Below are 265,000 nucleotides of genomic sequence, written 5' to 3'. Positions count from 1 at the left end.
TCCTGGATGGGTAGAGGTGGAGGAGGAGAGGAGGGGTGTTGGTAGCTATGTCCTGGATGGATAGAGGTGGAGGAGGAGAGGAGGGGTGTTGGTAGCTATGTCCTGGATGGATAGAGGTGGAGGAGGAGAGGAGGGAAGGGGTGAAGGTAGCTATGTCCTGGATGGGTAGAGGTGGAGGAGGAGAGGAGGGGTGTTGGTAGCTATGTCCTGGATGGATAGAGGTGGAGGAGGAGATGAGGGGTGAAGGTAGCTATGTCCTGGATGGGTAGAGGTGGAGGAGGAGAGGAGGGAAGGGGTGTTGGTAGCTATGTCCTGGATGGATAGAGGTGGAGGAGGAGAGGAGGGGTGTTGGTAGCTATGTCCTGGATGGATAGAGGCGGAGGAGGAGATGAGGGGTGAAGGTAGCTATGTCCTGGATGGGTAGAGGTGGAGGAGGAGAGGAGGGAAGGGGTGAAGGTAGGTATGTCCTGGATGGGTAGAGGTGGAGGAGGAGAGGAGGGGTGTTGGTAGCTATGTCCTGGATGGATAGAGGTGGAGGAGGAGAGGAGGGGTGTTGGTAGCTATGTCCTGGATGGATAGAGGTGGAGGAGGAGAGGAGGGAAGGGGTGAAGGTAGCTATGTCCTGGATGGGTAGAGGTGGAGGAGTAGAGGAGGGGTGTTGGTAGCTATGTCCTGGATGGATAGAGGTGGAGGAGGAGAGGAGGGAAGGGGTGAAGGTAGCTATGTCCTGGATGGGTAGAGGTGGAGGAGGAGAGGAGGGGTATTGATAGCTATGTCCTGGATGGGTAGATGTGGAGGAGAAGGGAAGGGGTGTTGGGGAGGTGGTGGGGGAGGTGGTGGAGAGGGGATGGAAGACAGGAGAGGAGGTGGAGGACAGAAGAGGGGGTGGAGGACAGGAGAGGGTGTAGAGAGGGGGTGGAGGACAGGAGAGGGGGTAGAGAGGGGGTGGAGGACAGGAGAGGGGGTGGAGGACAGGAGAGGGAGTAGAGAGGGGTGGAGGACAGGAGAGGGGTAGAGAGGGGGTGGAGGACAGGAGAGGGAGTAGAGAGGGGGTGGAGGACAGGAGAGGGGTAGAGAGGGGGTGGAGGACAGGAGAGGGGGTAGAGAGGGGGTGGAGGACAGGAGAGGGGGTAGAGAGGGGGTGGAGGACAGGAGAGGGGATAGCGAGACACTCACTAGGGGAGTTGGTGCGATGGGTGTAAGGGCTGCTGTACGGTGCAGAGCGATGGTTTCTCAGGGTGGAGTAGCGGTCACAGCCGTGGGACGAGGACAGGGACAGTGGGCTTCCAAACTGCGTGTGAGGGCTAGCAGGAGGTCCTGGGATGAACCATCCACTCACTGTAGTGTGGTGGGCCCACAGGAACACAGGGAAACATGGAGTCATTTTATGTGGGGAGTTTTATATCTTCTATTCCTTAAATCCACCACATTTATTTTGAACACCTTTTTTTTTTGCTTATGTGTCAAATTGAAGAATTGAGATCTAAAAAATAAAGAATTAAATGTACTGTCTGTAAACTCTATTGTATGTATCAATCCCATTCTTTATTTAAATTTCTAAATAAATATATATATATATATAAAATAGTTAGTCAATGTTTACATTGCCAATGTGCTGTCTGTTAACTCTATCGTATGTATCAATCCCATTCTTTATTTAAATGTTTAATAAATAAATAAATATATATATCTAAAATACTCACATTGAGAGTAGCTTGAGTGCTGGTTGTCACTGTCATCCATGATGTCTTTATGATCCGTTCTGTGGAGAGGGGATCCAATCAGAACAGGTCTGTGGAACACTGGCTCTCAATCTAAACGCTCACTAATATATCCTGTATTCTAAATCAAATCTAACGAAATGTATATTTCTAGTGGACAGAAAAGGGAGCAGGCAACTTGCCCTACCTTTCTTTAGCATCCAGAAAGGCCTTGGCAAACGGGTTGTATTTGATTTTCAGACCGGTTATCTAAAATGTGGAGTGAAAATACAATGCAAAATTGGTTAAGACCTAATAATAAAATAACGAATCTTTATTAAACTAGATTTTTTTACATGTTATATCTTCTTCAACTAAAAATACCAAAACAAAATGTCTACAACGTTGCGTACTTCAAAGTCTACGTATTGGACAGTTATACGTGAACAACAGCAACAAAAACACACATTACTATTAACATTAGAGTGTTTATAAAATAATGTATCAATACAATAATGTACCTCTTCGTTCTGGTAGGCAGTGACCGCTATGAACTGAGTCTCCGGGAAGGAGTGACTCGTGATCATTCTCTGCGGCCCTCCGACGCGCACAATATGGACACGTGGCTCATATTTGTGCAACGAGTTTAACATGATCTGAAAAATGTATAAAAAATGTTGTTTTTTAAAGCAAAAAGTTAAATAACATGCTTTATTTTACAGGTATAAATAGATCATTTATTTTAATCGAAATGTTGATTGATGGGTGTTCCCGTGACAACATAGCCTAAAATGTATACACGCTTGATTGTAATTCGCTTTAGATAAAAGCGTCTTCTGAATGGCATATATTATATAAATGATCATTCTCGAGAAGCCGGTGTTTGGAGGATATATTGGCACGGGTCTCGTTTGGAAATTCCTGGCCACCCCACATAGCCTGGTTCCTCTCTAGGTTTCTTCCTATGTTTTGGCCTTTCTAGGGAGTTTTTCCTAGCCACCGTGCTTCTACACCTGCATTGCTTGCTGTTTGGGGTTTTATTCTGGGTTTCTGTTACAGCACTTTGACATATCAGCTGATGTAAGAAGGGCTATATAAATACATTTGATTTGATTCCATAACTTGACATGTTTTCTGATCTAAATTGTTATCACAATTATTGGGGAAAAACACTAGCACTCAAAAGGTTATAAAATGACATTTAAAGTGATAAGACTGTAATCGTCTAACCTGGCCTCCTCCATTGAGTTTGTTGGTGAGTTTGACTTTACAGAATGAGACCGGATCTTTCATCCAGCGCGCTCCAAAGTTTGGCGAATCCGGGTGGATATATACGCAGCTCGGGGCTTGAGGCTCGGGTTTACCCCCGGGAACCCACTCCCCATTAACGTATTTCCACCGGTGGTTGTCCGCAGCCATGAAGTCCAGCAGGAACGAGTACATGGCGTTTGGATCCAACCCAGAAACATTCACCTTCAGCACCGGAAACATGCGCCTTGGATACAAAGGAAAATATAATAACAGGTGTCCTTATCTCATCCTTTATAGTCAAACAATAACTATAATCTATTGTACAATAGGGAATTATTGACACTTAATGTCAAGCGAACGAGCGGTTCACTTTATAGGCCATGTGAATATTAATAGACCTGGGTGTTACAGGAAACACTCTAAATATAATGAATGAATGTGTGCAATCCTGTTTCCTTTATTACTGTGATACCACAGCAATGTTATAGACACGTTTAACACTATTTATTTGTGATATAAACCTACGGCTGTTAGGGGCGGCAGGTAGCGGTTAGAGCGTTGGGCCAGTAACCGAAAGGTTGCTGGATCGAATCCACGAGTTGACAAGGTAAAAAAAAGATGTCATTCTGCCTCTGAACAAGGCAGTTAACCCACGGTTCCTAGGCCGTTATTGTAAATATTTGTTTTTACTTGCCCAGTTAAATAAATTTTTTTTAAATATATCAGCCTACCTGCTTTTTTCACTATATAAATTAAGACGGTACAACCGTTGTAAAAAGAAAGGCTATACATTTGGCAGGTAGCCGAACCATAAATAATACGCATAAAACAACCAACAATAATACAGTATATACATGTATATAAAACACATGTCAATTCAATTCTTACCTGCCATTTTTGGTTACTATCATTTCATTCGTGAGTTCCTTGAACTTCCGCCACAGTTCGTTCTCATCCAAGCCGACTTTGAGTTGTCTCTCCGTAGGATCGCCCTTCTCGCTGCCCGCCTGTAGCTCGTTCTCCACGGCAGTGAGAAGGTGGTCCACCCGGTACTGTGTAACCTTCCCCGGGCCATCCCCGCCACCTGAGGCCATTCTTTCCAACAGCTCCAGGGTTGAAAAATTACGTATTACAATTTGAGATTAAGAAAACAAAAAATCGGTCGCTCCCAAATAGGCTATATATCCAATCCACTTGAATATATCAAATATTCTCCACTCCATTGCAAGTTTCCGAATATATATTCCGAAGTAACAGTCAATAAACGGATATATCTTTGTGCCATCGCTGGTTGGCTGGTCTTCGCTTTGATGTATGCCGTCTGGTCAGCCATTGGTTGTATGAGGCTATACTGTATCAGTAGGATTAGGGAGGAAGGATGGCTTTACAGGAAGGATGGGTAATGTGTCTGAAGTCGATTGCTCACAAGCCAATTGTAATTGTTTTATTACTTCAATCTGTCAATATTTACACGTAGTAGTCTATATCAAAGAACTGCAGAATGAAACCGAGCGATTTGAACTTTCAGGTATTTATTTCAAATGTTCTTTACAGTTTGACTCAATCTCAAATGACTGGAGGCCTATGTTCAGATAAGTAGGACTCATAAAATGCTTTATTTCTGATGATCAAACTCTAGTCTAACTTGAAAGACCGAATATATTTGTATTATACTCGTTTAAAACGTTTTCACTTGTGACACTTTCTATGCGAAAGACACACTTTTAAGTTTCCCTCTAATTAAACACGTTATATTCTACGACATTATTTAAACTTTTTTTGGTTGTTGTTGCTTTTACTCATGAATTAATAGTTCTGTTTTTATTCTACAAAACTTTTAACAACTGAAATAACTTCCAAAACCATTTCCCACGACGAAGGTTATTCGAGATGTTTATTCGTTTCAAGGCCTGTGAAGTGGTCGGGTAGGTGACAAAACGCAGGAAATACAGACCAGGCCGTAACACACCTTTAACAATAGAAGGGATGCATAGAAACAAGTCTGCGAACAACAGAAAACACTTCTCAGTTTTATTATTTGGCTAAATGATTCGCAACGAGAACCAATCCATCCAGTTAGCAGAAACCCACTGCGAACAGACGATTTAACATCCAGTTTTAATTTACATTTGGTTTGAGTTTTTAACTAACGTGAATTCAACGTGAAATGAACAACGGAAATGTCACTATGTCATTGAATTTAGGTTAAAAGTTGTGGGGGTTTTTTTGTAATTTTTTGGGATTCAACGTCATCACATATATTTTTTGTTATTCTAGGAAATACACATTACAGGTGTTATATTTCTCTTCAAATAATTTGTAGTTACATTTTTATTTCGCCTTAATTTTGACAGGGAAGTTATATGTCGACCTAACAGTAGGTCTCTTTTCCAAACGCACCCTATTTAACGCACTATAAATATACACATTATACACAATTATTTTTATATATATATATATATATATATATATATATATATATATATATATATACAAAAACCCAGTCGTGGTAAGCACAAATACAACATCACAAATTACCCATAAAAACTGTTACATTTCTTCCACAAATAAGACCCCTGTCAATACTTTAAATTGACCGAACGGCACCAGGACATCAAGCTGAAATGTATATAGCGATTAAAAAGTCAAACAAAAAGCAGATTTACCTGGCTCGGTGGAAACCCAAGGAACCTCAAGAGTTAACCAATCCTGTGAACGGGGTTAGGCAACTCAGGTGTCTATACTTCAACTGAAACCTTAGATAAGAGAGAAGTTTATGAAGTATGGCCTTGTAAACAGAAAGGGAGTCATGTAGAGATCTACAGGTCTTTAGCGAAGTCCAGAAAACGTTTTGATACAGAATACAGTGATGGGTATCAAACATGTCAGCTGTAACAAAACGAAAGGCACTATGATGGATGGCATCCAATGGTTTAAGAGTTGGAGCAACTGAACTTTGATAAATAACATTACCATAATCAACAACGGATAAAAAGATTGACTGAATAATCTGCTAAACTACTGCGTAGAGAAAGGAACGATCTGTTTCTGTAGAAAAAGCAATCCAAATGCCTATTTATATGAACACGTTGGGTTGGAGAACCATCTAATGAGTGAACATGTAGTTCATCTGAAACATTCTCACCACAGTTTAAAACAACATCTATTTCCTTTTCCTGTGTTAAACACAGCATTTAAATCAGCAAGGGATTCCTGCATAGCAAAACAATCTGACTGTACTTTTCACACAGTCAGATCAACAGTCAGGGTAACAGTCAGATCAACAGTCAGGGTAACAGTCAGATCAACAGTCAGGGTAACAGTCAGGGTAACAGTCAGATCAACAGTCAGGGTAACAGTCAGGGTAACAGTCAGATCAACAGTCAGGGTAACAGTCAGATCAACAGTCAGGGTAACAGTCAGATCAACAGTCAGGGTAACAGTCAGATCAACAGTCAGGGTAACAGTCAGGGTAACAGTCAGATCAACAGTCAGGGTAACAGTCAGATCAACAGTCAGGGTAACAGTCAGGGTAACAGTCAGATCAACAGTCAGGGTAACAGTCAGATCAACAGTCAGGGTAACAGTCAGATCAGGGTAACAGTCAGGGGTAACAGTCAGGGTAACAGTCAGATCAACAGTCAGGGTAACAGTCAGATCAACAGTCAGGGTAACAGTCAGGGTAACAGTCAGATCAACAGTCAGGGTAACAGTCAGATCAACAGTCAGATCAACAGTCAGGGTAACAGTCAGATCAACAGTCAGGGTAACAGTCAGGGTAACAGTCAGATCAACAGTCAGGGTAACAGTCAGATCAACAGTCAGGGTAACAGTCAGGGTAACAGTCAGGGTAACAGTCAGATCAACAGTCAGATCAACAGTCAGATCAACAGTCAGGGTAACAGTCAGATCAACAGTCAGGGTAACAGTCAGATCAACAGTCAGATCAACAGTCTCAACAGTCAGGGTAACAGTCAGATCAACAGTCAGATCAACAGTCAGGGTAACAGCATATATAATAATATCCTCCACATATAGATGAAGTTTACCATTTAACAGATTGACAATGGTGTTTATATAAATATTCACGAGAGAACAGGTCATCTTGATCAACGGTATCAAAAGCTTTTTACAGGTCCACAAACAACGTAGCACATTTCATTTTAGTGTCTAAATCACTGACAAGATCATTAACAACTAAAGGGGTTTACTGTCATAGTGATATGTCCAGGACAACACCCTGATTGGATGTCCAGGACTAAACCCTGATTGGATGTCCAGGACTAAACCCTGATTGGATGTCCAGGCCTAAACCCTGATTGGATGTCCAGGACTAAACCCTGATTGGATGTCCAGGACTAAACCCTGATTGGATGTCCAGGACTAAACCCTGATTGGATGTCCAGGACTAAAACCCTGATTGGATGTCCAGGTCTAAACCCTGATTGGTTTACATTCAAAATACATTTCTCAGATAAAAAAAGAGCAAAGTTTTACCAGGGATTCTAGAATCTTAGCTAGACCAGGAAGTCTTGAAAAGGGGCGATAATGATTATGATCACTATTATCCGCCCTTAGGGCACAAGAGCTGATTTCATACTTTTGTCATATTTCCTGATAACAATGTTAAATAAAAATGGTGGTTATTGAGACAACAATGATGGGTGCTGCACACTTAAGCAGACCGGGATCCAATTGGTCGGTCCCTTTGGATTTCTTGTTGTATACTGATAGCATCCAGGACTTAATTTTCTTTAAATAGCCCAAAAGGAAAGCTTTGACTATCCGTCCTCTGATCATTCAGTAAGACCCCCCATATCAGCATCCAGCCCAGTATCATTATGAATAGGCTTAAAGGTTTTCAAAGAGATAGCCTGCTGAAATAAAATGGTGATTAAATGCATCAATGATAGCATGTTTCCCCGTAACGAGGCGAGTGTCTGAATTAATAGGGATTTCAAATCAAATCAAGCTTTATTAGTCACATGCGCCGAATACAACAAGTGTAGACCTTCCCATGAAATGCTGAATACAACAAGTCTAGACCTTACAGTGAAATGCTGAATACAACAAGTGTAGACCTTACAGTGAAATGCTGAATACAACAAGTGTAGACCTTACAGTGAAATGCTGAATACAACAAGTGTAGACCTTACAGTGAAATGCTGAATACAACAAGTGTAGACCTTACCGTGAAATGCTGAATACAACAAGTGTAGACCTTACAGTGAAATGCTGAATACAACAAGTGTAAACCTTACAGTGAAATGCTGAATACAACAAGTGTAGACCTTACCGTGAAATGCTGAATACAACAAGTGTAGACCTTACAGTGAAATGCTGAATACAACAAGTGTAGACCTTACAGTGAAATGCTGAATACAACAAGTGTAGACCTTACAGTGAAATGCTGAATACAACAAGTGTAGACCTTACCGTGAAATGCTGAATACAACAAGTGTAGACCTTACCGTGAAATGCTGAATACAACAAGTGTAAACCTTACCATGAAATGGTTACTTACGAGCCCTTAACCAACAGTGCAGTTCAAGAAGAGTTAAGAAAAATATTTACCAAGTAGGCTAAAATAAAAAAGTAGTAATAAAAAAAGAACGCAATAAGAATAACAAGGCTACATACAGGGGGCACCGGTACAGAGTCAGTGTGTGGGGGCACCGGTACAGAGTCAGTGTGTGGGGGCACCGGTACAGAGTCAGTGTGTTGGGGCACCGGTACAGAGTCAATGTGTTGGGGCACCGGTACAGAGTCAGTGTGTGGGGGCACCGGTACAGAGTCAATGTGTTGGGGCACCGGTACAGAGTCAGTGTGTGGGGGCACCGGTACAGAGTCAATGTGTTGGGGCACCGGTACAGAGTCAGTGTGTTGGGGCACCGGTACAGAGTCAGTGTGTGGGGGCACCGGTACAGAGTCAATGTGTTGGGGCACCGGTACAGAGTCAGTGTGTTGGGGCACCGGTACCGAGTCAATGTGTTGGGGCACCGGTACAGAGTCAGTGTGTGGGGGCACCGGTACAGAGTCAGTGTGTGGGGGCACCGGTACCGAGTCAATGTGTTGGGGCACCGGTACCGAGTCAGTGTGTTGGGGCACCGGTACAGAGTCAATGTGTGGGGGCACCGGTACAGAGTCAATGTGTTGGGGCACCGGTACAGAGTCAATGTGTTTGGGCACCGGTACAGAGTCAATGTGTTGGGGCACCGGTACAGAGTCAGTGTGCAGGGGCACCGGTACCGAGTCAATGTGTGGGGGCACCGGTACAGAGTCAGTGTACAGGGGCACCGGTACCGAGTCAGTGTACAGGGGCACCGGTACAGAGTCAGTGTGTGGGAGCACCGGTACCGAGTCAGTGTGTGGGGGCACCGGTACAGAGTCAATGTGTTGGGGCACCGGTACCGAGTCAGTGTGTTGGGGCACCGGTACCGAGTCAGTGTGTGGGGGCACCGGTACCGAGTCAGTGTGTGGGGCACCGGTACCGAGTCAGTGTGTGGGGGCACCGGTACCGAGTCAGTGTGTGGGGGCACCGGTACCGAGTCAGTGTGTGGGGGCACCGGTACCGAGTCAGTGTGTTGGGGCACCGGTACCGAGTCAGTGTGTTGGGGCACCGGTACAGAGTCAATGTGTTGGGGCACCGGTTAGTTGACAGTTTTCCAGAATTTAGTTGGGTTTCCATTACAATCTGAAAGAGCTGTTACATAATAATCAGATTTAGCCATTCTGATTATTTATTCTACACAAATCAAATCATCAAATCAAATTTTATTTGTCACATACACATGGTTAGCAGATGTTAATGCGAGTGTAGCGAAATGCTTGTGCTTCTAGTTCCGACAATGCAGTAATAACGAGCAAGTAATCTAACTAACAATTCCAAAAAAAACTACTGTCATACACAGTGTAAGGGGATAAAGAATATGTACATAAGGATATATGAAAGAGTGATGGTACAGAGCAGCATAGGCAAGATACAGTAGATGATATCGAGTACAGTATATACATATGAGATAAGTATGTAAACCAAGTGGCATAGTTAAAGTGGCTAGTGATACATGTATTACATAAGGATGCAGTCGATGATATAGAGTACAGTATCAACGTATGCATATGAGATGAACAATGTAGGGTAAGTAACATTATATAAGGTAGCATTGTTTAAAGTGGCTAGTGATATATTTACATCATTTCCCATCGATTCCCATGATTAAAGTGGCTGGAGTAGAGTCAGTGTCATTGACAGTGTGTTGGCAGTAGCCACTCAATGTTAGTGGTGGCTGTTTAACAGTCTGATGGCCTTGAGATAGAAGCTGTTTTTCAGTCTCTCGGTCCTAGCTTTGATGCACCTGTACTGACCTCGCCTTCTGGATGGCAGCGGGGTGAACAGGCAGTGGCTCGGGTGGTTGATGTCCTTGATGATCTTTATGGCCTTCCTGTAGCATCGGGTGGTGTAGGTGTCCTGGAGGGCAGGTAGTTTGCCCCCGGTGATGCGTTGTGCAGACCTCACTACCCTCTGGAGAGCCTTACGGTTGAGGGCGGTGCAGTTGCCATACCAGGCGGTGATACAGCCCGCCAGGATGCTCTCGATTGTGCATCTGTAGAAGTTTGTGAGTGCTTTTGGTGACAAGCCGAATTTCTTCAGCCTCCTGAGGTTGAAGAGGCGCTGCTGCGCCTTCCTCACGATGCTGTCTGTGTGAGTGGACCAATTCAGTTTGTCTGTGATGTGTATGCCGAGGAACTTAAAACTTGCTACCCTCTCCACTACTGTTCCATCGATGTGGATGGGGGTGTTCCCTCTGCTGTTTCCTGAAGTCCACAATCATCTCCTTAGTTTTGTTGACGTTGAGTGTGAGGTTATTTTCCTGACACCACACTCCGAGGGCCCTCACCTCCTCCCTGTAGGCCGTCTCGTCGTTGTTGGTAATCAAGCCTACCACTGTTGTGTCGTCCGCAAACTTGATGATTGAGTTGGAGGCGTGCATGGCCACGCAGTCGTGGGTGAACAGGGAGTACAGGAGAGGGCTCAGAACGCACCCTTGTGGGGCCCCAGTGTTGAGGATCAGCGGGGAGGAGATGTTGTTGCCTACCCTCACCACCTGGGGGCGGCCCGTCAGGAAGTCCAGTACCCAGTTGCACAGGGCGGGGTCGAGACCCAGGGTCTCGAGCTTGATGACGAGCTTGGAGGGTACTATGGTGTTGAATGCCGAGCTGTAGTTGATGAACAGCATTCTCACATAGGTATTCCTTTTGTCCAGATGGGTTAGGGCAGTGTGCAGTGTGGTTGAGATTGCATCGTCTGTGGACCTATTTGGGCGGTAAGCAAATTGGAGTGGGTCAAGGGTGTCAGGTAGGGTGGAGGTGATATGGTCCTTGACTAGTCTCTCAAAGCACTTCATGATGACGGATGTGAGTGCTAAGGGCGGTAGTCGTTTAGCTCAGTTACCTTAGCTTTCTTGGGAACAGGAACAATGGTGGCCCTCTTGAAGCATGTGGGAACAGCAGACTGGTATAGGGATTGATTGAATATGTCCGTAAACACACCGGCCAGCTGGTCTGCGCATGCTCTGAGGGCGCGGCTGGGGATGCCGTCTGGGCCTGCAGCCTTGCGAGGGTTAACACGTTTAAATGTCTTACTCACTTCGGCTGCAGTGAAGGAGAGACCGCATGTTTCCGTTGCAGGCCGTGTCAGTGGCACTGTATTGCAAAAAAGTTATTTAGTCTGCCTGGGAGCAAGACATCCTGGTCCGTGACTGGGCTGGGTTTCTTCCTGTAGTCCGTGATTGACTGTAGACCCTGCCACATACCTCTTGTGTCTGAGCCGTTGAATTGAGATTCTACTTTGTCTCTGTACTGGCGCTTAGCTTGTTTGATAGCCTTGCGGAGGGAATAGCTGCACTGTTTGTATTCAGCCATGTTACCAGACACCTTGCCCTGATTAAAAGCAGTGGTTCGTGCGTTCAGTTTCACACGAATGCTGCCATCAATCCAAGGTTTCTGGTTAGGGAATGTTTTAATCGTTGCTATGGGAACGACATCTTCAACGCACGTTCTAATGAACTCGCACACCGAATCAGCGTATTCGTCAATGTTGTTGTCTGACGCAATACGAAACATCTCCCAGTCCACGTGATGGAAGCAGTCTTGGAGTGTGGAGTCAGCTTGGTCAGACCAGCGTTGGACAGACCTCAGCGTGGGAGCTTCTTGTTTTAGTTTCTGTCTGTAGGCAGGGATCAACAAAATGGAGTCGTGGTCAGCTTTTCCGAAAGGGGGGGGCAGGGCCTTATATGCGTCGCGGAAGTTAGAGTAACAATGATCCAGGGTCTTTCCACCCCTGGTTGCGCAATCGATATGCTGATAAAATTTAGGGAGTCTTGTTTTCAGATTAGCCTTGTTAAAATCCCCAGCTACAATGAATGCAGCCTCCGGATAAATCGTTTCCAGTTTGCAGAGAGTTAAATAAAGTTCGTTCAGAGCCATCGATGTGTCTGCTTGGGGGGATATATACGGCTGTGATTATAATCGAAGAGAATTCTCTTGGTAGATAATGCGGTCTACATTTGATTGTGAGGAATTCTAAATCAGGTGAACAGAAGGATTTGAGTTCCTGTATGTTTCTTTCATCACACCATGTCACGTTGGCCATAAGACATACGCCCCCGCCCCTCTTCTTACCAGAAAGATGTTTGTTTCTGTCGGCGCGATGCGTGGAGAAACCCGCTGGCTGCACCGCTACGGATTGCGTCTCTCCAGTTAGCCATGTTTCCGTGAAGCAGAGAACGTTACAGTCTCTGATGTCCCTCTGGAATGCTACCCTTGCTCGGATTTCATCAACCTTGTTGTCAAGAGACTGGACATTGGCAAGAAGAATGCTAGGGAGTGGTGCACGGTGTGCCCGTCTCCGGAGTCTGACCAGAAGACCGCTTCGTTTCCCTCTTTTTCTGAGTCGTTTTTTTTTTCTTTTTCGCTGCATGTGATCCACTCGGTTACACTGGTTGTAAGGCAGAACACAGGATCCGCGTCGCGAAAAACATATTCTTGGTCGTACTGATAGTGAGTTGACGCTGATCTTATATTCAGTAGTTCTTGTCGGCTGTATGTAAAGAAACCTAAGATGACCTGGGGTACTAGTGTAAGAAATAACACGTAAAAAAACAAAAAACTGCATAGTTTCCTAGGAACGCGAAGCGAGGCGGCCATCTCTGTCGGCGCCGGAAGTAGCTGTGATGATTCCTCAGTTGCTTAAAAACTTGCCAGTCCAGGCTTAAGCCTTTGTTCCTGGCCTTGACCCAAGCATCATCTCTTTTATGAATGACTTCTGATAATTCCAGAGTGTACCAGGCATTCAATCTACCTTTAACCCTCCATTTTATAAAGGGAGCATGACTATCCACAATAGTATTGAAGACATCTGCAAAGAGGCGCAAAGCTGAATCAAGTACAGGGAATGCTGAAATACAGGTGCATCAAAGCTGGGACCGAGAGACTGAAAAACAGCTTCTATCTCAAGGCCATCAGACTGTTAAACAGCCACCACTAACATTGAGTGGCTGCTGTCAACACACTGACACTGACACTGACTCAACTCCAGCCACTTTAATAATGGGAATTGATGGGAAATGATGTAAATATATCACTAGCCACTTTAAACAATGCTACCTTATATAATGTTACTTACCCTACATTATTCATCTCATATGCATACGTAGATACTGTACTCTATATCATCGACTGCATCCTTATGTAATACATGTATCACTAGCCACTTTAACTATGCCACTTGGTTTACATACTCATCTCATATGTATATACTGTACTCGATATCATCTACTGTATCTTGCCTATGCTGCTCTGTACCATCACTCATTCATATATCCTTATGTACATATTCTTTATCCCCTTACACTGTGTATAAGACAGTAGTTTTTTTGGAATTGTTAGTTAGATTACTTGTTCGTTATTACTGCATTGTCAGAACTAGAAGCACAAGCATTTCGCTACACTCGCATTAACATCTGCTAACCATGTGTATGTGACAAATAAAATTTGATTTGATTTGATTTGATTTGACAATCAACGCTGAAATACAATCAAGATCACTAAAAATATAGATTGTGTAAACTGAAGTTTTTAAAGTTCCTTGCTGTGAGTTCCTCTAACCCAAACAACTGGGTAACGGTCACTAATATCTTAGGAGAAGACACCAGTAGGAACATATTTCTCTGGTGTATTCGTTAGAATGAGATCAATCAGAGTTGGACTTTGAAGGATCTTTAGGGTTGGACAGTGTTAGGCTTAGAAACATCTGATTTGGTTTGAGAAGAGGAGGACGGTTCCCAACCAGCGTCTTCTTTCTCCTTGTCAGAGTGAACACTAGGAAATACACACTGCGTCTATGGTAGAATGCCAAGGAAAATGTCATTAAAAAGTGTTAAAGATGATTAATGAAGTTAATGATGATGACGGAATGTTTTCTTTGAGTCAAATGGACTATGATACAAAATGGAGGAGAAAAAAATGCTGTTCATTCTGAGAAATGCTCAAATTAAATGACAATGACGGAATATCCCGTATTTTTTTCCCTCCAAATAGCGGTTGCTATGGCAGTTTACAATTTAGGAACACAAATCTGTAAATAGCAGACGTAACATGGAGGCGTTATATTCCATCTTCCACAGGGGAGGAGGTTTCTATGTACTGTGTTACTAACCAAATCTTGGACTGGGTCTGAGGGGGCGGACGGACGGACGGACACACACACACACACGGACACACACACACACACACACGGAGGAGGAGGAGAGAGGAGGAGAGACAGAGAGGGGAGAGGAGAGAGGAGAGGGGGAGGGAGGTGGGAGAGGAGGAGGGGAGGGGAGAAGAGGAAAGAAGGGTAGGAGAGGAGGAGGAGGAGGAGGGGGCGAGGCAGAGATTAGAGGAGGAGGAGAGGAGCGGAGGAGGGAAGGAGGGAAGGAGGAGAGGAGATATGACGGGGAGGGGTCAGTGTGTGTTAACAAAGGGGAGGGGTCAGTGTATGTTAACAAAGGGGAGGGGTCAGTGTGTTAACAAAGGGGGGGGTCAGTGTATGTTAACAAAGGGGAGGGGTCAGAGTGTGTTAACAAAGGGGAGGGGTCAGTGTGTGTTAACAAAGGGGAGGGGTCAGAGTGTGTTAACAAAGGGGAGGGGTCAGAGTGTGTTAACAAAGGGGAGGGGTCAGTGTATGTTAACAAAGGGGAGGGGTCAGAGTGTGTTAACAAAGGGGAGGGGTCAGAGTGTGTTAACAAAGGAGAGGTGTCAGAGTGTGTTAACAAAGGGGAGGGGTCAGTGTAAATTAGGCCTGTAGCTTCTCATTCACGCACCTCTAAGAGACAGCCATGTTGGTAAGGGACAGGGTGTGTTACCTACTGTAGCTAGACTACACCAACCTCTAAGAGACAGCCATGTTGGTAAGGGACAGGGTGTGTTAGCTAGATAGACCACACCAACCTCTAAGAGACAGCCATGTTGGTAAGGGACAGGGTGTGTTAGCTACTGTAGCTAGACTACACCAACCTCTGAGAGACAGCCATGTTGGTAAGGGACAGGGTGTGTTAGCTAGCTAGGCCACACCAACCTCAGATAGACAGCCATGTAGGCAAGGGACAAGTTGTGTTAGCTACTGTAGCTAGGCCACACCAACCTCTGAGAGACAGCCATGTTGGTAAGGGACAGGGTGTGTTACCTACTGTAGCTAGGCCACACCAACCTCTAAGAGACAGCCATGTTGGTAAGGGACACGGTGTGTTAGCTACTGTAGCTAGGCCACACCAACCTCTAAGAGACAGCCATGTTGGTAAGAGACAGGGTGTGTTAGCTAGCTAGGCCACACCAACCTCTAAGAGACAGCCATGTTGGTAAGGGACAGGGTGTGTTAGCTAGCTAGGCCACACCAACCTCTTAGAGACAGCCATGTTGGTAAGGGACAGGGTGTGTTAGCTAGCTAGGCCACACCAACCTCTAAGAGACAGGGTGTGTTAGCTAGCTAGGCCACACCAACCTCTAAGAGACAGCCATGTTGGTAAGGGACAGGGTGTGTTAGCTACCTAGGCCACACCAACCTCTAAGAGACAGCCATGTTGGTAAGGGACAGTGTGTGTTAGCTAGCTAGACTATACCAGAGAGGAAGAGGAAAATGAGAAGACCAACTCAGCGGATAAATCTGTCTCCCTCCAGCAGGTAGCTTTTTTATCTAGTTTTTTTTCCACCCAAACAAAGGGGTTTTTGTATGGAATGAATGGTTTATTTGCTAAGTGAGGTTTACTTTATCTAATAGAAGTTTCTTAATGCTTAGCTTGTTACGAGTATACTGATATAAGGACACGTGACCCCCCCGGAAACTTTGAGAAAAAACACTCTATCGAGTTGTCTCGAGGTCTGTAGCATATTCATGGGGTTTATAAACAGCAATAGGCAGTCATCAACCGATGGATGGAAACATTCTGAGCCAGTTTGTTACTGTTAGCAAGCAGAAAATGTGGCTAACTCGACCAACTAGCTGTACGTTCGTTAGGAGCAACTATTTATTGTGCATTGGGGGAAAGGATAAGCTAGCGAACAAGAGTCTAGCAATATAGCTATGTAGTACGTCAAAAGAAACTAAATGTGCGTTCCTTTTTCCATCTTCATGTTTTCACCCAGTGGATGAACACAGCAATGACAGGGCGTCGTTTTCCATGGATGTTTGATCAATAAACACAATTCATGACCAATTTTTTATTTGTTCTTTTACTTTTGTAATTCTGTTTATGATCCTGTATATGATCTTATATTGCTTGGATATCTTGTATATTTATTTATTTTAATTTTACCTTTATTTAACTTGGCAAGTCAGTTAAGAACAAATTCTTATTTAAAATGACGGCTTAGGGTTAACTGGGTTAACTGCCTTGTTCAGGGGCAGAACAACATATTTTTACCTTGTCAGCTCGGAGATTCGAACTAACAACATTTCGGTTATTTGCTGTAAATAAATGCAGTTGACAGTGAGAGGACGTTTCTTTTTTGCTGAGTTTCTAAAAATACAATCTTATTTTGTTGTAATACTATAATCCATGCATTGTTACACTTACGCACTGAAACTGGTCATCCTAAAGCACAGAGACTGTATTCTCTGTCTAAAGCTAGTCTTGAAAGTATATTTTCGCCTTTGATATGATGTTAAATCCCCTGTTATAACAAAGGAATCTAGTTAATCGTATATTATATGACCATGGTTAGCTAGCTAGCGGTGTCTAAACAGAGTATGTTTTAACAGAATAGCAGCCTGAGTGTAACGGTCGTCGTATGAAGAAGGTGTGGACCAAAGTGCAGCGTGGTAAGTGTTCATGTTATTTTTATTTAAACTGAACACAAAACAAAATATCAAAGAGAATGAACGGAAACTAAACAGTCCTGTCAGGTGCAGAAACACAAAACAACTACCCACAACCCATAGTGGGAAAACAGGCTGCCTAAGTATGGTTCTCAATCAGAGACAACGATTGCCAACTGCCTCTGATTGGGAACCATACCAGGCCAAACACATAGAAATAGAAAACATAGAACACAAAACATAGAATGTCCACCCCAACTCACACCCTGACCAAACTAATATAGAGACATAAAAAAGGAACTAAGGTCAGGACGTGAAACTGAGGATGATTAGCTAGCTACCTAGCAGTGTTTAAAACAGAGTATCTTTTAACAGAATAGCAGTCTGTGGATAGCTATAGATGTAAAAGAAAAACAGATCAAACGCACCTTACGGAACAGCGAGGACATTGAAGAGACAGACACACAAACTACATACACTTACATATGGATTTTGTATCGTAGATATGTGATAGTAGGGAAAGGGGGGGGCCGGGGTACCAAGTCAGTTGTACTACTGAATGCCTTCAACTGTCTTCCGCATTTAACCCAACCCCTCTGAATCAGAGAGGTGCGGAGGGCTGCCTTATTCGACATCCACGTCTTTGTCACCCGGGAACAGTGGGTTAACTACCTTGTTCAGGGGAACAGTGGGTTAACAGCCTTGTTCAGGGGAACAGTGGGTTAACAGCCTTGTTCAGGGGAACAGTAGGTTAACAGCCTTGTTCAGGGGAACATTGGGGTTAACTGCCTTGTTCAGGGGCAGAACGACGGATTTTTACCTTGTCAGCTTGGGGATTCGATCCAGCAACCTTTCAGTTACCGGCCCAACGCTCTAACCACTAGAATACCTAGAGTAGTGGTCTGAGGGAACACACTTAATGTGGTGTGAAAAGTGTTATGAAATGTAATGTCATGTATTATTTTTAATTGTATATAACTGCCTTAATGTTGCTGGACCCCAGGAAGAGTAGCTGCTGCCTTGGCAGGAACTAATGGGGATCCATAATAAACCCCAGGAAGAGTAGCTGCTGCCTTGGCAGGAACTAATGGGGATCCATAATAAACCCCAGGAAGAGTAGCTGCTGCCTTGGCAGGAACTAATGGGGATCCATAATAAACCCCAGGAAGAGTAGCTGCTGCCTTGGCAGGAACTAATGGGGATCCATAATAAACCCCAGGAAGAGTAGCTGCTGCCTTGGCAGGAACTAATGGGGATCCATAATAAACCCCAGGAAGAGTAGCTGCTGCCTTGGCAGGAACTAATGGGGATCCATAATAAACCCCAGGAAGAGTAGCTGCTGCCTTGGCAGGAACTAATGGGGATCCATAATAAACCCCAGGAAGAGTAGCTGCTGCCTTGGCAGGAACTAATGGGGATCCGTAATGGAAGGATCCAGGAACTAATGGGGAAACCCCAGGAAGAGTAGCTGCTGCCTTGGCAGGAACTAATGGGGATCCATAAACCCCAGGAAACCCCTTGGCAGGAAGAGGAAGAGTAGCTGCTGCCTTGGCAGGAACTAATGGGGATCCATAATAAACCCCAGGAAGAGTAGCTGCTGCCTTGGCAGGAACTAATGGGGATCCATAATAAACCCCAGGAAGAGTAGCTGCTGCCTTGTCAGGAACTAATGGGGATCCATAATAAACCCCAGGAAGAGTAGCTGCTGCCTTGGCAGGAACTAATGGGGGTCCATGGAAGAGTAGCTGCCTTGGCAGGAACTAATGGGGGTCCATAATAAACCCCAGGAAGAGTAGCTGCTGCCTTGTCAGGAACTAATGGGGATCCATAATAAACCACAGGAAGAGTAGCTGCTGCCTTGGCAGGAACAAATGGGGATCCGTAATAAACCCCAGGAAGAGTAGCTGCTGCCTTGGCAGGAACTAATGGGGGTCCATAATAAACCCCAGGAAGAGTAGCTGCTGCCTTGGCAGGAACTAACAGGGATCTATAATAAAAACAAATACAGTGAATGTATAAAATGTAACACCTCGTTTTTGCAACAATGACCAGAAGTCAGTGTGTTCTGTGTTCAGTTTCCCACTCAATGCAGAGAGGTAGGACACATTTCTGCTAAGCAGTAGATCTGATTCTACACGTTCTGCTAGTGTCATGAACTCTAGACTGTCAATGTGTAATATTACTACCTTGTTAATTACTGACTTATGTTCTACACAGAGGTGGAAAAAGGTACCCCGTTGTCATACTTGAGTAAAGGTTAAGATACCTTATTAGAAAATGATTCAAGGGAAAGTCACCCAGTGAAATTCTACTTGAGGAAAAGTCTAAAAGTATTTGGTTTTAAATATACTTATGTATCAAAAGTAAATGTAATTTCGAAAAAATACTTAAATATCAAATGTAAAAGTAAAAGTATAAATAATTTCAAATTCCTTATATTAAGCAAACCAGACAGCACTATTTTCCTGTTTGTTTATTTATTTACGGATAGCCAGGGGCACACTCCAACACTCAGACATCATTTACAAACAAAGCATGTGTTTAGTGAGTCCGCCAGATAAGAGGCAATATGAATGACCAGGGATGTTCTCTTGATAATTTTGTGAATTTGACAATTGTCCTGTCCTGCTTAGCATTCCATTCCGAGTACTTTAGGGGGTCAGGGAAAATGTATGGAGTAAAAAGTACATACATTATCTTGAGGAAAACCCCTCCCTTTCCTCTCACACCCATACCAGCTTTACCTCAGCTAAACCTCACACTATATGCCACATCCTGGTTGCGTGTTCCATCCTGGCTGTGTGTTCCATCCTGGTTGTGTGTTCCATCCTGGTTGCGTGTTCCATCCTGGTTGCGTGTTCCATCCTGGCTGTGTGTTCCATCCTGGTTGCGTGTTCCATCCTGGTTGCGTGTTCCATCCTGGTTGCGTGTTCCATCCTGGTTGCGTGTTCCATCCTGGTTGTGTGTTCCATCCTGGTTGCGTGTTCCATCCTGGTTGCGTGTTCCATCCTGGTTGCGTGTTCCATCCTGGTTGCCATCCTGTGTTCCATCCTGGTTGCGTGTTCCATCCTGGTTGCGTGTTCTATCCTGGTTGCGTGTTCCATCCTGGTTGCGTGTTCCATCCTGGTTGTGTGTTCCATCCTGGTTGTGTGTTCCATCCTGGTTGCGTGTTCCATCCTGGTTGCGTGTTCCATCCTGGTTGCGTGTTCCATCCTGGTTGCGTGTTCCATCCTGGTTGCGTGTTCCATCCTGGTTGTGTGTTCCATCCTGGTTGTGTGTTCCATCCTGGTTGGGGGTCCAACCACTGGGAAGGAAGAGAGACTGTGTTAGTCTAGTCGGTGATGGATGGACCAGGCCAACCACACATCACACTCATAGTAAGTACATTATTCCTCAGTAAAGTAGGTCTCAGCTAAGTCCGTGCCAGTCATAAAAGACAAGTGTGAGTGGTTACTTCCCTTATTACTTGATTTTCTTTCATTTCATTGGTTACTGGATGATGGCCAGCGTTTCTGCAGTTAAGAACCAACATCCCAGCAGAAGTACCTGGTTGTATTGACAGTATTTTCAACCAGTTTTGCCTGCTGGGATGATTAGGACCTGTCAATGGTTGGGGTCTGAGTGAAGCACTGTCTTCAGTGCTAGTTTCCCACACAGAGACAACACCTCCAGCCCAACCTTCAGTGCTAGTTTCCCACACAGAGACAACACCTCCAGCCCAACCTTCAGTGCTAGTTTCCCACACAGAGACAACACCTCCAGCCCAACCTTCAGTGCTAGTTTCCCACACAGAGAAAACAGCTCCAGCCCAACCTTCAGCGCTAGTTTCCCACACAGAGACAACACTCTGGGAAGGAAGAGAGACTGTGTCAATCCAGTCGTTGATGGATGGACCAGGCCAGGCAGTGGTGGATCTGAGACCTGCCCTGCCCTCCCCTGCCCTCCCTGCCCTGCCCTTCCCTCCATCCTCTTCCTCCTCCCCTGCCCTTCCCTCCCTCACCTTTCCTGCTTCTCAGCTGTTAGCACTGGGCCAGAGTGAGTAATACCACTCATCAGTTCTGTCTAACCACTATTTGCTGTCCTCCATCCCCCTCCAGTTCCCTCTAGCTCTCTCCAGCCAGGAATGTTTGTCTAGGTCCGTTCTGACACAGAGGTGTGAGAAATATGGGTCCTGTCATGCCTCTGTGCATATATGTCCATCTCAGCACCTCCGCATAACCTCACTTTATCATCGTTATGGCTCTTCAACGTCTCAATTCAATTCAAAAGGGGCTTTATTGGCATTTGGAAACATCTGTTTACATTGCCAAAAGTAGGTGAAGAAAACTCTCTCTCTCTCTCTCTTTTATCTCTCAGTCTCTCTCTCTCTCTCTCTCTCTCTCTCCCCTCCTTCTCAATTCTTCTGTCAATAGAACTCTACTGTCATAGTAATCTCTACTGAATATTTACAAAAAATCATTTAGGATTTTATTCTTGGCACAGAATTCATCCTTATGGCTATTTTCAGAAAAAAAAATGTATTTCCACAATGTTTTGTTTGTGGGTTGTTTTTTTGTCTCAAGCGTCCCAAATGTTACATTTGTGTGTGTGTGTCTGTGTGTGTGTGTGTGGAGGGGTCAGGGCAGGGAATGACACCCTCCCTACTGCAGGTGTGTTTGCCTCCCAGCGTTAAGTGGGATTACTGCCCCTGTGTGTGTGTGTGTGTGTGTGTGTGTGTGTGTGTGTGTGTGTGTGTGTGTGTGTGTGTGTGTGTGGTGGTTTGACACGTACCGTGGGAAACATTTGCTCAGTGTTGTCCTGTTCCTGCTGCTGTGAGAGGAGGCAGGCTGGAGAGCTCTCCCCAAGCCCTCTTTCTTAAAGTCTCCAGGTACATGCCCTCTCTTTGTCTCTGGAAGGACAATCTGTGAGCGAAAAACCACAACAAAAAGCACCCTGAGATAGGCCACACAGTCACAGTCAGTTAGCTCAGATTTCAACACATCCTTCCCAGAATGAAATGGAGCAAGCTAGTTACTCAATTTGATTCTGCAGGCGATTTGATTTGATTCAAACTCGCTAGAGCACACATGATTTGGTTCTGGCTTCCAAGATTAGTAGGATCAGAACCTCACACCCTGACTGGGATGGAGTTCTCCAGGGGTCTGCCCAGTCGACAGGCCTCTCGGTCAGGTAACACACCACCATGCTGACCCCCCTGTTCCTTCCTGTGCTGCCCAGTCAACAGGCCTCTCGGTCGGGTAACACCACCATCCTGACCCCCACGTTCCTTCCTGTGCTGCCCAGTCGACAGGCCTCTCGGTCGGGTAACACCACCATCCTGACCCCCACGTTCCTTCCTGTGCTGCCCAGTCGACAGGCCTCTCGGTCGAGTAGCACACCACCATCCTGACCTCCCCCGTTTCCTTCCTGTGCTGCCCAGTCGACAGGCCTCTCGGTCGGGTAACACCACTATCCTGACCCCCCGTTCCTTCCTGTGCTGCCCAGTCGACAGGCCTCTCGTGCTCCCAGGGGCCTCTAACACCACCATCCTGACCCCCACGTTCCTTCCTGTGCTGCCCAGTCAACAGGCCTCTCGGTCGGGTAACACCACCATCCTGACCCCCCGTTTCCTTCCTGTGCTACCCAGTCGGCAGGCCTCTCGGTCGGGTAACACCACCATCCTGACCCCTCCTAATCCTCTATGGCGACAGCTCTATGCGATGTGTGTGTGTGTGACCTGCACGGTAGGTGTTGTGTTGTTAATATATTCCTAATGATGTGCTACTTCTGAAGGGTACCCCCGCTGGGGAGACTCTGCTCACACCCGGTAACACTGAACACCCAGGTGAAGACACACTTTGTCTGGTGGATGATAACTGGTACAACAGAGGAACAGGGTGGGGTTTACTCACAGCACAGTGTAGCAGGTAACAGGTCTATACAAACCCCAGAGAGAGAGAGGAGATGGGGGGGGCAGAGAGAGAAAGTGGGTGGGAGGGTAGAGCAAGAAAATAGGATATGGAGACGTGGAGATGTGATGGTACACTGGTACACTAACCTCGAAACCCAGAACCAGGTCTAATTTGTGGGCAAGCCAGGTACTCTAGTAGAAAAGAGGTTTAATGACTTGACATCACAAGGTTATTTCCACTTTAGTCAAGACCGATCATCTACCTTAATAACCATATCCTTAATAACCATATCCTTAATAACCATATCCTTAATAACCATATCCTTAATAACCATATCCTTAATAACCATATCCTTAATAACCATATCCTTAATAACCAACCTTAATAACCATATCCTTAATAACCATATCCTTAATAACCATATCCTTAATAACCAACCTTAATAACCATATCCTTAATAACCATATCCTTAATAACCATATCCTTAATAACCATATAACCATATCCTTAATAACCATATCCTTAATAACCAACCTTAATAACCATATCCTTAATAACCATATCCTTAATAACCAACCTTAATAACCATATCCTTAATAACCATATCCTTAATAACCATATCCTTAATAACCATATCCTTAATAACCAACCTTAATAACCATATCCTTAATAACCATATCCTTAATAACCATATCCTTAATAACCAACCTTAATAACCATATCCTTAATAACCATATCCTTAATAACCATATCCTTAATAACCATATAACCATATCCTTAATAACCATATCCTTAATAACCAACCTTAATAACCATATCCTTAATAACCATATAACCATATCCTTAATAACCATATCCTTAATAACCAACCTTAATAACCATATCCTTAATAACCATATCCTTAATAACCAACCTTAATAACTTAATAACCATATCCTTAATAACCATATCCTTAATAACCATATCCTTAATAACCATATCCTTAATAACCATATCCTTAATAACCAACCTTTATAACCATATCCTTAATAACCATATCCTTAATAACCATATCCTTAATAACCAACCTTAATAACCATATCCTTAATAACCAACCTTATTAACCATATCCTTGCATTGACTAAGATTCTCTCTGCTGAGAAGGAGACCAACCCAAGTCTGCTCTTATACAAAGTTTTCCATTTAGTGAGATAAAAATACCTTCGTATGCTCCTCCGTACTGACATATCTAATACTCCATACGGATAATACACAGACAGCTGTGAAATTCAACACGCTGAAGAGATCATCAATAGAGACCCATTAAAAAAAACAGGGAAAGAGTAAATATAATGACTAATAAATCATACATCTTAATATCCCATACATATAAATAACCAAACAGATGGAGAGAGTGGATTGGCTCATACTAAAAGTAAATGTGCAAGGCACTGCGCCGGGTTTTCCAGAGTTTTTCCTTCGGCTCTAATTGCTTTATTTCTGGGAGACGAGGAGCGGGGAGGGAGGGGCTATTTCTCAGGGATGTGGGGAATGCTGTCCTGGCAGGGGCGAAGAGGGCCGTACGTAGGTGTGTGTGTCAGTGGCTGGAACCGGTTCAGGGAACTAAACCGAAAATGTGAATTTAACTACATTTTTTCAAGGAACAGAAAGGGAACCTGGAACAAAAGTGATCCATGCTGTTCCAGAACAGAACCGTTATTTTTAAATGCATGGAAACCGGTTAATAATGTTATTTCACCTTCCAGATATTTTTCTCTAGCCCCACAACAAAATATAACAAAACGCCTATGCAAAGCCCTCACTTCGTCACTCAGAAATGTATTCCAGTGTCTGCCTGCTGCAAGCTGGAAATCTTTGTCCTTTCATATTTAGGCTACATGCCCCTCTCCCTCAGAAGCATAGGCTACTGTACAAAAGCTTGTTAGCAAGCTAGCTCAAAGGACATTCAAAGTTCCTCCATAGAAGCCGCTCCTCCTGGGTATAATTCTGTGGACCTATTCCTATAATGTCACCTCCTCAACCCTCTCTCACTCTCTCTTGCCTGCTCTATCCGCATTGATTGGTGACGTAAAAAAACAAACAGTTGATGTCGCTACTTCTAAAAGTCTAAAAGCCGTTGGGGGAGGGGTGTCTACTAAGCTAACATATGTCATTTTTTTCAGATGGATCATTTAGTGATTTGATTTAAAATTTAAGACCCGTTTAGATATCCAGTACCAGTGAAAAGTTTGGAAACACTGACTCATTCAAGGGTTTTACTTTATTTTTTACTATTTTCTACATTGTAGAATAAAAGTGAAGACATCAGAACTATGAAATAACACATGGAATTATGACCAAAAAAGTGTTAAACAAATCAAAATAGATTTGAGATTTGAGATTCTTCAAAGTAGCCACCCTTTGCCTTGATGACAGTTTCAAACACTCTTAGCATTCTCTTAACCAGCTTTATGAGGTCATGAGTCACCTGGAATGCATTTTAAAGTTCATTTGTGGAATTTCTTTCCACATTATGGATCATTTAGCAATTTGAACGACAGATTTATACCCTGTCAGCTCGGGGATTTGATCTAGCAACCTTTCGGGTTACTACCCTGCCACCCAAATGTCCCGTTCAGTTGTGCTGAAATCTAGGTGACAGACATCTCTAACACTGATCTGAATAAAAAGGCATAAAGTCACATACATTTCTAATGAGTAAATGACTCTAAATAAGACGATGGGGTAGTTAACACTACCGCAAAATCTGAAAACGTATAGGTGGTTCTCCTGGTTGAAAACTGACTGGAAAAAGATGACTGTCATGTTGAATCTAGCATTGGCTCATCTAAAGGCCTTATCTTTATGTTTTAAACACTGACGTTTAGGTTATATAAACGTGTCACATGTTTCATGGTTTTACAGTGACTTAGGCCCTCATTGACATCAGGACAGACAGTGGTCCACATCACTCTGTCACACACCAGGACAGATCCAAACAGAAGTTACAGAGTCCTTTACACTAGCACAGTGAGAGTGATTAAAGGACCAATCCTTAATTTGAAAATGTTTTTTTTTTTTTTATAATCATCAAAACAAGATCTGTTTTTAACTGAGAAATAATATATTTGGGATTTTCTCTATTGCACCTTCATATGAATTTAGATAAAAATACAATATGTAAAATTTTGGGCGACCCAACCAAATTAACATAGAAATGTGAATTATAGATAGGTCATTCTCATTGAAAGCAAGGCTAAGAAGCCGTGGGTATGTTCTACGTGCTCTATTTCTATGATTCCCATTCTTAAGTTTTGTTTTTTGCATGTTTTACTTCCTGTTTTGTACACCAGTTTCAAACAGCTGAAAATACAATATCTTTGGTTATTTAAAAAAAAATCACAACAGTTTTAGATGGTACAATGATTCCCTACACCAGAGGTATTTAACTCTGACCCTACGAAGTCCGGATATGGCTGGTTTTCTGTTTTACCTGATAATTAATTGCATCCACCTGGTGTCCCAGGTCTAAATCAATCCCTGATTAGAGGAGAATCACCCACCTGGTGTCCCAGGTCTAAATCAGTCCCTGATTAGAGGGGAATCACCCACCTGGTGTCCCAGGTCTAAATCAGTCCCTGATTAGAGGGGAATCACCCACCTGGTGTCCCAGGTCTAAATCAGTCCCTGATTAGAGGAGAATCACCCACCTGGCGTCCCAGGTCTAAATCAGTCCCTGATTAGAGGGGAATCGCCCACCTGGTGTCCCAGGTCTAAATCAGTCCCTGATTAGAGGGGAATCACACACCTGGTGTCCCAGGTCTAAATGATTCCCTGATTAGAGGGGAATCACCCACCTGGTGTCCCAGGTCTAAATGATTCCCTGATTAGAGGAGAATCACCCACCTGGTGTCCCAGGTCTAAATCAGTCCCTGATTAGAGGGGGAATCACCCACCTGGTGTCCCAGGTCTAAATCAGTCCCTGATTAGAGGAGAATCACCAACCTGGTGTCCCAGGTCTAAATCAGTCCCTGATTAGAGGAGAATCACCAACCTGGTGTCCCAGGTCTAAATCAGTCCCTGATTAGAGGGGGAATCACCCACCTGGTGTCCCAGGTCTAAATCAGTCCCTGATTAGAGGAGAATCACCCACCTGGTGTCCCAGGTCTAAATGATTCCCTGATTAGAGGAGAATCACCCACCTGGTGTCCCAGGTCTAAATCAGTCCCTGATTAGAGGAGAATCACCCACCTGGTGTCCCTGGTCTAAATCAGTCCCTGATTAGAGGAGAATCGCCAACCTGGTGTCCCAGGTCTAAATCAGTCCCTGATTAGAGGGGAATCACCCACCTGGTGTCCCAGGTCTAAATCAGTCCCTGATTAGAGGGGAATCACCCACCTGTTGTCCCAGGTCTAAATCAGTCCCTGATTAGAGGAGAATCACCCACCTGTTGTCCCAGGTCTAAATCAGTCCCTGATTAGAGGAGAATCACCCACCTGGTGTCCCAGGTCTAAATCAGTCCCTGATTAGAGGGGAATCACCCACCTGGTGTCCCAGGTCTAAATCAGTCCCTGATTAGAGGGGAATCACCCACCTGGTGTCCCAGGTCTAAATCAGGCCCTGATTAGAGGGGAATCACCAACCTGGTGTCCCAGGTCTAAATCAGGCCCTGATTAGAGGAGAATCACCCACCTGGTGTCCCAGGTCTAAATCAGTCCCTGATTAGAGGATAATCACCCACCTGGTGTCCCAGGTCTAAATCAGTCCCTGATTAGAGGAGAATCACCAACCTGGTGTCCCAGGTCTAAATCAGTCCCTGATTAGAGGAGAATCACCCACCTGGTGTCCCAGGTCTAAATCAGTCCCTGATTAGAGGGGAATCACCCACCTAGTGTCCCAGGTCTAAATCAGTCCCTGATTAGAGGGGAATCACACACCTGGTGTCCCAGGTCTAAATCAGTCCCTGATTAGAGGAGAATCACCCACCTGGTGTCCCAGTGCAAAAAAAATGCAGAGGAACTGACATCCAGGCCCAGAGTTGAGTTTTATTGCTTGTTTTGTCACATAACCTGACATTAGGTGAACTATTAAACATTTTGCCACCAGGAAATGGTGGAGCGATTTCTGCATTTTGCACCTCTCACAGTAAAATTATTTCTATCTCATAGTTTAATTCCAGTCTATCTCCAAATTGAAACACAGCATAAGGATAGGATATAAAATTTTAAAAATGAATCTGGCAACAACTTTTTTTTGTTTCAGAGGAAGGAATAAAAGCACAGAACAGTTTGATAAATGATGATCTGTGTAGTGAACTCTGTTCAACTAGCAGCCCATAAACCTGTAGAGAGGAGAGGAGTTTTTCCCTTCTACAAAACACTTCATCTGTGTCCCAAACGGCAGTATATATATTCCCTATGTAGTGCACTCCTTTTGATCAGAGCCCTGGTGAGAAGTAGTGCACCACATAGGGAATAGGGTGCCATTTGGGATGTATTCTCCAACGTAGGCTGAGAGGAGAGAGGCCAGCAGTGACACCAGAGGTCCAATGGATGCATCTCCTTTGTCCAGAACATAATTAACACGTTTTACACTGAGTGATGGTTGTAGGAGTCAGAGTTTTGTGTGCGTGTGTGTGTGTGTTTGTGTGTGTGTGTGTGTGTGTGTGTGTGTGTGTGTGTGTGTGTGTGTGTGTGTGTGTGTGTGTGTGTGTGTGTGTGTGTGTGTGTGTGTGTGTGTGTGTGTGTGTGTATGTGTGTGTGTGTGTGTGTGTGTGTGCGTGCACATGGGAGGGAGGGAGGGCGGGAGGGAGGGAACAGGAACTTGAAGGAGGTGTCTTCTTTGAGAGTGCTGTGAACCTGAGCACACAGAACAAATGAGTAGTAAACACAGAGCCACAGGAAGCCATTTAACTACAGCCAGGACCCATTAGGACCCCACAGGGTGTCCCTGTCTCTGCCTGCTTTGGTCCTGCAATCCCTCTACCCTCCCCCAGCCACATATTGGTCAGCCCGTCCCAATTCGTTCCCTACCCTTCCAACTAGGGCCTAACAAATCAAATCGAAATCAAATCAAATTTATTTATATAGCCCTTCGTACATCAGCTGATATCTCAAAGTGCTGTACAGAAACCCTTCAATGTTTACAGATCGGAAGGTTCCGGATAGCTATAGTCTCGTGTCACCTATACTTCGAAGTCTTGTTCATCACTTGGCTATTTACAGACAAACGTGAGGAGGCCTGGAAGTAGAGTCTGGATAGGTAATTAGCAAAGTAGTGGTGCACAGGAGATTCAGAATCACTAGGACAGTCAGCCCTGTACAGACTCTGCCAAGAGGAAACAGGTTCAATCAGCCCTGTACAGACTCTGCCAAGAGGAAACAGAATCAATCAGCCTTGAACAGACTCTGCCAAGAGGAAACAGAATCAATCAGCCTTGAACAGACTCTGCCAAGAGGAAACAGAATCAATCAGCCTTGAACAGACTCTGCCAAGAGGAAACAGAATCAATCAGCCTTGAACAGACTCTGCCAAGAGGAAACAGGTTCAATCAGCCTTGAACAGACTCTGCCAAGAGGAAACAGGTTCAATCAGCCTTGAACAGACTCTGCCAAGAGGAAACAGGTTCAATAGACATTCGCTTTAACTCTTTTGGTACATTTCTTCAGTGGCTCACTTTTGAAATCAGGTCCAGGTTGTCGAGTCATAATGTCTGCGTTCAGATGGACCTTCCAACAGAACTGTTAACGAGATCTGAAAAACCCACAATCAATCAATGGGTAATATGATTCTACTCTTACGTAAAAGGATTTATTTTGAGGGCAATCTCTGTAGAAATGGTTCAAGACCCTCGTAAAATCATTAAGGTAAAATGGAAGGATGTATTGCAAAAGGAAATGGTAAAATGATAGTGAACAGGGAAACATGTTTTAGTCTGTGGACATCTGAGGGTTGGAACTGAGATTAGAGAGACTGGTTTATTGGCCGGTTCACTTGGAATCCAGAATGATTAAGAAAGAAACGTTACAAACTATGAAAACGTCTTCTCACTGTCAACTGAGTTTATTTTCAGCAAACTCAACATGTGTAAATATTTGTATGAACATAACAAGATTCAACAACTGAGACATAAACTGAACAAGTTCCACAGACATGTGACTAACAGAAATGTAATAATGTGTCCCTGAACAAAGGGGGGGAGGGTCAAAATCAAAAGTAACAGTCAGTATCTGGTGTGGCCACCAGCTGCATTAAGTACTGCAGTGCATCTCCTCATGGACTGCACCAGATTTTCCAGTTCTTGCTGTGAGATGTTACCCCACTCTTCCACCAAGGCAAGTTCCTGAACATTTCAGGGGGAATGGCCCTAGACCTCACCCTCCGATCCAACAGGTCCCAGACGTGCTCAATGGGATTGAGATCCGAGCTCTTCGCTGGCCATGGCAGAACACTGACAGTCCTGTCTTGCAGGAAATCACGCACAGAACGAGCAGTATGGCTGGTGGCATTGTCATGCTGGAGGGTCAAGTCAGGATGAGCCTGCAGGAAGGGTACCACATGAGGGAGGAGGATGTCTTCCCTGTAACGCACAGCGTTGAGATTGCCTGCAATTACAACAAGTTTATTCCAATGATGCTGTGACATACCGCCCCAGACCATGACTCCTTCAAGATTGTTGGTAAAGCATTCCAGGTGAAGCTGGTTGAGAGAATGACAAGTGTGCAAAGCTGTCATCAAGGCAAAGATGAAAGAATCTCAAATATAAAATATATTTTTGGATTTGTTTAACACTTTTTTGGTTACTACATGATTCCATATGTGTTATTTCATAGTTTTGATGTCTTCACTATTATTCTACAATGTAGAAAATAGTAAAAATAATGAAAACCCTTTAACGAGTAGGTGTGTCCAAACTTTTGACTGGTACTGTATAAATATTATAGGAATTTGAAATTATGCAAGTAACATTATTAGCCAGACTCCAATTCTATTGGCTAATTTCATATTATTATTATTTGTGAACACTGTAGGGTTAGGACCAAGGGAGATGGGGGTAGGGAGGGAATTGGGACTGGATTATCCGCTGTAGGGTTAGGACAAAGGGAGATGGGGGTAGGGAGGGAATTGGGACTGGATTATCCGCTGTAGGGTTAGGACATAGGGAGATGGGGGTAGGGAGGGAATTGGGACTGGATTATCCGCTGTAGGGTTAGGACCATAGGGAGATGGGGGTAGGGAGGGAATTGGGACTGGATTATCCGCTGTAGGGTTAGGACAAAGGGAGATGGGGGTAGGGAGGGAATTGGGACTGGATTATCCGCTGTAGGGTTAGGACCAAGGGAGATGGGGGTAGGGAGGGAATTGGGACTGGATTATCCGCTGTAGGGTTAGGACATAGGGAGATGAGGGTAGGGAGGGAATTGGGACTGGATTATCCGCTGTAGTGTTAGGACCAAGGGAGATGGGGGTAGGGAGGGAATTGGGACTGGATTATCCGCTGTAGGGTTAGGACAAAGGAGATGGGGGTAGGGAGGGAATTGGGACTGGATTATCCGCTGTAGGGTTAGGACAAAGGGAGATGGGGGTAAGGAGGGAATTGGGACTGGATTATCCGCTGTAGGGTTAGGACAAGGGAGATGGGGGTAGGGAGGGAATTGGGACTGGCTTATCCGCTGTAGGGTTAGGACAAAGGGAGATGGGGGTAGGGAGGGAATTGGGACTGGATTATCCGCTGTAGGGTTAGGACAAAGGGAGATGGGGGTAGGGAGGGAATTGGGACTGGATTATCCGCTGTAGGGTTAGGACCAAGGGAGATGGGGGTAGGGAGGGAATTGGGACTGGATTATCCGCTGTAGGGTTAGGACAAAGGGAGATGGGGGTAGGGAGGAATTGGGACTGGATTATCCGCTGTAGGGTTAGGACAAAGGGAGATGGGGGTAGGGAGGGAATTGGGACTGGATTATCCGCTGTAGGGTTAGGACAAAGGGAGATGAGGGTAGGGAGTGAATTGGAACTGTCTGCCTGTTTTTGACCAGAATCTCTACAGTGGGGCTAAGGAAACAACGGGACAGTTTCATTCTCAGCAGTTTATACTAAAGGGTTCCTACTGGGCCAGCCCATAAAGGGTTCCTACTGGTCAAGCCCATAAAGGGTTCCTATTGGTCAAGCCCATAAAGGGTTCCTACTGGGCAAGCCCATAAAGGGTTCCTGCTGGGCCAGCCCATAAAGGGTTCCTACTGGTCAAGCCCATAAAGGGTTCCTACTGGTCAAGCCCATAAAGGGTTCCTATTGGTCAAGCTCATAAAGGGTTCCTACTGGTCAAGCCCATAAAGGGTTCCTACTGGTCAAGCCCATAAAGGGTTCCTACTGGTCAAGCCCATAAAGGGTTCCTACTGGGCAAGCCCATAAAGGGTTCCTACTGGGCAAGCCCATAAAGGGTTCCTACTGGTCAAGCCCATAAAGGGTTCCTACTGGGCAAGCCCATAAAGGGTTCCTACTGGTCAAGCCCATAAAGTTTGTTTTGCCTCCAACTGCAAGTACTTAGAGAAGACAATCCCTTCCTCCTGAAGAAGTTCAGGGTTTTATAGTAGGGGAAGATAAGTCAGGATTTGTCAAACCCCCCCTTTCTGCAACAGACAGTCTCTTTCCCAGGGACTAAAACCTCGTATTGCTTTACTCATATCCACCCAGCCAGACAGACAGCCAGACAGACAGCCAGACAGACAGACAGACAGCCAGACAGACAGACAGACAGACAGCCGTTGAGCCAGCCAGACAGCCAGACAGACAGCCGTCGAGCCAGCCAGACAGCCAGCCAGCCAGACAGGCCAGACAGACAGACAGGCCAGACAGACAGACAGACAGACAGACAGACAGACAGACAGACAGACAGACAGACAGACAGACAGACAGACAGACAGCCAGACAGAGAGACAGACAGCCGTCGAGCCAGCCAGCCAGACAGGCCAGACAGACAGACAGACAGACAGACAGACAGACAGACAGACAGCCAGCCAGCCAGCCAGACAGGCCAGACAGACAGACAGACAGACAGACAGACAGACAGACAGACAGACAGACAGACAGACAGACAGACAGACAGACAGACAGACAGACAGACAGACAGACAGTCAAAAAAGTCAAAGTCAATCACGTCTTCAACCCTGGTTTGGTTTCCCATCATAATTAGAATCTTTATTCTAATTTGATATATCATGTGCTGTAAGTTTACAACAATAAACATCAAGAAAAGGTAACACATGAAATACTATCACTACTGACACTATCAAACCTGAAATTAACAAGTGTTTCAGAGATAAGAGTCGAATTAGTCAAGTACACTATTTAAACTCATCCACCACATGTATTACAACAGTATTACACCTGTATTACAACAGTATTACACCTGTATTACAACAGTATTACACCTGTATTACAACAGTATTACACCTGTATTACACCTGTATTACACCTGTATTACACCTGTATTACACCTGTATTACAACAGTATTACACCTGTATTACAACAGTATTACACCTGTATTACAACAGTATTACACCTGTATTACAACAGTATTACACCTGTATTACAACAGTATTACACCTGTATTACAACAGTATTACACCTGTATTACAACAGTATTACACCTGTATTACAACAGTATTACACCTGTATTACACCTGTATTACACCTGTATTACAACAGTATTACACCTGTATTACAACAGTATTACACCTGCATTACAACAGTATTACACCTGTATTACAACAGTATTACACCTGTATTACACCTGTATTACACCTGTATTACAACAGTATTACACCTGTATTACAACAGTATTACACCTGTATTACAACAGTATTACACCTGTATGACACCTGTATTACACCTGTATTACAACAGTATTACACCTGTATTACACCTGTATTACACCTGTATTACAACAGTATTACACCTGTATTACAACAGTATTACACCTGTATTACACCTGTATTACACCTGTATTACAACAGTATTACACCTGTATTACAACAGTATTACACCTGTATTACAACAGTATTACACCTGTATTACAACAGTATTACACCTGTATTACAACAGTATTACACCTGTATTACAACAGTATTACACCTGTATTACAACAGTATTACACCTGTATTACAACAGTATTACACCTGTATTACACCCTGTCCAGCTGTTATGACAGTATAACCCCTCTAGTTAAAGACCCTGTCCAGCTGTTATGACAGTATAACCCCTCTAGATAAAGACCCTGTCCTTCCTGACTTCAGCTGTTATGACAGTATAACCCCTCTAGATAAAGACCCTGTCCTGACTTCAGGTCTCAAAGGATCAAGTGCAGTCTTAGAAAAAAGGGTTCCAAAAAGTTTCTTTGGCTGGCCAAAATGGATAACCATTTTTTTTTTAGAGTTTTGGGTTCCATGTAGAACCATTTTGGGAAAGGGTTCTACATGGAACCCAAAATAGGGGTCTATCTGTAACGAAAAGGGTTCTTCACAGGGTTCTCCTCTGGAAAGCTGAAGAACCTGTTTAGGTTAAAGATAGCACCTATTTATCTAAGAGTGTAAGTTGTTATTTAATTGCAGGTCTAATTATGTAAATGATATGCGTATCACTTTGGGAGAGGTACTGTAGAAGCCTGGTGGGGAGGCATGTGTGTGGTGGCAGGGTTGATTGAGGCGTCGATTCTCAGGGACAGGGTTGTGTATTTGGGCTCAGACGATTTGGTGTGGTAGGAGGAGATGTTTGGGGGATGTTGAGGGGCAGGAAGGGGGCGGGGGGTCATTGTATTGACATATAGGTAGGTCTCTCCTCTAGGACAATCAACCAAGGCCAACTCTTTTCACTAGGACAATGAACCAAGGCCCTCTCTCTCTCCACTAGGACAATGAACCAAGGCCCTCTCTCTCTCCACTAGGACAATGAACCAAGGCCCTCTCTCTCTCCACTAGGACAATGAACCAAGGCCCTCTCTCTCTCCACTAGGACAATGAACCAAGGCCCTCTCTCTCTCCACTAGGACAATGAACCAAGGCCCTCTCTCTCTCCACTAGGACAATGAACCAAGGCCCTCTCTCTCTTCACTAGAACAATGAACCAAGGCCCTCTCTCTCTTCACTAGGACAATGAACCAAGGCCCTCTCTCTCCTCTATCGAGGAGAACACCCCAAAGTCAGGTGAAAGCTAAACAAAGCTTTACGACTGTAGATCATCATCCAACCAGTCTGGTTCCTACAAAAGCAGATCTGTGGGCTTTCCATCTCTGTTGCTGGAGAGATTCGTTCCTGGAGGTTTACATCAGGGCTTTCCATCTCTGTTACTGGAGAGATTCGTTCCTGGAGGTTTACATCAGGGCTTTCCATGTCTGTTGCTGGAGAGATTCCTTCCTGGAGGTTTACATCAGGGCTTTCCATGTCTGTTGCTGGAGAGATTCCTTCCTGTAGGTTTACATCAGGGCTTTCCATCTCTGTTACTGGAGAGATTCCCTCCTGTAGGTTTATATCAGGGCGTTCCATCTCTGTTACTGGAGAGATTCGTTCCTGTAGGTTTACATCAGGGCTTTCCATCTCTGTTACTGGAGAGATTCCCTCCTGGAGGTTTACATCAGGGCTTTCAAACCCTGTTACTGGAGAGATTCCTTCCTGTAGTTTTACATCAGGGCTTTCCATCTCTGTTACTGGAGAGATTCGTTCCTGGAGGTTTACATCAGGGCTTTCCATCTCTGTTCCTGGAGAGCTACCCTCCTGTAGGGATTTTGCTCCAACCCCAGTTGTAACTAACCTGGTTCATCTTATCAACCAGCTAATTATTTGACTCAGGTTTGCTGGGTTAGGATTGGAGTGAAAATCTACAGGACGGTATCTCTCCAGGAACAGGGTTGGAGTTAAAACCTACAGGAGGGTATCTCTCCAGGAACAGGGTTGGAGTTAAAACCGACAGGACGGTATCTCTACAGGAACAGGGTTGGAGTTAAAACCGACAGGACGGTATCTCTCCAGAAACAGGGTTGGAGTTAAAACCGACAGGACGGTAGCTCTCCAGGAAAATGAGGGAAAGCCCTGGTAGACTAATTAGTAGCCTGACACTTCCCCCTGCTGGTGACTGGCTGGTATTACATGAGTTCTCTAACCTACGTCTCAGTGTGTCATACTGAATGAAAGTATCGAAGGCAAGAGAACAGCTTTACCATGTTGAATTTTCACACTCTTACTTTGTAAGTCTCCGTGCTTCTACACCTGCATTGCTTGCTGTTTGGGGTTTTAGGCTGGGTTTCTGTATAGCACTTTGAGATATCAGCTGATGTACGAAGGGCTATATAAATAAATTGGATTTGATTTGATTTGATAAGTATGTGTGTGTTTTTGTAAGGTTGTTTTATTGGTGTTTCATAGGGTGTGTTATCAGCTACCTCAGCACTCTCTCTGTGTGTGTTTACCTCTGACCAGGGCAGAGGAACGATGGTACAGGACATCTCTGAGACGGCACATTGCTTCTGTACGCGTCTAGATGTCGCTGATATACAAGACAAAAAATATCATAATCAACACATACAGTACTAGTGTGTAGTATTTGAACAGAGGAAATTAAACTGTGTGTGTGAGAGAGAGAGGCATAAAGACAACCTTATGGGTTTTCCCTTTAACATTAACATATCGATTGTTACATCATCGATCATGTTGGTATCATAGCAACACATTTATTTAAATATAAACACATTCCCCTTTAACATTAACATATCGATTGTTACATCATGGATCGTGTTGTTGTCATAGCAACACATGTATTTATTGATGTTTCTGCTTGTTTGGCATATCAGTGGTATAACACAGGGGCTGTAGTTCTTGGGGCACCACCAACCTGATCAGGCAGGGCCTGGTGACTGATGCTTTCTGGGTCACTACCAGAACTCACAGGCCCAGTCCCAGTCTCTCTGCTCTGGGTCTGGCTCAGCTTCTTCCTCCATTACTGCTGCTGAGGCCTGTCTGCATTCTCTGCCTGTCAAAGAGTCAAAACACACAGAGGTTGGCTGGAAACAAAGGGGGACGGGGGACTGTCTGTCTCAAGTCAAAACATACAGAGGTTGGCTGGAAACAAGGGGGACGGGGGACTGTCTGTCTCAAGTCAAAACATACAGAGGTTGGCTGGAAACAAGGGGGACGGGGGACTGTCTGTCTCAAGTCAAAACACACAGAGGTTGTCTGGAAACAAGGGGGACGGGGACTGTCTGTCTCAAGTCAAAACATACAGAGGTTGGCTGGAAACAAGGGGGACGGGGGACTGTCTGTCTCAAGTCAAAACACACAGAGGTTGTCTGGAAACAAGGGGGACGGGGACTGTCTGTCTCAAGTCAAAACACACAGAGGTTGGCTGGAAACAAGGGGGACGGGGGACTGTCTGTCTCAAGTCAAAACACACAGAGGTTGTCTGGAAACAAGGGGGACGGGGGACTGTCTGTCTCAAGTCAAAACACACAGAGGTTGGCTGGAAACAAGGGGGACTGGGGACTGTCTGTTTAAAAAATAAATTCTGAACATATCTTCTGCCTATCAACAAGTCAAAAGACAGGCATACGGCATGTCAGCATACAGACATTCACATAGACGGACATAAAGCACGTCATAAACATTCCATACATACGGTTGGATGGAAACGCGTGGGCTGTCTGTCCCAAACACCTGGTTTATTTAGGGCATCAGTATGGACACAAAGACAGTGGACATATTTAGTAATCAAATCAAATGTTATTTGTCACATGGGCCTTAACCAACAGTGCTTTTAAGAAGTTAAGAAAGAAAAGTGTTAAGTAAAAAACAGACAGGTAAAAAATTTGAAAAAAAGTAACAAATAATTCAACAGCAGCAGTAAAATAACATTAGTGAGACTATATACAGGGTATTACGGTACAGAGTCAATGTGGAGGCTATATACAGGGTATTAAGGTAGAGAGTCAATGTGGAGGCTATATACAGGGGATTACGGTACAGAGTCAATGTGGAGGTTATATACAGGGTATTACGGTACAGAGTCAATGTGGAGGCTATATACAGGGGGTTACCGGTACAGAGTCAATGTGGAGGCTATATACAGGGGTCAATGTGGAGGCTATATACCAATACAGAGTCAATGTGGAGGCTATATACAGGGTATTACGGTACAGAGTCAATGTGGAGACTATATACAGGGGGTACCGGTACAGAGTCAATGTGGAGGCTATATACAGGGGGTTATGGTACAGAGTCAATGTGGAGGCTATATACAGGGGTACCGGTACAGTGGAGGCTATATACAGGGTAGTCAATGTGGAGGCTATATACAGGGTATTATGGTACAGAGTCAATGTGGAGGCTATATACAGGGTATTACGGTACAGAGTCAATGTGGAGGCTATATACAGGGTATTACGGTACAGAGTAAATGTGGAGGCTATATACAGGGGTACCGGTACAGAGTCAATGTGGAGGCTATATACAGGGGGTACCGGGTATTATGGTACAGAGTCAATGTGGAGGCTATATACAGGGGGTACCGGTACAGAGTCAATGTGGAGGCTATATACAGGGGGTACCGGTACAGAGTCAATGTGGAGGCTATATACAGGGGGTACCGGTACAGAGTCAATGTGGAGGCTATATACAGGGGGTACCGGTACAGAGTCAATGTGGAGGCTATATACAGGGGGTACCGGTACAGAGTCAATGTGGAGGCTATATACAGGGGGTACCGGTACAGAGTAATGGTACAGAGTCAATGTGGAGGCTATATACAGGGTGTACCGGTACAGAGTCAATGTGGAGGCTATATACAGGGTGTACCGGTACAGAGTCAATGTGGAGGCTATATACAGGGTATTATGGTACAGAGTCAATGTGGAGGCTATAAACAGGGTGTACCGGTACAGAGTCAATGTGGAGGCTATATACAGGGGGTAACGGTACAGAGTAAATGTGGAGGCTATATACAGGGGGTAACGGTACAGAGTAAATGTGGAGGCTATATACAGGGGGTACCGGTACAGAGTCAATGTGGAGGCTATATACAGGGGGTACCGGTACAGAGTCAATGTGGAGGCTATATACAGGGGGTAACGGTACAGAGTAAATGTGGAGGCTATATACAGGGGGCACCGGTACAGAGTCAATGTGGAGGCTATATACAGGGGCACCGGTACAGAGTCAATGTGCAGGCTATATACAGGGGGTACCGGTACAGAGTCAATGTGGAGGCTATATACAGGGTGTTATGGTACAGAGTCAATGTGGAGGCTATATACAGGGTGTTATGGTACAGAGTCAATGTGGAGGCTATATACAGGGGTACTGGTACAGAGTCAATGTGGAGGCTATATACAGGGGTACTGGTACAGAGTCAATGTGGAGGCTATATACAGGGGGTACCGGTACAGAGTCAATGTGGAGGCTATATACAGGGGGTACCGGTACAGAGTCAATGTGGAGGCTATATACAGGGGTACCAGTACAGAGTCAATGTGGAGACTATATACAGGGGGTACCGGTACAGAGTCAATGTGGAGGCTATATACAGGGGTACCGGTACAGAGTCAATGTGGAGGCTATATACAGGGGTACTGGTACAGAGTCAATGTGGAGGCTATATACAGGGGGTACCGGTACAGAGTCAATGTGGAGGCTATATACAGGGGGTACCGGTACAGAGTCAATGTGGAGGCTATATACAGGGGGTAACGGTACAGAGTAAATGTGGAGGCTATATACAGGGGGCACCGGTACAGAGTCAATGTGGAGGCTATATACAGGGGGTACCGGTACAGAGTCAATGTGGAGGCTATATACACAGGGGGTACCGGTACAGAGTCAATGTGGAGGTTATATACAGGGGGTACCAGTACAGAGTCAATGTGGAGGCTATATACAGGGTATTACGGTACAGAGTAAATGTGGAGGCTATATACAGGGGGCACCGGTACAGAGTCAATGTGGAGGCTATATACAGGGGGCACCGGTACAGAGTCAATGTGCAGGCTATATACAGGGGGTACCGGTACAGAGTCAATGTGGAGGCTATATACAGGGTGTTATGGTACAGAGTCAATGTGGAGGCTATATACAGGGTGTTATGGTACAGAGTCAATGTGGAGGCTATATACAGGGGGTACCGGTACAGAGTCAATGTGGAGGCTATATACAGGGAGTACTGGTACAGAGTCAATGTGGAGGCTATATACAGGGGGTACCGGTACAGAGTCAATGTGGAGGCTATATACAGGGGTACCGGTACAGAGTCAATGTGGAGGCTATATACAGGGGGTACTGGTACAGAGTCAATGTGGAGGCTATATACAGGGGGTACCGGTACAGAGTCAATGTGGAGGCTATATACAGGGGGTACCGGTACAGAGTCAATGTGGATGACATGATGACTCCTTGCTGTCCCCAGTCCACCTGGCCATTCTGCTGCTCCAGTTTCAACTTCCACCTGACTGCTGCTGCTCCAGTTCAACTGTTCTGCCTTATTATTATTCGACCATGCTGGTCATTTATGAACATTTGAACATCTTGGCCATGTTCTGTTATAATCTCCACCCGGCACAGCCAGAAGAGGACTGGCCACCCCACATAGCCTGGTTCCTCTCTAGGTTTCTTCCTAGGTTTTGGCCTTTCTAGGGAGTTTTTCCTAGCCACCGTGCTTCTACACCTGCATTGCTTGCTGTTTGGGGTTTTAGGCTGGGTTTCTGTACAGCACTTTGAGATATCAGCTGATGTACGAAGGGCTATATAAATAAATTTGATTTGATTTGATTTGATTTGGAGGCTATATACAGGGGGTACCAGTACAGAGTCAATGTGGAGACTATATACAGGGGGTACCGGTACAGAGTCAATGTGGAGGCTATATACAGGGGGTACCGGTACAGAGTCAATGTGGAGGCTATATACAGGGGGTACTGGTACAGAGTCAATGTGGAGGCTATATACAGGGGGTACTGGTACAGAGTCAATGTGGAGGCTATATACAGGGGGTACCGGTACAGAGTCAATGTGGAGGCTATATAGAGGGGGTACCGGTACAGAGTCAATGTGGAGGCTATATACAGGGGGTACCGGTACAGAGTGAATGTGGAGACTATATACAGGGGGTACCGGTACAGAGTCAATGTGGAGGCTATATACAGGGGGTATATCTGCAAGGGAAAGACTTCTCAATATCTGTCTGGAGGGGAAAGTCTTCTCAATATCTGTCTGGAAAAGGTTGTCCATGAGTTCATCTGACTCTGGGGAAGGAATTGCCCAAATCTGGAACTCTCTTTAAGTTTGTTCGTCATCAGACTCATTCTCATCAGGTCGTGGTGTTCAAGTCCCATTTTGATCAGGTTGTAGTGTTCATCATCAGTCTCATTCTCATCAGGTCGTGGTGTTCAAGTCCAAATCTCATCAGGTTGAGGTGTTCAAGTCCCATTTTGATCAGGTTGTAGTGTTCATCATCAGTCTCATTCTCATCAGATTGTGGTGTTCAAGTCCAAATCTCATCAGGTTGAGGTGTTCAAGTCCCATTCTCATCAGGTTGTAGTGTTCAAGTCCCAATCTCATCAGGTCATGGTGTTCAAGTCCCATTCTCATCAGGTTGTAGTTTTGAAGTCTCAATCTCGTCAGGTTGTAGTGTTCAAGTCCCATTCTCATCAGGTTGTAGTGTTCAAGTCCCATTCCCATCAGATCGTGGTGTTCAAGTCCCATTCTCGTCAGGTTGTAGTGTTCAAGTCCCCTTCTCAGCAGGTTGTAGTGTTCAAGTCCCCTTCTCAGCAAGTTGTAGTGTTCAAGTCCCATTCTCAGCAGGTTGTAGTGTTCAAGTCCCCTTCTCAGCAGGTTGTAGTGTTCAAGTCCCCTTCTCAGCAGGTTGTAGTGTTCAAGTCCCAATCTCATCAGGTCATGGTGTTCAAGTCCCATTCTCATCAGGTTGTAGTTTTGAAGTCTCAATCTCGTCAGGTTGTAGTGTTCAAGTCCCCTTCTCATCAGGTTGTAGTGTTCAAGTCCCATTCCCATCAGATCGTGGTGTTCAAGTCCCATTCTCGTCAGGTTGTAGTGTTCAAGTCCCCTTCTCAGCAGGTTGTAGTGTTCAAGTCCCATTCTCATCAGGTTGTAGTGTTCAAGTCCCATTCTCATCAGGTTGTGATGTTCAAGTCCCATTCTCATCAGGTTGTGGTGTTCAAGTCTCATTCTCATCAGGCTGTGGTGTTCAAGTCTCATTCTCATCAGGTTGTAGTGTTCAAGTCCCATTCTCATCAGGTTGCGGCGTTCAAGTCCCATTCTCATCAGGTTGTGGTGTTCAAGTCCCCTTCTCATCAGGTTGTGGTGTTCAAGTCCCATTCTCATCAGATCGTGGTGTTCAAGTCCCATTCTCGTCAGGTTGTAGTGTTCAAGTCCCCTTCTCAGCAGGTTGTAGTGTTCAAGTCCCCTTCTCAGCAGGTTGTAGTGTTCAAGTCCTATTCTCATCAGGTTGTAGTGTTCAAGTCCCATTCGAGTCCTTTTCTCCCCTGTTAAAGAGCATGTTACCTCCTTGGTCACAACTGAATACCCAAATCAAATCAAATTGCATTGGTCGCATAAACATATTTTACAGTTGTCATGTCATGGTGTTTGTATAGACAGTATGGACAGTATATGGATAAAAAAGGTATGTACAACAGTAGTTATATAGAATGAACCATGACTAGAATACAGTATATACATATGAAGTGGACAACAGTAGTTATAAAGGATGAACTAGAATACAGTATATACATATGAAGTGGACAGCAGTAGTTATATAGGATGAACTAGAGTACAGTATATACATATGAAGTGGACAGCAGGATGAACCATGACTAGAATACAGTATATACATATGAAGTGGACAGCAGGATGAACCATGACTAGAATACAGTATATACATATGAAGTGGACAGCAGTAGTTATATAGGATGAACCATGACTAGAATACAGTATATACATATGAAGTGGACAACAGTAGTTATATAGGATGAACCATGACTAGAATACAGTATATACATATGAAGTGGACAACAGTAGTTATATAGGATGAACCATGACTAGAATACAGTATATACATATGAAGTGGACAACAGTAGTTATATAGGATGAACCATGACTAGAATACAGTATATACATATGAAGTAGGTAAAACAGTATGTAAACATGATTAAAGTGGCCAGTGATCCCATGTCTACTTACATAGGGCAGGAGTCTCTAAGGTTCAGGGTAGAGTACAGAGTGGTAGCCGGCTAGTAAGAGTCACTAAGGTTCAGGGCAGGGTACTGGGTGGAGGCTAGTAACAGTGACTAAGGTTCAGGGCAGGGTACTGGGCGGAGGCCGGCTGGTGGTGACTATTTAACAGTCTGATGACCTTGAGATAGAAGCTGTTTTTTAGTCTCTAGGTTCCAACTTTGATGCAGCTGTACTGTCTCTGCCTTCCAGATGTTAGCGGGGGGGAAAGGCTGTGACTTGGGTGGCTGAGGTCCTTGATGACCTTCTAGGTGGTAGCGGGGTGAACAGGCCGTGGCTCGGGGGGCTGAGGTCCTTGATGATCTTCTAGGTGGTAGCGGGGTGAACAGGCTGTGGCTCGGGGGGCTAAGGTCCTTAATGATCTTCTAGGTGGTAGCGGGGTGAACAGGCCGTGACTCGGGTGGCTGATGTCCTTAATGATTTTCTTGGCCTTCCTGTGACACTGGGTGATGTAGATGTCCTGGAGGGCAGGCAGTGTTCCCCCGATGATGCGTTGGGCCGACCTCACCACAGGATGCTCTCAATGGTGCATTTGTTGAAGTTTGTGGGGGTCTTACACCACATTACTACTGGCTGTTACTGAATACCCCACATTACTACTGGCTGTTACTGAATTACCCCACATTACTACTCACTGTTACTGCATACCCCACATTACTACTGACTGTTACTGAATACTCCACATTACTACTGGCTGTTACTGAATACCCCACATTACTACTGGCTGTTACTGAATTACCCCACATTACTACTCACTGTTACTGAATACCCCACATTACTACTGACTGTTACTGAATACTCCACATTACTACTGGCTGTTACTGAATGTCCCACATTACTACTGGCTGTTACTGAATACCTCACATTACTACTCACTGTTACTGGATACCCCACATTACTGCTGGCTGTTACTGAAAACCCCACATAACTACTCACTGTTACTGAATACCCCACATTACTACTGGCTGTTACTGAATACCCCGCATTACTACTGGCTGTTACTGAATACCCCACATTACTACTCACTGTTACTGAATACCCCACATTACTACTGACTGTTACTGAATACCTCACATTACTACTCACTGTTACTGAATACCCCACATTACTACTGACTGTTACTGAATACCCCACATTACTACTGACTGTTACTGAATACCCCACATTACTACTCACTGTTACTGAATACCCCACATTACTACTCACTGTTACTGAATAACCCACATTACTACTGGCTGTTACTGAATACCCCACATTACTACTCACTGTTACTGAATAACCCACATTACTACTCACTGTTGCTGAATACCCCACATTACTACTCACTGTTACTGAATACCCCACATTACTACTCACTGTTACTGAAAACCCCACATTACTACTGACTGTTACTGAAAACCCCACATTACTACTGACTGTTACTGAAATACCCCACATTACCACTGGCTGTTACTGAATACCCCGCATTACTACTCACTGTTACTGAATTACCCCACATTACTACTGACTGTTACTGAAAACCCCACATTACTACTCACTGTTATTGAATACCCCCCATTACTACTCACTGTTACTGCATACCCCACATTACTACTGACTGTTACTGAATACCCCACATTACTACTGACTGTTACTGAATTACCCCACATTACTACTCACTGTTGCTGAATACCCCACATTACTACTCACTGTTACTGAATACTCCACATTACTACTCACTGTTACTGAATACCCCACATTACTACTCACTGTTACTGAATAACCCACATTACTACTCACTGTTACTGAATACCCCACATTACTACTGGCTGTTACTGAATACCCCACATTACTACTCACTGTTACTGAATACCCCACATTACTACTCACTGTTACTGAATTACCCCACATTACTACTCACTGTTACTGAATACCCCACATTACTACTGACTGTTACTGAATACCTCACATTACTACTCACTGTTACTGAATACCCCACATTATTACTGACTGTTACTGTATACCCCACATTACTACTGGCTGTTACTGAATACCCCACATTACTACTCACTGTTACTGAATACCCCACATCACTACTGACTGTTACTGAATAACCCACATTACTACTGGCTGTTACTGATACCCCACATTACTACTGGCTGTTACTGAAATACCCCACATTACTACTGGCTGTTACTGATTACCCCCCATTACTACTCACTGTTACTGAATACCCCACATTACTACTGACTGTTACTGAATACCTCACATTACTGCTCACTGTTACTGAATACCCCACATTACTACTGACTGTTACTGAATACCCCACATTACTACTGACTGTTACTAAATACCCCACATTACTACTCGCTGTTACTGAATACCCCACATTATTAAGTGGTCTCTGACTCCCCTCACCAAGGCCATTAGGATTGATTAGTGTGTGTGATGGGAACACCGCAAGGCTAAGGCAGCACCCTCTGACAGTATGAGAGAGAGAGGAGAGTGAGGAGAGATAGAATGGGAGGGAGAGAGAAGGGGAGGGAGAAAGAAGGAGAGGGAGAGAAGGGGGAGAGTGTTTGAGAGATAGAGAGAAAGAAGGGGGAAGAGAGAGAGGGGAAGAGAGGGGGAAGAGAGAGAGGGGGAGAGAGTGTGAGAGAGAGAGAAGAGAATGAGAGAGAGGGGAGGGGCGGAGAGGGGAGAGAAGGGGAGGGGCAGGGAAGGGAAGGGAAGGGAAATGCGACGAGGTGAGGTGAGGGGCGGGAAGAGGCGGAGAGGTGCGGGGAGGGGAGGAGAGAGGCGGAGAGGTGCGGGGAGGGGAGGAGAGAGGCGGAGAGGTGCGGGGAGGGGAGGAGAGAGGCGGGGCATGGTAAACAATACCATGATTGAGATTTCACAATGGAGTTACAGTTAGAAGCCTGATGTCATGCTAAATGTTACCCTGTTCCCTCCATAGTTCATTACTATTGCCCAATGCCCTATGGGCCTGGTCAAGAGAAGTGTGCTTCATAGGGAATAGGGTGCCATTTGTTCCTCTGTACCGGACTGGCAGCATCATGTCATTGCAGATACTGTACAGTACAATAGAGAGAAAACTAAGGCTTGGTACACAAACGTGCGCACATACACACGCACGGGCACACACACACACACACACACACACACACACACACACACACACACACACACACACACACACACACACAGCTGGCTTGGTACAGACAGGACACTCTGCTAGCCATGACGCCATGTCTGATATATTACTTCCATTCGAGACCTTGCAGTGAATTGCTTACTTACAAACACTTAACAATGATTTAAGAAGAAAAAATCAACAAAAAAAAGTTGAAAAAAAAGTAGAAAAATGTAATTAAAGTAACAAATAATTCAACTGCAGCAGTAAAATAACAATAGCGAGACTATGTACAAGGGGGGTACCGGTACAGAGTCAATGTGGAGGCTATATACAGGGGGTACCGGTACAGAGTCAATGTGGAGGCTATATACAGGGGGTACCGGTACAGAGTCAATGTGGAGGCTATATACAGGGGGTACCGGTACAGAGTCAATGTGGAGGCTATATACAGGGGGTACCGGTACAGAGTCAATGTGGAGGCTATATACAGGGGGTACCGGTACAGAGTCAATGTGGAGACTATATACAGGGGGTACCGGTACAGAGTCAATGTGGAGGCTATATACAGGGGGTACCGGTACAGAGTCAATGTGGAGACTATATACAGGGGGTACCGGTACAGAGTCAATGTGGAGGCTATATACAGGGGGTACCGGTACAGAGTCAATGTGGAGGCTATATACAGGGGGTACCGGTACAGAGTCAATGTGGAGACTAAATACAGGGGTACCGGTACAGAGTCAATGTGGAGACTATATACAGGGGGTACTGGTACAGAGTCAATGTGGAGGCTATATACAGGGGGTACCGGTACAGAGTCAATGTGGAGGCTATATACAGGGGGTACCGGTACAGAGTCAATGTGGAGGCTATATACAGGGGGTACCAGTACAGAGTCAATGTGGAGACTATATACAGGGGGTACCGGTACAGAGTCAATGTGGAGGCTATATACAGGGGGTACTGGTACAGAGTCAATATGCGGGGGCACCGGGTAGTCGAGGTAATTGTGGTAATATGTACATGTAGGTAGAGTTAAAGTGACTATGCATAGATGATAACAACAGAGAGTAGCAGCAGCGTAAAAGAGGGGTCTGGTAAGCCCTTTGATTAGCTGTTCAGGAGTCTTATGGCTTGGGGGTAGAAGCTGTTTAGAAGCCTCTTGGACCTAGACTTGGCGCTCCGGTACTGCTTGCCGTGCGGTAGCAGAGAGAACAGTCTATGACTAGGGTGGCTGGAGTCTTAGTCTGTAGTGCCTTGCAGTAGCAGAGAGAACAGTCTATGACTAGGGTGACTGGAGTCTTTGTCTGTAGTGCCTTGCGGTCGGTGGCTGAGCAGTTGCCATACCAGGCAGTGATGCAACCAGTCAGATGCTCTCGATGGTGCAGCTGTAGAACCTTTTGAGGATCTGAGGACCCATGCCAAATCTTTTCAGTCCCTTGATGGGGAATAGGCATTGTCGTTCCCTCTTCACGACTGTCTTGGTGTGCTTGGACTATGTTAGTTTGTTGGTGATGTGGACACCAAGGAACTTGGAGCTCTCAACCTGCTCCACTGCAGCCCCGTCGATGAGAATGGGGACGTGCTCGGTCCTCCTTTTCCTGTAGTCCACAATCATCTCCTGTGTCTTGAACACATTAAGGGGGAGGTTGTTGTCCTGGCACCACACGGCCAGGTCTATGACCTCCTTCCTATAGGCTGTCTCATCGTTGAGGGAGAGGTTGTTGTCCTGGCACCACAAGGCCAGGTCTATGACCTCCTTCCTATAGGCTGTCTCATTGTTGAGGGAGAGGTTGTTGTCCTGGCACCACACGGCCAGGTCTATGACCTCCTTCCTATAGGCTGTCTCATCGTTGAGGGAGAGGTTGTTGTCCTGGCACCACACGGCCAGGTCTATGACCACCTTCCTATAGGCTGTCTCATCGTTGAGGGAGAGGTTGTTGTCCTGGCACCACACGGCCAGGTCTATGACCTCCTCCTTATAGGCTGTCTCATCGTTGAGGGAGAGGTTGTTGTCCTGGCACCACACGGCCAGGTCTATGACCTCCTTCCTATTGGCTGTCTCATCGTTGAGGGAGAGGTTGTTGTCCTGGCACCACACGGCCAGATCTATGACCTCCTTCCTATAGGCTGTCTCATCGTTGAGGGAGAGGTTGTTGTCCTGGCACCACACGGCCAGGTCTATGACCTCCTCCTTATAGGCTGTCTCATCGTTGACGGTGATCAGGCCTACCACGGTTGTGTCATCGGCAAACTTGATGATGGTGTCGGAGTCGTGCCTGTTCTCATTCGGTGAAGGGTCGGGGCAGGTATTCAGATCCAGACTCGTTGTGGAGAAGATAGAAACATCCGTGGGCGTGGCTTAGCGTTTGGAAGGAGCAAGGAGTCTGGGTAGCCAGGCAATCAAATCAAATCAAATCAAATGTATTTATATAGCCCTTCGTACATCAGCTGATATCTCAAAGTGCTGTACAGAAACCCAGCCTAAAACCCCAAACAGCAAGCAATGCAGGTGTAGAAGCACGGTGGCTAGGAAAAACTCCCTAGAAAGGCCAAAACCTAGGAAGAAACCTAGAGAGGAACCAGGCTATGTGGGGTGGCCAGTCCTCTTCTGGCTGTGCCGGGTGGAGATTATAACAGAACATGGCCAAGATGTTCAAATGTTCATAAATGACCAGCATGGTCGAATAATAATAAGGCAGAACAGTCAGGTGGAAGTTGAAACTGGAGCAGCAGCATGGCCAGGTGGACTGGGGACAGCAAGGAGTCATCATGTCAGGTAGTCCTGGGGCATGGTCCTAGGGCTCAGGTCAGTTGAAACTGGAACAGCAGCATGGCCAGGTGGACTGGGGACAGCAAGGAGTCATCATGTCAGGTAGTCCTGGAGCTCAGGTCCTAGGGCTCAGGTCCTCCGAGAGAGAGAAAGAAAGAGAGAAGGAGAGAATTAGAGAACGCACACTTAGATTCACACAGGACACCGAATAGGACAGGAGAAGTACTCCAGATATAACAAACTGACCCCAGCCCCCCGACACATAAACTACTGCAGCATAAATACTGGAGGCTGAGACAGGAGGGGTCTTATCTTTAGGGCAATATCTTTTGATGTTAATTTGCATAATGACTTCTTCAATTCTAGCTGCCCTATACATATTCTATTATCTAATCAGCCTAGGCTACTTCTTGAGGCAGGATGGGCCTTTATTTGTATTTATTTTTTAGAGATATTTAGCAGATATTACAGTCTAACGACAATGTGCGGAAAACGTACTTTCTCTCTCAGGAATTTAACAAATCAGAGTCGTAAACATATGAAGAAATGCCTTTGATGATTATATTATCCTGAATCAGCATTCAGTGTGACATTACACAACTGTCCTAATAGCAACAACCGGGGTTAATTGGTCTGTTTAATGTCTGTGTTTAAAGAGTATTTGCCATGATACCAATAGGCCCTACTCAATTGTTTTGACTAGAAGGTATACAGCTACTGTCAGAATACACTTTTTGTAGCAGGTTAGGAGTATTAATGTAGCAGATTATGAGAATTAATGTAGCAGGTTATGATAATTTACACAGCAGGTTATAAGAATATACACAGCAGGTTATAAGAATATACACAGCAGGTTATAAGAATATACACAGCAGGTTATGAGATTTTACACAGCAGATTATAAGAATTTACACAGCAGATTATGAGAATTTACACAGCAGGTTATGAGATTTTACACAGCAGATTATAAGAATTTACACAGCAGGTTATGAGAATTTACACAGCAGATGATGAGAATTAATGTACCAGGTTATGAGAATTTACACAGCAGATGATGAGAATTAATGTACCAGGTTATGAGAATTTACACAGCAGATGATGAGAATTAATGTACCAGGTTATGAGAATTTACACAGCAGATGATGAGAATTAATGTACCAGGTTATGAGAATTTACACAGCAGATGATGAGAATTTACGCAGCAGATGATGAGAATTTACGCAGCAGCATATTACGGTTAGGAAAAGGGTTGGGGTTAGGGTTAGCTAAAGTGCAAACATTCTCCCCAACGTGACTCGCTTTGACACAAACTGTATTCCGTCTAGCCATGACCCTACTCAATAGGCCTTATTCAACAAGCTCCTCCTGAGTGGCCCTTCTCTCTTGCCAACAGCAGGCCCACACAAATCCTCTCTCTCGCCATCCGACCAGTTCTACAACACCATCGGCTACATGATTTTGGTCCGATGGCTTTAATGTCAATAATGGGGTGATGTATCCGATATGATAGCACTAAAATACATTTTGTTCGGCTGAAAACGTGTTGATTGACACTAAAAGCCTTTGCAAGCTACATATTGACTGAATCAATGTCTTATAGGCCTAATAGCATTATTGCATGTACTGTACAGTAATGGTTTGGCAGTTTGACAGCGAGGTGCTGTGCAACGAAAGCTCTCTGACAACTCTGATTAACGCTCAGTCTAGTAAAGGCTACGTTTTACACAGTCAGCCAAATTCAGATATTTTTTTCACTTAATTGGCCTTTTGACCAATCAGATCAACTCTGAAACAGATCTGATGTATAATAATCGGATGTGATTGGTCAAAATACCAATTAGTGGAAATCATCATAATTGCTTTGTGCAAACGCAGCCTTTGAATCTTATTTTCTTCTACACCTGCATTGCTGCTGTTTGGGGTTTTAGGCTGGGTTTCTGTACAGCACTTTGTGACATTGGTTGATGTAAAAAGGGCTTTATAAATACATTTGATTGATTGATATTTAATTAGAGCCCACATGACTCAAGGTAGGATATGAAACCTAAGCTTTCAATGACACCTGAGTCTTGTCGTTCTTGACCTTTGATCCAGGACAGGGGCTAAGAATAGCCCATAGAAACAAGGTTAATGAAAAACACATATATACATATAGACAATACACACACACACACGCACGCACGCACGCACGCACGCACACACACACGCACGCACGCACACACACACACACACACACACACACACACACACACACACACACACACACACACACACACACACACACACACACACACACACACAGGCTATCTCTGAAACTCACTTAGATGAACTAATTCTCCTTTGGGGTGCTGCTACAGTCAGTATTTAGATAATATGTGTGCAAAATGCTTGTTAACAGCGAGATCTATTTTCTGGGTGACCTAAATATTGACTGGTTAGCAACTAGCTGTCCTTTCGAGGGGAAGCTTCTAACTGTGACTAATAGAAGCATATCAAAGACCTGGGTTATATCCATCAACCAATTAGAGTGTAAACCAATAGCTTTGGATCTGTGACATCCACTTGTATTGATCATATCTTCACTAATGCTGCAGAGATTTGTTCCTAAGCAACATCAGTTCTCATTGGCTGTAGTGACCATAACATTGTGGCAATAACAAGGACTGCCAAAAAGTGCCAAAGGTTGAGCTTAAAGTCAAACAAAATAAATAAAAATTCAGGACTCTTTTGTTGAAGATGTAAAAAAGAAGAAGAAAAGAAAGTGAATCCAAAAGCAGGATGTTGACATACTGTAAATTGAGACATTTTGTCACTAAACTTAACAAAAATGTAAATAAATTATATTACCAAACCATGATAAATGATATAAAACACAATGGGAAAAGACTGGAGTAGATTATTATTATTATTATTTATTTTACATTAAATTAGTACATTTATGTGCACACTAATAATTTGATATTAAACTGATTATGGCAGTGTTACCACCGATAAATCCACTAGAATTGAGAATTTCTCTACGGCTGGCCATGTTTTCCACCTGGCTACCCCGGTCAACTGCCCGGCACCCTCCACAGCAACCCTCCCAAGCCGTAACATAACATTTCCCATGTCTCCTTCACCCAAATCCAGTCAGCTGATGTTCTGAAAGAGCTGCAAAATCTGAAAGAGCTGCAAAATCTGGACCCCTACAAATCAGCCGGGCTAGACAATCTAGACCCTCTCTTTCTAAAATGATCTGCCGAAATTGTCGCAACCCCTATTACTAGCCTGTTCAACCTCTTTCGTATTGTCTGAGATTCCCAAAGATTGGAAAGCTGCCACGGTCATCCCCCTCTTCAAAGGGGGTGACACTCTAGATCCAAACTGCTACAGACCTATATCTATCCTACCCTGTCTTTCTAAGGTCTTCAAAAGCCAAGTTAACAAACAGATTACCAACCATTTCGAATCCCACCGTACCTTCTCCGCTATGCAATCTGGTTTCAGAGCTGGTCATGGGTGCACCTCAGCCACGCTCAAGGTCCTAAACGATATCATAACCGCCATCGATAAGAGACATTACTGTGCAGCCGTATTCATCGACCTGGCCAAGGCTTTCAACTCTGTCAATCACCACATTCTTATTGGCAGACTCGACAGCCTTGGTTTCTCAAATGATTGGCTCGCCTGGTTTACCAACTACTTCTCTGATAGAGTTCAGTGTGTCAAATTGGAGGGCCTGTTGTCCGGACCTCTGGCAGTCTCTATGGGGGTGCCACAGGGTTCAATTCTCGGGCCGACTCTCTTCTCTGTATACATCAATGAGGTCGCTCTTGCTGCTGGTGAGTCCCCGATCCACCTCTACGCAGACGACACCATTCTGCATACTTCTGGCCCCTCCTTGGACACTGTGTTAACTAACCTCCAGATGAGCTTCAAAGCCATACAACTCTCCTTCCGTGGCCTCCAACTGCTTTTAAATGCAAGTAAAACTAAATGCATGCTATTCAATCGATCACTGCCCGCATCACTACTTTGGACAGCTCTGACTTAGAATACGTGGACAACTACAAATACCTAGGTGTCTGGTTAGACTGTAAACTCTCCTTCCAGACACACATTAAGCATCTCCAATCCAAAATTAAATCTAGAATTGGCTTCCTATATCGCAACAAAGCATCCTTCACTCATGCTGCCAAACATACCCTCGTAAAACTGACCATCCTACCGATCCTCCACTTCGGCGATGTCATCTATAAAATAGCCTCCAATACCCTACTCAATAAATTGGATGCAGTCTATCACAGTGCCATCCGTTTTGTCACCAAAGCCTCATATACTTCCCACCACTGCGACCTGTACGCTCTTGTTGGTTGGCCCTCGCTTCATACTCGTCGCCAAACTCACTGGCTACTGGTTATCTACAAGTCTCTGCTAGGTAAAGCCCCGCCTTATCTCAGCTCACTGGTCACCATAGCGGCACCCACTCGTAGCACGCGCTCCAGCAGGTATATCTCACTGGTCACCCCCAAAGCCAATTCCTCCTTTGGTCGCCTTTCCTTCCAGTTCTCTGCTGCCAATGATTTGAACGAACTGCAAAAATCACTGAAGCTGGAGACTCATATCTCCCTCACTAACTTTAAGCACCAGCTGTCAGAGCAGCTCACAGATCACTGCACCTGTACATAGCCCACCTGTAAACAGCCCATCCAACTACTTCATCCCCATACTGTATTTACTTATTTATCTTGCTCCTTTGCACCCCAGTATCTCTACTTGCACATTCATCTTCTGTACATCTACCATTCCAGTGTTTAATTGCTATATTGTAATTACTTCGCCACCATGGCCTATTTATTGCCTTTAACTCCCTTATCTTACCTCATTTGCACTCACTGTATATAGACTTTGTTATCTTTTGTTCTACCGTATTTCTGACTGTATGTTTGTTTATTCCATGTGTAACTCTGTGTTGTTGTTTGTGTCGAACTGCTATGCTTTATCTTGGCCAGGTCGCAGTTGTAAATGAGAACTTGTTCTCAACTAGCCTACCTGGTTAAATAAAGGTGAAATAAATAAATAAAGGTGAAATAAATAAATCCATTTAAATGTAAAAGTAGGCATAGGATGGCATTAGACATGTAAACACCTTACTCTGCTTATCTTAAATCGGCAATAAGGTCATAATCAAAGTAAACATAGGCCGATTTAAAACACCTGCTTTTCTGAGGAATCTTTCTAATTATTAGGACATGTAAACGAGTTAGAACTCAGTATTTCATCTGCGCATGTCACAGCCTGGCCTTAGTTATCTTTGTTTTCTTTATTATTTTGGTTAGGCCAGGGTGTGACATGGGTGATTTATGTGTTTTGTCTTGTCTAGGGGTTTTTGTAGATTGATGGGGTTGTGTTCAGTTTAGGTGTCTAGGTAAGTCTATGGTTGCCTGGATTGGTTCTCAATCAGAGGCAGGTGTTTATCGTTGTCTCTGATTGGGAACCATATTTAGGCAGCCATATTCTTTGGGTATTTTGTGGGTGATTGTTTCCTGTCTCTGTGTTTACTGCACCCGATAGGGCTGTTTTCGGTTTTCACGGTTCTTGTTTTGTAGTTGTGTTCATGTTTGAGGTTTCCTATTAAAACCATGGACACCTACCACGCTGCGTATTGGTCCGATCCCTGTTCCACCTCTTCAGAGGAAGAGGAGGAAGGAAACCATGGACACCTACCACGCTGCGTATTGGTCCGATCCCTGTTCCACCTCTTCAGAGGAAGAGGAGGAAGGTTACCATGGACACCTACCACGCTGCGTATTGGTCCGATCCCTGTTCCACCTCTTCAGAGGAAGAGGAGGAAGGATACCATGGACACCTACCACGCTGCGTATTGGTCCGATCCCTGTTCCACCTCTTCAGAGGAAGGGGAGGAAGGATACCATGGACACCTACCACGCTGCGTATTGGTCCGATCCCTGTTCCACCTCTTCAGAGGAAGGGGAGGAAGGATACCATGGACACCTACCACGCTGCGTATTGGTCCGATCCCTGTTCCACCTCTTCAGAGGAAGGGGAGGAAGGATACCATGGACACCTACCATGCTGCGTCCCTGTTCCATTGGTCCGATCCCTGTTCCACCTCTTCAGAGGAAGGGGAGGAAGGAAACCATGGACACCTACCACGCCACGCCATGCGTATTGGTCCGATCCCTGTTCCACCTCTTCAGAGGAAGAGGAGGAAGGAAACCATGGACACCTACCACGCTGCGTATTGGTCCGATCCCTGTTCCACCTCTTCAGAGGAAGAGGAGGAAGGAAACCATGGACACGAATAGTGCTAGCTTCCATATTTTGCAGGAATTAAATTATTTGGGAAAAACTGAAATAATTAATTAATAGTTTTCACATAGAAACTTTATACTGTATGTCTAAACTCAGAATGAAATAGCTTTCACAAAAATAACATGGTTGTCGTGGTTACAGACTCTATTTTGAATGGGGATTTTCTGCATTTATCAAAGTCCCATCAGGCAGCTTGATTTCAGATGTGTCCATGGTAACAGGATTGTTAGGGGGAAATCGGTCTTCTTGCAAACCCTGTAAATGTTTACATTTAACTACAATATTAATCTGACGATTCACAATCGTTGTGTTATTGTGTGTGTGTAACCGTACTCCATGATATCATGGGTGGAAAACACCATTAATCTCCGTCGTTCATTGATGTTTATGGGTCATTTATAACAAAACCTTTCAATAAAGTCATAAAGTCAATCATTTCCATGACTGTTTCGCCAGTAAAGTGGAAAAACTCAGAAGAGAAATGACAACATTGAACAGTATAAAAGACCTAATCATGAAAGAGAGGGATTTTGCTGTTTTGCATTTGGTCAAGTTAGTGTGGGAAGAGAGTGTAAAAACTATTGTTATCCATCAATAATGATAAGCCACCAGGTATAGACAACCTATATTTCAAAAACTATTGAGCATAGTAGCAGACTGTATTGCCACACCCGTTTGTCAGGTATTTAACTAAAGCCTAAAGGAGTGTGTGTCCCCACAGGCGTGGAAGGAAGCTAAAGTAATTCCACAACCTAAACATAGTAAAGCACCCTTTTTGTTGGTTCTAACAGCCGCCCAATCAGTTTGTAGCCTGTTCTTAGTATACTGGTGGAGAATTTGTTGATCAAATACAATGCTATTTTTCAGAAAACAAGTTAACTACTGACTTTCAGTATGCATATTGAGAAGGGCACTCAACTTGTACTGCACTGACTCAGATGACTGATGATTGGTTCAAATACATGGATAACAGGATGACAGTTGGAGTTGTCAGATTTCAGTGTAGCCTTTGATGTTACTGATCATACATTGTTATTGGAAAAACTCACTTACTATGACTTTACATCACCTGCCATCACATGGTTGGAGAGTTACTTATCCAACACAACTCAGAGACTGTTCTTCAATGGAAGCTTCTAAATACATCTACAACTAAAAACATTTTATTTGGATCAAAACATTCTCTAAGACCTAAACCAGAGTTGTACATAAAGGGTGTGACCAGTAGGCATGTTGAGGAAGCTAAGCTCATAGCTCATAGCTAAGCTCATAGGTATAACATTAGATGGTCAATAATAATGTTCAAGTCATATTGACAAAGTTATTGTGATGATGAGGAGGGGTATGTCTGTTTTTTTTTTAAAGACGTTCTGCGTTTTTGACACAGAAATTGTTAATATGTAAGGTAAAATGTTAATATGTACAGTAACATGTTAGTATGTTAATATGTACGGTAACATGTTAATATGTACAGTAACATGTTAATATGTTAGGTAACATGTTAATATGTTAGGTAACATGTTAATATGTACGGTAACATGTTAGTATGTACAGTAACATGTTAGTATGTTAGGTAACATGTTAATATGTACAGTAACATGTTAATATGTTAGGTAACATGTTAATATGTTAGGTAACATGTTAATATGTACGGTAACATGTTAGTATGTACAGTAACATGTTAGTATGTTAGGTAACATGTTAATATGTACAGTAACATGTTAATATGTACTTTAACATGTTAATATGTACGGTAACATGTTAATATGTTAGGTACATGATCGCATAGAACTCAATTCCATCTCCTATTACTGAAGCAAACAGCAAAATGACCTTTAAATATACAGATTAGACAACAAGTAGGTGCTGCTTCCAAAAATAAAAAGCTAATGGGGATCCTAATAAACAAAACAGAGACTTGTTGATGGAGCAGAATCAATTGGTTACAGTTGTCATAGCAACAGACCTTCATTCAAGTAATTGTATACAGGAGGATATGGCTATCATTTGGATAAGCCTGTAGATGGTGTACTAGACACTGCATTCATGTCTAATTCCTGCCATACAGGACCTCCATACCAGGCGACACCAGCGGAAGGCGCACATGGTTTGGGGGTCAGAGACTCCAGCCACCCCAGTCATAGACTGTTCCCTCTGCTACCGCACGGCAAGGCACTACAGACTAAGACTCCAGTCACCCTAGTCATAGACTGTTCTCTCTGCTACCGCACGGCACTACAGACTAGGACTCCAGTCACCCCAGTCATAGACTGTTCTCTCTGCTACCGCACGGCAAGTGGTACCGGAGGGCCAAGTCTAGGTTCAAAAGGCTTCTAAAAAAGCTTCTTCCCCCAAGCCATAAAAACTCCTGAACAGCTAATCAAATGGCTACCCAGACGATTTGTATTGCCCCCCCCCACACATTTTACGCTGCATCTACTCTCTGTTTATTATCTATGCATAGTCACTTTAACTCTACCTACATGTACAAATGACCTCATATGTACCTCAACTATTACCTCGACGAACCTGTGCCCCCGCACATTGACTCTGTACCGGAACCCCCAGTATATAGTCTCCACATTTACTCTGTACCGGTACACCCTGTATATGGCCTCCACATTGACTCTGTACCGGTACCCCCTGTATATAGCCTCCACATTGACTCTGTACCAGTACCCCCTGTATATAGCCTCCACATTGACTCTGTACCAGTACCCCTGTATATAGCCTCCACATTGACTCTGTACCGGTACCCCCTGTATATAGCCTCCACATTGACTCTGTACCGGTACCCCCTGTATATAGCCTCCACATTGACTCTGTACCGGTACACCCTGTATATGGCCTCCACATTGACTCTGTACCGTACCCCTGTATATAGCCTCCACATTGACTCTGTACCGGTACACCCTGTATATGGCCTCCACATTGACTCTGTACCGGTACCCCTTGTATATAGCCTCCACATTGACTCTGTACCGGTACACCCTGTATATGGCCTCCACATTGACTCTGTACCGGTACCCCTGTATATAGCCTCCACATTGACTCTGTACCGGTACCCCCTGTATATACCCTCCACATTGACTCTGTACCGGTACCCCTGTATATAGCCTCCACATTGACTCTGTACCGTAATACCCTGTATATAGCCTCCACATTGACTCTGTACCGTAATACCCTGTATATAGCCTCCACATTGACTCTGTACCGTAATACCCTGTATATAGCCTCCACATTGACTCTGTACCGTAATACCCTGTATATAGCCTACACATTGACTCTGTACCGTAATACCCTGTATCTAGCCTCCACATTGACTCTGTACCGTAATACCCTGTATATAGCCTCCACATTGACTCTGTACCGTAATACCCTGTATATAGCCTCCACATTGACTCTGTAACGGCACCCCCTGTAGATAGCCTCCACATTGACTCTGTACCGGTACCCCCTGTATATAGCCTCCACATTGACTCTGTACCGTAATACCCTGTATATAGCCTCCACATTGACTCTGTACCGGTACCCCCTGTATATAGCCTCCACATTGACTCTGTACCGGTACCCCCTGTATATAGCCTCCACATTGACTCTGTACCGTAACACCCTGTATATAGCCTCCACATTGACTCTGTACCGGGACCCCCTGTATATAGCCTCCACATTGACTCTGTACCGGTACCCCCTGTATATAGCCTCCACATTGACTCTGTACCGGTACCCCCTGTATATATCCTCCACATTGACTCTGTACCGGTACCCCTGTATATAGCCTCCACATTGACTCTGTACTGGTACCCCCTGTATATAGCCTCCACATTGACTCTGAACCAGTACCCCTGTATATAGCCTCCACATTGACTCTGTACCGGTACCCCCTGTATATAGAATCCACATTGACTCTGTACCGGTACCCCCTGTATATAGCCTCCACATTGACTCTGTACCGGTACCCCCTGTATATAGCCTCCACATTGACTCTGTACCGGTACCCCCTGTATATAGCCTCCACATTGACTCTGTACCGGTACCCCCTGTATATAGCCTCCACATTGACTCTGTACCATAATACCCTGTATATAGCCTCCACATTGACTCTGTACCGGTACCCCCTGTATATAGCCTCCACATTGACTCTGTACCGGTACCCCCTGTATATAGCCTCCACATTGACCCTGTACCGGTACCCCCTGTATATAGCCTCCATATTGACTATGTACTGGTACCCCCCTGTATATAGCCTCCACATTGATTCTGTACTGGTACCCCCTGTATATAGCCTCCACATTGACTCTGTACCGGTACCTCCTGTATATAGCCTCCACATTGACTCTGTACCAGTACCCCCTGTATATAGCCTCCACATTGACTCTGTACCGGTACCCCTGTATATAGCCTCCACATTGACTCTGTACCAGTACCCCCTGTATATAGCCTCCACATTGACTCTGTACCGGTACCCCCTGTATATAGCCTCCACATTGACTCTGTACCATAATACCCTGTATATAGCCTCCACATTGACTCTGTACCGGTACCCCTGTATATAGCCTCCACATTGACTCTGTACCGGTACACCCTGTATATGGCCTCCACATTGACTCTGTACCGGTACCCCCTGTATATAGCCTCCACATTGACTCTGTACCGGTACACCCTGTATATGGCCTCCACATTGACTCTGTACCGGTACCCCTTGTATATAGCCTCCACATTGACTCTGTACCGGTACACCCTGTATATAGCCTCCACATTGACTCTGTACCGGTACCCCCTGTATATAGCCTCCACATTGACTCTGTACCGGTACCCCCTGTATATACCCTCCACATTGACTCTGTACCGGTACCCCTGTATATAGCCTCCACATTGACTCTGTACCGTAATACCCTGTATATAGCCTCCACATTGACTCTGTACCGTAATACCCTGTATATAGCCTCCACATTGACTCTGTACCGTAATACCCTGTATATAGCCTCCACATTGACTCTGTACCGTAATACCCTGTATATAGCCTCCGCATTGACTCTGTACCGTAATACCCTGTATATAGCCTCCACATTGACTCTGTACCGTAATACCCTGTATATAGCCTCCACATTGACTCTGTACCGTAATACCCTGTATATAGCCTCCACATTGACTCTGTACCGGTACCCCCTGTATATAGCCTCCACATTGACTCTGTACCGGTACCCCCTGTATATAGCCTCCACATTGACTCTGTACCGTAATACCCTGTATATAGCCTCCACATTGACTCTGTACCGGTACCCCCTGTATATAGCCTCCACATTGACTCTGTACCGGTACCCCCTGTATATAGCCTCCACATTGACTCTGTACCGTAACACCCTGTATATAGCCTCCACATTGACTCTGTACCGGGACCCCTGTATATAGCCTCCACATTGACTCTGTACCGGTACCCCCTGTATATAGCCTCCACATTGACTCTGTACCGGTACCCCCTGTATATATCCTCCACATTGACTCTGTACCGGTACCCCCTGTATATAGCCTCCACATTGACTCTGTACTGGTACCCCCTGTATATAGCCTCCACATTGACTCTGAACCAGTACCCCTGTATATAGCCTCCACATTGACTCTGTACCGGTACCCCCTGTATATAGAATCCACATTGACTCTGTACCGGTACCCCCTGTATATAGCCTCCACATTGACTCTGTACCGGTACCCCCTGTATATAGCCTCCACATTGACTCTGTACCGGTACCCCCTGTATATAGCCTCCACATTGACTCTGTACCGGTACCCCTGTATATAGCCTCCACATTGACTCTGTACCATAATACCCTGTATATAGCCTCCACATTGACTCTGTACCGGTACCCCCTGTATATAGCCTCCACATTGACTCTGTACCGGTACCCCCTGTATATAGCCTCCACATTGACCCTGTACCGGTACCCCTGTATATAGCCTCCATATTGACTATGTACTGGTACCCCCTGTATATAGCCTCCACATTGATTCTGTACTGGTACCCCCTGTATATAGCCTCCACATTGACTCTGTACCGGTACCTCCTGTATATAGCCTCCACATTGACTCTGTACCAGTACCCCCTGTATATAGCCTCCACATTGACTCTGTACCGGTACCCCCTGTATATAGCCTCCACATTGACTCTGTACCAGTACCCTGTATATAGCCTCCACATTGACTCTGTACCGGTACCCCCTGTATATAGCCTCCACATTGACTCTGTACCATAATACCCTGTATATAGCCTCCACATTGACTCTGTACCGGTACCCCCTGTATATAGCCACCACATTGACTCTGTACCGGTACACCCTGTATATGGCCTCCACATTGACTCTGTACCGTACCCCCTGTATATAGCCTCCACATTGACTCTGTACCGGTACCCCCTGTATATAGCCTCCACATTGACTCTGTACCGGTACACCCTGTATATGGCCTCCACATTGACTCTGTACCGGTACCCCCTGTATATAGCCTCCACATTGACTCTGTACCGGTACACCCTGTATATGGCCTCCACATTGACTCTGTACCGGTACCCCTGTATATAGCCTCCACATTGACTCTGTACCGGTACCCCCTGTATATACCCTCCACATTGACTCTGTACCGGTACCCCTGTATATAGCCTCCACATTGACTCTGTACCGTAATACCCTGTATATAGCCTCCACATTGACTCTGTACCGTAATACCCTGTATATAGCCTCCACATTGACTCTGTACCGTAATACCCTGTATATAGCCTCCACATTGACTCTGTACCGTAATACCCTGTATATAGCCTACACATTGACTCTGTACCGTAATACCCTGTATATAGCCTCCACATTGACTCTGTACCGTTATACCCTGTATATAGCCTCCACATTGACTCTGTACTGGTACCCCTGTATATAGCCTCCACATTGACTCTGTACCAGTACCCCCTGTATATAGCCTCCACATTGACTCTGTACCGGTACCGCCTGTATATAGCCTCCACATTGACTCTGTACTGTAATACCCTGTATATAGCCTCCACATTGACTCTGTACCGTAATACCCTGTATATAGCCTCCACATTGACTCTGTACCGTAATACCCTGTATATAGCCTCCACATTGACTCTGTACCGTAATACCCTGTATATAGCCTCCACATTGACTCTGTACCGTAATACCCTGTATATAGCCTCCACATTGACTCTGTACCGTAATACCCTGTATATAGCCTCCACATTGACTCTGTGCCGTAATACCCTGTATATAGCCTCCACATTGACTCTGTACCGTAATACCCTGTATATAGCCTCCACATTGACTCTGAACCAGTACCCCTGTATATAGCCTCCACATTGACTCTGTACCGGTACCCCCTGTATATAGAATCCACATTGACTCTGTACCGGTACCCCCTGTATATAGCCTCCACATTGACTCTGTACCGGTACCCCTGTATATAGCCTCCACATTGACTCTGTACCGGTACCCCCCTGTATATAGCCTCGACATTGACTCTGTACCGGTACCCCCTGTATATAGCCTCCACATTGACTCTGTACCATAATACCCTGTATATAGCCTCCACATTGACTCTGTACCGGTACCCCCTGTATATAGCCTCCACATTGACTCTGTACCGGTACCCCCTGTATATAGCCTCCACATTGACCCTGTACCGGTACCCCTGTATATAGCCTCCACATTGACCCTGTACTGGTACCCCCTGTATATAGCCTCCACATTGATTCTGTACTGGTACCCCCTGTATATAGCCTCCACATTGACTCTGTACCGGTACCTCCTGTATATAGCCTCCACATTGACTCTGTACCAGTACCCCCTGTATATAGCCTCCACATTGACTCTGTACCGGTACCCCCTGTATATAGCCTCCACATTGACTCTGTACCAGTACCCCCTGTATATAGCCTCCACATTGACTCTGTACCGGTACCCCCTGTATATAGCCTCCACATTGACTCTGTACCATAATACCCTGTATATAGTCTCCACATTGACTCTGTACCGGTACCCCCTGTATATAGCCTCCACATTGACTCTGTACCGGTACACCCTGTATATAGCCTCCACATTGACTCTGTACCGGTACCCCCTGTATATAGCCTCCACATTGACTCTGTACCGGTACCCCCTGTATATAGCCTCCACATTGACTCTGTACCGGTACACCCTGTATGCGGCCTCCACATTGACTCTGTACCGGTACCCCCTGTATATAGCCTCCACATTGACTCTGTACCGGTACACCCTGTATATGGCCTCCACATTGACTCTGTACCGGTACCCCCTGTATATAGCCTCCACATTGACTCTGTACCGGTACCCCCTGTATATACCCTCCACATTGACTCTGTACCGGTACCCCTGTATATAGCCTCCACATTGACTCTGTACCGTAATACCCTGTATATAGCCTCCACATTGACTCTGTACCGTAATACCCTGTATATAGCCTCCACATTGACTCTGTACCGTAATACCCTGTATATAGCCTCCACATTGACTCTGTACCGTAATACCCTGTATATAGCCTACACATTGACTCTGTACCGTAATACCCTGTATATAGCCTCCACATTGACTCTGTACCGTAACACCCTGTATATAGCCTCCACATTGACTCTGTACTGGAACCCCTTGTATATAGCCTCCACATTGACTCTGTACCGGTACCCCCTGTATATAGCCTCCACATTGACTCTGTACCGGTACCCCCTATATATAGTCTCCACATTGACTCTGTACCGTAATACCCTGTATATAGCCCCCACTTTGACTCTGTACCAGTACCCCCTGTATATAGCCTCCACATTGACTCTGTACCGGTACCCCCTGTATATAGCCTCCACATTGACTCTGTACTGGTACCCCTGTATATAGCCTCCACATTGACTCTGAACCAGTACCCCTGTATATAGCCTCCACATTGACTCTGTACCGGTACCCCTGTATATAGAATCCACATTGACTCTGTACCGGTACCCCCTGTATATAGCCTCCACATTGACTCTGTACCGGTACCCCCTGTATATAGCCTCCACATTGACTCTGTACCGGTACCCCCTGTATATAGCCTCCACATTGACTCTGTACCGGTACCCCCTGTATATAGCCTCCACATTGACTCTGTACCGGTACCCCCTGTATATAGCCTCCACATTGACTCTGTACCGGTACCCCCTGTATATAGCCTCCACATTGACTCTGTACCGGTACCCCCTGTATATAGCCTCCACATTGACTCTGTACCGGTACCCCTGTATATAGCCTCCACATTGACTCTGTACCATAATACCCTGTATATAGCCTCCACATTGACTCTGTACCGGTACCCCCTGTATATAGCCTCCACATTGACTCTGTACCGGTACACCCTGTATATGGCCTCCACATTGACTCTGTACCGGTACCCCTGTATATAGCCTCCACATTGACTCTGTACCGGTACCCCCTGTATATAGCCTCCACATTGACTCTGTACCGGTACACCCTGTATATGGCCTCCACATTGACTCTGTACCGGTACCCCCTGTATATACCCTCCACATTGACTCTGTACCGGTAGCCCCTGTATATAGCCTCCACATTGACTCTGTACCGGTACCCCCTGTATATAGCCTCCACATTGACTCTGTACCGTAAAACCCTGTATATAGCCTCCTAATTGACTCTGTACCAGTACCCCCTGTATGTACCCTCCACATTGACTCTGTACCGTAAAACCCTGTATATAGCCTCCTAATTGACTCTGTACCAGTACCCCCTGTATGTACCCTCCACATTGACTCTGTACCGTAATACCCTGTATATAGCCTCCACATTGACTCTGTACCAGTACCCTGTATATAGCCTCCACATTGACTCTGTACCGGTACCCCCTGTATATAGCCTCCACATTGACTCTGTACCAGTACCCCCTGTATATAGCCTCCACATTGAGTCTGTACCGGTACCCCCTGTATATAGCCTCCACATTGACTCTGTACCAGTACCCCCTGTATATAGCCTCCACATTGACTCTGTACCGTAATACCCTGTATATAGCCTCCACATTGACTCTGTACCGTAACACCCTGTATATAGCCTCCACATTGACTCTGTACCGTAATACCCTGTATATAGCCTCCACATTGACTCTGTACCGTAATACCCTGTATATAGCCTCCACATTGACTCTGTACCGTAATACCCTGTATATAGCCTCCACATTAACTCTGTACCGTAATACCCTGTATATAGCCTCCACATTGACTCTGTACCGTAATACCCTGTATATAGCCTCCACATTGACTCTGTACCGTAATACCCTGTATATAGACTCCACATTGACTCTGTACCGTAATAGCCTGTATATAGTCTCCACATTGACTCTGTACCGTAATACCCTGTATATAGCCTCCACATTGACTCTCTACCGTAATACCCTGTATATAGACTCCACATTGACTCTGTACCGTAATACCCTGTATATAGTCTCCACATTGACTCTGTACCGTAATACCCTGTATATAGACTCCACGATGACTCTGTACCGTAATACCCTGTATATAGCCTCCACATTGACTCTGTACCGTAATACCCTGTATATAGCCTCCACATTGACTCTGTACCGTAATACCCTGTATATAGCCTCCACATTGACTCTGTACCGGTACCCCCTGTATATAGCCTCCACATTGACTCTGTACCGGTACCCCCTGTATATAGCCTCCACATTGACTCTGTACCGTAATACCCTGTATATAGCCTCCACATTGACTCTGTACCGGTACCCCCTGTATATAGCCTCCACATTGACTCTGTACCGTAATACCCTGTATATAGCCTCCACATTAACTCTGTACCGTAATACCCTGTATATAGCCTCCACATTGACTCTGTACCGTAATACCCTGTATATAGCCTCCACATTGACTCTGTACCGTTATACCCTGTATATAGCCTCCACATTGACTCTGTACCGTAATACCCTGTATATAGTCTCCACATTGACTCTGTACCGTAATACCCTGTATATAGACTCCACATTGACTCTGTACCGTAATACCCTGTATATAGTCTCCACATGGACTCTGTACCGTAATACCCTGTATATAGCCTCCACATTGACTCTGTACCGTAATACCCTGTATATAGCCTCCACATTGACTCTGTACCGTAATACCCTGTATATAGTCTCCACATTGACTCTGTACCGTAATACTCTGTATATAGACTCCACATTGACTCTGTACCGTAATACCCTGTATATAGACTCCACATTGACTCTGTACCGTAATACCCTGTATATAGCCTCCACATTGACTCTGTACCGTAATACCCTGTATATAGCCTCCACATTGACTCTGTACCGTAATACCCTGTATATAGTCTCCACATTGACTCTGTACCGTAATACCCTGTATATAGCCACATTATTGTTATTTTATTGTTGCTCTTTAATTATTTGTTATTATTCTATTTTATTTTTATCTTGTTTTTTTAAAACTTTTGTTTATTTTAGTAAATACTTTAACACTTATTTTTCTTAAAACTGCACTGTTGGTTAAGGGCTTGTAAGTAAGCATTTTCACTGTAAGGTCTACCTACACCTGTTGTATTCCAAGCATGTGACATATAAAATACAAATTGATTTATTTTGATTTTGTATTGTGTTTCTTAATCACATAACTGTCAGAGGTCATTTCTATACTAATGAAATAAATCAAATGTTTATTCGTAGTGAATGTAGATTGCATAAGAAATATCCAAGTAGAAGGAAACATTTGAGTGGATACAAACATAACCCCTGTCCCTCATAATAAATACTGTACAAATCTGACCCACCATTAAAACATGTCTAACTTTACTTTACTTTACAAAAACAACATTTGCTTCTTCTGAGAGGGTAAAATAAAATGTAAAAAACGGTCATTTATTCCCCCAAAAAGAAAATGCACAAAGTAACCCTGTCGTCGCAGTTGACAGCTATTGTTCTTGGACACAAAGGAACTGGGTCCATGGATCGCAGGCTGCTCATACAGGCACCTCATTCCATTCCGTCAGATCCCTAACCACCCAATCAACGAATAAAAACGCCTCAATAAAATAAAATAAAAAACCCGTGCGAAAGAAGAGAACACAGGATTCTGCCCGTGTCAACATTAAAAGGGTATTCAATTCTGCCATTAGAAATAGACTCGTAATAAACAGCATTCCTATTGGTGTGGAAAGTGTTCGCCGTGCGTAACGGTGATCAGTGTCGGTGGACAGGCTACAAATTGATCCATGTCCTTTGTGTAGGCGACAATATGTAATGTTCATAGCTTTCCATATCACATCATATTACAAGTCCTATAATATCACAAGCGGTAGTCAGCAGCTTTTTAGGTGCGGAAGGGCAGATATTTTGTCCACTTTTACAAAAGCAGAGGCGCTTTCAACTCCTTTCAGCCATTCTTTGCATTTCCTCACCACCGTCTCATCCACATTTCCATCTTCTTCTTCATATTCCACGTCATCGTATTTATATTGATCGTTTAGTAAAGAGATTTTTACTATGGATGTAATGTCCTTTGCGTGTTGCAGATTGGCGACGGGGATGGTCGAGCTTTTGGAACCACCTTGAGTCCGTTTGGATGGAAAGACTCGCCTGTGCCGAAAGTCCACGGACGCACAACACTTCTGCTGTTTGGCTAGTATCTGTTTTTCTAAACTGCGCTTTTGAATAACGAGAATGGCCTCCGGTGTGAGGCTCAGAGAGAATTTAATCTCTCTTTCTTCACCTGCCTCGTCCTTTCCAACGGAACTCCGCGAGGACTGCTTACTCCTGTCCGGGTGCGTGGTGGCTTCCACCGAAATGGAACGCGGAACGCTCTTGCACGAGTCCTGAGATTGTTTGGGTAAAGTTAGAAGGTCTAAAGAACTCCTGGCTGTCTCCTGAATCGGGAGTTTGCATTTCTGTTGCTGAGGTTTTCGCCCCAAATTCCTCAGATTGGCTGTAGTCCAAGACCTCGACATCTTTTCCTTCTCCGAGTCTTTTTCCTCCGTCTGTTTCTTTTTCCTGAACAGCTCTCTGCCAGGAGAAGAGATTCGTTGGAGATTTATCGGTGGAAAAGGCATTATTGGGATTGAAGTGATCCAAAGACAACAGCAACGTCGCCTTTTAATAGACAAAATAAGAATAAACTCGTAGACTGTGAATAAATATACTGTATTCTAATTGCATTATCTCATTCCCCCCAAAATATTTTATGTCTCTAGATCATTAGAAGCACATTTGCTGTGGTCTGTTCTGTAATTCAACTGGCGTGAAGGCGAAAAGCTGCCTGTTGTCTGGAATTTATACAGCTCGTCGGTGGGAGGCGTGGCCGTGGTGAGACCGGCGAGCAGCAGCACGCGGCTAAACAAAGAGCGCATAAAAACAGCTCCTGCGGCTGCATCTATGATAGTGATGTCATCGATACAGTCCTTCAGATGTAACGGTAGCCTGTTCTTGTTGAATGTATAAAGAGAAAACGGACCAATGACATGTTAGGCTTACACCTAACGTAGACGTATTTATAGGGCTATAGTAGTTTTGTTTATGGGGGACTGTTAAAATAGGGACGAGGTCACCCCTAATTGGAATTCCAGTGGAAGAATGGTCACATTTTTGTTCATTCTTGAACAGGAAATTCAGTTCATCCACAAACAAAATAAAAACATGAAAGACATTTAGAGGTCATATGAAATAGCACGTTTCTTTTTTCAATGCTCCATAGACATTGTTATGTCAAGCGTCTCTATAAACATTGTATTTAAGTACAATCAAATTGTATTGGTCGCATACACATGTTTAGCAGATGTTATTGCGGTTCTAGCGAAATGCTTGTGCAAAGTTGCTTAGGAGCCTGAAACAAGGCGGTCTATCTGCACCATCTTAGACGCAAAATGTATCTAAACTATATATTGTATCCCCTATATTTAATAACCCATAAAAGTCTAAGCCCTGTCTACTAAGCTATATGTAATTGTTTTAAGATGGTCATATCATATATCATTTAGCTATTTCATTTAGAATTTTAAGAAGAGTAAACCAAATATATTAAAACAGTATTGGATGCTATTAGCCCATATAAATGCATAAGACAACAGATAGTCCCCCATTAAAAAATCAAAAGGAAGTGTGTTCTGAAGTGGCTATCATTGATCTGAGAGATATATATATATATATATAAATAATTTAAAAAAAAACATGTATTTAACTTCTTATTTTTGGCACTAAAACAGTCTCCCTATATATACATTGGATCATTCAGAGATCCTCACTGAACTTCTGGAGAGAGTTTGCTGCACTGAAAGTAAAGGGGCTGAATAATTTTGCACACCCAATTTTTCAGTTTTTGATTTGTTAAAAAAGTTTGAAATATCCAATAAATGTCGTTCCACTTCATGATTGTGTCCCACTTGTTGTTGATTCTTCACAAAAAAATACAGTTTTATATCTTTATGTTTGAAGCCTGAAATGTGGCAAAAGGTCGCAAAGTTCAAGGGGGCCGAATACTTTCGCAAGGCACTGTATATATATACATACACACACAAGTATGTGGACACCCCTTCAAATCAGGCGATTCGGCAATTTCAGCCACCCCCGTTGCTGACAGGTGTATAAATATCGAGCACACAGCCATGCAATCTCCGTAGACAAACATTGGCAGTGGAATGGCCCGTACTGAAGAGCTCAGTGACTTTCTTCCCTGCTAGAGCTGCCCCCGGTCAACTGTAAGTGATGTTATTGTGAAGTGGAAATGTCTAGGAGCAACAACAGCTCAGCACTTGAAGTGGTAGGCCACACAAGCTCAAAGAACGGGACCGCCGAGTGCTGATGTGCGTAACGAGTAAAAAATCGTCTGTCCTCGGTTGCAACCCTCACTACCGAGTTCCAAACTGCCTCTGGAAGCAACGTCAGCAACAAGAACTGCTTGTAGGGAGCTTCATGAAATGGGTTTCCATGGCCGAGCAGCCGCACACAAGCCTAAGATCACCATGCGCAGCATCTGGCAGTCCGACGGATGAATCTGGGTTTGGTGGATGCCAGAAGAACACTACCTGCCCGAATGCATACTACACTACAAATTTGTAGTGCCAACTGTAAAGTTTGGTGGAGGAGGAATAATGGTCTGGGGCTGTTTTTCATGGTTCAGACCTGGTCCCTTAGTTCCAGTGAAGGGAAATCTTAATGCTACTGAATACAATAACATTCTAGACGATTCTGTGCTTCCAACTTTGTGTCAACAGTTTGGGGAAGGCCCTTTCCTGTTTCAGCATGACAATGCCTCCGTACACAAAGCGAGGTCAATACAGAAATGGTTTGTTAAGCTTGGTGTGGAAGAACTTGACTGGACTGCACAGAGCCCTGACCTTAACTCCATCTAACACCTTTGGGATGAATTGGAACGCCGACTGTGAGCCAGGCCTAATCGCCCAACATCAGTGCCCAATCTCTAATGCTCGTGACTGAATGGAAGCATATCCCCGCAACAATGTTCCAACATCTAGTGGAAAGCCTTCCTAGAAGAGTGGAGGCTGTTATAGCAGCAAAGGTGGGACCAACTCCATATTAATACCCATGATTTTAGAATGAGATGTTCGACGAGCAGGTGTCCACATACGTTTGGTAATGCAGTGTAACTGAACTAAATGATTATAGCTTCACTTCTGTTACTTAAGGATCATATCACCGCCACCTTACCCAACCCACTGCAATTTGTATACCGCCCCAATAGGTCCACGATTGACGCAATCGCCATCGCACTGCACACTGCCCCATCCCATCTGGACAAGAGGAATACCTATGTAAGAATGCTGTCCATTGACTACAGCTCAGCCTTCAACACAATAGCTTTATGATTAAGCTCAGGGACCTGGGTCTGAACCCCGCAACTGGGTCCTGGACTTCCTGACAGGCCGCCCCCAGGTGGTGAAGGTAGGAAACAACACCTCCACTTCGCTGATCCTTAACACAGGGGCCCCACAAGGGTGCATGCTCAGCCCCCTCCTGTACTTCCTGTTCACCCATGACTGCGCGGCCACGCATGTCTCCAACTCAATCATCAAGTTTGCAGACAACACAACAGTAGTGGGCTTGATTACCATCAATGACGAGACAGCCTACAGGGAGAAGGTGACAAGCCCTGGTGGAGTGGTTGCCAGGAAAATACCGCCTCCCTCAACGTCAACAAAACAAATGAGCTGATCGTGGACTTCCGGAGACAGCAAGAGGGAGCACGCCCCTATCACATTGACAGGGTCGTAGTAGAGAAGGTGAAAGCTTCAAGTTCCTTGGCGTACACATCATTGACAATCTGAAACGGTCCACCCACACAGCGTCTCTTCAACCTCAAAGACGCTGAAGAAGTTCAGCTTGGCCCCTAAGATCCTCACAAACTTGTACAGATACACCATTGAGAGCATCCTGTCAGGCTGTATCACCGCCTGGTACGGCAACTGCACCGTCCACAATTGCAGAGCTCGTCAAGAGGGTGGTACGGTCTGCACAACGCGTCACTGGGGGCAAACTGATTGCCCTCCAGCACATCTACAGCTCCCGGTGTCACAGGAAGGCCAAGAAGATCATCAAGGACAACAACCACCCGAGCCACTGCCTGTTCACCCCGCTATCATCCAGAAAAAAAAGGTCAGTAGAGGTGCATAAATGCTAGGACAGAGACCGAAAAACAGCTTCTATCTCAAGGCCGTCAAGACTGTTAAATAGTCACCACTAGCCGGTACCCTGCCCTTAACTTTAGTCACTGTCACTAGCCAGCAACCACCAGGTTACTCTACCCTGCACCTTAGAGGCTGCTGCCCTATATAGACATGTAACACTGGTCATTTTAATAATGGAACACTGGTCACTTTAATAATGGAACACTGGTCACTATAATAATGGAACACTGGTCACTATAATAATGGAACACTGGTCACTTTAATAATGGAACACTGGTCACTTTAATAATGGAACACTGGTCACTATAATAATGGAACACTGGTCACTTTAATAATGGAACACTGGTCACTTTAATAATGGAACACTGGTCACTTTAATAATGGAACACTGGTCACTATAATAATGGAACACTGGTCACTATAATAATGGAACACTGGTCACTTTAATAATGGAACACTGGTCACTTTAATAATGGAACACTGGTCACTTTAATAATGGAACACTGGTCACTATAATAATGGAACACTGGTCACTTTAATAATGGAACACTGGTCACTTTAATAATGGAACACTGGTCACTTTAATAATGGAACACTGGTCACTTTAATAATGGAACACTGGTCACTTTAATAATGGAACACTGGTCACTTTAATAATGTTTACATACTGTTTTACTCATTTCATATCTATATACTGTATTCTAGTCAAGGTCATCCTATGCAACTATTGCTGTACATATACTATTCTTCAGATATACTAAATATTATATCTATATAAACTCAGCAAAAAAAAGAAACCTCCTCTCACTGTCAACTGCATTTCTTTTCAGCAAACTCAATAACAACAGACAAACTGAACAGGTTCCAGAGACATGTGACTGACAGAAATGGAATAATGTGTCCCTGAACAAAAGGGGGGTCAAAATCAAAAGTAACAGTCAGTATCTGGTGTGGCCACCAGCTGCATTAAGTACTGCAGTGCATCTCCTCCTCATGAACTGCACCAGATTTGCCAGTTCTTGCTGTGAGTTGTTACACCACTCTTCCACAAAGGCACCTGAAAGTTCCCAGTTATTTCTGTGGGGAATGGCCCTAGCCCTCACCCTCCGATCCAACAGGTCCCAGACATGCTCAATGGGATTGAGATCCGGGCTCTTCGCTGGCCATGGCAGAATACTGACAGTCCTGTCTTGCAGGAAATCACGAACAGAACAAGCAGTATGGCTGGTGGCATTGTCGTGCTGGAGGGTCATGTCAGGATGAGCCTGCAGGAAGGGTACCACATGAGGGAGGAGGATGTCTTCTCTGTAACGCACAGCATTGAGATTGCCTGCAATGACAACAAGCTCAGTCCGATGATGCTGTGACACACTGCCCCAGACCATGATGGACCCTCCACCTCTAAATCGATCCCGCTCCAGAGTACAGACCTTGGTGTAACGCTCATTTCTTTGACAATAAACGCAAATCCAACCATCACCCCTGGTGAGACAAAACCGTGACTCGTCAGTGAAGAGCCCTTTTTGCCAGTCCTGTCTGGTCCAGCGACGGTGGGTTTGTGCCCATAGGCGATGTTGTTGCCGGTGATGTCTGGTGAGGATCTGCCTTACAACAGGCCTACAAGCCCTCAGTCCAGCCTCTCTCAGCCTATTGCAGACAGTCTGAGCACTGATGGAGGGATTGTGCATTCCTGGTGTAACTCGGGCAGTTGTTGTTGCATCCTGTACCTGTCCCGCAGGTGTGATGTTCGGATGTACCAATCCTGTGCAGTGCCTCTTTAGTGTCCTAAGTTTTCATAACTGTGACCTTAATTGCCTACCGTCTGTAAACTGTTAGTGTCTTAACGACAGTTCCACAGGTGCATGTTCATTAATTGTTTATGGTTCATTGAACAAGCAGGGAAACAGTGTTTAAACCCTTTACAATGAAGATCTGTGAAGTTATTTGGATTTTTACAAATTATCTTTGAAAGACAGGGTCCTGAAAAAGGGCCTTTTTTTACTGAGTTTAGTCTATACATCCCATCCCACCCACACACATTGCTCATCCAAATATTTATATTTCTCAATTCCACAATTTTACTTTTTAGATGTGTGTATTGTAAGATATTACTGAACTGTTGGAACTAGGAACACAAGCATTTCACTACACCCGCAATAACATCTGCTAAATATGTGTATTCTGACCAATACAATTTTATTTGATTTCATTAGTTAAATATGCTTATTGTGACAATGACCATAGATGTTGTGAAGACAACACAAACAGATCTGGGACCAGGCTAATATTAAAAATGTCATGCTGTAGTATAGTATGTTAGTAGGTAATGTCTAGATTACAAGAAGCAGAATGAGCCAGAAGGACTCAACTGCATCTCAATTAGAGAAACAAAGAGAGCTCATTTACAGGCAATTGGGCTTTGAGCTTAAGGGGTAAGAGGGGACATTTTGTATGTCACTAACTGCACACATGCGGATCTGAGTCATGTTCAGTGAGCACCAAATATAAGAAAACGGACTGAAATAGAGAGGGATTACAGGGTTATGTCCAATAAGAACTGTAGATTTTTCCTCATTGCAACACATTTTAAAACGTTTTTTTGCTATAGTGTGCCCTAATGAACATAACCTACTGGTACAGCAGCTCCTTTCTCTTCGTTGTCTTTGGCTGAGAAAAGGGAAGAGTGATCGTCTGTCTCCCCCAGGCAGGGATCTGGGTTTAATGTGGTGTGATCGTCTGTCTGTCTCCCCAGGCAGGGATCTGGGTTTAATGTGGTGTGATGTCTGTTTGTCTCCCTAGGCAGGGATCTGGGTTTAATGTGGTGTGATCGTCTGTCTGTCTCCCCAGGCAGGGATCTGGGTTTAATGTGGTGTGATGTCTGTCTGTCTCCCCCAGGCAGGGATCTGGGTTTAATGTGGTGTGATCGTCTGTCTGTCTCCCCCAGGTAGGGATCTGGGTTTAATGTGGTGTGATCGTCTGTCTGTCTCCCCAGGCAGTGCACGGTGGGGTACTGTAGTTTATTAATTTAGTAACATGACTCACTGTGACTGGCTATCAGCCATATTACTTCCACATCACTGACTTAGACACGTGGGGTAAGGAGATTCAATTATGTTTCAAGAAATCCCTTACATAAGCATGCTCGCACATGCACAGAGATGGGTGTCTGCTTCTGCATTTTAGGAAATTCTCTCTCTCTCTCTCTCTCTCTCGAAAATGATAAGCATGTCGCCAACATTTGAGGGTGAACTAAGTTAAACTAGTTTTAAAATGAAATAGTCTTCCCATTCTTGTAAAGTCTCAAGTCTGATTTTCATTGGACAAAATCCAAACGCAGAAAAGGGTAAGGCATTGAGTTGTATTTTCAGATTTACAGGCATCACATTGTAAATGTCTATAGGCTTTAACCTGCTCTGAAAGAACAAGATAGGACATTTTATATTTTTTTGCAGAGTTGGTGTCAATTCAAATTTAAAAGCAGAAAAAAATAAAATTCCAATTCAATAATTGAACAAATGTAATCTATTTGAATGGCTTTTCCATTAACAACCATAACAGCTATTTATTTATTTATTTCGAGAGTTGTTACTTTAAAAAAAAGATTTTTTTTTTTTAAATTTAAATAACTTCTGGAACAGACTGCCTTCAATTCTAATTGACCCCAACCCTGTCTTCATGGATATTTTAATTTCATCTCTCACTTTCACCGGAAGCACTTAAAAACGACAGACAGAATGAGTGTAAAAATATGAGATTTTGCAGACAAGCATCAAGCAGGTTCAATTCCATTTAAACTCAAGTCAATTCAGGAAGTCAACTGAAATGCTTCTCAATGAGAACAATAGAATTTTAGTCAACTTCCTGAATTAAATACATTTAAAATGGAATTGACCCCAACCCTGGTAAGCATAATATGAATACACTTTAGTTTCAGATACCCGTTATACAATTATTGGAAATATTAATGATTCATAGTATGAAACAGCAATGAAAATATATATTAGAAAATAAGAAGGAAAAACTTTTCCAAAAACAAAATATTTGACATATATCCACTCTGTCCACTTTTTCATGTGAAGACAAGTATGCAGTCTGGAAACATTAGACCTGGGTTTAAATACAATTCGAAATCTTTCAAATACCTAGACAAATTGCTCTAGCTTTCCTGGAGTGTTAAGTGGGTGGGGTTTGCAGTTATGCAATTTTCTATTGGTTCCGTCACGCCAGGCATGCTCAAGCAAGCCCAGCTAAACTGATCTCAAATAGTGTTTGAACCCACGTCGGTTCTCTTAACTCAGACAGCTGGTGAAGACCTTCATCACGGCGTCCCTGGAGAAGAAGGGACAACAGAAGTGTTAGGAGAATCGGTGATAAATTACAACAGACTTCATTAAGGGTGTTTGCATGAACAATCCAGTAGGCTGAAAATCAGAAGAACAAAAACTTTAAAAAAGAATGAGGAAAGCAATAGTGGATAACAGTGATTTCTTTCTCGTTCGATCTAGTATTTTAAATATTTTTTTAGTACCCACCACAGACATTTGACCTTTTCTTGATAACAATTACAGTATATCACCCAAAAGGTACTTTACAGCATTGTGTTTGCATGTTTTTGTTTGTTATAGGTGTGGCTCACGCATATTTAATTACGTTTTGGCGGGAAAGCAGCACATGTTCAGTGATGCCCCTCCCCCTTCCACACTCCAGGTATTGGAATGATGCATCACAACCAGAAGTTACCACAGCAACAGCAAAACAAGGTCACTCTTCCATCTTAATTCTCTCTCTTCCGCCTCCCCCTCATTCTTTCTTTCCCTCCATCAACCGCTCTCTCTCTTTATCCATGTGTTGCTAGGCAGACTTTCCTTGGCTGCCACCCTCAACACCTACTGATTGAGCTGTGAAGCTGAACCAGTAAAGGGTTAAAAGAGGGCGGGATGGAGGGAGGAGACCGAGAGAGAGGAAGTACGAGGGGATTGGTGGAAAAGACTGGTGACTCTCCTGCTTCTCTGACTTGCAGTGAGCTCACCCACTTCACATAAAGGCACACACACACACACACACACACACACACAACCTTTCCTCTATCCTTATTGGCTCTACACTGGAGGCAACAGACTGCTATTTTAACAACCGGCTTCCTAAAACACACCACATAAATAAATTATAATTGAAATGATGACACCCCGGTGCAAGTCTATTCTAGGAAACCCCAGATAAGGTACGTCTCAAAGGGCACCCTATTCCCTATAAAGTGCACTAACTTTGACCAGAGCCCTATGGGCCTTGGTGAAAAGTAGTGCACTACATTAGACCAGAGCCCTATGGACCCAGTAGTGCACTACATTAGACCAGAGCCCTATGGGCCTTGGTGAAAAGTAGTGCACTATATTAGGGAAGAGGGTGCCATTTAGGACACAGCAATAGTTCCCTGAGCTGTCATTTAGAAAGAGCAGATACAGGTTCAACCAGGGACTGGAGAGACTAGATACAGGTTCAACCAGGGACTGGGGGAGAGCAGATACAGGTTCAACCAGGGACTGGGGGAGAGCAGATACAGGTTCAACCAGGGACTGGGGGAGAGCAGATACAGGTTCAACCAGGGACTGGGGAGAAGATACAGGTTCAACCAGGGACTGGGGAGAGCAGATACAGGTTCAACCAGGGACTGGGGGAGAGCAGATACAGGTTCAACCAGGGACTGGGGGAGAGCAGATACAGGTTCAACCAGGGACTGGGGGAGAGCAGATACAGGTTCAACCAGGGACTGGGGAGAACTGGGAGAGCGAGACGGCCTATATATAGTATCAACAGAGTAAAACACATTAAAGGATTAGCTTGGTCTACAGTAGTCTGGGGGAGTGACGTCCTCAGTCTGGTCTACAGTAGTCTGGGGGAGTGACGTCCTCAGTCTGGTCTACAGTAGTCTGGGGGAGTGACGTCCTCAGTCTGGTCTACAGTAGTCTGGGGGAGTGACGTCCTCAGCTCTGGTCTACAGTAGTCTGGGGGAGTGACGTCCTCAGCTTGGTCTACAGTAGTCTGGGGGAGTGACGTCCTCAGTCTGGTCTACAGTAGTCTGGGGGAGTGACGTCCTCAGTCTGGTCTACAGTAGTCTGGGGGAGTGACGTCCTCAGTCTGGTCTACAGTAGTCTGGGGGAGTGACGTCCTCAGCTTGGTCTACAGTAGTCTGGGGGAGTGACGTCCTCAGCTTGGTCTACAGTAGTCTGGGGAGTGATGATGATGTGACGAACACAGATCAACACCAAAGTTAGCGTGACGGACCATAGTGACTGTAGAGTGACTGGAGTGGAGAGGGGAGGTACTTCTGTAGGATTCAGGGTTAATAATTGTAAATAACCATTTTTCTTGGTTAAATAAAATAAATAATCCATGTATGATGTTATTCAAAAGGGAAACGGCTCCATACTATAGTTAGGATGTTGGTTAACCCTGGCTGTCAATGTAAATAAGAATGTGTCGTTTACGGACTCAACTTGGTTAAATGTTACGCTCAAAGGAAAACTATAATAATTTCAGAATTGAAATATTACTCAGGCCGCGTGATAACAAAACAATAGAGGGCCAAATAAATAATAAAATGTCTACGAAATGAAAATGCATTTACATTCGACTTCACATTCACTCATATGTACTTTGGATGGCGTCCATATTGAGCTTGGCCCTGGCTTACAAATATCTGGGCATCAGGATAGATGAAAAGTCATCTTTAAAAAAAACACATACTGCTGAGTTAATTAAGAAGTTGAGAATAAAACATTTTAAAAAAGGGGGCCTCTTCTATAGAAATAGGTCAAGCCTCACTAAATAGTAGAAAGCAGATCATTCAGTCAACGTTCCTTCCTGTCCTAGACTATGGGGACATCATCTATATGACCACAGCTGCCACTTCATTGCAGCCGTTAGATGCTGTTGATCATAAGTGCACTGCGCTTTATTACGGGCGACAATTTTAGTACTCATCACCGCATTCTCTACCAGAATGTTGGTGGGCCCTCTGTGATGTCATCACCGCATTCTCTACCAGAATGTTGGTGGGCCCTCTGTGATGTCATCACCGCATTCTCTACCAGAATGTTGGTGGGCCCTCTGTGATGTCATCACCGCATTCTCTACCAGAATGTTGGTGGGCCCTCTGTGATGTCATCACCGCATTCTCTACCAGAATGTTGGTGGGCCCTCTGTGATGTCATCACCGCATTCTCTACCAGAATGTTGGTGGGCCCTCTGTGATGTCATCACCGCATTCTCTACCAGAATGTTGGTGGGCCCTCTGTGATGTCATCACCGCATTCTCTACCAGAATGTTGGTGGGCCCTCTGTGATGTCATCACCGCATTCTCTACCAGAATGTTGGTGGGCCCTCTGATGTCATCACCGCATTCTCTACCAGAATGTTGGTGGGCCCTCTGTGATGTCATCACCGCATTCTCTACCAGAATGTTGGTGGGCCCTCTGTGATGTCATCACCGCATTCTCTACCAGAATGTTGGTGGGCCCTCTGTGATGTCATCACCGCATTCTCTACCAGAATGTTGGTGGGCCCTCTGTGATGTCATCACCGCATTCTCTACCAGAATGTTGGTGGGCCCTCTGTGATGTCATCACCGCATTCTCTACCAGAATGTTGGTGGGCCCTCTGTGATGTCATCACCGCATTCTCTACCAGAATGTTGGTGGGCCCTCTGTGATGTCATCACCGCATTCTCTACCAGAATGTTGGTGGGCCCTCTGTGATGTCACGTAGGTTGATACATTGCTATGTTTTCATTTATTAAGCCCTTTTACAAATATCTCCACTGTGCCTAACATCATTACTAAACTTTAGATATAGGAGTTACCACACCCGGTCTCAGGGATGGAGAACTCTGGAAATCCCTTTGGTCGCTACGGAGTTAGGTAAAATCAGCTTTAAGTTTCCTTTCAATGACGACGACGTAAGGAGCTCTTTCTAGCCATGACGACGACGACGACGTGAGGAGCTCTTTCTAGCCATGACGACGACGTGAGGAGCTCTTTCTAGCCATGACGATGACGGCGTGAGGAGCTCTTTCTAGCCATGACGATGACGACGTGAGGAGCTCTTTCTAGCCATGACGACGACGACGACGTGAGGAGCTCTTTCTAGCCATGACGACGACGACGACGTGAGGAGCGCTTTCTAGCCATGACGACGACGACGACGAGAGGAGCTCTTTCTAGCCATGACGACGACGACGACGTGAGGAGCTCTTTCTAGCCATGACGACGACGACGACGTGAGGAGCTCTTTCTAGCCATGACGACGACGTGAGGAGCTCTTTCTAGCCATGACGACGACGTGAGGAGCTCTTTCTAGCCATGACGACGACGTGAGGAGCTCTTTCTAGCCATGACGACGACGTGAGGAGCTCTTTCTAGCCATGATGACGACGACGACGTGAGGAGCTCTTTCTAGCCATGACGACGACGACGACGACGTGAGGAGCTCTTTCTAGCCATGACGACGACGACGACGACGTGAGGAGCTCTTTCTAGCCATGACGACGACGACGTGAGGAGCTCTTTCTAGCCATGACGACGACGTGAGGAGCTCTTTCTAGCCATGACGACGACGTGAGGAGCTCTTTCTAGCCATGACGACGACGTGAGGAGCTCTTTGTAGCCATGACGACGACGTGAGGAGCTCTTTCTAGCCATGACGACGACGACGTGAGGAGCTCTTTCTAGCCATGATGACGACGACGTGAGGAGCTCTTTCTAGCCATGACGACGACGACGTGAGGAGCTCTTTCTAGCCATGACGACGACGACGTGAGGAGCGCTTTCTAGCCATGACGACGAGCGTGAGGAGCGCTTTCTAGCCATGACGACGACGACGTGAGGAGCTCTTTCTAGCCATGACTGAGGAGCTCTTTCTAGCCATGACGACGACGACGTGAGGAGCTCTTTCTAGCCATGACGACGACGACGTGAGGAGCGCTTTCTAGCCATGACGACGACGTGAGGAGCGCTTTCTAGCCATGACGACGACGACGACGTGAGGAGCGCTTTCTAGCCATGACGACGGGGGGTGGGGGGGTGAGACAGGCAGATCAGATGCAGACGCTGCTACTCTTCCATATGGGAATATTTCACATCACCTTTGTGTCGTACAGAGATGAATGCAGGAGGAGACCCATTTGAGCTGATTTTATGACCCATTTTTAGAGGGAGAGAAATCCCACTAAAGTGAGAGAAATCCCTGACTCAGTCACAGCTGGGCTGAACAAGCCAAGCCTTTAGGGCTGAGGATTGGGGGGCCCAGATTGCATGTGTTTAATCCTCCCAGAACTTCAGAGAGAGGGAATCCAAGACAGAAATCACCACAACAATCCCCCAAAAGCCAACTTTCAGGGCGGTCAATCAGAGGTTATCACTGATAATAACATGAATACTACACAAAAACGACATATTAGCAAGTTTTCAAAAACTGGAAGCCTGGAGCAGGGAAGGGTGGGTGAGAACAAACCAATAGCTGGCCACCTTGACTATTTACATTGACACCCTCCATCTACGCAGAGTCACTTTACAAATTACCTCGACTAACCTGTACCCCCAGGTACCTCGACTAACCTGTACCCCCAGGTACCTCGACTAACCTGTACCCCCAGGTACCTCGACTAACCTGTACCCCCAGGTACCTCGACTAACCTGTACCCCCAGGTACCTCGACTAACCTGTACCCCCAGGTACCTCGACTAACCTGTACCCCCGGTACCTCGACTAACCTGTACCCCAGGTACCTCGACTAACCTGGTTAGTCAGAGACTTTTATCTCCCTCACCAACTTCAAACATCAGCTATCTGAGCAGCTAACCGATCGCTGCTGCTGTACATAGTCTATTGGTAAATAGCCCACTCATTTTCACCTACCTCATCCCCATACTGTTTTTATTTATTTACTTTTCTGCTCTTTTGCACACCAATATCTCTACCTGTACATGACCATCTGATCATTTATCACTCCAGTGTTAATCTGCAAAATTGTAATTATTCGCCTACCTCCTCATGCCTTTTGCACACATTGTATATAGACTCCCCCCTTTGTTTTCTACTGTGTTATTGACTTGTTAATTGTTTATTCCATGTGTAACTCTGTGTTGTCTGCTCACACTGCTATGCTTTATCTTGGCCAGGTCGCAGTTGCAAATGAGAACTTGTTCTCAACTAGCCTACCTGGTTAAATAAAGGTGAAATAAAAAAATAAAAAATAAAAACCTGTACCCCAGGTACCTCGACTAACCTGTACCCCAGCACAATGACTCGGTACCGGTACCCCCTGTATATAGTCTTGTTATTATTATTGTCATTTTCTGATTACATTTTTATTTGAATTACTTTAGTTTATTTATTAAATAATTTGCAAACTCTATTTCTTGAACTGCATTGTTGGTTTATTAAAGGCTTGTAAGTAAGGGTTTCACTGTAAAGTCTACACCTGTTGTATTCGGCGCATGTGACAAATAACATTTGATTTGGAGAGGGCGGGGTGGGTGAGCTGCCATTTGCATGGCTCTGTATGGTGAGCTGCGTAGGGGTTAGGGCTTTGGTCTGTGTTCCAAATGGCACCCTATTCCCTATAAAGTGCACTACTTTTGACCAGGGCCCATGGGGTTACTGGTCTAAAGTAGTGCACGATGTAGAGAATAGACTTCCATTTGGGACACCTCCTAGAGGGGATTAAGCAACATATGGTGGAACCAAACAGCAGGGTGTTTAGAAGTAAATAAAAACATGTTTTCATTCAGGGACCTCTGTGTGTGTGTGTGTGTGTGTGTGTGTGTGTGTGTGTGTACTTAGTTCAGTTGGCACTCTGCCATTTGTCGATGGACGACTGCTGCTCTCAAAGATATAAATCTGTGTGTCTCTATGAGATTGTCATTATTCCTTAAAAGGGCGACTGCACTTCCTCATTTTGAAGATGGGCTAAAACTGCTTCTCCAATAGAAATCTCCGATCACACTTGTAGGCGATGTCATGGCGTTACTCATTAGGTTAAGTTGGCTAGACTCATTAGGTTAAGTTGGCTAGACTCATTAGGTTAAGTTGGCTAGACTCATTAGGTTAAGTTGGTTAGACTCATTAGGTTAAGTTGGTTAGACTCATTAGGTTAAGTTGGTTAGACTCATTAGGTTAAGTTGGTTAGACTCATTAGGTTAAGTTGGTTAGACTAACTGGATCCACGAAAGGGTTAATGTACTGTATTTTGAAACATAATCCTCTTACCTGGCAAATGGAATGTAAGAGATGCTGTACCTGAAAGAGAAAACAAGAAAAACAGACTGAGTATAAAACACCATACAGGTGAACCATCCAAGTATAGTACAGTATCAGGTAACCTATATTATAACATACAGGTACATTATCAGGTAACCTATATTATAATATTCAGGTACATTATCAGGTAACCTATATTATAATATTCAGGTACATTATCAGGTAACCTATATTATACAGGTACATTATCAGGTAACCTATATTATACAGGTACATTATCAGGTAACCTATATTATACAGGTACATTATCAGGTAACCTATATTATACAGGTACATTATCAGGTAACCTATATTATACAGGTACATTATCAGGTAACCTATATTATACAGGTACATTATCAGGTAACCTATATTATACAGGTACATTATCAGGTAACCTATATTATACAGGTACATTATCAGGTAACCTATATTATACAGGTACATTATCAGGTAACCTATATTATACAGGTACATTATCAGGTAACCTATATTATACAGGTACATTATCAGGTAACCTATATTATACAGGTACATTATCAGGTAACCTATATTATAATATACAGGTGAACCATCCAAGTATAGTACAGTATCAGGTAACCTATATTATACAGGTACAGGATCAGGTAACCTATATTATACAGGTACAGTATCAGGTAACCTATATTATACAGGTACAGTATCAGGTAACCTATATTATAAGGTATATCAGGTAACCTATATTATACAGGTACAGTATCAGGTAACCTAGGTACAGTATCAGGTAACCTATATTATACAGGTAAATCAGGTAACCTATATTATACAGGTACAGTATCAGGTAACCTATATTATACAGGTACAGTATCAGGTAACCTATATTATACAGGTACAGTATCAGGTAACCTATATTATACAGGTACAGTATCAGGTAACCTATATTATACAGGTACAGTATCAGGTAACCTATATTATACAGGTACATTATCAGGTAACCTATATTATACAGGTACATTATCAGGTAACCTATATTATACAGGTACATTATCAGGTAACCTATATTATACAGGTACATTATCAGGTAACCTATATTATACAGGTACAGTATCAGGTAACCTATATTATACAGGTACAGTATCAGGTAACCTATATTATACAGGTACAGTATCAGGTAACCTATATTATAATATTAAGGTATAGTATCAGGTAACCTATATTATAATATACAGGTATAGTATCAGGTAACCTATATTATAATATACAGGTATACTATCAGGTAACCTATATTATAATATTCAGGTATACTATCAGGTAACCTATATTATACAGGTACATTATCAGGTAACCTATATTATAATATTCAGGTATAGTATCAGGTAACCTATATTATAATATACAGGTATAGTATCAGGCAGCGTATATTATAATATACAGGTACAGTATCAGGTAGTGTATATTATAATATACAGGTATAGTATCAGGTAGCGTAAATTATAATATACAGGTAGCGTATATTATAATATACAGGTATAGTATCAGGTAGCGTATATTATAATACACAGGTACAGTATCAGGTAGTGTATATTATAATATACAGGTATAGTATCAGGTAGCGTAAATTATAATATACAGGTAGCGTATATTATAATATACAGGTATAGTATCAGGTAGCGTATATTATAAAATATACAGGTACAGTATCAGGTAGTGTATATTATAATATACAGGTATACTATCAGGTAGCCTATATTATAATATACAGGTATAGTATCAGGTAACCTATATCATAATATACAGGTATAGTATCAGGTAACCTATATTATAATATTCAGGTATACTATCAGGTAACCAATATTATAACATACAGGTATAATATATTATAATATACAGGTATACTATCAGGTAACCTATATTATAATATACAGGTATACTATCAGGTAACCTATATTATAAAATACAGATATACTATATTCTACAGGTATACTATCAGGTAACCTATATTATAAAATACAGATATACTATATTATAATATACAGGTATACTATCAGGTAACCTATATTATAATATTCAGGTATACTATCAGGTAACCTATATTATAATATACAGGTATACTATCAGGTAACCTATATTATAATATACAGGTATAATATACAGGTATACTATCAGGTAACCTATATTATAATATACAGGTTTACTATCAGGTAACCTATATTATAATATACAGATATACTATATTATAATATACAGGTATACTATCAGGTAACCTATATTATAATATACAGGTATACTATCAGGTAACCTATATTATAATATACAGCTATACTATCAGGTAACCTATATTATAATATACAGGTATAATATACAGGTATACTATCAGGTAACCTATATTATAATATACAGGTTTACTATCAGGTAACCTATATTGTAATATACAGATATACTATATTATAATATACAGGTATACTATCAGGTAACCTATATTATAATATACAGGTATAATATATTATAATATACAGATATACTATATTATAATATACAGGTATACTATCAGGTAACCTATATTATAACATACAGGTATAGTATCAGGTAGCCTATATTATAATATACAGGTATAGTATCAGGTAGCCTATATTATAATATACAGGTATAGTATCAGGTAACCTATATTATAATATACAGGTATAGTATCAGGTAACCTATATTATAACATACAGGTATAGTATCAGGTAGCCTATATTATAATATACAGGTATAGTATCAGGTAGCCTATATTATAATATACAGGTATAGTATCAGGTAGCCTATATTATAATATACAGGTATAGTATCAGGTAGCCTATATTATAATATACAGGTATAGTATCAGGTAGCCTATATTATAATATACAGGTATAGTATCAGGTAGCCTATATTATAATATACAGGTATTGTATCAGGTAACCTGTACAGGTATAGTATCAGGTAACCTATATTATAGGCCTAGGCTCATGGAGTGCAAGTGAGGATACCTGAGGTAGGACAACAAAGATTTAACAACGTGCTGCTGCTCCCGAGACCAGCAAGTCAATCTGGAGACCGATTGAGTTAGTCTGTAATAGTCCATGTTAACGTCATCGCTACATTTATCCAGAGGTGTGATCAGTATTATACAGATCATGTTGTGAAGCATGACGAAAGGAATTTAAAATAAATAAATAAAATTAAAAATAAATAAAATTTAAAAAAAAAAATCAGCATGAAAATGTTAGAAAATGAATCTTCCATAAATGGGAGTCTTTCCCGTGACATAGATAAAATAGGTGGGGTCAATATAAACTCAGCAAAAACAAAAAGAAATGTCCTCTCACTGTCAACTGCGTTTATTTTCAGCAAATTTAACATGTGTAAATATGTATGAACATAACAAGATTCAACAACTGAGACATAAACTGAACAAGTTCCACAGACATGTGACTAACAGTGTTTAAACTATGTAAGCTGTTAGTGTCTTAACGACCGCTCCACAGGTGCATGTTCATTAATTGTTTATGGTTCATTGAACAAGCAGGGAAACAGTGTTTAAACCCTTTACAATGAAGATCTGTGAAGTCATTTGGATTTTTACAAATTATCTTTGAAAGACAGGTTCCTGAAAAAGGGACGTTCAGAAACACAAGTGCTCAAGGACACTCCGTGCTCAAGGACACTTGACGTAGAGTACACATTCATTCTTTGAGGATTTGAACTTGATTTTACATGTATAAATTAACATAATTTCACATGTGAATCTTGACATTTCACATGAAATCGTGGGTCAAAATGTGATATTTTAATCACATTTTCAAATGTGCAATTCCATGTGTTATCGCTGTTCAGCTAAAATATGACCCGACCTGGGATTTGAACTCACAACCTCTGGATTTGAGGTACGCTGATCTTTCTGCTGTATCACAAAGTCTGTAGCATCCCCTTTAACATTCATTACTTAGGTACCATCTCCACTATTATACATCAGTTATTCTGACTGTTCTCTCATCAGTGATTCATCATCTCAGCTATTTGAGGATTCTTGGTATAGTCTGTAACATTGGTGGGGCTTAATTATTCTGGTTTTAAATGTTACCCCTCAATCAGGATCATAAATATTGTTTTTCCTTGAGTGCATTATCAATAATGTGAAGGAATACAGGTGAAATCAGTAACCGACACGGTGGCCTAGCAGGAAAGATCGGTATGTCGTGAACCAAGTGGTTTTGAGTTCAAAGCCCAGGTAAGGACATCGAATAATAATTACTGTATAAAATGTATGTCAAAGTGTGTCAAGATATGTTACCTGCTCGTCAAACATCTCATTCTAAAATCATGGGCATTCATATATAGTGTAATCACCACATGTGAAGTGTTCCTGAAACACGTGGTTTTACATGATGTCATGTGATTATCCACATGTGAAATCATTTGCCCCCCCCCCCCATAAGGGGACAAAACACACTTCATGCAAACAAATTATTTTTGCTTCTTGCTTTCCTGCATTTAAAACTCTATTGATGAACTCTAAGATGTTAGTTAGGCATGCAAAATGACTGATATTCCATGGGTCTGTTAGTTAGGCATGCAAAATGACTGATATTCCATGGGTCTGTTAGTTAGGCATGCAAAATGACTGATATTCCATGGGTCTGTTAGTTAGGCATGCAAAATGACTGATATTCCCCGGGGCTGTTAGTTAGGCATGCAAAATGACTGATATTCCCTGGGTCTGTTAGTTAGGCATGCAAAATGACTGATATTCCCTGGGTCTGTTAGTTAGGCATGCAAAATGACTGATATTCCCCGGGTCTGTTAGTTAGGCATGCAAAATGACTGATATTCCCTGGGTCTGTTAGTTAGGCATGCAAAATGACTGATATTCCCTGGGTCTGTTAGTTAGGCATGCAAAATGACTGATATTCCCCGGGTCTGTTAGTTAGGCATGCAAAATGACTGATATTCCATGGGTCTGTTAGTTAGGCATGCAAAATGACTGATATTCCCCGGGCTGTTAGTTAGGCATGCAAAATGGCTGATATTCCCCGGGGCTGTTAGTTAGGCATGCAAAATGACTGATATTCCCCGGGTCTGTTAGTTAGGCATGCAAAATGGCTGATATTCCCCGGGGCTGTTAGTTAGGCATGCAAAATGACTGATACTCCCCGGGGCTGTTAGTTAGGCATGCAAAATGACTGATATTCCCCGGGGCTGTTAGTTAGGCATGCAAAATGACTGATACTCCCGGGCTGTTAGTTAGGCATGCAAAATGACTGATATTCCCCGGGGCTGTTAGTTAGGCATGCAAAATGACTGATATTCCCTGGGTCTGTTAGTTAGGCATGCAAAATGACTGATATTCCCCGGGTCTGTTAGTTAGGCATGCAAAATGACTGATATTCCCCGGGTCTGTTAGTTAGGCATGTAAAATGACTGATATTCCCCGGGGCTGTTAGTTAGGCATGCAAAATGACTGATATTCCCTGGGGCTGTTAGTTAGGCAAAATGACTTGTAGATCAATGACTGTCAACACTGTTTCAACCCTAGTTTGACACTGAAGGAGAGGACTCATCAGTCGTCACAAAATATTTTAGGAAGGTAGAAGGATAGTAATACGAGCAACAGATATACATCCGCAATTCGTAACGTCCGATTGAGACGACATACACGGATTGAATCTAGGCCTAAATTGAATGCACTGTAAGTGGAGTGTTTACTTACCATGTCATAGCCAAGAACTGTAGAATGCAGAAGATGATGGCCAACCCCTTCTTTCCCCACTACAGAGAACAGAGAGAACGTCTATTCTCGGACAGCGGTGTTGTAAATTTGTTACAGCGCATTAGGCCAGTGTGTGTCCCCCCCAACTCAGTCCTGGGGTTCCCAAGGAGTGCACATTTTGGGGGGGGGGTAGTAGTACTACACAGATGATTTAAATAAATCAATTCATCGTCAAGCTTTAATTTACAAGCATTCCGCTAATCTACGCTATACTGCATTAACATCTGTTAACCACGTGTATGTGACAAATACAATTTGATTTGGATCAGCTGTGTAGTGCTACGGCAACAACAAATAAATAAATAAATAAATATATATACACACACATTTCTGCCCCCCAGTGGGGACCCCTAAAAATTAGTTTGGGAAACGCTGCCATAAGGTCACGATGTATGTTACTGTTTCAGAGGCTTTCAGATACTTACCCAGAAAACTGCACAAAGTGTCAAAATGAGACAGAGCTGGAGGCAGAAAGAGGAAAAATTAATTAAACATCTTTTAAAAATATTGATTAAATTAATAAATTCTCTGATTAATCTTCTGTGGAGGGATTTACTTCAGATTACCACTCAGCTTTGTGCCCTGAAGGCAGATTAACTTTAAAAGATCGAATCCGCTTTAGTGAAAACGCCGCCGCCAAAAAAAAGATGCAATGTAATATTTAACAGACATTTTTTGTTGTGTCATTTAAAATAATGTTTATCAATTCATTTTTGACAAATATAGACTAAATTAAGAAATGCCTAGTGCTTAGCAACATCGATCCAGCCACATCCCTCAGTTATGGGATTACTTGCAATGATTGTGATATGTGTGGTTGTTTAACTTACTTTAGTGGACTAGGACATTACACTTGTGTGTGTGTGTGTGTGTGTATTATGCATTTTTACCATTGCAAATAAAGTCTAATCGTTTATGATACATAGAGTACAGTAGGTATTAATATAATTTATTTAATTCCCTTGGTTGTTTCATTTACATGAGTTGACTAGGACATTAGAGTACAGTAGGTAGTTACCAGCATAACACAGGTGGCTATCAGTCTGGTGGGCTCAAACATTCTCTTCAGCTGCTTCAGAGGTCCCATCAGGAAACAGGTGCTGTAGACACACAAAGGGAAAACACACCGGCTTTTTTTTTTTTTTTAAATCGTAGAAATAATGTCACATGGATTTGAATTTCTATGATTTATAAAGTTGGAAAAAGACGACTACATACTGATCAAAAGCCCGGGGAAATTAAAAACATTTTGTTGTTGCAGATATTAAAATTGATATGAGAGACCTTGACATGTATGCAACACTCAAAGATAAAAACAGACCAGCACAATTAACGCCTTCTCATTTCAAATGTGAACAGATTTTCTGTGGCTGACATTATAATAAGCCATGTATACTGGAAAAAAATATATCTAAAGAAAAACACAAACATGCAACAATTTCAAATGAGTTACAGCTCATAGGAGGAAATGAGTCAATTTAAATACATTAATTAGGCCCTAATCTATGGATTTCACATGACTGGGTAGGGGAGTAGACATGGGTGGCCCAGCCACTGGGGAGCCAGGCCCAGCCACTGGGGAGCCAGGCCCAGCCACTGGGGAGCCAGGCCCAGCCACTGGGGAGCCAGGCCCAGCCAATTAGAATGAGTTTTTCCCCACAAAAATACTCCTCAGTTACATCAGCTGTCTGGGTGGCTGGTCTAAGACGATCCCGCAGGTAAAGAAGCCGGTGGTGGAGACTGGGCTTTCTCTGTACTGGGATCAGTTTATACACTGGCCTCCGTCACACTGTCTCTTTATGGACTCTTTTCGAGGTCAAGAGACTAACGTCTATCTCATAATGCTACATCATCACTAACAGGTACACAACGTAGACACACACACACACACAGAGAGACAGAGAGAGACAGAGAGAGAGACAGAAGGGCATTCCTGGGCCGTTGTATTACGTTTCAGGAAAATACGAATCACTGACACATTTTGTTCTTATGATTAACTTGATCAAAATGGATTAATTTTCGAATAAAAAGTTAAACACATTTTTGAATTACGTTTTAATGTGTGGATGCCGTGATTCTGTCTGCAACACAGATCTGCTGGTAGGCATAGGATATTTATATACACTCACACAGTACCAGTCAACACCTAAACCTACTCATTAAGGGGTTTTTCTTTATTTTTACTATTTTCCACATTGTAGAATAATGTTGAACATCAAAACTATGAAATAACACATATGGAATCATGTAGTAACCAGAAGAATGTTAAACAAAATCAAAATATTTGTTATATTTTGTTGAAGTCAGAAGTTGACATACACTTAGGTTGGAGTCATTAAAACTATTTTTTTCTTCCATTTCACAAATTTCTTGTTAACAAACTATAGTTTTGGCAAGTCGGTTAGGACATCTACTTTGTGCATGATACAAGTAATTTTTCCTTGAGAATAAAAAGAGAGCCACACACTCTAGGAGCTCAGATGCAAAATTTTAATTACCAACGTTTCGACAGCCAAGCTGTCTTCATCAGGGTATGAGGGTACAAGTAATTTTTCCAACAATTGTTTACAGACAGATTATTTCACTTATAATTCACTGTATCACAATTCTAGTGGGTCAAACGTTTACATACACTACATTGACTGTGCCTTTAAAAAACGTAGAAAATTCCAGAAAATTATGTCATGGATTTAGAAGCTTCTGATTAAGGCTAATTGACATCATGTGAGTCAATTGGAGGTGTACCTGTGGATGTATTTCAAGGCCTACCTTCAAACTCAGTGCCTCTTTGCTTGACATCAAGGGATAATCAAAAGAAATCAGCTAAGACCAGAGAAAATAAATTGTAGACCTCCACAAGTCTGGTTCATCCTTGGGAGCACTTTCAAAATGCCTGAAGGTACCACGTTCATCTGTACAAACAATAGTTCGCAAGTATAAACACCATGGGATCACGCAGCCGTCATAACGCTCAGGAAGGAGACTCATTCTGTCTCCTAGAGATGAAAGTACTTTTGTGCGAAAAGTGCAAATCAATCTCAGAACAACAGCAAAGGACCTTGTTAAAATGCTGGAGGAAACACAAAAGTATATATATATCCACAGTAAAACGAGTCCTATATCGACATAACCTGAAAGGCCGCTCAGCAAGGAAGAAGCCACTGCTCCAAAACCGCCATAAAAAAGCCAGACTATGGTTTGCAACTGCACATGGGGACAAAGATCGTACTTTTTGGAGAAATGTCCTCTGGTCTGTTAATACAAAAATAGAACTGTTTTCCATAATGACCATCGTTATGTTTGGAGGAAAAAGGGGGAGGCTTGCAAGCTGAAGAACACCATCCCAACTGTGAAGCACGGGGGTGGCAGCATCATGTTGTGGGGGTGCTTTGCTGCAGGAGGGACTGGTGCACTTCACAAAATAGATGGCATCATGAGGAGAGAAAATTATGTGGATATATTGAAGCAACATCTCAAGACAGGAAGTTAAAGCTTGGTCGCAAATGGGTCTTCCAAATGGACAATGACCCCAAGCATACTTCCAAAGTTGTGGCAAAATGGCTTAAGGACAACAAAGTCAAGGTATTGGAGTGGCCATCACAAAGCCCTGACCTCAATCCCATAGAAAATTTGTGGGCAGAACTGAAAAAGCGTGTGAGTTCAAGGAGGCCTACAAACCTGACGCAGTTTCACCAGCTCTGTCAGGAGGAATGGGCCAAAATTCACCCAACTTATTGAGGGAAGCTTGTGGAAGGCTACCTGAAACATTTGACCCAAGTTAATCAATTTAAAAGGCAATGCTACCAAATACTAATTGAGTGCATGTAAACGTCTGACCCACTGGGAATGTGATGAAATAAATAAATCGTTCTCTCTACTATTATTCTGATATTTAAATTACTTAACATAAAGTGGTGATTCTAACTGACAGGGAATTTTTACTAGGATTTAAACGTCAGGAATTGTGAAAAACAGAGTTTAAATGTATTTGGCTAAGGTGTATGTAAACTTCTGACTTCAACTGTACATTACATACCATCTACTGAATCTTGCCTCTGTCGCTCTGCATTGCTCATCCATATATTTATATATTCTTATTCTATTCCTTTACTTAGATGTGTGTATTAGGTAGTTGTGGTGGAATTGTTAGATATTACTGCACTGTCGGAACTAGAAGCACAAGAATTTCGCTACACTCGCAATAACATCTGCTAACCATGTGCATGTGACCAATAACATCTGCTAACCATGTGCATGTGACCAATAACATCTGCTGACCATGTGCATGTGACCAATAACATCTGCTGACCATGTGCATGTGACCATTAACATCTGCTAACCATGTGCATGTGACCAATAACATCTGCTAACCATGTGCATGTGACCAATAACATCTGCTAACCATGGCAAGGTGTATAGAGAGAGAGAGTGAGTTTTCATAGAGGAAGGAACCTCACAGAACTTGAGAACTGAACAATATTAATGTTCTGGAGAAATTATACATGGTCGGTGAAGTAGCCAGCTACAAACTGGTCCGTTTGGTACAATGATGTGAAACTCATGAGAGACAATACAGCCACATTACCATAACCCTGTTTATACAAGAGTCTCAGTTGTGAGGCTTGCATCTAATTGTTGTATAAAATGAATGAGTAAAGATGAAACTATGCAAAAAATATTTAATGTGATTTTAAACTGTTTAATGAAGGAAACTCCAATTCCCTTGAGTTGAACTAAATCATAGGCCCGCCCCATGAGCACAGACATTGATCTGGCGTCGTGGGACAGCCCCTTTCTGCTCTTCCAAATATTCCCACCGTAGGAATTTATCTTCAGACCATGCTTCTCTCAATTATGAGTGGGCTAAGGTTTGAGCCCATTGCTGAATTCTTAACCATACCACGTGGTTAAACTCTGAAATTATCAAACTGACAGAATAAGAACAAATCTTTGATATTAATTACTAGTCTGCAGCTAGGAATTCAGTATCATTCAACGCGAAGACTGACAACCGCCGAAACACCTATTCTATAACAACATCACTGAATGTTACTCTGAACTATCCATTCTAACCACGGCAGAGAGAGAGAGGGCGGACAGACTCTCCAACAGAAACAAACTTTCCAACAGAGATCACGACGACACACTGAGCGTAAATATATATATATATATATATTGATTGCAATTATTCCCGAATGACTGAGCGTTCATGTGCAAAGGATTAGCATTTCAATCGTTATAATTATCAACTTTGTCATGTCTCATCTCAGTTGACCCCCACTTCCCCTTTTGTCTAACAAACCACCATGCTGGTTTAGCCCACTAGGGCACATTCTCCTATCATTCCCTTGTAACCATATCTACTGGTTTGTTTCTGTGATTGATTATTTAGTTAGTAATTAAATGATTTAAGACAATTGATGTATGGATGACTCATAGGGAAGACTGGGTTCATGCAGATAACCAACAATTTACGACGTTTGGAATGAGACTAACGTGAGGCAAAAGAATAATTCGGGGCGGCAGGGTAGCCTAGTGGTTAGAGCGTTGGACTAGTAACCGAAAGGTTGCAAGTTCGAATCCCTGAGCTGACAAGGTACAAATCTGTCGTTCTGCCCCTGAACAGACAGTTAACCCACCTGAACAGACAGTTAACCCACTGTTCCTAGGCCGTCATTGAAAATAAGAATTTGTTCTTAACTGACTTGCCTAGTAAAATAAAAAAGGTTAAAAAAAAAAAAAAAAATTAGAAGACTAATTGATCAGATATTAAAATATCTGAAAGTTATATTAGGAAAATTATAACTTTGTAATCTGAATATTTTCCTTGGTGGCCCGACTTCCTAGTTAATTACAGTTGCATGATTAAGTTTGTTTAAATCCCATAATAATCATTACAGAGAATTTATTTGAAAAATAGGTCTTCAGTTTAATGATGCCAAAGACAGGACACATGTATTTGTATAATGGTTTTATAGGGACCGGCTGGTGGGCCTTCGTATAGATTATGCAACATGAAACGCATGGTTACTTATACACCTGCCTACCTGAATATACGAACTCAAATTAAAATGACGGTCTGAGCACTTCAAGTTACTGTGTGGACAAAAGCCCTTGTCTGCATTACAAATGGCACACTATTCCCTACGTAGTGTACAATAGGCCCTAGTCAAAAGTAGTGCACTACATAGGGAATAAGGTGCCATTTGGGGGAAAAGGCCCAGTGTAAACATGACACTACTGTTTGTGGTTCAGAACAGTAACCAGGAGTTAGGACACACTGAACCAGTTTCTTTCTTTCGCTGTGGGAACACAGGATGAAACAAAAGAGATGTCACAGTTCACCGTCCGGTAGGAAAATGATAGCGTGTCAAAAGACAGCCACACAAGGTTGTGACGACGCGACACCTGTCTGTGATAACCAATCAAATTCATTTCAGCAAGTAGAAACACACTGGCATGGAAACACTCCCAAATAAAGAGAGAGGGGAGGAACCAGGGAAGAAGTGTTGGTGCCATGTTTCATGAGTTGAAGCACAAAAAGCTCATTTCTCTCAACTTTTGAACACAAATATGTGTTTGTTTTGTGAGCATTTCTCCTTTGCCAAGACAATCCATCCACCTGACAAGTGTGGCACATCAATAAGCTGATTAACCAGCATGATCATTACACAGGTGCACCTTGTGCTGGGGACAAGAAAAAAGGCACTCTAAAATGTGCAGTTTGGTCACAACAACACAATACCACAGATGTCTCAAGTTGAGGGAGCACGCAATTGGCATGCTGACTGCAGGAATGTCCTGACGAATATTTCTGTCTGTAATAGAGCCCTTTTGTGAGGAAAAACTCATTCTGATTGGCTGGGCCTGGCTCCCCAGTGAGTGTGCCTGGCTGCCAAGTGTGTGGTCCTATGCCATCTAAGGCCCACCCATGGCTACACCCCTGCCAGTCACGTAAAATCCATAGATTAGGGCCTAAAACTTAAAGAGAGAGGGTACCTCATGATAAGATGTAGACCACACGATCTACCACTATCTACCAAGACTATCAATACTATTCGTAGAGGTCTAGTTACCACCACAAACCCATGCTGGCACTAAGACCAAACTCAATGAGCTGTATAAGGCCATAAGCAAACAAAATGCTCATCCAGGTGGCGCTCCTAGTGGCCAGGGACTTTAATGCAGGCAAACTTAAATCCGTTTTACCTCATTTCTACCAGAATGTTAAATGTGCAACCAGAGGAAAAACAACTCTAGACCACCTTTACTCCACACACAGACACGTACAAAGCTCTCCTTCCATTTGGCAAATCTGACCGTAATTCTAACCTACTAATTTCTGATTACAAGCAAAAACTAAAGCAGGAAGTACCAGTGACTTGCTCAATACGGAAGTGGTCATATGACGCAGATGCTAAGTTACAGGAGTGTTTTGCTAGCACAGACTGGAATATGTTCCATGATTCATCAAATGGCATAGAGGAGTATACCACTTCAGTCATCAGCTTCATCAATAAGTGCGCTGACGACGTCGTCCCCACAGTGACCTTACGTACATATCCCAACCAGAAGCCATTCATTATAGGCAACATCAACACTGAGCTAAAGGCCAGAGCTGCCGCTTTTAAGGAGCGGGATACTAATCCGGATGCTTATAAGAAATCACGCTATGCCCTCAGACAAACCATCAAACAAGAAAATCATCAATACAGGACTAAGATGGAATCCTACTACACAGTCTCAGAGGGCTCCTACAAAAGTGAGCTGCCCAGTGAAGCGAGCCAACAGGCTAAATGCTTTTTATGCAACTTTTTAACAAATCAAAAACTGAAAAATTGAGCATCATGAAGAACAAGGAACACACCAGGCAGGTCCGAGATACTGTTGTGAAGAAGTTTAAAGCCGGATTTGGATACAAAAAGATTTCCCAAGCTTTAAACATCCCAAGGAGCACTGTGCAAGCGATAATATTGAAATGGAAGGAGTATCAGACCACTGCAAATCTACCAAGACCTGGCCGTCCCTCTAAACTTTCAGCTCATACAAGGAGAAGACTGATCAGAGATGCAGCCAAGAGGCCCATGATCACTCTGGATGAACTGCAGAGATCTACAGCTGAGGTGGGAGACTCTGTCCATAGGACAACAATCAGTCGTATATTGCACAAATCTGGCCTTTATGGAAGAGTGGCAAGAAGAAAGCCATTTCTTAAAGATATCCATAAAAAGTGTTGTTTAAAGTTTGCCACAAGCCACCTGGGAAACATGTGGAAGAAGGTGCTCTGATCAGATGAAACCAAAATTGAACTTTTTGGCAACAATGCAAAACGTTATGTTTGGCGTAAAAGCAACACAGCTCATCACCCTGAACACACCCCATCCCCACTGTCAAACATGGTGGTGGCAGCATCATGGTTTGGGCCTGCTTTTCTTCAGCAGGGACAGGGAAGATGGTTAAAATTGATGGGAAGATGGATGGAGCCAAATACAGGACCATTCTGGAAGAAAACCTGATGGAGTCTGCAAAAGACCTGAGACTGGGACGGAGATTTGTCTTCCAACAAGACAATGATCCAAAACATAAAGCAAAATCTACAATGGAATGGTTCAAAAATAAACATATCCAGGTGTTAGAATGGCCAAGTCAAAGTCCAGACCTGAATCCAATCGAGAATCTGTGGAAAGAACTGAAAACTGCTCTTCACAAATGCTCTCCATGGGAATGGGAAACAATTTCAGTCTCTCGATGTGCAAAACTGATAGAGACATACCCCAAGCGACTTACAGCTGTAATCGCAGCAAAAGGTGGCGCTACAATGTATTAACTTAAGGGGGCTGAATCATTTTGCACGCCCAATTTTTCAGTTTTTGATTTGTTAAAACCTGTTGATCCTACCCCCTACTTTTTCGAACATTCTGTTAAAAATCGCGCAACATTTCAGCGTCCTGCTACTCATGCGGGAATATAGTATATGCATATGATTAGTATGTGTGGATAGAAAACACTCACGTTTCTAAAACTGGTTAAATCACCGCTGTGACTATAACAGAGCGTCTGTTTTATCGAAAAGCGCAAGAAAAACTGATCACTGAAAACTGAAAAAAATATCCATGCGCCACTTGCATGTATTGTTCAAGGGGCAAGAAATTAAATAGGGCCTAGATTGCAAGTCCTACAGCTTCCACACGATGTCACCACTCTTGTCAATTCCCTGGGCGTTGTTTCTTGGTCAAACGAGTTAGCGAGACCACTTTCCATCCGGTCTCCGACAGGACGTTATGGAAGAGAGATTTTGGAAGATGATTTTAGCATTTGGCGTAGCGCATTTGCATTTCCAGATGCATAGATGGGACGTCTGCGTCTCAGGTGGACGTAAGTTAAAAAAGTTTGAAATATCCAATAAATGTCGTTCCACTTCATGATTGTGTCCCACTTGTTGTTGATTCTTCACAAAAAAATACAGTTTTATATCTTTATGTTTGAAGCCTGAAATGTGGCAAAAGGTCGCAAAGTTCAAGGGGGCCGAATACTTTCGCAAGGCACTGTATATACTCGAATCTTGGAGAGAGTCACGTGTAATACATTTATCTGGCAGCTCTCAACCCTCTCCTGATTCTTAGATAGAGAACTAAACCCTGTTGATTCTTAGATAGAGAACTAAACCCAACAGACCTGTTCCATCATCAGGAATTCAATCAAAAGACATTACTGAACCATAGAAACCCTATACCACAATGAATCCTAGACAGCTGTACATTGTGTCCAAAGCAACTTACTTACAGTACAGTGAGTGCATGGGGACAAAAAAAATGGTGTGTGTGTGATCCCTGCGGGAAATGAACCTATGACCTTGGTGTTTGTTAGTGTCTTACCTACTGAACCACACAGGACTACTACACCAAGCTCAATGGGGAACCCGTCCACCGTGCTTCTGTTCTGGCTCAACATTTAAAACAACTACTGCATAGTATGACAGACAAACCACGTGGTCTTACTGACACCTGAAACATAGAAATAGAACCGCTAGAACAGGGACAGGATTCTAATTCTAGAACAGGGACAGGATTCTAATTCTAGAACAGGGACAGGAATCTAATTCTAGAACAGGGACAGGATTCTAATTCTAGAACAGGATTCTAATTCTAGAACAGGGACAGGATTCTAATTCTAGAACAGGGGCAGAAGTCTAATTCTAGAACAGGGACAGGATTCTAATTCTAGAACAGGGACAGGATTCTAATTCTAGAACAGGGACAGAAGTCTAATTCTAGATTCCGTGACTTGGAACAGCCCTCGACAATGAACTGAAATGAGACTTTGGCAGCTACTTCACGGACTGCTACCGACTCCAAGCTGAGTGACGGGGACAGGAGATCAATAATTGATAGGTCATTTTGTAAAGTGTGGACAAAAAAAAAGGTTAGGCTCCCCATCAATCACGTTAGCGGAGTGGTATTTACCATTCACATCGACACACAGGTGTTAGAAAACACCAACAACTCCATGTGTCTGGGTCCAAGTCCAGTTAAATGGATAGGAGTGAAATAACCTCACAATAAATTAGAATTGAAGTGTAATGTCATTTTAAAAATGTAAAAAGTATGAAATAAGTATGCATTTAGTATAGCTTAATTCCTGAATTTCTTGTACTGGAAATAGCTTTGTCGCTAGCTCTGGCAGTAACAACGGTATTGGTAGCAGACCATAAACAAAATGAGTGACTAGACTCACCTGGAGAGTGCAGCAAGGTTACCTAGTGTGTAGAACACAGCAAACAGCTTGGTGCCGTTGGGTAAGAACAGCAGTGCAGTGCCCTTGTTAAAACACACAAAAATGAAATTATTACTATGTCCACCTAGGCATCATCCTACCATCAGTTTGCATGCAGTTTGATCGGCTATAAAACTCCTGGAAGACAAGAGAAGAGGTATGCTAGATCAATGTTAACTGGAATTAGGCTATTTGGTAAATATCAGGTAAGTCTAATCATTTAAAATGATAATATTTGTATTGTTTTTGTAGTTTATTTTGAACAAGAACGATCTGTGGGCCTAAGGAAAATGGTTCCCTGAAATGTTACACGTACAATGTTACATGATCGCCACCTAGTGGTGAAACACCATATCACTTTCTACACATGGACATGCTGGTTCACAAAAACAGGATCTTTGACTCATTTAGCAATTTTTTTTTTTTTAAAGTTGATCATATAGTCCAGGGCTCTCCAACCCTGTTCCTGGAGAGGGACCCTCCTGTAGGAACAGGGTTGGAGAGCCCTGATATAAACCCATAGGAGGGTATCTCTCCAGGAACAGAGTTGGAGAGCCCTGATGTAAACCTACAGGAGGGTACCTCTCCAGGAACAGGGTTGGAGAGCCCTGATATAAACCCACAGGAGGGTATCTCTCCAGGAACAGGGTTGGAGAGCCCTGATGTAAACCTACAGGAACAGGGTTGGAGAGGCCTGATGTAAACCTACAGGAGGGTACCTCTCCAGGAACAGGTTTGGAGAGCCCTGATATAAACCTACAGGAACAGGGTTGGAGAGCCCTGATATAAACCTACAGGAGGGTCCCTCTCCAGGAACAGGGTTGGAGAGCCCTGCTGCAGGCTATTAGATAAAGGCTCTGCTCTTGTGGAATAAACCCATGGTGTTTAACACCAACCTGACCTGATCCATCTCCTAATGAAAGACTAATGCATGATTCATGTTCGACACATTCCTGAACTAGTAGAACCGATGACGAACGAGGGAAATATATATATATATATATATGGCTGTTACCAGTGTTGTTAACAGGGTGTGAATAATCAGTCTCCAGAGTTGTTATCAGTACACTTCTTCTGCAGGCCAGCCCATAACCACACTAACAGAGGAGACAACTGTTCTGTAGGCAGGCCAGCCCATAACCACATTAACAGAGGAGACAACTGTTCTGTAGGCCGGCCAGCCCATAACCACACTAACAGAGGAGACAACTGTTCTGTAGGCAGGCCAGCCCATAACCACACTAACAGAGGAGACAACTGTTCTGTAGGCAGGCCAGCCCATAACCACACTAACAGAGGAGACAACTGTTCTGTAGGCAGGCCAGCCCATAACCACACTAACAGAGGGGACAACTGTTCTGTAGGCCAGCCCATAACCACACTAACAGAGGGGACAACTGTTCTGTAGGCAGGCCAGCCCATAACCACACTAACAGAGGAGACAACTGGTCTGTAGGCAGGCCAGCCCATAACCTTATGGCTTGATAGAGGACACTGCTGTGGTTTACTGTAGAGTAGTCATCACTGGTATCATGATGTGGTTTACTGTAGAGTACAGTCATCACTGGTATCATGATGTGGTTTACTGTAGAGTACAGTCATCACTGGTATCATGGTGTGGTTTACTGTAGAGTACAGTCATCACTGGTATCATGGTGTGGTTTACTGTAGAGTACAGTCATCACTGGTATCATGGTGTGGTTTACTGTAGAGTACAGTCATCACTGGTATCATGGTGTGGTTTACTGTAGAGTACAGTCATCACTGGTATCATGGTGTGGTTTACTGTAGAGTACAGTCATCACTGGTATCATGATGTGGTTTACTGTAGAGTACAGTCATCACTGGTATCATGATGTGGTTTACTGTAGAGTACAGTCATCACTGGTATCATGATGTGGTTTACTGTAGAGTACAGTCATCACTGGTATCATGTGGTTTACTGTAGAGTACAGTCATCACTGGTATCATGATGTGGTTTACTGTAGAGTACAGTCATCACTGGTATCATGATGTGGTTTACTGTAGAGTACAGTCATCACTGGTATCATGATGTGGTTTACTGTAGAGTACAGTCATCACTGGTATCATGATGTGGTTTACTGTAGAGTACAGTCATCACTGGTATCATGATGTGGTTTACTGTAGAGTACAGTCATCACTGGTATCATGATGTGGTTTACTGTAGAGTACAGTCATCACTGGTATCATGCTGTGGACAGATACTTGTTTGTTGAGGTGGATGACAGAAGGAGAATACTGTAGTGTGCACGAGGAAGAAAATCTGATAAGAAAGTGCTTTGTGGACGGAAACAGCCGTGGGCATTGGAAGGGAAGGGGGGAATGTGCAACCAAACATTACAGAAAGTGAAACAATAATAACCATTTTCTAGAACAAAGTTGCTTTACAAAAAAAAAATGTCAACACACAAACTCACGAAACTACCGGCGTGGTTCAGACAGACAGGCCAGGAGGGCCTGTAAAACTGTCTCAGAGTAGTACTATAGAGTACAGGCCAGGTCAAAAATAGTGCACTATATTAGGGGAAAAGCGCACCGTTACAGAATCACAATAACACTGAAATAGGGTGAAATCTCACCAGTATGGAGCACAGGATGCCTGACGCGAAGCATATGACGAACCACTTCACCCGGGTGCTGTAGCTGAGCGTCGAGGCATCCAGAACCTGAGGAGAGAACAATGGCAGGATGTCACAAGACAAGACGGGCAACGACCCAAAGCACAGACCCAGGGTTTCTCTTCCTACTGATGGTTCTACCATGCTGACCAGTGGCAAAGAAGATATAGTTAAAGTAAGGCCCCTTTTTGTACACACAAAAACATCAAATTACACAAACACAGTTACACAAAAACAACATAGTTAAAAAAAAAAAACAAGGGTCGTAGGTTAACTTCTATGACACCAGCGCTAATCAATATTTGTTTCAAGACATCGGATAACAATGGGACAGGAAAAGGAAAGCCATGGTTTTAATGTAAATCAGCGGAGTAGCATTGTTTTTTGAACCAATGTACTGTTTTTGAAGTGTGCATTACTAGTAAGGGGAAATAAACACAATGTCTGCACGTCTTCAACTAAGTGTATCACTAAGTGAATGAATTAGATACAGCCGGTCTTCTTGTGGACGAAAACGAGTGTTCAACACAAACCTTACCTCATCTGATCCACCATCTCCTTATGAAAGCATGTAAATGAGCAGGGATGCATACAAATACACAGGATTAACGAGAAGACATTATTAGTTGTCAAAGCCATACAATTCATTAAGATCTCTAAGGTCAAAACTCTAGTTTTCACCTGAGCAGCATCGGCGCATGCGCGGCTTTACTCCTACTACCTAGTCACCAAACTATTTCAGCACAGTCGACATACACTCAACATAATGTGTATCAATTATAACAAGGTATAGTGTTAGTTTAAATACTCGTGGCGACTAAGAACAAGAAAATTATGCATTTGATATCGTCCACGGAAATACACCGCTCGACTCCTATGTCAAAGCCAATGTTTTGCATTTAGCAAGTTAGCTAGCTAGCAAGCTAATGTAAACCTAGATAAAGTACAACAACATGCTGTGTTACCTGCGCCGTGAGCCCTGCTTCCTCGTTGTCTTCTCGTCCCCCTATCATACTACGAAGCTTGTCCATCGTTGACAATAAATATGTATAAGTGTATTATATTGTTTGGAGCTAAATGATATAGCTAACTAACTTCCGGAGACTTCCCGATTGGGCGTGTCTATGTTACCACCTGACAGGAAGCGCGTCCAGCAAAACAGACCGGTTCTTATTTTACCGCAGTGAGCCTTACCAGTCTTGGTTTTATTGTCTATATGCTGTCACGAAAAGTGTCCTCTGCATTTTACACTGATCCAAGACTGGCAGTGGTGAATCGGAAATGTGAAAGTGGCATCGTTGCGACGTCCAATTCTGACGTCTGCCTGTTTAAGTTGACGTTTAAATCCGTAGGGAAAGAGTTACGGGACCGGGACATATTTATTTTTCTCACGCCACTTCGATGAATAGTGATTTTCGTACCACGTTATTAGAGAATTTTCGCTAACCCTAACCTCAGTCTCCTAACCTGCTACTTTAACTATACTATCCTTCGGCGTAAATTCTCCTAACTTGCTACGAAAAAAGAGTGTTTTCCATTTATGGTTAAGGCAGAGAGGAAGAGGTGTATGGAAGCATTTAGGTGCTTTATTGATAATTCCAATTTCCTTTCATCTTGTCAAGGCTGGAGGAGGACACTGTATGGCATCTGAGCAGATCATCATTAACTTAATCCGGTTACATCAGCCAATACAATAAAAAAAATGCCTTTTTATTGGTGTGGGCATAATTCACAAAAACCTCATTTCCTGCTTACTGAAAGGCAGATGTAGAAAAGGCATAAAGGCGAGGATACTACATGAATTGATATGACAAATGGCTTGCTTTTCTTAATGTATACCTACCACCTTTCAGGGGAGCTGATGATCAATGATGCAGAGAAAGTCTGATATTACTTCATTTTGGAACTTGAAGTTTAAAGCCCATTTCCAGTTGGGTTGGGCTCAGTGAAACACACCAATCCCTGTCCTAATTTCAACAATGGGTACTAATGTGGTATATTTTGTATTTTTTTGTAGTAAATCTCACTAATTTGTGAGATTGGAAACAGGTTATATTTTTTGTTATTTTCTTGTTAACACCTTTCCAACTTCAGTATCCAAAATGTTCTTGCTGCTCCCATAGGATATAGTAGTTACAAAAATGTATAACTCTGAAAGTAGGGCTTTGGTGTTTGTCATTATAATTTTGGTGAGCACTATGCTGGCCAGCCCAAAGGTTCCATGGCCACAATCAAGCTACATTATGAATCAGAATGTCATGGGAATTTTCTTCCACAATTAATTTGACCAAGAAAAGAGGACCGACTGCCAGATGCCTCTGGATCTGCAGATAGAGAAGATATTGGCTCAACACTCACCAGCCCAATGAGTAGGTGCAGGAGGTTTAGACTTGAGATCCAAAGACCTTGAATTCACACAAAATGTGCCTCTAATCCAGTGTTTCCCAAACTCAGTCCTCTGGACCCCAAGGGCTGCACATTTTGTTTTTTTGCCCTAGCACTACAAAGCTGATTCAAATAATCAAGCTTTGATAATTTATCAACTGTGTAGTTTTATGTAATTTAACTAGGCAAATCGGTTAAGAACAACTTCTTATTTACAATGACTGCCAAAACCAGACGACACTGGGCCAATAGTCTGCCACCCTATGGGACTCCCAATCACGGCCAGCTGTGATGCAGCCTGGATTCGAACCAGGGGATGCAGTGATACCTCTTGGAGCCGCAGTGCCTTAGACCACTGCGCAACTCGCCACTTAAGACAAACACCAAAACATGCACCCCTTGGACCGAGTTTGGGAAGCACTGCTTTATCCATATAGAGCAGCACGAGAGCCATTTACAAAGTGTTGAAGTCATTAAACCCACAGCTTGAGGGCCATTTACAAAGTGTTGAAGTCATTAAACCCACAGCTTGAGGGCTATTTACTAAGTGTTGAAGTCATTAAACCCACAGCTTGAGGGCTATTTACTAAGTGTTGAAATCATTAAACAAAACAGCACGAGGGCCATTTACTAAGTGTTGAAGTCATTAAACCCACGGCTTGAGGGCCATTTACTTAGTGTTGAAGTCATTAAACCCACATGCCTGAAACATTTTACCTGCTGTGCTCAGTTCACTATACTATCAACCTGAAGTGCAGCACATCAAACTTATTTTTACAAAACAGGAGGAACGCTGAGCAGTTTACAAGCTACATGTAAAATATAACACCCGAATTGGATGATATAAAATCGACACAAAAATAAGAAAACACTATAGAACTGGAGAAAAAGTGACTTTGACAAATGAGAAGTCTGTATGTAAACCTGCGTTAAAAAACACTTCATTAATCATAACAGATAGTCATTGCACCATTCTACACTGTATCTACAAGTGATATCAATGCGTTGACAATACATCTTGATATGGTCTGTAGTGGTGACAGAATGTACTGTCAAAGAAAGCAGAGAGAGAGAGACACAGAGAGAGATTGAGAGAGAGAGAGACTACTGAAGATGCAGCTTCATCCAACTCACTGTAGTTAGCCAGTAGGTTACCTTGTGCTGCCGTTGTTTCAAAGCTTTTATACTCTATGAAACATGGTTTGAAGTTGAACTGTGGTACAATACTGTACCGAGTCCACCGTCATATGGAATAAGGGTCTATTAGACGTACATGGAGTAAGTTATGGTCAGAGCTAACAAGCCACAACTGAATGACGCATGTCATTTTGTTATTAAACTCAATGGAGAAAAAAAAAAGGGGGGGGGGTAAATGGCACAAATGGATCTACACACATCTGCGAGTGATGTCACAGAGCTTGTCACAAGTTGGAAATCTAAAAATTCAACAATGAGTGGTTTGAAAGGAATCCGTGGCTAACTGCAAGCACTGCAAAGCAATCATTAGCCTGCTATTCAGTGGAGTGGCTGTGTGGTCCCAAATCTAAGATTAAGGGACTCTTTTCCAAGTTTAAAATGATAAACATTCAACATTGGCCATATTGTCAGTGAAGCATGATTTGTGCCTCGCTCAAAACAACTTAACTCGGAACTGCAAAATCAGACTTTAGTGAGTTCAAGACAACTGGGAACTCGGGAAAAAGGAAAATACGCTTTGAACTTTCATCCAACTCGGATTTGTAAAATCGGGAACTCGGGGTTCTCTAGAGCGACAACCTGAAGATCACTGACGTCATCATGATTCAACTTCTCTCACCCCCCACAGAGTCCCCAGTTGTCTTGAAAGAAAGCACCATAAATCCAGAGAATGCCAGACTTTGATGACAAAATTTGTCAATGTAGGACCGCCGCGCCTCCTTCCTGTTCAAGCGAGTTTAGCACAAGGTGAGTCCGAAAATGTATTGTAGGCTGCTGCATAAATGATGTAATATGCCAGGGAGATATGTATACTGTAGCTAAGAAAGTTATACTAAGTGTATGTTGTGTAGTAAGATGTTAATAACGCATGTGCCTCACCCTAATAATTTGGTCTATTTTCACCTATTAATTTCGCCTACTGTTCTGACTCGGTCGTGCACATGTTGTCTATAACCTGGTTTTAGAGACATGTAGTCATTTAATATTGTAAGAGCTTTCATTGTCTGCTTATATGCCCCCTTTAGTTATCCTACAGTTCTGACTTGGTGTACAGGCAGAACACTGTAAGAACGACCCATGTTCTAAATTCTGTCTCTGTACAAAAGTGCAGAACAAATAGTATTATTGACTACGTCCATCCTAGCTCGCTCATTAATGTCTTAACCAAAATTACAGATAGCCTCTTATCTGCTTGTCGTCCCCTTATGCCATAGTTAGTACATCTCAATTGTCAGTAGAAACCCCACGTTTAAGCAAGTCAGCCATATCAGCTATGTTTTTTTTTTAAAGGCTGAATTAACTTTCTCGTTGCCACACAAGGCTCGGCTGATAGCCAGGTGTAGCAGTGGTAAAGTGTTGGGACTCTGGTGTTGGGACAGCTTTATGTAGGCCCTAACAGTTTGTGGGCACCGTTTGTCACCGATATAGTGCAGTTAATGTGTTGTTTATTGTTGTGTAGTGGCTTATTTTCAGTTTTTCACAACTCAGTTTTTCCTGACATTTAATCCTAGTAAATAGTCAGTTTTAGGTCAGTTAAGATCACCACTTTATTTTAAGAATGTGAAATGTCAGCATAATAGTAGAGACAATGATTTATTTCAGCTTTTATTTCTTTCATCACATTCCCAGTGGGTCAGAAGTTTACATACACTCAATTAGTATTTGGTAGCATTGCCTTTAAATTGTTTAACTTGGGTCAAATGTTTCAGGTAGCCTTTCACAAGCTTCCCAAAATAAGTTGGGTGAATTTTGGCCCATTCCTCCTGACAGAGCTGGTGTAACTGAGTCAGGTTTGTAGGCCTCACTCACGCTTTTTCAGTTCTGCCCACACATTTTCTATGGGATTGAGGTCAGAGTTTTCTGATGGCCATTCCAATACCTTGACTTTGTTGTCCTTGTCAGGATTTGGCCAGGGTTGTTCAGGTTTTGGTCACTAGATGCCCCCATTGTGCTTTTTTGACCCTTTTGTTTTCCCTTGTTCTAGTTATTATTTGCACCTGTGCCTCATTTCCCTTGAATGTATTTAAACCCTTAGTGTTCCTCAGTTCTTTGCTCTGGGTTTGTATGTTAGCACCCAGCCCTAGTATGCTGTGAACTTTTGGTTCTCTATTTGGAGTTTCTTGAGGTACTCTGGTTTTGTTCTTGTTTATTTTTGAGGTTTGTTTTTTTCCCCTGCTGTTCTTACCACTTTGTGGATTTTCCTTGTGTCTTGGAGGATATACATTTTTTCTCTTGGAATTACTTTTGACGTTGTGTATTTATATTTTTGCCTGAAGATCTTTTCCTTTATTAAATCACCGTCTCTAGTACTGCTGTCTGCCTCATCTTCTGGGTTCTGCCGACTATTAGTGGCTCAGTTTACTAAGTGACTGTTTCTCACACCGGAGACCCGAGTTGGTAATCGGGTCCTGACAGTCCTTAAGCCATTTTGCCACAACTTTGGAAGTATGCTTGGGGTCATTGTCCATTTGGAAGACCCATTTGCGACCAAGCTTTAACTTCCTAACTGATGTCTTGAGATGTTGCTTCAATATATCCACATAATTTTCTGTGCATCATAGGGCTTTTGGTTCCTCACATCTATTTTGTGAAGTGCACCAGTCCCTCCTGCAGCACAACAGGATGCTGCCACCCCCGTGCTTCACGGTTGGGATGGTGTTCTTTGGCTTGCAAGCCTACCTATTTTTCCTCCAAACATAACGATGGCTTCATTTTATGGTAACTAGTGCCCAGTCAATAGCCACGCCCAAGTGAATAGACATTGGTTGGAAATGATGAACCAACCCCTTTTCTCGAATAAAAGCCTTAGTTCCAAATACAGTGAGGAGTCACGTTTAAAAAGGGCTAATTCTAATTCAAATCTACAGGCCAGAAAATGTGAGAGCTTGCACCACATGTAAAATGGTATGAAATCTGAACTATTGATCACTCAAAAAGAAGTGAGTCCTAGTAAGAATATTGACCGACGCAGAAAACTGAAGAATTTACAAAGGACAATGGCAACCTCGACTGGGCATATAACTTTGTAAACCAGAGCCTCACACCACCAGCTCAACTATCGACGCTAAGCTTCACGTAAATACAATGCATTACCTTTCTCAGAATGAGTGATTGTTATATGTTATGTATTATTGTTATGGCATATGTATTTATGTGAGAATAGCTTCCCATGCCCAATAGAGACCCAACCAAACTGTTTTTTTTTGTTTAGTCCACTAGGGACCGTATTTACTGGATAATGTTATGCATTTTATATTCTGTAATTGTTTAATTAGTTAGTAAATATATAATTGAGCCAATTGGTGTATGGGTGATTCATAGTAAAGGCTGGGTTCGTGTAGATAACCAAGAATTTTACGACGTTCAGATGAGACTGATATTAGGTAAAGAATAATGAATGACTGACTTCTATTGATATAAAAGATCTTCAGATCTTTAAGAGTGGATTCAGGAGATAGCCGCTCTATATAAACTAACTCTTCCGTGGTGCCCCAGGTTATTAACGAGTTAATTGTTGAATGGTTTCGTTCCAATCACGTAATCAATCAAATATTAGGCAAATCGATTTGACAAAATAGCTTGTCATCACATTAAATAAGTCAGAGACACGACACGATGTATGCTTGGAATCAGCATAAAAGGGCTATTGACAACAACTCATCAATGTTAGAAGTCATAAATGAGGACCGGGAAAAAGAAAGTGGAGGAAAACTGTATTTACATTAAAACAATTGCAGATGTGCTCCTATTAACTGGCACTCAAAATATAGCGCAGAGAGGTCAGACTCTCCTAACAAAGGGTAAAAAAAATGTACAGTCTTAGAAGAAATAGCTAAGCATGACCCTCTCATAGAGAAAAGGATGAATGAATGTGGTAATGCTAAGTAGACAAGCCACCAAATCAAGAAGGACGTTCTTAAGAGGTTTAGCTGAGATGGTACAAAGTGAACTAATAAGAGAAGTAAAAGAAAGTCAGGTTTTCAATGTCTTTAGTTGAGGTACAACTGAGTTTTTTTTTTACACTTTTCATTCATCTGAAAGCTTGGATACAGCAGGTCTCAGAAAAATTATAATTTATTGCCTTGAAAAACATGGTCTGGACTACAGAAATAATCTCGTGGAGAAAGGCTGTGACGGTGCATCCGTCATGAGCGGAAAGCATTCTCGTGTGTCTGCACGGATTTAAAAACAGTGCAAGATTGGCATTTGTATGTGCACTGTAATAAACATTGTTTGAATTCGGTTATTGTCGATGCTGTAAAATCAGTGCCTGAGGCAGTTAACCTTTTTGCTCTCCTGCAGCAGCTTTATAACTTTGTATCTGGCTCGTATGTTCATCTCAAATGGCTTGCAGTTCGGAAAGAGCTGAATCCGCAGCAGCAGCCCAGGGAACTACGGAGACTTACGGATGTGAGGTGGGCATGCAGATAAATGGCATGCCGTGATCTGAGGGACAGGCTTCCAGCAGTTCTGAGAGTGCTACAGGATATCACACTTGAAAATAGTGGTGATAGATCAGTGGAGGGAAGGGGCCTTCTTTCTCAGATAGATTTACATTTCATAGGGCTTTTGGTTACCTTCTGTAAAGTGCTTGGTGATGCCAAATGTCTTTCTGAAAATGCTCCAATCAAGCTCTCTTGACCTAGCAATGGCTGTGGATCTAGTAGGTGTCCTTACAGACATATTACAGGAAGGGCTGTGGATCTAGTAGGTGCCCTTACAGACACATTACAGGAAGGCCTGTGGATCTAGTAGGTGCCCTTACAGACACATTACAGGAAGGGCTGTGGATCTAGTAGGTGCCCTTACAGACACATTACAGGAAGGGCTGTGGATCTAGTAGGTGTCCTGTTACAGGAAGGGCTGTGGATCTAGTAGGTGCCCTTACAGACATATTACAGGAAGGGCTGTGGATCTAGTAGGTGTCCTTAGACACATTACAGGAAGGGCTGTGGATCTAGTAGGTGCCCTTACAGACACATTACAGGAAGGGCTGTGGATCTAGTAGGTGCCCTTACAGACACATTACAGGAAGGGCTTGGATCAGGACTACCTTAAAATAATGCCCTTACAGACACATTATGGACTACAGAAGTGAGGGTTACTATGGAGAACTATGGGAAGGGGTTGAAGAGAGCAGAAAATGCTCTGTGAAATAGTGTACAAACAGTGACATGTTAAAGACAGCCTAAAACAAGGATTTCATGACTCATAAAGATGAGCACTGTAGGACAGAAAGATAGTGACCAAAGGGATGGTCCAGAGCTTTGTCTTTTATCAGGTTAACAGTCTCATAGCTATGCTGCATAGGCGTATAAATATGATACTGTAAGTTTGAATATAATGCATGGGTGTCTCTCCAAATTATTTCATTTTTCAAGTCCATTTCTGCTTGATTCATCAAACCAAGCGGTATGTCAAATTGCAGTGGTTTGTTTTGTTTCTAAATAAACTTCCATAGCTATTTCGATTGATCTTACTTCAGCTTCTTGTGCTTGAGTTTAAAACTTTGAAACCCACCTTTACATGAAAATGGTTGATGACAGGTTAAGTCAGCTCTGAATTCTCCGTGTTGAGTCAAGGACCGCACGCTACCTCAACATGGAGGAGGTTGTAAAACATTTTGCCAGTTCTCAACAGAACTATGCTGTTTTAAATCTACCTTAAAATAATTTGGCACTTATGCGCTTTCCCTCTGCTAATGATTAACACCTGCAACAGTGTACTAGCTAGTACACAGACATCTTAAAATGATAGTACACAGACATCTTAAAATGATAGTACACAGACATCTTAACATGATAAATCCAAAGGGTATCATGTCACACAGATTTAGTTTGGTCTTAAATAAAGGCCAATTCCAACACTTTTCTTTGCTATTAGTTAACATAATATATATGAGTATTGAATTCTGTAAGTTTGTAGTAACCCCAAATTATGGACCTTTCACTATCTGGATACATTGAAATTCAGTGGTGAAATAAACTATATTGACCTTACTATCTGGCACATTTTCTGAAAATATCTTTGTGAAGTAACCCTTATGGACCTCACTATCTATCAAAACATTGAATTCTAGTGTAGTAACCCTTATGGACCTCACTATCTGGCACTCACATTGGACTCACATTGAATTCTAGTGTAGTAACACATTGAATTCTAGTGTAGTAACCCTAATGGACCTCACTATCTGGCACATTGAATTCTAGTGTAGTAACCCTTATGGACCTCACTATCTGGCACATTGAATTCTAGTGTAGTAACCCTTATTGGACCTCACTATCTGGCACATTGAATTCTAGTGTAGTAACCCTTATGGAACATACATTGAATTCTAGTGAAGTAACCCTTATGGACCTCACTATCTGTCACATTGAATTCTAGTGAAGTAACCCTTATGGACCTCACTATCTGGCACATTGAATTCTAGTGTAGTAACCCTTATTGGACCTCACTATCTGCCACATTGAATTCTAGTGTAGTAACCCTAATGGACCTCACTATCTGCCACATTGAATTCTAGTGTAGTAACCCTAATGGACCTCACTATCTGGCACATTGAATTCTAGTGTAGTAACCCTTATTGGACCTCACTATCTGTCACATTGAATTCTAGTGTAGTAACCCTTATGGACCTCACTATCTGGCACATTGAATTCTAGTGTAGTAACCCTTATTGGACCTCACTATCTGCCACATTGAATTCTAGTGTAGTAACCCTAATGGACCTCACATTGAATTCTAGTGTAGTAACCCTTATGGACCTCACTATCTGTCACGTTGAATTCTAGTGTAGTAACCCTTATGGACCTCACTATCTGTCACATTGAATTCTAATGAAATAACCCTTATGGACCTCACTATCTGTCACATTGAATTCTAGTGTAGTATCCCTTATAGACCTCACTATCTGTCACGTTGAATTCTAGTGTAGTAACCCTTATGGACCTCACTATCTGGCACATTGAATTCTAGTGAAGTAACCCTTATGGACCTCACTATCTGCCACATTGAATTCTAGTGAAGTAACCCTTATGGACCTCACTATCTGGCACATTGAATTCTAGTGAAGTAACCCTTATGGACCTCACTTTGAATTCTAGTGTAGTAACCCTTATGGACCTCACTATCTGGCACATTGAATTCTAGTGTAGTAACCCTTATGGACCTCACTATCTGCCACATTGAATTCTAGTGAAGTAACCCTTATGGACCTCACTATCTGCCACATTGAATTCTAGTTAAGTAACCCTTATGGACCTCACTATCTGCCACATTGAATTCTAGTGAAGTAACCCTTATGGACCTCACATTGAATTCTAGTGTAGTAACCCTTATGGACCTCACATTGAATACTAGTGTAGTAACCCTTATGGACCTCACTATCTGTCACATTGAATTCTAGTGTAGTAACCCTTATGGACCTCACTATCTGGCACATTGAATTCTAGTGTAGTAACCCTAGGACCTGAATTCTAGTGTAGTAACCCTTATGGACCTCACATTGAATTCTAGTGTAGTAACCCTTATGGACCTCACTATCTGAATTGAATTCTAGTGTAGTAACCCTTATGGACCTCACTATCTGGCACATTGAATTCTAGTGTAGTAACCCTTATGGACCTCACTATCTGGCACATTGAATTCTAGTGTAGTAACCCTTATGGACCTCACTATCTGGCACATTGAATTCTAGTGTAGTAACCCTTATGGACCTCACTATCTGGCACATTGAATTCTAGTGTAGTAACCCTTATGGACCTCACTATCTGTCACATTGAATTCTAGTGTAGTAACCCTTATGGACCTCACTATCTGGCACATTGAATTCTAGTGTAGTAACCCTTATGGACCTCACTATCTGTCACATTGAATTCTAGTGAAGTAACCCTTATGGACCTCACATTGAATTCTAGTGTAGTAACCCTTATGGACCTCACTATCTGGCACATTGAATTCTAGTGTAGTAACCCTTATGGACCTTACTATCTGGCACATTGAATTCTAGTGTAGTAACCCTAATGGACCTCACATTGAATTCTAGTGTAGTAACCCTTATGGACCTCACTATCTGGCACATTGAATTCTAGTGTAGTAACCCTTATGGACCTTACTATCTGGCACATTGAATTCTAGTGTAGAAACCCTAATGGAACTCACATTGAATTCTAGTGTAGTAACCCTTATGGGCCTCACTATCTGCCACATTGAATTCTAGTGAAGTAACCCTTATGGACCTCACTATCTGCCACATTGAATTCTAGTTAAGTAACCCTTATGGACCTCACTATCTGTCACATTGAATTCTAGTGTAGTAACCCTTATGGACCTCACTATCTGGCAAATTGAATTCTAGTGAAGTAACCCTTATGGACCTCACTATCTGGCACATTGAATTCTAGTGAAGTAACCCCTATGGACCTCACTATCTGGCACATTGAATTCTAGTGTAGTAACCCTTATGGACCTCACTATCTGGCACATTGCATTCTAGTGTAGTAACCCTTATGGACCTCACTATCTGCCACATTGAATTCTAGTGAAGTAACCCTTATGGACCTCACTATCTGCCACATTGAATTCTAGTGAAGTAACCCTTGTGGACCTCACTTTGAATTCTAGTGTAGTAACCCTTATGGACCTCACTATCTGGCACATTGAATTCTAGTGAAGTAACCCTTATGGACCTCACTATCTGTCACATTGAATTCTAGTGTAGTTACCCTTATGGACCTCACTATCTGGCACATTGAATTCTAGTGAAGTAACCCTTATGGACCTCACTATCTGTCACATTGAATTCTAGTGAAGTAACCCTTATGGACCTCACATTGAATTCTAGTGTAGTTACCCTTATGGACCTCACTATCTGCCACATTGAATTCTAGTGTAGTAACCCTAATGGACCTCACTATCTGGCACATTGAATTCTAGTGTAGTTACCCTTATGGACCTCACTATCTGTCACATTGAATTCTAGTGTAGTAACCCTTATGGACCTCACATTGAATTCTAGTGTAGTAACCCTTATGGACCTCACTATCTGGCACATTGAATTCTAGTGTAGTAACCCTTATGGACCTCACATTGAATTCTAATGAAGTAACCCTTATGGACCTCACTATCTGTCACATTGAATTCTAGTGTAGTATCCCTTATAGACCTCACTATCTGTCACGTTGAATTCTAGTGTAGTAACCCTTATGGACCTCACTATCTGGCACATTGAATTCTAGTGAAGTAACCCCTATGGACCTCACTATCTGGCACATTGAATTCTAGTGTAGTAACCCTTATGGACCTCACTATCTGGCACATTGCATTCTAGTGTAGTAACCCTTATGGACCTCACTATCTGCCACATTGAATTCTAGTGAAGTAACCCTTATGGACCTCACTATCTGAATTCTAGTGTAGTAACCCTTATGGACCTCACTATCTGGCACATTGAATTCTAGTGTAGTAACCCTTATGGACCTCACTATCTGCCACATTGAATTCTAGTGAACCCTTATGGACCTCACTATCCCATTGAATTCTAGTGAAGTAACCCTGGACCTCACTATCTGCCACATTGAATTCTAGTTAAGTAACCCTTATGGACCTCACTATCTGAATTCTAGTGTAGTAACACATTGAATTCTAGTGGAAGTAACCCTTATGGACCTCACATTGAATTCTAGTGTAGTAACCCTTATGGACCTCACATTGAATTCTAGTGTAGTAACCCTTATGGACCTCACTATCTGGCACATTGAATTCTAGTGTAGTAACCCTTATGGACCTCACATTGAATTCTAGTGTAGTAACCCTTATGGACCTCACATTGAATTCTAGTGTCAACCCTTATGGACCTCACATTGAATTCTAGTGTAGTAACCCTTATGGACCTCACTATCTGGCACATTGAATTCTAGTGTAGTAACCCTTATGTAACCCTTATGGACCTCACTTGATCTGGTAACCCTTATGGACATTGAATTCTAGTGTAGTAACCCTTATGGACCTCACTATCTGGCACATTGAATTCTAGTGTAGTAACCCTTATGGACCTCACTATCTGGCACATTGAATTCTAGTGTAGTAACCCTTATGGACCTCACTATCTGTCACATTGAATTCTAGTGTAGTAACCCTTATGGACCTCACTATCTGGCACATTGAATTCTAGTGTAGTAACCCTTATGGACCTCACTATCTGGCACATTGAATTGAATTCTAGTGAAGTAACCCTTATGGACCTCACATTGAATTCTAGTGTAGTAACCCTTATGGACCTCACTATCTGGCACATTGAATTCTAGTGTAGTAACCCTTATGGACCTTACTATCTGGCACATTGAATTCTAGTGTAGTAACCCTAATGGACCTCACATTGAATTCTAGTGTAGTAACCCTTATGGACCTCACTATCTGGCACATTGAATTCTAGTGAAGTAACCCTTATGGACCTTACTATCTGGCACATTGAATTCTAGTGTAGAAACCCTAATGGAACTCACATTGAATTCTAGTGTAGTAACCCTTATGGGCCTCACTATCTGCCACATTGAATTCTAGTGAAGTAACCCTTATGGACCTCACTATCTGCCACATTGAATTCTAGTTAAGTAACCCTTATGGACCTCACTATCTGTCACATTGAATTCTAGTGTAGTAACCCTTATGGACCTCACTATCTGGCAAATTGAATTCTAGTGAAGTAACCCTTATGGACCTCACTATCTGTCACATTGAATTCTAGTGAAGTAACCCTTATGGACCTCACTATCTGGCACATTGAATTCTAGTGAAGTAACCCCTATGGACCTCACTATCTGGCACATTGAATTCTAGTGTAGTAACCCTTATGGACCTCACTATCTGCCACATTGAATTCTAGTGAAGTAACCCTTATGGACCTCACTATCTGCCACATTGAATTCTAGTGAAGTAACCCTTGTGGACCTCACTTTGAATTCTAGTGTAGTAACCCTTATGGACCTCACTATCTGGCACATTGAATTCTAGTGTAGTAACCCTTATGGACCTCACTATCTGTCACATTGAATTCTAGTGTAGTAACCCTTATGGACCTCACTATCTGTCACATTGAATTCTAGTGTAGTAACCCTTATGGACCTCACTATCTGTCACATTGAATTCTAGTGTAGTAACCCTTATGGACCTCACTATCTGGCACATTGAATTCTAGTGTAGTAACCCTTATGGACCTCACATTGAATTCTAGTGTAGTAACCCTTATGGACCTCACATTGAATACTAGTGTAGTAACCCTTATGGACCTCACTATCTGGCACATTGAATTCTAGTGAAGTAACCCTTATGGACCTCACTATCTGTCACATTGAATTCTAGTGAAGTAACCCTTATGGACCTCACTATCTGGCACATTGAATTCTAGTGAAGTAACCCTTATGGACCTCACTATCTGGCACATTGAATTCTAGTGTAGTAACCCTTATGGACCTCACTATCTGGCACATTGAATTCTAGTGTAGTAACCCTTATGGACCTCACTATCTGGCACATTGAATTCTAGTGTAGTAACCCTTATGGACCTCACTATCTGGCACATTGAATTCTAGTGAAGTAACCCTTATGGACCTCACATTGAATTCTAGTGTAGTAACCCTTATGGACCTCACTATCTGTCACATTGAATTCTAGTGTAGTAACCCTTATGGACCTCACATTGAATTCTAGTGTAGTAACCCTTATGGACCTCACTATCTGTCACATTGAATTCTAGTGTAGTAACCCTTATGGACCTCACATTGAATTCTAGTGTAGTAACCCTTATGGACCTCACATTGAATTCTAGTGTAGTAACCCTTATGGACCTCACTATCTGGCACATTGAATTCTAGTGTAGTAACCCTTATGGACCTCACTATCTGGCACATTGAATTCTAGTGTAGTAACCCTTATGGACCTCACATTGAATTCTAGTGTAGTAACCCTTATGGACCTCACTATCTGGCACATTGAATTCTAGTGTAGTAACCCTTATGGACCTCACTATCTGGCACATTGAATTCTAGTGTAGTAACCCTAATGGACCTCACATTGAATTCTAGTGTAGTAACCCTTATGGACCTCACTATCTGTCACATTGAATTCTAGTGTAGTAACCCTAATGGACCTCACATTGAATTCTAGTGTAGTAACCCTTATGGACCTCACTATCTGTCACGTTGAATTCTAGTATAGTAACCCTTATGGACCTCACTATCTGTCACATTGAATTCTAGTGTAGTATCCCTTATAGACCTCACTATCTGGCACATTGAATTCTAGTGTAGTAACCCTTATGGACCTCACTATCTGGCACATTGAATTCTAGTGTAGTAACCCTTATGGACCTCACTATCTGTCACATTGAATTCTAGTGAAGTAACCCTTATGGATCTCACTATCTGTCACATTGAATTCTAGTGAAGTAACCCTTATGGACCTCACTATCTGGCACATTGAATTCTAGTGTAGTAACCCTTATGGACCTCACTATCTGCTACATTGAATTCTAGTGAAGTAACCCTTATGGACCTCACTATGTGGCACATTGAATTCTAGTGTAGTAACCCTTATGGACCTCACTATTTGCCACATTGAATTCTAGTGAAGTAACCCTTATGGACCTCACTATCTGCCACATTGAATTCTAGTGAAGTAACCCTTGTGGACCTCACTTTGAATTCTAGTGTAGTAACCCTTATGGACCTCACTATCTGGCACATTGAATTCTAGTGTAGTAACCCTTATGGACCTCACTATCTGGCACATTGAATTCTAGTGTAGTAACCCTTATGGACCTCACTATCTGGCACATTGAATTCTAGTGTAGTAACCCTTATGGACCTCTCTATCTGGCACATTGAATTCTAGTGTAGTAACCCTTATGGACCTCACTATCTGTCACGTTGAATTCTAGTGTAGTAACCCTTATGGACCTCACTATCTGTCACATTGAATTCTAGTGTAGTATCCCTTATAGACCTCACTATCTGGCACATTGAATTCTAGTGTAGTAACCCTTATGGACCTCACATTGAATTCTAATGAAGTAACCCTTATGGACCTCACTATCTGGAATTCTAGTGTAGTAACATTGAATTCTAGTGTAGTAACCCTTATGGACCTCACATTGAATTCTAATGAAGTAACCCTTATGGACCTCACTATCTGGCACATTGAATTCTAGTGAGTAACCCTTATGGACCTCACTATCTGTCACATTGAATTCTAGTGAAGTAACCCTTATGGACCTCACACATTGATCTGGCCCTTATGGACATTGAATTCTAGTGAAGTAACCCTTATGGACCTCACTATCTGGCACATTGAATTCTAGTGTAGTAACCCTTATGGACCTCACTATCTGGCACATTGAATTCTAGTGTAGTAACCCTTATGGACCTTACTATCTGGCACATTGAATTCTAGTGTAGTAACCCTAATGGACCTCACATTGAATTCTAGTGTAGTAACCCTTATGGACCTCACTATCTGGCACATTGAATTCTAGTGTAGTAACCCTTATGGACCTCACTATCTGGCACATTGAATTCTAGTGTAGTAACCCTTATGGACCTCACTCTGTCACATTGAATTCTAGTGTAGTAACCCTTATGGGCCTCACTATCTGCCACATTGAATTCTAGTGTAGTAACCCTTATGGACCTCACTATCTGCCACATTGAATTCTAGTGTAAGTAACCCTTATGGACCTCACTATCTGTCACATTGAATTCTAGTGTAGTAACCCTTATGGACCTCACTATCTGGCACATTGAATTCTAGTGAAGTAACCCTTATCTGGACCTCCCTTACCTCATATCTGTCACATTGAATTCTAGTGTAGTAACCCTTATGGACCTCACTATCTGCCACATTGAATTCTAGTGAAGTAACCCTTATGGACCTCACTATCTGTCACATTGAATTCTAGTGAAGTAACCCTTATGGACCTCACTATCTGTGAATTCTAGTGTAGTAACCCTTATGGACCTCACTATCTGGCACATTGAATTCTAGTGTAGTAACCCTTATGGACCTCACTATCTGTCACATTGAATTCTAGTGTAGTAACCCTTATGGACCTCACTATCTGTCACATTGAATTCTAGTGAGTAACCCTTATGGACCTCACTATCTGGCACATTGAATTCTAGTGAAGTAACCCTTATGGACCTCACTATCTGTCACATTGAATTCTAGTGTAGTAACCCTTATGGACCTCACTATCTGGCACATTGAATTCTAGTGTAGTAACCCTTATGGACCTCACATTGAATTCTAGTGTAGTAACCCTTATGGACCTCACTATCTGTCACATTGAATTCTAGTGTAGTAACCCTTATGGACCTCACTATCTGTCACATTGAATTCTAGTGTAGTAACCCTTATGGACCTCACTATCTGTCACATTGAATTCTAGTGTAGTAACCCTTATGGACCTCACTATCTGTCACATTGAATTCTAGTGTAGTATCCCTTATGGACCTTACATTGAATTCTAGTGAAGTAACCCTTATGGACCTCACTATCTGTCACATTGAATTCTAGTGTAGTAACCCTTATGGACCTCACTATCTGCCACATTGAATTCTAGTGTAGTAACCCTTATGGACCTCACTATCTGTCACGTTGAATTCTAGTGTAGTAACCCTTATGGACCTCACATTGAATTCTAGTGTAGTAACCCTTATGGACCTCACTATCTGGCACATTGAATTCTAGTGTAGTAACCCTTATGGACCTCACTATCTGAATTGAATTCTAGTGTAGTAACCCTTATGGACCTCACTATCTGTCACATTGAATTCTAGTGTAGTAACCCTTATGGACCTCACTATCTGTCACATTGAATTCTAGTGAAGTAACCCTTATGGACCTCACTATCTGTCACATTGAATTCTAGTGTAGTAACCCTTATGGACCTCACTATCTGCCACATTGAATTCTAGTGTAGTAACCCTTATGGACCTCAGAATAACCCTTATTGGACCTCACATTGAATTCTAGTGTAGTAACCCTTATGGACCTCACTATTGGCAATTGAATTCTAGTGTAGTAACCCTTATGGACCTCACTATCTGGCACATTGAATTCTAGTGTAGTAACCCTTATGGACCTCACTATCTGCCACATTGAATTCTAGTGTAGTAACCCTTATTGGACCTCACATTGACATTGAATTCTAGTGTAGTAACCCTTATGGACCTCACATTGAATTCTAGTGTAGTAACCCTTATGGACCTCACTATCTGGCACATTGAATTCTAGTGTAGTAACCCTTATGGACCTCACTATCTGGCACATTGAATTCTAGTGTAGTAACCCTTATGGACCTCACTATCTGTCACATTGAATTCTAGTGTAGTAACCCTTATGGACCTCACTATCTGGCACATTGAATTCTAGTGAAGTAACCCTTATCGACCTCACTATCTGTCACATTGAATTCTAGTGTAGTAACCCTTATGGACCTCACATTGAATTCTAGTGAAGTAACCCTTATGGACCTCACTATCTGGCACATTGAAGTGAATTATCACTTCTACCTCTACTCAGAAAATGTGTGTGTAACCCTAACCTGGCATCTAAGGAGCATGAATGAATCCTTAGATGCCAGGTTAGGGTTACACACACATTTTCTGTCATGGTCTATGGAGCCCCTGAAGTAGCCCTGGCCACCCCATGTAGAAAACTAGTTCCACCACTGCTTCCTAGGGAGTTTTTCCTAGCCACCGTGCTTCTACACCTGCATTGCTTGCTGTTTGTTTTTTTTTGGCTGGGTTTCTGTACAGCACTTTGAGACATCAGCTGATGTATAAAGGGGCTTTATAAATACATTTGATTTGATTGAGATACCAACATAAAAAAATGGTAGGTGCGTGGGGTCAGAAAACCAATCAGTGTCGGGCGTCACCACCATTTAGCCAGCAGCATACCACCCTGCAACCAGCAGCATACCACCCTGCATACCAGCAACATACCACCCTGCATACCAGCAACATATCACCCTGCATACCAGCAACATACCACCCTGCATACCAGCAACATACCACCCTACATACCAGCAACATACCACCCTGCATACCAGCAGCATACCACCCTGCATACCACTGCTGGCTTGCTTCTGAATCTAAGCAGGGTCGGTCCTGGTCAGTTCCTGGATGGGAGACCAGATGCTGCTGGGAGTGGTGTTGGAGGGCCAGTAGGAGGCACTCTTTCCTCTGGTCTAGAAAATATACCAATACCCCAGGGTAGTGATTGGGGACACTACCCTGTGTAGGGTGCCATCTTTCAGATGGAACATTAAATGGGTGTCCTGACTCTCTGAGGTCTTTAAAGATCCCATGGCACTTATCGTAAGAGTAGGGGTGTTAACCCTGGTGTCCTGGCTAAATTCCCAATCTGGCCCTCAAACCATCACGGTCACCTAATAATCCCCAGTTTACAATTGGCTCATTCATCCCCCCTCCTCTCCCCTGTAACTATTCTCCAGGTCGTTGCTGCAAATGAGAACGTGTTCTCAGTCAACTTACCTGGTAAAATAAATGTTAAAAATGTTGCCTCATGCAGCACGACTTCTCCATTGCATAAAGTTGATCAGGCTGTTAACTGTGGAATGTTGTCCCACTCCTTTTCAATGGTTGTGTGAAGTTGCTGGACTTTGGGGGAAACTGGAACACCATGTCGTACACGTTGATCCAGAATAAAAAAATGTTTTCAATGGGTGACATGTCTGGTGAGTATGAAGGCCATGGAAGAACTGGGACATGTTCAGCTTCCAGGAATTGTGTAGAGATCCTTGCGACATGGGGCTGTTCATTATCATGCTGAAACATGAGGTGATGGCGGTGGATGAATGGCACGACAATGGACCTCAGGATCACATCACAGTATCTCTGTGTACTCAAATTTCCAACTATAAAATGCAATTGTGTTCGTTGTTCGTAGCTTATGCCTGGCCATACCCTAGCCCCACCACGGGGCACTCTGTTCACAACGTTGACATCAGCAAACCTGCTCACCCACACAACGCCATATACATGGTCTGCCATCAGGCCGGTACAGTTAAAACCGGGATTCATCCATAAAGAGCTCACTTCTCCAGCGAGGCCAGTGGCCATCGAAGATGAGCATTTACCCACTGAAGTCAGTTACGACACCAAACTGCAGTCAGGTCAAGACCCTGGTGAGGATGACGAGCACGTAGGTAACTGAGGGATACAATATTGAAAGCATGATGTGCTTCTACACAGGAAGTTGCAGACACTTGTAGAATCTATGCTAAAGCGCATTGAAACTTTTCTGGCAGCTCAATTAAGATCCAATCAAATTGTATTGGTCACATGCGCCGAATACAACAGGTGTAGACCTCACAGTGAAATGCTTACTTACAAACACTTCAACAATGCAGTTAAAAAAAAAAGTATGGTAAAAATAAGAAACAAAAGTTAAACAAGTAATTTAAGAGCAGTAAAAATAACAATAGCGAGACTATATACAAGGGGTGTACCGGTACAGAGTCAATGTGCGGGGGCACCGGTTATTTGAGGTAATATGTACATGTAGGTAGAGATATTAAAGTGACTATGATGATAACAACAGAGAGTAGCAGCGGTGTAAAGAGGGGGGAGGGGCAATGCAAATAGTCTGGGTAGCCATTTGATTAGATGTTCAGGAGTCTTATGGCTTGGGGTTAGAAGCTGTTTAGAAGCCTCTTGGACCTAGACTTGGCGTTCCGGTACCGCTTGCCTTGCGGTAGCAAAGAGAACAGTCTGAGTAGGGTGGATTGAGTCTTGATAATTTTTAGGGCCTTCCTCTGACACCGCCTGGTATAGAGGTCCTGGATGGCAGGAAGCCTGGCCCCAGTGATGTACTGGGTCATTCGCACTACCCTCTGTAGTGCCTTGCGGTCAGAGGCCGAGCAGTTGCCATACCAGGCAGTGATACAACCAGTAGGATGCTCTCAATGGTGCAGCTGTAGAACCTTTTGAGGATCTGAGGACCCATGCCAAATATTTTTTCCTGAGGGGGAATAGGCTTTGTCGTGCCCTCTTCACGACTGTCTTGGTGTGCTTGGACCATGATAGTTTGTTGTTGATGTGCACACCAAGGAACTTGAAGCTCTCAACCTGCTCCACAGCAGCCCCATCGATGAGAATGGGGGCGTGCTCAGTCCTCCTTTTCCTGTAGTCTACAATCATCTCCTTTGTCATGATCACGTTGAGGGAGAGGTTGTTGTCCTGGCACCACACGGCCAGGTCACTGACCTCCTCCCTAAGACACTTTCACTTGGTGTTTCCTTTATTTTGGCTGTTACCTGTAGCAGCAGGCTACACAGAGAATGGAACAGCTGTATAGGGGAAACCGCTTGAGTCGCGCAAAAGGGAATATAACATTGCAGATAAAGTTTTGAATGAGACAATTGGTGTGTACAACATCGAAAGGTCTGCATCACTATACTGAGAGCTTTGGTGTATGGGCATTATGATCTGGTTGCATGCAGCTGTGGGCATGTGGTCAGGATTAAACCCAAGGTAAACAGTTACTGTATGTTACTCTTCATTCTGTGGTCAGGATTAAACCCAAGGTAAACCGTTAGTGTATGGTACCCTTCATTCTGTGATGTATCATTTTTTTCCTATCATCTCACCAATGAGATTTGACAAATTACAATACTTACACTTTATAGTCAATTTTAACACTAAAATAAATGTTTCTCGCTCATATCGATTCCATATAGCCCATTTTCTAAATGAAAAGTAGCTTTTTAGGGGCAGTCCCTCCAGGGTCCTCAAACTTAACTCTGGACCTCAAAGCTCGATCCACCATGTTTTTTCCTTTCCCCCCAGTAATCAAGGACTGATTTAGACCTGGGACACTAGGTGGGTGATTCTCCTCTAATCAGGGACTGATTTAGACCTGGGACACCAGGTGGGTGATTCCCCCCAGTAATCAGGGACTGATTTAGACCTGGGACACTAGGTGGGTGATTCTCCTCTAATCAGGGACTGATTTAGACCTGGGACACCAGGTGGGTGATTCCCCCCAGTAATCAGGGACTGATTTAGACCTGAGACACCAGGTGGGTGATTCCCCTCTAATCAGGGACTGATTTAGACCTGGGACACCAGGTGGGTGATTCCCCTCTAATCAGGGACTGATTTAGACCTGGGACACCAGGTGGGTGATTCCCCCCAGTAATCAGGGACTGATTTAGACCTGAGACACCAGGTGGGTGATTCCCCTCTAATCAGGGACTGATTTAGACCTGGGACACCAGGTGGGTGATTCCCCTCTAATCAGGGACTGATTTAGACCTGGGACACCAGGTGGGTGATTCCCCTCTAATCAGGGACTGATTTAGACCTGGGACACCAGGTGGGTGCAATGAATTATCAGGTAAAACAGAAAACCAGCAGGTTCCGGGCCACGTAGGGTAAGAGTTGAATTCCCCTGCTCTAGGGTAGGGCTCTCCAACCCTGTTCCTGGAGAGCTACCGTGCATGTTTTCACTCCAACCCCAGTTGTAACTAACCTGATTCAGCTTATCAACCAGCTAATTATTAAAATCAGGTGTAGTAGAGTGTTGGTGTGAAGAGCTACCGTCCTGTAGGTTTCAAAGAACAGGGTTGGAGCCCAGCTGGTTTAGGGGTTAGTTAGCGACGTCCCAAGGATTCCATAAAGCACTAACTTTGGTGATTCACTACCACATACATGTAATCTCTCTTTGCATAATCCTAGCTCCCTTTCCTCCTCTCCTTAGCTTTCCTAGAACCATTTCCTCATATCCTTGTGTAACAGTATAACTTTAAACCGTCCCCTCACCCATACCCGGGTGCAAACCAGGGACCCTCTGCACACATCAACAACAGTCACCCACAAAGCATCGTTACCCATCGCTCCACAAAAGCCACGGCTCTTGCAGAGCAAGGGGAACTACTACTTCAAGGTCTCAGAGCAAGTGACGTCACCGATTGAAACGCTATTTAGCGCGCACCACCGCTAACTAGCTAGCCGTTTCACATCTGTTACACTTGGCCTTCCTAGCTCGTGTTCTTATCTTAATTTCTAGCCTCCTTTCTTTTATCCCTCCCCCACCCTACCCTTTGATCCTAGCTCTAATTTTTTCTAACACCCTTTCCTTTCCTCATATTCTAGTTTCCTTTCTTTCTTCACTTGCTCCCTTCCCTAACTGTATTTTCTCTTCTCCTTCCCTTTCCTAGATCTCAATTCAAGATTGACTTAAAAGGAAAAAATTATATTAAAAAAATATCGTGTTGATGCAGAGATTGAAGTCAATCCTAGGAATGTGAGCGTATGGATAATATAATATTCAGAAATACATAGCTATCACACAAAATCACTAGACGCAAAGGTTTGTTTGAAACAGAATCAATATTTGACAGCGTCTTCTATGAGCACTTCCGGTTAAAAACAAATCAGTGAGATCAGCCTCCCGATTGGTCCAATTTAAAAATGAGACCGGGACAGTTTTGGACGACAACAGAAGACGGAATTTCGTTGCGAAACAAACAAAAAAAAATAATCTGTCACGTAAGTAGACATTAAAAACGCTAATATAATTTTCCCCCTACTGATTAGAATATATTTGGGTAGGTTAGTATGTCTCTTCATTATGTTACAAAAAAAAAAAAAAAAAAAAAGATTAACACAGCTACCTAGTTAAGTTAGCTGTGTTGCCGTGGCAATAGTGGTTTAGCCAACGTTAACTAGCTGTCAGTGTAGTTACCGATTTGTTTCGTTCAAGCCGACAAAACACGTTTTACTCCGCCTGTTTTAGTGCTGTGATGTGCTTACGGTTTATTCATGTCGAAGGTGATTTGTTAGCTAGCGAGTTGCTTCATGTGCGTTGGTAACTAACTAACTAACTAACTTATAGCCAGTGTTTTTGCTCAACGCCCTGTTTCTTTGTCCCCACCACATTTATATGACACCAGGATGATAGAATCAGGTTGTCACAGCACATTGGAAAACGCAGAGGAGAGAGAAATGAACGTCGACGACCTGAGGAAAGACCTTTTCTCAGAGTTTCACTCACAGGAGTCGTGCCGAGGGGAGAACGAGCACTTGCAGGTGTACCTCCGCATTCGACCGTTCGCATCAACTGAAAGAGAAAATGGCGAATCGCAGGTAATTTCAACACACTGTTCTGGCTTGAAATAGTTTTTTTTTTTTTTTCACAAGAAGCACACACGCCAGGTAACAAGAGCCTTGGATAATAACTGTTGACCAAAAGTTTTTAAATTGACCATTGACTTGTTGACCTTTGCTGTACAAATTCAAGGACTGCGTTGCCATTGAGCCCCCAGACAAGGTGCTCCTCAAGGCTCCAAGGACTTCCCTCTCAGCAAGGCTTAGTGACAAATCAGTCCCTCAGACAGCTCAACGGTTCCAGTTCTCACAGGTCATTCAGCAGGGCCTGTCAGTGCCATCCAGGGACTATATATATATATATATTGCCTGCCAACTAAATCTGACACATTTTCAGTAATGTTGATTTTAATGTGTACTGTCCCTGTATAAAACACATTTTAACAAAGTAGAACAAAAACAAACAAGAAAATAAATAAATAACCACAATCATTATAAGGAACAGAAGATGGATCTTATAACAACACTGTTCATTTATTTTGGTCCTCAGGTGTTGGGGCCAGAAACTTCTCAGAAGGAGATGTTTGATGGCACAGTGAGAAGTCTGGTCAAGGATGTTTTGGAAGGTGGAAATTCTCTGGTTTTCACATATGGCGTCACAAATGCCGGAAAGACATTCACATTTCTAGGTTTGATTTTCTATATATTTTTTTCTTGCCTTGCAGCTGTTTTGTCCTAACATCCTACTTGTACACAAGGGCTGGCCTGAGTTAGCTGTTGTACAGATTCACTGTTTGAATAACACTGAAATGCAATCCTTTTTAAAGTCAAATCATATGTTGACCCTTCAACCCCTTGCTCTTTATGGCCAACTCTCATAAAAACACACTAAGACGACATGATTCACACATTAACAAATCTTCAACACCTGTTGTTTTTTAGGTCCAGAGACCAATGCAGGGATCCTCCCAAGGTCTTTGAATGTCATCTTCAACAGCATTGAGGGCCGTGTTTACAACCAGATGACTATCAAGCCACAGCGATGCAGAGAGTTCATCAGGCTCACTAAAGACCAGCAGAGTGAAGAGGCCACTAACAAGAGACATCTCTTCAGGCTTCTCAAGGAGGTACAGGGTTGATTTATTAACCCAAATTCATAAAAAAAAAAAAATAGTAATATTTTTTTTTAAGCCATTGCATTACTTAACAAGTTTTTCTTTGGGTTTAATAATATATATTATATCATTGCTCTTCCCCCATAGAGTGATAACCTGAAAAGCTCCACCAGCCAGACAAGCAAGACAATCCTGCAAGGCAAGGAGATTCATCATTTATGTGGTCTTACATGACCATGCATGTTCATGTTTTGCATTTATACATGATTTGTCACGTTGCTCTCTCTCTCTCTCTCTCTCTCCTCTCTCTCTCTCTCTCTCTGGTAGTTCGGTGCATCGTTTGCCATCACAATAGACCTCTATCCAACAAGAGGGTTTGTAAACAGGCTAACCCCGCCACTTGTTTCTCTGACAGGGTCCACACTAAGTGACATTGAGAGGACTGTGACTGAAGACGCTTTCAGTCTGGTTGTTGACGCACACACCAAGTTCTCCGTCTGGGTGTCTTTCTGTGAAATCTACAACGAGAATATTCACGACTTGCTGGAGCCCGTACCGATCGGGTCCCTGAAGAGATCCACGCTGCGGCTATCACAGGATGTCAAAGGCAACTCCTTTGTAAAAGGTAACAGATGCATTGGAGGTGTAAAATATATATATATATTATATATTGCTATATATATTATATATTGCTGTATAACAAGTTCTTTATATATCTATCCTGGGAATCGGACCCACAATCCTGTTGGAGAAGCACCATGCTCTACCAACTGAGCTGCAAAGGACCAAATGTTCCTGCGTGTGATTTTTCAGATCTGAAGTGGATACAAGTGAACAATGCGGAGGAAGCCTACAAGGTGATGAAGCTAGGGAAGAAGAACCAGAGCTTTGCCAGCACAAAGCTCAACCTCCTCTCAAGCAGGAGGTATGATCATTTAAAGCACGTCCATTTCCTTTTTCAATTATTAATTTGAATGTTTCTTTGGGCTGTTACTCACTTGCGTGAGCCAAGTTCGCACAGTAGAGTAGATTGATCCCGCTGAGCTCTTATAAAAAAAAATCTGTTCTGTCCCTATGCTCAGCCACAGCATATTTTCTGTTCGTATCCTGCGGATTGAAGATGCTCGGATTCCTCGCGTTAACTCTGTCAGCGAGTAAGTGAAATGCATATTTCAATTCATTTTTTTTTGCGCACAGTAAAAAAATCTTATATGAGCCCCGTGCAGTACTTGTGGGTGTCTAAAGGCAAGGCTGTTTTTGTCTTTCTGTTCAGGTTGTCCCTGTGTGACCTGGCTGGGTCTGAGCGGTGTGCTAAAACGCAGAATAAAGGGGAGCGTTTGAAAGAGGCAGGGAACATCAACACATCGCTGATGACGCTGGGCAAGTGTATCAACGCCTTACGTCAAAGCCAGCAATCCAAGTGAGCCTTGTCTGCTTTTTGACATGTGTAATAGTCTATAAAACATTAGGAACGCCTAATGGGGGGGTATACGTAATCTTTTAGCTGAATCTTCAACTCATTTCCCAGTGCTCTGAGAACTGTGTTTTTGTTGTACATCGTCCCTGTCCAAACATAATAAATACAATTTATTTTCTGACCTGCCTCTTGTTTGCTAGGCTACCACAGCACATCCCTTTCAGGGAGAGCAAACTCACCCACTACCTGCAGGGCTTCTTCTGTGGGTGGGGCAAAGCCTGCATGGTAGTCAACATCAACCAGTGTGCCTCCATGTACGACGAGACGATCAACGTGCTCAAGTTCTCCGCCGTGGCTCAGAAGGTGGTGGTGCTGACATCCAAGACCGTCCCCCATCTCGCCACCAAGACTTCGGCCCGGGAACTGTCCATGATCGTCGACCACGCAGACAGGAAGAATATGTTGGGTCGGCGGAGAAGGAGCTCCCTGGTTGGCTGGGAGACCAGTCTGGAGGATGTGCAGGAGGATGTTGATGACATGGAAGAGGAGAGCTCGGCAGAGGACAGCGTGATTGAGGAGACCATGCAAGAAGTGGACGATGACAAGTTTCTCATCGATAAAGATGCTTATGAGGTAAGGCTCTCCCCCTAGCTACTAGGGCTGGGAGTGCCAGGGACCTCATTACCCCAGGCACCATTACATCATATTGAGGGATCTCATTACACCATATTGAGGGGCCTCATTACAACAGGCCTCATTGCACCATACCGAGGGACCTCACCGTACCATATTGTCACCACACGGAGGGGCCTCATTACACCACACCTCATTACACCATACTGAGCGACCTCATTACACCACACCTCATTACACCATACGGAGGGACCTCACCGTACCATATTGTCACCATACTGAGGTGCCATTTCAATATGTATTGCGATTTGGTACTGTTGTTCTCTTGCGTTCCGAACATATTGCTCACCACATGTCTGCTGCAGAGGGACAAGAGTCATGATGACTAGTTTTGATCCGTTGTGGAAATAAGTGCTGAAAACAAATTGGCTCCCTATTTTTAAAAGGTGGAGAACAAGCTATGAAGGAAAAAATAGTTTTTGTGCAGGGACAGCTAACTAGTGCAAAAATAATAGCGACATTGTCAATATATTGACACAATATATTGTCAAAAATAATATCCCAATTATGTAACAAGATTGATTTGTTCCCCTATCACCTACATTACCAGGCCCTGATTTGATTGGTCTGAAATTTGAGGAAGATTCAGGCCTACTAATAGTCTCGTAAAGGGACCAGAGTTTTGCCTGATCAGGTCACATTGTCAAAACTCTGGTCCCTTTTTATGAATATAAAGTTCACCCAGAACTAAAGTCTTGTGTAATTTGGTCAGATGCTTTATTTAAAATTAAAAAAAAAAAAAAAAAAAAAAAAATAAATATATATATATAAGTGTCCACAAGAGAGAAATGTGAAGTAAGTATTTTAATATCCGTTAACCCTTTCAGAGCCAACTCCTCCAGTTGAAGGAGCTCCGGAAACAGCTCCAGAAAGAGAGGTCTGAAAACCTGGTTCTGGAATCCCGGATCCGTGACGAGGTCACAAAGGACTTCTCGGAGCTCTTCTCTGAAATGCAGACCGACTACAAGTGAGCTCTTCTCTGCCTGTTTTGTTTTAAGTAATCATTTTTGTAGGACTGTTTTTTTTAAAATAATAATAGTTTGGATTGATATATTGCTTTTCTATCAACTGAGGTACTCAAAGCTTTACATTAGTAAGGGGGATTTAAAGGTAAATGTTTTTAAATGCATAAAACTGAACAAGCTGTAGCTATAGTAACTTGATTTCTTTGTCTTTTAAAGGGAACGTCTGGCCAAAGAGAAGGAGATTGTCGAGGAGAGAGCGGAGAGGCGTCTAGAGATCCTGAAGAATCTAGTGAACAAGAACACCAGTCAAGAGGAGCTGGAAAGAACCGATGAAGAACTGGACAGAGCAGAACGAGCCACGGTAATACGGCCAAACTAGACACGTTGGCCATCGAGCAGTGTCAACCTCCATCATATATAGCCTTGTCTCTTCCTTCACCCGACACTGACTTTGCTGATAACTACTCTATTGAGGAATCATGTACCGACTATGACATGTGGTCTCACCTAGCTATCTTAAGATGAATGTACGTACTGTAAGTCGCTCTGGATAAGAGCTTCTGCTGAATTACTAAAAATGTGTGTTGTCTCGTGTAGAAGGACAGCTCGTCGTTGGGAGGCATGTTTGACTCCATGTGCAGTGACCTGGCAGGCATAAAGATGGCGGCTGAGACGTGCAAGACATGTCTGGTGGTCGCCCACCCAAGTAGTGACACCGTCTCCAACCTCTCAGAGCAGCTGCCTGTCAAAACCAATGGTAACCAACTGGCCGGTCGCTTTATTTTAGCACGACACAATGGAGTCCACGAAGCGAAGGCTTGATGATGATTTTGAATGGGGTGTGTAATGTTAAAAACCAAGATGATGCACCCCTTTTTGGGTCCTCGGGACCAGGATTATGAAACAATGGTGCACTCTGTCACATTCACCTTTCAGTAGAACTCTGTCAGCAACAACCTGTTAATCAGCAGTTTTCACTATCCATCAATGACAGAAGCAGACCGGTTTACATGATTTTATTTTATTTTTTCATTGTCTGTGATGGAACATGCTAGGCTTCCTTCTGGTTGATTAGTCCGTTGTCTTCCGTTGATTTTCAGAACTGGAAAATTATTGCAGACGAGCACCGCAATCAAACGAACAGCTTGACGAGGCTAGAAAGGTACTGTCAGATGCATTTTTATTTTGGATGGGGGTATTTTGCAGCAATGTGACTTATTTTTGATTCTAACTAGTTAATCGTGGACAGACTACGTATACCACATGATGCTGCAGTTTAGTTGTGTGTTAACTGAGAGTCGTACTGACAAACCTTTTTTTGTGTTTTCTCCTGAAGACTCTGGAGTCTCAGGAGCTGAAGTTCTCCGACCTCGTGGAGGTGTGTCATGAGAAGGATGAGATGATCTCCTCGCTTCGGAACACTGTGGACCAGCAGTTCAAAGACACTATCAAGGATGTAAGTTCATTTTAAATGACAAGCTATCAGCCTGTTTCATAGTCCAGTGATTCTCAAGTTTTTGCTTTGGTGGGGGGGGTGGGGCTTTTGTGATAGAAAATTCATCACATCAAATGTTATTGGTCACATGCACATGGTTAGCAGATGTTATTGGTCACATGCACATGGTTAGCAGATGTTATTGGTCACATGCACATGGTTAGCAGATGTTATTGGTCACATGCACATGGTTAGCAGATGTTATTGGTCACATGCACATGGTTAGCAGATGTTATTGGTCACATGCACATGGTTAGCAGATGTTAATGGTCACATGCACATGGTTAGCAGATGTTATTGGTCACATGCACATGGTTAGCAGATGTTAATGGTCACATGGTTAGCAGATGTTAATGGTCACATGCACATGGTTAGCAGATGTTATTGGTCACATGCACATGGTTAGCAGATGTTAATGGTCACATGCACATGGTTAGCAGATGTTATTGTGAGTGTGGCGCAATTCTTGTGCTTCTAGTTCCGACAATGCAGTAATATCTAACAATTCCACCACAACTACCTAATACACACATCTAAGTAAAGGAATGGAATAAGAATATATAAATATATCGATGAGTAATGCAGAGCGACAGAGGCAAGATGCAACAGATGGTATGTAATGTACAGTTGAAGTTGGAAGTTTACATACACCTTAGCCAAATACATTTAAACTCTGTTTTTCACAATTCCTGACATTTGATCCTAGTAAAATTCCCTGTCTTAGGTCACTTAGATCACCACTTTTATTTTAAGAATGTGAAATGTCAGAATAATAGTAGGGAGAAAGAAGCTGAAATAAATCAATTTCTTTCATCACATTCCCAGTGAGTCAGAAGTTTACATACACTCAATTAGTATTTGGTAGCATTGCCTTTAAATTGTTGAACTTGGGTCAAACATTTTGGGTAGCCTTCCACAACCTTCCCACAATAATTTGGGTGAACTTTTTCCCATTCCTCCTGACAGAGCTGGTGTAACTGAGTCAGGTTTGCAGGCCTCCTTGCTCGCACACGATCTTTCAGTTCTGCCCACACATTATCTATGGGATTGAGGTCAGGGTTTTGTGATGGCCACTCCAATACCCTGACTTGGTTTCCTTAAGCCATTTTGCCACAACTTTGGAAGTATGCTTGGGGTCATTGTCCATTTGGAAGACCCATTTGCGACCAATCTTTAACTTCCTGACTGATGTCTTGATGTTTCTTCAATATATCCACATAATTTTCCTTCCCAATGATGCCATCTATTTTGTGAAGTGCACCGGTCTCTCCTGCAACAAAGCACCCCCACAACATGATGCTGCCACCCCCGTGCTTCACGGTTGGGATGGTGTTCTTCGGCTTGCAAGCACCTCCTTTTTCCTCCAAACATAACGATGGTCATTATGGAAAACAGTTATATTTTGATTTAATCAGACCAGAGGACATTTCTCCAAAAAGTACGATCTTTGTCCCCATGTGCAGTTGCAAACCGTAGTCTGGATTTTTAATGGCGGTTTTGGAGCAGTTTCTTCTTCCTTGCTGAGCGGCCTTTCAGGTTATGTCGATATAGGACTTGTTTTACTGTTGATATAGATATGGTTGTACCTGTTTCCTCCAGCATCTTCACAAGATCCTTTGCTGTTGTTCTGGGATTGATTTGCACTTTTCACACACAAGTACGTTCATCTCTAGGAGACAGAATGCATCTCCTTCCTGAGCGTTATGACAGCTGCGTGGTCCCATGATGCTTATACTTGCATACTATTGTTTGTACAGATGAACGTGGTACCTTCAGGTATTTGGAAATTGCTCCCAAGGATGAACCAGACTTCTGGAGGTCTACAATGTTTTTCTGAGGTCTTGGCTGATTTATTTTGATTTTTTTCCCCATGATGTGAAGCAAAGAGGCACTAAGTTTGAAGGTAGGCCTTGAAATACATCCACAGGTACACCTCCAATTGACTCAGGCTAATTGACATCATTTATCAGAAGCTTCTGAAGCCATGACATCATTTCTGGAGTTTTCCAAGCTGTTTAAAGGTACAGTCAACTTAGTGGATGTAAACTTCTGACCTACTGGAATTGTGATACAGTGAAATAATCTGTCTGTAAACATTTGTTGGAAAAATTACGTGTCATGCACAGAGTAGATGTCCTGACTTTCCAAAACTATAGTTTGTTAACAAGAAATTTGTGGAGTGGTTGAAAAATGAGTGTTAATGACTCCAATCTAGGTGTATGTCAACTTCTGACTTCAACTGTATGTGTGTAAAGATGAGTAATGCAAGATATGTAAACATTAAAGTGACTAGTGATCCATTTTATTGAAGTGGCCAATGATTTCAAGTTTGTATGTAGGCAGTAGCCTCTTTGTGTTAGTGATGAACATAATTGCATATGAGTTTTGCTCTGACTTTTTGCAGTGTGTCATGGCTGGACGAACCAAGTCTGACCCTGGGAAGCAACATTTTAAAAGCCCATGTCTTGGCATCTGAGAGAATATTGCAATACCACACATTTTGTCATGGGGCAGAGTTTTAAAAATGTACTGTGGATACCAACATCCCTGTGAGCTGCCCAGGCCTGTCACTCAGGGTTGACACTGGCCTGGGCAGCTCACGGATGTTTTCCAAAACTGTGTTTAATCTCTTAGTAGTATTCATTAACGATGTATTATATTTTGACATCTGACCACCTGCTAGCCGACCCCACTTTGAGAACCCCTGTAACACTCTATTTGACAATACCTCTCCCATTTTTTTTATTTTTATAGCTCACTGGTGCCAATTTCCCATCCAAATGTCACCTTTTTTTTAATGAATGCTCAGAACGTGACCATTTTTAAAAATTCCAGCTTGAGTAGGCCATGCTAGATGTTTTAACACTTGTTGTTGGGGGTTTCCCTTGTCAGAAGACTACATTCGACAGCATCAGGGATGAGCTCCGGCGTCTGAAGAGCAGCTGCACTTGCTCCGGAGGGGAGAAACGCAGCTCTCGCACAGAGAGCCGTAAACGGCTGGTGGACCTCCAGCCGGACCTGGAGGAACAGCCCCCTAGCAAGAAAGGTATGGGTTCGGCTCCGAGCACTGGCACTGTCGGGATGTCCCTCCCACCGTTTGTTGGGGGGGGGAGTAATGCCGGAGGTCGCAAAAACATCCGCTCGAAAAGGCAGCTGTCTGCGCTCAATAAATAATGCTGCCTCAGACTTCCTTATGTATAAATGCTTTTATTCGCTTCTATTATAAATGCTTCTACTTTTTTTAAGTGGTTGTCGTATTCATGATTTTATTTGGTTTTCTGTACTCAGACATTTAAAAAAAAAATGTTTTTATATATATATATATATATATATATAAACAGCTGTGGAAGGTATTATTGAGGTGTCACATCATTAGAGACACCATGTTCTGAGAAATGATCTTCACTAAGATGGGCTTAGAAATGTTTATTTTTCATTATCAATTGCTGACCAAAATTGCAATGTGTCCAGTTGTTTGCTGTTTAGCAAACCTCTAGCCCTAATTCCATTCCACTGGCTAAAGCTTAAGGACAGAACACCAGATTCATTCAGTTATATACTGTTAAGCATCCCATTAACCTAAACTAACATCCCACCATACTGCCGATGATTCTATTAGAATATACTTTGCCTTTTTTGAATATATTTTTTTTTAGAGATGACTCATCAGATGTCCTGTTCTTTGTTAGGATTCCATGGGGAGGGTAGTGGAGAGGAAGAGGAGAAGATGGACAGATTGCGCTGGGCGCAGGAAGTGAAATCCTCAGAAGTGGCGCGACTAGTAGACACACTGCAGCTTGATCAGGTAGCACACGGAGAGGGTGACTGGAAAGTGCAGGAGAAGAATATCTCCTGTATGGAGGAACATGAGCTGAAAGCTGAGCTGGAGGCGCAGACGCGTGCTCACGAGGAGGCCCTGTCCGCGGTGGTGGAGAATGCCAGGCTACTCCAGGAACAGGGAGTCTTGCAGCGGGAGATGAGCATACTCCGAGGGGAATCCCAGGATCTAACTGGGAAGCTGCAGGCCATGGAGAGGGAGGTCAGTCTGCAGACTGCCAGAGCAGAAAAAGCTGCCGAGGACCGACAGGCCACGCATGACCACGAGCTCAGAGAGAGAACTGCCCTTATTGACTCCCTGAAACAGGAAGTGGCACGCCTAGGGCAGGAAGTTGTGGCCTCTCAAGCTGCGTCGGGAGTACAAAGGGACAGCAGGCTTCTCAGAGACAAGATGGCGGAACTGAAGAGGGAATGCTCAGAGGCCCTGGAGGAGAGGCTCCTGCTGAAAGAGAAACTGGCCCAACAGCAGATCTCAGAACAGGAGTTGGGGGAACTGAAAGAGAAACTGGCCCAACAGCAGATCTCAGAACAGGAGCTGAAAGAGAAACTGGCCCAACAGCAGATCATAGAACAGGAGCTGAAAGAGAAACTGGCCCAACAGCAGATCATAGACCAGGAGTTGGGGGAACTGAAGGAGAAACTGGCCCAACAGCAGATCATAGACCAGGAGTTGGGGTTGGGGGAACTGAAGGAGAAACTGGCCCAACAGCAGAAAGAGAAACTGGCCCAACAGCAGATCTCAGAACAGGAGTTGGGGGAGCTGAGAGAGAAACTGGCCCAACAGCAGATCTCAGAACAGGAGTTGGGGGAACTGAAAGAGAAACTGGCCCAACAGGAACTGACCTTGGAGCAGCTTAAGGCGGAAATGGAGGCTAAAGAAGAGGCCCACGTTGACAGCAAAAACTCTGTAGCTGAGGGGCTGAGGAAACTAAACTCTGAACTGGAGGTTGAGGTTGTGACCTTGAAGGGAAAGATGGCCTATCTGGAGGAAGAGGAGCGCACCCGCCAAACAGAGAGGGAGGTGGCTGTAACCGTGTCCCAAACGGAGAGAGTGACAGAGTTGGAGAAGATGCTGTTCGACAAGGAGGCGGAGGTGTCGGGCCTGCAGAGGAGCCTGAGGGAGGCGCAGGAGAGGTGGGAGGATGAGGAGACCGCTGCGGTGCAGGAGGCTCGTAGGAGGGAGGTGGAGAGAAGGAGGGAGCTGCTGGCCGTGGCTGAAGAGGCCATCACTCAGAAGGATGCTGAGCTGATGAAGAGAGCCCAGGACATCACCAGGTTAGTGGGCTGGCTGGCATTGTTCACTCTGACTAGTGGGGAGGCCTACGGGCCAATCCCAAATCATCCTTTAAACCCTATGCATGTGTGGAGATCTGAGAGGATATGATTGGTGTAGGTTAGGTGGAACTGTCACCGTACTGCCTATCAGAGGGCAAGGTGCAGCTATTACAAGATTGATTACACGTGTCTTCTCAGATCTCTACAAGGTGTACAGGGCACCGGGTTTAGGGGTTGTTTTGATTTCTTTATTTTCCCTGCTCATCCCGACTGCTAAACCTCTCTCTAATATAGCAGTGTTTTTAAATGAATCTCATGTGTTTGTGACCACAGATTGAAGGAGACCATTAAACTTGACTCGGACAAAGTGAAGAGTTTGAGCCTGGACCTTGAGAGGAAAGACGATGAAGTTTCTGATCTCAAAGAGAAGCTGTCCGACTCTAAAAAACAGATACAGCAAGTTCAAAAGGAGGTAAAGGCTGAAAAGATTTATATTTTTCATTGTGGTGGCAGCGTAGCCTCGTGGTTAGAGCGTAGAGGTGGCAGCATAGCCTCGTGGTTAGAGCGTTGGACTAGTAACCGAAAGGTTGCAAGATCGAATCCCCGAGCTGACAAGGTACAAAATCTGTCGTTCTGCCCCTGAACAAGGCAGTTAACCCACTGTTCCTAGGCCGTCATTGAAAATAAGAATTTGTTCTAAACTGACTTGCCTTAAATAAAGGTAAAATAAATACAAAAATGAGTGTGCAATATACAGTATTTACACACACACACACAAGTATGTGGACACCTGCTCGTCAAACATCTCATTCCAAAATCACAACCATTCAATATGGAGTTGCCCCCCCCCCCTTGCTGCTATAACAGCAAGGGGGGGGGGCTTTCCACTAGATGTTGGAACATTGCTGCAGGGACTTGCTTCCGTTCAGCCACGAGCATTCGTGAGGTCAGGTACTGATGTTAGGCCTGGCTCGCAGTCGGGTCTAAATCAGGGTTGAGATTAGGGCTCTGCAGGCCAGTCAAGTTATTAAACATCGAACTCAACAAACCATTTCTGTATGGACCTCGCTTTGTGTTCGGGGGCATTGTCATGATGGAACCAGGAAAGGGCCTTCCCCAAACTGCTGCCACGAAGTTGGAGGCACAGAATCATCTAGAATGTCATGGCATGTTGTAGCGTTAAGATTTCCCTTTTATTGGAACTAAGGGGCCCGAACCAATGAAAAACAGCCCCAGACCATTATTCCTCCTCCACCAAACTTTACAGTTGGCACTATGCATTTGGGCAGGTAGAGTTCTCCTGGTTACCGCCTAACCCAGATTTGTCCATCAGACTGCCAGATGGTAAAGCGTGATTCATCACTCCAGAGAACGTGTTTCCACTGCTCCAGAGTCCAATGGTGGTGAGCTTTATACCACTTCAGCCAATGCTTGGAATTGCGCATGGTGATCTTAGGCTTGTGTGCCGCTGCCAGGCCATGGAAACCCATTTCGTGAAGCGTCCGACAAACAGTTCTTGTGCTGACGTTGCTTCTAGAAGTAGTTTGAAACTTGATAGTGAGGGTTGCAACCGAGGGCAGACTATATTTTTATGTGCTACGCGCTTCAGCACTCTGTGTTCCCGTTCTGTGAGCTTATGTGGCCTACCACTTCTTGGCTGAGCCGTTGTTGCTCCTACACGTTTTCACTTCACAACAGCACTTTAAAAAAAAGTTGTTAGGTTCTAATTCTGAGTAACACTCAACTAACATTTATGAAATTTATGACCAAGTTTAATTCTGCCCAGAGTGTCAATACAGCTACATTAGACAAGAACATTTTCACACTGATATTTAACCCTTCCTCATAGGCTGAGTCTCCTCCTTCACATCTGTACAAACATCATTCTTTATTGCTAGGCAGGACACTAAGTGATACGGGCCATAAACTTTTTAATTTCTCCCTTAAGATGACCTGACCTACCCCCCCCTCCCCTCCATCACTAATCCATGGCTCTCTCCCCTTATCAATGTCTGCCACGTGTAATCAATCCACTGCACTCAACACATTCCAAGTTTAATTGCACAAACTTATATACCTTCCTCCTATAACCATTCTGGTGTAGACCCTCTAAACCTCAGCCCCCTCCCTCAGTGACATGAATAAGTACATTTCCTTTTCTCAGAACCCAACACAGTTGACCGGGGGCAGCTCTAGCAGGGCAGAAATTTGACGAACTGACTTGGTGGCATCCTATGACGGTGCTACGTTGAAAGTCACTGAACTCTTCAGTACGGGCCATTCTACTGTCAATGTTTGTCTATGGAGATTGCATGGAGGTGTGCTTGATTTAAAAAAAATAATAATAATAATTATACACGTCAGCAATGAGTGTGGCTGAAATGGCAAAAATCCACTCATTTGAACGGGTGTCCACATACTTTTGTAATGTAGTTGGTGAATAATTCTACACACAATCACTATTTTAATAACATATTAAACACTAGTAATACAATGTGAATAATGCATTAAACACTTAATAACGCATTGAAGACTTGATAACGTGTGTCCTTTTTGTTATCCCTACCCAAGATCATCTTGGAGAAATCTCTCAAACTGAAACTGCTGGACTTGGAGAAAGTGAGGAAACAGCAGCAGGCAGACTTGGCCAACAAAGACCGGACCATACAACAACTGAAATCTGTATGTTGTGTACTCTGGGTTATTTTCATTCTAACAAAGAGGTGTGTGTGTGTGTGTGTGTGTGTGTGTGTGTGTGTGTGTGTGTGTGTGTGTGTGTGTGTGTGTGTGTGTGTGTGTGTGTGTGTGTGTAAATGCCCTTGTTGTTGACCGGCTCTTCCTCTATCCAGGAACGTTCTGCTGACTCGAAGTCTGAGGAGAACCTAAAGCTGTATCAGAACGCCTGCAAAGGTACCCATTGCTCCGTACTGTTCTACCCTGTGTCTGTCTTCCATACATCAGTCTGTGTTTTGAACTCTGTCTTCCTCGACTACTTAGTAAAACTGTGGATTAATCACACTATAGACACTATAGAACACACTGTTCTATAACATGTATTCCGTTTAGCAGCAAATATCAACATATGAGACTCACGCATACTGAGAACGCGGCGTCACTCACGCATACTGAGAACGCGGCGTCACTCACGCATACTGAGAACGCGGCGTCACTCACGCATACTGAGAACGCGGCGTCACTCACGCATACTGCGAACGCGGCGTCACGTTGGACTAGTAACTGGAAGGTTGCAAAAATCACGCATACTGCGAACGCGGCGTCACTCACGCATACTGCGAACGCGGCGTCACTCACGCATACTGCGAACGCGGCGTCACTCACGCATACTGAGAACGCGGCGTCACTCACGCATACTGAGAACGCGGCGTCACTCACGCATACTGAGAACGCGCGTCACTCACGCATACTGAGAACGCGGTATGGGGCCGGCAGGGTAGCCTAGCGGTTAGAGCGTTGGACTAGTAACCAAATGGTTGCAAGTTCAAATCCCCGAGCTGACAAGGTACAAATCTGTCGTTCTGCCCCTGAACAGGCAGTTAACCCACTGTTCCTAGGCTGTCATTGAAAATAAGAATTTGTTCTTAACTGACTTGCCTACTGAGAACACATAATTTAATGCAGTGTCCCCCTCCCCCCAACAGCACACATTTTATTGTAGATCCGGACAAACTCGCCTGATTCAACTCATTGAGGGCTTGATGTTGAATCAGGTGTGTTTAACTGGGGTTACAATCAAATGTGTACTGGTTGGGAGTACTGGAGTTGGGAAACACTGATTTAATGCGCAATTGCGTGTTTTCCTGTCGTTTTGTTTTTGGTACAGCCGTTCCCTTTATCTGATTTATTAGACACACGTGGACCTGAAAAGGTGCTCTTCCTCCGTTAGCATCCAGAGAATTATATTACTGTGGACTTGAAAAGGTGCTCTTCCTCCGTTAGCATCCAGAGAATTATATTACTGTGGATGAAAGTCAAAATGAGTTTGACATCCTGGCATTTTTAAAGCATTTACTTTTAAGTTTCAGAATTGCACATACTAGAGAACGTTCTATTTCCACATAACCAAAATGGCCACTATTTAGAATGCAAGTTCAAGTATTGGAACACAGTCATAGTGTTGACTACACACGGTAGTTCAGGTATTGTGACACAGCCGTAGTGTTTTGACAGTACATACGGTAGTCTATTCCCATATGCTCTTCTCTGTGTGTCTCTGTCTTGTATTCATGGGGTTCATTGTGCTTCCTCAGACCTTCAGGCTAAGGAGCGTTTGATTGAGGACATGCGTCTGGCTCTGACTGAGCAGGAGGACACTCAGACCCAACAGGAGCAGGTGCTGGAGGCTAAACTGGAAGAGATCGACGCCCTCACAGAAGGTGGGATTATCAAATCACTATTTAAAGTGCATTTAAACATGTGTCAATACACTTAACAAAACAAATATATATATTAAAAATGAATAATAACAATATAATATTTTAAATATAGCTGCAAACACAAGCAGCAATGAACGGGGTTCACATGATGTCAAAGGAAACAAGATCAGTCTTTGTGTAATCAGTGAAAGCATTGCCATGTTAATAACAAATGTAATGAGTAAATACAAAATCTGGAGTGTATCTGAAGTTCATGAGGAGAAACTGATTGTAGCTGATGTTACATTATGCAAAGAATAAATTGTAACTAATGTTACATTATGCAAAGAATAAATTGTAACTAATGTTACATTATGCAAAGAATAAATTGTAACTAATGTTACATTATGCAAAGAATAAATTGTAACTAATGTTACATTATGCAAAGAATAAATTGTAACTAATGTTACATTATGCAAAGAATAAATTGTTAGACATTTCCTTTTTTTTAAATTTTTTTTAGATATCAATACTAAATTCAGTGTAGTTCATTTTAGGGATGTCCGTGATAGCAATGACGTGTTTTCAAATTGATAGGCCACTGTGGAGTGGATTTACAGTGGTTTAAAATGGACACTTAAAATCTGATTTTTATTTATCAATAACTCAGCCATCTTTTGACAAATCCCTTAGCATTTCTCTGTACCATGGGCCAACATTCCAAATTTGGTGTCTGAAGATTAAGTATTTTTAGCATATTAGCTAATATGCATCTACTTGTATTGTGTGGCAATCTTTGAATGCATCAGTTATTTTCTCAAACTCTTTCGGGAGTATTGTTAGGAGTGAATTTAACTTTTTTTCTTTTTGTCCATGGGAAGATTTTTTAAAATGTATTTTTTAGCAGTAGAGTTACATAGTCAAATAAGTGAATTGCAAATAGTTTCCTAAAGATGTCAATGGCAAACTTAACATGGTTCGTCGTATTAATGTCTTTGATGACACTGAACAGTTTCATAGGCCATTGTTGAGTGGTACAAAGGATTTAAATGGACACGTAAATCTAATTTTCCTGATTATTGTATCAGTAACTCAGCCATCTCTTAACTAATCCCTTAGCTTTTCTCAAACTAATCCCTTAGCTTTTCTCAAACTAATCCCTTAGCTTTTCTCAAACTAATCCCTTAGCTTTTCTCAAACTAATCCCTTAGCTTTTCTCAAACTAATCCCTTAGCTTTTCTCAAACTAATCCCTTAGCTTTTCTCAAACTAATCCCTTAGCTTTTCTCAAACTAATCCCTTCGCTTTTCTCAAACTAAATTAAGAGGTGTACAATGAGCCTACATACCGAGATGTCCAAGATGGAGGAAAACAACCTATCCTGATTAGATCTTATGGGCCCTTGTGACACATTTGTTCAGCGTGAGGAAAGCCGTCAACATACACAGTTTCAAGTCGCTAGGTCAAATGGGGCGGAGATATAAGCGTTTAAGTGAGACCCCTTATAACATCGTCAGCTACTGGCCAATCAGTGCCATTATTATTTTGACCAAATTACTCATGACCTTTTTGTTTCTTTGTCAAATTTAGAAAAAAAAATATATAATCTAAGAATAACAATAGATTACAGGTTGGCTGTGAGCCCCTAAAAAAGACGTATTTTTTTATTTCAGATTTCAGCTCTTTATATTTGGTAACAGACAGTACTCAAGTGTTTGTTGTTGTCATTTTCAGAGGTGGAGAAAGTGAAAGGTCTGTTACGCTACCAGGACAATAGAAAAGACACTGCGGCCCTGAGAGACGGCCAATCGGACGAAGCCAAATTGGCCAAACAGGAAGCCGTTCAGGCTCAAGTGACCTTGAAGGTGGCTGTCTACATGTTTAGTTGATAAATGCATATTCTGTTCCGTCTTTTTTATAGATTGGATTAATCTGTGTTTTGTATGTGTTTTTTCCCCAAGTAATCAAATGAGTTAGTGCTGGGATAATACAACTAAAAAATGACCGTTACAGACCTGTTATCGAGGACGTCTTTACTGATCTCGATAATTAGGATAAATAGTCTACAGCCTTCCAAATGTGATGTTTGACGTGGAATAAGTCTCTGCTGGTGTGGCTGGTTGGTAACGGGACAATTGCTAGCTAAAACGTTCAAACTAGAAGTAGGCGTTTTTAAGGGTCATGTAAAAAGTAATTGAGGGGCACATTGTTAGAAATCAATCATTATTGTGTATTTTTGTCTACATTGCTCGTGTGTGTTTCTAGCTGTGCACTGAGAAGCACCAGGCTGACAGGAGGAAGTGGCTTGAGGAGAAGATGGTTCTGATCCGGCAGGCCAAGGAGGCCGAGGACAAGAGGAACCAGGAGATGAGGAAGTTCGCAGACGGCCGTGAGCGACACGCCAAACAGCAAACCCAAGTGGTAATGGAACTTCCTGTAGAAATGACCCCTTGGAACCTTAGAACCTCTCCTCTGGGGACGAGGAGATTCAATAAGATACAGATTAAAAGGATTACCAGCACTGCTGCGTTAACCTCAAATGGATTACAAACAGATTTAACACTGTACACCAACATAACCCCGGATGCCCTTGCATTTGCCTAGGCATTAACCGAAAATACACACTTAACCAATTCTTAACCAATAACCACTCCCCCCCCCAATAACCAATCCCCCAGCCGTTCCATGTATTTAAACTATTCCACCATCACATTCACACCTGATTTCAACTTGTCAACTAATCATCAAGCACTTCAATAGGTGAATCAAGTGGGCTACAACAAAATGGTGAAACGTCTCGGCGTCCCCGAGGAGAGGTTTTTAAAACCCCTACCCTTGAGTTCAGCCGCAAAAACAGACGGTGCCTGCTTAAGGAACCCCTCTTGTCTGTCTGTGACCCTGTAGGAAGATCTGGTGGCCCAGCTCGGTGAGAAGGAGCAGGACCTAGTGAAGTGGAGGAAAGAGAGGGACTCCCTGGTGACCGCTCTGGAGGTCCAGCTAACCAAACTCGTCTCCAACATCGCAGACAAGGACGAACAGATAGCCAGTCTCCGCTGCAACGCCACCTCTCGGCCAGCAGAGGTCAGTTCAAGCACACACATGATGGTACTGTTAGGTTGGTTGGGGCTGTCGGAGGATGTTCTCATTTGGGATGGTACATATTAGCACTATTAAGGTTGGCTGCAGGGTTGTTGGTCATTTTCCATTTTAACTTTACGTACAGAAGAAGTGATTTGGAGTTTAGAAAACCCTTTTATTTTTTAAATAGTTGGCACTGATTTTATGCACATTGAGTGTGAAAATGCTCTCTACAAAGGTATTGTTACTGTAGGTTAATTTATTGTCTATCATTTTGAAATGGAATTGTTTCAAACTCTTGATGGGGCACAGTTCACATTCCATTACGTTTTGTGGTACCTTAACAGCACAAAAATGAACAACTTTGTACCATGAGGCTGGATGGGAGTTAATTGGTCCATTATATCCTAATGGGTGGTTGTGTTGGTGGTGTTTGTCCTTCCTCAGAGGCACCATGGCCAGGTGGAGGTTGAGGAGCTGCAGAGCCTTCTGTCTGAGCGAGACGCTGAGATCCTTAAGCTGAAGGAACAACTGATGGCTGTAGCCAAAGCAAGTGGCAACGTCTCATCCGCGCCTCCAACTAAGCTCAGAGAGACCGCCACTCTGGTGAGAGAGTCGTCTCCTTTATGACAAATCCAAGTGTATGGGTCACGTGTACAGGATACAGGGTGTAAAATGCTTTACTTGCGAGCTCTCAAAAAGCCTTGGCGTGTCCACACATTAGCATAAATATAACTTTATTCAATCTCCCATCTATATTTTGTAAGTTGGTCTTGTTGATACAAAGGATGAGGTCTCTCACTCTCTTGCTCTCTCTCACTCACTCAGACTAAAGCAGAGGAGTGCCCTCCCAAAGTCAGTGAGAGAACTCTCCACGACGACAACAGTGAACTAGTACATGGAGTGAAGACTGAGAAGAGGACCAGTCAGGTAATCAGTTGTATCTCTAGACATGCAGGTCTCCTCCCCACAATGTTCCCTTAACACGTCTGTCTGTACGTAACAGAACGTCAGTTTGGCATAGAGGAAGTACGTTATCGCCTTATCCGACCTGTTGCCCACATCCCCCCCAGAATGGTAGTTATCAAGATGAAGAGATCGCTGAGGAGTGCGTTTCTCAAGTTTAGTCTAGTTTGCATCAACTATCTTCACTAAAACCACTGCGAAGGTTTAGCCTGCAAACCTTTTTTTTTTTGACTTGCTACGTTTTGTCATGTCTGCCCTGTGATTGGTTGGGAGTAGCTGCAGTTGTCTTGGGTCAGGTTTCTGGAGGTAATCATGGACATTGCATCAGACAGAGCGGACAGCCAGAGATGGTGCTGAGGTGAAGGTTAACGAATGGACACAAGGTTATGTGAGCTATTGAATCAATCCAATATGGTATCCTTCCGCGCGTCAGGAGACACTCCGAGTAAGGCGTTTCAGTTCTAAAAAATATTCTCTAAAGATATTGGCCTCATTCTGGTCCACGCCCATTATTTGAAGTGCGTTTTCTACTAATTTTCATGTGTCCATTTTAAACACTTCTGACCGAAGAGCTGTTTGGGAGCCAAATTAACGTCTATTTTTAGGTGAACGGAGCCAAATGATCCGGCTCACCAGAAAGCCTTGGCGTGTCCATCGCTAGTTCCACAGCTACGGTAGTCATGGGAGAGTGCAGTGATTTTTTTTTTTAAAGAACTATTTTCACTCCGATGGAGAAAAATGTACACTGCTCATAAAAATAAAGGGAACACTAAAATAACACATCCTAGATCTGAATGAATGAAATATTCTTATTAAATACTTTTTTCTTTACATAGTTGAATGTGCTGACAACAAAATCACACAAATTATCAATGGAAATCAAATTTATCAACCCATGGAGGTCTGGATTTGGAGTCACACTCAAAATTAAAGTGGAAAACCACACTACAGCCTGATCCAACTTTGATGTAATGTCCTTAAAACAAGTCTAAATGAGGCTCAGTAGTGTGTGTGTGGCCTCCACGTGCCTGTATGACATCCCTACAATGCCTGGGCATGCTCCTGATGAGGTGGCGGATGGTCTCCTGAGGGATCTTCTGCCAGACCTGGACTAAAGCATCCGCCAACTCCTGGACAGTCTGTGGTGTAACGTGGCGTTGGTGGATGGAGCGAGACATGATGTCCCAGATGTGCTCAATTGGATTCAGGTCTGGGGAACAGGCGGGCCAGTCCATAGCATCAATGCCTTCCTCTTGCAGGAACTGCTGACACACTCCAGCCACATGAGGTCTAGCATTGTCTTGCATTAGGAGGAACCCAGGGCCAACCGCACCAGCATATGGTCTCACAAGGGGTCTGAGGATCTCATCTCGGCGTCTCCAGACTGTCACGTCTGTCACATGTGCTCAGTGTGAACCTGCTTTCATCTGTGAAGAGCACAGGGCGCCAGTGGCGAATTTGCCATTCTTGGTGTTCTCTGGCAAATGAAAAACGTCCTGCACGGTGTTGGGCTGTAAGCACAACCCCCACCTGTGGACGTCGGGCCCTCATACCACCCTCATACCACCCTCATGGAGTCTGTTTCTGACCGTTTGAGCAGACACATGCACATTTGTGGCCTGCTGGAGGTCATTTTGCAGGGCTCTGGCAGTGCTCCTCCTGCTCCTCCTTGCACAAAGGCAGAGGTAGCGGTCCTGCTGCTGGGTTGTTGCCCTCCTACGGCCTCCTCCACGTCTCCTGATGTACTGGCCTGTCTCCTGGTAGCGCCTCCATGCTCTGGACACTACGCTGACAGACACAGCAAACCTTCTTGCCACAGCTCGCATTGATGTGCCATCCTGGATGAGCTGCACTACCTGAGCCACTTGTGTGGGTGTTGTAGACTCTGTCTCATGCTACCACTAGAGTGAAAGCACCGCCAGCATTCAAACATGACCAAAACATCAGCCAGGAAGCATAGGAACTGAGAAGTGGTCTGTGGTCCCCACCTGCAGAACCACTCCTTTATTGGGGGTGTCTTGCTAATTGCCTATAATTTCCACCTGTTGTCTATTCCATTTGCACAACAGCATGTGAAATTTATTGTCAATCAGTGTTGCTTCCTAAGTGGACAGTTTGATTTCACAGAAGTGTGATTGACTTGGAGTTACATTGTGTTGTTTAAGTGTTCCCTTTATTTTTCTGAGCAGTGTAGTTAAAAAAAAATCTATATATATATATATATATATATTTTTTTTTTAAATTTGTTCCATGATTTTGTAGTAGAGATGGCTTCTGGCAACGCGTGTCGCTTTAGAATCTGTCAGAACATCATGCTGAAGGATAACCCGACTGACTAGGTGCTCCTGAAGGTTAACCCGACTGACTAGGCGCTCCTGAAGGTTAACCCGACTGACTAGGCGCTCCTGAAGGTTAACCCGACTGACTAGGCGCTCCTGAAGGGTTAACCCGACTGAAGGTGCTCCTGAAGGGTTAACCCGACTGACTAGGCGCTCCTGAAGGGTTAACCCGACTGACTAGGCGCTCCTGAAGGGTTAACCCGACTGACTAGGCGCTCCTGAAGGGTCCCGATGACTGCTCCTGAAGGGTTAACCCGACTGACTAGGCGCTCCTGAAGGGTTAACCCGACTGACTAGGCGCTCCTGAAGGGTTAACCCGACTGACTGGCGCTGAAGGGTTAACCCGGGGACTAGGCGCTCCTGAAGGGTTAACCCGACTGACTAGGCGCTCCTGAAGGGTTAACCCGACTGACTAGGCGCTCCTGAAGGGTTAACCCGACTGACTAGGCGCTCCTGAAGGGTTAACCCGACTGACTAGGCGCTCCTGAAGGGTTAACCCGACTGACTAGGCGCTCCTGAAGGGTTAACCCGACTGACTAGGCGCTCCTGAAGGGTTAACCCGACTGACTAGGCGCTCCTGAAGGGTTAACCCGACTGACTAGGCGCTCCTGAAGGGTTAACCCGACTGACTAGGCGCTCCTGAAGGGTTAACCCGACTGACTAGGCGCTCCTGAGGGTTAACCCGACTGACTAGGCGCTCCTGAAGGTTAACCCGACTGACTAGGCGCTCCTGAAGGGTTAACCCGACTGACTAGGCGCTCCTGAAGGGTTAACCAACCCTCACTGTCATACTGTGTACCCCTGTCTGTAGGGGTCTGGGGGCTACCCGTCGGTGCTAGACTCCTCAGAGATCATAACGGAGGGAGGCAGGACCAGACGCTTCCCCAAGCCTGAGCTCGAGATCTCCTTCAGCCCGCTGCAGCCCAACAGGATGGCCCTGAAACGCCAGGGAGAGGACGTGATCAACGTCAAAATCACCCGCAAGAGGAAGAGCTCTGAGATTGACAAGGTAGACCGTGTTAAAGGCATCGTTCTCCCCCCCAAATTACCGAATGACATTTTTAGTTTCCTTTACCCAGTAAGAGCTGTTTGGATTTGAGCATGCTAATGCTCCCATGACTTGAATGGGATTTGTGCCACAAATGCTAAAAAGTTAGCATTTGCAAACCGTGCCAGAGTAACTGAACCAAAGCATGGGTTGCTGCCACACCTTGTCCATACACTGCTTACAGGGTAAGCAAACCAATGTCATTTAGGTGAACTGTCCTGTATTTTTTTTTTTTTTTAACTTTCAGCGAGGGATTGGATGTTCAGTCCGGTGTACAACTGTGCGGTCCTCCTGCCACAGCAGGCCTGTAGCATGGTGGGACACTCCACTGAGATGCAGACCCTGTCCATCTTACCATTCAGGTGGTGGTCGTGTCTCTCTCCTGTCAGTCATCTTAAAGACATGCTCTGGAACTTATGGCGACTACTAAGTGTTTTTTGTTTTTGTTTTTTTAAACCTCCTTTTGGGCTGGATGTGTCAATGTGTAGTTCATATATGCATATGAACCGTTTTATGAAGTGTTTTTAATAATTAGGTTCTACTTAAGAGAAAGTCGATCAACATATATTACTAGTTTATTGCCCCTGTCTTACGTTATGCGTTGAAAATGGAAAAAGCTTGTGTTTCCATGACGTAGGAGTGAGTGAAGGCTGTGGTGCAGTATGGGTCTCTGCTGCAGTGATGTAGGAGTGAGTGAAGGCTGTGGGGCAGTATGGGTCTCTGCTGCAGTGACGTAGGAGTGAGTGAAGGCTGTGGGGCAGTATGGGTCTCTGCTGCAGTGACGTAGGAGTGAGTGAAGGCTGGCTGTGGTGCAGTATGGGTCTCTACTGCAGTGATGTAGGAGTGAGTGAAGGCTGTGGTGCAGTATGGGTCTCTACTGCAGTGATGTAGGAGTGAGTGAAGGCTGTGGGGCAGTATGGGTCTCTGCTGCAGTGATGTAGGAGTGAGTGAAGGCTGTGGGGCAGTATGGGTCTCTGCTGCAGTGATGTAGGAGTGAGTGAAGGCTGTGGGGCAGTGACGTAGGAGTGAGTGAAGGCTGTGGGGCAGTGACGTAGGAGTGAGTGAAGGCTGTGGGGCAGTGACGTAGGAGTGAGTGAAGGCTGTGGGGCAGTGACGTAGGAGTGAGTGAAGGCTGTGGGGCAGTGGTCTCTGCTGCAGTGATGTAGAGTGAAAGGCTGTGGGGCAGTGATGTAGGAGTGAGTGAAGGCTGTGGGGCAGTGATGGTGAGTGAAGGCTGGGGCAGTGATGTAGGAGTGAGTGAAGGCTGTGGGGCAGTGATGTAGGAGTGAGTGAAGGCTGTGGGGCAGTGATGTAGGAGTGAGTGAAGGCTGTGGGCAGTGATGTAGGAGTGAGTGAAGGCTGTGGGGCAGTGATGTAGTAGTGAGTGAAGGCTATGGGGCAGTGATGTAGGAGTGAGTGAAGGCTGTGGGCAGTATGGGTCTCTACTGCAGTGACGTAGGAGTGAGTGAAGGCTGTGGGGCAGTGATGTAGGAGTGAGTGAAGGCAATGGGGCAGTGATGTAGGAGTGAGTGAAGGCTGTGGGCAGTATGGGTCTCTGCTGTAGTGATGTAGGAGTGAGTGAAGGCTGTGGGGCAGTATGGCCTCCAATAGGAGGAGTATTTCTGGGGTGTAAACCTCTGCAGTTAGAGACTCCAGTAATTCACTAATGATTTCCCTGCTGACTGTCCCAGTTGTATGATAGAGAGGGGAGGAGAGTGAGACTCGGGGTGAATGTCTATTGTATTTCCTTGATTCCTCACATCCTTACCTCCCTCTCAAAATGCGTTAGTGAAGGAAGTTCGAGGGGAGGAACCTCATATCTTCTACTCCAATGTGCTTTGAGAATGAAACTGGGAGAGGAAACGAGGAGAGGTTCAACTGAGGACTTGGGGAAAGTGAGTGCTGACAGCACATAGGCAGCCTCTGCAGAGGTTTTTGGTCGAAAGACACTACCTTTTACACCTGTAGCCTTGATCCAGAACAGCTCATAGAACAGGAGCCCATCACCTGTTTCTGTAGTGAGGCAGCTTGACCTACCAGTACACCCCCTGGACAGGACACTAGTCTAGCTCCTCAGTACACCCCCTGGACAGGACACTAGTCTAGCTCTTCAGTACACCCCCTGGACAGGACACTAGTCTAGCTCCTCAGTACACCCCCTGGACAGGACACTAGTCTGTCTAGCTCCTCAGTACACCCCTGGACAGGACACTAGTCTGTCTAGCTCCTCAGTACACCCCCTGGACAGGACACTAGTCTGTCTAGCTCCTCAGTACACCCCCTGGACAGGACACTAGTCTGTCTAGCTCCTCAGTACACCCCCTGGACAGGACACTAGTCTGTCTAGCTCCTCAGTACACCCCTGGACAGGACACTAGTCTGTCTAGCTCCTCAGTACACCCCCTGGACAGGACACTAGTCTGTCTAGCTCCTCAGTACACCCCTGGACAGGACACTAGTCTGTCTAGCTCCTCAGTACACCCCCTGGACAGGACACTAGTCTGTCTAGCTCCTCAGTACACCCCCTGGACAGGACACTAGTCTGTCTAGCTCCTCAGTACACCCCTGGACAGGACACTAGTCTGTCTAGCTCCTCAGTACACCCCCTGGACAGGACACTAGTCTGTCTAGCTCCTCAGTACACCCCCTGGACAGAGGACACTAGACACTAGTCTAGCTCCTCAGTACACCCCCTGGACACTAGACACTAGTCTAGCTCCTCAGTACACCCCCTGGACAGAGGACACTGGTCTAGCTCCTCAGTACACCCCCCTGGACAGGACACTGGTCTATTGCAGGGTCTTACCTTCAATCTATCTCCTTAATGCTGAGTGCCAAGCAGTCCCATTTTTTTTTCCCAGTCTGATATGACACTGAGTAGGCCTTTTTTAGACTTGTCCTGTACTTACCAACAGGGGAACTATTGTAACTAAAGCCTACACAGCCCAACGGGGGAGTCCCTGGGAGCTCTGAGGTTCCTAGTCCTATTTTCTGTTATTCAGTCCCTCTGTTATATGACTCATTCACCTTTTTTGGGGGGGACACAAAAATAAGACTGTTTTCCTTGTGTCTTATCACATTTGACTCCCCATTGCTGGGAATAAAATCACACACATGTTGTTTGTTGAGGAGGGCGGGCGCACCGACAAACCTGACCAGTGAGAGTCCAGACCTGGGTAACTGCCAAAATAAAGGAAACGCCAACATAGCGCTTTTAATAGGCCGTTGGTCGACCGCGAGCCGACAGAACAACTTCAGTGTTCCTTATCAGATTGTCTGGAACTCTATTGGAGGGATGTGAGGAATTCCATCATTTGGTGTTTTGATGACGGTGGTGGAAAGCACTGTCCTCAGTTGGGTTGAGATCTGGTGACCTTGAGACCCCTCCTTTTTTATCACTGAGATCTCTTCTAGCCACGGTAGCCAAAATAATGTACAACTGGGCATTTTGAAACATGACCCTAAGCATGATGGGATGTTAATTGTTTAATAAACTCCAGAACCTGTGTGGAAGCACCTGCTTTCAATATACTTTTGTGTCCATAATTTAGTGGTTCCTTTTTATTGTTGAAGGTTACCTGTATCTTTACCAACATTCTCTATTTAGTCAGATGCTTTTTATTGACCGGACAGTTTTCTCTCTGACGGTTTTAAAATGTTTTTATACGGTTCACAACAAACACGTGTAAACACGGTAATGGTTTTAGTATTAAGGATGAATGCATCTGAAGCACACGAGCCTTCGGTGTAGACGACTCAGGTTATTCTTCCTGATGGGAGTCTTGTTGATTTCTGCCTTACCGCGTCTTTGTATAAGTGTTGTTGTTCATCCTCGCTGCCAACTGTTTCTCAGTTACTTCAGAAGAGGTTTCTTATTGTTTCCTACCGTTTCTAACACATCTTCTCTTTTTTTCTCAAGAAGAAAGGTTGGCACAGTAGGGCTAAACAGAGAGCAACACGCGAGCTCTCATCTCAGGTATTCAAACCAGTCAGACCCATGTCTGTACTCATCAGTCCCATCGCACCATTTCAGCCATCTTGGGGGTTCCATTGTTACCCTTCTTCATGACATGTTTTGTGATCATGCATGTTACTCCGTCCATCGTCATTCTTCTCCATTTTGTTTCTTGTATTACTTTGTTCAGGAATGTTTAGGTTGGCGTAAATGGCCAAACTATGTAAGTTCTCAGAGACGATATGAAAGGAATGGTCGTGATTTTGACGAGTGTTTCAGCGCTGGGTATTTCCTGCTTTTGTGGTAATTTCTACAAAATAATATGTACCCTATTGATTTCTTGATGACTTGTAACTTATAAAATGCAGAAACACAAACTCCAGAGATTGTTTCAAACTATCCACAAACTCAATGATTTTAATATCTTTATGTAAAAGAAACCTAAATCAAATTTAGCACCTGTTATAGCAGATGTTATCGCGGGTGACGCGAAATGCTTGTACTTCTAGCTCCATCAGTGCAGTAATATATCTAACAATACACACAATCTAAAATAAAGTAATGGAATTTAAGAATATATAAATAAATATATGGACGAGCAATGTCCGCGTGGCATAGACGAAGATGCACTAGGCTAGAGTGTCTATACATATGAGATGATTAGTGCCAAATATGTAAACATGATTAAAGTGACTAGTGTTTCATTTAAAAAAAAATTAAAGTGGCCAGTAATTTCACGTCTAAATACTGATACAATGTTGGACAGTTGTTACCAATTAACTTATTGAAGATACTTTTATTTTGGAATACACATTTAGTTTTTTTTTTTTTTTTTAGATTAGGTTAACTTTTGCTATGAGTTTCTGAACATTTCAGACTAGATTTGTGTCGGATAGCCTTCACTGGAGCTGTGAACCATGCATTTGTTCATCTACATCAATAATTGGAAACCTACTAACTTATTTCATCTGCTATTGCATGACACTCTTGAAATGTTTGGCATTTCTTAATTGTATTTATTCAATTGATCTTTTGAAATCTATACATTCATGAAATTAAATGAATATGTCCTATCTAATCCCGAGCATTAGAAGGGGAAAACTCCCCTAGGCTGTTTGTTGTTGCCTACATGTTAGATTCAATTTGACTTTGTTTTTGGCTCATACTTATGTAGCGTAATGTAGCTTTAAAAAAACACAGCATATGCATTTTAAATGTCTCTCCCTGGTCTCTCATCTCTCTCCCTCTCCGACATGTGCTGGTGTTTCTCAGGATGAGGTGAACAACGAGAACCGAAGGAACACCAGAACCCGGATGCATTCTAAACTGGCTGTACATCAAGAGGAGGTGAGACACTTTTTTAAATGACAGCCCCCCCCCAAACTCTTTTTAAACACGGCCTATGTGGCATCTCTAAAGATGCATCGGCATGGTGCTTGCAACGCCAAGATTGTGAGTTTGTGCTCCCGTGGGTCAACCATACATCACATTTGGTGTTTTATTAGGATCCCCGCTGGCTGTTGGTGTATCTTGGTGTTTTGTTAGGATCCCCGCTGGCTGTTGGTGTATCTTGGTGTTTTATTAGGATCCCCGCTGGCTGTTGGTGTATCTTGGTGTTTTGTTAGGATCCCTGCTGGCTGTTGGTGTATCTTGGTGTTTTGTTAGGATCCCTGCTGGCTGTTGGTGTATCTTGGTGTTTTGTTAGGATCCCCGCTGGCTGTTGGTGTATCTTGGTGTTTTGTTAGGATCCCTGCTGGCTGTTGGTGTATCTTGGTGTTTTGTTAGGATCCCCATTGGCTGTTGGTGTATCTTGGTGTTTTATTAGGATCCCCGCTGGCTGTTGGTGTTTTATTAGGGTCCCCGCTGGCTGTTGGTGTTTTATTAGGATCCCCATTGGCTGTTGGTGTTTTATTAGGATCCCCATTGGCTGTTGGTGTTTTATTAGGATCCCCGCTGGCTGTTGGTATCTTGGTGTTTTATTAGGATCCCCGCTGGCTGTTGGTGTTTTATTAGGATCCCCGCTGGCTGTTGGTGTTTTATTAGGGTCCCCGCTGGCTGTTGGTATCTTGGTGTTTTATTAGGGTCCCCGCTGGCTGTTGGTATCTTGGTGTTTTATTAGGATCCCCGCTGGCTGTTGGTATCTTGGTGTTTTATTAGGGTCCCCGCTGGCTGTTGGTATCTTGGTGTTTTATTAGGGTCCCCGCTGGCTGTTGGTATCTTGGTGTTTTATTAGGATCCCCGCTGGCTGTTGGTATCTTGGTGTTTTATTAGGATCCCCGCTGGCTGTTGGTATCTTGGTGTTTTATTAGGGTCCCCGCTGGCTGTTGGTATCTTGTGTTTTATTAGGATCCCCGCTGGCTGTTGGTGTTTTATTAGGATCCCCGCTGGCTGTTGGTGTTTTATTAGGATCCCCGCTGGCTGTTGGTGTTTTATTAGGATCCCCGCTGGCTGTTGGTGTTTTATTAGGATCCCCGCTGGCTGTTGGTGTTTTATTAGGATCCCCGCTGGCTGTTGGTGTTTTATTAGGATCCCCGCTGGCTGTTGGTGTTTTATTAGGATCCCCGCTGGCTGTTGGTGTTTTATTAGGATCCCCGCTGGCTGTTGGTATCTTGGTGTTTTATTAGGGTCCCCGCTGGCTGTTGGTATCTTGGTGTTTTATTAGGATCCCCGCTGGCTGTTGGTATCTTGGTGTTTTATTAGGATCCCCGCTGGCTGTTGGTATCTTGGTGTTTTATTAGGATCCCCGTTCAGCTACTCTTCCTGGGGTCCACATGAACCATGACATAATACAGAACATGAATAGACAAGAACAGCTCAAGGACAGAACATTTCTTTTATTTTATTTTCTTAAGGCACGCGTGGCCTACATATCGATACATGCACACAGACTATCTAGGTCAAATAGGGGGCGATGCGTTGAGCCGTGAGGTGTTGCTTTATCTGCCCTCATATCAATGCATACACACAGACTATCTAGGTCAAATAGGGGGCGAGAAGCATGTTGCTTTATCTGCCCTCATATCAATGCATTACACAGACTATCTAGGTCAAATAGGGGGCGACGCGTTGAGCCGTGAGGTGTTGCTTTATCTGCCCTCATATCAATGCATACACACAGACTATCTAGGTCAAATAGGGGGCGATGCGTTGAGCCGTGAGGTGTTGCTTTATCTGCCCTCATATCAATGCATACACACAGACTATCTAGGTCAAATAGGGGGCGATGCGTTGAGCCGTGAGGTGTTGCTTTATCTGCCCTCATATCAATGCATACACACAGACTATCTAGGTCAAATAGGGGGCGATGCGTTGAGCCGTGAGGTGTTGCTTTATCTGCCCTCATATCAATGCATACACACAGACTATCTAGATTCAATAGGGGAGAGGCGTTGCTTTATCTGTTTTTTGAAACCAGGTCTGCTGTTTATTTCAGCAATATGAGATGGAAGGAAGTTCCATGCAATAAGGGCTCTATATAATACTGTACGCTTTCTTGAATTTGTCCTGGATTTGGGGATTGAAAATACCCCGTGTGTGTGTGTGTGTGTGTGGTGTGTGTGTGTGTGTGTGTGTACAGTTGTTCCTCCTTTTAAAAGTTGTGTGCTTACACCGCAGGGCTGAGGTACCCAGCGTCACAGATTTATTACTCCAGACCACCACAAGGGGGAGTTAAAGCACTCATTATGCATTTGGGTCCCAGGGTTTTTATTTAACCAATCGTATCGAGTGGTTCCAATGACGAATTTGACGCGGGGCCACCAGTCCCTGTTAACTTCAGCAAAGATGGCTGACAAAACATTACGGGGAAACAGATGTAAGTAATTATAACGTCATAACGAGTCAAGCAAAAACATGTATAATTGAGAGGAATATGTTAGTTAATGTAGAGACAAACAATTGTACATATATTTTTTTTTTGTGTGTCAGAAAGTACATTTACGAAAATCTCCTATTTAGCAAGGCTTTTTTTCAGCCACATCCAATACCAGGTTTATCAAACTCACTCATTATACACTTCAACAGTGTTTACCTCTCCTGCTCCTGGGACATCAATGATTTACACATTGTAACTATGCAATAGACTAGAAACATAATTTAAGTAAAGGCAGATTTTTGAAATTCATATATATACAGAGTAAAAAGAACAGTTCATCCTGCCAGCACGCCCACAAGAGAGCCACTCAGGCAGAGAATGACGTGTGGAAAAGAGCGAGGAGCGAGATGAGAATAACAATCCAGGCTATTTGCTCTGAGAACGGCATAATAATGTAATGAAACGAGCAGGTTTCAAACCCTTAATATTCTAGCCCGAGGTCCAGCATGCTTTATCGACTGTGTCCAAATGTATTGGGGTTGGGGATGATTTTGTGGCTAAAAACATTTTTATCAATTGGAATCTTTAACATGTGGAAAGAGGGAAAAGGTATTATTGTTAGTTTTTCACAAACATAGCAGGATGGTCTATTAGCTGAACAATAGACCATTCAACCTTTACTAAAGAATTTACTAAATTGTTATTAATAGCCGAGCTAGGTGTGAACCCCCTTGCCCAACTTGCAACAAATCATTTTCAGGACTACTGTATCTAGAAAAAGCAGCAATAGGTTTCTAAGAAGAGGCTATTCTCCACAATGTGTGGATGAAGCTCTTGATTTGGCGTTGGGGAAAACCCGAGATGAACAGCTAGCCACAAAAAGATATCAGCCAGGCTCTTTTACACCCTCTACCAAATGGTAGAATAAAGGCAGAGGATGCGCACTATGCAACAATATGATGAAGTCTGAACATTTCTGCCACCCACATACAGGAAAACGCTTCCAAATAAATGACATTATTACCTGTTCCAACACCCATGTTATCTACATGATTAAATGTCCATGCGGGCTCCTCTATGTAGGTAAAAACCTCTCGTTCTCTCAAACAGAGAATCAGTGAACATAAAAGTACAATCAGGAGAAACGACAGGGATTATCTAGTCGCACAACATTTTAATGACCTGAAGCATGACATTTCTACTTTAAAAAAAAAAAAAAAAAATTTAATTACTTTTTTTAGATTTTGTGGCATAGAGAAAGCTAAGATAGCAGAAAGGGGAGGAGACATTAATAACACTGAGTAAAGGGAGGAGACATTAATAACACTGAGTAAGGGGAGGAGACATTAATAACACTGAGTAAGGGGAGGAGACATTAATAACACTGAGTAAGGGGAGGAGACATTAATAACACTGAGTAAGGGGAGGAGACGTTAATCACACTGGGTAAGGGGAGGAGACGTTAATCGCGCCCTGAGTAAGGGGAGGAGACGTTAATCGCGCCCTGAGTAAGGGGAGGAGACGTTAATCGCGCCCTGAGTAAGGGGAGGAGACGTTAATCGCGCCCTGAGTAAGGGGAGGAGACGTTAATCGCGCCCTGAGTAAGGGGAGGAGACGTTAATCGCGCCCTGAGTAAGGGGAGGAGACGTTAATAACACTGAGTAAGGGGAGGAGACGTTAATCACACTGGGTAAGGGGAGGAGACGTTAATCACACTGGGTAAGGGGAGGAGACGTTAATCACACTGGGTAAGGGGAGGAGACGTTAATCACACTGGGTAAGGGGAGGAGACGTTAATCACACTGGGTAAGGGGAGGAGACGTTAATCGCGCCCTGAGTAAGGGGAGGAGACGTTAATCGCGCCCTGAGTAAGGGGAGGAGACGTTAATCGCGCCCTGAGTAAGGGGAGGAGACGTTAATCGCGCCCTGAGTAAGGGGAGGAGACGTTAATCGCGCCCTGAGTAAGGGGAGGAGACGTTAATCGCGCCCTGAGTAAGGGGAGGAGACGTTAATCGCGCCCTGAGTAAGGGGAGGAGACGTTAATCGCGCCCTGAGTAAGGGGAGGAGACGTTAGTCGCGCCCTGAGTAAGGGGAGGAGACGTTAGTCGCGCCCTGAGTAAGGGGAGGAGACGTTAGTCGCGCCCTGAGTAAGGGGAGGAGACGTTAGTCGCGCCCTGAGTAAGGGGAGGAGACGTTAGTCGCGCCCTGAGTAAGGGGAGGAGACGTTAGTCGCGCCCTGAGTAAGGGGAGGAGACGTTAGTCGCGCCCTGAGTAAGGGGAGGAAACGTTAGTCGCGCCCTGAGTAAGGGGAGGAGACGTTAGTCGCGCCCTGAGTAAGGGGAGGAGACGTTAGTCGCGCCCTGAGTAAGGGGAGGAGACGTTAGTCGCGCCCTGAGTAAGGGGAGGAGACGTTAGTCGCGCCCTGAGTAAGGGGAGGAGACGTTAGTCGCGCCCTGAGTAAGGGGAGGAGACGTTAGTCGCGCCTGAGTAAGGGGAGGAGACGTTAGTCGCGCCCTGAGTAAGGGGAGGAGACGTTAGTCGCGCCCTGAGTAAGGGGAGGAGACGTTAGTCGCGCCCTGAGTAAGGGGAGGAGACGTTAGTCGCGCCCTGAGTAAGGGGGAGGAGACGTTAGTCGCGCCCTGAGTAAGGGGAGGAGACGTTAGTCGCGCCCTGAGTAAGGGGAGGAGACGTTAGTCGCGCCCTGAGTAAGGGGAGGAGACGTTAGTCGCGCCCTGAGTAAGGGGAGGAGACGTTAGTCGCGCCCTGAGTAAGGGGAGGAGACGTTAGTCGCGCCCTGAGTAAGGGGAGGAGACGTTAGTCGCGCCCTGAGTAAGGGGAGGAGACGTTTATTTCCTAAAGGTCTTAATGATGAGATGCCGATGTATGTTATGTTGTAAATTTGAACATGAATTATGTCCCTATTTCAGATTACTCACAAAAGCTCTGACGAAGGCCTTGAGGCCGATACGTAAAGCTTATTAAAGATCAGTGATACGATCAAGAGAAATGTGCGGACTCCTTCGTTTTCCTCATCTTATCCGGCTGTTGCCGTGCACCTGCAAAAAAAAAGAGCTCAGATGTGTACGTGCCTTTTTTGAATTTACAAACAACGAGGGCTTAATTGTAGTCTATTTCTTCAGAGCCTAGGCCTATATGAAATAACTGAACTGGCTGAGGTAGGCGACGATAGAAGTATTTGTTTTTATTACTTGCAATTGCACCTGATCAAAAATGTAGCATCTTACATAAAACATTCATTTAATGAAAAAAAAGTCTGCACTTTCGAACTAAAACAATGTAACTAAAAAATTATGTGCACATTTGTAATTCCCAAACTCTAAAAGTAATTGGAAAGGTAGATTCATATTAAGTGAGACATTGTGGTTACAATACAGAATGTAGCCCACCATGCAAATGTTTCCTATTAGCAGGACAATAGACTTTTTACTGTTGTGAAAATCCCTCAACTTGCAATGTATTCGATGCTTAAGTACTCTAAAGTGTCACATTTCTAACTCAAAACAGCATTTTCTTCATCAACATCTTTATTTTTGTTAATCTTCTTGATCTTCTTCCCGGTTGATTCGTCTGTGAAGATGACGTTATTGAAAGGTCTCGTCAGCTTTTGGGCCTGCAGAACGCAAAGTTATTTTGTTTGTCAGACGAATCATTGGGTCGAAACTACAGAACAGTACAAGACAAGCGAACACGCATGGTTAATGTTCTGCTATTCCAAGGATGTGTAACCGCAGAGGGGCACCACGAGTGGGTATATAATACAATACCTTCCCGTTGCAGCCGTCTATAAGCGAATGATGTTTGCTAAATAATCAAGTTAGGTTTCTCCAGATATAAATTAATTCTAAATAACTGGCTTTATTTCCAAAAAATTAGTGAGAATGCCTCACCCCATTTTCAGGAATTTACTTTTTTTCTCGCTCACTCTAGTTTAAATGAAAACGAAATCTTCAAATCTTTGAAATCTTCAAAATAATATATATACTTAAAAAAAAAAAAATAATAATTAATTTAGAATGATTTAAAAGCCCCTTAGGATCTGTGAGAATATCTAATGGAAAATGCCCTTTAGATATTAATATAGTCCTCTAATCCTCTAAATGTAATTATTGGCGGAGAGTCAAGTCATTGGGGGGAAAATGCATATTTTTCGATATACTGCCATAGGTGAAATGAGTCTCACTAGTGTTGAGTAACGTGCTGTTAAAAAGGGTGTAGGTCTTTATTTATTTAAAGAGCATATAAAAGTTAGATACAAAAGCCTACAACTATTTTAGCACTGTTTCGCGCTGCTCTGAGACAAGCATGGGGACTGGTCTTGATAAATCAATGAGATTTTTATATTCACTTAATCTCCATTTGGGTATTAATTAGGCAAGAATTAGACAATTAGGGTGTAGAAATGTTATGTTCTTAGGGTAACCTTTTTATTTAACGAGGCAAAACAGTTAAGAACAAATTCTTATTTAGGAGAGCCTACTCCTTCCTCGTAAATAGCCCAGTACTGTACTGCCGACCGCCATTTTCCGTCCCAGTCAAAAGTTTGGACACACCTACTCATTCCAGGATTTTCTGTATTTTTACAATTTTCCACATTGTAGAATAATAGTGAAGACATCACAACTATGAAATAACACACATGGAATCAGTTAAGAAAAAAATCATATTTACAAGGACAGCGTACTCCTTCCTCCCCGACGGGGATTTGAAACCCGGTCTCCTGCGTGCCCCGCATTCTGTATTACAGATGGCCTGCTCTCCCTTCTGTAAGGAATTAGGCACTTTCACATGTTTACTACATTATGTATTGTAGACTGCACATAAATATCTGATTTACAGAAATATTGGAACAAAGTTGTCAAATGAAGACAAACAATTTAGAATCCTCCAATCCTGTAGCCTACTGACACGTTGTACAGCGCCATATTTTCCATTCCATCTGTTTTTCTCTGAAAAGGTACACCATAATATTAAGCCCATATACTATGTTATTACGAAAAAGGTTTTAATGGTAATGCCAATACAGAATACTTTCAAATGCTTCTCAAAGATGCCCTCTGGTGGTCAAACTAGAAATAACTAGCAGTAACAGAAAAAATGGCTGAGAATTAGATAACGTGCCACAGAATGCTGCAGCAGCACGCAGGGTGTACCGCAGTATGACGCAACTTTTAAAGGAGCCACCACTAAGTTGACTATGCAAACAATTTGGGATTTTCAACACATTCATGTTTCTTGTAAAAAAAAGTGATGTCGTCAATCTCTCCTCAACTCTTAACCAAGAGAGACTGGCATGCATAGTATTTATATCAGCCCTCTGATTACAATGAAGAGCAAAACATGCCGCTCTGTTCTGTTCTCGCAGTCGGCGTTTCCATTTCATCCCAAAGGTGTTCGATGAGGTTGAGGTCAGGTCTCTGTGCAGGCCAGTCAAGTTTTTCCACATCGATCTCGACAAACTGTTTCTGTATGGACCTCGCTTTGCGCACGGGGGGCGTTGTCATGCTGAAACAACAGGAAAGAGCCTTCCCCAAACTGTTTTGTACTTCCACAAAGTTGGAAGTACAGAATCGTCTTGAATGTCATTGTATGCCGTAGTGTTAAGATTTCTCTTCAATGAAACCTAGCCCGAACCATGAGAAACAGCCCCGGGCCGTTATTCCTCCTCCACCAAACTTTACAGTTGGCACTATGCATTGGGTCAGGTAGCGTTCTCCTGGCATCCGCCAAACACAGATTTGTCTGTTGGACTGCCAGATGGTGCAGTGGGATTCATCACACCAGAAAACGTGTTTCCAGAGTCCAATGGTGGCGAGCTTTACATGACTCCAGCCAACGCTTGGCATTGCGCATGGTGATCTTAGGCTTGTGTGCGGCTGCTCGGCCATGGACAACAATTTCATGAAGCTCCCGACGATCAGTTCTTGTGCTGACTTTGCTTCCTGAGGCAGTTTGGAACTCGGTGGTGAGTGTTGCAGCTGATTTTTACGTGAGTCCGCACTCGTCTGTCCCGTTCTGTGAGCGTGTGTGGCCTACCAATTCGCGGCTGAGCCGTTGTTGCTCCTAGGCCTTTGTGACCAACCGACTCATCTGTCTTATGTAGCAAAATTAGATTTTAAAAAAAACGGACCATTCTCCTGCCAATGTTTGTCTATGGAGATTGCATGGCTGTGTGCTCGAATTCAGCAACGGTTGTTTTGAAGGGGTGTACACATACTTATTACTATTATTATTATAAACTGTCTGGTTTGAGACCTGTATTCTGATTGGCTAAAAGCCATGGTGTATACCACGGGTATGACAACCATTTTATTTTTACTGCTCTAATTACGTTGGTAACCAGTTTTTATAAAAACAATAAGGCACCTCTGGTTTGTTTATATGGCCAGTATACCGCGGCTAAGGGCTGCGTCAGCATTGTCGTGCCTAAGAACAGTCCTTAGCCGTGGTATATTGGCCATTTATACCATACCACCCTCGGGCCTTATTACTTAATTATAATCATGGTTTCGTAGACCTCTCCGGCGAGGGGCAGTAAAGACCCGGACTCCATTAAGCCCCAGGACTCCCAGTCCAGCCTTCGGAGCAGGAAAGAAGGAACGATGCAGAAGATCGGCGACTTCCTCCAGAGGTCCCCAACGTTTTTCGGTAGCAAGGGTAAGAGTTGACACTAACAGTAGCACAGAATGTGCTGGATACTCTATAGCTAGATTACATCATCAGACCAAAGAGCCAGAAACCACACTGGAGCCGAAGTACCATTTGTACCACAGTCTCTCCATCTGTCCATCCATAGTCTCTCCATCTGTCCATCCACAGAATCTCTCTGTCTGGCCTCGCCTGGCCCCATAGCTCTTTGTGCTTTTACCTACTCCATAGTCCTTGTCAAGCATGGCAATTCCATAATAAGCTTGCAATAGAAGGGAAACAGACTGGAATCCCAGGCGTATTGTTTCTGGCCCACAGTAATGGCTTTCTCTGGCTTGACCCTTTTAGTGACCTATGCTGCTCAGCTTTTTTTAAAGCCCTTACGTCCCTCTTTCTCTTTGCAGCTAAAAAGATAATGGGATTGGTGAGTGGGAAATCCCCAGAGACGGAGGAGGGCGGGGCCTCCATGAACTTCAGACCCAAGAAGTCCAAGAGGAAGCTTTACAGACCAGAGATCTCCTCCCCTGTGGACTTCCCCTCCCACCCGGTGAGAACCCACCGTCAGCTGCCCATCCGTATGATTAGGCTTGGGCGACATGGCCACAACATAATAGCACAATGCTTATCATTTTAATATAAAACTTTTTTTTTTCTGAATACTAGACTTTTTAAATATGTTTTATCGGTAGTGCAGGACGTTAGGATGGCTACAAATGTATTCTAAGTGGTTTTAATGGGCTTTATCCATTCTGATTGTTTATACTCAGCTAAAACTTGACAGAGAAGTAGTCCAATTTGGACTACTGAAAAAAGAAAGGTCATTTGTAGTTTAGACTGCGCTGCTCTTGGCTGTGTCTCTTCCTTATTTCGGCGTTAGGAGGTGGGTAACATTTATTGGGCATTTCTGCGCTTTGGACCAATCCAAAATCAGCTTGATACCCTCGTCATGTTCATTCCAGATACGTGGCTGTTTGTTTCTCTAACCCCGGTCAATCGATGTTGAGAGGGGCTGTTACCATGGCGATTTAAAAAGGACGACTCAAAATTCACAATGGAAACTAGGAACACATTAATATTTTTTTGGGGGGGAGTGTGTGTATATATTGAAATTTAGTCTGTTTTAACTTTTGGTAATTAATGTATACCCAGTATATAAGCTCCATTTAGATTTTTGTATTCTGGGGATATTATGAAGGGAAAAGCCGTATCACAAACTAACCTGCAGCCACTAGCTAGCTTGTCTGTTGACGTTGGACGTTAGCGCCGTTCTGCCCACGGAGCAGTGACAGAGATCTGTTGAGCAGCGACCACTTTCTGACCATGATGACGTTATAGTCTCTTTAATCATGCTAAATTCTCTGAGTAAATCGTCTAACTTTTGAACTATATATATATATATATATCTGACCGTTAAAGGGAACATTAAAATAACACATCCTAGATCTGAATGAATGAAATATTCTTATTAAATACTTTTTTCTTTACATAGTTGAATGTGCTGACAACAAAATCACACAAATTATCAATGGAAATCAAATTTTTATTTTATTATTTTATTTATTTTATTTCACCTTTTATTTAACCAGGTAGGCTAGTTGAGAACAAGTTCTCATTTACAACTGCGACCTGGCTAAGATAAAGCATAGCAGTGTGAGCAGACAACACAAATTTATCAACCCATGGAGGTCTGGATTTGGAGTCACACTCAAAATGAAGTGGAAAACCACACTACAGGCCCTGGAACCCAGGGCCAACCGCACCAGCATATGGTCTCACAAGGGGTCTGAGGATCTCATCTCGGTACCTAATGGCAGTCAGGCTACCTCTGGTGAGCACATGGAGGGCTGTGCGGCCCCCCCAAAGAAATGCCACCACACACCATGACTGACCCACCGCCAAACCGGTCATGCTGGAGGATGTTGCAGGCAGCAGAACGTTCTCCACGGCGTCTCCAGACTGTCACGTCTGTCACATGTGCTCAGTGTAAACCTGCTTTCATCTGTGAAGAGCACAGGGCGCCAGTGGCGAATTTGCCATTCTTGGTGTTCTCTGGCAAATGAAAAACGTCCTGCACGGTGTTGGGCTGTAAGCACAACCCCCACCTGTGGACGTCGGGCCCTCATACCACCCTCATGGAGTCTGTTTCTGACCGTTTGAGCAGACACATGCACATTTGTGGACTGCTGGAGGTCATTTTACAGGGTTCTGGCAGTGCTCCTCCTGCTCCTCCTTGCACAAAGGCGGAGGTAGCGGTCCTGCTGCTGGGTTGTTGCCCTCCTACGGCCTCCTCCACGTCTCCTGATGTACTGGCCTGTCTCCTGGTAGCGCCTCCATGCTCTGGACACTACGCTGACTGACACAGCAAACCTTCTTGCCACAGCTCGCATTGATGTGCTATCCTGGATGAGCTGCACTACCTGAGCCACTTGTGTGGGTGTTGTAGACTCTGTCTCATGCTACCTCTAGAGTGAAAGCACCGCCAGCATTCAAACGTGACCAAAACATCAGCCAGGAAGCATAGGAACTGAGAAGTGGTCTGTGGTCACCACCTGCAGAACCACTCCTTTATTGGGGGTGTCTTGCTAATTGCCTATAATTTCCACCTGTTGTCTATTCCATTTGCACAACAGCATGTGAAATTTATTGTCAATCAGTGTTGCTTCCTAAGTGGACAGTTTGATTTCACAGAAGTGTGATTGACTTGGAGTTACATTGTGTTGTTTAAGTGTTCCCTTTATTTTTTTGAGCAGTGTGTGTGTGTGTGTGTGTGTGTGTGTGTGTGTGTGTGTGTGTGTGTGTGTGTGTAAAGGTTAGACGATTTACTCAGAGAATTTAGCATGATTAAAGAGAATAGATATTTAACATGTTAACACGGGTGTGAGTGTTGACGAGGACAAGGCTGGAGATCACTCTGTCATACTGATTGAGTTCGATTGAGTTCTGCAAAAGGTACAGGGATCAGACTGCTGAGGACTGGGGTAATGTCATTTGCTCTGATGAATCCCTTTTCCGATTGTTTGGGGCATCTGGAAAAAAGCTTGTCCGGAGAAGACGAGGTGAGAGCTACCATCAGTCCTGTGTCATGCCAACAGTAAAGCATCCTGAGACCATTCATGTGTGGGGTTGCTTCTCAGCCAAGGGAGTGGGCTCACTCACAATTTTGCCTAAGAACACAGCCATGAATAAAGAATGGTACCAACACATCCTCCGAGAGCAACTTCTCCCAACCATCCAGGAACAGTTTGGTGACGAACAATGCCTTTTCCAGCGTGATGTAGCACCTTGCCATAAGGCAAAAGTGGCTCAGAACAAAACATTGATATTTTGGGTCCATGGCCAGGAAACTCCTCAGACCTTAATCCCATTGAGAACTTGTGGTCAATCCTCAAGAGGCGGGTGGACAAACAAAACCCCACAAATTCTGACAAACTCCAAGCATTGATTATGCAAGAATGGGCTGCCATCAGTCAGGATGTGGCCCAGAAGTTAATTGACAGCATGCCAGGGTGGATGGCAGAGGTCTTGAAAAAGAAGGGTCAACACTGCAAATATTGACTCTTTGCATCAACTTCATGTAATTGTCAATAAAAGCCTTTGACACTTACAAAACGCTTATAATTATACTTCAGTATTCCATAGTAAGCAGCAAACTTTGTGATAATTGCTATTTGTGCCATTCTCACGACTGTGTATAAAGAGAGATGTGTGTGTGGAGACAGAAAAACAATAGTCCAAACCCTGATGCATTTCTCTATTGAATGAACATACACATTTCTGACATAACAATTACAGTAAGTGCTTAAGATCCTGTTCATTCTCCTGAACTGTTGACCTCTGTCTCAGATCATCAGTGGAAGTCCAGACGAGAGAGAGGGCGACCATCTCATCATCAAGAGAAAACTCCGGACCAGGACGGCTAAATGAGTTCTCTGTTCCACAGCAAGGATGTCATCCATGCTGCTCTTATGGTAACAGGGAAATGAAATAATCGATTTTGTTGGTGTAATGAAGGATATGTTGAGTTAAAAAAAAAAAAAAACTTAATATCGGTTAGGTAGTTATCAGTTTTTGTTTTCATATAGCCTTCATTTATCACTTTAATTTATATTTGATTTTATTTCAATATATTTTATGTTGCACATAGTGGGATTATTTCTTTCATTTGTGTGATTTAACACTATCATTTATGGACCAAGTATGTTTTATTCTCAGTCCAGAACATTTTGGTAATGTACTCCTCTGAAGACGTCAACGATATTCATGTAAAAATAAACAATGTTTTTTTTGTTGTGCATAATGAATGTCTTACTAGGGACAAACACTACCGAATCCTATTTTGGTGGTGAACGTGTTGATTTAATGCGTGGTGTAACATGGATATAGAGTCCCTGTTCAATCAGCGTCATATCTGGGCTAAGACAGAACATCACTACGAACTGCTCTTTTGGTTTCACATCGTTTTAATTACTACATTTAATCTAAATACACAACATGTTTATCCCAGTATCTACCTTTTTTTTTATTTAACCCGAACCCTTTGACTGCTATTTTATATATATATAATACTGTACTGCTAACATATTCCATGGTGAGTTAATAAAAAACACTACTATTGCTCCAAATTATTCCAGTGTCTCGACGATAACTTCAGTAACAAACGAGATTCTAGCCACGTCATCAAGTATTATCACCATCCGTATTTATACTCTGAAATCCCCTCAGCAGTCACTGTATTGCCTTTTCACTTACTCATAGAATATTTTAATTGCACCCGAATAAGCAAAAAATTATGAAGTGAAAAATCAAGGCAAGGGAGCTGTCGATTGGGGGGGAGGAGGAGAAGAGAGAAGGCTTGTGACACCCAGAGCTCTGTTCTGGAACAGACGTCACCTTTTATGGCAGTTCAACAAGCAGGGACTAGGTGTTCTTATGCTTTTTACTTTCTCTGCAAAGGTGTTTTTTTTAATGAGGAAGATAGTCATCTGGCAGAATTCTGGGTTTGTCAGTTGGCATTGGCTCAGAACTAGAGATATAGTCCTCAGTCAGCAAGTGATGTTTTACAGCGCAGTCGACTACGATCTTAACCGGCAGATTTTCTGAGTGCTTCGTGACCCAGGAGAGGAGGAAAGGGGTGTAAAGGGATAGTTCACCCAAATTACATTTTGGCGTCCTTACCCTTTAAATCCAAAGGCCTCATTTGGAAGCGACACAATGGCACATACAGCACTGTAAAGATAAGACCGACAAGCTACAGCACTGTAGAGGTAAAGACGACAGGCTACAGCACTGTAGAGGTAAAGACGACAGACAGGCTACAGCGCTGTGGAGGTAAAGACGACAGACAGGCTACAGCGCTGTGGAGGTAAAGACGACAGACAGGCTACAGCACTGTAGAGGTAAAGACGACAGACAGGCTACAGCGCTGTAGAGGTAAAGACGACAGACAGGCTACAGCACTGTGGAGGTAAAGACGACAGACAGGCTACAGCGCTGTAGAGGTAAAGACGACAGACAGGCTACAGCGCTGTGGAGGTAAAGACGACAGACAGGCTACAGCGCTGTGGAGGTAAAGACGACAGACAGGCTACAGCACTGTGGAGGTCAAGAGGACAGACAGGCTACAGCGCTGTGGAGGTCAAGACGACAGGCAGGCTACAACGCTGTGGAGGTAAAGATGACCTAGATGTGTGACTGGAGAGCATTCTTAAATCTCCCAATCAATGCTGCTTGAAGTCCCCCATGTACTCGGAGCCAAGTCAAAGACGACAAGTTTTCTCTCGTCAATCACAAGCCTGTACTGTTCGATGTAGCTATGCTATCACTTCCCCCAAAGCTGTACCATTGTACCATCTGAAATGTCAGTTCCAGCTTTCTGTTCTCCAAAAACGGTGCGAGTGTCAATCTAGTACGACTCCAAACTGAGAAGTGGAGACAGCTTCTGCTGACAGTACAAAAGATAATCGGGGCAAAGAGCGAGAAAGTCCACAATTCAGCTATACTGCTCGTTCTGTGCGTGATTTCCTGCAAGACAGGACTGTCAGTATTTTGCCATGGCCAGCGAAAACGCCGGATCTCAATCCCATTGAGCACTTCTGGGACCTGTTGGATCGAACCGGTAAATCTGGTGCAGTCCATGAGGAGGAGATGCACTGCAGTACTTAATGCAGCTGGTGGCCACACCAGATACTGACTGTTACTTTAGATTTGGACCCCCCTTGTTCAGGGACACATTATTCCATTTCTGTTAGTCACATGTCTGGAACTTGTTCAGTTTATGTCTCAGTTATTGAATCGTGTTATGTTCATACAAATATTTACACATGTTAAGTTTGAAAATAAACGCAGTTGTCAGTGAGAGGACATTTTCTTTTTTTTGCTGAGTATCTGTTATGTTACATTTGTTATGGTTACTTAAGGCAAAAACGAAAGTAGGATGGGTAGGCGTATAATGTGAGTGTCTGGCAATGTGTTCGTATCTCATCACGGACATCTTCCTCATTTTAGCAACTTTGCGACTACTTAGCATGTTAGCTAACCCCCTTTAATCTCATTCCTAACTTTAACCCTTAGCTGGGCATTGTGTCAAGAAGCAGTGCGGCTTGACGGGGGCGTGTTTCGGAGGACGCACGGCTCTCGACCTTCGCGTCTCCCGAGTCCGTACGGGAGTTGCAGCGATGGGACAAGACTGTAACTACCAATTGGATACCACGAAATTTGGGAGATTTGGTATAACATTTTTAAAAAGGTAACATATCACACTAATTTCAGTGTCCCAGATTTCCATTTATTATGTTACGTCTACCCCTGAGTCCAGGTTGGTTGAATCAGATTGAGTGCCTTCATGGTTCAAAGCCCCTGCAGGAAGGTGACATTCAGGCACATTAAGCAGGAAAGAGATGTCAGATTCGCTTTTCTCCTCCACTTGTTTCAGAGGAAACCACAGCTGTTTGTTCCCATCTTTTCAGAAACATGCCTTTACCCCCTTTTACACACAAAAAAAAGCTTATTTCTCCATTTTTGTGAACAAATTTGTTTACATCCCTGTTAGTGAGCATTTCTCCTTTGCCAAGATAATCCATCCACCTGACAGGGGTGGCATATCAAGAAGCTGATTAAACAGCATGGTCTTTACACAGGTGGACCTTGTGCTGGGGACAAAAGGCCACTCTAAAATGTGCTGCTTAATCACACAACACAATGTCACAGATGTCTGAAGTTTTGAGGAAGTGAGCAATTGGCATGGTGACTGCAGGAATATGTCCACCATAGCTGTTCCCAGAGAACTTAATGTTCATTTCTCTACCTTAAGCCGCCACTTTTCATTTTAGATAATCTGGCAGTATGTCCAACCGACCTCACAACCGCAGATCATGTGTATGGTGTCATGTGGGCGAGCGGTTTGCTGATGTCAACGTTGTGAACAGAGTGCCCTGTGGTGGCGGTGGGGTTATGGTATGGGCAGGCACAAACTACGGACAACAAACACAATTGCATTTTATTGATGGCAATTTTCATGGACCAAAATGCTGTGACCAGATCCTGACACCCATTGTTTTAAATATTTGTATTCCCAGTTAAGGGAAATCCATAGATTAAGGCCGAATGAATGTATTTCAATTGACTGATTTCCTCATATGAACTGTAACTCTGTAAAATCAAAGAAATTGTTGCTTGTTGTGTTTTTATATGCCCAGCTAGCTCATAACGTTCTGAGAACCATACTGTATGTTTCTTAGAGCTTGGTGAGCGTGTGGTTGTCCTAATGGTTATTTTGCATACAACCTTCCCACAACCTTCTGGGAATGGTTTAGGATAGTTGCTTGGTTTGGAAACAGTCTCGGCACATTTAAGGAACTGGTATTGGTATTTTAACTACTTTAACAGAACGTTTCCTAAATGTTCAAACATGGTTACATTTACATTTTGGTAATGCTCTATTAATGTTGTCCAACTGGTTTGGCATTGGCAACGTTCTCAAATAGTTCAGAGAACGTTCTTCTGTGGGAATTTCAGTACTTCAGCATAACGTTTCTTACAGGTTTTCTCATGGTTCTATTTAAAGTCGTGTTGATGCCGTGCTGTCTTGACTTAGGTCTCTCTATGTAGTGTTGTGGTGTCTCTTGTCGTGGTGTGTTTTGTCCTATATTTTTATTTTTAATCCCAGGCCCCCGTCCCTGCAGGAGGCCTTTTGCCTTTTGGGAGGCCGTCATTGTAAATAAGAATTTGTTCTTAACTGATTTACCTAGTTTAAAAATAAAAAAAATAAAAAACATTGTTTTGAGAACGTTAAGAAAACGTTCCAATAAAAACCACAAGAAAACTTTAACATTCAGAGAACGTCTAAGAATGTTATTTAAAAACATTCTCAGCACGCCAACAAAACTCTATTCTCTATCTTGTTTGGTGTCTTCGGTTGTCTTGGCAGAGCTACTAATTGGTTAATTAATGAATTACACACCTGATCTTAATGAGTATTTGTTTACTTTGAAATTTGATCTGTTTTAATAGACTAAAATCAACAGCTTTGTATGAGTTAAAAAAAAAAACATGGCATGCTAGCTGCATCCTGGTGGTGCAGTGGACTAATTCCATGGATAGAGAACAGAAGATCATAGGTTTGAATCTCACTGACGCTGTGCCACAATAAAAGACAAATGTGAGAAATGTTCTCAGAACCTCCCTGTAACCAAAAAAAAAGAACTTTCCCAGAACAGTCAATATTTTCTCTTCCGTTCTCAGAACCTTTAAAAAAAACATTCAGTTTTACTGGTCAGGAAAGTTATGTCTTTGTTCCCAGAACCAATGGGAAACCAAAAACTTACGTTTCCACAACTACGAAGGAACCAAATGTGCTAGCTGGGTGTAGATCAGCAGTGTAGCTGTAGGCCAAGGTTAGCAGGGAGCTACGCAACTCAAATGAGTACAGCTGCAGGCTAATTTCACTGTCTCGTGAAAAAAGAAAGAGACCAAGCCAATTCTCAGAGGAGAACCATGCGTTTGTCTACCAGCTGGCCACAACTGGGCTTTAGTTCTACCACCACAACGAGGCAATTACTATTTTACTGTTATAAACACAATGATGCAATTACTGTTTTACTGTTTTAAAGGGGATTTAAACCAACATGGCAGCAAATCAACAAAAACACTTTTCCTCCAGCCCAATGAAAAGACATGTTAATGACTCTGCGTTTGTATGACAGCTAAACTCAATGCTGTTTCTCAGGCCTACTGAGACCCATTTTAGGGTGTGGGATTCCATTTTTTTATAGAATTTATTTGGGTCAAAAACAAGATGTACAATGTATTCCCAGAGGATAGCACTTAAAGTATTAATTCATTAAAACTCTTGTTTCCAAAGTGGTCCTCAATCAATGGTAAAAAAAAAAAAAACATTTAGCGATCAAAAGACAAGACAACATTTCTAAACAACCATGTTATAATTCATATTGACATACCAGAAAAAGTGGCACTATACATCTGATGAATCTGTTGAATGATAATACACAGATACAACCCAGCTAGCAGATAACGTTCTGAGAACCATTTGTTTCTTAGAGCTTGGTGAGAGTGTGGTTGTCCTATGGTTATTATGTATACAACGTTCTGAGAACTATGTTTCTTTGGTGGGAATTTTAGTACTTTAGCATTACATTTCCTACAGCTTTCGTCATTGTTCTACTTCAAGTAATGTTCTCAAATTGTTCCCGAGAACGTTAACAACGTTCTTCTGTGGGAATTTCAGTATTTCAACATAAAGTTTGCTACAGATTTACTCATGGTTCTATTGAAAGTCATGTTCAGAGAACGTTAAGAAAACTTTCCATTAAAACCACAGAAAACATTTGTAATGTTTGAAGAATGTTCTATAAAAACATGTACGTTCCGTTCTCAGCGCCAACAAAACTTTTTTATCTTCTTAAGTGTGTTCAGGTGGGTTGGCCACACCCACTAATTGGCCACACCCACTAATTGGCCACACCCACTAATTGGCCACACCCAATTTTAATGAGCGCTTGTTTCCTTTGAAATAGGGTCTGTTTGAATTAACAGCTTTTGTATGAGTTTTTTTTTTTAAACATGTCATGCTAGCTCCATCCTGGTGTGTAGTGGACTCATTCCACGGACAGAGAACAGAAGATCATAGATTCAAATCTCACGGACTTTGTGACAAATTAAAAAATGTGTTTGCATGATTTTAACGTGTATCTGATTTGGAGATCAAATCAATGAAATGAAGCTAGCAGTGTTATTAGAAGTCTTATTGTAACACGTCATTGTTATTTAATTATCTTCAAATAACCTATAATATCTATTATCAGAATGTTAATAAAACCACGAAAGGATTACTTTCAGGGAGCCAATAGTAAAACATTCTCAAGTCCTGAGAGCAACTTATATTGTAAAAATGTATGTTCCCAGAACAGGCAGAGTTTAACCAGTCAAGGCACTTTTGGCTTTATTCCCAGAAGCAAAATGCCTTCCTCACCATCTTAAAAATTCTAAATCTTAAAAACATGTTAAAAGAAAGGCATTTAAAAATGCTTTCCTCACCATCTTAAATAAGCATGCACCATTCAATAAATGTAGAACCAGCAACAGATATAGTCTTGGTTCTCTCCAGACCTGACTGCCCTTAACCAACACAAAAGCATCCTGTGGCGTTCTGCAATAGCATCGAACAGCCCCTGTGATATGCAACTTTTCAGGGAAGTTAGAAACCAATATACACAAGCAGTTAGAAAAGCCAAGGCTAGCTTTTTCAAGCAGAAATTTGCTTTCTGCAACACAAACTCAAAAAAAGTTCTGGGACACTGTAAAGTCCATGGAGAATAAGAACACCTCCTCCCAGCTGCCCACTGCACTGAGGATAGGAAACTCTGTCACCACTGATAAATCCACTATAATTGAGAATTTCAATAAGCATTTTTCAACGGCTGGCCATGCTTTCCACCTGGCTACTCCTACCCCGGTCAACAGCACTGCACCCCCCACAGCAACTCGCCCAACCCTTCCCCATTTCGCCTTCTCCCAAATCCAGATAGATGTTCTGAAAGAGCTGCAAAATCTGGACCCCTACAAATCAGCTGGGCTAGACAATCTGGACCCTTTCTTTCTAAAATGATCTGCCGAAATGATTGCAAACCCTATTACTAACCTGTTCAACCTCTCTTTTTTGTGTCGTCTGAGATTCCCAAAGATTGGAAAGCAGCTGCGGTCATCCCCCTCTTCAAAGGGGGGGACACTCTTGATCCAAACTGCTACAGACCTATATCTATCCTGCCCTGCCTCTAGACTCCAAACTGCTACAGACCTATATCTATCCTGCCCTGCCTCTAGACTCCAAACTGCTACAGACCTATATCTATCCTGCCCTGCCTCTAGACTCCAAACTGCTACAGACCTATATCTATCCTACCCTGCCTCTAGACTCCAAACTGCTACAGACCTATATCTATCCTACCCTGCCTCTAGACTCCAAACTGCTACAGACCTATATCTATCCTACCCTGCCTCTAGACTCCAAACTGCTACTAGAGACTCCAAACTGCTACAGACCTATCTATCCTACCCTGCCTCTAGACTCCAAACTGCTACAGACCTATATCTATCCTACCCTGCCTCTAGACTCCAAACTGCTACAGACCTATATCTATCCTACCCTGCCTCTAGACTCCAAACTGCTACAGACCTATATCTATCCTACCCTGCCTCTAGACTCCAAACTGCTACAGACCTATATCTATCCTACCCTGCCTCTAGACTCCAAACTGCTACAGACCTATATCTATCCTGCCCTGTATTTGTAAGGTCTTCAAAAGCCAAGTTAACAAACAGATTACCGACCATTTCGAATCCCACCTTACCTTCTCCGCTATGCAATCTGGTTTCAGAGCTGGTCATGGGTGCACCTCAGCCATGCAAGCTATGCAGATGACACCATTCTGTATACCTCTGGCCCTTCTTTGGACACTGTGTTAACTAACCTCCAGACGAGTTTCAATGCCATACAACACTCCTTCCGTGGCCTCCAACTGCTCTTAAATACAAGTAAAACTAAATGCATGCTCTTCAACCGAACGCTGCCTGCACCTGCCCGCCTGTTCAGCATCACTACTCTGGAAGGTTCTGACTTAGAATATGTGGACAACTACAAATACCTAGGTGTCTGGTTAGACTGTAAACTCTCCTTCCAGACTCACATTAAACATCTCCAATCCAATGTAAAATCTAGAATCGGCTTCCTATTTCGCAACAAAGCATCCTTCACTCATGCTGCCAAACATACCCTCGTAAAACTGACCATCCTACCGATCCTCGACTTCGGCGATGTCATTTAGAAAATAGCCTCCAATACCCTACTCAATAAATTGGATGCAGTCTATCACAGTGCCATCCGTTTTGTCACCAAAGCCCCATATACTACCCATCACTGCGACCTGTACGCTCTCGTTGGCTGGCCCTCGCTTCATACTCGTCGCCAAACCCACTGGCTCCAGGTCATCTACAAGACCCTGCTAGGTAAAGTCCCGCCTTATCTCAGCTCACTGGTCACCATAGCAGCACCCACTCGTAGCACGCGCTCCAGCAGGTATATCTCACTGGTCACCCCCAAAGCCAATTCCTCCTTTGGCCGCCACTCCTTCCAGTTCTCTGCTGCCAATGACTGGAACGAACTACAAAAATCTCTGAAACTGGAAACACTTATCTCCCTCACTAGCTTTAAGCACCAGCTGTCAGAGCAGCTCACAGATCACTGCACCTGTACATAGCCCATCTATAAATATCCCAAACAACTACCTCTTCCCCTACTGTATTTATTTATTTATTTATTTTGCTCCTTTGCACCCCAATATTTCTACTTTGCACATTCTTCCACTGCAAATCTACCATTCCAGTGTTTTACATGCTATATTGTATTTACTTTGCCACCATGGCCTTTATTTTGCCTTTACCTCCCTTATCTCACCTCATTTACTCACATCGTATATAGACTTATTTTTCTACTGTATTATTGACTGTATGTTTGTTTTACTCCATGTGAAACCTGTGTTGTTGTATGTGTCGAACTGCTTTGCTTTATCTTGGCCAGGTCACAGTTGTAAATGAGAACTTGTTCTCAACTAGCTTACCTGGTTAAATAAAGGTGAAAAAAAAGTATTTAAAAAAAAAAATGGGAAGCCAAAAAAACATACGTTTCCACAACTTCCTAGGAACCAAATGTGTTAGCTGGGAATACTCTCAGCAGTCTGGGTTTGTAAATGTGATTTATTGGGGATAACACTGCAGGGAAGAAAATTCACAATGTGGCTTATCAGTGTCCCCAGGTTGTCTGTGTTGATCGCCTTACAGTTCTTCGCTGTTGGAAAACTGAATACCATCGTTCCACTGGCACTTGAATACATGTGCCTACGTTTTCCTGAAACACGTCATAGGGAGGTACAGAGAAGATAAACCTTTTGAGTTAAGGTACAATGGGGAATTTAAACAATGGCTCAATTTAATGAAGACCTACTGTATATCAGATAAGTTGCTATTTCCTTGATAATGGAGGCTGTTTTTTGAGCCTTTGTGATTTACATTTTTTATGAGGATCCCCGTTAAGCTGAAATCATGGCGTCAGCTATCTTCCTTGGGTCCAACATAGAACTAAAAATGACATTACACACAATTACAATGTATCTTTTGTAATGCATTACAAACATTTAACAAATAGACAGTCGATCAATGGCAAAGAGTATGAAGTAATAGCCTGAGAGTAGTCTCTTTAGCTAACTTTCTATCAGTCACTTGTTACTCTTAATCTACATTGTTGACACCAGACTCTTAACTCTTCCCTTACCTTAAGTCAACTCCCACTATTGAGGTTGTAGTTTGCACATTGTGGAATAAGAATCATTAGTGTCAACAGTTGGTATGAAAATATAAAACTAATAGCTTGATGAGTTGTTTTTGTTGATCCAACTTTGCTAACTTTTTGGCACTCGGAATGAGGTGAATTGCGCAAAGGCATTTTTTTGTTTGTTATTGCTGAGTGTCCTCTTCATTTGCCACGCTCTACAGAGCGTGAATGAGGATAAATATTCGATACAGACCAGTAAAAGGCTATTTATGGCCCTTTATATTGTATTTTCTTAAGGTCAAACAATAAAAAGCTCATATGGAATTCTAGTTCTAAGGGGGAAGGGCTTCAGGAGCAGACAGGAAGAGAGGCGGGGTTGGAATGCTCCATGGAAACCAAGCAACCATGGCAACAAGTTTGCTCGAAAGGCACTGCTATATTACAAACTTCAATTAAACTCAGTTCACTTTTGAAGTGTGATGGTTTTTACTACACTATTGCCTCAGCTCCCTTAGCAAAGGCAACACATCCACCCAAACCAACCCTCAAAGCAGGCTTTGATCAACAACGGCAAGGACAAACTACTACATGTTTGAAAGACAAAATGAAGACACCTTGAATACTGTGTACTGTATGTTTCATTTAATGAATAGAATAGTGGCTCGTTGAGTGCTGACCAGGACAGCACTTATCTTCCAGACAGCGACAGCATTCATCCTGCTGTGAAGACTGGAAATGTAATTCTGCACAAGAATCCATAAAATATCACTTTAATGCTAAATTATTTCAAAGAAATAACTTTATTATAAATAATCTTGGAACATTGTGCTATTGCACAATTGCCTTCTGACATCTTGGAGAGAAAATAGCCTATTATTGTGCAACACTTAGCAAATACAACAACACTTAGCAAACCTACTTAGCAAATACACCGACACTTAGTAAACCCACCACACTTAGCAAACTCACTTAGCAAATCCAACAACACTTAGCAAACCCACTTAGCAAATACACCAACAATTAGCAGACCCACCTAATACTTATCAAACCAGCTTAGCAAACCCATCAACACTTAGCAAACCCGCTTAGCGAACCCACTAACACTTGGCAAATCAACTTAGCAAATCCCACCAACTCTTTGCACACCCACTTAGCAAACCCACCAACATGCAAAAGTAACAAAAATAAGAATCAACAAAGGGTTGTATTGGGTACATATAAAATATAAATGAAATAATGATCTATTTTTATTTTATTTATTCAGTTTGATCAGCTTATATTCATAGCTATCAGTTTTTACCTAAGCATACACAAATCAATGTAGTCTCAGGGCAATTTGTATTATTCTGTACAAAAATCTGTGACACTCCATTTAGTTTGAGATGTTATGTTACTTTAGGTTACATTACGAATGGAATAGCGGTCGTACAATATAAATATAAAATTAATTAGAGGACCTATAGTATCATACGTCTTACACAATCGTACAATAGCATACGAATTGGAAGATGTAATTCATATGTCTTGGAGGATGTATAGTATTGCATGTCTTTATGTGAGACCAGGTTGCTTGTTGCGCTGTAACAACAAAGGATAATTACTGGGAGAATTTATGAACTAATGATAAAGGTCAGGAGAACTAAAATGCCAAAAGTTAGGTGAATTTATGTAGCAGGTTGGGTGGATTGGTTTAAGTTTAGAATAAGGGTTAGGGGTAAAATGCTACAGTTGTTCCTGACGCAACTCGAACATGCAACCTCTGGATTACTAGACTGTTGTGGATTACGCCCCATCCTCCCCAACCAATGTCCCTACTTTCTGTCGTTTCTGTCTCAGAAATTCGTAAAGTATGTTTCATATGGCTCTGAGGCCAGGCTGGTATCTGAAATTCTTGACATAACTGTTAAAAATACTTAATAGTTGACCACTCTCTCAAGTGCTGTTACTGTGAAGTGTAAACGTCTAGGAGCAATAACGGCTCAGCCGTGAAGTGGCAGGCCGCACACAGCTACACGTAAGCCTAAGATCACCATGCGCTATGCCAAACGTCGGCTGGAGTGGTGTAAAGCTCACCGCCATTGGACTCTGGAGCAGTGGAAACACGTTCTCTGGAGTGATGAATCACGCTTCATCATCTGGCAGTCTGACAGACAAATCTGGGTTAGGCGGTTACCAGGAGAACGCTACCTGCCCGAATGCATAGTGCCCACTGTAAAGTTTGGGGGAGGAGGAATAATGGTCTGGGACTGTTTTTCATGGTTCGGGCTAGGTCTCAGTGAAGTGAAATCTTAACACTACAGCATACAATGACATTGTATACGATTCTGGGCTTCCAACTGTGTTGCAACTTTCCTAATTCAGCATGACAATGTGGCTGAAAGGACTCAAGTCCCCACAGCAATGTTCCAACATTGGGGGGGGACCAGGTTTGCCCCCCGGTGATTGGGGGCGCCAGCTCCATATTAGTTCTGACAATGCAGTAATAACCAACGAGTAATCTAACCTAACAATTCCAAAACTACTACCTTATACACACATGTGTAAAGGGATAAAGAATATGTACATAAAGATATATGAATGAGTGATGGTACAGAACGGCATAGGCAAGATGCAGTAGATGGTATCGAGTACAGTATATACATATGAGATGAGTAATGTAGGGTATGTAAACAAAGTGGCATAGTTTAAAGTGGCTAGTGATATATTTTACATCAATTTCCATCAATTCCCATTATTAAAGTGGCTGGTGTTGAGTCAGTGTGTTGGCAGCAGCCACTCAATGTTAGTGGTGGCTGTTTAACAGTCTGATGGCCTTGAGATAGAAGCTGTTTTTCAGTCTCTCGGTCCCAGCTTTGATCCACCTGTACTGACCTCGCCTTCTGGATGATAGCAGGGTGAACAGGCAGTGGCTCGGGTGGTTGATGTCCTTGATGATCTTTATGGCCTTCCTGTGACATCGGGTGGTGTAGGTGTCCTGGAGGGCAGGTAGTTTGCCCCCGGTGATGCGTTGTGCAGACCTCACTACCCTCTGGAGAGCCTTACGGTTGTGGGTTGCCGTACCAGGCAGTGATACAGCCCGACAGGATGCTCTCGATTGTGCATCTGTAGAAGTTTGTGAGTGTTTTTGGTGACAAGCCGAATTTCTTCAGCCTCCTGAGGTTGAAGAGGCGCTACTGCGCCTTCTTCACGATGCCGTCTGTGTGGGTGGACCAACTCAGTTTGTCTGTGATGTGTACGCCGAGGAACTTAAAACTTACTACCCTCTCCACTACTGTTCCATCGATGTGGATAGGGGGGTGCTCCCTCTGCTGTTTCCTGAAGTCCACAATCATCTCCTTAGTTTTGTTGACGTTGAGTGTGAGGTTATTTTCCTGACACCACACTCCGAGGGCCCTCACCTCCTCCCTGTAGGCCGTCTCGTCGTTGTTGGTAATCAAGCCTACCACTGTTGTGTCGTCCGCAAACTTGAGGATTGAGTTGGAGGCGTGCGTGGCCACGCAGTCGTGGGTGAACAGGGAGTACAAGAGAGGGCTCAGAACGCACCCTTGTGGGGCCCCAGTGTTGAGGATCAGCGGGGTGGAGATGTTGTTGCCTACCCTCACCACCTGGGGGCGGCCCGTCAGGAAGTCCAGTACCCAGTTGCACAGGGCGGGGTCGAGACCCAGGGTCTCGAGCTCGATGACAAGTTTTTAGGGTACTATGGTGTTAAACGCTGAGCTGTAGTCAATGAACAGCATTCTCACATAGGTATTAAGTCCATGATTATGGAATGAGATGTTTGGACGATCAGGTATCCACATACTTTTGGTCATGTAGTGTACCTTGTGTTTGCCCATCCTCAAAAGGTGCCACAAATTGAAACAGAATTTGATATCCTCAATTGCCATCAGCTTTTGATATATGGAGATTGGTTTTTGGAACTTAGATGTGGTTTAGGAGTGCTGAGATCAGCTTCTTCCCCTCCTCCACTATTCATGCAAGCCAAGTGAAGAGAGGAGGGAGGGAGTCAATTGATGGAAAGATCTAACAGCTCAATAAAGCTGTCAGTAGTGGAACTAAATGTACATGTTGTCATGGTGTCCACGTTTCCCCAGACAGAGAGAGAAAGCGATCTGGGGAACACATTTGGATGTCCCAGATGGAGAGAGAAGGGAGCTGGGGAACACATTTGGATGCTTTAAGTTTGATAAACTACATTAACTTTAATGACCTTCACAGAAACTTCATCACCTTCATGTTTCCATACCAAGATACCCCAATTAAATTAAAACATTTTAGTTTGAAGCGTTGAAGCATTAATCTGTGTTAGTCATCCCCATGGTGCTAATTAATTTTATGTTTTTTTACACTCAGTGTAGTTGGCACAAAGGTAAGATCTAGAGAGTTATGTTTACAGCTTGACATTCATAACTAGTCCTGCTTGAATCATTTTTACATGGTCCTCTACACCAACAAGGCAACAGTACAGGCAGAGAAAAGGCTAGTAACGTCATCCGGGAGATCAGGCAATAGATAACAGGGAATCCGATAGGCTAAAGTACAGGCAGGGAAAAGGCAAAAGGTGTCATTAGTTTTTGCCTGCCTCACTGAAAATACACAGGAGGATTAATGTGGAGACAATCACAAAGCCTGGTGAGACAGATCAGGGTGTGACATAAGTATTCAGTCCCTTTACTCAGTACTTTGTTGAAGCACCTTTGGTAGCGATTACAGCCTCTAGTCTTCTTGGGTATGACGCTACAAGCTTGGCACACCTGTATTTGGGGAGTTTCTCCCATTCTTCTCTGCAGATCCTCTCAAGCTCTGTCAGGTTGGATGGGGAGTGTCGCTGTACAGCTATTTTCAGGTCTCTCCAGAGATTTTCGATCAGGTTCAAGTCCAGGCTCTGGCTGGGACACTCAAGGATATTCCACTCCTACATTGTCTTGGCAGTGTGCTTAGGGCTATTTTCCTATTGGAAGGTAAACATTTGCCCCAGTCTGAGGTCCTGAGTGCTCTGGAGCAGGTTTTCATCAAGGATCTCTCTGTACTTTGCTCCATTCATATTTCCCTCAACCTGACTAGTCTCCCAGTCCCTGCTGCTGAAAAACATCCCCACAGCATTGACGCTGCCACCATCATGCTTCACTGTAGGGATGGTGCCAGGTTTCCTCCAGACTTGATGCTACCACCACCATGCTTCACTGTAGGGATCGTGTCAGGTTTCCTCCAGACTTGATGCTGCCACCATCATGCTTCACTGTAGGGATCGTGTCAGGTTTCCTCCAGACTTGATGCTGCCACCACCATGCTTCACTGTAGGGATTGTGTCAGGTTTCCTCCAGACTTGATGCTGCCACCACCATGCTTCACTGTAGGGATCGTGTCAGGTTTCCTACAGACGTGACGCTTGGAATTCAGTTTAAAGAGTTCAATCTTGGTTTTGGAATCTTGGAATCTTGTTTCTCATGGTCTGAGTCCTTTAGAAGCTTTTTGGCAAACTCCAAGCGGGCTAAAGTAGCCAACTACAGTATGTTAGCCAGCTACAGTCATGTGCCTTTTACTGAGGAGTGGCTTCCGTCTGGCCACTCTACCATAAAGGCCTGATTGATGGAGTGTTGCAGAGATGGTTGTCCTTCTGGAAGGTTCTCCCATCTCTACAGAGAAACTCTGGAGCTCTGTCCATTGGGTGACCATTGGGTTCTTGGTCACCTCCCTGACCAGGGCCCTTCTCCCCTTGCTCAGTTTGGCCGGGCGGCCAGCTCTAGGAAGGGTCTTGGTGGTTCTAAACTTCTTCCATTTGAGTTTGATGGAGGCCACTGTGTTCTTGGGGACCTTCGATGCTGCAGACATTTTTTGGTACCCTTCTCCAGATCTATGCCTTGACAGAATCCTGTCTCGGAGCTCTACAGAGAATTCCTTTGACCTCATGCACTGTCAACTGTGGGACCTTATATAGACAGGTGTGTGCCTTTCCATAATTATATTAAAATAAACCTGGGTCTGGGGCCCCACTTTGGCCAAACCATTCCAAATGTTCCGGACACGTCATTGCGTAAATCAAACTGGTAGAGAGGATGTGTTATGAATAGGAAATAACCCAGAGGACCTCTTGTCACGTTCTGACCTCAGTTCCTTTACTATGTCTTTGTCTTAGTTTGGTCAGGGGTCGTGAGTTGGGATGGGTAGTCTATGTTCTTTTTTTTCCTATGTTGCATTTCTGTGTTTGACCTGATATGGGTTCTCAATCAGAGGCAGCTGTCGATCGTTGTCTCTGATTGAGAATCATACTTAGGTAACCTGTTTCGCCCTGTGTTTTTTGGGGTCATATTAAAGTGCCTTTCTCCCTTTTGGAACTCTCTGCTCTCTGTGTCTGATTCTTACCTCACACTCGTGACACCTCTAGTGATAATCTCTCATTTAAATCTACGTGGTAGTTAACCCAGCCCTGGGTTTGTCACATTCTGTCGCAGTAATTAATTTAAATTTAAAAAATTAAAAAGTGTTTTTACCATTGGTCAGGTGACCAATCAGGGCAGACACTTGGACATCTGGCCACTCAACAGGACTGTGTGTGCGTGCGTGCGTGTGTTTGGCGCTGACGGGGCTAGCCTGGATTGGTTAGGGTGTTACATGATGCATAAGAAATGTGTTTAATTGTGGAATACAAGTGTAGAACACTACGCACCAGAAGATTCATAGAGCTCAGGGCATGTTAAGTATAACTGTGTCCTTAAGGTGGCGGATCACACAAGTCTTTCAGAATAACATGCTAATGAGTTGAGAGAACACAAGAAAACTGGAGACTTTTCCTCAAAGAGAATTGAGGAATGCTACAAACAGGAAATACCCTCTTTATATACATTCACCCTAGGGTTATAAGCGTTTTTGGACAGACAATTTATAATTTATTTATAATTTATAATCGGTCTCGTAGATCGCGTTGCACACTTTAAAAAAATAATAAATCCCTCCCGCATAAACTTGAATGTATTGTAATGTTTTTAAAACTGTATAACAGCCTTAAGTTTGCTGGACCCCAGGAAGAGTAGCTGCTGCCTTGGCAGGTACTAATGGGGATCCATAATAAACCCCAGGAAGAGTAGCTGCTGCCTTGGCAGGAACTAATGGGGATCCATAATAAACCCCAGGAAGAGTAGCTGCTGCCTTGGGGATCCATAATAAACCCCAGGAAGAGTAGCTGCTGGGGATCCATAATAAACCCCAGGAAGAGCTAGCTGCTGGGGATCCATAATAAACCCCAGGAAGAGGCAGGAACTAATGGGGATCCATAATAAACCACAGGAAGAGTAGCTGCTGCCTTGGCAGGAACTAATGGGGATCCATAATAAACCCCAGGAAGAGTAGCTGCTGCCTTGGCAGGAACTAATGGGGATCCATAATAAACCCCAGGAAGTGTAGCTGCTGCCTTGGCAGGAACTAATGGGGATCCATAATAAACCACAGGTAGAGTAGCTGCTGCCTTGGCAGGAACTAATGGGGATCCATAATAAACCACAGGAAGAGTAGCTGCTGCCTTGGCAGGAACTAATGGGGATCCATAATAAACCCCAGGAAGTGTAGCTGCTGCCTTGGCAGGAACTAATGGGGATCCATAATAAACCCCAGGAAGAGTAGCTGCTGCCTTGGCAGGAACTAATGGGGATCCATAATAAACCACAGGTAGAGTAAACCGATCTCTCCTGCTGCGCTGCAATGTCAGGATTCCAGGCATATGAGGGGGTAGGGTTGAGACAGGAGTTGATGGACTGTCACGTTCTGACCTTTATTTCCTTTGTTTTGTATTTAGTTAGTATGGTCTGGGCGTGAGTTGGGGTGGGCAGTCTATGTTTGTTTTTCTAGGATTTGGGGATTTCTATGTTTCGGCCTAGTATGGTTCTCAATCAGAGGCAGGTGTCATTAGTTGTCTCTGATTGAGAATCATACTTAGGTAGCCTGGGTTTCACTATTTGTTTGTGGGTGATTGTCTATGTTAATTGCTTATGTCAGCACAGGCCTTATGATAGCGTCACGGTCGTTATTTGTTTATTGTTTTTGTACAGTTTACTTCGTGTTTTTCGTCATCTATTAAATGATGCATTCACACCACGCTGAGCTTTGGTCCGCTTCTTACGACGATCATGACATGGACAGTCGGAAGAGCACATTAAATGGTATGAGGGACATCCCAACTTCAAGTGGTGTCAGATTTCACATCCTGCTTCACACAGGCAAAAGAGACATAAATCATCCATTTTGATCTATGGTGTCCGCAGATCGATTTTATAAGTAAAAAAGTAAAAATGACCACGCAGGTCCCCAAAACAGGGAACTTTACATCTAAGAATGAACAGATGAATAAACATTATGCCTGTTTTAACCTTAGGGTTCTATTCAATCTTTATTGCAGAAGTTCAGCTTTACAACGTGATTGAAATGTAAAAGCAATGTTCCCGTGTTAGAGGAGAATGCGCTGCGGCAAATGTCAACTCAATCTGTGTCATTTACTTTTCAGAGCAGATACGGATGAGAATCGATGCATCAGTTCAGTAATATCTCTCAAATATCTCTTAACGAATTCATTTGCAAAGTCTTTGAGAAGAAACAGCAAAAAAAAAAAAAAGATTATTCAAAAATAATCTGGAAAGCCCTTTCATATGTAAACCCCCCTAACAAAAATAAAAATAAATGATCTACTGGAAAAGGTGGAAATGTAAAACAACAGCATCATATCTGCTAGTTTGATCATGTAAAAGGGTCATGTGACAGAACTCAAAAACACCAAAACATTTGGATTTGTTTTCCTTTAAGTTTTATTTTACCAGGAAGGTCAATTATGGAAAAATACAAATCTTATTGACAATGATGGCCTGGCAAGAATAAATAAAAAGGCCTACATTTAATTGGACAATAAATGAATAGACCTACATTTAATAAGACACAAAATTAAAAAGCACCATTTTCTTTCAGGCCCCATGTCTATGATCTGTACTGAGAGAAGGGCTCTTAGAGTAGGTCTATTGCTTTCACATAAGGCCTTTTCAGGGAATTGCTTTAACAAAAGCCTCCATTTTATCGGCTAAGTGCACTACCACGTTGACTGAATACTGAATTCTGTGAGTTTGGTCAAGTCCAGAAATATGAACGTAGAGATAAATCATACCCACTGCAACATAAATGCACTTGCCTCCTCATTATATTTTCATTGTAGCTTAAAGATACAGGATATAATGGCCCATAGCTTTTCTACACTAAAACAAATCCAATATATATATTTTTTCACAGTTGGATAATTCTACGTTGTTTCCCTTAGAGACATGGCCATCATAAACGTTGCTAAGTGGGTGACTTTGGGTACATGTTGGATTTAGACAGGAAATAGATTGTCACCCTAATCCCTTTTTTTCTCCCTCTCCTTCAGCTGTCTTGGTTTTGACTCACAATAAGACATGAAGAGGACTTTGCGACGTGTGATTCAGTGTTGTTCGGTGCGTAGGATTGCCTCACACCTCTAGGTGTTCATGTCCTTCACTGGGCATTGCTTCACGTGTGATAGAACATATGACTGAGCCAATACTCCACATTTTCACTTTGTTTCACTAAACAATTACGAGCCATCACACAACAAAGGTTTTGCCACACTGAGCAATTTAACTGAGAGAATACTGACAATATAGTACGGAAAATTAAAAAACAAAACAAATTGTGACTTAACTGTAAACGTATGGAAAAACTATTCATAATGCCATCTAAATGAACCAATGTTATTGCCATTTTTATAAAAACCAAGAAAGGTTCACAGAATACCCTCAGATTCTATTTACACTTTGAGTCTTTATGACATCACAATCAAAATCATGCAATTCTGTTAAATCCTTAATGATGTCACTCTCATAAAAAAAAATTTAAAAAATGAAATAATGATTTGTCAATCACATTTATATAGGTATGTGACGTCATTCAACAAACATACGTTCAACGTAAATGAACAGACATTGGGAAAGAAGAAGACGAAGAAGAAAATAATCTTTTATGCAATTGAAAGGGCATACTCACAGGAAGTCAAATTCCACGTGTAGGTTGTATTGTCCATTTGGGCACGTCCAACATGTCACAAGGAAACATTTGCATTTAAGAGTCTGCATTACACATAACCATGGAACAACGTCAACACACCATGGTTGATTTTTTTGACAAAGTCACAACATTGTTGCCCGTGACGTACAGAACACGTTCAGACGTGTTTTTGTTTACATTTACTTTGTTTACAAACATTGGAGTAAAACAAGATTATATTTTGGTTCGGATGGGGTACTACATTTGAACTAAGCTCATTAGGCATTTATAAGATATATTCTTCAAGAATCAAATGGGTATATACAAAGTTGGAAGCACAGAATTGTCTAGAATGTCATTGTATCCTGTAGCGTTAGGATTTCCCTTCACTGGAACTAAGGGGCCCGAACCATGAAAAACAGCCCCAGATCATTATTCCTCCTCCACCAAACTTTACAGTTGGCACTATGTATTGGGGAAGGTAGCATTTTCCTGGCATCCGCCAAACCCAGATTTGTCCATCAGACTGCCAGATGGTGAAGCGTGATTCATCACTCCAGAGAATGTGTTTCCACTGCTACAGAGTCCAATGGTGGTGAGCTTTATACCACTCCAGACGACGCTTGTCATTGCACATGGTGATCTTAGGCTTGTGTGCGGCTGCTCGGCCATGGAAACCCATTTCATGAAGCTCCCAACGAACAGTTCTTGTGCTGACGCTGCTTCCAGAGGCAGTTTGGAACTCTGTAGTGAGTGTTGCAACTGCAACAGCGCTTCAGCACTCGGCGGTCCCGTTCTGTGAGCTTGTGTGTCCTACCACTTAGCGGCTGAGCCGTTGTTGCTCCTAGACATTTCCACTTCACAATAACAGCCCTTACAGTTGACGGGCAGCTCTTGCAGGACGAACTGGCTTGTTGGAAAGGTGGAATCTTATGACGGTGCCACATTGAAAGCCACTGAGCTTTTCAGTAAGGCCATTTTAATGACAATGTTCGTCTATGGACATTGCTTGGCTTGGGCTAGATTTTATACACCTGTCAGAAACGGGTGTGGCTGAAATAGCCAAATCCACTCATTTGAAGGGGTGTCCACATACTTTTGTTAATATAGTCAACAACAACAAAATGGATGGATCAGCTGTAGATTGCCCCTTCAAGAAACAGCTAACCATCATGGCTTGTTCTGAGGGATCGTGTTTGTGCAAATGTAGCAGTGTGATGTTGTTCCCTTAGATTATGCACCAAATTACCAGATTATGCAACAAGGACCAATTTAAATAGGCCAGGTCAAGAGGGGATGTTAATAATTTGATAATAATAATAATAATTCAGTGTGTTTTTTTATATTTAATTACAGCTGCATAGCTAATGTTTTTCTTTGGTGTACAAACACTTTTCCACATCAATATTGTACATACATGTCATTGTATATTTTGGTTTGGTCCATTGCGGGTTATCTGTATTTCCATACCCCCTTATTGTTCTCTTTTGCCTGACCTTCGGCTTGAAAGGTATGTTGTCCTTGGCTCCCAAATTGTTCAATATAAAACCGTGGTAATGTTACACAATGTACTGTTATGCTACCATAAGTTTGTTACAATGTGGACAATATAAAGATTTATGTTAACAAGTTTCACAAAGCTCGCTAACTAGGGTATCTATTGTAACTTGTGAGTACTTGGGACAGTGTTTGAGTGAGTGTCCGTGTGCTTGCGCAGGTGCCTGAGAGCTATGACCGCACCAAGGGTTAACATAATGTGTGTTGTCTCTTCGTGTGCAGGTATGTCTTTATGTTGTCTGAATTATGTTCTGTATCATTTTGCTTGTATTGTATGGTGTGCTGTTGTGCATTGAATGTGTGCACACAGAACCTGTTATTTCATTTTGCCTGACCTTCGGCTAGCAAGGTGCCTGAGAGCTGTAACTGCGCCAAGGGTTAACATAATGTGTGTTGTCTCTTCGTGTGCAGGGCAAATAAAAATAATTAGCAGACCTCCAGTTGTGGCAGCGTCCTAATTAAAAGTACACAACGCAGAATGAACCACGCTACACAACCACAGCACAACTGAGAAATGCCCAGGGTAAAAGCACCGTAACGTCACGGACACAAAGCCAATGGACTCACATTCAGATGGAAGGATAGATTCTTAGTTGTTTCATAAATCAGACCTGACCAATAAGGTCTAGACTGTGTCTGGACATGCATGATCTTAAGTAGAGGACCAGGCAGGCAGATAACATTGACCTATTGTCATTGAGAGAACGTGGTCGACTCTAGTGCTCAGAGTGGCAGCTCCCACAACACCACAACAATAACACCATTTAGATAACAGAGTCGGTCTTATCCACCCGTTTGAGGGCTTGTTGCATCCCGACGGCGGACAGCTTGCGGTTGATGTTGCGATAACGACAGCGCAGCAGGTTGCGGTAGGTGGTCCTCAGGTCCCTGTTGAAGAAGGCGTAAATGAAAGGGTTGAGGAGGGAGTTGGCATAGCCCAGCCACAACAGGGTCCTCTCCACCCACAAGGGCACACAGCTAGGGCAGTCCGCCCTGCAGATGAAGGGTCTGGCCGTGGACAGTAAGAAGAAAGGCATCCAGCAGACACTGAAGGCTCCTACCACGATCCCCAGGGTGCCTGCTGCCTTCTGCTCCCGCTTGAAGATGGACATGTTCCTCCGGTTGCTCCTCACGAGCCGGGAGAATCGCGTGCACTCCTCCACCTCCCTGTGGAGCCTCAGAGCGGCCGACACACAGTCCACGCTGTCCTCTTCCTCCTCCTGTTCCTCCATGGCCTCCTCTCCCCCCCGTGCCTCCTCCTCCCCGACCCGCGGGAAGCCCGTGATGGTGTGCTTGGCGGCGCTGAGCTTGGCGGCGCGGTAGATGCGGTAGTACATAATGAGCATGACGGATACGGGGATGTAGAACGCCACTGAGGTGGAGTAGATGGTGTAACCAAAGTCCTGGCTGATCAGACACACCTTGTTGTCGTTTACGTTCTGGGCCCAGCCGAAGAGGGGGGGCAAGGTGATGGAGGCGGACAGAAGCCACACGGACACCACCATCTTGGCCATGCAACAGCCATTCTGTCTCACAGGGTACGTCAGAGGCTTGGTTATGCCCAGGTACCTCAAAACGGACAACAAAATAAGCATATAATTAATTAGCTGTAAACAACAAATGAACTGTTTATACATACAGATACATATTACTGTAAATACATTGGATGAACAGCAAGGAACTTCCAAAGGAAGACAAACATTGGGGAGTAATTCACACCAAAATAACTATAGCAATTATAATAAGATCGTATAACAATCTTATTATAATGTAGCCTGTTACTAGGGCTACGCTATCATTTGTTTTGAAAGGAGATTGGAATTCCCGAACTCCTTACATGTTTTTATTATGTTTATGACAAGGTAGGAAAACATACAGTAGCGGGACCCGCAAAAATGTGTATAAGGCTCATGTGGGGATCGAACTGCACAGGGTAAACATATGGTTTTGGAGGCAAGAGTGCTACCCACTTAATTCACTATGAAAATATCAGTGTTCATTTGTTTTTTAAATTATTTATTTTATTTAGTAGCCTACACGTGATCTTCCTGTCTGGGTTGGCGCCCCCTCTTGGGTTGTGCCGTGGCGGAGATCTTTGTGGGCTATACTCGGCCTTGTCTCAGAATGGTAAGTTGGTGGTTGAAGATATCCCTCTAGTGGTGTGAGGGGCTGTGCTTTGGCAAAGTGGGTGGGGTTGTATCTTGCCTGTTTGGCCCTATCCGGGGGTATCATCGGATGTGGCCACAGTGTCTCCTGACCCCTCCTGTCTCAGCCTCGAGTATTTATGCTGCAGTAGTTTATGTGTCGGGGGGCTTGGGTCAGTCTGTTATATCTGGAGTACTTCTCCTGTCCTATCCGGTGTCCTGTGTGAATTTAAGTATGCTCTCTCTAATTCTCTCTTTCTTTCTCTCTGAGGATCTGAGCCCTAGGACCATGCCTCAGGACTACCTGGCATGATGACTCCTTGCTGTCCTCAGTCCACCTGGCCGTGCTGCTGCTCCAGTTTCAACTGTTCTGCCTGTGGCTATGGAATCCTGACCTGTTCACCAGACGTCCCAGACCTGCTGTTTTTAACTCTCTAGAGACAGCAGGAGTGGTAGAGATACTCTTAATGATCGGCTATGAAAAACCAACTGACATTTACTCCTGAGGCTATATAAATAAACACCAATTGGTGCCCACATGGGCTTATAAAACACGATTTCATCAAGTATGTGTGCAAAAAACACGAAACAAAAATGTAAGACTCAATTTAACAATTAAATGCATAATTAACCGTCATATTAAAACGGCTTTCACCTTGTCACACTACCCAAACAATACGTTTCCTTCTATGCAGGTAATAGGCATTGGAATGACACTTACCTGTCTATGCTAATTACGCACAACGTCATTATGGATGCAGTGCAACACATCACGTCCATGGCAATAAAAACATTGCAGAAGACTTGGCCAAAAACCCATTGCCCCCCAATAAGGTCAGTTATACTGACAAACGGCATAACTGCCAGCGCGATTGAAAGGTCGGCAACCGCCAGAGACACTATCAGATAGTTGGACGGCTGCCGCAACTTTTTGACGAAGCACACCGAGATCACCACCAGCAAGTTCCCGCAGATAGTAAACAGCGTGAGCATGGTGAGGATCCCTCCAATAAATACCTTCTCCACCTTGTCGTAGTTCAGAATTTGCTCCCCACACCGAGTCCCATTCTCCATCAGCAGAGTTGAAGACTGCGAGGTGGCGGATACTGCCTCAGCCGCCTCTTGCGCAATCTTCAGCAAGTGTGCAACGAGCGCCTCCGAAATCATATTTGTTGCACCGGGCTCTTTCGCTTTCTCCATCACATAAGATTTCATGTTGCAGTTGTTGAAAGTTCCATCAGCATCCACAAACATGCTGGTTCGTTTTTATCCATGAACTTGCAACCCCGTAAAATGGCATAGCCTATAGGCCTACGCACAGATGTGCATGTGTGATGTAAATGACTAATCTGCATCCTCCGCGCAGAGCGCACATTCATAGTAGTAGGAAACACGCAAATTGCTCTATTCTAAGAACATTATTCATCACGCAAGCATGTATCAAAAACGACCTTAAAATGTTTCTCTGTGAACATCTCTGGTCACCACGGAGAAATAACAGCTCCTGCGGCCGTGTCAGTGCAATTATACGCTAACTGATTGACAAGTGACGTCAGGAACACCTAGAACGTTGGAGTCGTTCTAAATGTCTCGCTGATTTATTCAAGACATTAAACAAGCATGACGTTCTCTGAATAGCCAACCAATCCAATGCGGCTATGGACAATAACGGATGGGGGGGAGGCGTATCAACATACCTTCATTGGCAACTAAATCAGGTGTAGTAGAGGAGGCCTACTAATTGTAATGCTACAATATGGCCACAACAGCACCATTTAAAAAAAAAAAATTAAGACATGCATGTATATATATATATTGTCGTAACAGTTTTTGGAACAGTAGCTAGCATAGAGTGTACAGAGCTGTCATCAAGGCAAAGGGTGGCTACTATAAAATATATTTGGATTGGATTTCAACACTTTTTTTGTTGTTGGTTACTACATGATTCCATATGTGTTATTTCAAGGTTTTGATGTCTTCACTATTATTCTACAATGTAGAAAACAGTAAAAAATAAATAAAGACAAATCCTGGAATGAGTAAGTGTGTCCAAACGTTTTACTGGTACAGTACATTGTTGTAACCCTTATTGGAGCAGTAGCTAGCTGGTGTGCCTAGGGGCTAGCAGAACAGGGTTTGAGACCTGCATATAATTGCTACACTAGTGTCAGAAGTGGGATGGAGCCTTTGATGGCCATGGTGTATACATGTGAGGAACCTGTTGTAGAGAGGGTGGGGACAGCTCACCTGAAAGGCTCAGCTCACCTGAAAGGAAGCGGTAAATGTAGCGACTTTAACTCAACACCTAGCGACCTTGTCAAGAGGTTTGGACCTCTTGGTGTAGCGGTTAAGATGTTGGCTCGACAGTTGCTCGACCCAGGTTTGAGTCCCAGTCAGGGCTGCCCCCCCCCTCTCCTGAATTCATTATTACAACAGGTAAATAGTTAGGTATATGTAATGGTGGTGGCAGTAGCCTCGAGGTTACCAGCTTCAATATCCTGTATGCTACCTACTGCTGTTGTGTGTGTGTGCGTGTGTGTGTGTGTGTGTGTGTGTGTGTGTGTGTGTGTGTGCGCGTGTGTGTGTGTGTGTGTGTGTGTGTGTGTGTGTGTGCGCGTGCGTGCGTGCGTGCGTGCGTGCGTGCGTGCGTGCGTGTGTGTGTGTGTGTGTGTGTGTGTGTGTGTGTGCGTGTGTGTGTGTGTGTGTGTGTGTGCGTGTGCGTGTGCAGCTGTTACTGGAACAGCAAAAATACATTATCTGCAAATGTACCAATAAATGAAGTTACTGGAACAGCAAAAATACATTATCTGTGCAAATGTACCAATTAAAGGGTGTTTATCTGACCTGTCCCTGAAGGGTCTGAGTCCATTAAAGGGTAATCCCTGATTAAAGATCACCCCTGTATTAAAGGGTGTTTATCTGACCTGTCCCTCACAGCCCTATTAAAGGGTGTTTATCTATGTCCCTGTATTAAAGGGTGTTTATCTGACCTGTCCCTTAAAGGGTGTTTATTAAAGGGTGTTTATCTGACCTGTCCCTGTATTAAAGGGTGTTTATCTGACCTGTCCCTGTATTAAAGGGTGTTTATCTGACCTGTCCCTGTATTAAAGGGTGTTTATTTAAGAATCATTCTGATCCGGATACCATAATATGAAGATCACAGAATCTGGATTCAGTGCTTTGAACAGACATCTCCATCTACTGAACAGGCCTCTCCATCTACTGAACAGGCCTCTCCATCTACTGAACAGGCCTCTCCATCTACTGAACAGGCCTCTCCATCTACTGAACAGGCCTCCCCATCTACTGAACAGGCCTCTCCATCTACTGAACAGACCTCTCCATCTACTGAACAGACATCTCCATCTCTACTGAACAGGCCTCTCCATCTACTGAACAGACCTCTCCATCTACTGAACAGACCTCTCCATCTACTGAACAGGCCTCTCCATCTACTGAACAGGCCTCTCCATCTACTGAACAGGCCTCTCCATCTACTGAACAGGCATCTCCATCTACTGAACAGGCCTCTCCATCTACTGAACAGGCCTGAAGAAAGATACCTTAATTAGAAATAATACTCTGTATATCCCTTAGAAGTCAGTTGATTCATTTATTAGAAACATATCAATATAACAAATTAAAAATCACATTTTATTGGTCTTGTACGTATCACAGGTGAAACATAATGCTAATGTTTCTAGCTCCAACAGAGGAGTAATTACCGAACAATACACAGACATCTATGGTTACTATGGCGACATTATGTATATTCACCCGGCAGCCTCTGTTTTGAAACCATTGGACTCCGTTTTCCATTCAGCAATATGTTTTATGACTGGGGATGGTTTTAGGACTCATTATTGTAGTCTGTATAAAATGTGGGATGTGACCTCTGTCTTTTAAGAAGAAGGCTGCGCTCTCTTTATTGTTTTACAAAGCAGACTTACAGACACTTGTGGTGCAGCGGTCTAAGACACTGCATCTTAGCGCTAGAGGTGTCACTACAGACCCCGGTTCAATTCCAGGCTGAATTACAACCGATTGGGAGTCCAATAGGGCGGCACACAATTGGCCCAGTGTCGTCTGGGTTTGGCTGGTGTAGGCTGTCATTGTAAATAAGAATTTGTTCTTAACTGACTTGTCTAGTTAAATTAAAAAATCCTAAGAAATATCAAAGTGAGCAATGTCAGAGTCTGGAATATAAATACATACATATACACTATTTTCAGAGGCAACCTGGAGTATTTCCCAGTCTGACCTATCAAAACAATCTTGAAGCAGAGATTCCCGATTGGTCAGACTCACCACATACCTATACTGCAGGCAGTTTAACATAGTTACAGTGACATTTATTGGTTGTTCATCTAAATCCACCCTGAAACCACCGTTCTAGTCTTGATCACCAATAGAATCCTGATTTTCGGGCATCAAAACTGTCCGAATCACTACCTTTTGAGTTTTGAAAAAACTGAAAAAACCGACATTCAAGCCTGATTGAAAGGTCAGATGACCAAATCCCTATCCACAGGGTCAGAATCTTATTGTTTCAGTTTTGTAAACCCAAATTCTAACATTTAAGCCTATCTGACTTGCCAAATCTGATCAGATCATTTCAATTCGGCCAATTTCTCACAATACCGAAGATCAGGGAAATATGTAGAGGCTTTATTTTGAGTCATTTTTCAAATGTGTTCTTTGAGAAGAACATAACTATGAATCAAGGAGTTTATCATCAGATATTGGCAATGAGACTATGGACCATTGAGCAAAATACTACTATTTGTACAGTATATTACAATAGCGCCACCATGTGGCCTTATAGGATTAACTGACCAAATGTAGTCTTTAGCCTTAAAGTCTTCTAGAGACACTGAGGCCTTCTCATGCGAACCAAAATCATCTTCAATGTTAATACACTGTAAATCACTCCTGCCGTGTTGGCTGGGGCTGCAGAGCAGAGCAGAGCAGAGCAGAGCAGAGCATCCCCCCCCCGCCCCAAAAGAAGATGACAAGTGACACTATATCTGCCGTTAACAGTGTTACATTGGACCTCTTCACATTGCTGCTGGTGTTACATAGGACCTTGATATGGGAAGTTTCACCAGCTTGAACAGTAGACTGAACAAAAGAGCTGTTGACACATGGCAAGTTTTGAAGGGAGAAAATATCCCCACATAACAGTGGTACTGTACATAATTGTAATGTTATTCTCATGTGAGCAATTGGAATACTATTTTGTTCTGTAGAATATTATAGTTTTACAATTAAAAATGTAACATTTTCTTTTAATTACACACTGAACAAAAATATGAAAATGCAACATGTAAAATGCTGGTCCCATGTTCCATGAGCTGAAATAAAAGATCACCGAAATTATCCAGATGCTCAAAAAAACTATTTATCACAAATGTTGTGCACACGTTTGTTTACATCCCTGTTAGTGAGCATTTTATCCTTTAACAATATAATCCATCCACCTGACAGGTGTGGCATATCAAGAAGCTTACACAGGTGCACCTTGTGCTGGGGACAATAAAAGGCCACTCTAAAATGTGCAGTTTTGTCACACGATACAATGCCATAGATTTTGTTCAGTGTTGTTTGCAGGCCAAACCGTTCAGACGTTCTCATGAGAAGACCGATTTTTTTGGGGGGGGGGAGGGGATGTCTCTCCTGTTCTGACAAACACGGCTGTAACTCAGCCACTTTGCACCGCAGAGAAGCAGCCCAGGTAAAAAACTTTATATCTCTAGCTTAAACAAAGATTTTGATGGGGATTTCTTCATTATGTTACGCACGGGTGCGTCAATAGACTTAAGGATTAACGTGCTTAAATTACGAGTACACAGTCCTTGTGACGACTTTCCATGAATGACGGTGGTACAGATGTCCTGGTATAGATGTCCTGGTATAGTTGTCCTGGTACAGTTGTCCTGGTATAGATGTCCTGGTATAGTTGTCCTGGTATAGTTGTCCTGGTATAGTTGTCCTGGTATAGTTGTCCTGGTATAGATGTCCTGGTATAGTTGTCCTGGTATAGTTGTCCTGGTATAGATGTCCTGGTATAGATGTCCTGGTATAGTTGTCCTGGTATAGATGTCCTGGTATAGATGTCCTGGTATAGATGTCCTGGTATAGTTGTCCTGGTATAGATGTCCTGGTATAGTTGTCCTGGTATAGTTGTCCTGGTATAGATGTCCTGGTATAGTTGTCCTGGTATAGATGTCCTGGTATAGTTGTCCTGGTATAGTTGTCCTGGTATAGATGTCCTGGTATAGTTGTCCTGGTATTGTTGTCCTGGTATTGTTGTCCTGGTATAGATGTCCTGGTATTGTTGTCCTGGTATAGTTTGCCTGGTATAGATGTCCTGGTATTGTTGTCCTGGTATAGATGTCCTGGTATTGTTGTCCTGGTATTGTTGTCCTGGTATAGATGTCCTGGTATTGTTGTCCTGGTATAGTTGTTCTGGTATAGTTGTCCTGGTATAGTTGTCCTGGTATAGTTGTCCTGGTATAGTTGTCCTGGTATAGTTGTCCTGGTATAGATGTCCTGGTATAGATGTCCTGGTATAGATGTCCTGGTATAGATGTCCTGGTATAGATGTCCTGGTATAGTTGTCCTGGTATAGTTCCTGTCCTGGTATAGTTGTCCTGGTATAGTTGTCCTGGTATAGTTGTCCTGGTATAGTTGTCCTGGTATAGATGTCCTGGTATAGATGTCCTGGTATAGATGTCCTGGTATAGATGTCCTGGTATAGATGTCCTGGTATAGATGTCCTGGTATAGATGTCCTGGTATAGATGTCCTGGTATAGATGTCCTGGTATAGATGTCCTGGTATAGATGTCCTGGTATAGATGTCCTGGTATAGTTGTCCTGGTATAGTTGTTCTGGTATAGATGTCCTGGTATAGATGTCCTGGTATAGATGTCCTGGATAGTTGTCCTGGTACAGATGTCCTGGTATAGTTGTTCTGGTATAGATGTCCTGGTATAGATGTCCTGGTATAGATGTTCCTGGTATAGATGTCCTGGTATAGTTGTCCTGGTATAGATGTCCTGGTATAGTTGTCCTGGTATAGATGTCCTGGTATAGATGTCCTGGTACCTGGTAGATGTCCTGGTATAGATGTCCTGGTACAGATGTCCTGGTATAGATGTCCTGGTATAGATGTCCTGGTATAGATGTCCTGGTATAGATGTCCTGGTATAGATGTCCTGGTATGTTGTCCTGGTATAGTTGTCCTGGTATTGTTGTCCTGGTATAGATGTTGTCCTGGTATAGATGTCCTGGTATAGATGTCCTGGTATAGATGTCCTGGTATAGTTGTCCTGGTACAGATGTCCTGGTATTGTTGTCCTGGTATAGTTGTCCTGGTATAGATGTCCTGGTATAGATTGTCCTGGTATAGATGTCCTGGTATAGATGTCCTGGTATAGATGTCCTGGTATAGTTGTCCTGGTACAGATGTCCTGGTATAGTTGTCCTGGTATAGATGTCCTGGTATAGATGTCCTGGTATAGATGTCCTGGTATAGATGTCCTGGTATAGATGTCCTGGTATAGATGTCCTGGTATAGATGTCCTGGTATAGTTGTCCTGGTATAGTTGTCCTGGTATAGTTGTCCTGGTATAGATGTCCTGGTATTGTTGTCCTGGTATAGATGTCCTGGTATAGATGTCCTGGTATAGATGTCCTGGTATAGATGTCCTGGTATAGATGTCCTGGTATAGATGTCCTGGTATAGTTGTCCTGGTATAGATGTCCTGGTATAGATGTCCTGGTATAGATGTCCTGGTATAGATGTCCTGGTATAGATGTCCTGGTACAGATGTCCTGGTATAGATGTCCTGGTATAGATGTCCTGGTATAGTTGTTCTGGTATTGTTGTCCTGGTATTGTTGTCCTGGTATAGTTGTCCTGGTATAGATGTCCTGGTATAGATGTCCTGGTATAGATGTCCTGGTACAGATGTCCTTGTATAGATGTCCTGGTATAGATGTCCTGGTATAGTTGTTCTGGTATTGTTGTCCTGGTATTGTTGTCCTGGTATAGTTGTCCTGGTATAGATGTCCTGGTATAGATGTCCTGGTACAGATGTCCTGGTATAGATGTCCTGGTATAGATGTCCTGGTATAGATGTCCTGGTATAGATGTCCTGGTATAGATGTCCTGGTATAGATGTCCTGGTATAGATGTCCTGGTATAGATGTCCTGGTATAGATGTCCTGGTATAGATGTCCTGGTATAGATGTCCTGGTACAGTTGTCCTGGTATAGATGTCCTGGTATAGATGTCCTGGTATAGATGTCCTGGTACAGATGTCCTGGTACAGATGTCCTGGTATAGATGTCCTGGTATAGTTGTTCTGGTATTGTTGTCCTGGTATTGTTGTCCTGGTATAGTCCTGTCCTGGTATAGATGTCCTGGTATAGATGTCCTGATGTCCTGGTACAGATGTCCTGGTATAGATGTCCTGGTATAGATGTCCTGGTATAGATGTCCTGGTACAGATGTCCTGGTATAGATGTCCTGGTATAGATGTCCTGGTATAGATGTCCTGGTATAGATGTCCTGGTACAGATGTCCTGGTACAGTTGTCCTGGTATAGATGTCCTGGTATAGATGTCCTGGTATAGATGTCCTGGTACAGATGTCCTGGTATAGATGTCCTGGTATAGATGTCCTGGTATAGATGTCCTGGTATAGATGTCCTGGTATAGATGTCCTGTTAGTTGTTCTGGTATTGTTGTCCTGGTATTATTGTCCTGGTATAGTTGTCCTGGTATAGATGTCCTGGTATAGATGTCCTGGTATAGATGTCCTGGTATAGATGTCCTGGTATAGATGTCCTGGTATAGATGTCCTGGTACAGTTGTCCTGGTATAGATGTCCTGGTATAGATGTCCTGGTATAGATGTCCTGGTACAGATGTCCTGGTACTGTTGTCCTGGTATAGTTGTCCTGGTATAGATGTCCTGGTATTGTTGTCCTGGTATAGTTGTCCTGGTATAGTTGTCCTGGTATAGTTGTCCTGGTATAGTTGTCCTGGTATAGATGTCCTGGTATAGTTGTCCTGGTATAGATGTCCTGGTATAGTTGTCCTGGTATAGATGTCTGGTATAGTTGTCCTGGTATAGATGTCCTGGTATAGTTGTCCTGGTATTGTTGTCCTGGTATAGATGTCCTGGTATAGATGTCCTGGTATTGTTGTCCTGGTATAGTTTGCCTGGTATAGATGTCCTGGTATTGTTGTCCTGGTATAGATGTCCTGGTATAGTTGTCCTGGTATTGTTGTCCTGGTATAGATGTCCTGGTATTGTTGTCCTGGTATAGTTGTCCTGGTATAGTTGTCCTGGTATAGTTGTCCTGGTATAGTTGTCCTGGTATAGTTGTCCTGGTATAGTTGTCCTGGTATAGATGTCCTGGTATAGATGTCCTGGTATAGATGTCCTGGTATAGATGTCCTGGTATAGATGTCCTGGTATAGATGTCCTGGTATGTCCTGGTATAGTTGTCCTGGTATAGATGTCCTGGTATAGTTGTCCTGGTATAGATGTCCTGGTATAGTTGTCCTGGTATAGTTGTCCTGGTATAGATGTCCTGGTATAGTTGTCCTGGTATAGATGTCCTGGTATAGATGTCCTGGTATAGTTGTCCTGGTATAGTTGTCCTGGTATAGATGTCCTGGTATAGTGTCCTGGTATAGATGTCCTGGTATAGATGTCCTGGTATAGATGTCCTGGTATAGATGTCCTGGTATAGATGTCCTGGTATAGTTGTCCTGGTATAGATGTCCTGGTATAGATGTCCTGGTATAGATGTCCTGGTACAGATGTCCTGGTATAGTTGTCCTGGTATAGATGTCCTGGTATAGATGTCCTGGTATAGATGTCCTGGTATAGTTGTGCTGGTATAGTTGTCCTGGTACAGATGTCCTGGTATAGATGTTCTGGTATAGATGTCCTGGTATAGATGTCCTGGTATAGATGTCCTGGTATAGATGTTCCTGGTATAGATGTCCTGGTATAGTTGTCCTGGTACAGATGTCCTGGTATAGTTGTCCTGGTATAGATGTCCTGGTACAGATGTCCTGGTATAGATGTCCTGGTACAGATGTCCTGGTATAGATGTCCTGGTATAGATGTCCTGGTATAGATGTCCTGGTATAGATGTCCTGGTATAGATGTCCTGGTATAGATGTCCTGGTATAGTTGTCCTGGTATTGTCCTGGTTGTCCTGGTATAGATGTCCTGGTATAGATGTCCTGGTATAGATGTCCTGGTATAGTTGTCCTGGTACAGATGTCCTGGTATTGTTGTCCTGGTATAGTTGTCCTGGTATAGATGTCCTGGTATAGTTGTCCTGGTATAGATGTCCTGGTATAGTATAGATGTCCCTGGTATAGATGTCCTGGTATAGATGTCCTGGTATAGATGTCCTGGTAGATGTCCTGGTATAGATGTCCTGGTATAGATGTCCTGGTATAGTTGTCCTGGTATAGATGTCCTGGTATAGATGTCCTGGTATAGATGTCCTGGTATAGATGTCCTGGTATAGATGTCCTGGTATAGATGTCCTGGTATAGATGTCCTGGTATAGATGTCCTGGTATAGTTGTGCTGGTATAGTTGTCCTGGTATAGTTGTCCTGGTATAGTTGTCCTGGTATAGATGTCCTGGTATAGATGTCCTGGTATAGATGTCCTGGTATAGATGTCCTGGTATAGATGTCCTGGTATAGATGTCCTGGTATAGTTGTCCTGGTATAGATGTCCTGGTATAGATGTCCTGGATGTATAGATGTCCTGGTATAGATGTCCTGGTATAGATGTCCTGGTACAGATGTCCTGGTATAGATGTCCTGGTATAGATGTCCTGGTATAGTTGTCCTGGTATAGATGTCCTGGTATAGATGTCCTGGTATAGATGTCCTGGTACAGATGTCCTGGTATAGTTGTCCTGGTATAGATGTCCTGGTATAGATGTCCTGGTATAGATGTCCTGGTATAGTTGTGCTGGTATAGTTGTCCTGGTATAGTTGTCCTGGTATACTCCAGTCCTCAAGTGGCCTGATTGGAGTCACACTTTTTTTTTTTTTTTTTACATCCCTAGCAAACACAGATGATTTGTCAAATGTCATTCTAAACTGAAGGTCATAATTAGGTGATTATTGGAGTCAGATGTGTTAATAAGCTGGGGATGGGGCAAAACTGTGACACCAATCACAGGCCCTGGAGGAATGGAATTGCCCCGCCCATGTTCTAATGTCTCTCTCTTCTACTTCCTGTTTCTGTCCACTAGATGGTATTAATGCTCCAGTCAGATAACCCTCAGTTTAGTTTCTATGGGCAGTCGTCAAAACTACATTTACCAAGTGAAAGCCAACTAACTCTACACCATGTGTATTATTCACTGTATAGAGTAATTTACTGTAAAACCACTGATTTTTTTTGTGTGTAAAATCACAGTGCAAAGAAAATGTGAATATTAATTACAGGAAATGTCCTGAAAAATGCATGTTTAAAAATGACCTATTAAAGTACTGTGAAATAACATATAATTTATTTTAGTGTACTGTTCCTCATACATGCTTAATCGAGTCTTATGTTGTGATGCAAATAGCACAAAAAACAGTACATACTGGTGAACATTTCTACAAAGATCGCAGATATGAACAAGACTAGAATAACATCTCTCATAGGGCGAAACCGATAGATTAAAAATTTACATTTCAATAGAAACGAAATAATATCCTTTTAGGCACTTGTTATATGGGGCAGACAGCAATCATCGATCACATTTTTTGTTGTATGTTTTTGATCCCTTATTGTACCAGGAAAATTGACTAAGGCCTCGATTATAGGCATTGAGGCTTTTAAAGACAAATTTTCAAACAATCGCAAAGATCCCATTCACCTTAAAATGCCTTAGGCTACGTCGCCTCAATCGGAAATGGCATTTAAAAAGATGCAATTCCTAAATATAGCCCTGCTGTAGAGAACGGTGGGGGCAAGGGAGCAAACCCGGATGGCTGGCGTAAAATACAAACACTATACGCATCGAGCCAACAGGGTAGACCACTTGGTGGGGATTGTAAACGCGCCTCATATAGCGAGGATCGCTACACTGCCCGTCCGGAACGGGTAGGTACCAGTGGAGGCTGCTGAGGGGAGGACGGATCATAATAATGGCTGGAACGGAGCGGATGGAATGGCATCAAATACATGGAAACCATAGAAACCATGGAAACCAAGTCTGAACTCAGTCCAAACCTGAGTATGTCTTGTATAGAATCAGGTTCTGGATGAGTGCATTTCATTTTTAAATGATTAACCTTTTTAGATTTTTATTTAGGTGAGACAGCCATGTCTGTCCATCTGTGAAACAACTGTTTTTGAAAGCTGTATAGTTCAAATGACTGTCTTTATTTTACCAAATGTTTAATTTAATTTAATTCAATACATGGAAACCATGTATTTGATATATTTGATACCATTCCACTCCAGCCATTACCACAAGCACGTCCTCCACAATTGAAGGTGCAACCAACCTTCTGTGGTAGGTATGTTCCGTGCGTCAACTACTCAGCCCCCTCACACGTCCGGGCCGCCAACCCACTTCTGACACCAGTGTAGTGAACCGGCGGGGCAGGGAACGAAGCAAATCTGGGTCTCTGGCGTGAAAGGCAAACACCCTTCGGGTCACACCAATAAGGTGAACCCACTTGGTTGGAATTGTGACATGGCTCGTTTAGCGAGGATCGCTACAATACAAACATTGAAATAAATAAACAACTGACTGAAATACAAAAAAATGAACCCTCATTTAAAAATGACATAATTTAAACTACACAGTAATTAATCAGTCTCACAAACTAGGGCATTGAGAACTATTGGACTGGAACAGCTTCACTCATGAACCCGAGGAGCCTTAATCTATTATGTGTCTAACAGTATAACTTTAGACCGTCCCCTCGCCCATACCCGGGCGCGAACCAGGGACCCTCTGCACACATCAACAACAGTGACCTGTTGGTATAGTTTCAGGGCCAGGACAAAACAAGGTAATGTCGACAACACCCGAAGATACACGCTGACAGTTTCCTCGTGATGTCGTCTACAAAATATCGACCCTTCAACTCTGACCCACTGAGTGATACACAGGTGAAAACAAACGCTTCATAATCACCTCTGAAAAGCTAGGATGGGGAATGACAACATGACATAGCAGAGAAGTAAACAGCTTTTCCATCTGCATCCGTTTCAACACATAGGAAAATGTTAATCATAGCCTGGCTGGTCATGCCCTCTGCTTGGCGGCGTGTGTGTTATAAATCACCTCAACATGACGGCCACTGACGACAACTGCATACCTAGAAATATGGCACAGCCATGGCTGAACGTTAGCCTACATCCAGAGAAAAGTCACTTTACATAACCTAACAATAATTATTTTATCCATAGCCTAAGGTTACGCTATAACACGACCGTTCTGCTTATTGGATTTATAAACCTGAACGCTTGTTTGTATTTTCTGTATAGAACGAGAACGGGTGCCTTTGGGACCGTACTATCTGGGATCGTTGGGACGTCCCTACCCCTCATTGCAGTCGACATGGTTAAGGTTATGTGTTAAGGTAATGCGTTAAAGTAATGCGTTAAAGTAATGCATTAAGGTTATGTGTTAAGGTAATGCGTTAAAGTAATGCATTAAGGTTATGTGTTAAGGTAATGCGTTAAAGTAATGCGTTAAAGTAATGCATTAAGGTTATGTGTTAAGGTAATGCGTTAAAGTAATGCATTAAGGTTATGTGTTAAGGTAATGCGTTAAAGTAATGCATTAAGGTTATGTGTTAAGGTAATGCGTTAAAGTAATGCTTTAAGGTTATGCGTTAAGGTTATGTGTTAAGGTAATGCGTTAAAGTAATGCTTTAAGGTTATGGTTATGTGTTAACGGTAATGCTTTAAGGTTATGCGCTAAGGTTATGTGTTAAGGTAATGCGTTAAAGTAATGCTTTAAGGTTATGCGTTAAGGTTATGTGTTAAGGTAATGCGTTAAAGTAATGCTTTAAGGTTATGTGTTAAGGTAATGGTATGAACGGCCCAAGGATCACAAATAGCAGTGACCATAGCCCGTGTCCCCCGGAGAGGGCACACGGGTTCGGGAGCCATTACTTGTGACGTAAACTAGCTCGTTAACGGCTGTTTTAACTCAGACTGCGGTAGCGGCGGCGTGTAAAAGTCGGAAGTAAATGACCGACAGTGACCTCCTGGCCAAAACGTGTTGAGGCGGATAGGTCTTTACACCTTTTGTCAACTAAATAAAAGGCGCACATTATTGGTACTAAGAGCGAAGAAATATTTTATACTCGAGCAATTTCGTTAAAAAAATTAATAATTAACGAGGGTGCGCAGGGTTGTATTTTATCGTACGAGCTAGATAGAGACAGCAGCTCTTTGTCTCGTTTCGGTTAGTTTAGTTAATTTAGTCTGATATCTGAAGTAGCTAGACAACTGCGACAATGGATAAAGCAAAATCAATTATCGGGAAAAAAGGGTCAGGATCTTGTCATGCCAACGCACTTCAGAGGGAGTTTCATTCCCAGGCTAACATCGGTGGCTGTAACGCATACAAATCAAGTGGAAACTGTAGTGGTGACAGTAGCAATATTGAACACTTCAATCACCTGCAGCCCGATCACGTCGAAGCCAATGGGTCATCTCCTGCGAAAAGATGCCGGTTACGAAGAAGAGTTGAGTCGGTGAAGAGAAACAGACCACGTAAGTGACACTGACAATTGTGTGTTTGCAGGTGCAATTTTTGCGTTTAGTCATTTCTGTGTTTACTCATCAAAATTACACAATTTATGTTCGGCAGCTACATGGAGGGTTTTCAGACCCCTCAACCGTAACACGTATTTAACTATTCCACAGCTATCACCCCCAGTGGTTTAAAGTCCTTTATTAAAAATACTTTAAAATACTACTTAAGTAGTTTTTTGGGGTATCTTTACTCTACTATTTATATTTTTTGACAAGTACTTTTACTCCACTACATTCCTAAAGAAAATGATTTACTTTTTAATTAATACAATTTCCCTGACACCCCAAAAAAGTAGTCGTTATATTTTTAATGCATAGCAGGACAGTAAAATGGTCTAATTCACACACTTATCAAGAGCACATCCCTGGTCATCCCTACTGCCTCTGATCTGGCAGACTCACTAAACACATGCTTTGTTTGTAAATGATGTATGAGTGTTGGAGTGTGACCCTAGCTATCCATTAAATACTTTTTTTTTTCCAACTAGAAAATGGTGCCCTCTTGTTTGCTTAATATAAGGAATTTAAAATTATTTTTTACCTTTTTGATAGTCAAGTATATTTAAAACCAAATTCTTTTAGACTTTTACTCAAGTAGTATTTTACTGGGTGACTTTTACTTGAGTCATTTACAATTAAGGTCTCTTGACTTTGACTCAAGTATGACACATGGGTATTTTTCTCACCACAGATCACACACGATTTTAGTCTGTCAACTAATCATCGAGCACTTGATTACCGGCAGGTTCATCAGGTGAGCTAGTTTAGGGTTACAACAACATTGTGATAGGCCTACGTCTGGGGGGTGGGGGGTCACTGGGTAGAGGTCACTGGGTAGAGGTCACTGGGGGGTCACTGGGTAGAGGTCACTGGGGGGTCACTGGGTAGAGGTCACTGGGTAGAGGTCACTGGGTAGGGTCACTTGTCACTGGGTAGCACTGGGTACACTGGGTGTCACTGGGTAGACATGGGTAAGGTCACTGGGTAACTGGGTAGAGGTCACTGGGTAGAGGTCACTGGGTAGAGGTCACTGGGTAGAGGTTTGTAAGCCACTGTGTTACATGTAATTAAAGAAGCTGCAATTAAAGAAGTTGCAATTAAAGAAGTTGCATAGCCAGCTATGCATGGTACTGAATGTCTTGCATGATCATTATAGGGGCCAGGTTGCTATCCCAGTGAGGATAGCCTTGGTGTTTTGGTTGATGCTCGTGTGTTGTAGACATTTTGTCAATTCTTCTGTCTGTATATGTTTAGTCTTTTGCCCGGCAGCACCATTTCACCGAGTCAACATTCAGGTATGTGTAAAGGGGCTGTGACTACTTTAGACTGTTAGTTAGCCACCCTATTAAACTAGTTTGCTCCTAATATTAACAATGATGTGCTAGATATGATCGATTGTTAGATAGCCACGTGATCGACGTTGTTGTTAGATCCCCACGTTGGGCCACGTTGGGGTGTTAGATCCCCACGGGGTGTTAGATCCACGTTGGGGTGTTTGATCAGACCCGGCCACGGCCACGTTGGGGTGTCAGACCCCACGGCCACGTTGGGGTGTCAGACCCCACGGCCACGTTGGGGTGTCAGACCCCGGCCACGTTGGGGTGTCAGACCCCGGCCACGTTGGGGTGTCAGACCCCGGCCACGTTGGGGTGTCAGACCCCGGCCACGTTATTTTGTCATTCAATAGAAAACAAGTGACTCCTTTTTGTTTTGACAATAGTTGCCCCGTGGTTGCCGTCTTCTCAGTCAGAAGGTGAAATCAATACTGATAACAAAGCTTGGTGTACTTCGGCCAATTAGCGGCCACCCCTGTCTCTGCAAGGCTGGGTGCAAGAGCCAGGGCACCCCCCCCCGAATGTACAACATTCCCTTTTCCCTGGTTTCTGTTAGAAGTTTTAAAAACTTGGGAGACGAAGTCACGATGCAAGAAAGTGTTTTATTTGCTGTGTCATTAGAAACTGGGAAAACAAAGGATTGTAAAAATACCAATCTTAACTTCGCATGCCTGCATTCTTTCGGGTATTCATGAGTGTGTTTGTGTTCACCAGAGCACACCACTATGAAACCCAGAAACGTAAAGAAGCCGGGTAAGTTGGTTTGCTATTGTTTCCACGACGGTGGAATTTGAGCCTCTCGGAACTCTGAACATACAGAATGATAGGAAACAAGGTACAGTGTTTTTTTATTTTATTTGTCAAGAGTAGATTACAAATGTTGTCACAAGTAGGGCTATTCTGCACTGCCATTATTTAACACCCTCGGGGACACTGAGAAACATTCTCTCCAGTATTGTCGAGTTTCTTTCTAGTACAGACCTCCCGGCACCTTCAACAGTCCCATTGGTTAAGCCTGCTAGTTGGCATTAACACATAAATGGCATGCATACCAACCGAGCCTACAGGTGAACATATCAGTAACACATCAGTAACACACACATCAGGACCAAAAATGGTGTGATTTAATATCAGCATCAATATAGAGAGAGATTTCAAATTAGGCCTAATTTTAATCTGAAGTGGTGCACTGTATTACACAAGAATATATTGCACATTCAACTTTGCAACACCCTCAACATTCTTTCTGAGTTGTCATTTGGATGACCTTGTCTCTTAACCTATAGCTATAACATTTACCATTGATTATTATCTACCCCGGGGGGGATTGCATGAAGTACTGCATCAGAATTGGCTAAAGTAAACACAGTTCCTATTTGCCTACACCTCAGCTGGTCATGATATGCTGACAGGCAAAACATTTTGTGACTATATCAACAATGGAGTAATAAAACAAACACCACAATGTATTGTTTTGAGTGGTATTTTCCCTTAAATATGCTGTACATTTTTAGTATCAATTAATTGTAGCACCAGATCAGTTTGACAGCCACCAAGCCACTGCAGAACATTTCAATTTAGGCGCGTTTAAGAGAGATGTTGAGTAGGCAAACCAATAGCCTATCAGGGCTCTCCAACCCTGTTCCTGGAGAGATACCCTCCTGTAGGTTTTAACAGTTAAAGTAAAACCTACAGGACGGTATCTCTCCAGGAACAGGGTTGGAGTTAAAACCTACAGGAAGATAAGCTCTCCAGGAACAGGGTTGGAGTTAACCTACAGGAGGGTGTCTCTCCAGGAACAGGGTTGGAGATGCCTGGACTAAAGCCTTTCTACAGAGCATCTGGGAGTAGTGCGAAGTTGACCTTGGGTCAGTTTTGCAATTTTCACCACTAATGGCTAAGGGGATTGGGGAAGCTGAAACTTCACCCAGGTGCGTCTGACATAGTCAGGGAAGGAAAGGGTGGATTTAAACGTGTGGTGATCTTTTGTTTTCACGGAACAGCTCTCATTAAGAAAGACTCCAGACTGGACACCTGATTCCATCAGTCGAGTTCTTCCACTAGTTACAGTTCACCGATGAGATGATTAGCAAGTTTTGTGGACACCGACACCGGTTTCACTTGTAGGTGTCAGCCACAGGAATTTGGTGTCGCTTTTAATTGGGGAGGAAGGTAAATGTCTGGAGAGGAATCGGTGGAATGGTATCAAACACATGGTTTGATGCCATTCGCTCCGTTCCAGACATTATTATGAGCCGTTCTCTTCTCAACAGCCTCCAAATTGGTGTAACTTCAATTCAATAAAAAAAATCTATACAACTATCGTTCAAAAGTTTGGGGTCACTTAGAAATGTCCTTGAAGGCCAGCCTCCCGGAGTAGCCTCCCGGAGTAGCCTCCCGGAGTAGCCTCTTCACTGTTGATGTTGCGACGGGAGTTTTGTGGGTAATATTTCATGAAGCTTCCAGATGAGGACTTGTGAGGCGTCTGTTTCTCCAACTAGATACCCTAATGTACTTGTCCTCTGGCTCAGTTGTGCACCGGGGCCTCCCACTCCTCTTTCTATTCTGGTTAGAGCCAGTTTGAGCTGTTCTGTGAAGGAAGTAGGACACAGCATTGTGTGAGATCTTAAGTTTCTTGGTCATTTCTCGCATGGAATAGCCTTAATTTCTCAGAACAAGAATAGACTGATGAGTTTCAGAAGAAAGTTCTTTATTTCTGGACATTTTGAGCCTGTAATCGAACCCACAAATGCTGATGCTCCAAATACTCAACTAGTCTAAAGAAGAACAGTTTTATTGCTTCTTTAATCAGGACAACAGTTTTCAGCTGTGCTAACATAATTGCAAAAGGGTTTTCTAATGATCAATTAACCTTTTTAAAATTATGAACTTGGATTAGCTAACACAACGTGCCATTGGAACACAGGAGTGATGGTTGCTGATAATGGGCCTCTGTACAGTTGAAGTCGAAAGTTAACATACACTTAGGTTGGAGTCATTAACTCGTTTTTCAACCACTCCACAAATGTCTTGTTAACAAACTATAGTTTTGGCAAGTCAGTTAGGACATCTACTTTGTGCAAATACTAATTGAGTGTATGTAAACTTCTGACCCACTGGGAAAGTGATGAAAGAAATAAAAGCTGAAATCATTGTCTCTACTATTATTCTGACTTCTCACATTCTTAAAATAATTTGGTGATCCTAACTGACCTAAAACAGGGAATTTTTACTAGGATTAAATGTCAGGAATTGTGAAAAACCTGAGTTTAAATGTATTTGGCTAAGGGATATGTAAAACTTCTGACTTCAACTGTAGATATTTCATAAAATCTGCCTTTTCCAGCTACAATTGTTAATATTGTAAATTACTATGGCTACACTATTTTTCTTTTTAAAAAAACAAGGACATTTCTATGTGACCCCAAACCTTTGAACATCAGTGTATATTTAACCAGGAAAAGCCCATTGAGTCTTTTTTTTTTTTTTTAATGAAGAGAGACTTGGCCAAGAAGACAGCAGCAATCAATACCACATTTAAAACATAACATTACCACCCAAAGAAGGGTGGGTTCTTGTCTCTTGCATTCTAATAGAAATCAAGAGGAGATGTGCAGTATGGTAAACTTCACCAGGGTTGGGCTCCATTTCAATTCAGAAAGTACATTCCAATTCCACATTTCTCATTGAAAAGCATTGAAGACCGTTTGGAATTGGAATGTACTTCTTGAATTGAAATGGTAATTGACCCCAACCCTGGGCTACAGGGTTTACCAGTCACTAATTCTGTAGCATTGATAGGGCAAAGAGAAAGAAACTAAAGGGAGTAGGAGACGAGAACATTTAACCTCCTGACCGCAAACTGATATTCAGATTATAGGTACACGGCATACAGGATGTGAACGAGAACCACATACCGGAATTAGAAGACATTCTGAATAAAGATCACTTACAGATAGATAGATAGATATGTTACCTCTACTGTGACCTTTACATTTGTATTTTATTTGACCATCTCCACCATACCTCCCCCTCTCTACACACAGACACCTTCTCAACCCCCTTGTGGTTGCAGAGAGCCATGGCAGGGGAGGGGGAGGAGGAGGAAAAAACGGACACCTTTCACCCACATGTCCTGGTCTGAATAAAGATCACTTACAGATAGATAGATAGATATGTTACCTCTACTGACTGTACCGCGCTCTACTGACTGTACCGCGCTCTACTGACTGTACCGCGCTCTACTGACTATACCGCGCTCTACTGACTGTACTGCGCTCTACTGACTGTACCGCGCTCTACTGACTGTACCGCGCTCTACTGACTGTACCGCGCTCTACTGACTGTACCGCGCTCTACTGACTGTACCGCGCCCTCTGACTGTACCGCGCTCTGACTGTACCGCGCTCTACTGACTGTACCGCGCTCTACTGACTGTACTGCGCTCCACTGACTACTGCGCTCTACTGACTGTACTACTGACTGTACCGCGCTCCACTGACTACTGCGCTCTACTGACTGTACTGACTGTACCGCGCTCTACTGCTCTACTGACTGTACCGTGCTCTACTGACTGTACTACTGACTGTACCGCGCTCTACTGCTCTACTGACTGTACCGCGCTCTACTGACTGTACTGACTGTACCGCGCTCTACTGCTCTACTGACTGTACCGCGCTCTACTGCTCTCTACTGACTGTACCGTGCTCTACTGACTGTACTACTGACTGTACCCTACCGCGCTCTACTGACTGTACCGCACTCTACTGCTCTACTGACTGTACCACGCTCTACTGACTGTACCGCGCTCTACTGACTGTACCGCTCTGCTCTACTGACTGTACCGCTCTACTGCTCTACTGACTGTACAGCGCTCTACTGACTGTACAGCGCTCTCTGTACTGACTGTACCGCTCTACTGACTCTACTGACTGTACCGCGCTCTGTACTACTGACTGTACCGCGCTCTACTGACTGTACCGCGCTCTACTGACTGTACCGCGCTCTACTGACTGTACCGCTCTACTGACTGTACTGCTGCTCCACTGACTACTGCGCTCTACTGACTGTACTACTGACTGTACCGCGCTCCACTGACTACTGCGCTCTACTGACTGTACTACTGACTGTACCGTGCTCTACTGACTGTGTACTGCGCTCTACTGACTGTACCGCACTCTACTGACTGCACCGCGCTCTACTGACTGTACTACTGACTGTATCGCGCTCTACTGACTGTACTGCGCTCTACTGCTCTACTGACTGTACTGCGCTCTACTGACGCCGCGCTACTGACTGTACTGCGCTCTACTGCTCTACTGACTGTACCGCACTCTACTGTACTACTGACTGTACCGCGCTCTACTGACTGTACCGCGCTCTACTGACTGTACCGCGCTCTACTGACTGTATGACTGCGCTCTACTGACTGTACCGCTCTCTGACTGGACTGTACTACTGACTGTACCGCGTTCTGACTGCTCTACTGACTGTACCGCGCTCTACTGACTGTACTACTGACTGTACCGCGCTCTACTGACTGTACCGCGCTCTACTGACTGTACCGCGCTCTACTGACTGTACTACTGACTGTACCGACTGTTCTACTGCTCTACTGACTGTACCGCACTCTACTGTACTACTGACTGTACCGCGCTCTACTGACTGTACCGCGCTCTACTGACTGTACTACTGACTGACTGTACAGCGCTCTACTGACTGTACCGCGCTCTACTGACTGTACCGCGCTCTACTGACTGTACTACTGACTGTACCGCGCTCTACTGTACTACTGACTGTACCGCGCTCTACTGACTGTACCGCGCTCTATTGTACTGCTCTACTGACTGTACCGCGCTCTACTGTGACTGTACCGCGCTCTACTGACTGTACCGCGCTCTACTGACTGTACCGCGCTACTGACTGTACTACTGACTGTACCGCGCTCTACTGACTGTACCGCGTTCTACCGACTGTACCGCGCTCTACTGACTGTACCGCGCTCTACTGACTGTACCGCGCTCTACCGACTACTGACGCACTCTACTGACTGTACCGCGCTCTGACTGACTGTACTGACTGTACTGCGCTCTACTGACTGCTCTACTGACTGTACTGCGCCTACTGACTCTACTGACTGTACCGCGCTCTACTGACTGTACCGCGCTCTACTGACTGTACCGCGCTGTACTACTGACTGTACCGCGCTCTACTGACTGTACCGCGACTGTACCGCGCTCTACTGACTGTACTGCGCGCTCTACTGACTGTACCGCGCTCTACTGCTCTACTGACTACCGCGCTCTACTGACTGTACCGCGCTCTACTGACTGTACCGCGCTCTACTGACTGTACCGCGCTCTACTGACTGTACTACTGACTGTACCGCACTCTACTGACTGTACCGCGCTCTACTGACTGTACTGACTGCGCGCTCTACTGACTGTACCGCGCTCTACTGACTGTACCGCGCTCTACTGACTGTACCGCGCTCTACTGACTGTACCGCGCTCTACTGACTGTACCGCGCTCTACTGACTGTACCGCGCTCTACTGACTGTACCGCGCTCTACTGACTGTACCGCGCTCTACTGACTGTACTATGCTATTCAAACTTGTGAAACATACACTCCCGGTCAAAAGTTTGGAAACACCTAATCATTCCAGGATTTGTCTTTATTTTTACTGTTTTCTACAGAAGACATCAAAAGTATGAAATAACACATATGTAATCATGTAGTAACCAAAAAAAGTGTTAAACGAATCAAAATGTATTTTATACTTTGAGATTATTGAAAGTAGACACCCTTTTGCCTTGATGACAGCTTTGCAATCTCTCGGCATTGTCTCAACCAGCTTCATGAGGCAGACTTTGCCTCTTGTCAGGCAAAGGTCTCTCCTAATTCCCAGCTGTGACATTTTCCCTCATTGCTTATAATATCAGAGCACTGCTAAATGAACACACTGCAGACAAGGAGATGAGTGAAAGTCTCTTAAAACGTTGATTACATTTTATAGTAGCTATTAGTTTCTTTGGTAAATGTAAACTTTAGAAAATAGCCTAGTTCTAGTCGCAGACGGCTCTTCAAGGCATCATGTTCATGGAATAGTGTCGGGCAGGCTCTGGAATGGACATGTGTAACAGTATAACTTTAGACCGTCCCCTCGGTCTAAACGACACAATAACCATGCGATAACACCTTCAATGCTAACTTATTTCTTGCTTTGCTTTGACAGCCTTCCCCTGGTTTGGGATGGACATCGGCGGTACTCTGGTGAAGCTGGTCTACTTCGAGCCTAAGGACATCACGGCGGAGGAGGAACAGGAAGAGGTGGAAAACCTGAAGAGCATCCGCCGCTACTTGACCTCCAACACGGCGTACGGGAAGACGGGCGTCCGAGACGTTCACCTGGAACTGAAGAACCTGACCATGTGCGGCCGGACGGGCAACCTGCACTTCATCCGCTTCCCCACGCAGGCCATGCATCGCTTCATCCAGATGGGCAGCGACAAGAACTTCTCCAGCCTTCACACCACGCTCTGCGCCACGGGCGGAGGGGCCTACAAGTTCGAGAACGACTTCAGAACGGTGAGTGAGAGACTGGGACAACGGGTGACCTGACAACCTTGCAGCCTCATTTCTACCAGCATGTCACATGAGTAACGAAGAAAAAAACTCTAGACAACCTTTACTCCACACAGACTCATACGAAGCTCTCCCTCACCCTCCATTTGGCAAATTTGACCATAAGAGTCTGTAATACTTGTTTCAAGCAGACCACCATAGTCCCTGTGTCCAAGAAAGTAACCTGCCTAAATGTACTATCTGTAGCCATGAAGTGTTTTGAAAAGGCTGGTCATGGCTCACATCAACACCATTATCCCAGAAACCCTAGACACACTCCAATTTGCATACTGCCCCAACAGATCCACAGATGACGCAATCTCAATTGCGCTCCACACTGCCCTTTCCCACCTGGACAAAAGGAACACCTATGTGAGAATGCTGTTCATTGACTACAGCTCAGCGTTCAACACCATAGTGCCCTCAAAGCTCATCACGAAGCTAAGGACCCTGGGACTAAACACCTCCCTCTGCAACTGGGTCCTGCACTCCCTGACGGGCCACCCCCAGGTGGTAAGGGTAGGCAACACATCTATCGCGCTAATCTTCAACACGGGCCCCTCAGGGGTGCATCCTTAGTCCCCTCCTGTACTCCCTGTTCACCCACAACTGCGTGGCCAAACACGACTCCAACACCATTATTAAGTTTGCTGACGACACAACGGTGGTAGGCCTGATCACCGACAACGATGAGACAGGATATAGGGAGGAGGTCAGAGACCTGGCAGTATGGTGCCAGGACAACAACCGCTCCCTCAACGTGATCAAGACAAAGGAGATGATCGTGGACTACAGGAAAAGGAGGGCTGAACACTCCCCCATTCTCATCGACGGGGCTGCAGTGTGGCGAGTCAAGAGCTTCAAGTTCCTTGGTGTCCACATCCCGAACAAACTATCATGGTCCAAACACACCAAGACAGTTGTGAAGAGGGCACGACAAAAACGTTTCCCCCTCAAGAGACTGAAAAGATTTGGCATGTGTCCTCAGATCCTCAAAACGTTCTACAGCTGCACCATCGAGAGCATCCAGACCGGTTGCATCACCGCCTGACATGGCAACTGCTCTGCACCTGACCGTAAGGCCTACAGAGGGTAATGTGTCACTGGGGCCAAGCCTCCTGACGTCCAGGGCCTATATACTAGCCGGTGTCCGAGGAAGGCCCAAAAATTGTCCAAGACTCCAGTCACCTAAGCCATAGACTGTTCTCTCTGTTCCGCATGGCAAGCGGTACCAGTGTGCCAAGTCTAGGTCCAAAAGGCTCCTGAACAGCTTCTACCCACCCAAGCATTAAGACTGCTGAACAATTAATAAAATGGCTACCCGGACTATTTGCATTGAACCCCCCCCACCCCTTTGTTTTTACACTGCTGCTACTCTGTTTATTATCTATGCATGGTCACTTTACCCCTACCTACATGTACACATGGCTTTGACTAACCTGTACCCCTGCACATTGACTCGGAACCGGTACCCCCTGTATATAACCTCCACATTGACTCTGTACCGGTACCCCCTGTATATAGCCTCCACATTGACTCTGTACCGGTACCCCCTGTATATAGCCTCCACATTGACTCTGAACCGGTACCCCTGTATATAACCTCCACATTGACTCTGTACCACCCCTGTATATAACCTCCACATTGACTCTGTACTGGTACCCCCTGTATATAGCCTCCACATTGACTCTGAACCGGTACCCCCTGTATATAGCCTCCACATCGACTCTGTACTGGTACCCCCTGTATATAGCCTCCACATTGACTCTGTACCGGTACCCCTGCACATTGACTCTGAACCGGTACCCCCTGTATATAACCTCATTGTTGCAATTCATTTTTTTTTGGTCTATTCAGTAAATATTTTCTTAACTCTATTTTCTATAAACTGCATTGTTGGTTAAGGGCTTGTAAGTCGGCATTTCACGGTAAGGTCTACTACACCTGTTGTATTCGGCGCATGTGACTAATAGAGTTTGATTTGATTCCAGTCAAGGTAGGGTGTTCTGTGTTTGATAAGACATTGTTTTTAAAATTTTGTCTGGACTTGAGGCCGATGCTTTACTGTACCAGTGCTGCGAAGACGAGCTGTGCTGTCAGGCACTTGGTTGTGGTGCTGACCGGCTGGGCTTCTATGTTGTCTGGCCGCAGACCTGATTTGTTTACGTAGTCAGGGTTGAGGGAGCAGGTGACTGAGGTTTTGCATCATGCTTTGGTTTTCCTCACACCACCTCTCTCTCTCTCTCTCTCTCTCCCCCCCCTCTACAGATGGCTGATTTAGAGCTGTTGAAGCTGGATGAGCTTGACTGTCTGATTCACGGCCTGCTCTATGTGGACTCCGTGAGGTTCAACGGCCACCCCGAGTGCTTCTACTTTGAGAACCCGTCAGACACCCAGAACAGTGTGAAGACACCGTGCAGTCTGGCCGACCCGTTCCCTATGCTGCTGGTCAACATTGGATCTGGGGTTAGCATCCTGGCTGTGTACTCCAAAGACTACTACAAACGGGTCACTGGCACAAGGTACAGGGCACAGGGATGAACTTTGTTTTTATTTTTTTAAAGCCTTGCAAGGTCTGTATTTTTATGATTTCTGGTAGTGTTTAAAATCTGAAAGGTTTCAGGACAGTGCTGTTCACCAGTGCCAATTCAAATCCATTTGTTGTATTGGTTTTACATACAGTATCTACATTCTTTGACGACAGTCCAAAGTAATTTTACTGATCATCAATGGACTGGGTTTTCCCAGGTGAGAGTTGTTTTCTAGCATGTGGGGGAGTCATTGAACAGAAAGAAACTGTAAATCTTCCAAAATACTTTTTATTATTTTTAGTTTAGTTTTCCTCGTTTAAAAAAAAGAGAGGAGAATCATACCTTGTAATGTCAACAGAGATTACAGAGAAAATCAACCATTTACAACTCTCTTCTTTTACTACGAAGTGACAGACTCATTAGATCATTTGTTTTGGTTCTGTCCATATGTAGATTTTTTTGTTGCAGGTTCAGGAATGGCTGAAGAATGGAAACATGTAAAGAATTTAAAAAATGTAAAGAATAAAAAGTACATTGTTTTCTTTAGGAATGTAGTGGAGTAAAAGTACACGTTGTCAAAAAATATAAATAGTGAAGTACAGATACCCTAAAAAAACAACTACTTAAGTAGTACTTTTAAGTATTTTTACTTAAGTATTTACACCACTGAAAAGGATAACTTGGCCGTGGTTAAGTCAGGGTTAGGTTGGGTAAAGGATAACTTGGCTGTGGTTAAGTCAGGGTTAGGTTGGGTAAAGGATAACGTGGCTGTGGTTAAGTCAGGGTTAGGTTGGGTAAAGGATAACTTGGCCGTGGTTAAGTCAGGGTTAGGTTGGGTAAAGGATAACGTGGCTGTGGTTAAGTGACCGGTCCTTGGCCTTGTGACAGTTCCTGAGGGCTTTGGGTCAGCTTACAGTTCCACTGTGACCTGTTCTGTCTACCTCCACAAGCACCCCCTGTCTCGGGCTGAGGGGGGACAACCCGGTCTCGGGCTGAGGGGGGACAACCCGGTCTCGGGCTGAGGGGGGGACAACCCGGTCTCGGGCTGAGGGGGACAACCCGGTCTCGGGCTGAGGGGGACAACCCGGTCTCGGGCTGAGGGGGACAACCCGGTCTCGGGCTGAGGGGGACAACCCGGTCTCGGGCTGAGGGGGGACAACCCGGTCTCGGGCTGAGGGGGACAACCCGGTCTCGGGCTGAGGGGGACAACCCGGTCTCGGGCTGAGGGGGGACAACCCGGTCTCGGGCTGAGGGGGGAGTCCTTTTTAGGCCACTGTTGTATGTTCATTCAGAACCACTTTCCATGACCCCGGCACGAGGGACGAAGCTTGAAGCATGCACATTTCACACATTTACGATTTGTTGTCATTGCCCATTTGATGTGTTCCTGTACCTGATGCCTTCTCTGTGTCCTCCTCTCAGTCTTGGTGGGGGTACGTTCCTGGGCCTGTGCTGCCTGCTGACTGGGTGTGAGACATTTGAAGAGGCTCTGGATATGGCTAGCAGAGGCGACAGCAGCAATGTGGACAAGCTGGTGAGGGATATCTACGGAGGAGACTATGAGCGTTTCAGTCTCCAAGGATCTGCTGTAGCCTCCAGGTGAAGGAGGGATCACTCAGTACTGGAATTATACTATATATATCTATCTATCTATCTATCTATCTATCTATCTATCTATCTATCTATCTATCTATCTATCTATCTATCTATCTATCTATCTATCTATCTATCTATCTATCTATCTATCTATCTATCTATCTATCTATCTATCTATCTATCTATCTATCTATCTATCTATCTATCTATCTATCTGCTGACTGGGTATCTATCTATCTATTTCTATCTATCTCTGGATCTATCTATCTATCTATCTATCTATCTATCTATCTATCTATCTGGTGATCTATATCTATCTATCTAGATCTATCTATCTATCTATCTATCTATCTATCTATCTATCTATCTATCTATCTATCTATCTATCAGGTGAAGGATCTATCACTCTATCTACTGGAATTATATCTATCTATCTATCTATCTATCTATCTATCTATCTACACTGAACAAAAATATATAAACGCAACTTGCTACAATTTCAAATATTGAAGGAAATCCGTTAAAAGCCAAGAGTGTTTGAAGCTTTTTTTTTGTTTTTTGGTTACTACATGATTCCATATGTGTTATTTCATAGTTTCAATGTCTTTACCATTTATACAATGTAGAAAATAGTAAAAAGAAAGACAAATCCTGGAATGAGTCGGTGTGTCAATGTACGACTGGTACTGTAAGCACGTACAGTTGAAGTCAGAAGTTTACATACACTTATGTTGGAGTCATTAAAACTCATTTTTCAACCACTCCACAAATGTCTTGTTAACAAACTATAGTTTTGGCAAGTCGGTTAGGACATCTACTTTGTGCATGACAAGTAATTTGTCCAACAATTGTTTACAGACTGATTATTTCACTTATAATTCACTGTATCACAATTCCAGTGGGTCAGAAGTTTACATCCACTAAGTTGACTGTGCCTTTAAACAGCTTGGAAAATTCCAGAAAATGATGTCATGGCTTTAGAAGCTTCTGATAAGCTAATTGACATCATTTGAGTCAATTGGAGGTGTACCTGTGGATGTATTTCAAGGTCTACCTTCAAACTCAGTGCCTCTTTGCTTGACATCATGGGAAAATCAAAATAAATCAGCCAAGACCAGAGAAAATAAATTGTAGACCTCCACAAGTCTGGTTCATCCTTGGGAGCAGTTTCCAAATGCCTGAAGGTACCACGCTCATCTGTACAAACAATAGTATGCAAGTATAAACACCATGGGACCACGCAGCCGTCATACCTCTCAGGAAGGAGACGCGTTCTGTCTCCTAGAGCTGAACGTACTTTGGTGCGAAAAGTGCAAATCAATCCCAGAACAACAGAAAAGGACATTGTGAAGATAATGGAGAAAACAGGTACAAAAGTATCTATATCCACAGTAAAACAAGTCCTATATCGACATAACCTGAAAGGCCGCTCAGCAAGGAAGAAGCCGCTGCTCCAAAACCGCCATAAAAAAGCCAGACTACGGTTTGCAAATGCACCTGAGGACAAAGATCGTACTTTTTGGAGAAATGTCCTCTGGTCTGCTGAAACAAAAACAGAACTGTTTGGCCATAATGACCATCGTTATGTTTGGAGGAAAAAGGGGGAGGCTTGCAAGCTGAAGAACACCATCCCATCCCAACCACTAGGCTACCCTGCCGCCCAATACTTCCAAAGTTGTGGCAAAATGGCTTAAGGACAACAAAGTCAAGGTATTGGAGTGGCCATCACAAAGCCCTGACCTCAATCCAATAGAAAATTTGTTGGCAGAACTGAAAAAGTGTATGCGAGCAAGGAGGCCTACAAACCTGACTCAGTTACACCAGCTCTGTCAGGAGGAATGGGCCAAAATTCACCCAACTTATTGTGGGAAGCTTGTGGAAGTCTACCCGAAACGTTTGACCAAGTTAAACTATTTAAAAGGCAATGCTACCAAATACTAATTGAGTGTATATACATTTCTGACCCACTGGGAATGTGATGAAAGAAATAAAAGCTGAAATAAATCATTCTCTCTACTATTATTCTGACATTTCACATTCTTAAAATAAAGTGGTGATCCTAACTGACCTAAAACAGGGAATATTTACTAGGATTAAATGTCAGGAATTGTGAAAAACTGAGTTTAATGTATTTGGCTAAGATGTATGTAAACTTCCGACTTCAACTGTGTGTGTAATTGTTATGTTAGTTAATGAACTGTAGAAGCACATAGATATAAGCTACAAGGTGCAATGTAGGTTAAGTAACAGTGTCTTTGTCCCAGAAGAGATCTATATCACTGGCCTTGTTTTATGATTTTCAATTCTCTATGAATTCTAAACTAAACTCTTAATGGTATCGTTTTTAAATTTAAAGAAGAATTTGTTCCTTCCTAATAGAAGTTCTTGTGATTCTTATGTTATGCTTTTGTTATTTTAACACAGCTTTGGCCACATGATGAGTAAACAGAAACGAGACTCCGTCAGCAAAGAGGACCTGGCCCGGGCTATGCTGGTCACCATCACCAATAACATCGGTTCCATTGCACGCATGTGTGCCGTCAACGAGGTCATCGCACAAACATTCTCCCTGCAGTTTGCGTTACATTAATATTCATTCACTTAGTTAATGTTCTCAAGAGAAGTAGTTGTCTAAAGGGCTTATTTGCATTGACACTTTTCTTACATCCGAGTCTCTTTAGTCAGTTATCCAGAGTGACTTAGTGCGTTTATCTTACGGTAGTGTAACTGGTGTGAAATGGCTAGCTAGTTAGCGGTGGTGCGCTAGTAGCGTTTCAATCGATGATGTCACTCACTCCGAGAACTTGGAAGTAGTTGTTTCTGTAAGAGCTGCGGGTTTTGTGGAGCGATAGATAACGATGCTTCGTGGGAGGCAGTTGATGACGTGTTCAGGTGGTCCCTGGTTCGAGCCCAGGTTTTGGGGGTGCAAGGAGAGGAACGGAAAGCAATACTGTTACAGTAGCTAGGTGAGACAACCACATTTCAGTCTTTTCTGGGTGGTTTTCTGTATGCTTTCAGCTTCTTTAGTGTTTCCATGGTGATCAAGCAGCATTGTACATAGCTTTCAAAGCGCACCGAACTTCAGCTCCGCCACCACCATCTGGCCCGTAGACCTTTTTCCAAAAGCGTGAACTACAGTATAGAATTGTTTCTCGGCAATAGAGTAATGTTTTAGTGTCCGTGATCTCTCTAATAGTGATAGCTCTGACAAGAGGCCACGAGGCCCGACACAAGCTTGAATAAAATAAGTGGCACTAGCAAAGAGTTGTGTGCAGGTTTCTCTTTTATTTGACGTTCCCACACACCTGCTACAAGATCACTCAGATGTGGGGATGCTTAAAAAAAAAAAAGTGTCAGTGATCGTACAGACAGGACAATAAGCGCAAGGCAGTTCAGTTCAACGGCGATACAACAGTACAGAAACTGTACCAGCTGACTTCCTTCTCAGCTCTGGCCTTGTACGTTGATAACAGGGGAAGTACAGCAGACTCCTGTCTTTTTTAGCTCCACTTTGTGGTAATCATGAGTACTTATTTGTATCCCCATTGGCTGTTGGTATTTTATTAGGATCCCCATTGGCTGTTGGTATTTTATTAGGATCCCCATTGGCTGTTGGTATGTTATTAGGATCCCCATTGGCTGTTGGTATGTTATTAGGATCCCTGTTGGTGTATGTTGGTGTTTTGTTAGGATCCCCGCTGGCTGTTGGTATTTTATTAGGATCCCCATTGGCTGTTGGTATGTTATTAGGATCCCCATTGGCTGTTGGTATTTTATAGGATCCCCATTGGCTGTTGGTATGTTATTAGGATCCCCATTGGCTGTTGGTGTTTTATAGGATCCCCATTGGCTGTTGGTATGTTATTAGGATCCCCATTGGCTGTTGGTATGTTATTAGGATCCCCATTGGCTGTTGGTATGTTATTATGTTATTAGGATCCCCCCCATTGGCTGTTGGTATTTTATAGGATCCCCATTGGCTGTTGGTATTTTATAGGATCCCCATTGGCTGTTGGTATGTTATTAGGATCCCCATTGGCTGTTGGTGTTTTTATTAGGATCCCCGTTCAGCTCCTCTTCCTGGGGTCCACATGAACCATGACATAATACAGAACATTAATAGACAAGAACAGCTCAAGGACAGAACTACATACATTTTTAAAAAACAATGTTTCTGGGGTTCTGTTATGAACTGTATATTGACCATCTCTGCATGTTTTGGATACATTCGATATTTTTAACATTTTAAATTGATGCCCAGAACTATGACCTTTTCCACTTTCAGAAAATCGAGAGAGTTGTGTTTGTTGGGAATTTCTTACGGATCAACACCGTGTCTACTAAGCTGCTGGCCTACGCCATGGACTTCTGGTCCAAGGGACAACTGAAGGCCCTGTTCCTAGAACACGAGGTACAACGCTTTGATTTGAGTTGGAAGATTTAGATTCTGTCAGACTGAATGTAAACAAAGTTGTCAACTCTACCCCCCCCAAAGCTCCCAGAGTTCATAATCATAATTTGAGTATTAGTAATAATACTATATTTACCACGTTGTATGTTTTTCTGTAGGGATATTTTGGCGCGGTTGGGGCATTCCTGGAGCTGCTAAAGTCGTCTGAGGAGCCATGATGATATGCCAATGTCATCCCTCAAGAAGCTGCCGAGAAGCCGCCACAGGAAACTGGAAAAAGCCATTTAATAATTTAACTCTAAATATCTTTGAACTATATCTCTAAAATCCCCTCAAATAGAGGTTTTATTAATAAAGCTAATGTAATGCCTCATGTCATGAACCCTGTGTGGCAGGTAATTGCTAAGGGTCACAGAGACTGTTAGTTTCTTGGTACTGTGTGTAAATATCTATTCTCGTAGTTCTAGAGTGCACTAAAGCCAAAACCTGCTGAGATTTTACCTGTGTGACAGGAGTCTGCAGTCTTCGGTATAGAGGAAAGGGAGTTTCTCTCAACATATGAATATTGCCTTGTCTGCTGCTGTTCTGTCCATTGTGAAAAAGGCCAACGGGGGAGGGGGGTAGTTCTATTTGTATCAAATGAAGGGACCAAAGAGGCTGATTCATCATAATTGACTGGCCCTTTTAATTCAGCATGTCACAACGAGGGTCTACTCTCCTGTTGCTTGTGGCACATTCATCATAGCTTTATTAACACATCACAGTTAACAGATATGTAGTGTTATAGACCCTTGGTTCACCAGCCTCCTCAAACTCTAGTCTCTTTTAGTGATGAAGTTCTGTTGGTACGTCTGTCAGGTTAAGATATATGTTATGAATCTTGATACTTTGGTTATTTTGAGATGCTGCACTACGAGTCCAGTACAAGTATCCACTTCTGTTTATTTCACACTTGCCTATCTCACTAATAAAGTGTGCCCTATCTTCTCCAAACCCCGGACCATAACGACACCCCTCTACAGCCAGTGGTGATGTAAAATCGTCTAGTGTTTTGAATTGCCTAGTAAGGACTGTTTTGTGGTGTTTTATCTAACGTAGTTGTAAGAAAGGTACATAACTACTGGCAGCAGTTTGTCTACATAGTGATTTTTTTTAAAAAGTATTTTATCTTATGTCGGTGTGGGAGTTCCTCACCCAGTGCGAAGGGTTAATTTACCTGCAGTTTGGACAGGACATCTCTATTTTGGCCCCTAAAGCAATTCCCATAGCTGCTATCAATTTTCTTGTTTTATACATCAGTTAAAGCTATTCAATGTGAACGTGCTTGTAGCTAGAATATTGAAGGACCACCACACTAGACATGATTTACCTGTTGGCTTAGGTATTTCAAACGGCAGCAATAACTGGGCAGCAAGTAGTCAAAGAAGCATCCCATTTATTGCGTCCATCATAATGACCTCATAAAACAGTGACGGCTCCTCTGTTAGAATCCAATGTCTCAACCTTTGCTATTATGACATCACAATGTTCTGTTTTTGTATTTTTTGCCTTCCTCCTCTCCCTGTTGGTTAATGGCCTCCGCCTATCAGGTGGCACCGTTGTCAAACTGGGTAGCAGTGTACTTACTGGCTACTCTGTGCCACCCACTTCTCACCTCAAACTTGTTTTGTTGCCTTTTGTTTTTAGTAGAACTAGGATTCTGTGCCCTACGGTCTTTTAAAAAAAAAAGTGTTTGATTCAGTGTGGTTTTTTGTGAAGTCAAGAGTCTCACTGCAACATGGAGTTTAGTCGGGTTAGTAGATGGTATCATTCAACTGCATGGGATTCTGACTTGATTTCATAAAGATCTTATTTTTATTTTTTTGAGGGGGGGGGTGATTTTTCAAATGTTCATGTTGTGGTTTTCTGTATCGTTTGTTGCTTTTGGCTCAGTTATTACAAGCATCCCCTGTTCACATTTGCATGCATGCTCTTGTGAAAGTGACAATAGGTCTTGGTACTAGTCTGGATCAATGGTTAAATTTGGGATTACCATTTCAATATTTATGACCCCCACCCCCCCATAGCAGATTTGTATATTATATTTACCCCCAATAGCAGGTCCCAATTTACATTATATTTATTGAAGTGTAATAACTACTGATATGTTGAAGCACCTCAAGCGTCCGAAAATGTCCTGTATAGATGCGTCAGTAACTGACGTCATTGTGCTGTGAGGTAATATTACATAAAGACGTTTCTCTGTACTTACAAACCTCAAATTTCCTGCCAAGTTAAATTGAGTGAAGTTAAAATAAAGTTGTTTCTTTTCTTTTTTTGCATCAATGTATTAGACTGTCCTGAAGACGTCCTTACAAGTCTGGTATTGAAGCATTGTGAATATATGCCTGCCGTTCAAGTCAGTTTTTAGTATGTTAGCCTGGCTCAATGTGAAGCTCATCTTCCTCTAGTATTTACATAGTGTACGCATCTCGTGAATTGGAGCCATCAAATCTGTATTATGAAAGAGCTCTGTTTGTACAAGGAATATTACTTGCCACAGCATAAGGACATTTGCCTCATGCATCTGCTTTACGCCCATGATAAAGCTCTATTGCGTGATTTGGCGTTAGAGCAAAATCCTCAGAGGTATTCCTTGACCCTCGTTAGTGTCAATGAACAGGAGTTTAATCCCTGGTAAAGATCAGAGAACATACTATAGAGTAGCTTCTGTATTAATATATTTTATGTTCTAGCAATGTTGCAAATTCTACCAATACCTCCAAAACAAGCAAGTGATTTGGTTGTGCAAAGCTTTTGTTTTGTGATCTTAAGAATTATGCAAAACTGGTTTGTCTTTTGATCTGAGAATCCTTTTTTGTTCTTGATTGAGTTTCTTCTGCTGATATTTAAACATCATCTATAGTCTGGAAAGCTTTATAGGATGGACCTTTTTATCACTGATCTGATAGGATGGACCTTTTTATCACTGATCTGATAGGATGGACCTTTTTATCACTGATCTGATAGGATGGACCTTTTTATCACTGATCTGATAGGATGGACCTTTTTATCACTGATCTGATAGGATGGACCTTTTTATCACTGATCTGATAGGATGGACCTTTTTATCACTGATCTGATAGGATGGACCTTTTTATCACTGATCTGATAGGATGGACCTTTTTATCACTGATCTGATAGGATGGACCTTTTTATCACTGATCTGATAGGATGGACCTTTTTATCACTGATCTGATAGGATGGACCTTTTTATCACTGATCTGATAGGATGGACCTTTTTATCACTGATCTGATAGGATGGACCTTTTTATCACTGATCTGATAGGATGGACCTTTTTATCACTGATCTGATAGGATGGACCTTTTTATCACGCTGATCTGATAGGATGGACCTTTTTATCATTGATCTGATAGGATGGACCTTTTTATCACTGATCTGATAGGATGGACCTTTTTATCACTGATCTGATAGGATGGACCTTTTTATCACTGATCTGATAGGATGGACCTTTTTATCACTGATCTGATAGGATGGACCTTTTTATCACTGATCTGATAGGATGGACCTTTTTATCACTGATCTGATAGGATGGACCTTTTTATCACGCTGATCTGATAGGATGGACCTTTTTATCATTGATCTGATAGGATGGACCTTTTTATCACTGATCTGATAGGATGGACCTTTTTATCACTGATCTGATAGGATGGACCTTTTTATCACTGATCTGATAGGATGGACCTTTTTATCACTGATCTGATAGGATGGACCTTTTTATCACTGATCTGATAGGATGGACCTTTTTATCACGCAGATCTGATAGGATGGACCTTTTTATCACGCAGATCTGATAGGATGGACCTTTTATCACTGATCTGATAGGATGGACCTTTTTATCACTGATCTGATAGGATGGACCTTTTTATCACTGATCTGATAGGATGGACCTTTTTATCACTGATCTGATAGGATGGACCTTTTTATCACTGATCTGATAGGATGGACCTTTTATCACTGATCTGATAGGATGGACCTTTTTATCACTGATCTGATAGGATGGACCTTTTTATCACTGATCTGATAGGATGGACCTTTTTATCACTGATCTGATAGGATGGACCTTTTTATCACTGATCTGATAGGATGGACCTTTTTATCACGCTGATCTGATAGGATGGACCTTTTTATCACTGATCTGATAGGATGGACCTTTTTATCACTGATCTGATAGGATGGACCTTTTATCACGCTGATCTGATAGGATGGACCTTTTATCACTGATCTGATAGGATGGACACTCACTGATCTGATAGGATGGACCTTTTTATCACTGATCTGATAGGATGGACCTTTTATCACTGATCTGATAGGATGGACCTTTTTATCACTGATCTGATAGGATGGACCTTTTTATCACTGATCTGATAGGATGGACCTTTTAATCACTGATCTGATAGGATGGACCTTTTTATCACGCTGATCTGATAGGATGGACCTTTTTATCACTGATCTGATAGGATGGACCTTTTTATCACTGATCTGATAGGATGGACCTTTTTATCACTGATCTGATAGGATGGACCTTTTTATCACTGATCTGATAGGATGGACCTTTTTATCACGCAGATCTGATAGGATGGACCTTTTTATCACTGATCTGATAGGATGGACCTTTTTATCACGCAGATCTGATAGGATGGACCTTTTTATCACGCTGATCTGATAGGATGGACCTTTTTATCACGCTGATCTGATAGGATGGACCTTTTTATCACTGATCTGATAGGATGGACCTTTTTATGATGTTGATCTGAATGTACTGTACGTGTAAATATATCCGCCAGAAATCCTTCTGATAATGCAATGTCTAACCTCTTTACTGTGTGTAAGGCTACGTTCACACCGGTTGCCCAATTCTGATCTCTTGCCCAATCAGATCAGATCTTTTGCCAATATTGGGGCCAAAAGATCAGAATTGGGCTTCCTGTGTAAATGCAACTTAAGAAAAATTACAAGAAAAGGAACACTGGAAATATGCTGTCACAATGTGTGTGTTCTGGAATGTAAGTTATTTTCTGAAAGGAATAAATTTGTGAAGCTATTAAGATGTGTTAATTGGTGATTATTGATGCTGTTGGGGGAATTGGTAATTATTTAACTAGGCAAGATGGTTAAGAACAAATTCTTATTTACAGTGAAGGTCTACCCTGTCCAAATCCTAACCTGGACGATGCTGGGTTTGGTGATTCTTGATGCTGTCAGGGAGAGAGGGGCTTGGTGATTCTTGATGCTGTCAGGGAGAGGGGGATTGGTGATGCTGACAGGGAGAGGGGGAGGTTGGTGATTCTTGATGCTGTCAGGGAGAGGGGGAGGTTGGTGATTCTTGATGCTGTCAGGGAGAGGGGGAGGGTGGTGATTCTTGATGCTGTCAGGGAGAGGGGAAGGGTGGTGATTCTTGATGCTGTCAGGGAGAGGGGAAGGGTGGTGATTCTTGATGCTGTCAGGGAGAGGGGGAGAATGGTGATTCTTGATGCTGTCAGGGAGAGGGGAAGGGTGGTGAATCTTGATGCTGTCAGAGAGGGGAGGTTGGTGATTCTTGATGCTGTCAGGGAGAGGGGGAGGTTGGTGATTCTTGATGCTGTCAGGGAGAGGGGGGGGTGGTGATTCTTGATGCTGTCAGGGAGAGGGGAAGGGTGGTGATTCTTGATGCTGTCAGGGAGAGGGGAAGGGTGGTGATTCTTGATGCTGTCAGGGAGAGGGGAAGGGTGGTGATTCTTGATGCTGTCAGGGAGAGGGGGAGAATGGTGATTCTTGATGCTGTCAGGGAGAGGGGAAGGGTGGTGAATCTTGATGCTGTCAGGGAGAGGGGAAGGGTGGTGATTCTTGATGCTGTCAGGGAGAGGGGAAGGGTGGTGATTCTTGATGCTGTCAGGGAGAGGGGGAGGGTGGTGATTCTTGATGCTGTCAGGGAGAGGGGAAGGGTGGTGATTCTTGATGCTGTCAGGGAGAGGGGAAGGGTGGTGAATCTTGATGCTGTCGGAGAGGGGAGGTTGGTGATTCTTGATGCTGTCAGGAAGAGGGGAGGTTGGTGATTCTTGATGCTGTCAGGGAGAGCGGGAGAATGGTGATTCTTGATGCTGTCAGGGAGAGGGGGAGGTTGGTGATTCTTGATGCTGTCAGGGAGAGGGGGAGGTTGGTGATTCTTGATGCTGTCAGGAAGAGGGGAGGGTGGTGAATCTTGATGCTGTCGGAGAGGGGAAGGGTGGTGAATCTTGATGCTGTCAGTGAGAGGGGGAGGTTGGTGATTCTTGGTGCTGTCAGTGAGAGGGGGAGGGTGGTGATTCTTGGTAAGGTTTGTAGTGATAATAGGAGATGTGAGTGTTGACCATTGCCATAGTAATCTGAATATATCTGCATCTGAGTATAAAATATAGTTTTTTCCTTCTGTTTTTCTACATGTTTGTTCTTTGGGATATCTAGTGTCACATTTATGTACGCATACAGTAGTTGACATTCTGGTTAAGCTCTGAGTTGGCCAGATAAATCAATACCGTAACAGAAAATGATTATACACTGTACGAAACAATCAGGACCGCCTCAGTTCATCAGAGGCATGGACTATATGGTGTTGAAAGCGTTCCACAGGGATGCTGGCCCATGTTGACTCTCCAAGGTGTTGAATAGCGTTCCACAGGGATGCTGGTCCATGTTGACTCTCCAAGGTGTTGAATAGCGTTCCACAGGGATGCTGGCCCATGTTGACTCTCCAAGGTGTTGAATAGCGTTCCACAGGGATGCTGGCCCATGTTGACTCTCCAAGGTGTTGAATAGCGTTCCACAGGGATGCTGGCCCATGTTGACTCTCCAAGGTGTTGAATAGCGTTCCACAGGGATGCTGGTCCATGTTGACTCTCCAAGGTGTTGAATAGCATTCCCCAGGGATGCTGGCCCATGTTGACTCTCCAAGGTGTTGAATAGCGTTCCACAGGGATGCTGGCCCATGTTGACTCTCCAAGGTGTTGAAAGCGTTCCACAGGGATGCTGGTCCATGTTGACTCTACAAGGTGTTGAATAGCGTTCCACAGGGATGCTGGCCCATGTTGACTCTCCAAGGTGTTGAAAGCGTTCCACAGGGATGCTGGTCCATGTTGACTCTCCAAGGTGTTGAAAGCGTTCCACAAGGATGCTGGTCCATGTTGACTCTCCAAGGTGTTGAAAGCGTTCCACAGGGATGCTGGTCCATGTTGACTCTCCAAGGTGTTGAAAAGCGTTCCACAGGGATGCTGGCCCATGTTGACTCTCCAAGGTGTTGAAAGCGTTCCACAGGGATGCTGGCCCATGTTGACTCTCCAAGGTGTTGAAAGCGTTCCACAGGGATGCTGGCCCATGTTGACTCTCCAAGGTGTTGAAAGCGTTCCACAGGGATGCTGGTCCATGTTGACTCTCCAAGGTGTTGAAAAGCGTTCCACAGGGATGCTGGCCCATGTTGACTCTCCAAGGTGTTGAATAGCGTTCCACAGGGATGCTGGTCCATGTTGACTCTCCAAGGTGTTGAATAGCGTTCCACAGGGATGCTGGTCCATGTTGACTCTCCAAGGTGTTGAATAGCATTCCACAGGGATGCTGGCCCATGTTGACTCTCCAAGGTGTTGAAAGCGTTCCACAGGGATGCTGGCCCATGTTGACTCTCCAAGGTGTTGAAAGCGTTCCACAGGGATGCTGGCCCATGTTGACTCTCCAAGGTGTTGAAAGCGTTCCACAGGGATGCTGGCCCATGTTGACTCTCCAAGGTGTTGAAAGCGTTCCACAGGGATGCTGGCCCATGTTGACTCTCCAAGGTGTTGAAAGCGTTCCACAGGGATGCTGGCCCATGTTGACTCTACAAGGTGTTGAAAGCGTTCCACAGGGATGCTGGCCCATGTTGACTCTCCAAGGTGTTGAAAGCGTTCCACAGGTATGCTGGCCCATGTTGACTCTACAAGGTGTTGAAAGCGTTCCACAGGGATGTTGGCCCATGTTGACTCTCCAAGGTGTTGAAAGCGTTCCACAGGGATGCTGGCCCATGTTGACTCTCCAAGGTGTTGAAAGCGTTCCACAGGGATGCTGGCCCATGTTGACTCTACAAGGTGTTGAAAGCGTTCCACAGGGATGCTGGCCCATGTTGACTCTCCAAGGTGTTGAAAGCGTTCCACAGGGATGCTGGCCCATGTTGACTCTCCAAGGTGTTGAAAGCGTTCCACAGGGATGTTGGCCCATGTTGACTCTCCAAGGTGTTGAAAGCGTTCCCACAGGGATGCTGGCCCATGTTGACTCTCCAAGGTGTTGAAAGCGTTCCACAGGGATGCTGGCCCATGTTGACTCTCCAAGGTGTTGAATAGCGTTCCACAGGGATGCTGGCCCATGTTGACTCTACAAGGTGTTGACAGCGTTCCACAGGGATGCTGGCCCATGTTGACTCTCCAAGGTGTTGAATAGCATTCCACAGGGATGCTGGCCCATGTTGACTCTCCAAGGTGTTGAAAGCGTTCCACAGGGATGCTGGCCCATGTTGACTCTCCAAGGTGTTGAATAGCGTTCCACAGGGATGCTGGCCCATGTTGACTCTCCAAGGTGTTGAAAGCGTTCCACAGGGATGCTGGCCCATGTTGACTCTACAAGGTGTTGAAAGTGTTCCACAGGGATGCTGGCCCATGTTGACTCTCCAAGGTGTTGAAAGCATTCCACAGGGATGTTGGTCCATGTTGACTCTACAAGGTGTTGAATAGCGTTCCACAGGGATGTTGGTCCATGTTGACTCTACAAGGTGTTGAATAGTGTTCCACAGGGATGCTGGCCCATGTTGACTCTCCAAGGTGTTGAAAGCGTTCCACAGGGATGCTGGCCCATGTTGACTCTCCAAGGTGTTGAAAGCGTTCCACAGGGATGCTGGCCCATGTTGACTCTCCAAAGTGTTGAAAGCGTTCCACAGGGATGCTGGCCCATGTTGACTCTCCAAGGTGTTGAAAGCGTTCCACAGGGATGCTGGCCCATGTTGACTCTCCAAGGTGTTGAAAGCGTTCCACAGGGATGCTGGCCCATGTTGACTCTCCAAGGTGTTGAAAGTGTTCCACAGGGATGCTGGCCCATGTTGACTCCAACGCTTCCCACAGTTGTGTCCAGTTGTCTGGGATGTTCTTTGGGTTTGTGGACCATTCTTGATACACACAGGAAACTGTTGAGTGTGAAAAACCCAGCAGCGTTGCAGTTCTTGACACAAACCGGTGTGTCTGGTACCTACTACCATACCCTATTCAAAAGGCACAAATATTTAGTCTAGCCCATTCACCCTCTGAATGGCACACGTACACAAGCCAGGTTTAAATTTTCAAGGTTTTGTAAATCCTTCTTTAACCCCGTCTCCTCCCCCTTCAACTACACTGATTGAAGTGGATTTAACAGGTGATGTTGTTAAGAGCCTCACCACGTGGTCTGAACGTTAACATGCATCGCTTGCAGGACAGTCACACGAGGGGGGTCACAGTAACAGGAGGAGGGGGAGTCACACGGGGGGAGTCACACGAGGGGGGTTCACAGTCACACGAGGGGGTTCACAGTCACACGAGGGGGTGAGTCACACGAGGGGGAGTCACACGAGGGGGGTAGTCACACGAGGGGGGGCACTGTGACATGAGGGGAGGGGGGGTCACAGTCACATGAGGGGGGTCACAGTCACACGAGGGGGGGGTCACAGTCACATGAGGGGGGGGGGGTCACAGTCACATGAGGGGGAGGGGGGGGTCACAGTCACAGTCACATGATGGGGGAGGGGTCACAGTCACACGACGGGGGGGGTCATGAGGGGGAGGGGGGTCACAGTCACATGAGGGGGGTCACAGTCACACGAGGGGGAGGGGGGGCACTGTGACATGAGGGGGAGGGGGGTCACAGTCACATGAGGGGGTGTCACAGTCACACGAGGGGGGGGGGGTCACAGTCACATGAGGGGGGGGGGGGGTCACAGTCACATGAGGGGGAGGGGGGTCACAGTCACATGAGGGGGAGGGGGTCACAGTCACATGAGGGGGAGGGGGTCACAGTCACACGACGGGGGGTCATGAGGGGGAGGGGGTCACAGTCACATGAGGGGGGTCACAGTCACACGAGAGGGGGTCACAGTCACATGAGGGGGAGGGGGTCACAGTCACACGAGGGGAGGGGGTCACAGTCACACGAGGGGAGGGGGTCACAGTCACATGAGGGGAGGGGGTCACGGTGACACAAGGGGGGTCCCAGTCACATGAGGGGGGGGGGTCCCAGTCACATGAGGGGGAGGGGGTCCCAGTCCCAGTCACACGAGGGGGGGGGGGTCACAGTCACATGAGGGGGAGGGGGGTCACACCACGGTGGATTTGAGTGTGACTGCAGCAGGTGGGTACGCTCCTTTTGAATTTCATCAAGTTGACATTCAGTGATCCGTGCCCAGTGGGAACCTAGACTTCTTCCCTCTGTTTTATGGTTCCGCAGCAAATCAATGGGCGTGGATGGTACTACCCACATCAGATGTAGGCCTCCCTCCCCAGACAAGCTGGAGATACCTCTCCCCACTGCATGAGCAAGATCCATGCAATTCCCTATCACTGCGGGGCCAATGGTTTTAGTCTCTGCCTCATGTCTAGTGAGCGTAGAGGAGACCTCCCCACCTTCAATGTGTGGGTCTGGCGAGCACCGTAGCTAGGGAGATCCGCGAGAAGGGCCCTGTGCACGTCCAGAGTTGCCGCCGCCAACCGCTGGACCCAACCCCCCACCAGTCTGCCTTTGGCCCAACCACGGACACCACCCTGACGAATCCCAGCACACAGCCCCTTGCGAGATCACGGTCGAGAGACCGCGAGATGGGCCGCATAACGAACTTCCAATGGCGGCGAGAGGAGGGCGATGGAGCGACTGCTCCCCAAGCTGCAGCTCGAGCCCAGCCCCGCTTCGCACCACAGCTCGACCAACCCAGTCCTTAGAGCCAATCCTTATCCCGAAGTTACAGCTCTTTTTGGCCAACTTCCCTTACCTACATTATAACATGCCAGAGGCTTTGTTTGCCTTGGAGACCTGCTGCGGATACGGGTACGACCCGGCGTAAGATTTACACCCTCTTCCCCCGGATTTTCAAGGGCCAGGGAGATCTCACCGGACAATGCCGAAACCGTTACACTTTCCAGGGCTTGGGCCCCTCTCTCGGGGCGAACCCATTCCAGGGCTTGGGCCCCTCTCTCGGGGCGAACCCATTCCAGGGCTTGGGCCCCTCTCTCGGGGCGAACCCATTCCAGGGCTTGGGCCCCTCTCTCGTGGCGAACCCATTCCAGGGCTTGGGCCCCTCTCTCGGGGCGAACCCATTCCAGGGCTTGGGCCCCTCTCTGGCGAACCCATTCCAGGGCTTGGGCCCCTCTCTCGGGCGAACCCATTCCAGGGCTTGGGCCCCTCTCTCGGGCGAACCCATTCCAGGGCTTGGGCCCCTCTCTCGGGCGAACCCATTCCAGGGCTTGGGCCCCTCTCTCGGGGCGAACCCATTCCAGGGCTTGGGCCCCTCTCTCGGGGCGAACCCATTCCAGGGCTTGGGCCCCTCTCTCAGGGCGAACCCATTCCAGGGCTTGGGCCCCTCTCTCAGGGCGAACCCATTCCAGGGCGCCCTGCCCTTCACAAAGAAAAGAGAACTCTCCCCGGGGCTCCCTCCAGCTTCTCCAGGATCGGTTGCGTTACCGCACTGCATGCCTCGTGGCGCCCGTCTCCGCCAGTCCGTGGACATTCTGAACCTTGTGTGAAGTCAGTAGGTCACATGACCAAGGAGCTATTTAAATTTGAAATTGAGAAAAATTCATGTAAAAATGTGTGAGGTGAAAATGGACAAACTAAAGGGTGTGAAATATATTAGGGTAGTCGGTGGACATTCGGAACCTTGTTTGAAGTCAGTAGGTCACATGACCAAGGTTTGAAACCTGAATGTAAAAAAAAGTTTGTACTTTGTTTACGCTCCCTAACTAATTCAACTCAGAATACAAAATGCTGCTCACATTTCCACTTTTATTAGCTTTGGAAAGTGAATTAATGTCCAAATCATGAAAATAAGACTTGTGCAATTTTTCCAACATCATGACACTTATTTGGAGTCTGTGGCTCAGGTGGTTTGAAAGCTATTGAGGTTTGAAAGTGTGAATATCCAACTTGAAACTTGTGTAGTGCTAGGGCAAAACCAAAACGTGCACCCAGGGTGAGCCCCAAGACCGAGTTTGGGTAACTCTGCTCCAGAGCAACAGTGAACCTTTCTCTCCCGAAGACTGCACTCCATTGTCTAGATTTCCTTCTGGGCACAAGAGGGCACCGTTTTCCCGGAGATAAATTATAATTCTCAGTCGTGCATTTTACCTCGACGTTTGGCCCTCGAGACATTCTGTAGGACCGTCGGTATGGTGCGTTCATATATTTAGACACGTCACGGCACGACACATGTTGGGTGGCTTTTCCGAACAACTGAAAAGCAATACAAACTGACATACATACAGAGGTGAATATGGCGGACGTTTCTGAGAGGATGCTGCAAGTTGCAATCGCTATTTCATTCGCAGTCGGTTTCCTTTCTGGATGGCAGGCCAACCGAGCGCGGAGGAAGTTCCTGGATTGGAGAAAGAAACGACTGCAGGATAAACTCTCAGAAACACAGAAGAAATTGGACTTGGCGTGAAAGTGAAGTAGGGTGTGTAAGTAATTGACCTATGATTGCGTGTAGCTACATTGTATCAAACATGTTGTAACAGACACGTTAACTGGAAACGTTGCATTAGGCCTAGCCTACATTCCGTGTACAAATGGCACAAATTCTGATTTTACCTAGGTTTGTTGAAAGGGTTGCAGCCTGACATTTTAGCCTCGCAATCCATGGAGTCGTTTAACTTTTTATTATTTTCACAAGGGGGAAATACGAAATAATCCTATAATAAGTGGTTGAGTCGATTTCTTTGGTAGCCTAGCCCTAGTTTACAGTTGGACATAATTACCGCATGATGTAATAATGATTGTTCTTCTGTTTTCAGGTCGTCACCAAAATACATGTTCAGCTGTCAGATCATGAACTTCCAATAAAATGATTGGGATCGTTGTCACAACCAGCAGAACTGAAGCAAGATACAATGACAAATTTCTGTTTTGTGATATGGTGACAGTGTTTTGCTGGGTCCGTCTTCTCAAATGTGTTCCAGACATCTTCCAGACTACTGCCGTTTTTACGTTTAATAAAAGTACGTGTTTTCTTACATCCTGTGTTTTGAAGATGCCTATGGTAGTTTACTGTCTTTTATATAGTGTAACTATTGTAACCAAATCCATTGCGCTGAATTTTCCCAATCCTAAATCGACTTTACGCACAGGTGGAGATGTGAGAGGATTTGATACTCATACCCTTGAAATATCCACAAGTGCTTTGGGCGTTTGTTTGTGTATAGGGCTCCGTTTGGGATGGGGCAGTATCAACCACCACTCTTATGAGCACCTATGTGAATTTAAATAAAATATATATATATATATATATATATACATTTATGGAAGAGAGATTTTATTGTACATACAAAATCAGCATAGCGGACTAAAATCCACTCCATTGTTGGGAAGTTTCTGAGTTGAGGAACTTCACCGTGGAGTTCAGTCTGCTACAATCAGCAATTTATGCTGTGATTATAAGAATGCATGTGGATTATGTTAGCAATGTTCTCCAATATAACTAGGGAACTTTTATTTTGAAGGAGGAAGTATTTGATCGAGGAACCTATTTGACCCGGAAGTGATTCCGAGTGGTGTCATAAGTATACTGAAAAAAATATATAAATGCAACGATTTTACTGAGTTAAAGTTCATATAAGAAAATCAGTCAATTAAAATAAATTCATTAGGCCCTATTCTGTGGATTTCACATGACTGGGCATGAGCACAGCCATGGGGGAACCAGGCCCAGCCAATCAGAATGAGTTTTTCCCCCACAATGATTTTATTATATGTAGAAATACTCCTGTGTCATCAGCTGTCCTTTTGGCTGGTTTCAGACGATGCCGATTACAGTGGTCCTGGGCTGGTGTGGTTACATGTGGTCTGCGGTTGTGAGGCCGGTTGGACGTACTGCCAAAATCTCAAAAACGAATTTGGAGGTGGCTTATGGTAGAGAAATGAACATTACATTCTCTGGCAACAGCTCTGGTGGACATTCCTGCAGTCAGCATGCCAATTTCACACTCCCCAAAAACTTTTGTGTGACAAAACTGTACATTTTAGAGTGGCCTTTTGTCTCCAGGACAAGGTGCACCTATGTAATGACCATGCTGTTGAATAAGCTTCTTGATATGCCTCACCTGTCAGGTGGATGGATTATCTTGGCAAAGGAGAAATGCTCACTAACAGGGATGTAAGCAAATTTGTGCACATCATTTGAGATAAATAAGCTTTTTGTGTGTATGGAAAATTGAGGATATTTTATTTCAGTAGCAGTTTATCATAACTAGGTGTTGACCCAGGTTGGGGTAGGAGGATATGGCAGGATAGATGTGGTGGTGGGGGTGGGGGTGGGGGGTGGAGAGGGTGTTGAGGAGTGGCAATGGAAGGCATTTTTCTTCGCCACATGGTCAATCCGACATCTGCATTGACGGTGATAACGACGGCTGCAGAAGTCAGGGCATTCATACTTATTGCACTTAGTAGAGCCGTTGTGAAGGAAGTTGTAAAGGAAGTGAGTTTGTGTTTAAACATGACTTCCCGCTCCCCCACCTACCATCAACCAAATATGTCAATGTGGCGCTTTACGGAATTTGGGAGGCGCATGGCGATGTGGTACGGAGCTTGAGTTGGCCTCTTTTTTTAAAAATATATATTTTTATTTTTATTAACAAATCAATACATAAAGCACATGAGGGAACACAAGCATACATAGATTACAAGCAATGGACAATCGAGCTAGGGGCGGGGCTGGGGGCGGGGCTAGGGGGTACAATATCACATTACAATTACACAAGGACCTTAAGGGACATGCATATACTTACAATTCTAACAGCTTTTTTGTTAGTAGAGCATTTAACCGTCTTAAAATACAGTTCAATTTAGATTTGTAGGGTACGAAAATGTGGTTTTCTGTTTGTAAATTTACATTTGTGTATATGAAATTTGGCCAAAAGAATAATGAAATTAATTACATAAAAATGATTCCGCTTATTTCTATTGTATGTAAAGAATCCAAACAGTACATCTCTCCACAATAGTGTAAAATCTTCATAAATGTGTTCAATTATAAACCTACTGATGTCTTGCCACAGTTTTCTTACATGCATACAATGCCAAAAAAGATGCACAACTGTTTCTGGGTGGTCATTACAAAAGGAGCAATTTGAGTTGATGTTTTCCATTTTCCATTTGTCAGATCGAGCATAAATTGGCTTTGAAGCCTGGCCTGTTATATTGCAGGCGTTATGTTGAGGATAGGAGGACATTGGGTGTAAACACATTTTCGCTTGTAATAATTTAGATTTTTCAAATGACAGGCAGAGCGAAATAGCAAGGAGGCTGTTGTGGTTTCTCTATCCCAGCTTCCTGCAACTATGAGTGTAGAAGCCAATTCAAAGCCAATGTATGCTTGATCTGTACATGTGATCGGAGGCTCAGTATGAGCGTGTGACCTAATTGTGGAGCCTCTGCAGGAATGCGCCTCCCAAATTGTGTAATAATGTGGAGGGCGCCGTATAGCTCCGCATTGACATTATCGGTTGATGGCAGGTGGGGGCGGGAGGTCCCGCACAAACTCACTTCCTTGACAATGTCGGTCACCACAGCTCTGCGCTGCTCAGCGAAGCCCAAGACGTGTGAATGGCCTGGTTTCTGCAGAGGCCATATCACCTAAACGCTGCAGGGCCAAAGCAAACCTTCAGATTGACCATGTAATGCCTTTTAGGCTATAAAATATTTCCATGTGTAATTCGCACTCCGACCTGAGAAAGGCAGCAAACCAGCGTCTAGTCTACCGGAACACACAAGAAAAATAAGTGCGTTTACATTTTCAAACATCTTAAAGTATGATCCATTTACTACGCATTATTTAAGACATACAGATAGTTAGCGACGCTTGTTCAACAGGACTTCCTGCATTCGTTCCAAGTTACAAGCCATGAGTTCAAACGTTTCCTTGTCAAAAGGTAAATATGCCATGTTAACTATCCAAAAATATCACTTCTATTAGCTAGTTACGTTGCAACGAAAACGGTTGTTATTTAGCTAAATATTTCCAAATGTGAACTATTTTTATGACATTGGCTAATGTAATCTGTAATGATTTTTTTGGGCGATGGACGTAACGTTTGCATGCCTGTCATTTCGTAAAACTGCGACCTTGTATTATTGCCTACTATTAACTAGCCATGTCAGCTGTCTGTAAGAGTTTGTTAGGCCCAGAAGAGTATTTCTGTAGAAGGTCATTGGCATGTTTTAGCTCGAGCCTTACAGGCCCCATTCATTCCATACAATTAAATTCCCGTGTCAACATTTAAAGCCACAAAATGTGACGACTGCAAGAGATGGATTATTTATGAAGGCAATGCAATACCCTTTCACCTAAATATTCTGTCCTTCCACTTTATAACCCAGCAGTGCCAGTAGCCTTTGATCCCGAGGCCCAGTACTATTATATTACACACGTCCAAAGACGTAGGGGTCTTCTGTATGGGGGGAGTTTTGTTTAAGAGCCCCGACACTCAGCCTGGGTTTATAGACTAGACGTAAATCCGGGACACTCAAACTGAGTATATGATATGTTGTGTTTAGTGTGGTTACATAAAATACTCTTCTCGGCATAACAGATGATTAGTTAAGGCGAAAACGAAAGTAGGGTTGGTGTAAAACGCGAATATCTGGCAACACAAAGGTTCCCGAGTTCAAATGTCATCATGACCAAACTTTAGCATTTGAGCTAATTAGCAACTTTTCAACTACTTACCATGTTAGCTAACCCTTCCCATAACCATGTTAGCTAACCTTTCCCATAACCATGTTAGCTAACCCTTCCCATAACCATGTTAGCTAACCCTTCCCCTAACCATGTTAGTGTAACGGATGTGAAACAGCTAGCTTAGTTAGCGGTGGTGCGCGCTAAATAGCGTTTCAATCGGTGACGTCACTTGCTCTGAGACCTTGAAGTAGTAGTTCCCCTTGCTCTGCAAGGGCCGCAGCTTTTGTGGAGCGATGGGTAACGATGCTTCGTGGGTGACTGTTGTTGATGTGTGCAGAGGGTCCCTGGTTCGCGCCCGGGTATGGGCGAGGGGACGGTCTAAAGCTACATTAGCTAACCCTTTCCCATAACCATGTTAGCTAACCCTTCCCATAACCATGTTAGCTAACCCTTCCCCTAACCATGTTAGCTAACCCTTCCCCTAACCATAACCCTTTTAGCTAACCCTTCCCCTAAACTAATTCCTAAACTTAACCCTTAGCCTAGATAATGCTAGGCTCCGTTAGTCCATTATTGTGCTAATTCACCTGTAAAGTAAAAAAACATAATTTAAACATGTACTGCTCTTCCTACCATAAAACAACATGGTTTATGCATTCTAAATATTGTGCAAGTGTGTGTGTGTTGGAACAGTCAAATACATTTCTGCCTGTACTGTAGTTATCTTATGTTTTGTAGGGTTTTAACATACTGCTTTAACACTGAATGGTAAGCTATTCCAATATAGTGTTGGTGATATTTAGTTTGTTGTATTGCAGTTGGAGGCATAGCTGAAGTAGATACTGGATCAGTCTGTGTTTCTGTTTTACAGCAGAGTTGGCGGCAGCCATCGGTGTGACTGCAGGAGCTACAGCTGCGGGCATCCTCCTCTTCCAGTACCTCTCCAAGGGGTCAGGGGTCAAGCCCAAGGTCAACTTGGACCTGCAGAAAGACAACCCCAAAGTGGTGCACGCTTTTGACATCGAGGACCTCGGGGATAAGGCGGTGTACTGCAGGTGTTGGAGATCTAAGAAGGTAGGCTAGCTGTCAATTTTATGCTCTTTGATTTAGTTTCTAGTTTCACAACTTCTCGCTATACGTTGGAGCCATGTCTTAACCACAAGAAGATTCATAGACACGTGGCATGGTACGAGGGGGTTGTGAGGAGAGCTTCTTTTTGTTTGTAGCATATGCCTTTAACAAACGGTAGGCTAGTAAAGGGGGTATGTTATTACTGGCATTTTGAGCAGAACAAGTCAAGGAATTGAAAGATTTGTTCGGTGTATTCTAACAATGTTTCTCACCCTTAGTTTCCCTACTGTGATGGTGCTCATGCTAAACACAACCAGGAGACGGGGGATAACGTCGGTCCTCTCATCATAAAAAGAAAAGAGGCCTGAATCCAGTCACTCAATCAATCATCCCATCCATGTTATTCCATGACTGCTGCTGACATACTGATGCACACAAGTGCTCTTCACTACAGAAAGGATGACAGTGGTTGACAGTACCATTGGTAGTTGCTCTGAAATATGGTGACCAAATCCATTTTCGGCTATATTTATTTTATTTATTGATTTGAAGCCACCCTTATCACAGGACCAAGCAGTTATCATTTTTGTTGTTGTGGAAAATGACTTTGTAATCATAATAATAATAATGGTAGATATTTCACTGGGGTTACCAAGGAAACAGGGGTGTGGACGTACTGTAAAGCATAGTACCACACTGGTTGTATATATTTAATTGAGCTGTGGTATCTGTGCTGTTCAGAATGTTTGTTTTTGATCAATGTTTGCCTTTCTTTTATACTGTAGACATCATCAGAGCGACAGCGTAGCCTAGTGGTTGGAACGTTGGACTAGTAACCAAATGGTTGCAAGATCAAATCCCCGAGCTGACAAGGTCCAAATCTGTCGTTCTGCCCCTGAACAAGGAAGTTAACCCACTGTTCCTAGGCCATCATTGAAATTAAGAATTTGTTCTTAACTGACTTGCCTAGTTAAATAAAAAATACTAAAAAATAAATAAATAAACTTATCTGTCCCATTATGATGCCATAGAGATCGCAATGTATCCGTCCCATTATGGCACCTGTGAGTGTATGGGCAGCGCCAGTGAGGAAATCTCAATTTTGAAGTAGTCCATTTTCTTCTTCTGCTACTTCTATGAGTTGGTCAACAAACTGAAAGGGTTCATACTGCCCCCTAGAGGGTGTTGTCTGAACAGGTATGAAGCCAAGGCTGGTGATTTACTGCCACCTGGAGTTATGGAATGTTTGCGCACAAATATAATTCATTGGCTGATCCCGCCTGATGACCTTGATGGAATTATCCCATAGGAAGTCCCACCCAGTTGACTACTTAAAAATGGTGAAAGTCCTCAATGGCAATGTCCATGCTAAAACGGGCTTTTTCGGCAGTAGAGTCTTCTACCGTACTCTATGGTTGAGTTTTTCCTGACCATGGGACTTGATCAGGGATATCTCTGTACCTTTTTATTGCAGCTAGGGGCCCAGAGTTTTTCCATGGTCAGGAAAAACACCTGGGGCTACTGAAGCATCAAGGAAACGGATGAGGTGTGACATATTTTTGATTCAACTTGTGAAATCGATTGTAAAATGGTGTCACGTTTCAATGGATTTTAGATGAAAGGTTCTACATCATTCATATCTGCAAATGAAGCCGTCGTAATGATTACCTTGTTGATTTTTAAGTCTGTGTTAACGGTGAATCATGAAGTTAAACTTGTGCCATCCATACTACATACCAATTGGATTCCTGGGTTGTGTTCAGGGGGAGAAAAAAAAACAAAAACATGTGATGTTGTGAAACTAGGAGGTAGCTTACTAGAGAAACACTTCCAGGTTTAGTTTTCGTTTAAAAAAAAAAATGTTTTGCTACGTTTTGCCCTACTTAACACAGCCCTGTAGCCTACTGAATGTTTGAGTGGCTAAAACTGAACTTGTCAAGCAGCACTTCTGGTAACTAGCTTTAATAATTCACTGTTCTATGTAGTGCAGCGTTTCTCTATCTTGGGGGACCCCAAGGCGTGCACATTTTGGGGTTTTTGTCCTGGCACTACACAGCTTAATCAAATGAATCAGCTTCACAGCAAGCTTTGACTATTTGAATCCGCTGTGTAGTGCTGGGCCAAAATGTGCACTCCTTGGGTTCCCCAGGACTGAGTTGGGGGGGGTACGCTGACACTAGTATGAGAATGTCTACAGTCTGTGACCTTAAGATATCTACAATATGTGACTTCATTTTAATCAATCATTTAATCATCCAATAAAAAAAACTATACAAATGTTCTTCCTTCTGCCAGTTAACTAATCCTGGTGTTTTGTGGGAACCATGTCATTTCTACTCCAGTTTGACAGGTAGATGTCATATAGCGCCCTCTATTGCTACACACTTATTTACAAATTCAGCCAGTTCAAACCAAAATAATGTATTAGATTTACTTATAACCAACAGTTTTAAACCAATCAAAGGGAATGAATATGAAGTGTGGACACGACGCATATTCCTCTCCCCCAGGTGAGCTCATTCAGAACTACATCTCTGACTGTAGTGTAGGCCTAGTGATGCCGACCTGGGTCAAATTCCTTCAAAGGTGCTGCTCTTAATTTGGTCTGTCTGGTAGCCTACAATGGACAAATGAAAATAGACGTGATAGTGGAGCCTTGCCTTTGATGACCAGTTTCAGCACCATGGACAATTGCTTTTGACCTAAAGACCCAGTCGGTGTTAGATGGCGAAAGCATGTCTTCCTGGGGCCATCTTGGATGGTGACAGCTAGTCTTCCTGGGGCCATCTTGGATGGTGACAGCTTGTCTTCCTGGGGCCATCTTGGATGGTAACAGCTAGTCTTCCTGGGGCCATCTTGGATGGTAACAGCTAGTCTTCCTGGGGCCATCTTGGATGGCGACAGCTAGTCTTCCTGGGGCCATCTTGGATGGCGACAGCTAGTCTTCCTGGGGCCATCTTGGATGGCGACAGCTAGTCTTCCTGGGGCCATCTTGGATGGCGACAGCTAGTCTTCCTGGGGCCATCTTGGATGGCGACAGCTTGTCTTCCTGGGGCCATCTTGGATGGCGACAGCTTGTCTTCCTGGGGCCATCTTGGATCATGAGAGGGCAATAAACAATAACTAGTAATGCTGCAACAAAAGGTTAATCTCCCCATTCTGGTAAAAATAGTTAAATTGCTGAGGTGTCACTTTTTAGGACTCAAGTACACGGTACAAATATAAAAATATGAACATTTGAAATGTTTTATGTACTTCCTATTACACAAAACTGTATGAATACGGCTTGAAATGACTTGTATGCTTTTTAAATATAGCATAATCAAATAACTAAGATTTATCCTTAACTAAAATACATATTTGTATGTTTAGTGTTAGAAATTGTGCATATTTTATAACGGTCTCTTGATCAAAACGCCTGCCCCCATTGCTGTGAAGGCATCACACAGCTCTAGCTTGACTTCCCGAACTCTCGTTAGGAACTCTTCTTTCGTCTCATATGAATCATCGTGTCTGTCTATGACAAACAAAGTGGTCTTGTTTAAAATATATGAATTATTTGAGATATATGGCTATAAATCGATCTCTGGAATGTGCTACCATGATGAAACCACTCTACTGTAGTACCAAGTACATTTTGCTCTGCCCAGAGTACCCTTAAAGTACCCTTAAAGTACCCGTGGGGCCACAGGGCTCTTCTCGCAGGCTCTATTTCCCTATGTGGGAGCATTGCGAAGGGTAGGTCGGTATTTTTTAAACCTGGCTACATGTACATTAAATAACACAGCTTTTTCGGCATGTTTGATATCTCCGTAAACTTGAAAATAAAAGGCGCTCAGATGCAAAAATGTAATTACCAACGTTTCGACAGCCAAGCTGTCTTCATCAGGGTATAATTACAAACACTGCGGGATGACTCGTTTATATAGGGTTAAAAAACACACAGGTGTCTGTAATCATGGCCAAGAGTGGCCTAATATCATTGGTTAATTATCAAATATTACAATGTCATACAAAGAACAGCATACAAACAACAAATGGATAGCATACGATCATAGATTAATTTAACTACACAAGCTTACAAACAATTACAATGGCAAAGTCACAATAATCACAAGAATGGCTTCAGATCAAAGTCTACGTTGAGACCGAAGGGCGCAAGGGTCTTTAAGTTAAAGATCCAGGCAGCCTCTCGTTTTAACAATAAATGATCAAGGTCACCCCCTCTCCTAGGGAGGGTGACATGTTCGATGCCAATATAACGCAGAGACGAAATCGAGTGGCCTGCCTCCAAGAAGTGGGCCGCAACTGGACAAGTCAAGTTTTTACACCTAATGGCGCTACGATGCTCTGAGATACGTACTTTTAATTCGCGCTTTGTTTTACCTACATCATTTTTTACCACAATGACAAGTTATAAGAAATAACTGCCTTAGTGGAGCACGTAATAACACCTTTAATTGGGATCGATTTCCCTGTTTGTGGGTGTTTGAAGGATCTACATTTATAAGTGCCATTGCATTGAGCACAGCCATTACATTTGTAATTTCCATCCAGTAAGGGCGCAAATAGACGTTGTTCAGGAATATCTTGGGGTGGTAAATCAGAGTTTACCAATTGGTCTCTGAGATTTCTGCCCCGCGAGAATACGACCAAGGGAAGGTCCGAAAACACATCACCGAGACTATCATCGGATTTTAGGATGTGCCAATGTTTGTGAACAATTCCCTTGATTTGTTCAGAGCACTTTGAATAGCGGGTAGTTAGAACGCAAGAATGCGTCTAAATAAGCGTGCGTTTCTTTTTCTTCTAGATGATATCTCTGTATAACCCCCCCCAAAAAAATCGACAACAAAGTTGCCTCTTTTACAATGGGATTCAATAGGAAAGACTGTTGGTTTTCCCCAATTTGTGGGCGTGATCGAAGAGAATTCCTTATTATTTATGTGAGCCCGAGAAGCGGTGTTTGGAGGATACGGCCTTCGGAAAGTATTCAGACCCTTTGACTATTCTAAAATGGATTAAATAAAACAATTTCCTCAGCAATCTAAACACAATACCACATAATGACAAAGCGAAAACAGGTTTTCAGACATTTTTGCAAATGTATTAAACACCAAAAACAGAAATAGCTTATTTACAGAAGTATTCAGACACTTTGCTATGAGACTCAACATTGAGCTCAGGTGCATCCTGTTTCCATTGATCATCCTTGAGATGTTTCTACAACTTGGAGTCCACCTGTGGTTAACTCAATATGATTGGACATGATTTGGAAAGACGCAAACCTGTCTATATAAGGTCCCACAGTTGTCTATATAAGTGTATATTGACTGGGACGACAGATGGGTTGGTTGTTTAGCAACAAAACCGACGTGTGTGCAACTATGGGACAAAACAGACGGGGCTGGTTTAGATTGTTGACAACATGTATTTCATTTCCAATGTTTATTGAAAACATATACATTTGCACTTATCTCTAATACATCCTTACAATTGTTGGGTAGCTATCTAGCGACTTTTTTTGTTGTCATATTAGCATTGATATGAAATCAGTCAAAACGCCTGAAAACAAGACATGGTATAAAGAACAAGATTAAAATAACTGAAAGGAGTCACGATTTCCCACATGACAGTTTATTGTTATCTATCTATCTATCTATCTATCTATCTATCTATCTATCTATCTATCTATCTATCTATCTATCTATCTATCTATCTATCTATCTATCTATCTAACTAAACTAACTAACTAACTAATCTGGCCATCCTGAATCACAACTCACGATTTCTGCCCCACTGAAGCGTCCGCATCGTTTTCGTGATGTTGTCAGCGAACCCACCTATGATTTGACCATTTGAGACGGACTGCTTTGTTTCCCTCTTTAATCTCCCTCTCTCTGCGTACACGGCGTGCAAATTTCAACTGTCTTTTAAAATCAATAGGCCTATTTGAATCATTTATTTATCAAATTACAGGTTTATTATTTCTCTACGGGGCCAAGTTGTTTACCGGGCCAAATTGTTTTAGTCTTGATCTCCTTAGATTACGTGTATAGGAGGATTATGTGTGTGTGTATGGGATTATTCACGAGGACAGTGGAAATTACTTTAGGCTCTGCCTCCAGCGATGAGTTTTTACATTTTAAACCTGTGCTTTCACGACACAACAATATTCTACATCGATAGTTCTGTTGGAAATCCGGAGTGGCCACCGTTTCACACCTGCGCCCCTCTCTTGTCAACTCAGGTAGGATTGGATTTGAGCACTACCTCATCCCTCAACTTCAAGAAGAATGGCTCTCGAACTCGTCAAAATCGGAATATCATTGAAAATGCTACCAAATAACAGTGCTGTGTACTTCAAATCGGACGGAGCGAGATTTGGCCAAACCAGGACGATTAAATTGCTAACGGGGTCAAAGTACAAGATTGAAGTGGTTGTCAAACCTGGGGATGTGGAGGCAACGTAAGTATAGTGGGGTGAAACGTATTACACATAATCAGGCAATATTCTTCTGATAACCTATATAGTGTCAATACACTTCAATAGGCTATATTTTGACGCCGCCTGTTAATGTTTTGACTACATTGTATTGTCCAAAATCTACATTATATCAGTGTTTCATAATGTGAAATAGAATCGGTGCATATATTATTATTATTATCATATTATTTCCCTGCATTAATCTGATTTACTAATATTATTAAATTGGTAATTAATTAAGAACATTGATTAAAACACAAGCCGTACGAGGTTGAAGGCGACACGTCAGAGCGCATGCGGTTCACTCGAGTTCCCACTAGATTGCCAAACTGCAAAGTCAAAATTGGCTTTAAGAATATAAATTGTAGAACTAGACCGTGCTTCCAATTTGGCAATTTGGCCAGATAGTGACGACAGTGACATTGGCTAGAGTCCGGAGGGTGCAGGGAGACAGAAGGCGCAGCCAGATTGTGTCAAATCCACTCCGGATTAGTCCTTCAGCATTTCCTGCAGTAGGCCAAACATGCTCAAATATGGCGAGTTGAGTTTGTGTTTCAGTCTTTTGTTATTAAAAATGAATCATGGATAGAAGGATAAATTACACTGATCTATATTTCACCCCGATTTTGTAGATCAGTCATTCTGCAGTTGTCTTTCTTGTCAGCTGTAATGTCAAAACAACCACAGGCCCAGTGTCACCAATCCACCACCAACCCTTTCCCCCAGTTAAACAGTCATCACCCATCATGGTTATTAGCTGATCTAGCTGGCCATCTATAAACGTTTGAACGTGTTGAAAATGATCTGGTCTGCATTTGGCCACACATGTACCCTTAAATCTCTACTCGGTACAGCCAGAAGAGGACTAGCTGAGCCTGGTTCCTTTCAACCCCTCAGAGCCTGATTCCTTTTGAGGTTTCTTCCTCCTATAGGGAGATTTGCTGTGCTTCTACATCTGCATTGCTTACTGTTTGTGGTTTTAGGTTGGGGTTTCCTGTTAAAGCACTTTTGTGACAACTGTTGATGGAAAAACAAAAAGAGCATAATAAAATAAATGTGTTATTGATTGATGATCTCTCCCTAACTGTTGTGACCCTGTCCTGGTCGTCAGCACCATGAGTGTAGGTGGAGTCCAATTCCCCTTGGAGCAACAGTCTAGAGACCCCCAGTGTGTGGTCTACACTGGCGTCTACGACACAGAGGGCGTGACACACACCAAGAGCGGAGACAGACAAGCTGTACAGATCAGCATACAGGTAGTAAAGGGAAAACTCAGTTTGACTGGAATTTGTTTTGGATTTCTTTAGGATTTTATTAGAATCCACATTAGCTGACGCCATGACAACAGCTAGTCTTGCTGTGGGGGAGGGGGGGGGGGTGTCCAACACATAATGAAAAATACATTTACAGACAGAATATTTTACAATTTACAAGTAGACAAAACAATTAAATAGATAAGTTAATTCAGAGCAGTTTACCAGTCACATTACAAATACTTTCTGATATCTGCATCATCTAGCCTGGTCCCAGATCTGTTTGATATCTACATCATCAAGCCTGGTCCCAGATCTGTTTGACATCTACATCATCAAGCCTGGTCCCAGATCTGTTTGATATCTACATCATCAAGCCTGGTCCCAGATCTGTTTGATATCTGCATCATCAAGCCTGGTCCCAGATCTGTTTGACATATCTGGTCCCAGATCTGTTTGATCTATCATCAAGCCTGGTCCCAGATCTGTTTGATATCTGCATCATCTAGCCTGGTCCCAGATCTGTTTGATATCTACATCATCAAGCCTGGTCCCAGATCTGTTTGACATCTACATCATCAAGCCTGGTCCCAGATCTGTTTGATATCTGCATCATCAAGCCTGGTCCCAGATCTGTTTGATATCTACATCATCAAGCCTGGTCCCAGATCTGTTTGACATCTGCATCATCAAGCCTGGTCCCAGATCTGTTTGACATCTGCATCAACAAGCCTGGTCCCAGATCTGTTTGATATCTGCATCAACAAGCCTGGTCCCAGATCTGTTTGACATCTGTTTGACACATCAATCTGTTTGAAGCCTGGTCCCAGATCTGTTTGACATCTGCATCAACAAGCCTGGTCCCAGATCTGTTTGACATCTGCATCAAGATCTGTTTGACATCTGCATCATCAAGCCTGGTCCCAATCTGTTTGACATCTGGTCCCAGATCTGTTTGATATCTGCATCATCAAGCCTGGTCCCAGATCTGTTTGATATCTGCATCATCAAGCCTGGTCCCAGATCTGTTTGACATCTGAATCAACAAGCCTGGTCCCAGATCTGTTTGATATCTGCATCAACAAGCCTGGTCCCAGATCTGTTTGACATCTGCATCAACAAGCCTGGTCCCAGATCTGTTTGACATCTGCATCATCAAGCCTGGTTCCAGATCTGTTTGACATCTGCATCACCAAGCCTGGTCCCAGATCTGTTTGACATCTACATCACCAAGCCTGGTCCCAGATCTGTTTGATATGTGCCCGAGTGGCGCGGCGTTCTAAGGCACTGCATCTCCGTGTGAGAGGCATCACTACAGTCCCTGGTTCGAGTCCAGGCTGCATCACATCCTACCCGGATTGGGAGTCCCGTAGGGCGGCGCACAATCGGCCCAGCGTCGTCCGGGTTTGGCCGGTGTCCCAGATTGTAAATAATAATTTTGTTCATAACCGACTTTCCTAGTTAAATAAAGGTTCAATGTAAAAAATACATGTAAAAAAAATCTAGCCTGGTCCCAGATCTGTTTGTATGGTAAAGCCAACTCCTATGGTTGTTGTCATGCCATGACCATAGGTGTTGGGGCAAGACCGCACAAACACATCTGGGAACCAGGCTATGCATGGTCCATATGAGTCCATTACATGTGTCGGCTTTACAGTATCAGGAGTCAACTGTTCATGATGAAATCTCTGAAGCTTCGCAGTTCATCCACAGCATTTATTTTCACTTGCCTTTTTCTTACTAGCATTGACTTTTCTTATAGCTACTTTTAGGACAAATGTACTTACTACTGTATCACTTAGATAAGTGGTTTTCTCACTTAGTTACCTTGAGATTATTGCATCAAGTTGATCTGGATAAGAGCTTCTGCTAAATTACTAAAACGTCAATAAACATTTGTAAGAGTTAATCGCAGGATTTGCTGTGATTAAGCGTGATTAATATCAAATTCAGAATTTGATCAAATTGAGCTGTAATTTACGATTTTTGTATATATATAAAAAACATTACAAGAATATTGACGTCGTGATTTTGTCCAAAGTAACAGTAAGCAAAATCAGGTAAATTGATCAAATAAACTTTCTTTAACCAAAAAATAATAATAATATCGCTAGAGTCTGAAGTACCTCTACTAAACACCATGTACTGATTCAGAGATGTCCGGTGAGAACAGAGCCAAAGGATGTCTTTTAATTTTTAATTTCACCTTTATTTAACCAGGTAAGCTAGTTGAGAACAAGTTCTCCTTTACAACTGCGACCTGGCCAAAATAAAGCAAAGCAGTGAGACACAAACAAAAACACAGAGTTACACATAAACAAATGTACAGTCGATAACACATAGATTAAATGTTTTTTTCTTTTTAAAGTCTATATACAGTGTGTGCAAATGGTGTGAGGATGTAAGGCAATAAATAGGCCATAGTAGTGAAGTAATTACAATTTAGCAGATTAACACTGGAGTGATAGATGAGCAGATGATGATGTGCAAGTACAAATACTGGTGTGCAAGAGAGCAAAATAGTAAATAAAAACAATATGGGGATGAGGTAGATGTCAGGTAGATGTGAAAATACAATCAATAATGTCCTTAATTGAACACCATAAAGTTAAACAGGCATAAAGCTAAATAAACACTCCTCATATTGCAGTGCCTGAATAACATATCAATGAACATTGATGGCTAAATAGTAAGCAGTCCCAGGTAGAGCCTGAAGCTAGCATTAGCCATGTCAGGTATGCTATACGGCTAGGATAAAGCACCCATGTGGTAAAGGCACTGCCACAGTAGCATACAATCATACCAGCATCATACGGCCACACCAGTAGCATACGATCACACTAGTAGCATACGATCACACCAGTAGCATACGATCACACCAGTAGCATACGATCACACCAGTAGCATACGATCACACTAGTAGCATACGATCACACCAGTAGCATACGATCACACCAGTAGCATACGATCACACCAGTAGCATACGATCACACCAGTAGCATACGATCACACCAGTAGCATACGATCACACCAGTAGCATACGATCACACAACAGATGCACTATCTTCACAATAAGGACTGAAATGTGACGAATGGCATGAGCTTCAACATCACCCATGTAGCCTTAGCATTATCACTAGCTGTGGGCTACAAACAAGCAATTAGCAGGCTAGGCAGGTCATGCTAACAAACAATTAGCAGGTTAGGCAGGTCATGCTAACAAACAATTAGCAGGCTAGGCAGGTCACGCTAGAAACATTTAGCAGGCTAGGCAAGTCCTGCTAACAAACAATTAGCAGGCTTGGCAGGTCACGCTAGAAACATTTAGCAGGCTAGGCAAGTCCTGCTAACAAACAATTAGCAGGCTTGGCAGGTCATGCTAACAAACAATTAGCAGGCTAGGCAGGTCCTGCTAACAAACAATTAGCAGGCTAGGCAAGTCCTGCTAACAAACAATTAGCAGGCTAGGCAGGTCCTACTAACAAACAATTAGCCTAGCAAAGACACATACATGAGCACAAACACCAATCCCTGTAAACTGATTTTATTATCAACACTCAAATAGGGCCACATTTTATTTCACGCACAGCAACAATGTGTTAGTTGTTAGCTCTGCTCCCATTTGTCCATTTCTCTGTCTTTATCAGATTAGCAAGGTCATTAGAGGACACACAGGAGCAGTGATTGGTTCGTTGGCTGGCCAATCATGGTCTGTAAGGGGCCTTTTTAAAAGCAACCTCAATGTCAACTTGTTTGTTGTTGTTGTTGTTGTTTTTTTTTAGTTCACAGGAGGCTGGTGGCATCTTAATTGGGGAGGGCGGGCTCCAGGTAATGGCTGGAGTGGAATCAGAGGAATGGTATCAAACACATGGTTTCCATGTGTTTGATAATACCGTTCCAGACATTATTATATGAGCCGTCCTCATTTCAGCAGCCTCCTGTGATTTAGCTGTATAAGATTGTATTTTCAATGTTTCCATAAATGGTGCACTAAAAGTATCAAAAAGTGAACTGGAGTTAACCGATTAACTCTGCCGGTCCCATCATTTCCCCTCCCAGTTCCCAGAGGTGGGCTCTTTTGAAGTGGTGTGGCAGGTGAAGTACTACAACTACAATAAGAGGGACCACTGCCAGGGAGGCAACAGTTTCAACAGCATCGAGTACGAGTGCAAGCCCAACGATACGCGCAGCCTGATGTGGGTCAACAAGGAGCTGTTTATCTGATGATACCAACCAAAGCCTACACAGGCAGCATCAGGGTTGTGTTCATTAGGCACAAAAAAAAACGGAAGATAACAGTGAAACTGCTACTACCTGTAATTAGTAATGCCTGTTTTTTTTATTTCCGTTGCAAAATGTTTTCCTACGGTGTGCCCTAACGAACACGACCCAGATGAACATGAAATGAGAGCTGAATGACGATCAGCTGCTGGGTAGTGATAGACAGTGTGTATCAGATCCAGCCAGAGTGGAACCCCTCATAGCATAACAATGTTGCTGTTAAATAACTAAAGATGATTAATTTGCTGTATGTTGGCGTGTGTTATAGCTATGCATATTTATATTAGGTGTGTGTGTGTGTAGTATCTATGCATATATAAGAATGCTGTATGTTAATATGTACTCTGTATGTGAATGTTTACAGTTAGAAGATTTTACAAAATATTTGGACTAATCCATACATTTTTCTTATTTTATAGTTGTGCTGATTTTGACTAATCAGAATGTCATATTTCTGACTAATCAGAATGTCATATTTCTGACTAATCAGAATGTCATATTTCTGACTAATCAGAATGTCATATTTCTGACCAATCAGAATGTCCTATTTCTGACCAATCAGAATGTCCTATTTCTGACCAATCAGAATGTCATATTTCTGACTAATCAGAATGTCATATTTCTGACCAATCAGAATGTCATATTTCTGACCAATCAGAATGTCATATTTCTGACCAATCAGAATGTCATATTTCTGACCAATCAGAATGTCATATTTCTGACTAATCTGAATGTCATATTTCTGACCAATCAGAATGTCATATTTCTGACAAATCAGAATGTCATATTTCTGAATGTCATATTTCTGACTAATCAGAATGTCATATTTCTGACCAATCAGAATGTCATATTTCTGACTAATCTGAATGTCATATTTCTGACCAATCAGAATGTCATATTTCTGACAAATCAGAATGTCATATTTCTGACCAATCAGAATGTCATATTTCTGCTGCTCCTTCTGCTCATGTTTCTTATTTCATTCTTAAAATATTTCAGAGAACTAAATATGCTAAAGGGTTATTATTAGTTGGGAAAACTGTCATTTACTGTGAGATATGGAGTGAAAAAGCAGCAACATGTAAATGATCAGAGCATCGTGAAGTGTACTTATGAACTTTAAAACATTGCGATTACTGGATGGTTTTTAAAAAAACGTTTATGGTAGATTTAACCATTTTGTGAAGGTATTTCAATAGTAAATATGTTTGGGATGACCAACGTGTGTTTTCTTTTGTAATTACTGTGTAATTACTATTTTCCCATGTCATTTCTTAATATCTAGCCATTACTATACCATAACATATAGTCAAGTGCTACCTGGGTAATTGTGGTTTTTGGGTCAGTTGCATTAGCAAAATTATCTTCTGTAGGTTTGCTGTCTAAGAAAAACACGAAAGGAACAGGCTTTGTATGCTTTCATAGCTCCTAGTATGAGTTTGGGGACTTGCATGCTTTGGAAATGAAGTATGAAAACGTTCACCACTGATGAATCTTGCATAAAAATAACTCTTTAAAGAAGTTACGTAATAATTGGGTTAGATCTCTGCAGCTCAGTTGGTAGAGCATGGTGCTCGCAACGTCAGGGTTGTGGGTTTGATTCCCATTGGGACATCTTATTGTTGGCTATGTGGGATTAGGCGAGATGGGTGAGAACTTTAGTGGTTAATGCTGGAGGATAGACCCCATAGGACCACCTGTCCCTAACGAGCTGAGGATAGACCCCATAGGACCACCTGTCCCTAACGAGTGGAGGATAGACCCCATAGGACCACCTGTCCCTAACGAGCTGAGGATAGACCCCATAGGACCACCTGTCCCTAACGAGTGGAGGATAGACCCCATAGGACCACCTGTCCCTAACGAATGGAGGATAGACCCCATAGGACCACCTGTCCCTAACGAGTGGAGGATAGACCCCCACCTGTCCCTAACGAGTGGAGGATAGACCCCAGGACCACCTGTCCCTAACGAGTGGAGGATAGACCCCATAGGACACCTGTCCCTAACGAGTAGAGGATAGACCCCATAGGACCACCTGTCCCTAACAAGTGGAGGATAGACCCCATAGGACCACCTGTCCCTAACAAGTGGAGGACTGGGCCATAGGACCACCTGTCAATAACGAGTGGAGGACTGGGCCATAGGACCACCTGTCCCTAACGAGTGGAGGACTAGGCCATAGGACACCTGTCCCTAACGAGTGGAGGACTGCGCCATAGGACCACCTGTCCCTATCGAGTGGAGGACTGGGCCATAGGACCACCTGTCCCTAACGAGTGGAGGACTGGGCCATAGGACCACCTGTCCCTAACGAGTGGAGGACTGGGCCATAGGACCACCTGTCCCTAACGAGTGGAGGACTGGGCCATAGGATCACCTGTCCCTAACGAGTGGAGGGGGTGGAACTGGACACAACATCCCCAGGGCCCTTGTGTCGCCTCTAAAAGAATAGCAGTAGCCGTACAGTGGGTGTGTAGTATAGGGATAATCTTGCATGCACTGCACAGTTTCCACCACTAAGTGGCACTGGTGCACATATGCAAACAGACATTTGCCAGGGAAAAAAACAAAGCTCAGTTCCCCAAGATGCACTGTAATGTACCTCTCCCATAGAGGTAGAGGACGCAACATTGTATCTGTCTCATTATGGGACCTGTGAGAGCATGGGCAGAGCCATTGAGACCATCTCCATTTTGAAGTAGTCCATTTTCTTCTTCTACTACTTATTTTCCTTTCTATTTAATAATGAAAAAAATGTTGACCTTTATTTAACCAGGCAAGTCAGTTAAGAATAAATTCTTATTTACAATGTCGGCCTAAGCCAGCCTAAGCCGGCCAAACCCAGACAACGCTGGGGCAATTGTGTGCCGCCCTAGACGACTCCCAATCACTGCCGGTTGTGATACAGCCTGGATGAGTTGGTAAACAAACTGAAAGGGTGCATACTGCCACCTAGACTGAACAGGTATAAAGACAAGGTAGGTGATTTACTGCCACCTGGAGTTATGGAATGTTTGCTCATGAGTGTAGTTCATTGGCTGATCCATCCTGATGGCCTGGATGAAATTATGTGATCCTTCCTTATTAAGCCATAGGAAATCCTGTCCAGTTGACTACTTACAAAATGGTGAAAGTCCTCAATGGCAATGCCCATGCTAAATTGGCTTTTGGGCACTAGAGTCTTCCATCTCTATTGGCGACAGTATAGCAACAAGATGGCATTGAGAATGTGCCGAGATCTTGAAAATAAAAGTTCTCTGTTTCACCTAATGCTCAAGCGGGATGAATCTGGCGGGGAAATTCTGTCGGGGATGTGCATGTGAGCTGTCCAATGCCATTGTGCCCTTGAACAAGGCAATTCCCTTAAAACTGCTCCACGGCCAACCTTGTCTTCTTCTAATGTGGCTGCTACAGTGGCAAATGGCATTTCAGTCTCTCCGTGAACATAGACCGCTATAAAGGTAAGGAAACAAACAAGTTATTATGTAACGCAGAGGAGGGACTTTTATCTTGAAATGTAGGCTACTTGCTGTCTCCTCTCCACACATCTCTTGTCCCTCCTCGGCGATACTGACCCCGCCCTATGGGTCTCCCTGTGCCACTGCAGTGAAACCGACGTTAAAAAGAGAGGAGTTGAGTCAAAAAACAAGAACCTGAATATCACTAGCACCGTGTTTTTGTAATAGCGAGACCCCCTTTTTATATCGTTTTTTCTCCCGGAGTCCTCATTTCCTGGTCAACCTATTTCATCATCCAACCGGCAAGATGGTAAGCAAACTGTCGCCACTCTTATTTTCACCCACCAACCAAAAGATAAACACAGTGACTATGGTAACATGCCTGAATTTGTATGATCTATAGCCGATAGTTTGTATGAACTATAGCCGGGGTTTGCACAGTTTTGTCGTGTTATTACCGTGTTATATATGTGTCACAGAGTAAAGAAACCGTACCTCCCTCGTAATGAAGGAGGAAACGGTTTTCTTGCCAATGTTGCCTCTGTATATTGGCCAATGCTATGGCCGATATCTGCCCTTTCTAGTCGTAACCCTGCTTACACTCTAAACCCAACTTTATCCTGAGATAGATCAAAGGCAACATCACAACAACAAAGTAACTCCATGTTTAAAACCAATGTGCGACACTAGGAGATGAACATGTTACTTTGACGTTTCCCATGTCCGTGAGTGGCTAATTTGACTGATGTCCGACCCTGCCCTAAAAGTCTGCTTTATAAATAAGACTAACGTTACATGGTGTATACGTTGCATTTAACAAGCTGGACTAGACATGACCAAATCAAGGAGGGGTGATGAGCAAAGACCCCCCCCCCCGCCGAAGCGTGTAGCCTACATGTTACAACACTGTTATCACCCTCTTTCATGTCGTGTTGCTACAATGTATCATTTCGTTATTTAACAAAAAATAATCAAGACTACAAGGTAGCAACTGTCATATGCGAGCTAATAATTCATGTCTAATTATCAGCCAAGCGTAGACACATACATAATTCTATGACGTACAAACCATTCTTCATATTTAATTGCCTTGTCATCCATAGGCCTAGGTTAAATACATAGATATCACCTTTCTGTTATGGAATAAGACCTATTCCCTATTGGTAGACGTGTAAAACAGTCAACAGGCTACTCCATTGTCAAGGCTACAACAGCGAGGCTACTCTGAGTTATCGTTGAGTGAGGGCAGGGAAGGCAGAAGGCTGTTGCTTAAAAGCATGGCAGCAGAAATGACCTGATACAGGGACCATATGCTGCCTAGCAATCAAGCACCACCCACATACAGATCGACTGAGCGAGCTCCTGCTAGCACTAGCTAATGTAAGACAGATAAAAGCCGTGGCGAACCACCAGCACGAGATATGATCCACCCCGACTAGCTGCCTGGAGGCTCTGGCTGTGTGGTGCCTGCCAGACCAGCCCACTCACACCGGATTCAATCAGAGTAACTGTTGCATGGCTTCTAGCACAAGGAACTAATACAATTGTGAATAGGCCTATAAGATTGTGAATAGGCCTCTAAGATTGTGAATAGAACAATAAGATTGTGAATAGGTCTATTAGATTGTGAATAGGTCTATTAGATTGTGAATAGGTCTATTAGATTGTGAATAGGCCAATACGATTGTGAATAGGTCTATTAGATTGTGAATAGGTCTATTAGATTGTGAATAGGCCTATTATATTGTGAATAGGTCTATTAGATTGTGAATAGGCCTATAAGATTATGAATAGGCCTATTATATTGTGAATAGGTCTATTCGATTGTGAATAGGCCTATAAGATTATGAATAGGCCAATAAGATTGTGAATAGGCCAATAAGATTGTGAATAGGCCTATAAGATTGTGAATAGGCCTATAAGATTGTGAATAGGCCAATAAGATTGTGAATAGGCCAATACGATTGTGAATAGGCCAATAAGATTGTGAATAGGTCTATTAGATTGTGAATAGGCCAATAAGATTGCATGAGTCCAGGTAGACTAATTAAACATGCACCACCTCTTATCATAACTGTGCGTCTTTCTACGAATCAGATCAGATCTTTTGCCACTTAATTGATATTTGAACCAATCAGGTTGTGTAAACGTAGATCTCTTGAGTCAGTCCAGGAATCCCAATGAAAGGTGTATGCAGCCTACGATCAAATTAGCTTTGAAGACCTTCGTCCTAAACCCAGGATATCCGCTCCAGTCCATGTGGGCCAAACAGTCCAACTGGGACTCAACCGTTCCATCCTGGATCTCAGAATCTCCATGGTCAGGCCAAAGATAAAACAGGGCCAGCTGCTTACAGTCTCTGTGCCTCAGACTGTGGATTTACACTCAGGCAGATTGTTCTTTATAAAAAAAATATTAAAAAACACCCACCCAGATCCTACAAGGTCTGTCCATACGCACCCACAACTCTCAGACAGAATCATCAATATAATATATGTCATTTAGCAGACGCTATTTATCCAAAGCGACTTACGGGCCCACGCGTGTGTAAAATGTTTACTTACTGCTGGTCCTGGGAATCAAACACACTATCCTGGCATTGCAAGCACCATGGTTTATCAAATGAGCTACAGGAGTACCACATCAGACAGAAGGATGAAATGCAGCCTTCCTTCAGGAGCATTGGTTTGACACCCCTGCTCGAAACACACATGCTTGAGAGGCCTCAGCTAGTGAGAGTATTTAGCCTGCTGATGTTTTTATTATTATTTTCAGACTATTAGCACGTAATCCGTCCACACGGACTGGTACTCTAGCTCTTTTCTCCTCGTGTGGTAGATACTAGCAACCGTGGTCTGACTGCACTGCTATAGGGAATGCATTAAGACAAGAGGGACAAAATAATGCCTTGAAGAAAGCAAATGGTACATATTTGACAAAACAAATCAAGCAGGAATCGTTGTAATCAATGAGTCATTATAATGAAGTAACAATGATGCCATTTAGGAGACACTTTTATCCAACGTGAAAAACAGTAGTCCATGCATAAATTTTAGTATGGCGACCCCAGCGGAATTCGAACACACGACCCTGGTGTTGCCAGTTTACCAACTCAGCCACACAGGACCATCAAAACATTACCAACTCAGCCACACAGGACCAGCAAAACATTACCAACTCAGCTACACAGGACCAGCAAAACATTACCAACTCAGCTACACAGGACCACCAAAACATTACCAACTCAGCTACACAGGACCACCAAAACATTACCAACTCAGCTACACAGGACCACCAAAACATGACCAACTCAGCCACACAGGACCATCAAAACATTACCAACTCAGCTACACAGGACCATCGAAATATTACCAACTCAGCCTCACAGGACTAGCAAAACATTACCAACTCAGCCACACAGGACCAGCAAAACATTACCAACTCAGCCTCACAGGACCAGCAAAACATTACCAACTCAGCTACACAGGACCATCAAAATATTACCAACTCAGCCTCACAGGACCAGCAAAACATTACCAACTCAGCTACACAGGACCACCAAAACATTACCAACTCAGCTACACAGGACCAGCAAAATATTACCAACTCAGCTAAACAGGACCAGCAAAACATTACCAACTCAGCCACACAGGACCAGCAAAACGTTACCTTTTGATCTCAAGTAGGGCTTCTCCTAATAGTCAAGACTGAAACCTCTATGACTGGGTTTACACAGGCAGCCCAATCCAGATCTTATGCCCAATTACGGTCAAAAGATCTGATCTGATTGGTCAGAAGACAAATTAGTGGCAAAAGATCAAAATTGGGCTGCCTGTGTAAACTTAAAAAAGAGAGGTCAAATTGAGCCAAAATAATGCCTCAAAGAAAGCAAATGGCAAAGGTACGACAGAACAAATCGGTTGCTTAGTTACTACTAGGTTTACTTGAATCAATAAGCCTTCCAAACATTGCATCATCATCATCATCATCATCATCATCATCATCATCATGACCTCGTGGCTTAAGGCTCCTCCTGAAAGTTCTAATTAGTATGACACATCATGGCAAACCCTATTATAGCATATGCATCATCATCATGACCTCGTGGCTTAAGGCTCCTCCTGAAAGTTCTAATTAGTATGACACATCATGGCAAACCCTAATATAGCATATGCATCATCATCTCCCCGATAGGTCTGTGCTATGGGGTTACACTTTACATTAAGTTAGACTTTATAAAGGCTGTACAAAGGGGGTTGCAAGTTGTTTATAAAAAATATATATTATATAGATTTGCGGCTGACATAGGAACAAGGGAACAAGGGGTGCCGCGGGTTCTGCTATACACCCCCTGATAATTTGAGAGATTATTTTATTTAAATGAACTTTTTATTTCTGAAAAAATGTATGAACTAGGCTTTTATTACTCCTATATGAGCGGGAAGACTGAGGATGGCACTGAGGATGTCGAGTATATTTTCATATTCTGGGGGACCACCAGTCACTATCAACTGATAGTGGCCTATATGGTTATACAGCTAATGCTGATGGACTGGAGCTGGTCAAACTGCTTGGCACATCAACACATAGTCGGTGGAGGTTTAAACAAGGTCAAGAGAGGCATCGATGTTATTAAGATCTACTGCTCTTAGGGCTCAGACACACCAGTAGCGTTCGGCGGCCGAGAGTACTCAGCACCTCAGAAAGTAAATTGTGAACTGAGTGCGCACCGATTTTAACGTGTAGAATCGCGCGAATGCTAGATCCACATTCGGTGCGATGTATGCTAGCTTTTTTTAGGCTGCGTTTACACAGGCATTCCAATTCTGATCTCATTCCACTAATTGATATTTTCTGCCCCTTAAATATCAGAATTGAGCTGCATGTGTAAACGCAGCCTTAGTTTCAACTTTCCAACAACCAAAGAAGTGCTTTAAAGTCTAATCAGGCTCTTCAGAAGGTTTTCAGAAGGTTTTCCGCCTGCATTTTAAATGGATTCAATTGAGATTATGTTATTGGCCCTATACACAATACCCCACAATGTCAAAGTGGAATTATGTTTTTTTAATAAAAAAATGTTTACCAATTAATTTAAAAATGAATAGCTGAAATGTCTTGAGTCAATACATATTCAACCTCTTTGTTATGGCAAGCCTAAATAAGTTCAATTTGCTTCACAAGTCACATATTAAGTTGCATGGACTCACTCTATGTGCAATAATAGTGTTTAACATGATTTTTTTAATGACCACCTCACATCAGTACCCCCACACATACAATTATCTGTAAGGTCCCTCAGTTGAGCAGTGCATTTCAAACACAGATTCAACCACAAAGACCAGGGAAGTTTTCCAATTTCTCGTAAAGGTTACCTATTGGTAGATGGGTAAAATTAATCAATACACCCAGTCACTACAAAGATACAGGTGTTCTTCCTAACTCAGTTGCCGGAGAGGAAAGAAACCGCTCAGGGATTTCACCATGAGGCCAATGGGGACTTTAAAACACTTACAGAGTTTAATGAGAATGTATCAACATTGTAGTTACTCCATGAATTAACCTGAATGACAGAGTGAAAAGAAGAAAGCCTATACGGGAAAAAAATACAGGAGAGGCAATATAGTCCACTACCATATCCTCAGTAGCTTTCCATCTAGGTTGTCACTACCAGGTGGTTTCTCATTATCGATGGACAACAACATTTTTTCCCACCTCACCCACACTAACTTTACAAAATTCTAAATTGCACTGCTTTTCTGTCATTGTTAGGTCTGCATGAATATGATATGAATATATATATGTTATGTTATGTTATGATATGAATATGCTCACTGTTTGATGTTGGCATTTCATGCCTGAGTTTGTCCATTTTGCAAATTAAATAGTCATTAAAGTAATGAGCAACATCAAAAGGTTGTTTCTGCCCATAATTCAATTTAAAGTACTCCAAAACCTTTTTCCCCCATCATTCTTTATATACATTATCTTGGTTTCATAATACAATTTCTTCCTACTTTTTTATCGGTTTAGTCACATAATTTCTCAATTTACACTACACCAGCCAATCAGATGTGCAGCCAGACTTATTAGCCACTCCTATTGCTTAATTTCTCTCAACCTTACAGCTTTTCAGTCAATTCCTCATCAATATATGGGGCCTTAACAGTTCTAACAGTCAATTCCTCATCAATATATGGGGCCTTAACAGTTCTAACAGTCAATTCCTCATCAATATATGGGGCCTTAACAGTTCTAACAGTCAATTCCTCATCAATATATGGGGCCTTAACAGTTCTAACAGTCAATTCCTCATCAATATATGGGGCCTTAACAGTTCTAACAGTCAATTCCTCATCAATATATGGGGCCTTAACAGTTCTAACAGTCAATTCCTCATCAATATACGGGGCCTTAACAGTTCTAACAGTCAGTTTCGTAATCAATAATTGGAAGAAACAATTTCATAAATGCATCAAGTGCAGCGCCTGGGTGCTCCTCATTACACACATCAGACCAACATATATTTTCCTTTTTTTCCATCTTCAACATAAGGAATCACTAGAAAACCTGATATCCTTCTTTAGGCCACTACAGTGCCTTGCGAAAGTATTCGGCCCCCTTGAACTTTGCGACCTTTTGCCACATTTCAGGCTTCAAACATAAAGATATAAAACTGTATTTTTTTGTGAAGAATCAACAACAAGTGGGACACAATCATGAAGTGGAACGACATTTATTGGATATTTCAAACTCTTTTAACAAATCAAAAACTGAAAAATTGGGCGTGCAAAATTATTCAGCCCCCTTAAGTTAATACTTTGTAGCGCCACCTTTTGCTGCGATTACAGCTGTAAGTTGCTTGGGGTATGTCTCTATCAGTTTTGCACATCGAGAGACTGACATTTTTTCCCATTCCTCCTTGCAAAACAGCTCGAGCTCAGTGAGGTTGGATGGAGAGCATTTGTGAACAGCAGTTTTCAGTTCTTTCCACAGATTCTCGATTGGATTCA

General features: G+C 43.4%; 9 protein-coding genes and 2 long non-coding RNA genes across 25 annotated transcripts in view; 7 read left to right on the top strand and 4 right to left on the bottom strand.

Moving 5' to 3' along the window:
- The window catches only part of tbxtb (T-box transcription factor Tb), an 8,542-nt gene extending 4,497 nt beyond the window's left edge, over window positions 1–4,045 (bottom strand). Inside the window, exons 1-6 of the mRNA XM_024387243.2 lie at window positions 3,840–4,045; window positions 2,931–3,195; window positions 2,222–2,356; window positions 1,909–1,970; window positions 1,704–1,762; window positions 1,177–1,338 (exon numbers count right to left, since the gene is read on the bottom strand). Coding sequence (XP_024243011.2) covers window positions 1,177–1,338; window positions 1,704–1,762; window positions 1,909–1,970; window positions 2,222–2,356; window positions 2,931–3,195; window positions 3,840–4,045 — 889 coding nt within the window. The remainder of the gene's footprint in view (window positions 1–1,176; window positions 1,339–1,703; window positions 1,763–1,908; window positions 1,971–2,221; window positions 2,357–2,930; window positions 3,196–3,839) is intronic.
- Window positions 4,046–20,344: 16,299 nt separating this feature from the next.
- On the bottom strand, window positions 20,345–22,193 carry LOC121840743. The gene is made up of 2 exons (XR_006079875.1): window positions 22,075–22,193; window positions 20,345–20,608 (listed from the first exon to the last, which is right to left on the bottom strand). It is a non-coding gene; the product is annotated as an uncharacterized LOC121840743 (long non-coding RNA).
- A 53,526-nt stretch (window positions 22,194–75,719) lies between these two features.
- LOC112224713 (vesicle transport protein SFT2A-like) lies at window positions 75,720–103,996 on the bottom strand. Its single transcript, XM_042305785.1, has 8 exons — window positions 103,815–103,996; window positions 102,811–102,897; window positions 100,172–100,254; window positions 90,456–90,537; window positions 89,863–89,898; window positions 89,378–89,436; window positions 83,641–83,670; window positions 75,720–76,704 (listed from the first exon to the last, which is right to left on the bottom strand). Exons 1-8 carry the CDS (start codon window positions 103,878–103,880, stop codon window positions 76,665–76,667), a joined length of 483 nt encoding a protein of 160 aa, XP_042161719.1. The 5' UTR covers window positions 103,881–103,996; the 3' UTR covers window positions 75,720–76,664.
- Window positions 77,009–77,321, top strand: LOC121840744. The gene is made up of 2 exons (XR_006079876.1): window positions 77,009–77,135; window positions 77,231–77,321. It is a non-coding gene; the product is annotated as an uncharacterized LOC121840744 (long non-coding RNA).
- A 22,881-nt stretch (window positions 103,997–126,877) lies between the features above and the next one.
- On the top strand, window positions 126,878–168,894 carry LOC112223944 (kinesin-like protein KIF20B). Of its 13 annotated transcripts, none has more exons than XM_042305778.1 (36): window positions 126,878–127,004; window positions 127,409–127,601; window positions 127,756–127,875; window positions 128,113–128,251; window positions 128,505–128,689; window positions 128,825–128,876; window positions 129,093–129,302; window positions 129,491–129,602; window positions 129,760–129,831; window positions 129,951–130,097; window positions 130,295–130,727; window positions 131,615–131,754; window positions 131,969–132,113; window positions 132,350–132,509; window positions 132,853–132,914; window positions 133,089–133,208; window positions 136,140–136,293; window positions 136,937–137,553; window positions 137,605–137,738; window positions 137,898–138,359; window positions 138,693–138,831; window positions 140,931–141,041; window positions 141,209–141,269; window positions 142,628–142,753; window positions 144,466–144,596; window positions 144,997–145,152; window positions 145,636–145,812; window positions 146,257–146,415; window positions 146,638–146,739; window positions 149,926–150,123; window positions 154,082–154,138; window positions 154,308–154,340; window positions 155,390–155,464; window positions 164,465–164,606; window positions 165,002–165,144; window positions 168,441–168,894. In XM_042305778.1, the coding sequence occupies exons 2-36, from the start codon at window positions 127,410–127,412 to the stop codon at window positions 168,519–168,521; spliced, it is 5,547 nt and encodes a 1,848-aa protein (XP_042161712.1). In that variant the 5' UTR covers window positions 126,878–127,004; window position 127,409; the 3' UTR covers window positions 168,522–168,894. The 13 variants fall into 13 exon arrangements, with proteins under 13 accessions (XP_042161712.1, XP_042161713.1, XP_042161709.1 ...); XM_042305779.1 differs by having other exon boundaries at window positions 136,937–137,577; window positions 137,662–137,738; XM_042305775.1 differs by having other exon boundaries at window positions 136,143–136,293; window positions 136,937–137,738.
- A 20,368-nt stretch (window positions 168,895–189,262) lies between these two features.
- On the bottom strand, window positions 189,263–193,675 carry LOC112224712 (5-hydroxytryptamine receptor 7-like). Its single transcript, XM_024388407.2, has 2 exons — window positions 192,895–193,675; window positions 189,263–191,598 (listed from the first exon to the last, which is right to left on the bottom strand). Exons 1-2 carry the CDS (start codon window positions 193,425–193,427, stop codon window positions 190,794–190,796), a joined length of 1,338 nt encoding a protein of 445 aa, XP_024244175.2. The 5' UTR covers window positions 193,428–193,675; the 3' UTR covers window positions 189,263–190,793.
- Window positions 193,676–206,171: 12,496 nt separating this feature from the next.
- LOC112223943 (pantothenate kinase 3-like) lies at window positions 206,172–226,919 on the top strand. The gene is made up of 7 exons (XM_042305771.1): window positions 206,172–206,955; window positions 215,568–215,920; window positions 218,225–218,478; window positions 219,910–220,086; window positions 222,508–222,631; window positions 224,369–224,494; window positions 224,653–226,919. Exons 1-7 carry the CDS (start codon window positions 206,697–206,699, stop codon window positions 224,710–224,712), a joined length of 1,353 nt encoding a protein of 450 aa, XP_042161705.1. The 5' UTR covers window positions 206,172–206,696; the 3' UTR covers window positions 224,713–226,919.
- Window positions 226,920–236,872: 9,953 nt separating this feature from the next.
- Window positions 236,873–237,775, top strand: LOC121840768 (mitoregulin-like). Of its 2 annotated transcripts, none has more exons than XM_042305853.1 (2): window positions 236,873–237,223; window positions 237,557–237,775. In XM_042305853.1, the coding sequence occupies exon 1, from the start codon at window positions 237,037–237,039 to the stop codon at window positions 237,205–237,207; it is 171 nt and encodes a 56-aa protein (XP_042161787.1). In that variant the 5' UTR covers window positions 236,873–237,036; the 3' UTR covers window positions 237,208–237,223; window positions 237,557–237,775. The 2 variants fall into 2 exon arrangements, with proteins under 2 accessions (XP_042161787.1, XP_042161786.1); XM_042305852.1 differs by having other exon boundaries at window positions 236,876–237,219.
- Window positions 237,776–240,348: 2,573 nt separating this feature from the next.
- Window positions 240,349–244,789, top strand: cisd1 (CDGSH iron sulfur domain 1). Of its 2 annotated transcripts, none has more exons than XM_024388406.2 (3): window positions 240,349–240,688; window positions 242,312–242,511; window positions 242,787–244,789. In XM_024388406.2, the coding sequence occupies exons 1-3, from the start codon at window positions 240,661–240,663 to the stop codon at window positions 242,874–242,876; spliced, it is 318 nt and encodes a 105-aa protein (XP_024244174.1). In that variant the 5' UTR covers window positions 240,349–240,660; the 3' UTR covers window positions 242,877–244,789. The 2 variants fall into 2 exon arrangements, with proteins under 2 accessions (XP_024244174.1, XP_024244173.1); XM_024388405.2 differs by having other exon boundaries at window positions 240,371–240,688; window positions 242,309–242,511.
- Window positions 244,790–248,323: 3,534 nt separating this feature from the next.
- On the top strand, window positions 248,324–255,302 carry LOC112224709 (CB1 cannabinoid receptor-interacting protein 1-like). Its single transcript, XM_024388403.2, has 3 exons — window positions 248,324–248,977; window positions 250,107–250,251; window positions 254,308–255,302. Exons 1-3 carry the CDS (start codon window positions 248,805–248,807, stop codon window positions 254,470–254,472), a joined length of 483 nt encoding a protein of 160 aa, XP_024244171.1. The 5' UTR covers window positions 248,324–248,804; the 3' UTR covers window positions 254,473–255,302.
- Window positions 255,303–258,075: 2,773 nt separating this feature from the next.
- LOC112224708 (calcineurin subunit B type 1) overlaps window positions 258,076–265,000 on the top strand; it is a 53,105-nt gene continuing 46,180 nt past the window's right edge. The window contains exon 1 of the mRNA XM_042305770.1: window positions 258,076–258,300. Within this exon, the coding sequence (XP_042161704.1) occupies window positions 258,298–258,300 (3 nt within the window). The 5' untranslated portion in view covers window positions 258,076–258,297. The remainder of the gene's footprint in view (window positions 258,301–265,000) is intronic.

The sequence above is a fragment of the Oncorhynchus tshawytscha genome, linkage group LG25, assembly GCF_018296145.1.
Source record: "Oncorhynchus tshawytscha isolate Ot180627B linkage group LG25, Otsh_v2.0, whole genome shotgun sequence".
Classification (NCBI taxonomy): Eukaryota; Metazoa; Chordata; class Actinopteri; order Salmoniformes; family Salmonidae; genus Oncorhynchus; species Oncorhynchus tshawytscha.
This window is presented reverse-complemented; position numbering and strand designations above follow the sequence as displayed.

Coding starts and splice junctions, on each gene's coding strand:
- LOC112224713 (XM_042305785.1), bottom strand. CDS start 103,880: ATGGACAAGCTTCGTAGTATGATAGGGGGACGAGAAGACAACGAGGAA. Junction 102,898..103,814: donor AAGCAGGGCTCACGGCGCAG/GTAACACAGCAT, acceptor TTCTCTCCTCAG/GTTCTGGATGCCTCGACGCT. Junction 89,437..89,862: donor CACTTTGTGCAGTTTTCTGG/GTAAGTATCTGA, acceptor TGTTCTCTGTAG/TGGGGAAAGAAGGGGTTGGC.
- LOC112223944 (XM_042305772.1), top strand. CDS start 127,410: ATGATAGAATCAGGTTGTCACAGCACATTGGAAAACGCAGAGGAGAGA. Junction 128,690..128,824: donor TCTTCAGGCTTCTCAAGGAG/GTACAGGGTTGA, acceptor CTTCCCCCATAG/AGTGATAACCTGAAAAGCTC. Junction 145,153..145,635: donor CCAAACAGCAAACCCAAGTG/GTAATGGAACTT, acceptor GTGACCCTGTAG/GAAGATCTGGTGGCCCAGCT.
- LOC112224712 (XM_024388407.2), bottom strand. CDS start 193,427: ATGTTTGTGGATGCTGATGGAACTTTCAACAACTGCAACATGAAATCT. Junction 191,599..192,894: donor TGCGTAATTAGCATAGACAG/GTAAGTGTCATT, acceptor GTCCGTTTTGAG/GTACCTGGGCATAACCAAGC.
- LOC112223943 (XM_042305771.1), top strand. CDS start 206,697: ATGGATAAAGCAAAATCAATTATCGGGAAAAAAGGGTCAGGATCTTGT. Junction 220,087..222,507: donor GGATCTGCTGTAGCCTCCAG/GTGAAGGAGGGA, acceptor ATTTTAACACAG/CTTTGGCCACATGATGAGTA. Junction 222,632..224,368: donor GCATGTGTGCCGTCAACGAG/GTCATCGCACAA, acceptor TTCCACTTTCAG/AAAATCGAGAGAGTTGTGTT.
- LOC121840768 (XM_042305853.1), top strand. CDS start 237,037: ATGGCGGACGTTTCTGAGAGGATGCTGCAAGTTGCAATCGCTATTTCA.
- cisd1 (XM_024388405.2), top strand. CDS start 240,661: ATGAGTTCAAACGTTTCCTTGTCAAAAG. Junction 240,689..242,308: donor AAACGTTTCCTTGTCAAAAG/GTAAATATGCCA, acceptor TCTGTTTTACAG/CAGAGTTGGCGGCAGCCATC. Junction 242,512..242,786: donor GGTGTTGGAGATCTAAGAAG/GTAGGCTAGCTG, acceptor TCTCACCCTTAG/TTTCCCTACTGTGATGGTGC.
- LOC112224709 (XM_024388403.2), top strand. CDS start 248,805: ATGGCTCTCGAACTCGTCAAAATCGGAATATCATTGAAAATGCTACCA. Junction 248,978..250,106: donor CCTGGGGATGTGGAGGCAAC/GTAAGTATAGTG, acceptor CCTGGTCGTCAG/CACCATGAGTGTAGGTGGAG. Junction 250,252..254,307: donor CTGTACAGATCAGCATACAG/GTAGTAAAGGGA, acceptor TTCCCCTCCCAG/TTCCCAGAGGTGGGCTCTTT.